This window comes from Syngnathoides biaculeatus, chromosome 7, assembly GCF_019802595.1.
Source record: "Syngnathoides biaculeatus isolate LvHL_M chromosome 7, ASM1980259v1, whole genome shotgun sequence".
NCBI lineage: Eukaryota > Metazoa > Chordata > Actinopteri > Syngnathiformes > Syngnathidae > Syngnathoides > Syngnathoides biaculeatus.
The window spans coordinates 11905761-12194118 of NC_084646.1; the positions used below are offsets into that span (position 1 = coordinate 11905761).

The window sequence follows — 288358 nt, forward strand, 5'->3', positions numbered from 1 at the left end:
CTGAAAAGGGCAAAATAACTCAGGAAATGGAACGCACCACATATCTAGGCCATTGTTCTTTACTTTTAGATAATAGATCAAATCCTGACAAAGAAAGAAAGTCACTGGGAGAGGTTTGCGTCACGTTTAAATTATTCTTTTTGCCATTTGATTCCCCCCAACTTTGACGTTGCTTAGACAGCCCCTAATTCACCACAAACGTGCCGAAATTTCAAACGCACAGCAGCGTTAAGAGCCTATCCTTCCTTGTAAATATATAAAGACAAAGAAGTCTGTCAAGTGAAAGAATTGTAGGTGTTGATGGTGGAGGAGGAAGAGGGTTCGGGAGGAATCGATCATATGATGGTTAAGCCAAAACGGGTCGGGTCGGGTCGGCTTCCGGTGGTTGAGTCGAGTACAAACGGGGATCCTACCGACACTAGAGCTGGAGGTGTGTGCGTGTGTGGAGCTGCTAAAAGACTCTTTTGCTGCTAAAAGACTTAATGATGGAAGGTCACCGTCTAGTGTATTACTGCGCCGTGCTTTGAGCCCTCCTTAGTCTAGTCCACAAGGTGGGGTGGGGGTGAGGGGGATTGACGAGTAGCTGGAGGGGGAGGGGGTGGAGGGTCAGTACGCTGTGACCAAGTCCTTGTCGTAGTTGTATCGCCCTCGCTTGGGGGCTGGGCTGTCGGCGCTGTCCTCAGTGTCCTCGCTGTCTCCACCGGCCCCGCCCCCTTCCTCCTCAGAGGACGAGTCAAGAGTCAGATCCACCACCACGCCCCCCGGCGGCGCGGCGGGCCCTCCTGCCCCGACGACGGCCGGCGCCGCCGTGCCGCCGCCGGACTTGCCGGACAGGCTGGTGCTGCTGTGGGCCGGCGAGTGGCCGTTCGTCTCCGGAACACCTGGAATCAAGACGTGGAAGATTGAGGAAAAATGGGTGACTTGCAATCACACAAGTGACTAACCTCCACATTTCCCAGAATGCTCAAGAGGCCCATCGAATCATCAGTTTGCTCAACTCACATTGTAACAGTTATGATTACTACAATCGAAAGGCAAAATACATAGTAAGTACACCCAGAGAGTTGGGATTTTATCACTACTTCCCAACATACTTTTGTTTTTCCTCATCAATAACTGTCCATCAATGAACAAGAGGATGCAAACCAGCCTCATAAAAGTAGCAGTCTTTTTTTTAAACATTTTCCCCACATGGTTAACCCATTCGTGGGCAGCGTCCCAATTTTGGGACCTCATGATTTTCACCCATTGTATCCTTAAATATATCAAAATATTTCAGTGTTTTAATCTGAAGCCATAATTTGGTACCAGGAGAGGATAACTCCTCGGTCAAAGTTAGCACCGAGTTATTTCCCTTTCATTCCTTCCCAACATGGCTGCCTCAAGTACACATGGAGCGTTTTCCAAGAGAAGAAAGGTCAGTATGCAACCAAGTTTGTCTTCAAAATGTGAATCCATCAGTATTATTAATGGGTAAGCGTCGTTCTAGAATAATTAATAAATCTCTAGTATGTACCACAACACAGAATTGATAACATACCCGTCCCAGTTTTGGGATGTTGCCCGTGAGAGGGTACATCTTTTTTTCCCTTTGTTTTATTTGTTAAACGAAAAAGAAGTGTTATTTCCTTGATTGTGGCCTGTGAGGAGACTTTTATCTCAATAAGGCAAAAATTGCCACCCTGCCCATGAATGGGTTAAGTTCTTCATCACCAGACAAGTTCTGACGCCTTTAAAGGTTCAAGGTGATTATCAAATGGCGTCAAATTAGTTGAGGACGGGTTATTGTTCTCGAGCCAAAAGAACTGTTTTGACTTCAAAAGCTCGTTTCCTTTATCACAGAGGTCATTCAAAGCTGGCTATTGATCTTCCGTCTTTGATACTGGACACGCAGTTTTTTGACTGTTGTAGCGATTAGCGGTTTCCCTTTCAAAGCAAGAAATTGAATTGCGGTTTTATGCTTCTGATGAGCAATCAAAGTTGCTGACAGGACGAGTAAAGCTTTAAATAATTGTTTTCGCCTTTCTTTTAGTATTTAAACGATCAAACATGAAAATTTATACATTGGGCTCATTACTTTTTGATTCTATTATTGAAAATCAGTCTTTTCTTGTGTACAAACCATTTTTTTTAAACAAACCAATGTTTGCTCGATTTTGTTTTTTTGTTGCAAGCCAAAATTTGTCATAACTGAGCTTCTGATACGCTACTGCTCGCAAAGGTCTGCGGTAGGCCACAACTCCCATCCAGAAGCTCTCAAAACTACCAGACAAAAAAAAAAAGCTAATTTTCTGATTCTATTCCGCCATCTCAGTTATGAAAAAACTACACTTTCATTCCAATATGCCACCGCCACCTTGTTTATGAAAAAAGTGCAGCCTACTCTTTCATTTGTAAATGGAAGAGGTAACTACGACAGCATATACGTACAATTGCGCTCATAACTTTCCAGACCCGAGCAGAATTTGTAAAATATATAGATATTAATATGACTGATGACTGAACAACGACTAGTAATCTCTCTAAGATTATATTTTCTTTGATGCTTTTCTTAAATTCTTGGTATTTTAATTTGAAAATTAAAACTGTTCTGCCTGGCTCTCCGTGTTTTCTTTAAAGAATTGTACCAATCTTACCACTTCTGCCTGGGTAATCAAATCATGTCTTTTCATTTAATAAAAAGTAAGGCTGTGAATTTCAAACACGCAAGAAAAAGAATATTAAGAGTTCAAAGACATTGCTTGATTGATTTTTTTTTTTTTAGATTAACATCGCAAATATTTCACGTTATATGGGTAGAAGCAAAATCGCGTATTGTAAAAAAAAGGCATGATGCATAGGTAGAAGGGTTTTCCAGAGTATTAAGCTCAACTTTGGGGATGCGTATTCTATATGGGTGCACATTATACGTGATATTATGATAACACTATTCACAAAAGCTTTTCCCCATGGTGGGTCCAGCCAGAGAAGCCTTAGTGTGGGAACATTTATCCTAGGACCTTGTCTGTCTCATAATTCTTACACCGAAGAAACCTGTTGAGGAAAAAAAAAAAAAACACTGGCCAAACCAGTAAAATCATATCTGAAATAATGTAAATAAGTTTCCATTTCCCATACATTCGAAAAATATTTGTTTACTGACCATGCCTTACCTTTCTTCTCTTAGAGGAAAGAGAAAATCCCACCGGATCTGTCCATTATTCAGGTTTTTTTTTCCAGTCCCACTGATTCAATGTTCCGATAAACAAGTCACTAAATCGATTTCAAGCCACTAAAACGTTTCGTATCGTATGAAATGAACCGATACTGTCCTTGTATCAAACCGGCAAGCATAAATCACGATACGTATCAAATCGTCAAACTGAATCGTAAAACCCTTGTATGAAGTTACAATTTACAATTTATAAAACAAGTATATTTATTTTGATTATCATGATTTAGGGTGTTTTTTTTAATACAATACAACGATCTTTTCTTAATTGAAAATTGATCTTTTTGGGTGATCTGGACTGGTTTACAGTAATGGGATTTTAATTTATTTATTTTTTTTATTTGTGAACTCAAATATATGTTCCTAAATACATTGTATGTTTGCAGATAAATGCTGAAAACGTGCAGTCTGAGAACAATGTAGTGCTGAATTTTCACCTCGTGTGCATTTTGGGAAAAACTGCAATGTGCAACTGTTTCACGTACACATATCAACCATCGAGTATTCCGGCGTGTCGCTGCGCTCTCTTTCCTTTTCTTTCTCCTTGTCATCGCTGATAGGTCGCCAGGAGCCGTCCGTCAGGTACTCAATCTCCTCGATTTCCTCGCTCGTTTCTTTTAGGATCTCAGACAACAACCTGCAACACAAATGTGGTCATAACCGACGCCTCTTGAGAATGGATTCAATTCTGCAAAACTACATAACTTGTCATATCAGACTGTCGCAAGACAGTTTGGAGGATTTGACTTGTACATTTGTTGTATTTTTTTAGGTTTGTAGCATATTGTTTTAAAAACATTGGTTGACATTTTCACTGTTGTGACAGGATGGTTAGAGATCTTTGATATCTATTCTTAAATCTATAATCAGAGTAGGTGGTATATTGTGCTGTATTAATTTTTTTCAAAGTACCCCATTTTACCAGCCAGTATTTTGGTCTTTCAAGACCCATGAATATTGTTTGATTACAATATAAAGCAACGAATGAACCTACCATTAAAATACCACGTAAGCGTTATTTTAAAAACCTGTAGCGAATATAAGGTAGTCAAACAGATTATCAATCATTCGTACCGTAATTTCCGGTTTATAGACAGTGACTTTTTTCATGCGCTTTCAACCCCGCAGTTTATGCGGTGATCCGGCTAATGTATGCATTTTTTTCTAACGGCCGCAAAGGGGCACTCCAGCAGAAAAGGAAGAAGTGAGACGATGTGGCGAGGAAGTTACTTTTACTGGTATGTTTTTTTTTTTATTTAAACCAGCCCTGTTAGTGCTGTGCTAGCATGATGCTGTGTCTCAAGTGGTTTTTAGCAGTATGTTTTTTTTTTTTTTTTAAACCGGACCTGCAAGCGCCGCGCTAGCATCTTGTTGCTGTGTCTCAGTGATTTTTACCGGTAATTTTTTTTTTAACCGCCCTTGTTGGAACTGCGCTACCGTTGTGCTAGCGTGTTGCTGTGTCTCAGTGATTTTTATCTGTTTTTTTTTTTTTTTTTTTTAAATCGACCCTGTTAGTGCTGCACTAGCGTCTTGCTGTTGTTTCTCATTGATTTTTACCGGTATGTTTTTTTTAAGCTGGCCCTGTTAGTTAGCTTGCGTTACCCCCGCGCCAGCGCCGCACTAGCATGTTGCTGCTGTGTTACTGTCGTGTCACAGTGCTTTAGGTATGTTTTATTTTTAACCGACCCGGTTAGTGCCGCGCTAGCATTATCCCCGTGCCAGCGCCTCGCTAGTGTCTTGCTGCTGTGTTACTGCCCTGTCTCAACGTGATTTAGGTAAGTTTTATTTTTAACCGGCCCTTTTAGTGCTGTGCTACCATATAGCTCCCACGGCAGTTTTTTTTTTTTTTTTTCCTCAACAGCCCTATTCGTACAACCGTGTTGTTGCTATGTTAAGCTAAGCTAAAGAATTAAAATTTTGAAAACTCTTTTGTGTACCGTCTTTCTTTGTAAATATCTCGTGTTTCAATGTGGGTTTCAATTTGGGCACTTGCGGCATTTACACAGGTACGGCTTATAGATGTACCAAATGCCATTTCCTTTGCAATGTACTGGGTGAGGCTTATGAACAGGTGTGCTCTGTAGGCCGGAAATTACGGTAACATGATGAAGTAGTAGAGTGTATAAGCTTACCCGTCAATAGTGAGCAATTCAAAGGGTGCCGGTTTGTCACAGACGGGACAGGTCCATGTGGGCTTCTTCTCATTCATCTGCAGGAAGAAGACTGCGTCGAAGCACTGGAGATGGGCGCAGGTTAGGACTCGACATGGCACACCGATGCGCATCTTCACCAGCTGAGGAGAGAAGCACATTTGCAAGTACAGTGGAAACTCTGTTTATGGACAATTCTGTTTACAAACATGCTTCTTCTTCCGTCCGATCTTGTCCTATCCTTCTCTCACAGGATGTAGCAATATTTAATGTTTTATGGCAATAGATATGTAATGATTCATCCTGTTTACAATTTCTAGTGCTTAATCTTCGTTTCTCTCTGCTCTCTAGAAACTGTTCCGGTCCACTGATGGGCCCTGATTCTCAATAAACTTTAATTATTATACTAAGAAACCACAGCGTAACTTAAAAACTCCACTGTGACACAGTCAATCTGTTCTGGCATAATAAGGATACAGCACTTCCATTCTGTTTGACCTAACAGCAATGGTTTTGAAATGAAGTGTTTTTGTTTTGGAAATTTAGCCACCCTACTAGCCACATTATCGGCAGACAAATTTGGTGAGTGTTATGTTAATTAGTGCCAATATTTTACACAGCTCCCTCACAGGCTCTGTAAAGGCCAGACAACGTGGTTGTTTATGCTAATAAACAAAATACCCAACTATTTGTATACAAACACTGAAAAGTCACTTTTCCATTATCGAACAACAAATACTCACTGGACAAATGAGAGAAACCCTGAGGCCTGTTGTGGCAATCTCACTCTCTGGGTCAAAACGTAGCTTGTCTTGAACTACGAATGAATACATGAAAAAGTATGATGACCAACAATTTGGTGAGCTCTTTAATTTCAGAGTCACAGACGAACACTCACTGCGCTCACGGCAGCGCTCTGCACTCTCAACGGAGCATAGTTTGAGCTGGCTGAAGAGATCCGAGGCAGTGAACATCCTCACTAAATACACCGCCACAGAATATCGCTGAAAGCAGATGTTCAAAGGTCGCACGTACACAGAAAATTAATTGTAGAACGCAACTGTTTTGTTTTTTTTTTTAAAACAGGACATGTCCAGACAGCTACCTTGCCGAAGTTTCCCCAAGTGACGGTGACTCTGTTGGTGACGCTGGAGAGATGTAACCAGGGAGTGATGTTTACAGGGCGACAAGGACGGCGAGGTTCCACGCCGGGCTTGTTAGAGGGGTAGTAGCCCTGAAGAATAAATCAAAACTGCGATTTACTGCCTGGATTTTATGCAGGGCGCTCAAATACAGATTAAAATCAGCAGTTATCGCAGAAATCATTCTACCGCTGCAATATTAATGACCTGTTTTCCTGCAGCACAAAAGCACTTAATCTTTAATTTATGACAGAGGAACAGATTCTACAAGACCGTTTGGTTTTTAATTTTGTGATCAACGAGTCATGTTTCTATACTTTACTATACTCACCGGGACATGACAGTAAGACTGGTTGACTTTGACAGCGATGTTGGGAGGATACTGGTCCTCTTGAACCCCAATGGAATCTGTGTAGCATATTCTGCAGAACAGAAAAGGTTCCCAACATGACAATGTTTAGTTCTATGGACTGACAATTATTTTGATTAATAGTGATCATGAGTATGTTAAGTATGTTTCTGGAAATGACACCCAGAATGACAACGAGAGCAACAACACTTCTTACCTAAGCACCACCTGGATCGATCTAATTCCCGGGCGAATTTCACTGCAACAATGACAGACCACAAGTTACACCACAGGCTCAAAAAGCCATGTTTTACTAAAGAGGCCTGCTGGGAAACGCTCAAAATTCCTACCTTGCGTTTCTGATTTGGTCTGCTTGACTTGGTGTTAACTCAAATATGCACTGACTGTCTTGCAGTTTCTCATTATTCTGGGCAACTGTCGAAACAAATCAAACAGCAAGACATCAACATCAGTCATTCATTATAACTATTTCTGCAAACCTGGGCCACCCTGGGCAGGGGGTGGTTTCCCGATTTACTCAAGTGCAGATGGGGAGGGGCTTCTACATAGGGAAGTTTGGAATACAGCATTAACCCAACGGTCGGATAGACCATTCAGCAGAACAGACTGACAAAGCAAATCAGTTTCATGAATGCCAGCTCAACCCTTTGGTAGACCATGTTTTCAAAATTATTTAACACGTTTTATTATTGTCAAACCAAAAGATAGGCTGTTGGACCCTGCACAGGTTACTGTAGTACTTGTCCATATTTTTTTTGTATTTAAAAAAACAGCAAATACAAAAAAAAAAAAAAATACAGTGAATCATATGTGCCAAAATCTTTGAGCTGTGCATTTCTTACAAAATAAAATCTCTTCCTGTTTTTCCCCTTTATGCCTTTTAAAATTTTTACCATGAGGTGACATCTCGCACATTTGGTAGAGGCTCATATTTACAAATTGTTTATGGTTTACATAGTGCTGAACACATGATACAGAATGTAAAGTGAAGAAAAAAGCAGAAAAACAGTACATTAAAAGCCAGTTTCACACTGAACTGGTGCAAATTGTCACATCAGATTCCCAACAGTTACCCCTGTCTCTTTCAAGACAGGACCCACTGATGGCACCAACTGAGTCAAAATGGCAGCATTTCATCTGTTGCGCATCAATTTCTGGGTCAACAACCTACGCAAATCCTGTATCTCCCACATAGGACAGGACAGCAAGTCGGAGAAAGAGCCAGCAGAATGCCAGCTTGGTTGACCAAACCGAAAAAGGCTACAGTGCGCAAATGATGCTGACAGCACGTAATGCATGATCATCTGGGGAACGGGGGAATTGTATTTTTATTTATTTTTTTTAAAATCTGCAATATACATTGCAATGTGAAATAAAACAGTATCAGTGTTGGTAAAGTTAATCTTCTAGGCAAAATACTTCAGTTCTGTTAACTGTTACAAAAATGAATCAGTGCATAAATCCAATTTTGAACTAGGTTGACCGCGCCCAAAAAAATTGTTCATAACCCCCTCACCCCCAATATGTAGCTGACTGGCTATTAGACAAAACATACTGGCATTTCATTTCCTCATTGTTGCCACCCATTCAGTCTACGCTAGGAGCCTTCTGAGGTTTTCAACCTATAATCTCAAAAACGAGTAAAAATGTCGTTTGAATCGTTTTTTTTTTAACAAAGAAACTAAAAGCAGTACTTTTGTTCTTAATGTGCAAAAAAAAAAAAAAAATTAAACAGTACGACAGGAACGTTGCTGAAAGGGGATGAACTTTGCATGTCTCAGAGCTCTGATTGACTTTACGAACAAAATATATCTACTCTTACATTTCCCCAAAAAATCCATATTACCACGGTGTAAGATTACATTTTTAACACAAGGATTATGATACAGTTTTCCTGGTAATCATTTTTTTACAATTTTGTACGGTATTAGAAAACATTCAGTCCCACATATTCAGGGCCCTTGAACGTACCATGCGCAATCACCCAGCTGCCACACGACTGCCGAGTTTCATTATGAAAAGCGAAATAGGAACTATAGCAGGTGTGTAATCTTGAATCTCTCGAGCATGCCCAAAGACGTCCCCCTACTAATCACTTGAATATTACAGTTGATTTACTGTATATTACAGCTGAGTTGGGTAGCCATGTTATTCTCAAGAGTACTTTAGAATAATATGACAAGTCAAAGTAAGTTGCCTTGCAAATATTGACTTGAATGAGAAAGTGCTCAGTGAAAAAACAAGTCACTTGGAATGTCTGATTAAAAAAAAAAAAAAAACTGATGGGAGTCTATACATATCTGCAACCACTCCAACTTTTAAATGCCTAGAAACCAACAATACTTGCAGTGGGCCCAATAGAAACATTGGTTGCCCCCCCCCCCCCCAATTAAAGGGGAAATCCAGTGGCTTGCATTAACAATGGATCCAATAGGTCATGTAATATGTACTCTCTTTTGACAATGTGATGTTAAATCCTCTCTCATTTAATAGTGTTTTGAGAAGATTTTTAATCGACAATTACGAATTTTCAGGGGCGGTGCCATTTCCACAAGTCACATGACTTACGTGCGCGGATGTGACGTGTTACGTGGGGTTCCAAACACTCAATTACTTGATCGGGAAGACGGAGGAATACTTCCATACACAGCCGTGAGCGGCTCGGCTGATCGGGAAGATCAAGAGAATAGCACAGCTCCGGGACTCGGGGGAGCCGTGAGCTCGCTCCCCGAGCCCTGGAGCTCGCACGGCTTGGCCGCTCAGGAAGATGGAGGAATAATTCCACATATAGCCGTATTCCTCCCTCTTCCCGACCAACTGATACTGCTATTTCTTCATCAGATGAGGATAAATCAGCGCTGAGCATAAATGGTGTCCCATGCAATTGACCCTTTGTTGCAGCAGGTAACATCTGCGCACGCAGGTCATGTGACTCGCGAAAATGGCAGCGCCCCTGAAAATTCGCAATTGTTGAAAAAAATCTTCTCAAAGCACTATTAAATGAGAGGATTTAACATCACATTGTCAAAATACGGTACATATTATATGACCTATTGGATACATTGTTAAACCAAACCAGTGGATTTCCCTTTTAAATGACTGAAAAACTTGCTGGCTGACCCGACTTGATAATGCGTGTGTGTGTGTGCGCTGGCGAGAGAAATCATAATTCAAGACTACACTGCAAAACAAATCTGTTGTTTTTCAAATTCTGTAAACGTTTGACTGTCCACCCCCTCTCAAGAAATGCGTCACTTTTAATAGCCCCACGAAGGTTTGGGCGCAGTTGTGACCACCTTCTGCCCCTCTGATTGGTGAATTGGGAGTCAAATGACCCTAATTATCACTTTGGACTGGCGCAACGGCGCCTGAGGCGGAAGTCAATGGTGAAGTCTAAAAATAGATTGCTCGTGCAATAATGGATAAATTAAAGTAGCGAATGGCATGATGATGATTGTAACGGAGTACAAGTCCTGTTCATATTGAACACGATACATGCCACACACTGAGCAAAAAATAAATTGGAATACCCATAGTCTAAAATTCCATGAAATGAAAAAGGCCTAATTCTGTCAAATATTTTTCACAAATCCGTGACTGAGGTCTTCTCCTTCACTGTGTTAATTCATCAACCTCAACGATGTGGCACACCAAGATCCTTCGACAGCATGATTAATGTCCAGGTGTGCCCTCGGCTTCCCACAATAAAAGCCCAATAGAATATGCTGTGTGACTGTATTGGGGGAGTCTAAGCTTGTTAGAAAAAGTATCCGGTGTGACCAACATTTGCCTCAGAGTGCAACATATTTCTGGTAATGTTCTGGTTGAATATGGGCTGCAAAAATGCTGCTCCACTCTTCAATAACTGTGCAATGTTGCTAGACATTGGCAGGGACTGGCGCACACTGCCGTATAAACCAACTCGCGGAGCATTACAAACATCCTCATTGGAGGACGTGTGGTGATGATGCTGGCTGGCAATGTGAGAACTGTGATGGTTTCAGCCTGAGAATTGCATGCAGGTCCTTGCAATATGGATCAGTGCATTATCACACTGCACCATGGTGATAAGGTATAACTGGCACAACAATGGACTTGAGGATCTTGTCCAGTATTGCATTCAAAATACCATCAATCAAAAACCTGCGTTTGTTGTCCATAACGCACCGACCAATAGAGCTCGTGCACCTACGTGATAAAAAAAAAATCACGTGAATTTTGTTTACATCGCCATATTGCCGGTCAAGCTAAGCAAGCTAAGTCGATGTTTTCGCCGATCAGAAAGTGGACTGTTAATTCACTTCTGCTTGTCATGGACAACTGGATCTACACATGGATTTGGCGAGTAAGTCGTCGCGACTTACATGGAAAAGTTTGAAAGCGTAGAAATGTATGGACGCATACAAATACTTCGTTGCTGAATCTGTTCTCATTCAGGAATAAATCCCGCATAGTGACGTTTTTGACGGCTCGTGAACGCGGAAGTGTGTTCGGCGACACGTTGGCCTTTGCGGGAATCCATCGATCTTGTCAGCTAGTATAAATACCAATATTTAAATAAATGACCCCTGGTTTTACACAAACTCGCATTCATTGACTATGATTGGGGAAAAAAAAAAAAAAAAAAAGAGGACAGAGTTGTCTTCATGCAACTTACATGGAAGCGATTGCGGCCACACTTAACCTCTGCGACAGATTATTATTATTTTTTTTTAATACGCATTGCTCTCAAATGAGACAACTTGGCATTATAAATACTTCTTGGTAATTTGAGATTGAAAAGAATAATTCCTACCTGAAATGAAGCGATTGCTACACAGGCATGTGTGTATTTTGGTTGGGCACAATCCATCACGTTTAATTGACGAAATCCATCGATCTTTTCAGCTGGTATTCTATATTACGATCTATTTGAATATCTGTCTCGTCTGTTGTGACAACCAACACCACAAAAGGTGTATTGTAAATATTCTCCTCCGGTTCAATGTCTCCCACAATGTCGAGGAGCTCTGTTTGACCGGCAATATGGCGCCGTGAAAATGGTGATGTCACGTGCACGAGCTCTACTCGATAACCACGAACCCACCGATACCACACTCCACTTGAGTGACTATGCTGACATCAGGAAACCGATCTCCCACATGTTTCCAGTCTGTGCCATCTTCCCTGCACAGTGGAAACCAGGACTCAACCATGAAGAAAACACCCCTCCAAAGTGGAGGATGCCAGAGAATGAGAGCATTTAACCACTCAAGTCAGTTACGACCACAATCTGGAGTCAGGCAGGTGAAGATACTGGATGTGGAGGTCCGGCCGGTTTGGTTACATGTGGTCTGCGGTTGTGAGGCCGGTTTGATGTACTGCCGACTTTTCTGAAACACCTTTGGAGATGGCTTATGGGAGAGAACGGAACATTTGATTTAAAGGCAACATCTTTGGTTGAACTGACAATATATGACTGACCTTTGCAATAATCCTACTCTAATCAGCTTCTATTATGGCACACCTGTGAGGTTGATGGATTGGTTGAAGGAATAGTGCTCACAAACAGATTTAGACAGATCTGTAAACAATATTTAAAAGAAATGGGCCTTTTGTGTACATAATTTTAAGATATTTGAGTTCAGCTCAGGAAAAGGGGGAGCAAAAACAAGTGTTGCTTTTATATTTTGTTAGGAAGAGTTAAAAGAAAAAGCACATCAGTATAAATCCATCCAGCCATTTTCTTTTCCGCTCATCCTCACAAGGGTCATGGGGAGTGCTGGAACCTATCCCAGCTGTCAACGGGCAGGAGGCGGGGTACACCCTGAACTGGTTGCCAGCCAAACAGCCGCACTCAGAATCACACCTAGGGGCAATTTAGAGTGTCCAATTAATGTTGCATGTTTTTGGGATGTGGGAGGAAAACGGAGTGCCTGGAGAAAACCCACGCAGACACGGGGAGAACATGCAAAAACTCCACACAGGCGGGTCCGGGATTGAACCCGGGACCTCAGAACTGTGAGGCCAACGCTCTCAATCTGAGCCACCGTGCCGCCTCAGTATAAATCATTGATTAAAAAAGAATTAAAAATGGCAAATTGCGAAGTGGTAATTTGTATTTTTATGTGTTGCTAGCAGTTTAGTGTACATATAAGGGATCAACGTGCAGACTCACTGAGCTCCGTTGGCGGCAGCAGTGTTTCCAAAGTCTGATAGAAGGGCAGCGGCACCAGCTTGACCTCCGGCGCGGGGGTGGCCATTGGCTTAGAGATGCCGTTGAGGTATTCAACACCCTGAGAAGTGGCAGACGGAGCTGAGCTGAGCGACGAGTAGGAAACGGGGATGCCCTCCGGACGCCGTGCTGCCAGCCAGGTGGACGTTCTTGGGAAGCGTGACTCGTAGAGCTGTCGTACGTTCTTGAGCAGTTCGGGGCTGTACTCCGTCTGGACCAGCCTCAGCGCCCGGCCCACCAGGTCGTGCTTCAAACCGCTCTTGCTGCGACCCATGGAGGCCAGCAGCGTCTGCAGGTCGGAGACCCGAAAACTTTTGACCATGTTCTGGAATGAAAACAAAACGCAAGGAGATACATTACGTGACTGGTGGAAACAAAGAGTCCCTTGTGAAAGTAGCAAAATTGAGGCGACGACAGCGATTGCATTTGCACAAGTCGCTCATCAGACAAGGCTCTCCATTTTAAAAGGCACACACATAAAGTCAGATACTTCAATGTAGAACGTGAGGATTGCGATTCCAACTGGACAAAAACTATCTGCACTTCAAATGCACTTTAATTATTGTTGTTAAATAGTGCAGAAACAAAAATAATTGATTACATACTTAATGGCATAATGGATAGAATATTAGTATTCTAAAAATATTCAAATGGCTGGATCATTAATTGAAACTGTTATATTTTACTATTTTTTATGTCATCATGTTACCAGTGATGGCAAAAGAGGTAAATATGATAAATGATGACGACCACAGAACGAGAATATTAACTTAGTGCAATGTAGCACAGAAAGGAATGTTTTGTACTCATCAGTTTAGGGTGCTCTATGGAATATGGCCAAGTGGAAAATGATACATATTCATTATGTATCATGTAAAATTTGTTGTTGTATTATATCCACTTAACATCTTTAAACACTCGTATCCCAGTTATAAATGTGCAAATATTTAAAAAAAAAACTTTCCAACTACAGCCTCTGAAGTAAACAGCCCAATAATAGCACCAATTATTCCCAAGCGGGAACGGAGATGATGACTATAACCATTGGACCGAAATATGTAACTTAATGTGACAAAGTGTCCTGTACAATAAATCAACTATTATGCAAAACTATTTTAACCCAGAGATGCCGAAATAAATAGCATCTACCCACAATACAATTAAGTAACTTAAGCAGTAGCTTGCCAAATGTTTCCTCTCCATTTTGTAGTCTTCAGTGTATAGTAGCAAGTAGCAGTGGAACAACTAATTGACAAACAACTGTATTAAATGTATCAAAAACTATTTTGATAATTGATTAATCATTTACAGACCTTGTTTAACTTTAACATATCCAAATCAATTGGTAATTTTCTCAGATTCCTGTCGACCTCCAGGAAAACAGACAACCTTTGCGTTTAACCAAAATAAGAAATTAGCAACCACCAGCTTTTACTTTGGAAAACAGGAAACAATATTTTTGCCTATATTCTGACGAATGTTGCAGACCAAATCAGTAACTGAATCATAATCAACTTTCTTCAAGACTTATTTTGTTATTTTATCAGTTAAGTTTTTTTATTTTTTAAATCTAACATAAAAAATAATTGACAGTGATTAAAAAAACAGTTGTGCAGATTTTTACTGATCTTTATTGCAACTTTTTATACTATTCTTAAAATGCTACTTTTAACTGTTGCATTGCAAAATACGGAGCCAGGAAAAGAACATTTCTGTTTACATTAACTTAAACGGGCATATTTTCGACACGAATTTAAGTTCAACTAGCTCGACTGTATCATTAATGGTATACTGTGAATTCGACTGCTTTCATTTGCTCCGGGGTAAGAAGGTCGAATAACACAGACGTTTGGGATATTTATAGGTTTTCAACAAACGAGAACAATTGCACGGCCATGACAGCACCGGTAAACTGTTTGAATAACCACGATGACAAAAGGGGTAAACAATGCATTGAAAGGCACTCACTTGACGACTTAAACTCCACAGAAAATCACGCGAGACTAAATTTTCCACCCATATAACAAACAAGCCACTGTAATGCCTTTATATAACATTAAACGTTAGAAAAACTCCCCAAAAGGGTTGACATAAAGCTTTATTACGTTGTATATGGAGGCGGAACTTCAAATATTTGCTATTATACAATATGCAAACGATGTTGACAGGTAACATCGGCGTGCTAACTCGAATGCGGTACGAAAACAATGTGGATTTATGGAAGTTTAACAAGCTCTAAAAAAACAGCACACGGTTGTTCCATTAGACGAGAAAGGAGCGCTGTTAGTTCCATTTCCCTGCGCCGTCATTTAAACATTATCCACCGAAGCTGCCGGTTAGCTCCGCTGGAGGAAAACTGCTTTTTTCGGTCCTCAATCATGGCAACCGGACGTTTTGACAGGTGCACGGCTTGGCAAACGAAGCGTGCGCCACAAGAGATAATCTTATCTGAAAGCGAGCAGAGAAGTGAGAAAGTGTAATAGCGCAGACACCTCAAGTGCATCATGATGGCCATCATTCATTTTCGCCGTCTTCTTTTGGAGCCAGCGGCGTGATGCTACAAGCTAACCTTTCGTACTTGCTAAGTTGACTGGAAGAAAGCTACGTTAGCAACAGAGGCTAGTCGACCCTATTACGCCACGCTTGTGACACTACGCGCTTTTGAATCGTTTTCACACAAAGCCCCCGAGGTTCTCGGCGCCCGCTCCGGGTGTTCGACGCTAGTTCTCGCGCCCGGCTTCCCCTCAAAGCAAAGCGAATGAGGCTCTACTTGCCATCGCCTCCACCAGTTCGGCCGCCATCTTCACGCAGCAGTACCGCGAGAATCCCAGCCGACTGCTAGTCTTTCACCAATGGGGCGCTCAGCTCGCTTTGACTGACAGCCCGTTTCGGCCAATCACGGTGTGGCACTCGCCGTGACCCAGAGCGCTCCTTGCCAAATGGGCGGGGCCAACGTCTTTTAAAGTTACAGTATAACTTTTTTAAAAATCACTAAGAGACGGGTCTCCTTTCCGAATTAGGCCCCGATGTCCATTCGCGACCCGGCCCGTCGCAAAATTCGGGTATTCACAGCAATACGGGTTTATAATGTCGCGGTTTGCTCAAAGTTCGTCGCAGCTAGACTTGTAATCCGACGTGCGTGTGAAGCGCGGGATGCCAAGTGGATGGGGTCGCATGGTGTGACGGGATCCCGTCCGAGCTCAAAGATCCACTCCGGGCTGTGGAAATGTGGACTCGATGCTTTGTCTCGGGCTCGGCCGGCAAGCAAAGACCAAACACGTAATCATCAATGCGTCGTGCGCTCGTCAACACCAACACGTGTCACGGCGCGGCCGAACTCCAATTTCAAGCGCTATCATGTTTGTTGAAATAATGGATTCCGTTAGAAAATCGACCCCCCCCCCCTTCCGGCTCCTGTTGCTAATCCACTCCGGTTTTTGAAACAGCGTCCTGGGAAGGATACCCTCTCGAGCGTCGCTCATCAATTGATGAAATATGAATATCATGTCACGACCGCTTTGTTTTGCAGGGACTCCACGTTGCAAGACGTCAATAAAGGAACGCTCTTCTTTCTAGACCATGATGAAGTGCTTTGTGTACATTGCTTCATTAACATGCACACTTTTGCAAAGTTCGCTCACATCCCGAACCACTGAGTAATATTTTCACCCTATAGCTTGCTTTTAACAAAGGTTATTGCCCATAAAGATAAATACAGACTTGTCATTTTTACGACTGGCAAGTGCTTTAAATTGGCAGGAAAGTACATTTCATGTTCCACATTTCAGACAGAAGAGGGCAACATAGTATAATTTATCACAGGTTAAGAGAGGAATGCAGCTCGAACTCTGATCTGTGCGATCCATTTGACAATTTTCGTGCACTTAAAGGGGAATTCCGGTGCTTGCCATGAACAATGTATCCAATTGATCATGTAATATGTACTCTATTTTGACAATGTGAAAGAACCATCTGAATATTCAACATTACTTACAGCCACAGGTTCAAATCTGTATGGAAGTATTCCTCTGTCTTTCCAATCAACCGATAGGGCTATTTCTTCATCAGATGAGGATAAATCAGAGAAATCAGCACTGGGCACAATGTAATCGCGGCTTTGGCGCAGCACCTTACACGTCACATCCACGCACGTAAGTCATGTGACTTGCAAAAATGGCAGCACCCCTGAAAATTCACAATTGTCAATAAAAAAACTTCTCAAAACACTATTAAATGAGAGAGGATTTCACATCACATTGTCAAAATAGCGTACATATTACATGACCTATTGGATACATTATTAATCCAAATCGCCGGAATTCCCCTTTAAAGACGTGTTCAATACATTTTACTATTCTATATATAGTGCATCACAGAGAGGACACGAAGTGCTTTACATGGTTGAAATAGATCACAAACAGCTAAGATTTTTTTTTAACAGTTCACGGTTCAGTTAATAGAAGACCCCCCCCCTAAAAAAAAAACTCGGTAGTAAATACTTGGACCATTTGGCAAACTATATATAAATTGATATATACATTTGAAAAAATGCTTAATGAGGAAAAAGGGAATTCATTTCTAAAATGATAATGTAATTTATGAGTGCCCAATAAAGATACTTTAAAGGGGGGGGGGGTGACCAAACCCTTGAAACTGAAAGCTCTCTCTTGGGTAACTTCTGTAGTTAATCATTTAACCTTTATTTGTCCAGGTAGGGCAATTAAGAGATTCTCATCTCATCAGATTGCAAAGTAAAATAAAGCAACAGATAGGAAACGTAAATATGAATATGCATTGCTTTATTTCTGTAAATCTCTGCAAGTCCTTACATTTTCAAAGGATGACTTTTACAACATTTCAAGGAGATAACCGTGGTACCAGCCGCTCGTTGCTGAGCAGGCCCACAGGTTACTTGTGTGGTCATCGTGAGGCTCCCTGGTGTCCCAAAGGGCACCAAGTTGGTTCAGCGCTGAACTCAGGAAAATCGTTTCTGTCAAAATGATCTACACTCCAAAGATATTTAGTTGTCTTGTATTACCAATGTTCAGAATTTTGGGCAATGATTGGCTGTCTGGTACACGTGAGAACAACCTCCCGTCTTCTTCATACGTCTGGTCTGTGGAACAGTTTGGCAAGACAAAAGAAATGTTATCGTGCAAAGAAAAAACAAACACTTGAAATCTCCTAAACACTTGTGAAAATGTTGTTTCTAAGGTTAAACGTTTTGGCCATAGTTTCAAAAGGTGCTGTATGTTTGGTGCAAACGCAACACTGCTGATCACCGAATGAATACTTTCCCTCCAGTGAAACATGAGGTGAGCCCCATCATCTTTTGGGGTGTTTTTTCTTCAGTTAGAGCTGAGGTCTTAGTCAAGAAGGAAAAAAAAATATTAAAAGGAAGTCGGCGGAACGGTGGAGCAACTTGTTACAGCATTGGCCTCACAGTTCTGAGGTCCCGGGTTCAAATCCCGGCCCCGCCTGTGCAGGATTTGCATGTTCTCCACGTGCCTGTATGGGTTTTTTCCGAGCACCCCGATTTCCTCCCACATCCCATAAACATGCATTAATTGTCGACTAAATTACCGCTAGGTGTGATTGTGAGTGCGACTGTTGTCTGCGACTCTTGTGAGGATAAGCGGCTCAGAAAATGGATGGATGGATAAAAAAGTAAGTCTGCAAGGAAGTCTGGTACAACATCCAAACTTTGAGGTTAACTAGAGGCCCCTTAGAGGGCGGCAAGTGTGTGCTGGTGCTTTAACTTGAGTTTGAACGTGATTGGTTAATTATTACCACAGGCACAGCCCCAGTTTTAAGAGGGTGTGCACACTTTTGCAACCATACATCAATTCATTTAAATTTCTCCTCTCGAAAACTCCTTTTTCCCCCCCTCAATGCGTTGCACAGGTTGTAGGTCACATTAATGGTGGAAGTTTAATTACTGCTCCGCTGTAATTGCGATAAGTCTTTGGACGGCCTCCCCAACTGGACAAAACAACTTTAACAGGATAACAGTGGCATCTAAAGGGCCTTTGACTCTACAGCATGCATCCCCGACGCTCCGTGTCTCGCGCAGTCCTGAGTGTTTAATCTCACGTAATTACACAGATTTGCTGAGGTTAATAAAAATAATCCGGCCAAATCGAGACCCCCTACCTCGACCTCCCCTGCGCCCCCTTTACCCCTTTCTGTGAGGGATCAATTCCCGGTCATATAAATAGTGCGAAGCCCAACTTTGATCGAGGAGGATTGCTGACCGTGGGGACTAACCGAAGAGGCTCCGACACGTCGACAAAAGTCCAGCGTTTTGAAAAAGTCGCCGCTTTGAACCTAACGGTCTGACGTCATTTCCACGCGATTGAGATCGTGTCGCCGATGAGCGCATCAAGGTTAACGACAGTTGAGAGGCTCATCTGTATCGGTGATCTTGTCAATGCTACGACTTGAGCGAGAGCAGCCACGGGCGAGAGTCTGGGCCATGCTTTAAAAGCCCATCTTCCCTTAAAGACCACGGAGAAATTTTCACCGATTAGCTGAACCGTACCATTTGTGAGTCATGAGTGCCAGGTTTTTAAAACCAGAGATGACGACGGAGGACCGGAGGGGCCGAGAGCGACTGGGACTGAGCTTCACCATCGACTACCTCCTGTTCAACGTGGGAGCCAAAGATCCCGCGGGGCAACCGATGGCCGAGCAGATGTCGCCCGATGGCCACAAACCCAAAGAAGTGGTCGCCGTACAGGAGAGGTCAGCAGAGACCGGCGAAAGGGACGTCAGAGGAGAGGAGGGGGATGGAGAGGGGGAGGAGGAGGTGACCACGACCACCACCGCGACGTCCGACAAAAAACCAAACCAGTCGTACATCGCGCTCATCTCCAAAGCCATCCTGGCGTCGGAGCAGAAGAAGCTGCTCCTGTGCGACATCTACCAGTGGATCATGGACCGCTACCCTTACTTCAAGAGCAAGGTATCTTTCACTCTCGTCGCCTCGTACTGTATCAGCGTCGTGAACGGTATTTACGTGTGAAAAATCTCACGGCACACCACCAAACAAAATCATCACGAAAAGTAAACATACACGGGAAAAACGAGCTTGTCTCACTCTAGGAAATGATAAAGCTGATAAAACCATCGGATGTAAGAGCATTTAATTGTCACTTGACTCTACATCGCTGGCAAAGATATCTCTTGCCCCCCCCACCCCAGAGAATATTGTTAAACAAGCTTCGAACACGAGAATCCCAAAGGTCCGTTGTGCCATTTTCGCATACAACACGACCTACTTGGCACCGTTCATTTGTCTGAGTGGTTAGACAATCAGGCACGATCCCATTGTTGGCAAATTCGCAAATAACGTAATCCGGTTGCTAGGTTGCAAACCGCCTCCCGCTTTTAGCGGCTTGCGGTGGGCGGCGCGGAAGATTGATCTATTGGATTACGCTTGATCGCCGGGTTTGACGTGCTAAAAAAGTAACGGCGGGTGTCAGGTCTCGCGGAGATCATACTCGGAGTTGACACGCCATCGCCACGCGAGTCCTTCCAAGAGCGGGGCAAGGTGACATCCCAAAGGAGATAAACTTAACACCCGCTTATAGCCACGGTTTTGCATTAGCGACACCTTTTGTCTTAACTCTTGTGTCAATACAGGATAAAAACTGGAGGAACAGCGTGCGCCACAACCTGTCGCTCAACGACTGCTTCATCAAAGCCGGACGCAGCGAAAACGGCAAAGGCCACTTCTGGGCCATCCACGCCTCGTACTACAAGGACTTTTCAAACGGGGACTACCACTGCCGGAGGACGCGACGGAGGGTCCGCCGGCCGACGGGGCAACCCCCCCTCTCGCCCCTCGGCTCGCCCTACCACGTTGCCCGTCACCACCGTGCGGCCTGCTGGTGCTGCCCACAAGTCCAGGCGCTTTCTTTAGCCTGTTTGGCCCCCAGACTCTACTGGCCTTGGTCCAATGTACAAGTGTCAGAATTTCACCCTGGTCTGCACGTCTCTGGACCTTAAGGCTGAAACTAAACATTTGAGTGAGATTGTGAGTTTGGCATTGATTCGCCGTAATATTAGTTTCAGATCTTTGCCAGACCACATCGACCTGATACATGTAAAGAAAAGACAGGGTTGAAGAAAATATGCATCATATTGAAAAGTAACTCCCTAATTTAGAATAATGACTTCCTTAAATTGCTGATTGTAACTTTCGTCATGGTTTTTGTTCTTATTCATTAACGTATGCAAATGTATATACTGTGGGATGACTTGAGACCGGATTGTGGGTCCATGAAGACTTTTACGATACATCGGATACCTAAATTAAAATCTCCATGCACGATCGGGCGCGCCACATTTTGCTATTGTCGTTGGTTCCGCTTTCTTGTTTTTTTTTTTTTCTTGTGTTCGTATGAGTGGCCGACTTAACACCATGTGACTTTTTTTTTTCCCACGTCGCTTGGTCTGGACCCAATGATCAAGACTTGGGAAGGAATTGAACGGTACGCAGCATGTGAGAAGCTGTCTTCTCAGCTGACACTATTCTTGGGTAGAAAATTCCGATGCCCCTTTAGTCATTTTTCTTTCCATACAAAGTAGCTGTGATTGTATGTAATAATACATATTTTAGAATATGGGCTTGATTTTCAATCACTCTGTACTGTGCAAAGCTCAAACAAAAAGAAAACTGAAGACTAAACTGGAGCCGACTTCCAATATTTTTTCCCAAAATATTCCCAGCAAGGGGGGCACAGTGGATCAGCTGATATAGCTGTCAATCCTGGACCCCCCTGTGTGGAGTTTGCATGTTCTCCCCGTGCCTGTCTGGGTTTTCGGCGGGCGCTGTGGTTTCCTCCCACATCCCAAAACATGCAACATTAACTGGACACTCTGAATTGCCCCTAGGTGTGTTTGTGAGTGTGTCTGTTTGTCTCAATGTGTCCTGCGATTGGCAGGCGACCAGTTCAGGGTGTACCCCGCATCTCCAGCACTCCCTACGACCCTCGTGAGGATAAGCGGCAAAGAACATGGATGAATGTTTAGCATTGCCCCAATTCTCCTTCCTAATGTCCCGATGCAGGTCTCAGGTCAATACAGAAGGACACAAATGGTCCCTAGGCCAGACTTGGGACCCCTTCCTGTATGAAGTGAACAATATAAGAGCATATTAGAAAAGATGCAAATAGCAGGATTATGGAAAAACTGAACTTTGTTGTGGCACAACAGGCGAAGAAAGAAGCCATGACGTACTTTGTGGTCGGGATTTGGATAAAAGTGCTTATACAGTACACAATCTTTCCATGTACCAGGAAAAAAGTACCCAGTGATGTAACAAACTGATCTAGTTAGATCTACATTGTATGAAGTGATATTTTTCTGGAAAAGACTCTTGCAGAGTATCGCGTTAATGACCAAAGTTGAAATGTTTATGAATCCAAATTAATCTGATTTGTGCTGAATGTTTTGGAAACAATGTTTTGTTCCGGCTTGATGAAATCACATTGAACCGTCACACTTCCATTCTTGTAACAATGTGCGTGCGTGTGTGAGGATGATATTAAAAGTGAGCCCGCAGCTAACGCCGCCACCCGGCGTCACATGCTAATTAGTCAAAAGCTGTCAGGATGTAAAACCTCCTGCCGCATAAGAGACTCAAATCGGCGGCTGGGGCCGGGGGCGGTGGGGGGGTTCCTCCCAAAGCCGACTCCTGAGTGTACGGGGCCGGATAATCTGGGCAATCCCAAGCAGTTTCAAGAAATAGGAAGCTTATCACACGCCGTAATCCGCCACCACTGCTGCAGAAAGAGGGGAGCGGGGACCCCCCTACCCTCTCCGAGACTGAGAAAAGGGAAGGATGGAGAGAGAGAGAGAGAGAGAGAGAGAGAGGAGAGAGAGAGAGAGAGAGAGACAGAGAGAGGGGAGGTCACTGATTTGTTGGTGGAAAAAGATGGAAGATAATAAAGAGACTTGAGTACAGTTTACACATGCAAAACCACAACAATTATGGTGGGCTGTTGTGGCGATATTAGTGTAATAAACACGACAAAACATCAAGAATTGGTAATTGGAATTGGGTAATACAAACATCGGCAATGAGCCACGTGCTGTTACGCCAAACGCGTCACGGAACGTTCTGGTAAATCTTCACTACATTTAGGGATGGGAATCGAAATAACTATTTTTTTTTTTTTGTTCCCAGTTATTCAATTACAAGTAGTTGAGGTTTAATTCCTATCATCGATTCCTCTCAGGTTGCAAATGAGTGTGGATGTCATACGCAAAAAAATTATTTTGGTTCTCCACTTTTCCAAGGTGGGTTCGAGGGAGAAGCACTCAAATTCTGGCTATAATTTATGTAAACAAAGATGATACTGGGGCTACATGCAAAAGGAAATCCTTCAATCCTATAATTTCATCAAAGGGGGAATACTTCCAACGTGTAGAATTAACATCTGTTGCTTGATCATGCCATCAAATTACATAATTTGTATGATTTCATTCCTTCACCCAATAAAAATTCATCCATCCATTTTCTGTAACGCTTATTCTCACTGGTGCCGCACGCACATTCACACCTACGGGCAATTTGGACTTTTCACAGCGCCAGTAGAGTGGTGTTTGCATGTTCTCCCGATCCTTTGATCTTCTGGACATACGTGGCACATTTGCACGAGTCCGTTTGGTTTAGAAATAAATATTGATCACTAAAAGCAGTTTAGCGATACTGCCACACAAATACACGTTTTACCATTCATAGTGAAATTCCTCTCGGGCAGACTGCGGTTGGCGGTTACATCCAGGCTGCGGGCACTGCCTAAGAGGATTAAAGGTTACACGTTGACTTTTGTCAACTTTGTTTATCCCGGGAAATGATCAAATATTTCAATCAGGGAATATATGATCTGAAATTTGAGCAGGAGAAGGCAAATAGTACGTACGAGGGATACGGAAGGGGAGAGCAACAAGCTTTTGCTATGTGCGATGATGACCGTGATGAATCAAAATGTTCATTAGAACAATGATAAATCTGGATAACTATTTATTTTTTTCCATGGGGATGGGGGAGGGCTCCAGAATCTCCCGATTCGATGTCAAGTGCTAATTGGAGACCTAATTTGCTTAATTCCCATGAATTGCTCTCCGCTTCAAATCCTCTTCAATTCACCGGCTTTAAGGCTTTAATGTGGTTGCATATGTTTACTGTACACACACACGCACACACACACACACACACACACACACACACACACACACACACCCAAGCACACGCACACACACGCATGCACGTCCGCTTGCAGTGATCATAACCTGACTCATTCATCTTTTGAAAATGTATTTCATACACATTTGCAGGCTTTTAAAGGACCATTAACCTGTGATTAATTAATCCAGTCCAAATTTATTGTAAAATCTAATCAAAATACATCATATAATATTATATGTTTCTGATGATCCTAAAAAAAAAAAATTCCCAAAATGTTGGCCTTGATTACCAATATAAATGACTTAATACTGAAATTTTAATTTGCCACATAATCCATAAAGAAGAACACATTTTCCTTTATAAAATAATTTGCTTAATCCAATATTTATTTCTAAAATATTTACAGAGGAAAAAAAAACATTTAGGGTGCAGTATTTATTTATTTTCTTAAATTTCAACTCTTTGGCATCTCTCTTTTTTTTATTAAGGTGGGGACTTTTGGCACGTGTCGTTTACTTTTTTATGTGGACTGAGCCAACCAGCGGAGGTCACAATTTGAGGAAATACTGTGTACAACGAAACCTTTTGCAGTATTTGTGAATGGAAGGTCAACTTTTTTATTTAAGTGGCTGTAAAAAAAAATCTTGAATTAGATTTGAATCCTTTTTAAATAACACTTTAAACCATCAGTCAAAGTCCTTCAATTTTAGTTTAAAATAATTTGTGACATATTTAGGAAGTTACATTTATTAATTCAAGTCGAAGTGAAACACTGCATCTTTTACAGTGGAGGCGACTATCTTAAGAAACAAATACAAAACCTATTTGTGTATTTATATAGCATGTATGTTAATGATTACTTTATTACATGTTCTTCTATTTAATTGATTTCATACCAGTATGGAATACACACGAGACATTTTATTAAGTTAACTAATGAGATCCATCAATCCATTTTCTGTAGCGCTATTCTTCATTAGGGCCAAAGGTGAATTAAAGGCAATATCCCGGCAGACTTTTGGTATAAGTCCGGCAGTAAGGGTGTCAAACTAATTTTTCTCGCGGGCCACATTGTTGTTCTGGTTTCCCTCAGAGGGCCGTTACGACTGTGGAACAAAAATATTTAATCATATCATCATATTTACATCATCAATTTATGAAATAGTTTGAGAATCAGAAATCAGGGGTAATATGTTTTTCAACTATCCACGTAGGGTAACACAAAAATTCTTGTAACATCTCAACTTTATCATTTATGACATATGACAATTTGAAATTTTGGTACAGATTTTTACGAGAATCATGGAAATTGACACTCTAGATTTGGCTTCGCAGGCCACAAAAAAATCATGTGGCGGCCCAGATCTGGCCCCCGGGCCTTGACTTTGAGACATGTGCTCGACAGTTTGCAGGCCACTCGAATGCCACACACACACAGACATTGAAATTAACACCTATGGGCAATTTACAGCCTTCAATGAAGGCAAGATGCATATTTTTGGAGCGTTAGTGAGGTCATCTTTTAGTATTTTGACTGATTCTTTTCCTTTTTTTTCATTTTTTAGTCACAGGTTTTTTGATGTCGGCAACTTGGCTGTATCAAAAATCCATTGCTACGTTTCGGGTGGACCACAAAATGTTCTCTGAGAGCTCTTAAATTGTTTGAACGGCCTTAAAGCGACTGATAACCTGTTGTCAAAAATGTACCGTGTCTCAAAACCAACGCGTTTCAAACAATGTGTAACTACCTTTCTAGACAAATGAGGTCACAAAGTGTGTGTGTGTGCGCGCATGCCATTTTGTTAATCTAATGAGATGGTCGGAAGGGTGCAGGGGGTGCATAGATTAGTGCCCAAAGATGTTCCTGATTAGCAGAGAGTGAGCTAAGAAGATCAGCCCCGCTGGGATGGCGATGAAACATTATGGCTGTGTTTTAATGGGCCACATTTCCAACCGGCATTCCAAGGCTGATTTCCTGGAGTTTGACGGCACGTGCGGGGAGGCCCAAAATGGATGGGCCCGTGTACTTCGCGTTGACTTCAATTGGTCAGAGTGCTTTAGTTTGGCATGTAGCTTCTATGATTTAAAAATGGGTATCTACTTGGGGTTGAATAAGTACAGATTTAATTTTCTTTTTTTTTTTTTTTTTTAACGTGGGTTATGATGTGATGATAGTCGAGTTGAAGTCGATTAATCAACTAATGTCATTAATATTCTTTTCAGGACAATACAATGGGTGCACGCATATTTTGACAGACTTATCCTCACAAGGGTCGCGGGAGTGCCGGAGACTATCCCAGCTGTCAACAGCCAGGAGGCGGGGTACACCCTGAACTGGTTGCCGGCCAATCGTAGGGCACATCGAGACAAACAGCGGCACTCACAATCACACCAACGGGCAATTTAGAGTCTCTAATGAATGCATGTTTATGGGATGTGGGAGGAAACCGGAGTGCCCGAAGAAAACCCACGCAAGCACGGGGAGAACATGGAACCTCCACACAGGCGTGGCCGGGATCGAACCCTGGACCTCAGAACTGTGAGGCCAACGGTCTACAGCTGTTCCACCGTACTGCCAGAAACAGATACAGTGAATACTCGGTTCTCGAATGTCTCCATTCGCAAACAAATCGGTTTTCGAACAAAAATTTCAAGATTTTTTTTGCTTCTATTTTCCAACGAAAATCGGTACTTCAACGCCTGCGACAAAACCTGGAAATAACACAACGTGCGTGGCCCGACCAGCTGACCTCTGACGCACTTTGTTGTGAATTCCCACGCCGCGGATAAAACCCACAAATAATGCGCGCAACCCGACCAGCTGACCCACGACGCTTATTATGAATTCGAACGTACCGCGAAAACCCCGGAAATAACATAACGCACGCGGCTTGACCAGCTGACCCACGACACGCGTTATTGTGAATTCGAACGCACCGTGAAAAAACCCGGAAATAACATCACACGCACGGCCTGAACAGCTGATGCACGACGCACGTTGTTATTGTGTATAATGCAGCTTCTGGACACAAAGTAAGTAAAATAAATGATTGAAAATACAAAACAAAAAATGCATTTTTGTTCACTCAGCCAGCCTGTCTGAGCTTTTGTTCCATAGCGTAATGAGTTGTGAAACAGTACATTGTAACAGGCGCCTCAAAAACGAGCATTTCTCTGCTTCCCTTTCTATTTTACTTTTACTTTTTTATTGAGTGCGGTCGCATTTTGCTTGCTTTTACTTGTAGCATATTTCCGTCGTATACTATATTGAGAAAATTGACAGAAGTTTTATAATGTCTGTATGCGTTGCTTGCAAAATGTTGCAGATTGGAAAGTTGAGGAATGCTAAAAGGACAAGGATAAGTGGTCTCAGCAACTGTTAAGAAAACCATTGTTAATTAACAGTATTGTGTTGTCATTTACACTTTATACAATGTTCCATCCATCCATTTTCTTTGACGCTTATCCTCACAAGGGGTGCGGGAGTGCTGGAACCTATCCTAGCTATCAATGGACAGGAGGCAGGGAACACCCTTAACTGGTTCGCCAGCCAATCATATTGCCTTAGATATATGTGCACAAGGCAGCATGGTGGATCATATGGTAAAGCGTTGGCCTCACAGTTCTGAGGACCTGGATTCGATCCCGGCCCTGCCTCCGTGGAGTTTGCATGTTCTCCCCGTGCCTGCGTGGGTTTTTTTCCGGGCACTCCGGTTTCCTCCCACATCACAAAAAGATGCAACATTAATTGGACACTCTAAATTGCCCATAGGTGTCATTGTAAGAGTGACTGTTGTCTATCTCCATGTGCCCTGCGATTGGCTGGCAACCAGTTCAGGGTGTACTCCGCCTCCTGCCCGTTGACAGCTGGGATAGGCTCGAGCACTTCCCGCGACCTTTGTGAGGATAGGCGGCAAAGAAAATGGATGGATGGATATATGTGTACCCTGTATTTTGGAGAGAGAGAGAATTTTTCATTTTTATTACAGAGTACATTAATTGTATTGATTTGGTAGCACGAAGTCAAAATGACGAAGGCAATATTACTAGCGTGGTGATTATTATTATTATTAAAAGATTGATAAAGTAAATGCTTGGTGAAAGTTCTTTTTTTTTTAAATTACAAAAATGGACTTTAAAAGATGCATGACGGATGGGCAAACAAAACCGTTGTGAACTAAATGTATAAAATCCCCCGCCCAACCCCTCAAAAAAAAAAAAAAAAAAAAAAAGACTGGTGAGCATACAAAACGCAGCATGAGTCCAAATTGGCTGTCTATTTGGAAAGATGATTGCACACAAGTTGTAGGTAGCAGTATGTAAGGCTCGTAGGACCCGGCAGCCTCAGCTCAAGCACGCAGCGTCTATTTTGTTCCCGGCGTCCCGTCACGAACAATAGCTCGCCTCCCTCCAAAGCCCCTTTAATAGTCAATCGATGGCAATGCGAGGCGCCTATTCCGCAGATTACTGTTAACAATAATTTGCCTGGCAGTGCGCCGTTACCGTCTTTGAAGCATGTTTTATTGCCTCCTTCTTCTCCTTCCATCTGCACCTGTCATCCCTCAGGTCCGCCGTTTGATCTCGCTGCATCCCCACGAGCCGCCTGGACCTGTTGATTGACAGCTGTGATCAGACATATGGCGGAACAGGGCATCGACCCGAGGAGCTCCCTCGGGACAAAACCGAGTCTAGTGGGCTATTTTTTGGCCTTTTCCGTCTCCCCCTTTCCCTGCTGCACTGACTTCAATGCAACAAGAGTGGAAGCAGTACCTCACTTTTCGCCACTAGATGTCACGAGATGCAAGCAAATGTTCACTCAGTCCTGCCGGACATAAAGTTAGGTACGGTCCAACTCATATCTTCAACAACGATACAGTACCTAACCTTCCCGATCTATATTGAACAATGTAGACATATTTAACATGAGCTAAACCCTCACATCACCCTCCCAAAAATTAAATAACAAAATAATACCTGCTGCCGTACCTCATATGCTGCATTCTGTACAGTTGGTTATGTATTTTCCCCAAAACTATTGTTTTCCCCTTTTTTTGCAGTACAATAGAAACATTGCTACGTGTGTATGTCAAAGAAAAACTATATTCCCCAATACTATCATTTACTGGGGTGAAATGTTTCTTAGGATGTGCGGCCCTCAATTACATATGAATTATTTATTTTTGGAGCATTTCAACCCCCTGTTTTAATGACCTGTTTAAACAAAACACAACTTAACCAAATTAAATTAAATTAAATTAAATATTCATCCACTACCTAGCCCAGTCGAATGCCCCCAGTCAATCCTGCGGAACATTATGAAAGAGAGTGCTCATTTATACGTTGCAAAAACACTAATTTATTCACGCTGAAAATTATTTGACCAGAGGTATGTGCCTCCAAACAGCAAATATTTTACTGAGATTGCTTTGTCTAAGAGAGAGCTAGAACTGCTGCACAGATGCCATATTTATTTGATACGTCACAATTGTTTTAGAGCTCTAAATTGTCCAAAAGCCACGGTAGGTCATATACAGCATCGAGGTATGTACTTAAAAAAAAAAAAAATAAAAATACATGGACAATTTATTGCAATTTATTTCACAGATCCGCAGGTTTTGGCTCAGGGACCCTAGTTCAAGAAACACTGAGCTAAATTGGGGACTTTCCTGTAGTTTGTCCAAAGAGTTGCCGTACTCCTACTGCAGACTTATTTCTGTATACGTGAGCACAGTGTATATGTTTGGATTTCGCCCAGCTTCCAGATTCCCACTGGTGCAGATGTAAACCTTCTGTGAGCACGGGTGTAGGATTTCAGTCCATCAGGCAAAAAAAAAAAAAAAATCCAACATACAACTCCACATCTCTCGTGGGCTGAGTGTTGCCGTGGCAACGCATCTCCGGCCAGTGCGACTCCCCCGTTGACCCCAGCGGGTGACCTCTGACATTTCGGGCCACGGCCGGGAGGGCCGAAAGGTCAGCGATGGCCGGAGGGCCAAAAGAGCACTTGCACGATTTGCACTCGCCGCCCCAAACTCCCCCCTTCTCTTCCATCATTTGCATTTGACCATCAGCTTCAGGAAATTCATCAGCCTGTGTCACTCACTCACTGCACTTCGGCAGGTAGTGTGCGCGCATGTGTGTGTGTGTGTGTTTCTCGCTCACGGCAAAAAAAGCAGAAAAGCTCAATATTGTATAAATTTGCATTGGATGCTGCTGCAAAGGCCTTCTGGGTAAACTGCGGTGGATCTCCGCTAGGCTAACGCCGGCTATGGCGATGATTACGATAGCCGGTCGTAATGATCATCGCTATATTCCCATGGCCTTGAAGTCTAAATCTCATGCGCCGAGGTATTTATAATTTCTTTTGTGTGTAATGCCAGACACAACATTGAGTAATACTCCAAAATCTATTGCGGGATTTCCCAAATGTTAGTGAGCCGCTGGACGGATTTTACATGAGAAAAATATCACGGCACGGCGCCAAATAAAAATGTCACCACAAGTATTATCAAAAGTACCGTGTGCTCGATTATGTTGGCAAATGGTGCAACAAAAAATAAAATAAAAACTGCTGGAAGAGTAGAGGTATTCAATTCAAAATGAAATGTTTATAGAGCTTGTGACTCGGCTTGTGCGTTCACTCAATTCCTCGTAGGTAATAATTACCGAACAATGTGCGCTACACTCACGTGATTTGAGCCTTCCGCCACGCAAATTATTTACCCCCCACCCTCAGTTGATAGTTCATCAATATCACTTTATTAATTTAACAGTTGTGGACTGATAAAAGACGGTGCGCCCAGTTAGCTTTGCCGAAGGATGAATTTTACAGTGTGCGTGAGAATGGAGGCGAAGGGACAAAGAGTGTGAAGAAAAGGCGGTGATCAATGCCGTGCAAAAACGGGCCACCATCGCTCACATTCAGAGGCTATTGAACGGACGCTTATTAAAATTAATACGCTGATTATCACCATGTTAAAAAAATAAAGATTGAAGACGACCCATTTGGCGCTATTCATATTCAAGCACTCCCAATACATGGATCAGGGCCAATCCTAGCCTGAACGGGAAATCTGGGCTGCTACCACCCCCCCCCCCCAACAAATCTAGTACTCAAGGATGAGAATGACCAATTTGGAAAAACACCGTACCGTTAAATGGTGACCTCTGGTTACTTCTAACAGTGTAAATACAGGGCAATCATAATATTTTGAAAACTTAAAATATGAGTCCAACCAACCAAAATAATTTTGCCAAATGTCAGACATAAATATGTACACTGAGATAAATTGATATCAAATAGGCTGCTGCACTTACAAGTTATATATATTTATATATATATATAAAAAAATGAAATAGAAAAGTGAGCGATTAAATGTGTGAGCTACAGATAGGCCTAATTGTACTAACAGTTGTCAATTATATAATATTTGAGAAATTTGCGTCTTTTACGTCTTACGTGTTTCCTGGTTTGGATATGCTCCTGAATATTTTTTTTACTCCTCGGCTTCCAAAATTTATCATATCGCAACACAGAGTGCACAGCACTTTGCCGGGGACGTCCACTTTTTGAATGTGTTCGGTTAGACGTGTTGATACAGTTTTGGTTCCTATCTGCACGGTTACACTTTTTTCAAGCCGTGCCCATTTGAAACAGTTTTTTTTACCCTGTGATTTCTATCAATTTCCCTGGCACGATCTTCATCCTTTCGCTGCAAGACTTTTGCCATACTGGCAAACGTGCAGACCGCTTGATAACGTATGCGTACGTATGTCTATAAATGATATACATCTAAGTAGTAGTAAACAGAATGCTTCTCTACGAAATGTTAACATCAGAGTGAAAATACAGATGAAATACCGCCAAAATTCAGAATGTTGTCGTTATTATATACACCAAATTTAATGCAACCAGATAGCAATGCCTTTTTCCGCTATCACAGCCGTGACTAATTTCACAATGAGCGTTGCCGATAGATGCTGGCGGCCGGTATTGATCGCAGCCTCGCCCCGCGTCAAGCCGTACCCTAAATTTTCTCATCGGATTTGCACGTTTCACAAAAATGACAATTTCAACTGAAAAAACTTAGAATTCCGCGAATCCGCGGAAAATTCTCATCCCTGAGTACTGTATAGCACTAGTAGACTCACTTCAGTACTGTAATGCATTTCGTCATGTGTGAATGTTCAGGACCCCATGACGGGGTTTGCCTTGGTAGCAGGTGTGAAAACAAAGGTATGAGAAGAAAGCAGGTAAACGTGACCCAATTTCGTGTGACCCCTGTCCTAAAAAAAAAAAAAAAAAAGAAGATAATGAATATACATCTGTCACGTTTATAACCCGCCACAAATCAGCCAACCTGAAGCCCGAGCCAATTCCCAAAGCCATTACATAATATCCCTGAAGGAGGCTAAAAGGCATTTTAACAAGACCTACTGCACTGTGAACTCCGACCCCTTCTCGTTTGACCCTGGTGCCACTTACACTAGCCATCGACGGCGGCGGATCTTGTTCAGTAATGACTGTGGAAGACAAAACAGGAGATTTGAGTCCTTTTGACTGTAAATAGTACATGAGCAAATTATGACTATGCAATGTTACAATTCCAAATACAAGTCATTTTGATGACATACATTAATATTAAATACAATATAATGATACCATGGTAAAATGGTTCGAGGTAGTTAAGTTTTCATGAACCAGTATCGTTTGATTGTATTACTTAGCATATATTTGTGATTTTATACAACAATCTGACTGTAGCAGTTCTGATTATTATTTTTATTATTTATTATTTTTATTATTTTTTTTTTATATATATTTTTTTATTTTAATTTTTTTATATTTATATATTATTTTTAACAACGGGACAAGCCGAAAGGAAAAGAAGAAGAAGAAGAATCATTACCAAACATGCTTGTTATTTTTAGCACAACAATTATATTCAGATTTTTTTCAAATAAATCACTATTAATATTTAGAACTTCTTTTGGGGGATAGAGTCATATAGTGCCTCGCTAGGTGTGGGCCGACATTTGGAACACTCAAGTTCAATAAACACGTTCTCACCTGATAAAAGTTTAACACACACAAATGTAACTACCATGTTATAACAACGTAATAAACCTCATCCTTTTGCTCTCTACACAGGTCTGTAAGTGCAGAGTGGATGCGGGTTTGGAGAGCTGTGTGCTAAGTGTCAATAGGAGTGAAGTGTGTGTGTGTGTGTGTGTGTGTGTGTGTGTGTGTGTGAGTGTGAGAGTTGGAGATGACAGAGCGAGGTTAAGAGGTGTCAACGCGAAACGCGCGTGAGGGGCTCGAGGACTCTTTTTCCGAAGCCCGCCTGACACTCTCCTCAACCTCTCTGATTAACCGCTCTAAAGACGCCATTGAGACACCGACACTTTCACAGGAAAAACTAAAAACAACCACTTATGACCACCTGCACGTACACACAGAGACACACTGTCCAGCACAGACTTGCCCTGAAAGGGTCTGGGAACCAGGAATGAATTTATTACACCTCCGATGTGGCGTACATGTTCATTCAATTGGAAGACGGTGACAGTGCCATCCCACTGGGGGTTTGCACCTGTCAGGTGGAGTAACGTAACATTTGAACACACACACACACACACCACACACACACACACACACACAACACACACACACACACACACACCACACACACACACACACACACATCACAAGCAGGACAGTGTCAGGATCTCGTCCGCACATTGACAACCAGAACCTTATCCATATGCAGTCCAGTATATACCTCATGTCTTGAGATACGAGCGACTTGACTTATCAGTCTTTCGAGATGAGAACCATCATTCGGATAATATTTTGCATTCCCAGTGTACGCTGAACTCATCTCACTTCACAACAAATTGGCAGAAAGTGAATAATTCTTCTTCTTCAAATAGGAAGAGGTTTCAAGCTATTACTGCCACTCGCAGTTGAAGTTTACTGTTAAATTACACAAGACGCAAATTACGACATTGTGCATCTAAAGCAAACGCATGCAATATCTAGAAAAGTCTGTTCAGCTCAATGCTGTGGAAAAAAAAAAAAAAAAGAGAAGGGCGAACAAATGGCATTGGTGTCACAATGTTATAACAATTGGAGATATTTTAATACACACACGCACGCACGCACACACACACACACACACACACACAGCAGCAGCAGCATTAGAAAGTATTCACACCACTTCATTTTTTTCCCCACATTTTGCTGTTATAGACTTATTCTAGTGTTGATTTATTTTGTTTTATTTATTTTTTTTAAAACAAAACTCTGCATGAAGTATCCCATAATATATGTGCATGAATGTGACGGGCGGAGGAGTATGAGTGAAGCTCCAGGGAAAAGAGATCGCGAGGGTGGACGACATCAAATACTTGGGTACAATGGAGAGTGTGACAAGGAAGTGAAGAAACGGGTCCAACTGAGGTGGAACAGTTGGCGGAAGGTGTCTGGTGTTCTATGTGACAGAAGAGTCTCCAGAAATGAAGATGTTGAGGTTCTCGCTCGGAGTGAGCAGGTTGGATAGGATTAGAAATGAGCTCATTGGAGGGACAGCTAAAGTTGGATGTTTTGCAGACAAGGTTCGAGACAGCAGACTTCATTGGTTTGGACATTTTCAGAGGCGAGAGAGTGAGTATGTTGGTTGAAGGGTGCTGAGGATGGAGCTTCTAGGCAAAAGAGCGAGAGGAAGACCAAAGAAAAGGTTGATGGATGTTGTGAGGGAGGACATGAGGACTGTGGGTGTTAGAGAGGGAGATGCACGCGATAGGCTTAGATGGAAAAAGATGACACGCTGTGGCAACCGCTAACGGGACAAGCCGACAGGAAAAGAAGAAGAAGAATGACAAAGTAAAAACCTTTTTAGCAATCATTGGGCCCACCCGTTTTGGGGCATTTTCTCCCATTCTTCTCTGCAGATCTTCTCATCGGCAGTCAGATTGGATTGGCAGTATCGGTGGACCACCATTTTTAGGTCTTTCCAGAGATGTTCGATTGGGTTCAAGTCTGGGCTCTCTGACTGGGTCACTCAAGAACATTCGCAAGCTGCTCCTGACATCACTTCTTCGTTATCTTGGCTGTCTGGTTTGGGTGATTGCCGTAATGAAAAGCGGATCAATGCACTAGTCTGATTTCCAGAGTACACTTGGGCAAATTCTCTTCACCCAGTTCCTGCACTAGAAAAGCAGCCCCATAGTGTGACGGTTCACAGTCGCGGTGCTTCCAAACTTCTTCCATTTCTGAATAATTGAAACCACATTGCTTCTCGGGACCTTCAATGCTGCTGAAATTATTTTGTATGCTTCTCAATCTTTGTGTCATGACACAATTCCTTCAACTTCATTACTTGGTTTCTTCTCCGATACGCACTTTCTACTATGATACCCCGTAATAGATTGACATAGTTGTTTAATTTCACAATTGATGAATGGGCTGCCACTCCAAAGACAACTATTTATATACAAACAATTGAAAATTCAATTTTATATAACAAGTCCCTTTTAAAGAACGTGCGTCTGTGTGACATTTGACCGAATCCCTTTTAACAGATTTTACAGCCAATAAACTGCTGAGTGCATTTAGCTGTGCCGGCTGCAGTTTGAATAAAATGCTTTTTTTTTATTTTGGCAGGCCACATTTCATTCATGTGGGAAGTGAATGGATTTGGCTGTTCAGCGTAAATGTTAGAACATTACATAATGCTTTACAAAAAAATGTTTTTAGTGCTTCAGTAAAATATCACTTAATATTATGACCAAAGTACTTTAATTACAATGAAAGCTCATAAATATATATATATATATATATTTTTTTTTTTTTTTTTGTGGATGTACTGTACAGCTCTAGGAAAAAACTAAACAATCACTGCAAAATTATTCTTTGAGTTTGCTATTGCTAGGTTATTAATGTTTGAGGAAAATGACAAATTTATTTTAATCGATGAACTACATAGTCACTAATTTCAAATTCAAATAAATAGTCATTTAGAGGATAAGTGGCAGGAAAGTCAAAATGTTAAAAAAATACCCAGGCTAGTGTTTTTTGAGGGGGGCGGGGTATCATCCTCCCCCCCCTAAAAAATGTCATATACAGCTACAAAAAAAAACCTACTATAAAAATGTGTTCATTTTACTTTAATACTGATGTTATTTTAAAAAAATATATCAATAACAAAAAACACAACTGTTCCATTTGGCGGTTCAACTGTAGTTATTTTGCTAAAAACAAATTTGGCAGCATTAAGGTTATTATTATTTTGCATCATTAGAAGCGAATTATTGAGGCAGCTGCAGTTCAGCAAGTAATTAAACTAAGAAAAGTTCAGCCAAATGTATTCAAGTTTGAGTGAACACTTTAGCATCTTCTGGCCTTTCCGTGTATGCTAATGAGCCTGCACGCGTTCCCAGTTTGATGATGTGAACTGCCGGTGAACCCTTGCTAATTTCAGACGAACTGGCTTTTCTTGATTTATGAACTGGAGACTTAATATTGCAATCATTTCCCGATAAGGTCATCGCGTTTGGCATTGTGGTCTGTTGCTTAAGCATTTCTCCCCGGCGCTCTCGCCTCTCCATCACGCAGAAACGCAGGCGCGGCTGTACAGAAACCCAGCAAAAAAAAATGGAGATATAATGCAGGCGTCGCACGGGGCTGTATGGATCGCTCCGATGTGAGAACACAACAAGAGTCGATAGTCAAATGAAGAGAGATGCTGATGCGCGCAACGGGTAGCTGGAAGAGTTGACGTACAGGCAGGGCGGCTGCATGAATCTTAATCAACGCAGATGAGAAGCGAGTAGGTCGTGTTAGCGAGATGTGGTGAGTGGAATGACATTTGAACGCTCTTAACAGGGGCGGGGAGCCTTTGTCCCATTTTCACTTTTTATAAGGTCTTCACATAAGTGTTTTATAATATGAACGTGTGGGTTATATCCTTGGGCGTTTTAGTTATCAATAGAGGGATTGCTCTCTATGTTGTGGTTCATGGATTCAATGCAATTTTTTTTAATCGTATCTATTTTAAAATTAGATATTTGACATTATAGTAAAGTTTCATGGTCTTAACATCTACGTTTAAGAGTATACCAACTGTTTAAGGGTATAGGAAACATTGGGCAGGCCATTTTTTACCCTATCGGTTGGACTTGAATGAAGCCCTGATAGTTTGGTTTTAAAACTGCATGGCTACACCACTTCCTGTACACCTATTTCAAAACAGAAAAGATAAAAACAATTCAAATTATTAAATATACCGAGTATTTTTTCCACAGATGTTGCGTTTCCCTCGGCTATAGACAGCGAGTCTTCAGGCCCCTCTGTAGGAAAAATGTGTACGGTCGCCGGTCTCTATCTGTGCCCTGTGGTTGAGTGCTGACCTGCCCAGTATGGAGTCACCAAGGTGTGTAATTCTAAACACGATACGTGTCATAGAAAATATATTGATGAGCATTTTGGGCTTAAACTTATAACGTTTCTACCAAGGTTTTGTGATACAGTGAAGAAAATAAGTATTTGAACACCCTGCTATATGGCAGGTTCTCCCACTTAGAAATTATGGAGGGGTCTGAAATTTTCATCGTAGGTGCGTGTCCACTGTGAGAGAGATCATCTAAAAAGAAAAATCCATAAATCACAATGTATGATTTTTGAACGATTTATTTGTGTGATACAGCTGCAAATTAGTATTTGTACACCTGAGAAAACCAATGTTAATATTTGGTACAGTAGCCTTTGTTTGCAATTACAGAGGTCAAACCTTTCCTGTAATTGTTCAGCAGGTTTGCACACACTGCAGGAGGGATTTTGGTTCGTGGAATTATGACAAAAAAAGTTCCATTTTGTCTCAACTGACCACAACACTTTCTCCCATGACTCCTCTGTATCACCCAAATGGTCATAGGCGAACTTAAAACGGGCCTTGGCATGTGCTGGTTTAAGCAGGGGAACCTTCCGTGCCATGCATTATTTGGAACCATGACGTCTTAGTGTATTACCAAGAGTGACATTGGAAACGGTGGTCTCAGCTCTTATCAGGTAATTGATCAAGTCCTGTCATGTAGTCCTGGGTTGATTCCTCACTTTTCTAAAGATCATTGAGACCCCACGAGGTGATATCTTGGATGGGCTCCACTCAGATAGAGATTGATTGTCATGTTTAGCTTCTTCCATTTTCTGCTGATTGCTCCAATAGTGGACCTTTTTTCACCAAGCTGCTCGGCAATTTCTCTGTAGCCCTTTCCAGCCGTGTGGAGTTGTACAATTTTGTCTCTGGTGTCTTTAGACAGCTCTTTGGTCTTGGCCATGTTACAAGTTTTAGAGTCTTACTGATTGTCTGGGGTGGATAGGTGTCTTTATGCCGCTAACGCCCTCACATGGGTGCATCTGATTCAGGATAATACATGGAGTGGAGGTGGACTTTTAAAGGTGGACTAACAGGTCTTTGAGGGTCAGAATTCTAGCAGATAGACAGGTGTTCAAATACTTATTTGCAGCTGTATCACACAAATCATAAAAAAACCATACATTGTGATTTCTGGATTTTTCTTTTTAGATTATCTCTCTCACAGTGGACATGCACCTACGCTGAAAATTTCAGACCCATCCATGATTTCTAAGTGGGAGAACTCGCAATATCGCTGGGTTTTCAAATACTTATTTTCTTCAATGCATGAATAGCATGACGGTTGGATGAAATTCTCTTGCTGGCCATATTTGGCCCCGAGGCCGCAGGTTCCACACACCTGCTTTTAAATAAATAGTCACATGTATGGCGTTGAGCAAGATCAAGCAACCCTCCATCCAAAAGTCTGTGAGGTAGAAAATATGGAGGATGGAGGCAGATAAGGCAAGGTCACAGCCCGTGCTCCGAACACTGTTTGTTTTATTAGCCCCCGTTAGGTTGTCATTTGCCCGATGGTAAACATACAGAACGGGCTTGATTAAGAATTTTTGAGCGGGGATACGGTCAAGTCCGGAAACATTAGTGAGATGCAACCGGGTGTCGTAAAGATTGATTGAGACCGAGGATGTGAGGGACGTGGCTGGAAACAGGAGGTGGAGGGAGGGCAGGGAGCGGAGGGGGAGGGCGGTGGTGTGCTCCAGCAATAGGGGGTATTCTTCTGTTGCTCTGGACAGTTAGGGACCGAACGATTTTTAATGCATTAACAGCCCGCTTGCACTAAGACCAAATCGCCGTTAAAATGTTTGACATCCTGCGCCGGGGATCAATGCACCCCGGACCGGACGCGAGGCCCCTGATAATACACACACAGCGCATACACTCACGTGTGCAACGGGTTTAACAAGGTGAAAACACGGGTGGCGGAGCCGTCCGGAAAAAAAAAAAAAAAACAATACCCATATCCAGAAAAATATCCGCAGGTAAAAGCATCTTTAAATCAAAACAGAATGAGGGCCAGTCGATTGCAGAGAGACGCAGACGATGTAAGAGGCCCTGCAAACTAAAAGAGTAATGAGCCTATCCATATCTCCCTGAGGACCTTAACTTTGCATTCAATACATTATTTACAGCTGAATTTTTACTGAGGGATCGGTTCCTCTCAGGGGGTGTTTACAGAGTGCTGCGCTAACCGCTGTGCATCGTAACATCTTGTTTACAGCCCCCCCCCTCCACCCCCCGTGAATGATCCACGTACTGTATACTTGGTTTTCAGTCGAAAGCACACAAAATTGACATTTTGCGTATTCTGTGCCCAAGTAAACTCCTAGTCCCGATCTGGAGTATTTGAAATATCTTTCGAGGGAACTTTTTTTCCCCCCTTTCTTTAAGTTCTTTTTATTGTGCTTTCTCTGGAAAAATTGCATCTAGTGCACTGAATTTTATCTTTCAAAAGGTAAACTAACTTTTAAACCTTGACTAACCGTTAACAAGTGACCATACGGTGGTATAAACTATGTACTGTATGACAAATACAAACATAACATTGGACGAAAGTAGTCAGAAAAGAGCGCATGATCTCTCATTTATTGGTGTTGGGTGCCCACCAATCCAAAGACTTGACTAATCGATCCTAATCTTTATCCAACTGTTACAATGACGTTCACAACATCACGTGGGTTGAGTATTTTCATCAGGACACCAAATCACACATCTTGGACCACAGAAAACAGTTGCATATTTTTAACATAAAATTCTCAAATAATTTTTTTGTGATTATTCTAAAAGCATTCTCAATCGACACGTTTCGCGGGTGTTACTTTTGCTCGACTGTTGCATGTAACTAGCATTATTATAGATCAGGCTGTGATCACAAGAGAAGCTTTGTCATATTTCGAGTTTCCTCAAAAAGTACAGAACATGTTTCTAGCAATGCTTGCAGACAGTAAAATGTCTTTCAATTGTTTTCCATCATTGTCGTCATTCACTCGTTGTATTCAGTGGTGAAACCGATATTAATCGACAGTCACTCACATTTGGAAAATGTACAGGTGTGGTCAGTCATGCCCACGGATATAAAGTTACGGTTGTGTGTTCTGTTTGGAATTATGACTGTACCCCTTTAAGAGCGGAGGGGGGCGGTGTCAGGTAAACTAGGAAGTCGAAGTAGGTTGAGCAGCAGCTCATTGTTACAGACCATGTGCTTCCGTGTTTAAAAAAAAAAAAAAAAAAGTTAGGCTGCGGTTCACTGCGCTGGATCGTTTTTCCATGTGTGCTGACACAAGTATGCAATTGCGCAGTGGCGTAGCTTATATGGAACATTGGTCAAGACTACACAAAATAAGCGACGTCTTTCAATATCTATGTAGTTCTACTCGTAAGAAATTTTACGCGCGTGACTTTTTGGTGCTCGACTGTGCAGATTTGCAAGTGCGATGGCAAATCACAGTGACTCGACACAGAGATGTGAATGACAAAAAAATTCACCTTTCGAATGCTGTGCATGAGCTGCACTTTGACACCAGACACAGTTAGAAATATGAGTTGGACGAGTGACCTTGAACAGCGAGCAACATGTAACAATAAACTTGGGCATAAGCCACATACTATATGGAATTAGATGGAGAAGCCCACTGGTAAATTTCCTTTACATGCCTCTGTGGACGTCACTTTGGAGTCAGCCAGTCATCTCCTCAGTGGAACTCAAAAGAGGGAGCATATAACTCCTTTTCTTCCTTATCTTTTCAAGATGATCTCGGCCCACCTCACCTCACTGAACTGAACTGCACCATCCCTATGTTCCTACCTGCTGCCTCGGGTCAGCTCCTTTAGGAGTTACAGAAGTCTGAGCGGAAGGTCAGTGGTGACTTCATCGGTCACTAGTTTAGTGACGAGTGGAAAAACCTCCCGGTGCACATTAGAGAAACCCTTTACATAAACCACTTAAAAACCCATTTTTTTTATTCCTTGGTGTTCAACACAGCATGAGCCTTGAGTCCTTATTTGACTTATCGTAATTTCCGGCCTATAAGCCGCACCTTTTCTCACACGCCACAAACCTTGCGGTCTATGCGGTGATGTGGCGCTAGTTTTAGCGCACCTGGTCATAAACCTTGGTACACACAAAGAGTTTAACGCTAGCGCGGCGCTATTATTAGTGCCGCGCCAGCGTTAAACTCTTTCTGTATCCTGAGGCTTATAACCAGGTACACTCTCTAGGCGGGGAATTACGGTATTTGTTTTTGGTTTTAACTTTGTTAGTATTTTAATTTTTAAATCATGTGTTCAATTGTCATGCTCAATTTTTAATTATCTACAAAACTTTGTTGAAACTGTGGTTGTTTTTAAAGTGCTCAGTAAATAAAAAAAAGTCTGAAATGTTTTCGATCTTAATTTATCTCTCCCCTCTCCAAAAAGTTTGACGTTAAAAGTCTAAACTAAAATTTAGCTTTTTAGTATTGGCAAGCAGGCTGTGCCCCGTCGAAAGAAGTATAGCTTCCTCACAAGTATGAGCTCAAGCTTTATTTATGTTTCAACTTTATTATATCTCATTAATTCCCTGCACAGATGTTGATTTGACTGTGCACATAGCTCGGGTTTATGTCTGAGGTTTATGTGGGTGACTTTGAAGATAAACACCACAGCGGATTGGCTGGAAGAAAAAAAAAATATTGGCAAAAAATTAAGGTGAAGTTATTCAATGCATAATACATATTTTTTTGTAAATTAGAATTGATCTTGAATTTGATGAGGGAAAAAGTAATGTCATTTGAAGAATGGGCCAGTGACTTTGCTGGAAGCACAATTTTTCTGAGAATAAAAAATTGATCCCACATGAGCTGCGTGAAAGTCATCTATGTGAAACGCTACACTGCCTGTGGTCCTCACAAGAAATTGCCTCAATTAATTTGAGGCTCAAATCTGAAAGATAAAGTAAAGAGGGTTTGTAAATATCTGTTTCGAGTGGGGTTTTTGCACAGGCAAGTGGGGCATTGCCCCACCAGATCAGGTAGACGGCACTTTGGTTTAAAAAGAAAAAAAAAGATGAAAAATGATTCAAGCGTGAATAGAATTGTGCTGTTGCATGGCCTTGCCTCACTTTGCTCTACTTTGTTGTGCATTTAAGATCTGAATCTAAATGATGATCAAAAATATACAATTGTTCAATACAAAAGTTCATCGGAGCAGAGTGCATGACAATAAGTCTGGACCATGAGTCAACCACACGCTGCTTCACCAATCTACGCATTAAAACATTATCTTCTCAGATTTAGGTGCTTGTTCTGATAAAACAGTTATTCTTATAGTGAAAGATTCAAGGAATTCATTTCGTACAGCCGCAAAGCAATATCACAGATTATCCCAATAAATCCTGAGATTTGGGAAATAATAAACAGACCAAAATAAGATGAAAAGGACAAAATATTTATCTGCAGGTGTGGATGTGTGCAGATGCAAATGCAGAAAGAATGTGCTCAGCACAGACATTGCATGCTATGTTCTAAGTTACTAAATTTTACAGTATGTTCATTTTCACAAGATCTAGACAGTTTTGCGATGTTTCAGTCTTAAAAGTAAGAAGGGAAATTGAAGAACAAATATCGAATGAATATGTTTCTTCTGTCCTACTTGCACTAAACACTGACCCCCCAAAGAATTATAAATATTGTAGATCAACTTTATTCCAAATAACCATAATATTTGTATAATTGTATGTTCTTCGTGCCTATTTTAGTTTTGCCAAAAGAAAAGGTGGTAGATAAACACGGAATGCCATGTAAAAATGCCGAAAAGGTTATCTGACTGGCATGTAACATGAACTAACCACTGCGTAAACACAGATGACCAAAAACATAGAATTGTTCCCTGTCACCTGAAACCTTGGCAAATGGTTCACATTGTGCATCACCAATTCTTGTGACAAAGATTTGATAAATGTTATTCTTGAACTCTCAGTTCGTAAACAATGTTTGTGAACACAAGGCATCTTAAATGATCATAATTCAAGCACTAACACACACTTTTTGTTGCTAAAAGAAACTCAGTAGTGTGAACATTTGTGTTTATGTCCTAAATGTACGGTAAATGTTGTCTTTTTTGGTGTAGTAGTAGAGTACCTCCAACATACTTGTCCAATAAAGACTATAATACTGTGTTGTGTATCTCTGTTCTATGCAATCGCTCCTTTTCCTGTGAGGATAAAACTAAAAACATAACTCTCTGCATTTCCAAATGCGTCTTAAAGCAAATTATTGCCACAAAGGCTCGTGAGGAAAAGCACTTCTCCTTAGTTGTTGCTTATTTTCCCCCCAAAAAAAATCAAAACAGCGATGTGTCAAAGACCTGCGTCTTTGTCTCCCTCCTTTCAAACCGACTATTTGTCATCTCTGCAATAGACATTTTAAAAATTCAACCCAAAGCCAAACCCCACACCCCCGTCGACTTCGACCCCCCCCCCTATTCTCACTCTCAATTCCCCAGACTCGAGCCAGCAGCGATCAATACACCTATTGATCAGCTCTCTCCATTCCCATTACACACCAGTGCCAAAAGAGCCCCAACCATCTTCCCCGAAAAGCTGCATCTGGAGCATATTTGCAATGGTAAAGAGTTTCTCTCATTCCACCGGCTTATTATTGAATCATACTGCGTGAGAGTGTTTTGGTGCACTGTGACGTCCAATTGAGAGGATGTAGTATAAAAGAAACATAATGGCTCATTCAAAGGGTCTAAATAAACAGTGCAGGATCGTTTAGAACGTTTCATTCACAATATGTTGCGACCGAAAAAATGTACACCGATTGTTCATATCTGCAGCCCAATTACTGTTTTTTCTTCTTTTATTTGAATACTGTAGTTTTCACTTACTATTTACATATGAATGTATATCACATTACTCGGGAAAGTAGAAAATGGAAAATCAAGAAAAAGGTCAGCCCCCCCCCAGAAAAAGGAGAAAAAAAAGGTCCACCCGGAAAAATGTTTTCACCACCGAAACAGTGTAATGTAGCTATAAAATCACGTTTCAACTAGCTGAATATTACTTACCGTAATGTCCAGCCTGTAAGCCGCGACATTTTTCACACGTGCACTCGAGCAGAAAAGGTAAGAGTGAGACCGGTGGAATATATGTGCCGAGGAAAAGACTTTTACCGGTCCGGCCCTGTTAGCGCTGCGCAAGCGTGTTACTGCTGTGTCTCAGTGATTTTTACCGGTATGTTTTTTTTTAACCTGCCCTGTAACGGGGTGCTAGCGTGAGCGTTAGAGCGCTAGCGTGAGCACTAGAATGGCGTTAGCATTAGAATTTGCGTGGCGGTGCTACCGTTAAACTCTGTGTACCATCTTTCTTTGTAAATTTCTCGTATTTCAATGTTGGTTTCAATGTGGGCACTTGCGGCTTTTACAGAGCTGCGGCGTATGTATCTACCAAATGGTATTTCCTTTACAAATGTACTAGGTGTGGCTTACAACCAGGTTTGCTCTGTAGGCCGGGAATTACGGGAATTTTATGGCTGATTTTGTTGAGTTGAATTGTACATTTATAGCATACACTCACACTATCCACTACTTAGTACTATAGTTAATTTTTTTTGGGGGGGTGGGGTGGTGGATGGTGATTACTTGAGTACTCAGCAAAATATTTATAGGATAATCAATTCTAAAAAGATTCCATCATGACAGCCCCAAGTACACATTTGTACTTTGAAAAACCGCCGGTATAGAAGAATGGTTTTAAAGCTTTAAATTCACATCTTTACATTCAATCCAATTACAATATTCAATCTCTCTCTCATTTATACAGTTTTCTCCTTTAATTTATCACCCACCCATCTGTTTAAAGTAATTTTTTTTTCTTGTTGTTTCCCACTTCATTTGTCTCTCCATCTCTCTTTCTCGGTCTCGCCATAGACAATGCTTTGGGCAAAATCAATACTGCAAGGAAGGGGGGGGGGGGAAACACACGAGAGAAGACATATTTTTAGCCCTGTTATTATATGGGCTCGTGTGAGGGAAAACGGTGTTGGTGGGAAAGGTACTCGACGCTGGTACTGGAACAACTGGGCGGGCAGGAGGGATGCCGTCTATGTGTGGGAGTGAGAAGGATGGGAGACGAGAGGCTAATGGAGATGGATCCAGCAGGGTTGCAAATAAGGTGGGGTGTATGCGTGGAGAGAAAATGGCCAGACATTCGCTCTCCACAAAAGTAGAAACAGCTACATAATCCAATAATATTCAACACAACAGTATCGAAAATTATGCTCTTACAACTAATAATATACTGTAGTGGTTGCACCTGATGGTTTAGAGTTTTAAATAAGGGTTCAAACGATGGTTTCAAGCCAATCCAAGAGTTTCAAGTCAAGGCTGCTTTCAATGTAGTAGGGTTTCAAAACAGGATTAGGTTTTCAGTCCATCCTGAACTCTTACCTGATTCCCCGGACTGGGGTCCATGTTTTACCTCACCAACATGAAAACCAACTGCTACAGTTTCAAATGATGGTTTCAAGCCTGGATTAGGGCTACAAATTTGGGTTTGTAGACAGAGTAAGGACTTGATGGTGGTCCCATAGCTCAGTGGTTAGAGTAAAACCAGGGGTCGTGAGTTTGTATTTCACAGGGGTCTCCACTCCACCTTGAGGAGTTACGTCAGGAAGGGCATCCGGCGGAATAACTGTGCCAAACAAATATGAGCCTTTCATCTGCGATGACACGCTGTGGCGACCCCTAAAAGGACAACCCGAAAGAAACTTAGAGTAAGGACCTCATATTCGCGTCTTAAACCTTGGTTATACTTTCAAATCGCAGCTAGTTTTCAAGCCTCGTCCAACAGACTGAATATTTTAAATAGCATGAGGATTTTAGTGTTGTATTGTGACGTTCAGGATTGTTCTGTAAAAATGCCTGCACAACACCAACAGAGTCGTGCTATTAATACCACCTCAGCGCATGACAACAACACGTGAGGAAGGCCACAGCCTTCACCCTGGCCGCAAAAGGCCTTCTAACAGACTTCACCGCTGTACCACTATCCGTCAGGGACTCCGTGCAATTGGCTGCAGAAGAAGAATCCTAGAAAGCCATTAATTTATCTATGGTATTAGGGAATCAATTAATCCCTATTGTGTGTGCCGGCACAGATAGCGTGACGCGTCTTATTCCAGACTGGCCCTGATAAGAGTCGCTTTCCTCGCTGTCGGCCGTCACTTTTCTCCACAAACTACAAATCAAGACGGTCATTGAAAAGGAGATCATGGCACTCGATGGTCCCCCCAGCCACCCCTCCAATGCAGGCGTGGGAGGTGGTCATTTGGCCGTATCAGAGCGTCGATATGAAAAAGTCGTCAGGGCAAAATAAATGACGCTCGCTTGGTGGAAGATGTTGCCATGACGATAATAAGGTGAGGGTGTAAGCGTCTGATATAGATGAGAAATGGCCGCCTTGTAATGTATTGCCTTTATTGGCAGCACATTGGATTAGAGAGTACTCATTCTGTGAATTATTTTTAAAAGACACAAGAGGATACTAATGATAATATATTGTTGGCTTCAATATCTTATGATACATAGACTCCAAGGTCCTAACCATGTAGTCTGGCAAATGCAAATACTCATTTTTTTTTTTCCAGAACCGTTTACGATCGGGTAGAATTCTGAGCACTACAGAGTTGTTGTAGTAGTCTCAGTTGGAAAATGGCAACAAATGAGAATATTGCATGTACAAATTTATAGGGGGTAGACATTTTCAAGATGTCTTAAATATTGATGAAACTTTAACAGCATAACCTGGAGGTAAAGCACGATGAAATACTTCATCTATTGCATCTATGTACTTTATTTGTTTGTGTTCAAGTTCAACAGGTAAAAAAATGTAAAGCAACACTCAATAAATCAAGAAAATGACAAAAACATTACATTTTGTGGAAAAAGAGTACTTTTTTGTATACATGATATGTTATCACAAAACAATGTTTATTATTTTTCTATACATTAGCTTGTGGAACTTTTTTGAGAGTGAGTTTAATAACTCGCATTGAGTTCAAAGTAAATTTCCCAGTTGGTCCGACTGAATATATCCAAAATTCCTTCGTGAAACTTCCCACGGACAGCATCGAGAAATGTTGTTTACAAATATATTTTTGGTATTTTGTCAGATGGTGAGAAACCATTGCAAACGAAGACTATAATATTTCGATCGTGTCGATCAAAACCAAGCCTTGTTATCTACGTTAAGGCAGAATGTTGACATAACTCTCGTACTAAATCTAATAAGATTTTGCGAGTGCATCTAATGAAGTCTCCACGAGCCCAATGTCCAGAAAGAAGAATCAGCGCAGATGGCGGGATAATGACTTGTTAAAAAAATAAATAATTCCATCGCAAATAAGAAGCAAAAGTCCAAAGCAAGAGAGATATTTGGACAGAAGTGGGTGCTAATTCCTACTTTTCAGTTTAAATAAAGATTGGGGCTGGATAAAAGCCATTAGGGGAGAAATCAGACAGGCCATGCTATGCAGGACAAGAGCTGACTGCAGGGAGGTGAGTGGTGAGATCGATACTCAGTCGATGAGCTCAACACCCGCTGCCGAGTGCGTGCGCACACACACACATCCATCGAGTGAGAGAAAGAGGGGCTCGTGGTATATTGCAGGGCATCCGCATGTTTGTGCATGTGCGTGGGCTCTGGTGACAAATGGAAACCGGGACACGATGCAAGTACAACGGGGTGAGTGGTAAACAACGCGCTCGCCGTCATTTGTAGCGGTAGAAGTATTTAAAAAAAAGATGCGTCCGACTGAGATGGAAGGGTGGACAGCCACGCAGATGCGTTTATTTTATCCTCGGAGGTGTGCCGCCGCTAACAAAGATGGATGCTCATGAGGAGACCATCTTGAGCCTCCGCTAAACCCCCTCCCCAGTTTTATTTTTTTTCCTCTTGCACACACACTCTCTCTCTCTCTCTCTGCAGAATTGATTGACTGTGTCTCCTCAATCTATTTCTCCCTCTGTCGCCTAGCAACGGGTGCTCTACCGGGTGTGGAGGGCGGGAGTTCCACTGTGGGAGCGGAGTAGGTGGTTAAAGAATGGGCTGGGCGGGTGTGTGCTCGCTGGGGCGGTTGGTGGGGTTCATTAAGCAAAAGACAATTGGACATTTTATCCTGACTGATACTGCACACGTTTCCCTCCAATGGTGAGAAACCTACAGCCTGTTGGCCATTTATGGGGGATGAGAGCTTTTGATCCGGCCCACAATGGAGTGCTGAAAACAAACTACAGTGGTGCGTTGCGTTACGGGTGACCAGATTTACAGTTTTTTTTTTTCCAAGTAGCGTGTGCCTTGGACAAAGTGTGACAAAAATTCTTTTTAACTTTATTTCTTTGACGATTGGAATTCCAGAAGACCCCTAGCGTAGCTCAACAATATTGTGTGCGTCCATATTTACGTTCAACTGAATAGTTTGACGTTTGCCTTGTTTATTTTTCCATATTGCAATCATGCAAACAACTCTTACTTAAAGCTACACTGTCATGCCTATAAACAGTCTAAAATAGATATTGTGATGAAAAATACATATAACATTATTCACGTCAATGCCTACGCAAAAAAATAAATGTGAGTGGAGAGCGCGTCATCCAAAGTTGCGGAAGACCTAATTTGACATCGAGAGATGAAAGTGGACTTTTGTGAAAATTCCTGAAAATACAACTGTGAGCACTAGGGGGGTCCAGGGGCATGCTCCCCGTGAAATTTTTGAAAAAATTGATGGCTGTGGTGCATTCTGGCAATATCTGTGAACAAATTGAAAGCAAAATTTATAAGTCCTTTTGTTACGTTCAGAGAGGATTACGCCCCCCACCCCCCAACTTTTGTTTTTTTAAGTAGTTCTATACACACTTATCTGCTATTTGGAACCCACGAAGCTCTCGTCCTTTGCATCTGTGCAATCCATTTTCACGACAAACCGGGTCTTTTTGAAAAGTATGAAGCGTAAATCCATCCTCCCAAGTGTTCGAACAATATCCACAAATGGAACGAGCCAGCGTTTTGGCTAACACGAAGGAACAACAAGCTACCTTCCAGCAGGTAAAACTAGCATAAACACAAAGTGCGCTGCTGCTAACGTCACTTTCTGTTTCTTTCTCAAAAACAAATCCGTCGAGAGGATTTCCATGGATGAAGTTACAAAAAGCCATATACGTCAAAATCATGTTTTGTGGTGAAAAAAAACAGATGGGTCCATTCTGGCCGCTTTTTTCCCCCATTAATAACATACTAAAAATCATGCATTTCATGACCGTGGAGCTTTAAGCACATCAGCACCACAAACACAGGGAGGTCCGTTAACCTGTCTTCCGGGTTTGGGTTATAAGGTTCTGATTTTAGTAACTTCCCCTAAACTGTGATACAGAGTTAGCATTCCTTAAAAATTTCAGAAAATGCATTCTAAAAGATGACTGCGATTTGAAGTTGAGTAAATAACCGCCCCAAGCCATTATTTGTCAAAACACAGCAATAAACACTTATTCATCTTTTAAAAAAAACTAAATTTTTGACCTTTGGAGGGCTTTATAAGAATTGGAATGGCCCCTGATTGAAAAAAAAAAAACAGTGATCTGGAGCATCTGAAAAAGAAACAGCAGGCTGAAGCAAGCGTTTGATGTCATTGCCAGAAGAAGAAATGAAAAAAATGTTTTGTGCAAAAACTGACACTTTCCCTGCAGCCGTGTCACTGATTCATGTCAAAGAATAAAAGAAACCCTTTAAAACACATCTCCGCCTCCACTTTTTGTTTCCCAGTATTCCACTCAAAAGAGACAAGTTCCAAAGGAGAAGAGGACTTTTTATTTTCTACACTGTGACCTCCCCTTTCCCGACACAACAATAACAAATAGCTTTGCTGTTCAAGAATTATACTGTAATGTGGAACAAAAGGCTGATTAAAGAGGCAGAGAACAAAGCCACTTAAGGGAACGAGTAAGCGTTGCGCGTGAGGCGTTTATTCGTTGTTTTTAAAAGTGCAGCTTTTGATCTACACTTAACGTGTGATCCCCTTCGAGGAAGAAGCGTAGGCTATTGCTTAAGCCTAATAAATCCAACGTTAGCACTAAAGAGCGGGGAGGAGGTGGTGAGGGCTGCAGAAGAAGAAGAAGCGTGAATAATGCTGTTAAGTAGCTTGCGGGATCATTCGCACACTTGCAATATCGAATGAGCCGAAGCTTCGACCTATGAGGCGTTATTATGAAAGTAGAGATGGAGCATGTGCGTGCTTAATCCAACACTTCCGCTCAACAAAAGGAGAATCACGCGGAAAGGAGCCTATGGATACCTCCAGTGGGAAAATGAGCTATTTTTCATATTCACTTCAATCTATTTATGAACTATTCTCCATGTACCGTGTAAAAAGTCTACACTCCCCGCCTGGCTTTTACGATACCCAATATTTGACCAAGTTAAACAATGCCGAAACTTTTTTCCACCATTAATCAATGTGACTAATAAGCCGAAACAATGAGGTTGCACAAGTGTCCACACCCCCCAAAACTGGAATGTGCTTTTTTTCGAGAATTGACGAATCACATTCAAATTCCAGTTAAATGGAAATCAGCACACACACCTGTGACCATTTAAAGTGTGTTTGATTTTTCCCAAATGCAGTTGACAGGCACTTTACATGGTGGCAGGTGTGTGCCGACTCCGATTTAACATGAGCTCTATGTGATTGGTTCATTATGAAGATAGCCACATCCCCGTATACAATACGAGGGTGTGCGCACTTGTGCAACAACATCATCAGAATCTGAATTTTCAGTTGCTTGATTTTAGTTTCCCTCTAGAAAAAATAGATTTTACATTTAAAATATTGATTTGCACAGGTTATAGGGCACAATGGTAGAAAATGTTTTGAAATAGTTTCTTATAATCAAATTTTTAATGACAACAAAACACTGGCATTCAAACAGGCAGGGGTGCACACACTTTTTCTATCCATAGTGTCTATTGTATACTAAAGCCATATCAATCTTACAACGTTTCCACTCAATGGGCACTTCATTAAGAATACTACGATTTGGCATTGGATCATTGATGGTACAGATGCATCTTGTATGTGGACATACTTGTAACCATACTGTCATCTTTTTACCTACAAACAGTGAATTGATATTGAATCTATATGCTATATATTCAACCATCAACCTACCGATTAATCTAACCACCAATCCATCCATCCATGTTGGTAAGTAGCTTCCTCTACATTCTCTGCAGGTACACTGTTCTGCAGAAAGTAGCATATACAGTATTCTTGGATCCTACCAGAGGAAAAAAGGGTAAAATTATGTTGGTTAACCGAACTTTATTACGCAACTGAAAAATAATTACTTTTTTTCAGTGAACTGAATCTATTTACACACCATAAATACACCATGTGCACATGGGTCAGTTTCATATAATTTGATCAATAATGGACATGAATGTATTGACCATTTCAAATTTTAGCCATTCACAGTAAAGGCAATTCTTATTGACATAGCAAGTACAACAGAGCTGTGCTCACCTATTATTGGCATATCGCAAACCATGAGGTTTAAGTAGTAAATGCAAAATATGAGTTGAAGTATGAATCGAGTGAAATATTTTGTGATAGGGAACTTCTGTATTATACAAAGACAGCAAATGGATAAAAAAAAACATTTTATGGAGAGATGAAATAAATATACATTAAAAGCACACTGAATGGTTGAAAAAGAAGAAAATTCACTCTTTAACAACGGCCAGCAATGAGTCCTGGTCTTAATCGAATGGACCTTTCCGACCTGTCAATCCCTCATACAATAATAGCCAATCAGATAGCCGCATTGTCTTAACCCCTGGCTTGACACGTCCTTCTCGCCGTATTGTCCCACAAGCAATGCTGATTGTCAGTAGCGTGCGCTTGGAAAAGTTCATGTTACGAAGGAAATGGTCCTCAGATGCTCTTGGGGAACGTGCAATTCTGATGAAAGATATCCTGCTAACTGCTAAGGGGCCCGCTTGATTCATTTTCCAAAGCCTAAAACAGAGCTGACCAAGTGTCTACGATGAATTAAAGCTTGCGGAAGACCGTACGTACAACTAAATGTGAACAATATCAACAAACAAGGCTGTATGTTCGAACGTAAGTGAGGGAGAAGTATCTTCTCTGAGTTTGATTGAATTATATTCAGTGCTTTATACATTGCAGGAGAACAACTTTCACTTTGTTAAGTGTATCACTGACCTGCTGAATGAAGTGTGTAATATTTTATGCCAAAGAGTTGGGTTACTGATCCGTAAATGCGCAATGTCATGCAAGAGAAATGTCTACTTGCCTATTTATATCACATTGGAATTTTAAGACAGAGCACTGGCTTCCATGACGAGCCAAATCACATTTTTTCATCTAGTGACTACGGTACTGACTGAGTTAATCACAATTGTTTAAAAGCACTTGTAGAAAATCTAACCTAATTCACTTATAAAGACAAAATGATATTACTCATGATCTTTCCAAGTAAAAAGTACTCATCCTGCTTCACATCCGCAGTACGATTCCTCTATTTTATCCTGTTGGATTTCAATATGAAGTTTGTGAGCCTCATCGATCCATCGATCTCCAACATTTTGCTGTAACTGACATTGCGTCCCGCTCTGTCCAAAATCTTAATTCCGTGTATATATCCTTGCGTGAAATAGTTGAGACCTCAACTCTCTTGGACAAGTCTGATGTATTTGGCAGAAAACATACCGCAATATTATCGGTAATACAGGATAGAGAATCGACTTCAAACATGTTGTGTTCAGTCACCATTTTGGATGCTTGTGGGACATGCCAAATGTAGCTAAGGGATCTTAAGATCGCCAGTCGGAAAAGTCCATCGAAACTATTTGGGGAGACATGAAATCTGCCATTGGTGGAAAGAACTCTGCAAATGTTCATGAAGAAACTGCAAAAGAAGAGTGGGAGAAAATACCACCTGACAAGTGTAAAAAGCGTATTGATGGACATAGGAAATGTTTCAATACTGTCATAGGGGAGGGGTTCCAAAAAATTACCATATCTAAGTCATAAAAAAGTTTTCTTTCTTAAATTAGCTTGGAATACCAATGAAAACATCCTGGTGATATAAGTTTGGTACATTTCCATTCACTTCTGAAGATAATCCAAAGGTTGTGCAAAACATGTTGACCACAAAAGCATCTACAAATGAATTAGGGAGTGTAACGAGTGGGTAAATGGGTAACTTTTTAGCTACAAATTCATCCTGTGTGACTTTGAAATACTTAAATATATATATCTACACACAGGGCAGTGTAGGTGACTTTTTTATTATTATTTTTATTATTGTTGATTCTTTCTTGGAAAGGAATTATGACCTATATATATATATATATATATATATATATATATATCTGGGTCATTCAGTATAAAGATTTTCCCTATGGACTTTTTTAAATGTCTCATTGTATACCATACATACTGTAAATGTTCTTTAATGAAATAATCTTAATAAAAGGTTGACAGATTGTTGTGCTTTGCAATGAAACAAAAGGGAAAACAGCAACTTAGTGTCATATACATTGCATATTGTTTCAGCCCCCCCCCACCCCCCCGAATAGACAACTTTAACTTTTTGTAAGATTTATGAAGGGACGAGGTACTTGGAAAAAAAGTTAAATCTCCATTTTAAGAAATCCTTAGCCGGACTGAAAGTTAGAGAATCAAAGTTCAAAACAGTGGACAGAAATGTAGCATTGTGTGGTTTTACTGAGGAAACCCTTTTAGGAATAGAATGAATAATATCTGTAGAGGTAAATAAATGAACAAACCTGAACTTTGTAGTACGAATGTGAGCCGGAAACAGTAGAGTTGTCATTGCATCCGATTCTCCTCTCGTTCGCCGAGTTTCACCTTGAGGTTACTCTGCTATCGCAGTTAGCGGCTAGCAGGCTACGCTAAACTAGCCATTTTCAAAATTGATGGCGATTTGGCGTAACTCTCACTCTCTCTCACACACGTGCTTCAGGATATTTTTTCGCTAGCCTCCTCCTCGTCCGCCATATGCTGCAGAGAAAGAAGTCTTCAACATCAAGAAAACTCGTTAAAAACAACAAACACACACACGCTGTGGTGTCTCGTCCTACCACTAGGGGCACTACGGGAAGGAGTGACAATATGTGGCGCGTAGAAGAGGACACAAAGAAGAAAGCAGCGCACTGGGGGGAAATAAATCAAGCGAAGTCAAACAATTACAAGCGTTTTTCATGGACATATAACACATACACATCTTCACATAAAGTGCTTGAATTACAGTGTGTTATTTCCCAGTAGCGGCGCATTTGATTGATTACATTTTAAAAACAATTCAAATTGCTACAGTGACGTCCAGTAAAGGCTAATTTGCCAGCATTGATCAATCCAGTTGTAATATAAATCGATACATTGACACAAAGAATGAATTTACACCCCTAATATTAATTCAATGTTTTTATTCTGTTGTGAAATAACTCGAAAATGGTCCAAACTCAAAAGTGGAGGATTTGCGACTTGACACGGAGCCAACACTGTTTTATATGTTATGAATAATGAATGTGCGAAATTAAATCAATACATTTTCAATCTGCATGGTGTGTCAACACCAACAAGACATTTCATTAGGAACGCTTACAAAGACCCACGCATTGGCTCTTTGACAGGTAAAACAGCCAAATTTGCCACTGAAAATATAGTTTATACACCTTAGAGTACTGTATATTACTGAATCAAATGCACACTAAGATTTGTTTGTCATATTCATGCTTGCTCTATGCAGATATATCTGCAATTTATCACCCCGTGGCTATCAATGCTAAAAATTACAACGCAATCATGTATTGTAAAATGACATTTTAATCTTGAAGCAACCGTCATGCAGGAAACAAAAAATTGCATTTTATTCTATTTAAAAATAATTGCATTACTCCCAAAATTGTTGGCAATTTTGAAATATTATACATAGTAAGAAACGGAAAAATAAATGAACTATATGTTTGAGTTGGAGTATTTCCCTGCAATGAATCCACAATTTAACAAAATAAATAAAAATGCATAGTCAAATGGGAACTCTAAAAAGAAACAGAACAAAATCATTCGTGCAACATTCCGTAATCCTATGCGCAATCAGATCAATAATCCATTGATCGTGTGTGTGTGATTGAAGAACACACCTGACTGATGTTTATTTCCTTTTCGAACGGCCTGTCACCTTGCTGCTAATATAAATACACCCCACGGCCCACCCGTGACCTTAGGGACCATGTATTAAAAAAAAGTCATAAATGGATTATTTTGTATTTGTTTTTTGACAAATTAGCCGCTGACGTCTGATAGAAGTCGTTTTTTTTTGCGTTGACAAACTGACGAAAAACGATATCAAAAAAGGAGTGCAGGAAAATCAACCAAATCAAGTGAATTGTAAATATAATGCATTTTCAAAATATATGGATATATCAGAAAAATAAAATTACACAGTAAAAGGATAACGGAATATAAAATATGGAAACAACTGATTTGGCACGTTATTACATTTATGATGCTTTACAAATATAACATGTATGATCGTAATAATTTGTTGAAACAGCCTGAGGAATAAACGGGCCTTTTGCCACTATAAAATTGTTTTTAAAATACACACATGCGTGCCAACGTTTTCCCCGTCCATTTACTGTATTTATATATATTATTTAATTTGTCGTGCATTTATAAAAGCGAAATCAGAAGAAAGAAAAGTCCAATTCTCTGCGCCGATCGATCAGCCTGCAGATGGATCGATACTGCACCGGGCCTATTGATCAAACTCTCTCCTCCTTTGCCGGGCGCCGCTTTTCAAATGCAAATACGACTAAATAATAATCTATGGCAACAGCACTAATTCCTTAACAAATGCCAAAAGCCGTTCGAGCCCCCATACCCCACCCCCTTCTTCTTCTTCATTTAAAATAAATCAACACAAAAATAAAATAAACCGTGCTTGTGCAAAGGCAAAGAATTTAACAGGACAAATGCGTAAGCATCGATTCGGCCTTCAGACCTCGTGGTACAAGTTTGCACAACAAGATAAAAAAAAAGTCCAAGAAGCGTCTAGTTGAGGGCAACCACTAATAACTATTTTTATTTATTATTTTAAATGTTGAACAATGTAGGGAAATTAGAACCGCTTCACAATTTAACTTGAACGCACTCACTCTCAAACAAGAAGACAATGTGCGTGTTTGTGCGTGTGTGTACAGGGCCTGCTGATCAATGACACGTGACTAAACACCGCTACTTAACTTTTGCCAATAGTAAATATACTTTGGAATACATTAAACTCGATGCATCAGCCGCATGAGTCTCTCAAGAAGCCATGAAAAGATTAACGTGTCCACACGGAACGTGAACTATAGACTGTTTACTGGAGCTACTAGGGAACACAAATAAAAACTCTCATAGCTGCAAAATAGAGGGAAAAAATCCAGCCATTTTATAGATATTGCTGCAATAAAGACTTGTTGTTGTTCATTTTCAATAATTATTAATTACCTTTATTCCAGTGTATTAATATGAATAATGTATATAAATTCAAAACAAATAATTATTACTTTTCCAAAATGCATAACCCAATTCACGATTAATTTTATTTTTTAATTTGGAGTTTGTTTAATTTATTTTTTCCAGAACTCAGAAATGCATCGATTGAAAAAGGGCTGCTGCGGGGTTCATCATTGATTATGTGATCAGCAAACGACAGCAGTGCTTTAAGATAGCAACAAAATGCTCAGCAAGTCCGGAAAATAAATAAATAAAATAAAAGACTGCAGGAGGCAAATAGCTTCAAGCTAAATATACAAATTTAAAATATATATTTCACTATGTTGAACATTTTTAAACCTAAAAAAAAAACTAGCAACAAGAAAACTGGTTGGAAAGCTCCATGTTTCATGGGATGATACACTGTCAAAAGATTAAGAAACACCATATATAAATGTCTATTTAAATTATTATGACTATATTTAGATACTGCTTTTGAGTACACATTCAATAGTTATTGTCTTAATGTAATGCGGGCCAAGAAAACATGCTCGCACTTTATATTATGGTTTTAGAACTGTATTGTTAATATTTTAATGATTAGTTTACATCCCAATGATTGACAAATTTCAAAATGAACGCCTCCATGAGAAAATGACCTCGATCCAGATTATTTTATAGCTACTGGTGATAAAAATGAAATAAAAAAAATTTGAATGTTCATTCAAATTCAGTAAAACAAAGTAAAATAAAATATAAAACTCAGTAGTCCATTAAATTGTCCTCTGCGGCGGTATGAATCAAAACTAAACATTTTTGTATTAGATTGTAATAGTACATGCGATTAAAAAAAGTAAAGTAACAATAAAATTATCGGAAGGATTTACATTTTATTTAGTCCATAATAAGTTATTATAAATCCATCAAAACTCAACATTATTTAATTTATATATTTATTTTAGTTTACCTTAAGGTTGTCTTGAAATGAAATCACTGATGATTAAAAAAAAAGTTACAAAACGGTTGCACATGGCGTGCTGGGCTTAATGTCAAGAGGACATTTCGAGGATACGAACAACGCGCGGCGACTAAGGGCATCGGAAGTCGTTATTATTACATTTTTTTCATTTGATTGTTTTACATTTAAGGACCAACACGATGTTCCTTTCACGAAAATGTTTACTGTAATCATGACTGGACTAATGAATTTGCGATGATTCTACGAGGCTTTCCGATTTACGTCGATATTTCATTGCAATTTACAAAAAAAAAAAAAAAAAAACCGAAAAAAAACTCCAACTACAAGTGGTGCATCTGATTTAAAAGTTGCAAACTTTCCACTGGATCTAACGCGTCCATTTGAAGCGAAAAGAGCTCGCAAGGAGACTTTCTATCCGTCAGGCTTGCACGGCGCTCTGGCAGCGCAATGAGCCTGCTGTGGCCGGCTGGCTGAGCACGGATGACGGATTCGCTACTGCGCGGAGACTCGGTAATTCATTTTCGATAGCGGTGCTTTGCCGGGATCGATACAGGGACATTAAAACGAGCGGACACTCTTGTAGTTGTTCTACTAGTGATGAGGATGATGACGATGGTGGTGGCACAAGCCAAAATGTGGCATCACATCCCCCCCACCCCACCCCCGCACTCCATCTCATTTTGACCACCTCTGCAGGTTACACATGGCATCGACCCGGACTGCTGCTAAACTCCGACGGGCGCGTTATTAGAAGCGAGGTGCACGTGATTAGCGACGCCCATTCCCTTTGTTTGGACTATTTGTTTTTAACCACTAATGGCCTCATTATTTTTGCATAACATCGGCATTCATATATAGGCGGCGCTCATTTGGATATAAGGGCCCACCGAATGCGCACAGGCACGCTTCCGTCCATTCCAACCAAAAGTCGATCGGAAAGTGTTTGGATTTTTTTTTTTTTTTAGGATTTACAGCACTCCATATTCAAGCAATGTGGCCATTATATGGCTCGCGGGCCATCATGCAGCGCAGCGAGGGCGTGTGATTCAGACTGCTGTGCAGTTCTTATAAAACGAATATGAGGAATGGTTGACAAAAAGCCCACAAATGATTGAAGTCAATATTTTTTATCATCACCCCCCCATTAGGCAGCAGAGAAAAATGAATAAAAAGAAAAATAATCTAGAATGTAAATTATCCATCCATCTATTTTCTTTGCCGCTTATCCTCAGAGGGTCGCGGGGAGTGCTGGAGCCTATCCGAGCTATCAATGGGCAGGAGGCGGGGTTCATCCCGAACTGGTTGCCAGCCAATCACAGGGCACATAGAGACAAACAGCCCCACTCACAATCACATCTAGGGGCAATTTAGAGTGTCCAATTAATGTTGCATGTTTTTGGGTTGTGGGAGGAAACCAGACTGCCCGGAGGAAACCCACGCAGGCACGGGGAGAACATGCAAACTCCACACAGCCAGGGGCCTGGACCGAACCCCGGGTCCTCAGAACTGTGAGACCAATTCTTTACCATCTGAGACACCGTGCCGCCGAATATAAACTAATCAAACAAATTAAACATGTAGGGTCACATTTCTGTCTTCCAGTTCTGAGGTACTTCACTGAAAACTCTAAACTGTCCACAGAGGCATGAACATGAATGGACAGGAACACGTGCCCGGTGACTGACCAGTCAGTGACCAGTTCAGGGTCTATGTGGTTTATCACCCAAAGTTAGCAAAGATATAGCCATAGCAAAGGAATGGATGGATATTTTTACTTACTTAAATTTAGTAAGGCACTCAGAGGACTTTATAAAATCAGTAATATGGGGGGGGGGGGCTTCCCTAGCCAGTATTAAAGCATATTGACAGGTGAGAGATTCCCCCTCCGGACACACCTAAGTGCACTACAGTACTACATGCGTAATCCATTTCTTCAATCCCCACGTGTTGCTGCATCTATGCGAAGAAACCCGGCCTCCCTACACACACCTCGGGATCGGCGCACCGGGCGGTATCAACACACCTGCTGATCTATACACGTTTTGGCAGTGATGGATGGCTGAACTGGATTGACGTCAGCCGGCGGCAATTTTCACTTACGGTGGGAACCTCTGAAATGGAACGTGATCTGTTCTGTGACTTTGTTTCTCGACCTCCAAAGTTATTCGCAATCTTTTTTCCCCCTGACAGAAAAGAACGTAAAGGGGAATTCATTCTTTCCGGCTTGAAATATTTACCATCACGATTTCATAATCAAGTCAATCACAACCAAGCAAGTATTTTTTTAAAAAAAAAAAAACCTAATTGCTGTCTGGTAAAACTGAAATAAAGTTCAAATACTCAAACTTTGAAGGGAGCTAGAGTGAAGAGACTTGTTGATTTTACACTAATACCTGCCAATCACGTGTTTTGGCGTTAACGAAGAACGTTTTATCGAAATTAGCAGACGGTGGGTTCCGCAACGGGGCTTCACAACTGTGAATATATTTTACTGAAAATGTATTTGGTAGCGCCGACTCTTGCAAAATACACGAGTCTACGCTGAAATTTATCAACGCACAACCATCTGAAAAGGTACATGCTACTTGCTAGCTAACTAGCAGCCTGATATCCTGCAAGCCTCTTCCTCCTTCCACTGGCCCCACCCAAAGACTCGCTCATTCAATCAAAAGTCAGACCTTCAGGGTCTCACAAAAAGTCAGATTTTATACAACTATTGCAATAATCTACTTAAAATAGCCACAGGTTTGTGAAAATACATGATTGCAATACGTTCCCTCTAGATTTTTAAATTATACAGTAGACTAATAATATGCCCAATGACAACCCTGCATTATTTGGCTTTTAAAGTTGTTTTTCTTCAAGAGGAAATGATGTAACATAAATGTATCTTTTCCATGGTTATCGGGATAAAACCATGAACATTTAATAACCGTCATGTCGAGTGAAAAAAAGTTTGACCACTGTACAATAGAATGACAATAAAGTAAAACCACTCACCACCTGAAGACACCAGGCAGCACATTTGGGTCCACAACGCCTTGATCGTCTTGATTTCTGTGCATTCAGCACATATTCAAGACTGGATTTGTCAAAGCAGCCCCGAAACTGCAGCTGATGTTGTTGTGTTTCACAGTAGGTACGGTGTTCTTTTCTTTGTACACGTAGCACAGGCAAAAAGGTTGGCGCTCTTTTGATAAACGATGAAAACTCCACAATGATCACAGAAATACTGTCACAGAAAACTGGTGACCCCAGCAGTCAATTCTTTTCATTTCACAGTATTTCTCTTGACTGCGCTGGCTCTTATATATATATATATATATTTATTTTTGTCCAATCATATTTCACCCTCTATGCTGGTTTGTCAATCCGATGTGCACAACGCCTTCACTCAGTAGCGCTCCCTGATGCAACCTAAACTAAATTAGCAATAGGACTCAATCATGAACCCAGTCGTTCCCGAACCTTTACACCAAGTACCACCTAAAAAAAAAAAGATCTTCCTTCGTGACCAGAGCGTAGAAGTTGTAAAACTAAAAAGTACATTTAATATTTTTGTAAAACACAGTGACATTCTGTCCAAACATTAGCACTGCGCTTATAGGAAAATGCAATGCACATAAAAGTAAACATTTCCCTTGAATACATATTTGAAAACAAACAGTTCTTTAAAATTAAATGCAAATATCCAGAACTTTAAAGTGAAATAAAACTAAACTGCACTTAACCTTTTGCAGCGCACCACCAGGGGGAACCAGCACAACTTACTCCACTTTGAGAATCACATGCAACCATCCATCCATCCATATTCTTTGCCGCTTATCCTCACAAGGGTTGCAGGGAGTGCTGGAGCCTATCCCAGCTGTCAACGGGCAGGAGGCGGTGTACACCCTGAACTGGTTGCCAGCCAATCGCAGGGCACACTGAGACAAACAGCCCCACTCACAATCACACCTAGGGGCAATTTAGAGTCCCCAATTAATGTTGCATGTTTTTGGGATGTGAGAGGAAACCAGAGTGGCTGGAGAAAACCCACGCAGGTATGGGGAGAACATGCAAACTCCACACAGGCGGGACCTCAGAACTGTGAGGCCAACACTTCATCAGATGCCGTCCACACGCAACCAATCACATTTCAAAGTTATCTGAGTTCCGGCCCTTGACGACGTTACTCTTTCATCCCATCCTCCGATTGGTCGGTCAAATCAAAACTGAGACAAGCCAAGTTCGTAGGAGCGACACCTTTTCAGAATTAGTATTTGTGCCGAGAATGATGCCTTTAATAATCTATTTTTGATGTTTGTGTGATGTTATTTGATTTACAAGGCGCAGTTGTGGGTTGGTATATTGCATTTTTGTGGAGTAGCATATCAATAATCTTTATAATTGAACCATAATGGTGGTTAAGATGTGGGTAAGACCCCACTTGAAGGTGCAGGCAACAAATGCACGGCCTGCCACTGACATGGACACATTGAGTGTTTGCTGTGGTTACAGCATTGTGGTTAAAGGTCATGCTTTGTGCATTTAATATGATGCATTAAGTACACACGCAGGCAAAGCAGCACGGATCTCGAAAAAATTCAATATTCACTTTTTAGCATGAATAAATGATGCACCGAGTTGGTGATTAAAGGCGCTGCAACAATAAATATCGAATGGATAAAACTCCACGTGGTTCTAAGTTATTAATATTTAACCTTTCACCCTAAGAACACGTGGCGCCTGCTTTTTTTTTTTTTTTTTTGTTAATAATCACAAAACAACAAGGGCGAGTCCTCCTGTTATCCTCCCCAAAGTAAACGTTGCTCAAGAGTGGATCTTTTTTTTTTTTTTTTAGTTGTTTTGTTTACCGCCGCAGACAGAGCAGCTTAATGCAATCTTCAGAGGCGGAATTCGAGTCCGAGCGAGAGCAGCCATACCATATGACACGACGACGTGACGTCACGTACCGACAGCGCGCGCGTTGGAGCATACGCCACGGGGGCGCGCACATGCGCACAAGCTGGCAGCGACGATAGTGAGAGAGAAAGAGAGAGAGAGCGAAAGAGAGAGAGAGAGAGAGAGAGAGAGAGAGAGAGAGAGAGAGAGAGAGAAGAGAGAGGTGAGAGAAGAGGAAAGCGAGCAGAGGTTGGCGGCGCCACTAGGAGAGAGAGGACCATGCTGGATTGACTGCAGACAAGCAACCACGATCAATGGCTCGGCTTTGAAATCGTTCACAATTTATCGGCAAGGAAGGGAGACGAGAGAGGAGAGGAGTGAGACCTGAGCGCGCGCGCGTGGGGGTGTGTGTGCGTGTGTGCGCGGGCGTCCGAGCGGGGTGGAATTAAAGATCCCCCCCTTTCTTTATTTCCTCCCCCAAACATGGAGCTTACAATGGAGAGCATTGGCAACCTGCACGGGGTGGCTCACTCGCACCAAAGCGGGGACCTCATGAACTCCCCCCACCACGCGCGGCAGCCGTCGGCGGCGTCGCACCGGAACTTGGTGTCGTCCCACGGCCGCTCGGCCATGGTGTCCAGCATGGCCTCCATCCTGGAGGGCGCGGGCGACTACCGCGCCGACCACGCGCTCTCCGGGCCCTTGCACCCGGCCATGAGCATGTCGTGCGACTCGGGGGGCATGAGCCTGAGCAGCACCTACACCACCTTGACGCCCCTGCAGCACCTGCCGCCCATTTCCACAGTCTCGGAGAAATTCCACCATCCGCACCCGCACGCGCACCCGCATCACCACCCGGCGCACCAGCGGCTGGCGGCGGGCAACGTCAGCGGGAGCTTCACGCTCATGCGGGACGACCGCAGCCTGGCCTCCATGAGCAACCTGTACGGCCACTACCCCAAGGACATGGCCGGTATGGGCCAGTCGCTGTCCCCGCTCTCCAACGGATTGGGGCCTTTGCACAGCTCCCAGCAGTCCCTCGGCGCCTACGGCCCCGGAGCTCACCTCTCCAACGACAAGATGCTCTCCGCAGGAGGGTTCGACTCCCACGCCGCCATGCTGTCCCGGGGCGAGGAGCACCTGGCGCGGGGACTCGGCGGCCACGGCGCCGGCCTCATGACGTCACTCAACGGCATCCACCACCACAGCCATCCGCACTCTCAGGCCAACGGCTCCATGCTGTCAGAGCGGGACCGGCAGACGGTGGTGGGGGGCGGGCAAGGAGGAGGCGCCGGCCAGGTGGAGGAGATCAACACCAAGGAGGTGGCGCAGCGGATCACGGCGGAGCTCAAGCGCTACAGCATCCCGCAGGCCATCTTCGCCCAGAGGATCTTGTGCCGCTCGCAGGGGACGCTGTCCGACCTGCTGCGGAACCCTAAACCGTGGAGTAAACTCAAGTCGGGGCGCGAGACCTTCAGGAGGATGTGGAAGTGGCTCCAGGAGCCCGAATTCCAGCGGATGTCGGCGCTGAGGCTTGCAGGTGAGTGACGAGGCAGCGCTGCCGCCGCTTCAACACCGGCGGCTCCCAACCGGATCAATTCTAAGTCGATGTGGCGAGACTGTCGATGGCGGCTCAAAGAGACATTACGACGAGTTATTAGTCGATGCTATCGAGTAAAACTTGGTCGGGGATCAGTGGTGGATTGATGCCGGAAACGGACCGCTGAGGTGTTACAGGCGGGTGATTGGCGCAATTGTGCGTGGCTTTTACGCACAAAGGGCACCTATTTTAGCGTATAGATTCCACACGTGCACAATTCATATTAAACATGATCCCAAATGGATCTTGTGACTAAATTAGACTGCAAACAAACTCGGGGCTGCACTTTGCACTCTCCTTTTCAAGGCATCAAATAAATGCATCTTTGTAAACAAGGCTGCCCTAGAAGAGATGAGGATGGATATGGGAAGGCTGGGGGGGGGGGGGGTGCATGACCTCCTGTGGATCAATACTTCAGGTCCTGGCGTCCCCTTTCTTGCAGAGTGGCGCTCTGATAAATGATCGATTTGGATCAAAGCAGACAAAAAAAAAAACAAAAAAAAAAAACTGATGCGCACGTTCTCTCCCAAAACGGGGAGCCATTTTGCAGGAAATCCCGTCAAACGGTTTCCACCCCCCACCCCCCACAAAACACGTATCTATCATTTTCCAAAATGAAGAGGACTTCAAAAAAAAAAAAAAAACACTCGAACTGGTCTTGAAAGCTCCCATCGACGTCTGTTTCAAGTGAAAAGCCCCGTTAGACCTCAATCAGCCCTCCCTTGTTTTTGCGCGTCGTATTTCAAGGCAACACTTCAATTAAGGCAGGCTATAGTGGCATATTTTAGTTCCAGTCGATGCCTTATTGAAAAGCACTTAATTGGCATGTAAATTGTTCCTCGGCGCGGGTTTTTTTTTTTTCGGCCGAGGTTTCTGGTAAATAAAGATTTAAAGTCCGTCCCGCAATTGTCTCTTTAAGTGCCACCGCAGTTAAAGCTAATTGGCCTGTGCGGGCTTTTATATCTTCGACGCTGTGAAAGCCGCCGATATCCGTCGAGGGCGTCAAGACAAAGGTGCTACTGAGGTTACTGTGTGTGTGTCACTTATAATTCTAACCAAAAAAGAAAAAAAGAAAAAAAAAGCCTACATGTTTATTTTAAGTGATTTTATTTACCAAGATGCATCCTTTCGTCTACACACCAGGATTCATTTAGTGCAAGCTCGAGCCAAAATGGCGCCCATACGAAGGCGTAAATGATAAATGGCCTGTATGCAAATGCGCGGAAGACTTATTTTTCCGATTGCATGTAAAACCACGATTAACTCGGGTGCGCGCGTGGGCCTTGCGTGTGTGCTTGCGTGGCTCGCGCACACAGAGAGAGAGAGAGAGAGAGAGAGAGAGAGAGAGAGAGAGAGAGGGGGGGGGGGGGGGAGGGATGGGGGCTGCACTCTTTGCTGAAAGTGAGGCTCGCTGGGCCACATCAATCAATAACTTCAAATTACTATTCCAAATTCATCACAGTCGCACAAATCAATGCAAGCTGCCCTGCTTAGCTAATGCGAAAATGCCACTGTCTGTACCTCCGTGCGCGCGCACACACACAAATACAGTGTGTACACACTTGGCCTGTTTTAGCGGAACTGTGCATGCCCTTCATGCCTAATGGGGCAAACATCCAGTGGCACCATTGCAGTTATTCAACAACAACCAAAAAAAAGGCTCATTTATGAATGAATAAACGTGGAAACAACACATGGCCGGCTCAGGGGTGATGTTAACATGCGGCATTAACCCCGAAAACAATTCGTCTTTTGCATCTGTGTTGAATTCCGCACTCCATCTCAATGTATTTGGTGGGATCAATACGGGCCTGATCGATAAGGATTGCCAGTGCATCTATCAATTATCCCGCCTCAGCACTCTCTCCCATTGGTCTCTCCCCCTGCAGAAAAATGAGGGGGTGGGTAGTCGGTTGGGTGGGGTGGGGATGAGGAGTAGTAAAAAGCAGCTGCATAAAAAAAAAAAAGCAATTTCTCTGTCCGTGTTGTCATCATGTTTCATTTCTTTTAAGTGTGGCTTGGTTCCAAATGTGTCTTTTTATGGGCTGTGGGTCTCCTTTAACTTACATTTCTGGAAAATATCACCAGAAGTGTCGTATATATTAAAGATGTATGCAGCAAGAAGGATTGCTCCATCTGTTCTTAAAGGTTATGCTTTATTTCGGTCGCAGGGGAATTTAAAAAAACAAATACAGCTAGATGTAACCCACAAATGCTCATAAGTCATTGCATCTTTTTTTTTTAAACTATTTTTTTTTAGATACATACTGTATGTTTGGGCAAAATAGAAAGTTACTTTCAAGTCTTGTCAAAAAACAAACATATAACGTATACTTTTTATTTAATGGTACCTTGGTGCCACGAAATTAGCCAAAAACAAGGTTGGAGTTAATCTGCTAAATTTAGGGCAACAACCCAAAATTGGTCTCGGTGGATGATATATTCAATGGATCTAAAAAGTCTACACAGCCCTGCTCAAACACACACACACACACACACACACACACACACACACACACCACACACACACACACACACAACACACACACACACACACATATATATATATATAAATAAATGATCAAGGTAAATACATTTAAACCCCTTTCCCCATCATTAAGTGTGACCTATAATGTGTGCAATTCAACAGATTTATTTTTATTGAATATTTTCAAGACCTAAAGGAAAAATCCGGATTGTTCATGGGCTCAACCAAAAACATCCAAACTCATGTTAAATGGGAGTCACCTGAAAAAAGTGCATCTGATTAACCCCAAATAAAATTCAGATGTTCTAGTAGTCTTTTCCTTTGGGGGAGGAGTGGGTTCCTACCAGAAGCCTGAAAGTTTTGTGCCAATGCCAACTGCCATGTTGAAGTGTTCGTAATTCCTTCCACCTTGCTTTACACCCGTTTCACCTCGAGAAAAACAGCGTGATGCTGTTACCACCGTGCTTCACTGATGGTACGGTGGACTTTCAGTGATGAGCAGTGTTGTGTTTACACCTTTAGTACCTTTTTTAAATTTATAGCCAAACATCCAATCCAACATGAAAATTTCAACTACAAAAAAAAAATATGACAAACGTAGGCAAAGGTGTCACGTTTTAATTTTTATTTTGTTTGGTCTCATTTCATTATAAGCCAAAATCCTGGCATTTGGACAGGGGTGTGTAGACTTTTTATGTCCACTGGGCAAAAGACTCAATTGTAACCCGCCATGCAATTTAAACTAAAATCGTATTTAACTCACAAATTCTTGTAATTTGTTCATATTTTTCCCCCCCATTCACTTCATTTTGTCCATGAACTGAAATGGCTTCTAATAGGAAAAGGTCTCAACCAGTTCTTCACATTTATTACACATACAGTCGTATAATTTCCTGTTTCATTTCCTTGTCGCATTAATTTAATTCCTCTACTCCACACACACATTCCTGGCAATAAACTCTCTCCCTCTTGAAAAAAAAAAAAAAAAAAAGAACATTTGGCTTATTTGCATGTGAATGGCCGAGGCACGTTCCGAGGTGGTTAGGTCAAGATCTGCTGGACAAAAAAAAAAGGGGTTGTGAAGGGAGAGAAGAATAGGGGGGCCCCTTTATTCAATGGACCACACGCCGGGCACACTTACACGCACACTCCGGCAATTAAAAGTCGGCGGCAAAGTGTAGCGGTTAAGCGATCAATTAAAAGGGTTACAGTTTGGTAACTTGATTTCACAACCAATTACAAAGCACGGAGGAGTTTGAACCACCGATGCCGTCCGTAATCCTGAAGTAGTCCTCGACCGCCCCCCCCCTTTCCTCTGTTTTGTCCTTCACTTGGAGGACAGTTCAAGGTGATGAACTCTCCCCGCCTCAACACATGCTTAATCGCATTCTTGTAGGCTCCCCCCCCCGCCCCAAACACAATTATTTCATCCAACAGCCCCCCGCCGCGGATCGATGGCACAATCCACAACGTTGTCGATCGCACCGTGGATACAAACTGATCTGATCGCGAAATGAACAATCAGCAGTTCTTCTTTTGGAGCCATTGCGAGGTTGCGATTGGACACAAGGTATTGCGATATGATTGATGCAAAACAGAACAGAACCCCCCCCCCTCAGCCCTCTCCAACGACATCTGAATGTAAACCCTCAAGATGATCGATCGCTCCCTTTTAATAATTGATGTGGTGGTGTGGAGGCGCGGGAGTAAACAACGCGGCTGCGGTTTAGGAGCCCGGGTCCTTCGTTAAGAACTCGCGCGAGCAAGCGGGCCGATGTGCGATGTAAGTAGCGGGAGGGACACCCCGCGTACAACCTTTAAAACCCTCTTGTGGGAGAGCCGGGGCGCTCGTTTTACCGCAGGTCGAACCCCGAGAGGCTCTTTCGCGCCGAGATGAGACGACACGTGACGGCCTAACCGATGGAAGGCGCGGGTGGATGGTGATGCTAAATTGGAGGTGGGGGGGGGGGGGGATCTTTATTTTACAGACTGGTGGAACAATGCGAATTATGCAGGAAAAGAGTAGACCAGTTCCTTTGGGAGTACCGAGGATACTAACAAAATGATGACCCCAAAATATGAGGAGCGCTCAGTCGTGAGCTCAATTTTCCTCTAGAATAGAAATTAAGACCCCAAAGTCACACATTTAATCTTTTTTTTTTCTTTTTACAGCATCTTTAACTTGTTCATCAACAGAACTGCTGATCGCTAACTTCTTCTTTTAAAGGGTATTAAATCTTATGGTGTCTGAACAGGTGAGTATTGAGGGGTAGTGATGGTTGCTAAAGGAGCTGATGACCTCACAAGCTCCTTTATTCGTCACAAAGGTCAACTCAAAGCAGCCTTTGATCCCGGACACCCGCTTTTCGACTGCGCCGCAGCCTGTTTGTGTTTACTTCTGAAAATGTTTCGTCGTGGTTCCCGTATACAACCTACAACCCGTCAGTCATTGGTCTGATTAGCTTTTGATTGCCCCTCCTGCATGAACAGAAAGGCCCTTTTCTGAGAAATGATTCAGTTGCCGGGCAACCGATACAAAAGCCGAACAGCATTTGGAAAAAAAAAAAAAAACAAAAAACAAAAAAAAAACTTATCCAGGAAGCATTTTGGGCTCCATCATTGCTTCGGAAAGATGACCTTGGAGTCTCAAAATTAGCCCGACGGTGTGAAAATCAGTTCGGCGCCAATCTGCTTAATTTACGGTGAGGAACCAAAACCGGTTTACAAATGGCAAAATTTTTATTGGGTCACTCGTCATCTAGATAAAATGCCGTGAGTTGCTTTATTGCAGTAGCAATGCCTTTTCTTGCAAGGTGAATTTTTAATATGCCCTAATCGCAGCACATTTATAATCAAATGGTGCCTTGAGATACAATTGCCATTATTCTATTCTAGCTCCCCACCCCTCACACACACCACACACTTGGAAAAAAATACAGAAATACAAAAAATAGCACTCCATAGTATTGTTGTTTGATAGAAAAACACATCCAAATAATTAAATAGAACGTTAAGAATGAAACCGTTTTGGCCAGTTTTTGTCCGAGTTCAACGGCCATTGTGTTGCTTCTCCTGCTATGCAGACATTGGCCACCAAGAGGCAGTATAATTCACACAGACGGACAAGAAGAAGACTTTCACAACTTCTACAAGAGAAACTCACTTACCACAATATTTAGTTTTTCTTATTTTGTGTTATCTTCAGCTAGTGATTGATAGATTACACCACACTTTTGCACAAATTTAGATTTTTGTTGTCGCATGGATTGCAAGTGCCAAAACTGAGTCCAACATGCCCCTAAATTGTACAAGGTTTCCGCGTCATCCACACGCCTTGTTGACTCTGTCGGGCAACCGTACTTCCTGTTCATGAGCTAAAAACGTGGTGCCCAAGGAAGCCGAATCAAAATCTCCCAGTCAAACGATAAAGAAAGCTGACACTAGTGACCGCAGCGCAATTTAATATCACGAAAGACACTCCTATTATTAGGGACTGAAATAATGATTTGTTGTCACAACAAACGGACACTTTTGATTCAATCATCGCGTCTATGATTTTTTTCCCAACATCATTTTATGCAGTATTTGATATACAGGAGAATCATGACAGCTAAAGAAAGTTGAAGATATTTTTTGCTACTGCTGTGTTAAGTTGACTGAAAAACTACATCTGAAAATGAGAATTACACGTCGTGTATTTAACCAAACTGCACATAACTTTATCCGACGCAAGACCTCAAGTCTGATGACCCCCCCCCCCCATCTCACACTTTTCAGGGTGTTCTGCCACCCCCTGTTCACGCGTGGGCTTGTGAGTGGCTCTTGCGGCCACACATTGTTAGTTACAAGGCCGATGTGGCCAGCCCTGAAAATGTATCGATTTCCATTCCCCGACCTCCGCTTTCCATCCCTGAAGCCGAGCCCCGCAACACCCCCCCCCACCCCCCCTCAATATCACGCAGACAACCATTTCAGCATTAACTGCTACGGCCATTCATAACGCAGCGGTGTCAGGACGTGACACCAAACAAAATTACAACTGCCCCCCCCTCCTCTGTTTTCCTTCTTCCAAAGTTCACGAGCATTTAACTTCGTCTGCGTGATGCGCCCCCCACGCACCTCTTACGGGGTCGTGCGTGTTATTCAAAACTAATACAAAGTCAAATTGGTGTGCAGCCGAGTCGCGTGCACTCTTCTCCCACATGCTCGCCGCCGCGCGTGACCGCACAATTCCAAATGCAACGGAGGCGGGTCTGGACTCTGTACTGTCTCCCATACCGTCTCTTTTATTTCACATGATCAATTCCTGCACCCCCACCGTCACCCCCCCCCCCCTTCACTCGCCGAAGCGGATCGATAGGAGAGAATGACCTTTAAATCAAATTGCTGCCAGAGCGGACTGAATGCACGCGGATAGCATCAAAAGGGTTAACGCTTGCGCCCGTGCACGCGCACTTATTTCCAGTCAAATGTAACACAAAGGAGACGAGATAACCATAATTCAATCTGGTTATTCGTCCTTGTGGCGCATGTGCGGTGGGCGTGAAAAAAAAAAACAAAACAAAAAACAAATCATGACTTTTGACCCCAGCGCACAATCAGCACCAGTCCAAAGGACATGCATACGTGCGCGAAAGGTACAAGTGGGGGTGAAGGCGGGGGGTGGGGGGGGGGGTTGTTCTATTAACCTCGGCGATGTTATGTTATGCAAGTTTGCCACAGCCCCGAATCCTTCGCCCGCGTGGAAATTAATGACAATCGTAGAAAAATACAGAATTTGCACAAACGGAAAAAAAACAAAAACGATGCGAAACACATCATAGAAATCTTCCCCAAATTAACTGTACATATCGATGTATATATATATTTATTTATTTATGACTGTGGTTGTAACGTATGTAAATGCCCGAAAATAATGCAACCAATATATCACACCCAGCTCTCGGTAATGCATTTAAAGAGATAGAGTATTATTATTTTTTATTTTTTTACATATAGCTATTGCATTTTGGACGCGTTCCCTTAAATTGTGGCCGGCGTGTGTGTGTGTGTGTGTGGTGTGGGGGGGGGGGATGTGTTGTCTTCTTATCTGGCACTCTGACAGGCAATCGGTTATTAAAGGGCCGATAATGGCTTGCTTAATAGAACAAGAGGATCCGATCCAATCCAATTGAGCAGTGCCAGCTTTCTAAAGGCAATTTAATCTGGTATTAACTGTGGAAATCTCCATAGAAGATTTCACGTGGGTGTGTGTGTTGTTATTCATTCACTCGAAAATTTGCAAAACAAGGTTGGTTGAAAACGCAGTCTATGATTTAAAAAAAAAAAAATCCCACGATGGTATGCAAAGAGAAAATTGCGGTGATTTTATTTTACATTAAATTGAAATTGTGTAGTTTAATTTGGAGTTTACACTTAGAATTATGTCAAAGCGTTAAGATTTTGCTACACGCAAAAAAACAAAAACCGCACGCACACACACAAGCAACAAATCGTAAAACGAGTGTGAAATCAATTGATAAATTTATCGAAGTGCGCGCTAACACAATCGGAATTATATTAAAATATAAGAAGCAACCATTGTTTTTGTGTTTTTTCTGCCTTACTTTATAATAATCGATATATTTGAATCATTCGCTGCACGCACACGCACTCGTTTTGGGAAGATATCAAATTATATCAATTCGATAAAATCCCTTATTGATATTGTTGGAAATTAGAATATTTACGACAGTGTGTGTATTTTTTTAAGATGACGCATTTCGCTTTGGAAGACAAAATTTCAAAGTACGTGATTCGCTGCATGATAGTTAAAAAAAATAATCGGGTGAAAGCAATTGAGTTTTGAAAACCAATGTGTGTACTTTAAAGTTTTTTCGTATCCAATGTAATCATCGGAACAATTTATTTTAAACCTAACATAGCGGACTGACTCAAATCTATATGTCCGATTTATTAATTTTTTTTAATAAATCGGACATATAGATTTATTTAAAAAATATATTTTTTTTTGGGAGGGGGGGGGCTTCGAAGCGCAGCTTCCATCATCAAGGTGACACTTTATCCTTCATTTTTTCCATCGTCAGAATTAACTTTGCAAAAGCGCGTTTTCAACCATGACGCTTGGCCGAAGAGGACGAAATCAATGTTTAATCTCACATAAAACGAGAGCTGGAAACGAAGGCGTGCTCGGTGTGCAATTAAACCGGCGGTAATCATCATAATCATCACGCTTCTTTAAAAAAAAAAAAAAAAAAAAAAAGTCTCCCTCCGTCGGAACGCTCGAGGGCGTTTAATTGCGAGAGTGCCGACTGCATCGCTCATTAGTGCCTGCACCACAGGGCTGCTAATAAAGTAGAAATATCGGCAGTGATCGCAAAACGCCCCCCACCCTCACCCGAGACCTTGTTCCTAACATCGTTGGGAGTGCGGAGGGCGCATATGGAGGAGTTGGACGAGTAATGCCTTGCAGGAGGGCCAAGCAACAAATTGTGTCCCGTTATCAGTGCATTAGCGCCAATTCTCACTCATTACACGCCACCGCTATTGAGCTGCCGCTGATTTTTTCTTGGCCCGGCTTCTTTTTTTTTTTTTTTTTTTGGCCTGCGGCCGGTCTGTAACACACGTTGGACAAACAAAGCGGCTCCACGCACGGAGGCGATAACGCAAAAACATGCAGCGTCCGTTTCAAGATGAAAAAAAAAAAACAACCGTATATTTTATACAGGTATTAGGCGGCAAAAACACACCCAAATAGTGAAAAACATGACAGTAAGTGTAAAATTATAATTCCTATGGAAAAAAAAAAGCTGAAAAAAGGTAGGGGGATGTGTTTGAAAATACAATTTTTGTTTGGCGGGCAGGACTTTAACGGATTTTCATATGTTTTTTTTTCAAGATTGGAAAAATTGCAATAAACATTTTATAAAATACAACAATGTCATTTACTCCTCACCTAACCTGCAATCAGAAAAATGCAAATGTCCTTAATGTTTTGTCCGTCCTTGGTTATTCTGTGGGGTTTATTGTGGGGAAATAGCGCCATTAACTGGAAGGGCCCTTTCACTGCAAGGAAACCAATGTGAATTGATGGTGGCCTGATACCGCGGGAGTTTGCTGCCACCTCCTTGCTGTGGGGGTCCGAAGCATGCTTGTATCCCAAATTTGTGCTCACATCTCAAAACAATGGATATATACGTATTTTTGGTGGGAGGGGGCATGAGAAGAGGTGGGGGGGGAGATTAAAAAAATGTTCGTTTTTTTTTTATTGATGCAAATAACATCATTTGAGGATTGTTTGTTTTTTAGTCCTCATCCTGCTCAAAGAGCAGAAGTCCTTTATGTAGTAAATAATGCCCCGAAAAGTGTTGTCATGGGAACAATGTTTGGGGGCCCCCCTCTAGCGGTACACTAAAAAGAATCACTGCCGAAGTATTTAATTTTTTAAATCAACTGCATCTTACAAGTACTTCACGTGTGCGGACGATGCATTTTGAAAAGTAGCCAACGTTTATTCCATATGTTGTAACATGTTATGTTGCCCGAGGAAGCTTTTGAAAATGTGTTTGTGATGGATGAGTCAACTAGTCGAATATCTAAAAATTAATGTAGTAGAACGCCGTCATTAGTAAAATATATAAAACAAATCCTTAGACAACATATTTTAGGATGTGTGCATTTAACAAAAATAATGCAAATAAAGCACTAAATGACCACTCTAGTAGTAATATGTTGCCTTATTCAATTCATTATTTAATGTATTGATAAACATTTTTGCACCACCTCTCGTAAATTTGTCTCGTACTGCCGCAATGCATCATGGTATTTTTTTGTGACCATCGGTTTCTAAATCCTTTTTTTGTGGGGAAACATTGAGGGCACACACTTTACTTCAAATATTTTGGTCGATGTGCTTTATGGCAAAAATTCAACACATTTCCAATCAATCTTTAAGAAGTGTTTGTTTGTAAACATTAATATCAGTACAACTATTCATTTAACATTTTTTATTTGCAATATATCGTTTTGTAATTGAATCATTATTATCGGTGATAGTCGGTGTAAAATTTTAGAAAATGTACATATTTTGTTCCTAAAATGACACCGATGCACGCATGCGCAGTCCGGTTTGTTGTCCGACTCAATTCCATATGAGATTATATTTTATTTTTTCGACCATTTCCTGCCCTTCCTCCCACCATCGAATCTCCGCCCACTGCTCCTTCCTCGCAGCCATAATTAATTGGACGAAGTGAATTTCACACACGAATTATTCACGAATCCATCGATCGATTGTCGAACAGCCATGTGCCTTTCTCTTAACCTCGGGAATATTGTGAGTGGGTGGGTGGGTGGAGGAGGAGATAATTCAGCTAAATTAGAACCAAGATTCACGGGAGTATCGTTTGAAAAATATTCTTGCTCGACGCTTATTATCCCCATGCATTTTGTCGTGTTATAAAATAAATGTAAGCTATTCTGGAAAAGCATGTCGCCCAAGGGGTAAACCCCCGCACTTTGACAAGTCCCCCCCCCCGGGGGCCAAGGGAGCGGCGGGGAGCATTGCAAACGCCGCAAATGCGCGCTCCTGTCCCGGCTGTTTCTTTGTGCACATTCCGCCCCCGCCGGTCGGTGATGCCCACTGGAGCTCTAAAAGCCGCAATGATCGATTCCACCGTCCCCCCCCTCCCACCCCCGCTTTTCTACGCCGAGTTTGGTTCAGTAATCAGGGCCCCCTTCGTCACAGGATCGATCGATATTGATTAGTAAACCCAGCCCCTGTAGCAAAGGCGGCGCATCGTGGCGCCCCCAAGTTGCAAAAAATGGGACCGCGGCGAGAGCGACACCGGGCGGCCGCAAGGCCAACGGCAAGCCGGTGGAGCGACGCGCCGACCTGGACCCGTTCGAGGAACTTTGGAGCACACAACATTTTATATACTGTACGGTAGATGCATATTGACAAGAAACATACGGACAATGCAAAAAAAAAAAAATCATGTAAACCAATAAGGCTCGAGTTTACATGTGTTCCTGTGTATAATGTATAAGAGAAGTCATGTTATTAAACTAAAATGGAAAAAAAAAAATACATAGAAATGTATGGGAAATTACTTGTAATTTTTTACTACATGTAAATAAAGTTTAAGATTGATATTCTACATCAGAAATGAAAACATATATTTACATAGACTATTTTATTGCGTATACTGTTGAGTATATTTCAAATTATTTTCATGTATGCACTACAGTTCAAGTGTTTGCAGTAAGGAAAGTCTGTTTTATTTTCCATTTTTTTTATATGGTAAACGAGATAGGCTTAGATGGAAAAAGATGACACGCCGTGGCGACCACTAACGGGACAGGCCGAAAGGAAAAGAAGAGTAAAACCGCTAAGTTTTGGCATGACTGAGCAATGTCAATTTTTGACTGTTCTTTTGTCAGAAACGAAAAACAGAACCCACCCCAACTTTACAGGTGATGTAGAGATACATATTCATAAAAATTCTCGTGTTTTCATGGAATAGGTGACCCCGAAATTGACAAGTGAACAGCTAAGAAATCAAACAAATGTTTTATGCATTTCTCAAGACCATTAAATCCGAGCCATATATAATTTTACATTTTATCATCATTTAATCAAAAGTACGTCTCGTTGGATGTAAATGTTTGATCTAATGTGTTGTGAATGTTTGCACCTTGTTGGTGAAGCAGCATGTGGCTCTTCAACTGAGGTTCTCTTTGAACTGTGAAGAGTTGCATTTTTGTGATTATGAAGTACTGTAATTCGGCGTTTAACAGAAACGGGACCGCCCGAGTCACAGACATTGCATGCTGCACTCCATGAGTCTGCCCTGTACAATTTCTATTTCTTGCGAGACATACACTCGAAAGAAGCTTAACAGAACGCTTTTGTATATTATGCCATAAAAATACAATTAGCATTGTGATTATTTAGTCATCTTTTTAAAAATTCTACCCACAGAATGTTTCACTAAGTTTTAATTAAAAAAAAAAAGTTTATTTTTCTCCTTCAGTTATAGACAACATGATGTATTAGAGGCGCTTATTTTTCTTCCAGCATATTGCGCAATCACGACCACGATAGCATCACTTTCGCGACTTTGCCGATAATTGATTCCAACCCTCTCGTCCAAAGTGGTTGATAGAAGACTTTCGAAATGCACTCACTAATCCATCCATCGTAATGAGGAGCCTTGTCGTTACTTCCAAAGTTGGTTGAAGAGTCGGACGAATGCAGTAATGATGTAGCGGTGAGGGTTGCTCATTACGGACAACGATTGTTTCGATGTATGCGCACTAAAAATGCAACATAAATGGGGCAGTTTAGAGAAATTGAAAGTAAAAAAAGTTTGTGGTGCTGGGCCAAAACTCATGACTGACTTGATTGGATGTCATTTAGTAACGACAACAAAACTGCACTTAATTGGGGGTTAATCAGGCACTTAAGATGTTGACTGGTGTAATACCACCCCACCCCATCTAAAATGATTCTGAAGAAAAAAATTCCTTTTATGTTGTTACACGCTTGGCCATTAAAGCCAATTCTGATGTGATTGGTTCATTTTGAACTCAGCCAAAACTCAATTACGAGGGGGTGTGCACACTTATACAACCACATATTTTTACACCCCCCTCTCAAAAATATATACACATGAATGACTTGTACAGGTTTGACAGATTAATGATGGAAAAAGGCTAAAACGATTGAGGTAAGCCTAATTTTTCATATCACAAAAGATGGCACTTGAAGAGAGGTGTGGAGACTTTTATAGGTTGCTGTTGCTCAATAAGTAGGTAAGAATATTAGAAAGCGGTCTGAGTGGAAGATAGGATACTCCTTTGTTGATCCCAGGGGGGAAACTAAAATATTACAGTAGTGTAGGGGAATGTAGCACACAGCAAACAATATAGAATGTTTTTTTTTGTTGTCGATTTTTAATACGCGATGCAGTGCAATCATACACCACCGCAAAGTACAACAAGAATTAAACAATGTTCAATGATGGTTCAGGGGGGTACCTACTGAAGTGGCCTGCGCGTGTGTGCACGACGTGTATGAATACATAGCCGCAGTGTCGATGTGAAACGTGAATATGATGGATGGGACTATGTGCAGGTTAGACGTTTGTCGTAAACAGATTGGACTGCAATGGCTGATCAATGGGCTCTGTTCCACTGTAATTAGACACACAGCGCCCCTGCTTGACTCCAGCCACTTCAGCAGAATCACCCCCCTCCCCCACTCGAGCCTCCGTACAAGTTGAACAAATTTCGGCGTCTTTGCATGCGCCCGGATGCAGCGTGAGGATCGAAGGAGTCAATGTCGGAGGCAGCAGGTGGAGACCGCACGTGGGTGACATCCCCCCCCCCCACCCCTTTTCTTTTTCTTTTCTCTCCTTCCCTTGCTCCAATTGTCCTTTTCCGCTTTAAACCGGGACAGCGGGGAGGCCGAGCTCAGGAGCTTCGATCCCTTGGCCGGCGGGGGAGCGACGGTGGCCGCGGAAGGCGGTGGCGCCTTAGCATTCCCGCTCGCTACCAGTACACCTGTCTGCCGCTCCCTACCCACAATGCACCACTCTATTAACTATTAATCCCTGCCTCCTATGCTTTCGGCCGTGGCTCCTGAGCGTCAAATGAATGTTTGGAAATGTGCTCCGCGTACGGGGAGAGGAGCCAGACTCAAGTGTTTGTATTTAGTGGGGGGTGGGGGTGGGTGGAAGGTTGGGTTATAAATATGCTCTTGGAGCTCAGCAGAATGGGCTCCAGTGGGCTCCGTTTGAAGTAGCAGACTGTAGACCTGCTCGGGGTGGGTAGCGGGGGATAGTCTGACCTCAGTCCCAGCAGAGACCCCACCCCACCCCACCCCCCAAATTCACATACACACTCTTCCCCAGTTCCTACAGCAAAGTCGGTCAATATCTTGCTTTTCTCCTCCGTTGGCCAGCCCCTCTTCATCCCTCCTTGCCCCCCCCCCACCACTCCCTTCTCTCCTTGGCTGGAAAACAATCTCCTCCATCCACTTTCTCCACAATCTTTTCTTAGCCCTCATTTTGAATCACAAAATGCTTACTTTTGTGCAACGCTCACTCGGGTCCCCCGTCGTGACTCAAACTGCATTAATATTGAATCAAACAGTAGCAGCGGGAGCACCGACAACAAGCCCCCCCCAATACCCTACACATCCCGCCCCCCCAACCCTCACCGCAGGCTGGCTCACTGTCTGCACTCGGCAGGATGGAAGGAATATTCCCACTGGGCCGGGCACATGGATTTGCTTTAAATCAACTTTTATTCGGCGGCAAGAGTGGAGCTGGAGACGCTCCTCTCCGCGGTGTATGGACTACTTCACGATCTTTAGGAGCACTTGCCAGCAACGAGAAGAAGTTTAGGGTGCAATTTTATTGCACCAAGCATTGGAGCAATGTGGTTCAAGTACAGATTTTGGGGGCTCTTCATAACAAAAAGCTTACAAGATGCAGTCTGAGGTTTACACAGTGCCAGATGAATGAATGTATTAATTTTGTGGTTTTAGTGGTTTACTGGAACTCGTCTTGTTACAGGGTGGAGTGATTGTAGCATACTTCCATAATTTGTATTTTTTTTTTTTTTTTTTTAGAATTGGGTGCACACTTTTGGAATTAAAATTTTCTCTAAACTTTACAGGGTGAAAAAAACAGGTTCAAAATCAATTTTTATTTTTTCAAAAAATGAATTTTTTCTCAGGTAGTTTGAGCTTCTCTGGTCACTTTTTTTTTTTGGTAGAATTGAAATAGTTTATTCAAGAGTTGTTTTTTTTGCCATGGACATTAGCTTATAAGAGTTATCCTCAAATGTTTAATAGGGTTGCGATCGGGGGGGCTTCGGCAAACTCAGTCCAGAAGCAGTTTTATCAACACAACAATAATACAGTATCAATACAACAGTGGCATGGAAACAAGAGTTCAGAACATTTGGATTGTCAATTTTCTGAAAGAAACAAAACCTTCTCACAAATATATTCCACGCTATTTTTTTATGTCAAAGAAGAAAAGGTTTCTGGGAGGGGAAAAAAATGTAACTAAAAACAAAGCCAGTATCCCACCCCCCCAAAAAAGTACCAATGTACCACTATATAAGAGGGGAAAAAAAGTACTTTGGACAAAGGTCAAAACAAGAAGTGAATTTTAATAAGCAAAGCGCATCATGTTGTAGTTAACCTCCATATCCCAAGAAGACCAAATGACCAAAATTTGATTTTAACTTTCACGCTGCTTTTCGGGCAAAATGATGCATTGGAAGTGTAACAGTAGGTTGTCTTTGTTTCAGTTGTAACGCAAAGGGGGGCAGAGCCGTGTCGGCTTCGCACAATCAAATAAGATGTGGAGACGTGAGCACTAATGTCTGGGTCAGGGACAGCAGACACTACCCAAAGGGGCGAAGGGAATGAGTCTTGAGTTTTGGTCGCAACAAATGCGGCGATCCAGAAGACTGCAAATTTGCGTCTTGACCTCAACACTACAATTTCTTCTTCGTTTCCTCTCGGCTTGTCCTATTAGGGGTCGCCACAGCGTGGCATCTCAGATGAACGCTCATATTTGTTTGGCAGAGTTTTACCCCGGATGCCCTTCCGGATGCAACCCCTCTGGCATTTAGCCGGGGAGAGAATCTTACAGCACCTGATATTCCCAGGCTGTCTCCAATCCAAGTACTAACCAGGGCCAAACCCTGCTTAGCTTTCTTGATCTGACGAGATCGGGCGTTCTCAGGGCAGCATGGCCGTAAGATCACCTCAATACTACAATATAAATGTTACCCAAATGTGATTCTTGGGGGACCGGTTATTTGTAGCACCAATTCTCAGTAGTTCTCCATTGACCCAACCATTATCCAATGATTCCATACGACACCAAATGAGAAATCCTTCTTGGATATAAATCTTACAATAAACCAGTTTCTCCTCCCGAGACCGCTTTGGGACAGTGTTAAGCTCCGATTTGACTACAACCTCTGCAGTCACTTGAACCGTGTGCAGTAATTCGAGCCAACAACGCTGGATAAAGATTTAAAGACGCAAAGTTTTTCCAAACCCTTTGTAAAACTGTGTCCTCCGTTCGTGGTACTGTTGAGGTCATTTGTGAACCCCTGCCTTACAAACAGGAAAACTAGCCAGCCAGAAAGCCGTTTTTAGAGAAGTCTGAAAGGTGCTTATGTTCCACGCTACAGCGCGGCGGCTCGTTCCGACCCGTGCTGCAACCCACTTTTGTATACTTACCTTGCTTTGTGTTCTTCCCCCTCTCTGCCTCCCACTTTCATCCCCATCCCTCCCACTGCTGCCATCCACGCCAAGCCTGCAAGCGCAAAGAGCAGGAGCAACACAAGGACCGCAACAGCGCGCCCAAGAAGCAGCGGCTGGTCTTCACCGACCTGCAGCGCCGCACGCTCATCGCCATCTTCAAGGAGAACAAGCGGCCGTCCAAGGAAATGCAGATCACCATCTCCCAGCAGCTCGGCCTGGAGCTCAGCACCGTCAGCAACTTCTTTATGAACGCGCGGCGCCGCTGCGTGGACCGCTGGCATGACGACCACGGCACCAGCCCCGGGCAGCCGGGCACCTCCGCCACCACCTTCTCCAAGGCCTGAGGGGAGGAGGAGGAGGGCAAGCCAGGCCTAGGCGAGCAAGCGTAGCAAACTGGTATTGAGACCCCCGGTCTATGACAACCCTTCCTTGCCTGGACTGTCTGATTACATCCTCTGCCCCCCATAAAAATCCTTTGTGCCATGCAATCATCTTTTTGTCGCTCAAAAAAGCTCAAAATGGGGAAAAAGGTAAAGTCAGGTCCACTCTGTATTACTCACAAGGACAATCATTGATTCTGAGTCTTTTTTTTTTGGGAAAAGAAATCATTCTTACGAGATCTAAGTAAAGAGACACCAAAGATTTTTTTTTTCTGTTGTTGGACGGTATTGGGCACAAACAACGTAGCCAATCATGCTACCCCCCCCCCCCCCATGTCACACCTCCACAGAAGGAACGGCAATAAATGTGACACCACAGCACATAGCCTTACTATCCGTCGTAGACCAAAAACGACGAAAGGCTTTCTCCCTTGCCTCTACCCCCCCCCCAACTGCTCATCGCCCCAGCCAATGGTATTCCCCGCTGGACGGCCATCTCACAAAGCAGCTCCGCCTGATCACACGGCCGACTAATGAATTGAAAAATGAATCGATGCAGACACGAGCGAGCGGGGCCTCGACCTCTCTCTCATGGTGAAAATTAAGACGCTCGGCGGCAGGTCTTCCAGGCCCAGGTCTATATTTATTATTATTTTTTTCTGCACAGATGTTGGAAGGCCTGCCATCGTAAGAAAAGAAAAAAAAAAGCCCGAGCTCAGAGTTCTCTCACCACAACCAGGGAGAGGCCTGGCGACACGTCTGGACAAGCTCTTTGTTCCACCAAGAGTCCCCCCCCCCCTCTGATCGATAAGCCGGAATTGCGAGAATAACACACTCGAGCATCCGTCCGGTTTCTATAGGGAGAGTAAAAGGAGCACCCAGCGGAGATGGTGACACAAAAGGCCCCCCGTATAAAAGCAGCACACCCCGCCACAGAGCCACAGTGCCCCCTGCCGGCCAAAGCAGAGAGGAGAGAGGCACAACGCGTTGATCAATAAGCAGCCATTACCCCTATTGTTGCTCCTCAGCCAAAGACGGAAAGAATGGGAGGGGTTGGGAAGATGGGGGTTTTCAAACCCAACTGGAAAATTGCAGGGATCAAGTGGAGACACGGACCAAAACAAAAAGTTTGAAAGCTTTACAAACAAAAAAAAAAAAAAAAGAGAGAGGGAGAGGCACGACACAAAATGAGGTGCAGCCGTGCTTTACGGGTTGTTCCCTTCAAAAGGAAGATTTGGGCCACATCGAAAGGGGGGAAAAAATAGCAGCACAAAGTCAAAAAACAAAGAAAGTCAAAGAATGCTTCTTTATAGTCTATTTTCCATTCTTTTGGAAGATTACGACTTTGTAAGAATTTCTGACTAGTCTCGTAAACACACCTTTATCTTCTGCAAAATTGGTTACTTCCCCTAAAACAATTTGACTAAGTACAATTATTTTGGAAAAAAAAGAAAAAGTGCTTAAAATATGCTTTAAGTGTTATGACATTCAAAGGGGAAAAAAACATTTTCTCAAAAATGACTCATATTTCTTAAAAACATTTAGTTTCTCAAAAGAACCTCCAACAACTCTGAGTCTGCAATTGTTTAGAGAATCTCCCTTCTTCCAATTTTTAACTGATAGTAGTACACGATAGACATATGTTGGGGGGGGCATCTGCCATCTTTTGCCCCATCTTGTGCCTCTGATTTGATATTCAAATAATTCACCACGCCTGAGGAAAAACAACCAATCAGCGAGGGTTAGGGTTATGGTTCTTCTGTAAAATTATTTTTCCCCCTTGAACAATTCCACCAAGTACAATATTCTTGAAAAAAAAGTGCTTAAAATATGCTTTCAGTGTTTTGACATTCAAGGGAAAAAATAACGTTTTCTGGAATATTACTCATACTTCTTAAAAACACTTAGTTTCTCAAAAGAAACTCCAACTACTTAGCTTTATGGGGGAGTCTGCAATTTTTTTAAAATCCCCCGTTGTCCAATTTTTAATTGATAGTAGTACACGATAAATATGATGGATTTTTTTCAACCTATCTTTAGCCCCATCTTGTGCCTCTGATTTGACATAAAAAAAAAGAAATCACCACACCCGAGGAAAAACAACCAGTCAGAGATATGACAATGTTTCCATCACTTTTCGAATGCTAACAAATAAGTATTACAGTACTCCATTACAATTCTTTTAAAGTTGCAAACTCCCACTTCAATTCACCCAAAACTAGTTTTACTCTGAAGAAAAAAACTCACGACTCCCCCCCCCCCCAAACGAGTACCCTTCCCATCACAACTATTTATACAGGATTGTGTTGTTCTTTTCCGTGTGGCCCTAATATTCCTAGCATTGACAGTTCTCTGCCATATTTCTAAGCCACATACACACACAAAGACGTTCGCCGTAGCCGCCACTCAAGCTATCAAAAAAAAAAAAAAAAAAAAGATACAATAAATTTAGCGTCAGTGCTTTACTGCCTTAATTCCAAAATCAAATAACACGGTCGTGGGTGACGGGAGGTATACGTGCGCCCTAGCAATCAACAATCAGGTCGAATTAGGATTGAAAGACAAAGCTCCAAAGACGACAAGAGAGGCTATGTGTCGCAAAAGGTCCAGAAAGTCGCTCGCTGTTTGGTTTTCTATCTCCCCTTTCACCTCCCCCCTCTCGATAACAATGCGGGTATTCAATTAGTACCATAGACACAAAGTTTCTATTTCTTGTTCCTATTGTTGGTCTGTCGTGCATCGAGTTAGGCACCTTGTTGATAAATCAAAAACAAAAAAGATAGGGACTTTCAAAAAGAGTGACATGGCTAACGAAGGAACATTTTTTTTTCTGTGTGTTTTATTTCGGGGAATTCGGCTGGACTCTGAAGAGACGTTGACCACGAGAAAAGGAAACGGAGCTGCTGGAAAAGAAGACTTTTTGTGGGGATGGGTGGGGGAATTTATGTCAGAACTGTGTTACTTTTTTTGAACCCTTCAATAGAAATGGGACAGTGAAAGATGGCCGAAGGGGGTTTGGGGGGTTAAAAGCTCGGGACTTTTCGGGGTACGGTCTTAAGATGCAACTGTAGCATTTCCAACAATGTAGTCAAGAGTTTGGACGCAGGAGTCGAGTACGTTTAACATCACCTTGCTGTAAGCGGTGAGTTAAGGCCGCTAAAAAAGAAAAACGAGCTCCGAGGATGGTACCAAAAGGGGCAAAAAAAAAAAAAAAAAAAAAAAACGGGGGGAGGGGGTGGCAGAGGTTGTTGTGCGTGCGTGTGTGGAGTCAAATAAGCGACGAACCCGCTTGGGTGTTTTGGGCTGACAAAAATGTTTGTAGTGGGAAAACCAATGATGGCTACCTCACTATGCTGAGTGGTTTGTGAAACCGCCACAAATACCAAAGATACTGCAGCCTACCGCTCCCAAATTCGCCTGGAAGTGGGGGGGGGGGGGGGGGGGTTTACAAGGGTAAGAGAGGGGGGCACCCACCCACCCACACACACCTATGTACACACATGGACATACATTATAGTAACAGCGCAGTCAGACTGCAGCTGGCCACGCAGGAGGAGGGGGGGCCAGCTTGCAAGACAGAGTTGAGTGCCTTTTCCCTTCAACCACGGGTGGGACTGCACTGGACACACACACACACACACACACACACACACACACACACACGCCCTCCCCCCCCCCCAGCCCCCTCCCCCAAACAATGCACCCATAATAGGATGGACAGTCAAGGCGGCGGTGAGGAGGGAGAGGGGACATTGGCTGCGTCAGCATTTTCTCCCAATATTGACTTTCCATCTTGATACACTAGAATACAAGCACTTTATCATGTAGAAAGTCTATAAAACAATCTCTGTACGCTATTTATTTCAATCTAAATGATATGTTAGCGCCATCCGTCACACTCTTTTGTGTTCCTGACCCGCCCCTCCCGCCCTGTACGCTCTGCCACCTTTTTTTTTTTTTATTTCTATTTTATTTTTGCCTCTCTTGCAGAGATATTTTTGTGTAAGAGACAGAGGGAGGCAAAAAAAAAAAAAAAAAAAAAAAAAAAAAAACAAAGGCAAAGAGGTGCCGGGCGCCCAGAGCGGTTTTGTACTTTGTCTTATCCTAGCTCGTCATCTCACTCCACTCGTGCAAGCACAGAGGCTGCACTGTTAAAAGTGGGGAAGACTCACAAAAACAAAGCCCCCCCCCCCACCTTTGACCTTGTCCATCCATCCCTCGGTCCCTCCCCCCTCCGCCAGGCGAGCGCTGAGAGCCGGTAGGCGTGTGTTTGACAATTAATTCTGAAATACCTCAAAAACCTTTCATGTAAACTTTATGTAATTTAAAAAAAAAACTGAAAATAATACTGCTAATGATAAGCGATGATTATGAAAACTATGACACTATGATAGTTAGTTTTGAAACTTGTGACTTGAAGCTTTATACTGTTAAAAAGAAGAAAGAATTCCTTTTGCTTTGTTTCCTTTGTGGATTATTCCTCATATGTTTGCTGTTTTTTTTTTTTAAGTTTTTTTTTGCTACGGCATGTAACTCGTTTTTCATAAAAGGAAAAGACACGGTGAATGTGTGGCATCTGTGGAAAGTCACAAAAGAGACAGAAGGGAAGACGGAACGTGAGCTCCAAGCCCTGTAAACAAGGCAGAAGATCGGAATGAGGAAAAACTAAATTGATTGGGCATTAACAGACACTTTTCACACGATGTCCGACCACTTCGCATCTCACGTCGTTCTTGCAACTGTCTTTACATTTGCTGTCTGTATTCACTCAAAATCATAGCAAAAATTCTCTATATGATGATGACAAGCCTTGTTTTTCCTGGTGATTGCAATGCCGGCGTGATGGTCTGAGCGCTCCCCCGTGCTGAAAAGTCTCCTTGTGATTAATGCGCATGAGTTACTAAATGGGGAACTCTGGGTACGTAGCCGACACTTACTGGGAAATCCCCCGGTCTCATTGTTGCCCTACTTCTACATAGAGGGAGCTAACATACGTTATATCCGAACCTAACCTTTAAAAAAAAGCAGATAAAAAGATATACACATTTACGTATGTTCGCCGTGTTTGTCTTTCTGAGACGTCCATATTGTTACGTGCGAATTTAGAATAGGGGTCACCAATGCGGTGCCCGCGGGAGAATGGTAGCCCACGAGGACCCTATAAGGCGCCCACGAGGTATGTTCTAAAAATACCATAGGCCACAAATTGTTACTATTATTTGTGATTTAAATTCTGAAATCGACTTGCTTACGTGAATTAAAATTTTAAAATACCCGTAGTGTCATTTACAACAATAAATTAAAACAAAAATATTTTATGTACGTGTAATGAAGTGAGTCTGAAATTTGCCGCAAACAGGTCACTTCGCCCTTCATACGATCGGCGCTCACCAAGTAGCCCTCAGCCTCAAAAAGGTTGCTGAGCCCTGATTTAGATGAACGTCCCCTTTGTTCAAACCAGGAAAATGCAACAAGGGAAGTTGTATTGCGTTTCTGACAATTTCATCTCACGCACGTCAACACGACAAATACACGATAAAATAGCTAACGCGAAATAGGCGTTCAAGAAGTTAGGAGGAGTTGAGCCACAACGGCGAATAGTCACCAATGTTGAACGAGTGTTCCCAAACAAGCAAATGTTCGTCCCAGCGGGTATTCCAAGTTAGCGAAAGTTCCAGCCGATCCAAAAACGAGTGAACACTAAGTTCCAAGGTGAGAAGAAGCCTGCTTGTCCGTCTTTCTCGTCCTTATATAGAAACTCCTCGAAACATTTCACACACACAATAGCGAACGTGAACACTCGGCGACAGGTTGTCGAATGGCAGACGAAGCATGGATGGGGACGTTTCAGACTGGCAAAACAAAACAAAATATACGCGCATGCACGTTCATCACAAGAAGACTTTTCAGCACCGGGAACGCTCAGACTGTCGCATCTGCCCACACTATCGCAGTCCCTCCACCAAAAGTAGTTCCTCTCACACTGCATCAATCAGCACGGGGCGTCGGGCCCCTCTGACCCAAACAAACTTCGTCCTCATGTGCAGGCACCAGCAGATGAAAATGAGTCAATGGCAACAGAAGATTTGGGAATTTTTCTATTGGCGCAAGCTACATACTCTGTTCTGCCACTCATCCCACTAATGCATGATTGTCACAAATTTGTCTTTCAGCCGTGTAAGATTCATTTCCAGGAAGCCTTGTAACAATAAAGAAATAACTTGTCAAATGAACAGACATATAGCGGTAGTCACCCCCACTTTCTACTGATCTGGAAGTTAATCTTCCGGCATTTGAGGTGGAAGTAGGACAGCACGTGTGGCCCCTTTTCTACTACCTGCAAAGGAGGCCATTTTTTGCTAGTCCAAGCAGCGCTGACACAGAACAGGAGTTGAAATTCAAAGCAATTTTCTGGTTTTGGAAGTTGTTTCAGAGCCAAACAAATAAAAAGAGGCAGAAAAGCACCTGCAGCTCCTTTTAAGCTGCTTGTAAAAAGCTGGCGTTTTTCCCGGCGACGGTCTGTGTCGCTATTTCGCTTCCGTGCGAGATTCAGAGCCATGAAAAGGGATGTTGGCTTCTCTATATAAATGGCACATTCAAGAAAAAACATGTTAAACATTCGCTATGTGCTTTTAATTAAAATGACCCCCCCCAAAGTATCCCTTGATTATTATTTTATTCTAATAAGCAAAGCCCAACAGCAGAGGTGAAGCTCGGCCCAGGAAGACTGAGCGAACGTGGTCGGCCATTAGCGTGAAAAAGGTTCCACTGCAAACCAAAAATTATGACAAACCAAAGGCAAATATTTGACTTCTTTAGCTTTCTTCTGTCCCTTACGTTGTCTTTTCTCTCGGGTGGGGGTGGAATTACGTTGCTGGGTGTGTTTCAGTGCTCCTGGTGTTCTTAGAATAATGAAGACCAACACTAATATTTTTTTTTTTTAAGTGTGCTGTACTTGTTTCTTTCGTGCATGGATATTGTAAAACTGTATAGAAACCAACAGGAATGACCTGTAATTTTGTGTGGGAGGAAGAAAATAGGAAAGACCTGAAAGCGGGTGGGAATATTTTGTTTAGCTATAAAAAAATAGAAAGGAAAAAAAAAAATTAGGGTTTTCAGCATTGGAGGGGTCCTCGTTTTTAGACCGTCACTGGTTGTGTGCATGTGTTGTCGCAACCCCAATTTCCCCCCTGAACCCCCTTTTCCCCTGATGTTTCTCTGATGTATATAACTCCAGACAGTAGGGGGCAGTGTGGATCGGGAGGGGGGGTGTTAAACTCTTCTCCCAATCAATAACTTTCATTCCTCAGATATTGGCGGTCAACCAGCTCGGGTCCTGCTGAAACATGCGTCTTGCTTTTCCAAAGACAGGGGGCTGTTCACTTGGAGTTAATCAGAGGGACGCACACAGGCCCGAGCTGGCCTTGAACTCACCTCGATGTCTGCCTGTGCGCGTTTGTATCTTTGTGAGCGATTGTATCTCATGTTGTTTTGAAATATGGGTTGCAATATGTGTCATGGCGGAACCTTTTCTCGACCAAAAACAAGAGACTGTGACGACGACCAATCCCGCCGCAGCGACGACTTCGGCATTTACTGTCAAACAGCCTCGTGTGTGAGTCGTTTCGCTTCGACGGGATCGGTCGACGGCACTACGGGGGGCCTGCCCACATTTATGCCCTCCCCTCCCCCCCTCAGTCACACTGTGCTCTCCCGCTTCTGTTACCCGTTACTCAATCAGAACCAAGTGTCTTTGGGATGGTAGAAGACAATCAGTTTCAAAACTTAAGGAAAAACTAAAAAGGTAGAGAGGAGTCTGCCAGTGGGGGAGGACAAGAAGGGGAGGGGGCAAGGGTCGAATAAAATCCCAGGAGAAAAGAGGCTGTCGGAGTAATGACGCACTGCTGTGCCCTACTGCCAAACACCCGGTGACACTTCCTCTACATGCCATTTCCGTAATTGAAGCGAATATCCTATAAATGGAAAAAATATACACTGCAGGAGTGCTGTGGCGCAAAGACCATGCATCCAATCACCCGCCACTTAACCTCCAGATGAATTGGGTGGGGGGCGGGGGGGAGTATATATAGATATAAAAAGGCTCCGGTTGGTGGCTTTTGCACACAGAACTATGCAAACACCTGACCCCACCCAATCTTAATCGTTGCTGCTGGGTCAGAGTGTAGAACCCCCCCTACCCCCCACCGTAATGACCCCTGAACACCCCACCCCCCCCATAACCACTACCATCCTTCCACGGCGGGCAGCCGACCGCCCCCCCCTTGCCACTCAGGGTTAAAGTAGCGAGTGACCAAGCGAGGGCCGATGCACTGACGTCACAAAAACTGCCACTGACACAAAACCAACTCCACCCCCCCCCTCATTGTTTTTGCAATGTATGTCCATCTTTGCGACCCCCCCTCCCCATAAAGCGCCAAGAAAGGGCCACACACAATCAACGCAAAAGACGCATAGCTCGCACGCGTACGTTTACAAAGCGGTCTGGAGATGGTGGCTCATACTGCGCACCGAGAGCGAGGGCGACGTCTGCCTTTTGAAACCAAAGAAATGAAATCAGAGGGACGACAATCGTGCGAGCAAACCGAGAAGACAACGTTAAGCTCTCCGCACTGCTCTACGGGGTCACGTGACATTTCAGTGGATCATTCTCACCTCGTGCACACACACAAACACACACATACGGTACTTCCACAAATGCACTAAGCAGACGAGGGATGCGCCCACGTGCAAACGTCTTGCTCAGAGAGCCTCTTACCCCCCCGTCCCACCCCTCCTCCCACTGCAGAAGCCAGAGAGCCTGTGGAGGACTTTTTTTAATTTTTCGTTCTACGGTTCACTCTTGCTGAGACTTTGAAAAGGGAAAGGGGAAAAAAAATGAATAACTGTTACAACAACAAAAAAAAAGGATATTGGTAAATTTGCGTGTTTTGAAATTAAAACGATTGTAAAACAAAGGATTTGATCTCACTTTTGTTGTGCTTACACACCAAACGAGACTATAAACGTGGCCTACAGAGCGCAGCTGCTTATAAACCTCAGCCAGTACAATTGTAAAGGAAATACCAATTGGTATATACATACGCCGGAGCTGCGTAAAAGCCGCAAGTACCCACACATTGAAACACGACATATTCACAAGAAAGACAGTACACAGAGTTTGACACTAGCGCCGCCACGCTAATGCCGTGCTAACGCTGGCGCCGTGCTGACACTAGCACTGCCACGCTAATGCTAGCGCGCCTACGTAACGCCGCGCTAACACTAGGTCAGTCACGCTAAAACAGTTGTTCCCAATGTGAGGTCCACAGACCCCCAGTGGGTGAAAAACGTCTTTCCAGGGGGTCTGGGACACGACGTCTGAGACGGAGGAGTAATAATATTACTACTATTTTATACCTAATGAATTGTCTGGAAAAGAAGAATCATGGGTTCAAGATCCAAGGAAGAGCATGTAAGCCAGTAAAATTGAGTATTTCTTTGTAACAGAACGGCATAGCTGTGTCCAGCACTACATTACTGGCGAAAGTTGAGGTTGGGGGTCCGGGAACGTTTTGAACGACTCACTGGGGGTCCGGGCCCAGATTGACTTTGGGAACTACTGAGCTAAAAGGACCGGTTTAAAAAAACAAAACAAAACACATACCTGTAAAAATCACTGAGACACGGCAGTAATACGCTAGCTCAGGCTAACAGGGCCGGAACGGTAAAAGTCACTTCCTCGGCACATATATACCACCGGTCTCACTCTTACCTTTCCCACTCAAGTGCCTCCTTGCGGCCGTTCGAAAAAAATTCACAAATTAGCGTAAGCCGCAGGGTTGAAAGAGTATGAAAAAAGTCGCGGCTCATAAGCCGGAAATTACGGTATCTAAAAATAATAGTACAGTATGTTTTATACACAGTATTTAGAGGGCAGTGGAACAATATGGATGTACATAGGTACAGGTAAAATACAGTGAAAGGGGTGTTAAAGTAATATATGCAGCCATCAGTTTGACTGTATGAGGAATATAAATGTTTAGACACACTTAAGTACTGTACGAATTTAAATCAACCAACCCCATATTGCTAACATTATTAGTAGTATCATGAGCTAGATATAATTATAACCTTTTTTTGTCTATTCCTATTAAAAATCTGCCTTTTGTTGGATCAATGCATGCTTGACAGAGAATAAAGAAAGCTAGTGTTACAACTTTATTTACTAAACTTTTTTTGTTCTTGTAGAATTCCATTTTTAAATTTTGCAATATTTGCTGAAAGGTTTTTAATATTGCTACGTTAGTTTACCTTTTATTTATATTCAAGACCCAATTCCTTGGCCTAAAACAATTCATTGTAGACAATTTCTACAGTTTATTAGAAAATAATTGCCTTAAATATGAGTATGGGCTCTACAGAAAATGAACTACCACCGCTGTACAATCTTGCAATATTTGTCTTAAAAGTCAGCAGTAATTTCTTGGTTTCTTCACGTGGCCATCAAGTCCCAACACTGTTCTGTTTCCGTTCCTACGTGCCGGATCCAAATGAAGGACAAAGAGAAGTCTTCCTCGTGAACTGGGTCCTCGGTTCCACTAGCTGACGGGACGTGCTGTGAACCTGCATCACAATCAGGTCAAAACTCAGTGGCTGCTAATCATGTGGCTTAGAATCATGAAACGTGAAAAAAAAACAAACAAAAAAAAACTTGAAAAGCCGATGGGTAAGGTTGCTAACAAGGGGTACCGTTTAGCTCTCAACAGTACAGTAGGTTTAGGTTCCTAACCCTAACCCTCGGACCCAAAAACCCAAACCTAGAAAGATTTTCCATTGTTGTGTGATACACTTGGAGGATATCTTCACCATACAGCAAAGTTCCTAATGGCAGCGACCTAACCCAAGTCATCCATCCATCATCAGAGCTGCGTATCCTCACAAGGGTCACAGGAGCGCCGGAAACTATCCCAGCCATCTTCGGGCAGGAGAGGGGGTACACCCTGAACTGGTTGCCAGCCACTTGCTTGGCACATAGAAACAAAAAAGCATTCGCATCTCACAATCACACCTATGAGAATCTACAATGAATTAACCCGTGTCAGATAGTAAAGTACAGGGATGAGAATGCCAAATGAGAAAAAAGTCTGGAAAAAAAGCTGGAGGTCTGGGGGTCGCAGGCCCTCAGCGGGGTGCAGGCGCAGGGCCCCGTTGGGGGCCCAGGGGGCGAAGCCCCCGGAAGCTAAGCGATTTTAGCAATTTGTTAGCCCCAAAACCATTAATTTCAACACTGAATTTAACTGTATTTGCGGAAAAAAAAAATGTCTCTTGTTTGGTGCTCTACCAGTACAGCAAAAATTGAAATAGTTTCATTTCTTCAATGCTTGAATTATTGTACTTATTTGAAGCACATTACATATAGCTTCACCATTTGCTAAACTTCAGAATGAATTTTCAATCTCTTTCACTGTTTGATATGGATACACCATTATATTTTCTTTTTGATATGCAGTCAGTTATTCATAGAATTAGTATAGTGTAGAGATGAAGCACAAGTTTTTAGAACAATATGAATAAAAATTACCTTACCACTCGCTCGATCTTCATCTTTTTTTTCCCCTAACACTTTCGCCATGGTAAAACTTTGAACACACCGTCGCTCAGTTTGCGCTAAGTCCCACGCGCCATTACTTGGCTAACTAACAAGTTACACTGCGATTTCTGAGAACCGAGAACACATGGTCTGAAAAAGTCGGAAATCCGCCGATCGGCGGAAAGTTCTCATCCCTGACAGTAAACGTACGTGAAAAATAAACATCCACCCATCCTTCTGAGCCGCTGATCCTCAATCCGACAAAAAGTATAGCAGGAACTGATTGCGCCTTCCTGTGTTTTCTGACCACGCAACTTCAAATGCTGTGCAAAGTGGTAGTTTGTTCCCCTTCCATAAATGCAAAATGACATGTCAGGACAAACTTTATGTAGTCCATTAAAAAAAACACAAAAAAAGATGCAAGCTAACACCAAAAGCTACAAACGCGGTTCAATTGGTATTTAAACCACAATTTTAAGCACAAATCAATTAAAACCAAACTTATTACGCTTCAGTATTTCTACACATTTCCATATTGCATTTGCAGTGCTCTAAAATTAAAAGAAAATAAAAATAGGCAAGGAATCAAGCCCGGGCGTAACGTGAGGCAGGCAAGAATATACCACTGAACAATAAATGCCAAAGTATGTCAACAAAATATATATATATTTTTTATTTTATTTTGTTATACTATAAGTGGTGCGATCAATTTCATACATTTACTCTACAACAGTTAAAAATGAATGCTATTTCAAAGAAACATCTACGGGGTGTCGAGGTGATGATTTGAGTGTGGAATAAGATTGACTGTACATTATTCATTGGAAAACTGTTTTTCAAAATAAGAATCAAGTCAAATGGCATAACAAGGAGGCTCCCCTGCACTTTGTTAAAGAAAATGTTTTATGTTCTTCATTTTTGCATGAAAGTAGTTAAGATAAGCACCCAAAATGTTTTACAGTACCTATGAGGTTTTTTTTGTTACCCTTTAGAAGTGAAAGTCAAAGCAATGTAATGATAAAATAAGGAAATGAACTGCCAAATGAATGCCAAAAGTCACAGCGTAAGTTATTTGAAATGAAAATAAAGCAGGCGCTCATCGCAGAAAGAACACGACAAGAGTTTCACCTTATGCTTGTGGTGCGTGGTTTGGATGACACTGAGGGCGAGGAAGGTCATTGAAGGCAACACAGCCAAACAGGCAGTGAGCAGAGCCGTGAGCCACACGACTGGATCTGCGAAAGCCTCGTCAGATGCACCTGATGAAGAACACGCACACGCTCAAAACGTGCACTTCACGGCATACTTTCTCATACCGTAAATGAATCCCTGCTCCACAGGCTACTGCGGGGTGTGCACGTGTAGCTTTACGCTACCATGACAACTAGTAAGTCTGAATCCAGGGAGAATGGTGACTCCTTACAAAAGTTTATTGGTACCGCCATGTACGGTACGTTTGAAGACACTTCTGTTTGTATGTTAGCTAACGTTTTTTTGTCTTTCCGGCGGTGTTTGCTACGCTACTGAAACGGCTAGCATGTAAGCCTCTAAAGTGTGCTCATGCCTTGTTTTCAAAAACTAAAAATACCATCACCTAACTCCAATCGGCGCATCCAATAACACTGCAGCTCATGTAGTTGTCGCAATGTCATTTCCCCCAAAAGAAAATGGTGGATCTTGGCTTAAGTAGCGACTAAGTCATGGCTGGATAAACTGTGTAGGGGTACTTATTACAGGGGTATCTTGTCATACAGCGTGTTTATGTTATTAATGCGACCATGTCCCAAATCCAACCACAAATCAACCTTCCATTTTGAAAGGAATGGAAATGCCACTAACCCGTACTTTGGCAAGACAACATTACGTGGCTGAGTTAAATTTGAAGCTAAGGAAGTAAATGAGCGCTACCACGATTTGAATTTGAAATGCCACAGAAAACAGGATTTGAATTTGAAATGTAAAGTGATCACATTTTCAATAGTTGCGACAATTCGCTGTCTGAAATTCGCCGTCTGTGCCACCAGGCAGGGTTACTTTAGGTCAGAACCAAATAGCCAGCCAATCCAGTTACGTGACTAAGAAAGCGTAACTGCGATTGGCCGGGTCTTCGGTTCTGACCTGAAATAACCCTGCTGGGAGGCACAGACGACGAATTTCAGACAGCGAATTGTAGCAAATATTGAAAATGTGATGACTTTACATTTCAAATTCAAATCCTGTTTTCCGTGGCATTTCAAATTCAAATCCTGGTGGCACTAATTTACTTCCATATGAAGCATGGACAACAGCTATCAGCACTTTTCACACTTTGTCATGAAGTTTCCCGCCATCATTGCTTCTTAATTTGAAAAAACTGAACACGAGTATTACTACATTAAATGCAGCTATGAAATCTAGACACCTTGCTCATAGAGGCTTTTTTTTTTTTCTTGACAAAGGCTGTTCACAATTATACTTGGTAGTGTAGTTTTACACTTGATTGGCAGGAAAAAGAAATAGTTGTGTATTAAAAAAAATAAAAATAGTCAAGAGTATTGTACCGTAAAATAAATAATCAGCAGGCTCTCTCTGGAAAAAGAACTTGCTGTGTGTGATCCTGGAGCAGATGAAGTAGAGCAGCAAAGAAACACAAACGGCAGCTATGTTGAACTTTGTCCAGTTTCTGGTCAACAGCACGATCTGTTGGGACATCATTTTGAGATTAAGTCAGGCAAAATTACAATACTGTACCGGTGTTCTATTCACCGTTTGCAACTCTGACCTCAATGTTGGCAGTAAATACGGCTGCCATGGACACAGTAACCGCCATGGTCTGGTAGTCGACGGCAGAGTTGTAGTAGACTCCACAGGGAACGAAGAAGAGAACGAGGGAAGCGTAGAGAGCGTACGCCAATGACGCGAACAGCACTCGGGGCCCAGAAAGCTCCTGCCTCTGTCCACACTTGTACAGCTCAGGCCACTTCAGGCTGTTCTCTGCACTCACATCCTACAGTGCAAAAAGTCAGCATGTGGCTACGATGGCTGGAGCCGTACAATGCTAACGACTGTGACATTGGTTGCAACTTTATTTAGACATTTAAAACATACAAAAATCAAAAATTACAGTTCTTTAGATCAAATACAGTAAAAAATGACAACAATGTGAAATATTGAAGCAATGGTGAAGGAATGGCGATGGATGCTGTTGACGTCATATTTGGGAATTGGGGCTACATATCTGCTAGTCTTGCTGGACCCAACTTGATTATATGCAAATTAAAACAGTCATTATTATTAAAAAATAATACATTACAAAATAATTCATTACAGTGGGCCTATATACCGGTGTCTGTAGGCCCAAATCCGAAAGGAATGTTCCTTAAGGACTGCTTATATTTATAGTGTAGAAATTAGCTCTTAATGGAATAGCTAGTGGCAAAGTTTACTACAACTTATTAGAATTAGCTTGGGGCTAAAGCTGAAGTAAAAGTCAGCTCACATCAAAGCTAAAAGCTAATGAGAACATTAGCTAGCTAAAAGATAACGCTGTATATCTTGTGACACTGTTAGCCATTAGCACAACTGCACGTAGAGCTCGTGTGGAGATGACCTAAAAGCTAACTAAGATGTGCTATTGTTGGAGCTAGGCACTAGCTAAGAGTGTAAAATAGCTTCAGGCTAACTAACGGTAAGGGTCTATCTGACTGGCAGATTTGTCGCTGCCGCAACTCAGAAGTCTAAAATATTACTTTTGCCCCCTACAGACCAATTTCCCTGAAGGTTGCGGGGATATCTCCGCACCCAGCAGACTTGAGTTGCCATCCGGATCTCAAGTAAGCTCCAAACCAGTGATATAGACCGTTTATTGTAGCTAGCGGGAATAGAGGGAAAAATACTTACTATAAATCCATAGCCTCTGTAATTGTAGTTGGTTGAAATGGAAGGTTCTTAAAAGATTCATCCAATGCGTAAATGTTGCACCTGTACCTAGTTTCAAATAAACCGTCCGCTGTTTAGCTGCAAATAAATCCTGCTAAATGCTGTCATCTTAATTTTTTTTGACCCAACGCGTTACCAGTAGCTTACAGAAAACGGACAACATAACAAATGACATAGCATTACTAACAAACCAGAAAAACAACTTTTGTACATTTTACACCAAGCCATTTGAAAAGAGATGAAAAGGGGTGTATGTTTTTTTTTTTTTTTACCGTAAAAGTGGAGTCACTTACACCTCCCGCTAGGTTCACGTCACAAAGAGACAAATGGTCAAAACAAGGAAGTCAGGGATTTATATAGAGGAGGAGCTAATTGGACCCCACCAAGTGTTTGCAGTTTCAAGGGGGTGGTGGTGTAGTTTTCTTGTCGCCTGCTTTTCACCAGGCATAGGTTCAGTAATTATATATTCATATATATTTTTGATGAGTGAAAGTTCATTTTTCTATGTTAATATGTATTTGTAGATATTTTTATTGTTATTTTTGGTGTTATGTTTCTCCCATTGAAACTGTGGTCTGATCTGCCAAATAACTTGATTTCAAGTCTTGTTACTTTTGGCGGTTATTATTTTATCAAGCTGCCGGTCGAGAGTTTTAGTTTAGTTTGGCTCATATTTAAGTTTTCCCTCTTATAGACCGACAGCATCACATTATAATTATTATGAATGATGGAAAAATAAGTCAACTTTCTCACCTTTTCAAAGAAGGCCACAAACAAAATTGGGGACGACGTGTAGAAGACAGTGTAAAGAGCGATGAACCATGTCTCATACAAAGACTACAAGACAGAAATAATCATTTTTTAACATGAGCACTGTGAGGAAATAACTATAACTCATCAAAGACTGAAAATCCTACAATCCCCCACCGTTTGAGGCCTTGGCTGCAATTGACATCCCTACCTGAGCACTGTAGCCGTTGAAGATGCCAAACCACAGGTGCACCAGTGCAAAGCTACAGGTCTTGAAAAGGAAGTAGCGCAGGAACAGGGAGATGCGCCGATACGACCAGCGCCCGTGGACCAGCAGCAACCTCTGCAGAAACCGGAAAGAGGACAGGGAAAAGTCTGCATTCTGTACCGCTTGACCTCCCTCCACTCCTGTCAGTCCCACGCCGACATGAGCCGCTGAAATGAACAACAAACGTAATTCAATACTAGAAGTGTCAGTACAAAAAAAATAAAAAATGTTGGGGCGGGATTATTCACTCACTTTTGATCATGTTTACATCATTGGCCCCGTCACCAATGGACAGCGTGATGGCGCTTGTGTGCTTCCGGACCAAAGTGACAATGTCCGCCTTCTGTCCAGGTGTCACCCGGCAGCACAACACTGTCCGACACTGTTGAGCTACGTTCATGAACTTGGCGCCCCACTCTGGTTTCTGGTCGAACTCTGTCTGCAGAGAAACACCAGGTGGTCCTCACTGTACAACGGTCTGATATACATTTCAAGGTTATGAATGGCTTGCCGTGAAGTAATGTGGTCACGTGTCAATATGTGGTCATACAGCATGCTCAAATCTTGCCAGACTTACTATTTTTCATGGCGTACAATTATTACAATTATTTTTTACTCAAATAGTTACCATTGATATACCATTGATACTACCATGTTAGCGTAGGTTAGTAGCAGTGCGCTCCTTTCTGACTTAAAGCTGCAATAGGAATGGATCGCCATCGTTAAAAAAAAAAAAAAAAAAAAAAAAAATATATATATATATATATATATATATACTTAAAAAATATATACATATTTTTTTCTTTTAAACGAGGGGACTCGCAAATCAATGTATCACTGCATAATGTAAAAACCAGTGGGCCTAGTAAGGACCCTTGTGTAACACCACTCACATCTCTCTACAGTGCATCCTTTGTGTGTGTGTGTATATATATATATAAGTACAAGAGAGTACCAAAACAAGAAACAGCAAATAGCATTTAATGGTAGCCTTTTTGCCTTGCTGGATGATATAGTTATTACACAAAAAAATTGATGTTTACAAGCTCAGGGCCAGTCAGGACCACTGCAGTCTGTACGCCAGCCTTTTCCTTTTCAACGGCCCACAGATCTGTCTGCTTGAGTTTGTGGAAATGGACGTCAGGGTCCGGCGATTGGAGGATCTGTCTGTGAATCAAACGTACAAAAATCGGTACTACAGTACGATGCCTTCAAGCTCCCACATGTGTTTGTAGTCTCCATCACAATTGACCTCAACTCCTGCCATTCCAGTAACCTCGCGTCAGGATCCAGTAGTTTAGACGCATATCCAATGTTGACTGCCGTCTCTTGGGAGTCAAAGCCATTACAACAAATTAGGAAATACAAGTTGTACTGCAATGATGTTTTTCCGACTTGGTTATACCATACCTTTTTTGTCCCCCGTGAGCACCCATACTTTAATCCCAGCTTGTTTAAGGAGCGAAATCGTCTCGGGAACGCCTTCCTGGAGTCGGTCCTCTATGGCTGTAACACCTAGAAGCTAGGGATGATAAAAATTGGGCCTATTTTACTGTAGGTGCTCCAAAAAGGATAGAGGTAGTGCTATTCAACTACTTGCTGTCTTTTTCATATAATTTGATCAATAAAAGAAAACATGTTAACAAAAATACAATTTAGCAGTTTGTGTTATTTTAGCATTTTAAGGGATTCATAGTTAAGGTCATTCTTATGACACAGCAAATGATGATAGCCCATTGAAATATACTTCTGTTAATTTTTTACTTAGAATTGTTTAATTTTTTTCATTTTATTTTTTTTGAAAATTCACATGAGCACTATTAAATCATTGAAGTACAGCGTTTGAGTGCGAGCCCACCTGGAGATCTTGCTCCATTTCATCATAAAGCTTCTCCAGCAGGGCGTCGCGGTCGAAGGTCGCCATGGCAACGGCCCGAGCCAGAGTTTTACTCCACTGGTCCCAAGACGTCTCGGAAACCGATCGAACGGCAATGCACAAGGTCCTCAGACAAGCCTCGGAAAAGACCTGGGAAAAAACAACAATACTCAGAGACCTCAGTATGAGCGCTGACCCCTGTTAAAGTTAAGTACTGTAATCCTAAACTATTCAATTTTAAAAATAGTCACATTGTTAAATCTTGGTACAGAGTATATACAAAAATCCACATGCTGCTTCACCAAGTACAAAGAGATTATACAGCCACATGTAGCTGTACGATTTGTTAAATTCCCATTGTGGGCTCTCAGAGAAGTAGATTTTGTGCAGGTCGACGGATTATTGTCTCCAGCAGCGGCTTTGTGTGGATGTGCGAAGTACCTCAAGGGCTTTTTCGGCGCTCTCTTGATGTGGACAGTCCCTCTGCAGCCTCTCCAGTATCACAATGTCAGCTCCCTTACAGTACAGTTTTAAAGCACCCTCTGGCTCCCGGACTATAGCAAATTGGAATAAAACAAACAATCCATGGAGAGCAACCCCCCCCCCAAAAAAAAAAAAAAAAAAATATATATATATATATATATATATATTATATATATATATATATATATATATATATAAAAGTTGAAAGATTGAGGATGAGGCAGAAAGAAAAAAAAAAAAAAAAAGATTCCCTCACCCAAAACTGACATCCGTCGTCTTTGACTGGTAAAGTCAAGCAAAGCCAGCAGCTCGTAGTGATGCGTGACACCCAACTCGGAGACAACCACAAAGTCTCTGCTTCTGGACAGGAAGACCCAGCCCAGCTCCCTGGCGGCGCCGACAAGAGCCTCCTCATCTGGAGATGCTGCTTGGTAAACTAGAGCATCTGAAAGGACATGAACGGTAGAGTACTGTAAAAACTGATGTATCGAACAAGTTAATACTGTAAGGCAAAGATGTTATACAAAGAACGATGTGCACTTTAGTGTGACTTTGGCAGTAGCGTACAGTAGTTGATCAAAGATTTTGGGAAGAAGTAGATGGTCAGCTAAACACAAACATTTTTTTTCCTCTGATGTTCTATTTGTTTATATTACTGCCATATTTAAATTAAAATAGTATTTGTTTGATGGTTTAAGATGGCCACCGGAGTGATGCTAATTTCATAAGGGGTTTCTCATTGTATGTTAGCATTAAGTTAGCAGACTTATTTTAGGATAACGGTAATGGCATTAGTGCTGAGTTAAAAGCATGTATGTCATATAAAGAGCTTGATTTGGTCTTCCTTAGGAGAACTACTATTAGAAACGCAGTAGGGCTCTGAGATCGACTGACTCAGGTCAAATAGTGGAGCGCAGAGTCCAAAGCAAACATGGTGAAGCAGCATTTAGCTATTATGCTGCACACAAATGGAAGAAGTTGCCAACAACGGTGAGGTCAGCCCCAAGTGTGACTGTTTCTAAATCCAGATTGAAAACTCTTCTTTTTTCTCATGCTTTTTAGAATATATCCACTTTTTGATCATATTACTTGTCCTGTATGCGGTTTTAATTGTCTTTTTTTTAAATATTTTCTTTGTCATTTTTATTGTTTTTATCCCATTTTAAATATTTTACCTCCTTCTTTTCAAATGGCTTTAATCATGTAAAGCACATTGAGTTACCTCGTGTATGAAATGCGTTATACAAATAAATTTGCTTTGGTTACCCAGCTAAACACTGCAGTCAGGGAAGGCAAAATCAATACAAATATAAGAAAACAAAAACTGTCAACCTTACTTTAGAAAAATCAACAAATGGAAACAACGCTGAATAACACAAAAGAGGTTTGTGTAAGAACAAAATACAAAACTAGAAACATGAAAACAATTCTGGGATTAAAACTAAGGGAAAAAGTTGCAGCTCGTGGTCTAAATTGAATTCTTCCATGTGACCATGCTTGGAACTCAAAACATTCATATTTCAAATCATCTTTCCTTTTCGAAAATGAATGGAAGTGCCATGAATCCACCCCCCCCCCAAAAAAAAAAAAAAAAAAAAAACAGCGACTCAACTTTCATTTTCAAAAAGAGAAGAGCACTCAACAATATTTGGCAATAAACATTGCAAAGCAAACACTTGTGCTCTTTTTTTGAACAATTGTTCACTTTCTGCCAGATTGCTGCTTGTTGTGAATTGTGCTGCCACAACAGCCAGCACTCATAACTCATTTTTTTGCTCATGATGTAAGACAAAAAAAAACCCAAAAAACCTCAGTGCACAACAACATTCCTCCCACCTTCTTTCCAATGGGCCATGACAGTATGGCACAGCGTCAGTGCGGTGAAGAATTGTCTGATGGTCGGGGACCGTTGCGCTCGGAGACGCTCCACAAGGGCGGGGGCCCACATGAACAGACCGCCTCGCGAAAACGGATTCCAGGTGAGGTCCATCGGCTATCCATGCAAAATATGACATAGCACACGCACTTGAATAACATCCTGCTGCGCACTGGAAAACACTTTGAATTCATACAGAAGTGATCATGCGGTACCTCGGTGTCCTCTGCCCTGACTGATGCATCACCTGTCAGAGTGAAAAAAATTAATAATTGTGCGATATGTGCAGTTGTAACCAAAGATGAACCCGCATTCGCACTACTTTTCCATGGTGAAACGCTGAAATGATCAAAGTTTGATGCTGCACTCCATGAAGATGAGATAGTGTATGGAAAAAAGATTCAGAATTTACTATCGACCACCTCCTGTGTAGTACACAGTGACTGCTGAATCACATTGCTGGAGTTCATCAAAGTATGAGTCCTGGAACTCTGGCGCGGGTATTATCCTGGGATTCGGGGGCGGTGGCCACCACATAATCCTAAATAAAACTGTGACCTGATTTCACTTAGCAGCACATTGGACGAGGGTTCAAATCTGGCTTCGGTTTTGTGGATTTTGCATATTTTCCGCGTGCCTGCGTGGATTTTCTCCGGCTTCTCTGATTTCATCCCATGTTCCCAAAACATGCAGGCTAGTTTGATTTATGACTAACTTGCCCATAGGTGTGAACGTGAGAGTGAATAGTTGTTTGTTTAAATGTGGCCTCCAGGTGGCTGGCGACCAGTTCAGGGTGTATACCACCTGTCCCTCAAATACAGCAGAATGCCCGTGACCCGAGTGAGGATAAGCCCTATGGAAATAGGATGTATGGTTTTCCTGATTTTTTTTCCTCAAGCATTGCATATGCTGTACATGCCGTGAGATGTTAGCATAAAGTCAAGAGGACTTTAATAATGCAAAACTATGTCAATGTTTTAAATACTTCTTTTCCTTTCAGCTCGTCCGGTATAGGGGTCGCCATAGCGTGTCATCTTTTTCCCTCTCAGCATATCTCGTGCATCGTCCTCTCTAACCCCAACTGCCCTCATGTCAGCCCTCACCACATCTATCAACCTTTTCTTTGGTCTTCTCACTCTTTTGCCTGGCAGCGCCATCCTCAGCACCCTTCAACCAACATACTCACTCTCTCGTCTCTGAACATGTCCAAACCATCTAAGTCTGCTCTCTCGTGCCTTGTCTCCAAAACATCGAACTTTGGCTGTCCCTCTAATGAGCTCATTTCTAATCCTATCCAACCTGGTCACTCCGAGCGAGAACCTCAACATCTTCATTTCTGCCACCTCCAGTTCAGCTTCCTGTTGTTTCTTCAGTGCCACCGTCTCTAATCCGTACATCATGGCCGGCCTCACCGCTGTTTTATAAACTTTGCCCTTTATCCTGGCGGAGACTCTTTTGTCACATAGAACACCGGTCACCTTCCACCAACTGTTCCAACCTACTTGGACCCGTTTCTTACCACATTCTCCATTGCTCTGTATTGTTGACCCCAAGTATTTGAAAACGTCCACCCTCGCTGTCTCTTCAGCTAAGCTAAGCTGGTCTGGGCCTACAAGCAAGTTAAAGTTGACGTTTCTACTTGCCCAACTTCCTACTGGGTACTCACGGTCCTCGTTGTAAACGAAACGTAGGTTTTGCCGGATGTGTAAGTACTAACGTTTGATGTTAAATATTAGTTCAGCTCAATTAAATATTAGAATACAGACGCGTTTTGTTTTTAGCGATCTAGGCTAGGCTAACTTAGGCTGAGCAGCTTCAACGCGAATGATATGGCTCCAATTTGGGTACTAAGATTGCACAGATGATGATTTTAGTCCACTGAAGTTGTTCCCAGGAGATGTTTTAAATACACATGTAGTTTTGTTTAATGGTTAGTTTTATAGTTCAACTGGGAAGACTATTGAGAGAAAATCATTAACTATCTGCTGAACTGTCGCTTTTTATAAAATGATTTCAGTTCAGTTCACACCCACAAGACAGTTTTTGCGTCTCAAGTGTTTGCTTGCAATTAAAAAGAAGAAAATGACAGCTCGAGAGCTCACAAACTCAAGTGAGGTCACTCGTATTTCAAGGCTCCCCTAAATTATACATAGATATAAATCCATACACCTACACTGACGAATTAGGTTTTGTGTGTGTTAAATGAATTAAGGTGAAAAATGTCTAAATGATCCTAGTATCCTTTGATTTCTCTGTGTGCACCCCCTGGAAGAAAAAAAAGTTGGCTGCCCATGTAACCACTACTTGAGATATATTACGAACATTTTGTCAATTGTCAATGTAGAAAAAGGTGATCGCTTACCATAGATCTCGCCGGCTATGCAGCACTGCCTGAAGAGCAGACGATTTTGGGTCAGCGTTCCAGTTTTGTCACTCAGCAGGTATTCCACTTGGCCCAGCTCCTCACACAGGGAAGTTGTCCGGGCCTGTGCCGGGCAGTCTGTCTGAGGCCCGTACATCTCCAAATCCCAATTAATGAACTTGCTGTGGAATGTGTGAATCATCTCAAACCTGCGTTGCACACACAAACACGCAGATCATCAATAATTTTACATCCGCACCACCACCGTACATCGCAGCAGGTTAGAACCGACGTGACGTAGAGCATGATGGGCACGGCCGGTCCCAGCAGAATGAAGTAGCTCCAGTAGACCAGGAAGCCCGTGTATACCGGGTCACCGTTGATAACCAGCGCTGACAGAACCTCTGTGCGGCTCATGACCCGGCTTGCAAACACCCCGCAGGCGACGGCCAGAAGAAGAACAGCCAGCAGCAAAAACACCATGATCTGTGGACCCCAAACACGTACGCTTCACTGCCACGCAAAAACATAATTCTACTGTTAAATGAGAAGCACTCAGGATGTATAATTTTTTTTAACGTTAATAATTTTAACATGTGGACGGGGGAGAACAACATATTTGATATTTTTGCAGAATTTTGAAAATGTTGTGGCGGGATATTTACTCAAAGTTGGATCCAATTTAGTACACAACAAGGACAGCATGCTAAAACGGCACTGAAAAACGCAACGGATACATTTTGGTCATCTGCATGTAAGCAATTAATAACATTTATATGTATATTAACTAAGTATTTGATCTCAGATATTGACGCACTCACCACTACCACCGCTCTGTTGAGACTATTCTCCAAGCGAGTTCTCTTCGCTCGCACTTTCCCACAGTTCCTCAGGATCTTCGTGTCGGCACCTGGATCGGACGATACGAGAGCGAGAGTTCAGGCCCTCGCTCAACAAAGCGGACAGCCGCTGACGTGCCCTTGAGCAGGATGACCTTACTGTACAGAGGTGAAACGCACGGAGAAGTGCCCCCCCTCCCACTTGCAGCGGTACATGGACTAACTTGTTTCCATAGATACTTCACAAAAGATGGAGAATGGATGGTGAAATTCCGATTTGACAGTTGACAAAAGATGGACAAATGTTTTGGGACACACCTCTAAAGTCAGGGGCGGTAATCAACAGCTGAAGTTGAATGCTTTCGGAAAGCTCTACAAGACATCTTGAATTTTTAAAGAATACATTTTTAAAATGTTTTTTTTCCCCATTTTATACAATTTTTCATTGACACCGTGTGTAATAAGTGATTAAATTATAGTAAATAATTTTTCAATCGCATTTGTACATGGTTTTACTGTTGAAAACAATATTCTGAAATAAGTAATTTTAATAACGTATATTCCCATCTATCCATCCAGTCATTTTCTTTGCCTCTTATCCTCATGAGGGTCGCTGGCGTGCTGCAGCCTATCCCAGCTGTCAACGGGCAGGAGGCGGGGCACACCCTGAACTGGTTGCCAGCCAATCGCAGGGCACATAGAGACAAACAGCGGCACTCACAATCACACCTAGGGGCAATTTGGTGTGTCCAACTAATGTTGCATGTTTTTGGGATGTGGGAGGAAACAGGAGTGCTTGTAGAAAACCATCGCAGGCACGGGGAGAACATACAAACTCCACACAGGAGGGGCCGGGATCGAACCCGGGTCCTCAGAACTGTGAGGGTAACGCTTTACCAACTGACCCACCAAGCCGCCTTAATGTATCCACCCCTGGACACAATATTGAACAACGGATAAACTTTTAGGTGTGTAATGTGCATAAAACACGATGTATTCATGATGTAAGTACTTATAAGTAGTTACTTATTTGTAATATATAAGAACTTGTTGAAATATATTTTTTAATTTTACAATGATTTCGATCATGACAGCCCTGCATTCATTGCTAAGATTAGCCAAAAATTCCACCCTGTTAGCAAGATGACGTACAGTACTTTAGTGTTTGCATACACATTGTCTGTTTGCACTCAACATAATAGAGTGAATATGTAATTTTCAGGGTTGAACGGGGAACTGTCAAAAGGCACCTTGTGGTGATTTTGACTCAACTGTAATGGACAACGTGACCCGGCAGGCCCTCTCTCAGATCTGTTGTCATGACCACAGACTAGGGAGTCTTCTGAAATGAGTGCAAGTTGTCAGAGGAGCAAAGAAATGGGCCACACTTGCGTCCATGTGGTGAAAGTCAAGCTTGAATATGAGCCTTGGGGTCAAAATCGTCGGGTCGTATCGTTAAACGTTATGTGACAAATGGAGTAAAAGCCATCTGTGGAGGATTTTGAGGTATAGATCCGCTTTACTAGAACTGAAAGGGTCACGGCGGCGAGATCCGGAACACTTCCCTCCCGGTTCAGTAATAATCTGATCAATGATCACTTTTAAAGACTGGACGGGAGTCGTAGGTTTGACCCACATTTCAACGGCACCGTCCATAAATAGCCGCGCACTATAATGCATTCAATTGAATATAATTTGCCTTTGAATCAAGTGGAGGCCACAATAGAAGGTGAGCTAAGGACATTTCGGATGGCACCCTTGTTTGCGTTCTCACTCCGTGGACATTGTGATTTGAGGTACATAATACTACATGCATGAAAATGAACATATCTGCAGTCACTGATTTGATGGGCCCGTACGCACTTGCAAATCTGCACAGTCGAGCACGAAAAATCACGCGCATAAAATTTGTTATGAGTAGAAATCGATAGACCTTGAAAGACGTCGCGTTTTTTGTCTAGTCTTGACCAATGTTTCGTCTAAGCTGCGACACTGCGCACTTGTCGCAAACGAAAACCGATCCAGCGCAGTGAACCAAAGGCTCATATGTTTTTTTTTTCTTCTCAACACGGAAGCACACTGTCTCCTTCTACTTCCTAGTTTACCTGACACCGCTCCTCTCCGCTCTTAAAGGGGTACACTCGTAATTACAAACAGAACACACACCCGCAACTTTATATCTGCGGGCATGACTTGTGGACCACACCCGTCACTTTATATCTGCGGACATGACTGACCACACCCGTACATATTTCAAATCTGTGTGACTGCATCCGTACCGGTGTAAACGACCAAACCATAGGCGATCTGCGTGTTTCGGAGGACGGTCCCCCTGAGGAGGAGGTGCTCGTTGCCCAACAGGAAACGCTCCCCTCTCCAGTGCAGCTGCCCTCGGAACGCGTACATGCCATCGTTGGGTTCCTCGCAGAACACCACGCCTGGGAAATTAAGCACATTTCATCCACAGAATTGTTCATTTACGATAAACACATTTTTTTCATCCCAACTAGCCTCACAGACATCTCAGTGGACTTCAGGTGAGAGCCGGGCGACATCCTCGACCTTTAATACTGACATTTATGAAGAAATCAAAGTGTATTCACCGTCAAAGGCGGCGAGCGTACACTCTGCGGGTTCCGACGTCAATTGGTCGTGCGTCGCACTGAGAGCCTGTCGGTACTTCAGGTTCGTCTCGCTGCATGATTATAATGCACGCCAACATTATTTTTCGTGTTCTTTTGTGCACATCATCATCATCAATATCTAATGTAGGAAAACAAACAAAAAATGAATTTAAATGTACTTAAAAGTTAAATCCAAATTTTACATCATATAAAAGTTCAAAATCAAACAATCATTAAAGGATAAATGCAAATCTATGATATGAAATGGTTAAAAACTGTGTTTCTCTCTCATACAACTACAACAGGGACCTAATAGACAATTTATTCTTAACATGTTTTAGGGCGGGTGGACGCAACCAGAGTATCTGGAAACGAGGGCAAAGACTGGGGGATTGGGGGGTGGCATACAAACGCCACGCAGGGAGGCTGTAGCCGAGATTTGAACCCGGAACCTCGGAATTTTGACGCAGTCGTTGTATCCCATCTCCTACGTGCTGCCGTAATCATATATATATATATATTTTTTTTTTTTAAAACTCTCACCCATCAATGTCAGCTGTTTCCACATAGGACAGACTGTGAGTTTCAGAGCTGCAGAGGAGCATCACATCTGCCTAAGATTAAACATACGAATAAGTTAGTAGGGGGCAGGGGTAATCAGTAATCAGGGGTAATGGGTTTTTCAACTCTTGTTCATGTTTAGCATAAAAAAAAAAATCTTGTAATATCTCAAAATTATTGTTTATGATATGTGACAATTTGAAATGTTGGTATTGATTTTCACAATCATCAAAGTTTACACTAGATTTGCCTTCACGGGCCACATGAAACCATGTAGCGGGGTGGATTAGGCACTCGAGCCTCGAGTATGACACCTGTGAAATACAGGATTTGAGCCCAATTAATTGTAAACGCCCGTACGTGAACTTTTGAATTTAAAGTCGTCAATGAAACGAATGTGCATGTTTTTGAAATATGGGAGGAAGGTGGAGTAGCTGGAGAAAACCCACGCAAGCTTGGGGGTGAGGATTCAAATGCCCCGCAGGAAGCTTGCAGCCAAGATTTGAACCCCACACCACGCGAGTCAAGATGCTGCCATTTTTCGCCACACATTTAACTTCATAAATTTCAAAATGAAAACTCCAGCAGCTCACAGGGATGGTTTGGTCTTGGTGGATGCGCACGATATCTCCCACGCACAGATCCTTCCACTGCACTGGACTGAAACTGAAACAAATGTCACAAACGAATCTGACGTTTTCTCCTCTGAAATATTTTGCGAATATTGTGAGAGATGGTTCAAACGTCACGTCATTAAAAAAAAAATGCAATCGTGAGAGGCTGTCAACTGTCCAGTTGATACGTTCATTGTGATGTTCTTGTCTCAGCATTCATGAAGTGTTATGCGCGTTTTAGCTATCACGCTAATCTTCGATACAAAATAACAATAAGTTTCTCTTAGACTTGATGCATTTTTTAAAAATACAGTATAAGTGAATGCTTGTCATTCAGCATTCCATAGTTATTTAGATGTACAACATATTTTTCTTTAAAAAAAAAAAAAAAAGCATCATGGCAATTGGAAGAATGCTGCTCTCTCAGCATTCACCCACAAGAAGTGTAAATGTCCGTTTATGAGCGTGTAGACTTTTTTTCATACACAAAATACCAATCATCATAAGCACCTATTTATAAGAAAAAAATATTTTGAGGTAAATGAGCAAATTTAAGAATCCTTGTCTCCCAGCCTTCACACAGGTTTTGATTGACAGTTGTATTTGTGAATGCTTGAACGCCTTTGCGTCCTTTTTGGTCTTACAACAGCAGATTAACATTCATACAAAATATTTTCTCAGCATTCATAATATTTATTTTAATGCAGATAATATATGTGTAGATGCAGTCACATCGTTTTCTTTCGCTACGAGCATTTACGGCTTATTAATTCTTCACAGCGTTCTCCGAAACCACCCGACGCCTCTTTGAATGGAATCGCGTTAAAACGATGAAATAATCAAATGTCAAGCTGAGAGATCACTCGGTTTTGGTTTTCCCGTGGAATGCCGCGTGCTGGCCTCGAAAAGGCCGTCTCTCATTCATACTTCATTAGAGCGTCATTACGGGACCGGTTTCTGGTCCCCGGGCTCAAACGCTCCGACGCTGCCGGCGTCATGGCGCTCACCGCTGGGAGATGAGCACGTCACATGGTCGCGAGTTGACCTCGAAGTCGCTGCGTCTCCTCGCCTGGAAACACGACACAAAGAAGGGATGGAAAGGCAGTCGTGGCAAACGTACTCGATCTCTAAGGAGGAATACAGATAATACTTGTGCAAAAATAAATAAATAAAATTAGATTACTCTACTGAAGTAAATGTCTAAAAAAAGTAGACATACTCAACTGTACTCCAATACAAACGTAAAAAAACTTTTACATATTTGAATGCTTTTAACCATGTAAACAGCAGAATGGTGGCTCAGCTGGAAAGCATCACCCTCACAGTTTTGAGGTACCGGGTTTAATCCCAGACCCACCTGTATGGAGTTTGCATGTTCTCCCCGTGCCTGTGTGGGTTTCCTCCGGGCACTCCGGTTTACTCCCACATTTCAAAAACATGCAACATTAATTGGACTCTAAATTCCCCCTAAGTGTGATTGTGACTGCGGCTGTTTGTCTCGATGTGCCCAGCGATTGGCTGGCAACCAGTTCAGGGTGTACCCTGTCTCCTGCTGGGATAGCCTCCAGCATTCCCTGTGACCCTTGTGAGGATAAGCAGCTCAGAAAATGAATGGATGGATGGAACGTGGAAGTTGAAATGTTAAAGAAATGCATTTAGAAGTGTACATTTAGTTCATGTAAAGCACATTGAGTTACCTCGTGTATGAAATGCGCAGTACAAATAAAACACCATTGTCCCTTTTATTAATTTACATATTGCGTTCAAAGGTGGGGGGAATGTTCTCGCAATCAAAACAGGTGACCATAGCTTTGCTAATACTGTCAATATGACGGGGGGGGGGGGGAAGCAAAAAAAAAAAAAATAAAAAAAAATAAATGCTTCTGTCAAGCGGGTGCTTCAAGGGTTGAGTATAGTAACAAAATATTTGTACTTCATTACTTCCCACCACTGTGAGCGAAGGTGGCTGTGAACGCAGGGACACCATTACTCGGACCTGGGAGATTTACACCCTTTGCTAAATGTTTAGTCAATAGAGAGAGGTCAAGCGAGCGTTTCAACCGGAGAGCCGTTAACGACCGTCACTCGGCAATGCACTTAACCGGAGAGTCGTGCATGCAAAACATGACCCTGGTATTTAAGAGGGAAAAGCTTTAATGACATCGCGGGGGAATTAATGCTACAGGGACGGCTGGTTTAGTCAGTGAGCAGAGGACGGGGAAGTCGATGAGGACGACGAAGGAGAGCGCCCGTACGCTCGTCCGTGAGGCCTGGGTGGCGACTCTTAAAAAGAGTGTCAGCGGCGCGTTCGGCGGGTGGGCGCCTCGCGGTCTCACCATGTCGTTAATGAGGTCCTTCACGCCTCTCACGGAGAGAATGAGGATCAGCGGGATGATGGAGATGTACCACTGGATGGATGAGATGATGGGGACGCACTGGGAGAGACAAACGACAATACTGTGTACACTTTTTAATCATGAGGCGGGAAAAAACAAATGTTTTATGTTCATTTTGTAAAACAAATAGGAACAACATAATTAAAAAATGTGAGACTTGAACAGTTCATTCGGATTTATATATATATATATATATATATATATATATATATATATAGTAATATTACCGTAATTGACGGCCTTTGACCCGTGACTTTTTTTCCCCCACACACTTTCAACCCTGCGGTTTATGTAGTGATGCGGCTAATTTATGCATTTTTTTCTAACGCCCGCAAGTGGGAACTCGAGCGGAAAAAGTAAGAATGAGACCAGTGGAATATAGGTGCCGAGGAAGTGACTTTTACCAACCCTGTTAGCGCTCCGCTAGCGTTAGCACTACGCCAGGGTGTTGCTGCTGTGTTACTGTCGTTTCTCAGTGGTATATACCAGTAAGTTTTATTTTAACCAGCCCTGTTAGCGTAGCGCTAGCTTTAGCGTTAAACTCTTTCTGTGTACTGTCTTTGTAAATATCTCGTGTTTCAATATGGACACTTACGGCTTTTACACAGCTGCGGCGTATGTATGTACCAAATACTATTTCCTTTACAAATGTACTCAGTGAGGCTTGTAACCAGGTGCGCTCTGTAGGCTGGAATTATGGTAGTCATTTTTTGCTTTGGATAAAAATATGCACATGAGGATTGTTATAGTGTCTGTCTTCATGTATTGATGCACCCTTTATGGTCAAACATCTGTTGTTTAAAGGGATATACCAAAGTGACTATCGTTACTATTCATTAGCCTATCTATGTGAATGGCTTTGGTTTTGAGCATTAAGCTAGCCAAGGCAAAGGTGTGTGTGGTTTTAGATATAAAACATGTAATGGTCTTTGTTTCATGTTTATTTTGACAGTACAATTCAAGTGGGAATGGAAGCCATTTTTGGGGGGGAAAAAAAATGTTCAATATCTGTGAAACACCTGCTTGTTGTGAATCATATGATCATTTATTTGACCATGCAATGCTTGTAGGTCACAGGTGTCAAATATCATTACAAATTTGGCAATTTCAAATGAATATTAGAGCTGGCCTGCCGGTATTGCAAGTATTATACACTTGTTTGGTTCCATATTAAAAGGTTCATTTATTCCACCTTGGCCCTCAATTTAAAATTTCGGCCCATTGAGAATTTGAGTTTCACACCCCTCTCGTAGGTCAAAGAAAAAAAAAAAAAAAAAAAAACAGAAGAACGCCATCTGGTGCTTCAGAAAAATTGGGTCACTTTTATCTCACTATAAAATACATGAATGAATATGACGTATCCCCCCAAATTTTCAAGCCATGACGTCGCTACACTGTTTATGGAGTAAAGCAATAGTTAGAGCTGAACCTTATCTAATACATTCAGTGTGAGAATTTGGAATTCCTTCATACTATACTGAAAAAAAAAATCTGAATACAAATACATGTAATTAGCTCTCTATGACGCACCCAAAATGTGTCTGTGACCCCAAATGGGTCTGTGACCCACTTTTGGGTCCCGAGCCACCGGTTCAGAGTCACTGGTGTAGTCTAACATCAGCAGCTGGAGTCGAAATGGTCGGTTACACTGCGTGTGAGCGTCTGGGCGTGAGGTGTGGCTTACAGCAGTTTCTTGATTGCCTTCTCAGTTTGTATTTGTGCATGTGACTACAACTCCCGATCAAAAACGACTGAAAGTGCATCGGCGACTGTGGCTCCCCTTGCACACACGGGAGCGCATTACAGCATTGCGCAAGCTGGCTCAGCGGACTTTTTCTAGCCTCAAAACTGCGCACGGTCAAGTCTGTGGAATAAAATCCCTGCAAAAGACGAGGGTGACGAACCGACCTGCAACGCCATCATGAAGAGGAAGTAGAGATTGGCGGCTCGCTGGAACTGCTCAAACAGCGTCAGCGGCAGGAAGGTGAGGACGGAGTACTTATAGCTGCGTACCTGGTTATCCTGGCAACAAGGAGACTACATTAGGACTTACATTATAAATGTAGCTTCATGTGAAACAAAAAGAGGAAACTGTTATTGGGATTCTCACTGTACAGTATATCAAAAGGTGTCAAACTCAAGGCCCGGGGGCCAGATCCGGTCCACCACATGATTTTATGTGGCCCACAAAGGCAAATAATCAGTCAACGTCCATGATTCTTGTGCCAATCTGTACCAAAATTACATATTGTCATAAATGATAACATTGAGATACTATATACATTTTGTTTTACCAAACATGAACCCATTACCCTTCATTTCTGATTCCAACTCTAGTTCCTTAATTTCATGTGTAATATGATGAGGCGATGAATGATTTTGATGGGTTTGCAGTCATAACGGGCCTCAGAGAAACCTTAACTACAACATGGACCATGACAAAAAATAGTTTGACACCCCTGCTCTATACGTTACAGTTCTTATGTATTACTATTGTTTTACATAATATATAGATCAAAAATCATCATTATCATCATTCTAGCACACGTTGAAGGAGGGGGCTGCCACTCACTGAATACCGGCCCCAACGGAAGCCCAGGAAGGATTTCTTCTGCTGTCGCTGGTGGTAGCGGCGTTGGTTGGCCCTCACCTGCCACGTGAGACCTGCGAGCACACGTGAGCCGATCGACACATATCATCACCTGCGTGTTCACGTGCCAGCAAAAATCCGAGCCGTGTAAACAAAGAATGTACTAAAAGTAAGATTCGAAAAACTGTGGTTCGGGGCACCCAGGAGTCTGGGGCCTGTTACTTGATGGTCCGCAAAATAATTTGGATTGATACGTTGTCATTTCTTTTTTTGTTAACAAAAAAGTGCACATCTACATATGGGTACTGGTACGGCAATAAAACATATACACTAAACCAATTTCCCTTCCGTACCTTAGCTTTGGGTTAAGTAAAAGCTCAGATATGATTGTGAGATATTGAAAAAATAACCAGTATCAGAGTTATACAGGTGAGGCAAGGCATGGCAAACCGTTTGTGGCTTGGAAGCACATACCCCGGGTCAAAGTTTACAAACCTCAAATAAATCACTGCATGGTGAAGCACCTTGGAAATGCTTTTTAGTGGACAGCAACGGAATTATCCAACGTCACTTTCGAGTTTACTAAGCATATTATACTTTTTGATATGTCCCCCCCCCCCTTTTTTTTTTTAGAGTCATAAAAAAATTAATGTACATGATTATATTGTACTGGGACAGAAATATACACTGCATATATATATATAAATGAGAGAGCGAGAGAGAGATACACATACATACAGTAATCCCTCGCTACTTCAGGGATCACCTATCGTGTATTCAGCGCATCGCAGATTTTCACGCCCCACCCACTCGCAGAAAAAAAAAAAAAAAAAGACGAATTACTACATACTAATGCGCGACGACCAATGAAGGGGGGGATGCCATTTACCCCTACTTTGTGTTTTTTCACTTTTCGTGGGTGGGTCTGGTACCAATTAACTGTGAAAAATGAGGGATTACTTTGTATTTTTTTGTAGGGGGGGGCATGTTAGTATAAGAAGTGCACATCATCTTGAGACAATGAATTGCATTCAATTGAATTTGGTTAAGTGACTTTCCATTAACAAGGCCAACAAACAATGAAATTGGCGGCACGGTGGCTCAGCTGTAAAGCATTGGCCTCACAGTTCCGAGGTCCCGGGTTCAATCTTGTCCCCCACTGAGTGGAGTTTGCATGTTGCCCCTAGGTGTGATTGTGAGTGTGGCTGTTAGTCTCGATGTGCCCCGCGACTGGCTGGGAACCAGTTTAGGGTCTACCCCGCTTCCTGCCCGATGAAAGCTGGGATAGGCTCCAGCACTCCCCGCGACCCTTGTGAGGATAAGCGGCTAAGAAAATGAATGGGTGGATGGAACATGGAAGTTGAAATAAAAAAAAAAACATTTTGAAGTGTATATTTTAGTTTAATTGGTGTCACAATTACAGTACGTTGAAAAACAATTCTACCCGGTACGGTGTTCCAGCATCCAGAAAGTTTAAGATTTACAAAAAAAAGATCACAATTTAATAGCAAGATGTGGGTTTTAGCAAGACTTGGCAGGATAAAGACAAACAAGGCATACCTGATTGTGCACAATCTTTATCCATGGCAGTTTGGGGATGAGCTTGCTCATGGAAGTGTACAGCGTGTACTGCAAGAAGAAGAAAGTTGTCCTCTGACTGAGTTATCTTGTAACTCATTACATCGTGTTGCCATGCCAACACAACAGAAGGCGCTACTCTGCAGGAAATCTATTTGTCAGTGTTTTGAAGAGAAATGTTCTCGCTCATTTGTAGTTATTTTGCAGCTCTGCATCTGGAGAAAAGCTCTACAGCATATGAAAATTATTCGTTGTAGTGATGGTGCCCATCAACCACTTCCTTCCTCCGGCCATTTTTTTTTTGTCAACTACATGACACTTAACTCAATCTTTATTTGTAAGCGCTTTTCATACAAAAAAAAAAATGCAACACAAAAAATATGAAGTACAACTGTTAAAAAATTGAAACATGCATTGATTGATTTTGGAGGGGAGTACTACTGAAAAAGATGAGCGTTAAATAAAAAACAACACACAATACTTCATAACTTCATGTTTGTTTTGTAAACTGTGTTGGTCCCCTTATTTTCATTATATCAATATATTTCAGTTTTTGTACATTTAAAGTTATTTTAATTTATGCAGTGTACGTGATTTTATGTCGCTGCTGCATTCTATTTCGGTTCATGCAATAAATAAGATGAACGATCGTACAAAGCTTGAATAACTTTTTTGCAGAATTTTTCACAAACTGCTGCTCATTGTGAAATTTGGTGCTACCACGTAGCGCTCAAACATTTTTGCCTACAGTTCAGGACAAAAAAAAAAGACTGGATAGCACATTGGCCACCAAGATATGCGGCATCTTGATAATCCCAAAACAACCATGCCGACCTGCGCGTTAATTGCCAGTTTCATGGCTGTGAGAAAACATTGCACCGGTAGGGTTAGGGTGTTAAAGTTTGTTTGTAAAGTTTCTTTTTTTTTAGTTATCTGATGATCTTAATTCACTTGAAACAAGTTTTGTTTACGGTTGTTGCTGTTCACTCTCTGCTTCACCTTTATAGCTAGACGGTTTTTAGCGAAAAAGCGATGTAAATATTTTCCCAAACTTCAGTGGATAAGCAACAAAAGACATTTTCTGTGAAAGTTTTGATTAATTTAATCATACAGAATTCTGCAATTTGAATTTGATTTTCCAAATGTGAGCAAACAAGTTTAACATTTGTGTCTGAATAGGACGTTGCAGAGACAACAAATGAACAATGCGTTTCGTGTGTATTTTCCCATTGAGAGTCCTTATTTCCAAAAATATATCTAACTGACTTACAATTTGTTTATGACAAAAAATGCTTAGTTTTTTTTGCTATGTTATGATGATTGTGTTTCCCAGGGTATTTTGTGACAAGTTAGCATGTCACGGAAATCGGGCCCCAGCTGATATGCAAGGTTTCTTGGTAGTCACGGTGTTATATGTATTTCCTTTGTACTTAGCCTTTTTTTTTGGGGGGGGGGCTTACCAAGTCGAATAAAAAAAATCCTTCATGTTACCGAAACTGAAAAAAATGTCAAGATCAAACGACCCGTTTTAATTCAACATGCCAAACTTTGAGAAAACCCCCGCCAAAATTCCACCCGGAAAACATGTCCTCCACACGTTTTGGGAGTACCAAGACGGCAGCCAATTGGCTTCAACCAATCGACACACCGCTAGATATGTATGCGCGATCCAGTTTTTTACGACACCTTGTTTGAGTGATATTCGCACTTTGTAGTATGTCTTGAGGATAATATATTTGTTTCACTTGTCTAGGTCCTCGCTTGATGCTACAAATATCACAAAGTTTGTTTGGCCTTGTCTACGGCAGCTGAGCCAAATAAATGGAGATTGCCACCGAGAAGAAATTCTGTGTCACGACGCGGTCTTTTAAACCGACACAACGCAGAAAGTCCACCGGTCACACACGTACTAGTCTACACTATTCTCACATTGCGTTTGTGACAACCTTTAAACAAAAACCGAAGCAGACACGTGATACGCGTTTACTGTACCTGCAGTGATTGTCATAACTCCTCACGACGGCCTCGACATTTTGCAGCCCATCGCCGGCATGCTTTTTTTTTTGTTTGTTTGTTTTATGGCTCACACGTCCCCTTCTTTCTCTCCCGGCTCATACGGTTCTGATCTAACATGTCCACGCCCACGCCGCTGCCAGGTGTGTCAACTCGGCGTACACCTGAGGGGGGTGGAGGATGGGAACTAGCCTGTCAGTGTGGTCAAACAACTGAGGAAAGGCACAAAACGGTGGCGTCACTAGGCCTATTTTAGAGGGGCTGAAGACCCCCCCCCCAAAAAAAAAAAATAAAATAAAAAATTCTCAAGCCTCCATCAATACTATTTCGTGTTATGTTTTAAGGCCGTTTTAAAATCTTAGCCCGCCCCCCACCCCAACACATTTGGGTTCCCACAAAATGATTGATGACAACCCATGATTAAATGTAATTCAAAACTATTTTTCCTAAACAATACTGAAAAGGGGAGTGTTCGTGAGACTGCCGTTCGGGACCACAACACATTCATGAGAAGGATTAGCATACAGGGTGTACATTATGCGCAAACAAAGCTTTGCATTCAGTGGCTGAGTCAGAAATTTGAGTGCAAACGTTCCTGGGGGGGGGGGGGGACTAAAATAAAAGCAGTAAAATGCATATAGAAAAAATAAAATGAAAAAATACAGCAAAAAATAAAAAATAAAAAACCTGGTGGTGACAAATGGGAAGCTAGTAGTAGGCTCTACATTTTTTTTTTTTTTTGCCCAAAGCAAAAATATTATTTGGGGATTAAAAAAAACAACAACAACAAAGCAAACACACAAAAAAGTTCCCCAAAAAACACAATACCAAAACAAAAACTGGAAATTTGAAGATACTTTTTTTGTGGGGGGGGGGGGGGGGTGATTTTAGTAGATGGAGCTATCCATCTCTGGACATTGATATTTCGCAATTGAAAAAAAAAAAAACCTTCAGCATTTGAAGCTACAGTACCGCTGAGGGCGTGGCACGGTGGAACAGTTGGTAAAGCGTTGGCCTCACAGTTCTGAGGACCCAGGTTCAATCGCAGCCCCGCCTGTGTGGAGTTAGAATGTTCTCCCCGTGCCTGCGTGGGTTTCCTCCGGGCACTCCGGTTTCCTCCCACATCCCAAAAACATGCAACATTAATTGGGGACTCTAAAATGCCCCAAGGTGAATGCAACATGTGCGACCAGTTCAGGGTGTACCCCGCCTCTTGCCCGTCGAGAGCTGGGATAAGCTCCAGCACTCCCGTGACCCTTTGTGAGGATAAGTGGCAAAGAAAATGGATGGATACCTCTGAGGGACTTCTTCTTTGAGTATCTGGCGCCCTCTGCTGATGAATTCAAGGTTTCATTGAAGGCCATCCAAAAAGTAAAGTAGCGACGTCACAATAGTGTATTATCTGTTAAGTGTTATTTGTGGTTTTGGTTGTGCATTTCTGCCCACGTAAGTTTCTGACATCCGAATGTGTGCGTGTCCTCACATCAATGTACACAATAGAAACTATCACCCACATCCGTGGGCGCACAGGATGCTGGTGGTTAGGATGATGTGAGAGGTCATGTGATACCTGGAACGCAAAAAGGTCCAATTTGGTTTAAGTGTGTACCAGCAGACAGTCCCTGAAAAATAAATAGAAATAAAAGTGGAATTTTTTTTTCCAGAATGTAAAATGGCTTAGCTACGAAACACAAAATGAGCAATATGGGATGTTGTTGAATGAAATTGAGCTTTTATCATCTCTGTGAACTGTGGGGATTGGTATAAAAGAATTTCCAGGGCATTGGCCGTACCGGATAGTGGCATGGCGAACAAGTGGTTCGAACGTTGGCCTCACAGTTCTGAGGACCGGGCTTCAAATCCCGGGACCTAAACGACCGACAAGTGTACTGCTGCGCATTTGTTGAAAGTGAATCTCGGGTTGTGGTCAATGAGAAACTTAACCTGACCCTGTCGGAGGAAACGGCGAAAAAAACAAAACAAATTAAAAAAAAAAAAAACATCAGCTAGGAGACAAGCTGTGTCTTTTTTATTCCAAAAAGAACATTTTTGCAAAGATGTTGTCATTCCTGTCTAAAGATCAGACGAAAAGTCCCTTCGTTATATTAAAGGTCCACTGTCATGAAATGCATGAATTTTACTATGTTATTAATGGGAAAGAAACAGCAGCCGGTATGAACCCAGCCGATGTACAGGGCAGTAGCACGCTCAAGTGGTCTCGTATGTTTATACAAGTTTTACCTGCTGGAAGGTAGCTCGTTGTTCCTTTGTGTTAGCCAAAATGTCAGCTCGTTGTAATGCTCAAACACTCGGGAGGACGGATTCGCTCTTCATACTTTTCCAAAAGACCCGGTTCGTCGGGAAAAATAGATTGCACAGGTGCAAAGGATGAGAGCTATATGGGTTCCAAATGACAGGTAGGTGTGTATACAGCTGCAAAAAAAAAAAATAATAAAACAAAAAAAACCCAAAAACAATAGTTTTGGGGCGACAGACGTAATACGCAAGTCAGGGGTGCTAAATGTGTCGATGTTGACATGGCTTTGGCCGGGGTGGCTCGTCGCGGTGCCGTGCTGCAGTGGATCGGATGGGGAAGGGGTTTGTCCGCGGCGTCGTCGCTCGCGGGCGGCGTTGTTTGTTTTATCACCACGTGGATGTGGATCGGATGGGGAGGCGATTTGGCCGAGCAGTCATCGCTGCCGCGAATGTGGATGGGACAGGGAGGTGATTTGGCCACGCTCCGCATATCGTCTAAATATGGCTCGAAACGATAGAGTAATATTGCCCCTAATATTGCTTCTTCTAGGCATGAAGCCATACTGCTGCTCGCAGATACTTCTTTCCCGAGTCTAGCCTCCACTACTCTTTCCCATAACTTCATTGTGTGGCTCATCAACTTTATTCCTCTATAGTTTCCACAGCTCTGCAAATCATTTTTGTTCTTAAAAATGGGAACGAGCACACTTTTCCTCCATTCTTCAAGCATCTTCTCACCCGCTAGTATTCTGTCAAACAAGTTGGTGAAAAACTCCACAGCCACCTCTCCAAATTGCTTCTATACCTCCACCGGGGTTCCATCGGAGCCGACTGCCTTTCCAATTTTCATCCTCATTAGTGTCATTCAAACCCCCCCCCCCCCTTACTTATCATTTCCACTTCCTGGTCTATCACACTTGCCTCTTCTATTCTTCCTTCTCTCATTTTCTCCCTTCATCAACTCCTCAAAGTATTCTTTCCATCCATCCAGCACACGTTTCCATCTCTCCCCTTAATCACCCTAACCTGCTGCACCTCCTTCCCATTGTTATCCTTCTGTCCGGCCCACCTGTATAGACCTCTTTCTCCTTCTTTCGTGTCCAATGTGGCATACGTCATCATTTAGCTTCTGCTGGGCCTTCGCCACCTCTACCGCCGCCCTATGTCGCATCTCAAATGTATTCCTTTCGCCTCTCTTCAGTCCTCTCAGTGTCCCACTTCTTAAAGGGAGATTCCAGTGGTTTGGATGAACAATGTATCCAATAGGTCACGTTATATGTATTGTACCTTGACAATGTGATGTTAATCCTCTCCCATTTAATGGTATTTTGAGAAAAAATTTCATCTGCAACTACGAATTTTCATGGGCGCCGCCATTTTGGTGTGTCACATTACCAACGTGGCACCAATGCCTCGCTTACGTTGGGGAACAATTGTCGCCAGCGCTGATTTCTCGGATTTATCCTCATCTGATGAAGAAATAGCAGTATCGGTTGATCGGGAAGACGGAGGAATACGTCCATACAGATGTCGACCTGTGGCTGTAAATAATGTTGAATATTTGGATGGTTCTGCGGACGGAATGACGAGGAGTCCGACTTCCCGGCCAGTGCGCGGGACATTAAAGTGCAACTGTCATGAAATGGATGATTTTTGGTATATTACTAATGAAAACCCCACAGCCAACAGGGTCCCTTGTGTTTTTTTTTCCCCACCACAAAACATGATTTGACGTATACAGCTTTTTGTAACTCCCGCCAGGAAAATCCTGTCAGGGATTTGTTTTCGAGAAGCAGGAAGTGACGTAATGGACCCTCGTGGACTTGTTTGTTTCCATTAGTTTTACCTCCGGGAAGGTAGCTCGTTGTTCCTTTGTGTTAGCCAAAATGCCGGCTCATTGGATTGCTGGACATTGCTTGAACACTTGGGAGAATGGAATTACCCTTCATAAGTTTGAAAGAGATCCTGTTCGTTGTGAAAAATGGATTGCACGGGTGCTTCGTGGGTTCCAAATAACAGGTAGGTGTGTAAACAGCTACTTAAAAAAAAATAAATAATAGTTTGGCGCAGACCACGTAATCGGTCTCTCTCATAACGTAGCAAAAGATCTGCGTCTGAAATGTGTTGATGTGCGCAAACAGCTACTAAAAAAAAAATAAGAGTTTGGGGCGGAGCACGGAATCAGTCTCTCTCATAATGTAACAAAAGATCTGCATATGAAATGTGTCGATGTGCGCGTCGCCCAGCCAACAATGTCTCAATAGTGTTCATCGCGTACAGCGGCGACTTTGAACATACCCCTAAAAGCAACACAGCTCGGCTCCACCTCCTCCTTTTATGCCACCACAGGCGCCAAAATTCGGCTGAGGCGCCGCGTTCGGCGGTCACAGCTTCTGCGAAGGCTGCGCGTCGGGCTTTGAACCCAGCCGAGAATGCGTCACTCAGTCGCGTGCGCGCAGAAAGCGCCCCGGCTCGACTGTGTTGCACAGTACTGTGGTGTCTGTGAACAACCCTCCAAAGCGGCACGGCTCGGCTCTTTCATAAGCCACACTGGATCGGACGGGGGTGCGGTTTGAATATGGCTCGAAACAAAAGTGTAATATTGCCCGAGGGCTGAAAACAATCGTGTAATATTGCCCCGGTAACTTCACTCAGTTGTGTAGTGTTGTCCTTTTCAAAAAGAGCTTCCGTATCAGAGGGACGTGTTCGTTTCCCATAGTTAGGGTGCGCCGCGTGTTTTCATTGGCGAATGTCCGGGTGATGTCACGGACAGAGGAGGCAGCCAATATGGCGACCACTTGGATATCGTAGAATGACACTTCTGCAACTTTGCGCATGGATGACGCGTTCTCCGCTCACATTTATTTTTTCGTATAGACATTGACTTGAATAGTGTTATATGTATTTTTCATTACAATATGTTAGAATGTTTATAGGGACGACACTTGGGCTTTAAGTGTCGAAAAGGCTCGGTTACATTCCGACACAATCATTTCTCGGATTTATCCTCATTTATCGTCGTAGTTGCTAATAAAAGTCTTCTCAAAACACTATTATTACATATGACATGACCTATTGGATACATTATTCATCCAAACCACCGGAATTTCCCTTTAGCTAATCGCTTTCTGAGTAGGAGTTCCTGTACTTTGAAGTTCCACAAGTGCGTTTCCTTCTATCCTCAACTACCAGAACATCAAAGTATTCGCATCCAGATCCTTGCGACATCTTTGCACACCCACATCTGTACAGAAGTACTTTACATTTTTCATCTTATTCCTATTTGATCCTTTTTTTTTTTTTTTTTCGTATTCTATTTATAGTTCCCGAGATTTATTAGGCTAATCTGGGACACAGTTCTCTATGTTATACAATTTCATGTGTAAAATTGTGTGGGGATGTCCAAGTTCAACTTAACCTGCATTATAAACTAATTTAATAATGCAGGCTCCACAAAAATCAATATTTGCTATGTATATTTCAGACGGAAGATTTAAAGCACAGGTGTCAAACTCAATGCCCGGGGGCCAGATCCGGCTCGCCACATGATTTTATGTGGCTCGCGAAGCCAAATCTAGAGTGTCAATTTCCATGATTCTTGTAAAAAAAAAAAAAAAAAATCTGTGCCAAAATTTCAAATTTTCATATATCATAAATAATAAAGTTGAGATATTACAAGCATTTTTGTGTAACCAAATGTGAATAGTTGGGAAAAACACATTACCCTTGATTTCTGATTCCAACACTAGTTCATAAATTGATGATGTAAATATGATGAGATGATTTTTTTCCCCACAGTCATAATGGCCCGGAACAACAATGTGGCCCACGAGAAAAATGAGTTTGACACCCCTGGTTTAAAGTGGAAAAAACATACCAAAAGATGATATTTTGACAGCGGTTTTGGAAAAGTGAGACTTTGTCCTATTAAGGCTGAGAATATTTAAATGACCTTTAAGGGTTAAAATCGATGTTAGATATTTAAAAAATATACTTCATCTACTACATTCTTTTATCTTTGCAACATGTCAAAAGAATGTTAAATAAAAACTAAATGACTATCTATCTAAATATTGAACCTTAGTTTGCATAACTCGAAGTACACACTGGCAACACTTTGACTTAATGTGTCATAAATGAGTGACAGACAAAAGTTGCAATGTGACAGAGTGCGCGATCGGAGTGAGTCAGAAAAACCACAACAAATGTTCTGGTTTTACAAGCCGAAACGATCGCACGTTGACTAACGGAATTTAAACGTCGCTATTCCGATAAATTCTGAGCAAACCTCCCAACATATATGCACAAATATGCGCAAACAGAACGTCTAAAAGTGTGTGTGTGTCTGAATTTGCACAAATGGGTGTGTAGCAAACACATCAAATGTCACATTAAACCTTATCGGGGTGGGGGTCTGTATATTATGTCCAAAAAAACAAAAATTCCACTGTGGTCCTTGGCCGCACGACAAATCTTTTCTCGGACCTCCACTGCGACAGGAAATGGTACCTGTGCCACGGCCTCTAAACTTAGACGCGGGGGGCCGTATTTTCGGCGGCTGCCTTTTTATTTCCAACGTGCGGTTTTCACACAAGCGAGGTGGCTCTAATGTGCGTGGAAGCTTTGTAGGAAGACGGTAATAAACGGCACAACGTCCATATGTTCACCCGCGCGGCTGATGAAAGCGGCGATCAGTCTGAGAGGAAAATTTCTCATCGGTTTACTTTCACGGAGAACTACGGAAATCTGAGAATATTTACGACCGAGATGCTGAAATTCAGATAATTTGACAATTCTGAGGTATCTCAACCATTCATCGATTATCAATACACAGTAGTTGAAATAATTTGATCATCTGCATGAAAATATAGCTTGAAATGTCATATCAGCAAATCTGATGATATTTCAGTTTAGTATGCAATTCAGGTAATCTAATTGCACAAGTGTGCACACCCTCTTATAAACGGGAACGTGGGTGGGTGTATACAGAATGAGCTAATCACATTAAATGGGAGTCAGCAGACACACCTGCCACCATTTCAAGTGCTTGATCAACTCCAAATAAAACCCAGGTATATGAATTGTTGTGTTTGTGCCAAAACCCAAAAGGTTCTGTCTTGGTTTTATCAAGATAGATTTGTAGCTGGGCTCAGATGTTTTTCTTTGTTTCAAACTTCGTGTCTTTCCTCCTCTATCAACATCTCAGACATTTGAGCAAAATGGCAAATTGTTGTCACGCACTGGCCAGAAATTCCTGCAGCTCCTTAAACGTTGTCGGTCTCACTGAATATATAATATACATCCATCCATTGTCTTAGCCACTTATCCTCACGAGGGTCACGGGAGTGCTGGAGCCTATCCCAGCTGTCAACGGGCTGGAGACGGGCCACACCCTGAACTGGTTGCTAGCCATTCACAGGGCACTGAATATACCCATCCATCCATCCATTTTCTTAGCCGCTTATCCTCACGAGGGTCACGGGTAGTCCTGGAGCCTATCCCAACTGTCAACAGGCAGGAGGGAGGGCACACCCAGAACTGGTTGCTAGCCGATCGCAGGGCACGGAATATATTCATCCATTTTCTTAGCCAGTTATCCTCACGAGGGTTGTGGAAGTGCTGGAGCTTATCCCAGCTGTCAACAGGGAGGAGGCGGGATACACCCTGAAGTGGTTGAAAGACAAATCACAGGGCACTGAATATATCCATCCATCCATCCATCCATTTTCTTTGCCGCTTATCCTCACGGGGATTGCTGGAGCCATTCATCACAAAGGTCACGGGGAGTCCTGGAGCCTATCCCAGCTGTCAATGGGCAGGAGGCAGGGCACACCCTGAACCGGTTGCAAGACCAATCGCAGGGCACATGGAGAAAAACAACAGTCGCACTCACAATCACACCGAGGGGCAATTTAGAGAGTCCAATTAATGTTGAACGTTTTTGGAATGGGAGGGGGGGGGGACCTCAGTGCCCGGCGAAAACCCACACAGGCACGGGGAGGACATGCAAACTCCACGCAGGTGGGGCCGGGATCAAACCCGGGACCTCAGAAATGTGAGGCCAACACTTTACCATCTGATCCACCGTGCCGCCGCACTGAATATATAAAAATATATATATTTTTTTTTAATCACAGTGAACTGGCATTTGAACTGACTTTTTATATCAACTGTATGGTTTAATGATACCTGTACTGTGAAAGTTTTTTTGATGGTCACAGCTTGAAAAAGTGATAATTTCATTCGGAGGCAAAATTTGTTTGAGTTGATATACAAACGAAAGCTGCTAAACACGTGAAACGGGGCACAGCGGCTTGCAGGGATCATCAAAGTACGACGCTTCATCCCCGCTACTTTACATGAAGTGATACTTTGACTCAGGGAGGGGCTGGCAGTTATCAAAACATAATCAGTCAGGCCGAAAGTGCATCAGAGCGACGCCCCCCCCCACACGACCACAGACGGCAGGCAGGAGAAATTGGACACTGCTGCACCAGGTAAGGCCTCGCTCGGCTCTCGCAAATCCTAACCCATCAAAATGTTTGCTGCGTGGCACTGAGGCGCGGGCTGGTTTTCAATATTTTATCATGACCATGTAAGGCACAATAACAGCCAAGTAAAGAAATACAAAAATAACAACAAAAAGGATATGTTTAAATGGATTTATGAATTAATAGGCTGTTCGATTGTAAAGTAAGTATGTATGTTTTGAACATATACGTTGCTGTTAAACAGTTCATTATTGTATTTGTGTAAATGTTTATATACAGTATAGTAGCCCGCCGTCCAAATAAAAACATGCGCCTCAAAATTTTCAACTTGTATCTGAAAATCAAAATGAACAAAGAGAAAAAACTATCCATTTTTGGCAAAAAGAAAAGTAGAAATATGGAAATTTGTTTTTCCAAGATGTTTTTTTCCTAGTAGGTTTCTTTCGGCTTGTCCCTTTCAGGGTCGCCACAGCGTGTCATCTCAGATGAACGCACGTATTTGTCTGGCACAAGTTTTATGCCGGATGCCCTTCCTGACGCAACCCTTCTCGGGGAGTGGAGACCCCGGTGGGACACAAACCCAAAACCCAATATATTTCTTTCCGAGTATCAAAAATATTCTGATTCAAATGCGGTATTTTAAAAGGCGAAAGGAAATAAACCACTTTGCAATTGTCATGAGCCAAAGTTCTACAAATAATTAATTTATCATTATTTAATGTAGTGGTCCTCTTAAAAGCCAATTGCATCAATAAAAATGATACCAAAATACAATATTTTGTAGGATTGATATTCTTGTTGTTGTTGCTGCTGCTCAAAGTGGGTTTAGGAATTAGCGTGGGGATGGTGGTTTATGCATTTTTTTGGTCTGAATTCCTGTTTTATAACACGTCCGTAATCATGTAATAACATTTCAGCCGTATCTAAACACTCAATGGACACTTCATTTGGTACACACGCAATATCTAATAAGCTACATATCGAAGGAGGTACAAAACTATTAATGTGATTATTTATGACAAAACAAAATGATACTTCTGTAGACTGTCATTTTTAAAAATACTTTTCTTTTTTCTTTCCTCAAGAAAATGCAACTTGACTTTTAAATTTCTCATATTTACATCAATTTTTAAAAATGAAGCAGGCCCCAAAAGAATATTCACTAATACAGAAGGTTAAAATACTCAGAATTGCTATTATTATTATTATCATCGTGTAGTACTAGACGGGATGGGTCATTACTATCATTCATATTCCACACAATATTTTAGTACAGACAAGTATTTCTCTGTATTTGCATCTGAAAATGATCGCTCAATGAACTGATAGAGAAAAAAAAATAAAATAGGATAAAAATAGTTTCCCATAAAATTGTTAATTCAAACAAATTATATTTTTGGTTCAATTCGGACAGTTCATGTGAGTGACTGATCGAAAGCAACACCAGTCATGCCAACCCCCCACATCCGTGTACAACTAAGATTTAATCATAATTTTCATATTTTTTTCATAAACTTCCCTGATCTTGAAGTAAATCCTTAAAAGTGTTTGGCTCTTGCCGCCTACTTCACTGTGACAAAGAATGAAAAGGAAGTTCTGATTTTTAAGAACAAACAAAAACGTTTTTCTTTTCTTCTCTGCTCAACTATTCCTGCTTCATTTTAAAAAAAAAAAATATATATATATACAAAAAAATTTATTTGGCTATTTGTCCCCTCCTTCGCGAATCACGTCTGTGCACGCAGAGAAAATGGAATAGTCCATTGCATGGGGGAGGGGGGACACTTTTCGACGTTTTATGTGCGTGAACGAGAACTGAACAATAAACGCTTGAAATTGAAGGAAACTTTATTGATCAGATTTTATGGGACATTTGAGGCCCCTCGGAAATCTCGAGACTCTGCACAATTGTGTTTCTCTTGTAAACTGTCAGACCCTGCAAGTGTCGCAAATAAAAAAGTGAATTCATTAAACCCCGCTATCCCCCCCCCCTTTTTTTGGGTTGCAAAAGTAGATTATCACAGCCAGGACAGGCTAAAGTGTCCTTAAATGACACACAAATGTAATTTTTTTTTTTTTTTTTTGCTTCGAACTAGTCCCAAAATGTATTTTACACTTTTCCCCGGCAAAAAAAAAAAGACCGTATCTCAAAGTGTGAATAAAACTGTTTATATTAACTCCACTATAAATGTTGACCCCATAGCCTGTTTTTTAAAACAGCTAAACTCATAAAAACTGGACCAAGACAAATAATAATAAAGAAAATATCACAGTGTTGGAGGTGTGATATAGAGATTTAAAAAAAAAAAAAAAGGTTAGATGGAATTAAAAGTCCGTCATCTTGGATGCTTTATGAAGTCTTTCTTCCACTTTTGTGTTTATGTATAAAACAGCAATATATGAAACAGCAACACAATTTCCAGTGACAATGCTTTCAATATTTCAATCACGATTTCAACAAATAGACGATGACAAAAATGCAAACGTCATTTCAAAGTTGTACCAGCGCAGTACAAGGGTTCGCCAGCAGAGGGCAGCAGAGCAACGTTTAATTGGAAGTTGTGCTTTCGGAAGTTTTCTGAATTGAAGTTTTAAGCCTGGTGAGCCAAAGGAAAGCGGCCAGATTGAGAGAAAGTCTTGAGGAAAAGTCCCTTTTATATTAAATCTAGTCTGTAAAATAATTATCTCCATTCATGTTTGATTCTCTGTGATGAAATACTGGAATTCTGATCAGTTTTGGCGTTTGCATCCTAATGTTGCAAGATTTAGTGGATTTTAAAAAAATGGAATCCAGGGGGGGGGGGTGCTAATGACAATCCAAGGTTCAATCTTGCAGAGGATATAAAAGGTCTACACACCCTTGTTCAAAAGTGAGCACCTAGTGATATTAAAAAAAAATAGGGCCAAGAGCAATAATTTCTAAACTTTTTCCACCAAAAGGAAAAGATTGTCAACTATAACTTAGTACATCACAATTGTTTAAAAAAAAAAAAAAAACATTTCAAAGGAACTGATATGTGTTGACATAAGTGTGCACACCCTCTTTGTACTGGGATGTGCTCATGTTCAGAACAAAAATCATATTCTAACTCTTGTTAAATGGGAGTCAGCACACACTTGCCACCATTTAAAGGGCATTTGATTAACGCTAAACAAAGCTCAGATGTTCTAGCAGGCTTGTTTTTTGATTCCTAGCAAACTCTCCCAAACATGTGAGAATTTGGTCGGATGAAACCAATAAGGTCACACACCTTTTGGTTGGCCTTATTTCAAACAGCTGTTAGGGACAAATACAAAAGTGCTCACGACTAAAAGGAAAACCTTACCTGATGCATAACAGGAGCAGGCTGTGTTGGCAAAAAAAAAAAAAAGAAAAATCTTCAGACTTCTGCGAGAAAGCAAAAAATACTGCCAGCAAACAACCACAAGAACACCTGAAATGTATTTGGGGTTAATTGAGAGCACTTGAAACGGTGACAGGTGTGTGCTAAATTCCATGCGCACGCCCGGACAACAAAAAGATGTCAGTTGTTTATTTTTACTTCCACTCTCAAAAATGTTTCCCCCCTAAAATGTTGTAATGGCCAAAAAGGTATCGAAATGTTTTTTTTTTTTTTTTTTTTTTTAAGATACCACCATTCTCAACAGGGGTGTGTAGACTTTTTATATGCGCTCTTCAGCGTGGTTGTCAATTTCTACTCCTTTTCGCGAAAAGGCTCTTGCATATGATTTAGTTTCTCTTGAAAAAGCGCCAACAATTTTCTTTTGTGACTGTGTTCCTATCCAAACAGGATTACCCCCCACTCAGCTCTCGCTCATCTTTTCATCACAACATTTCGTCCCGGTGCGCGAGGTCACGCGCTCTCTGTTTTGTGTCGAGTGCGATCAGTTTGATGAAGATGAGAGGAGAGGAGTGCGGCGCGGGCGGGCGGGGGGTGGGGTGGGGGGTCTAGGGCAAAAGCAATGCTTTGGAAGAAAAGTCACAGTGTTTATATGACATGTGATTGGGCAACAGTTGAGGAAAACAACCGATAAGAATGCACAAAAATTGTTGAGTACATTTTATACAATATAGTACCAATTAAACTACATGATATATTCTCTTAGTCAGCACATCAAACACTTGAGCCTTACAGAGGAATCATAATGGAAAAATGACTCTATATTGCTTATATATTAATTGTAGTGTGTCTGGAAAACCTTCCTACCAATCATGTGTCAAGTGATATTATGCCTCCTTTAAATCCAAATTAAAACTAAAACCAAAGGCCATCCATCCATCCATCCATTTTCTTCTCCGTTTATCCTCACGAGTGTCGCAGGAAGTGCCGGAGCCTATCCCAGCTGTCAACAGGCAGGAGGCAGCGTACACCCTGAACTGGTCGCCAGCCAATCGCAGGGCACATCGAGACAAACAGCCGCACTCACAATCACACCTCGGGGCAATTTCGAGTGTCCGATTAATGTTGCATGTTTTTGGGAAGTGGGAGGAAACCGGAATGCCCGGTGGAAACCCACGCAGGCACGGGGAGAACATGCAAACTCCACTCAGGTGGGTCCGGGATTGAACCCGGGACCTCAGAACTGTGAGGCCAACGCTTTACCATCTGATCCACTGTGCCGCCAACTAAAGACCAATCTTCTGAATTACTTTGATGGCATAACATTTTGAAAATTACACCACTGGATATTGATAAATAGGGCGGCATGGTGGAACAGCTGGAAAGCGTTGACCTCACAGTTCTGAGGACCTGGGTTCGATCCCGGCACTGCCTGTGTGGAGTTTGCATGTTCTCCCCGTGCCTGCGTGGGTTTCCTCCGGGCGCTCCGGTTTCCTCCCACGTCCCAAAAACATGCAACATTCATTGGACACTTTAAATTGCCCCGACGTGTGATTGTGAGTGCGGCTGTTTGTCTCCATGTGCCCTGCGATTGGCTGGCAATCAGTTCAGGGTGTGCCCCGCCTCTTGCCTCTTGACAGCTGGGGTAGGCTCCGGCACTCCCCGCGACCCTCGTGAGGATAAGCGGTGAAGAAAATGGTTGGATGGATATACGGAAAAACTCACTCAGTTGGCAAAACTGAGCAGCCGCTTGCTTTTTTGCAACGCCCTAACTCCGCCCCCATCATGATGCTAACGAAAGTCTCAAAGCGCATTTGCGTAAAACAGAACACCCCCCCCAACCAACCCACCCACCCAAAACTGACTCATCACAAGTCTTCTAATTCATTATCATTGGGAGTTTTTCCCACCAAAGACCTTTTATGACACCTGGAAACTATTTCAATGGTGGAAAAAATAACACATTTCACCTTCATAATAAACAGTTTGTGAATACCACACAGTATTTGCAGAAACGGTGTGCATGGCTACATTAGAATTAAATGCCACCATCAACAAAATAATCCCTCACTTATTAACCTGATGGGAAGTCACTTGAAGAAGAAAAAACAAAAATCATTTGAAAAGTCTTTGCCATTTATCGACCAGCGTCACAATGAATTTGGAAATAATTAATTACCAATGTCTGCGTTTCCCCCGACAAAACATTTAAGCGCTGTTATTGTGTGAACTGGACTGTTATGTTTAAATTGGTTTGCGCGCACTTTGCGCTCCACAAATATGACAGACGTGCTGCACTGGAAATAATTGCTACTTTTAAGTTGTGTGGGGGTTGTTATTTTCAAAACATCCGTTCGTTAAAAATAAAATAAAATGAAGAAAGCGCGGCTCCAAGTTTATCGATACTCTCTGAAAAACAACCAAGCGGAAACCCGTCACAAATGACACCGATCCGATGTTCTGAGCTCGACTCAGAAAAGCCCAGCGAGCCGCTTCAAATTTTAGTCAAGAAATTTCATTGGGTTTGAAACTTTCTCTTACATAAAAGGTCACAAATATACTGAAATGACTCAAACAATATTGTTGCTGGACGCGCTCTTCTCATTGTTCTAATGCACAGGCGTCAAACTCAAGGCCCGCGGGCCAGATCCAGCCCTGCCACATGATTTTATGTGGCCCGCGAAGGCAAATTATGTGTCAACGTCCATGATTCTTGTTCAAGATCTTTATCCATCCATCCATTTTCTTTGCTGCTTATCCTCACAAGGGTCAGGGGGAGTGCTGGAGCCTATTCTCAGCTGTCAACAGGCACGAGAGCCGGGGTTACACCCTGAACTGGTTGCCAGCCTATCACAGGGCACATGTGGACATAACAGTCGCACTCACAATCATACCAGGGACCAATTTAGAGTGTCCAATTAATGTTGCATGTTTTTGGGATGTGGCAGGGAAACCGAAGTGCCCAGAGAAAACCCACGCAGGTACGGGCCGGGATCGAACCCTGGATATCAGAATTGTGAGGCCAACACTTTACAGTTGCGCCACCAAAGCATGACGCTACCACCCCCATGGTTCACAGTAGGGATGGTGTTCTTGGGATGGAATTCATCATTCGTCTTCCTCAAAACACAGTTAGTGGAATTATGACCAAGATAAAATGAAGCCTCATATATATATATAAATAATGTGAGCTTGGGATGAATCATAAATGGAGATATTGCTTGCGTAACCAAACATGAACAACAGTTGCAAAAAAAAAAAAAACCCAAAACATTACCGTTGATTTTTGATTCCAAAACTAGTTCACATATTTCATGTGTAAATATAATGAGACTATTAAAGATTTGATGATTTCACAACGGCCCTGAGGGAAACCGTAACTTGTGACAAAAATGAGTTTGACACCCCCCCGCCCCCACACACATCTAATGCATTTGGGGGCTCTTTTCCAATTGTAAGTCCATTTGGAGAATTGTGATGAATTGACGTTTATCCGCAAATGCTGTCCTGTTAAAACAATGACATGGCTCAGCGTGAACATATTAAAAAAAAAAAAAAATTTTTCAAATAGACTCCTCAACGCAAGGATGGCACGACAGCATAGAACACATTTAAAATGTGGTTTTTATCTTGTTCTGGAAAAAAAGAGTTCTTCATTTATTATGAAGCTCGATTTGCAACTGTCAGGACTTGCAAGCGTTCAAGGTTGCCAACAGCACGCAATGCGCTCGTTTGCGTATCGATGTTAAAAATATGTCTCCTCGAAAGGAAAGCTTATTTACCGCCACACTTATCCATTTTCACAGGATTATTTTATATTCATGAGCCAAAAGTACTTCCGTGATAGACGGTGGGTTGAAGTACATGTTCAGGTTCTGTCCACGAAAAGGAAATGATGAAATTTGACTGTGTAATTTCCATAATTCCTGGGCTATGGCTAAATTTAGCCACTTTTTTTTTAATTCTTTTCCGTCATGTGCTCAAAACCTTACAAAAACATGATTATCAACATTTAAAAAAAAAAAAAAAAAATTCAGTGGTGCTCTGTTTACATTATTTTCGTTCTTACGGTGGCAGAATAACCTGACTTTGTATGTAAGCCGGCACGCGATATTCTCCATGAATAAGATACATGAATACAATATTTAAGTCACAATTACTTAAAAAATAATCGACAAAATAAATACAAAACAAATGAAAAACAGTGAGTGCAGGTGGAACAGAGTGTGATAGCTTATCCTTCGACCGCCGCGCGAGCTAGCACATTGCGCATCGTTCATATCCCGGAAACATGTAAGTATGTCAGCTGTTGTGAAGCGAGGACCCCCGGAACTGTGTTCGATGGCTCGTGGGCGTCTGTAGTCGAAAGTGGGAGATCAGTCTCGGCAGCAGAGACCTTCGCCAGAATCCTAGCAGGACCCAACCTTTTCATTGGTTTCCGTTTCCAGTTATGCCAGGACAGAACATAGACAACAAGTTCAAAAAGTCAGTCTTCAATATGTAGCGTGCTTAAGAGGTCGCTTTGGATCCTCATCTTTACTTCTCGTGAGAAAGTCAACTACAATCTCGTAGGAGCACACCAGGATGTGGATTCTGAATAGTTTCTAGTCAAGTCTGTTTTTCCTCCCAAAATGTCAGCAGGTATGTGTTAAATGGTGCAAGCGCAAAAAGCAACTGATTAATGTCCTTGACATTTAAAAACTGCATTAGGGAAAGAACACCATACAATTAAGTGTGTGGGGGGGTTATGGGGGGGACTCGTGTACTCTCAACATTTATATCTGAAGTGAGCTCAAGCAAGGTAGTCGTCCTTCAGGTGTCCAAAGTAGAAGTACGACAAGAAAAGTGTCGACGCTCTCCAGCAGGATCAAATCATCTTCATGTTGAACTTGCGGGCGCCCCCCTGCCCTCCGCTGGTGGCTGGCCCGTCCACCTTCCTGAAAGAGTACTCGACAGAGAAATTGTTTTTGTGCTGTCCTCTCCCACGGCTCCACACAAAGAGCAGAATGAAACAGAAGAGGACTACCCCCAGGAACATGATACAACCCATCGCTGTGGAGATGAGGATGGTCTTCAGGTCCAGAGTGAACTTCAGGAACACCCTGGTGTCATTCAGGTTGGTGTCGTTGAGGTCCCCGGTGTAGTAGGTGCGGTTGGCCATGAGGGAGGCGTCCAGTGGCAGCCCGCTGACTGTGAGTGTGGCAAAGTATGTGTCATTCCCTCCGGCGTTACTGGCAATGCAGATGTACGTTCCGGTGTCCATCACCTGGGCGTACCGGATCTCTAACGTGCCTTCCTTTAAGACCGTCAAGCGGCCGTTGCTCTTTGTGGTGATGCGACGGCGCTGCGGAGATATCCAGAAGATCACCGGCGTGGGTTCGCCCTCCGCTCTGCAGACAAATGACACCACCTGCCCCTCGCGAGCCGATATTTGCTGGAGTTTCCTGTTGCGGATTTTGGGCTTCTGGCAGGTGAAATGGTCAAAGAGGGCTGCGTCCGAGAAGTCGCCCAAAGCCCGGCCTTGCACTTCCACGGGGGTCATGCACACCGGGGAAGCGCCGTCAAAATTCAAGGTCTTCCTGCGCTGAAGGATCCACAGCAAGCGGCAGTCGCAGGCGAGAGGGTTTCTGTCCAAACGGAGTGTTTCCAATGTGTTGACAGACTGGAAAGCTGCTTCCTCCAGGGTAACCAAGTTGTTGTTGGAGAGGTTGAGCAGGCGGATTTGACGGAGACCACCCAGGGCATAGGGCTGCACTGTCTGGAGCCTGGTGTCGACCAGATGAAGCTCCTTCAGCCGGATCAGGTCTCGCAGTGACCAGGACTCAAGGACCGAAATAGGGTTGAAGGATAGGTTGAGGCTGGTGAGGTGGGAGAGGCTTCGTAGGGCCGAGGTGGGTACAGAGGTGATGTTGGTGTGTGTGATGGACAGCCACGATAGGTTGAGACCCTGCAAGCCGTGGGGGGTGATGTATTCTAAAAAGGGCCAGTGATCAATCTCCAGTCCTCGCAGGTTTCCCAGTTTACGGAAGTTCTGGTCCTCTAAGGTGGAGATGCTGAGGTAGCGCAGCCGCAGGGTTGCCAGGTTGTGGAGGTACGACAAAGACTGACTGGATACAGAAGTCAGGTTGCACCTCTCGATGGTCAACTCTCTCAGTGCGACCAGACCCAAAAAGGCCTTGTTGGAGATATACACAAGATCGTTGTCCCCAACTTCCAGGTTCCTCAGGCTCTTCAGGTCTTGAAAAGTGAAGTCCAACAGAATCACCAGCTTATTCCCACTAAGGTCCAGAGATGTGAGGTTGGAAAGGTGTGAGAAAGCCCCCATGGGGATCAGTTTTAATTGGTTACCCCTCAGCGAAAGCGACTGCAGGCTCTGGAGACTAGAAAAAGCATTAGGTTCCAGGACGCTGATCATGTTCTCACCGAGATCTAACTTCTCCACGTGAGGAAAGGGAAGAAGGTCGGCATGCTCTACCCAGCGGAGCTTATTCCCACTCAGGTCCAGGATCGTGGTGTCCAGTGGGATACCTTCGGGCAGCGTAGACAGTCGCTTCCCGTGGCACGATACTGTTTTGAGCTTAGCACTGCACTCGCACCGCTGAGGGCATACTTGACCCTGGATGGGCCACACACTGACCATCACCTGCAGAATGAAGAACGGCATGAGCCGCCACACATTCCGGCAGAGGCAGAACCCCATGGCGCCCCTTTCTGCTTCCTCCGCCTCCTCTCTGGGCTACAATCACTGGGCCAAACACCTGAAAAGTCGAGATGGAGAGAATTAGATGAGTTAACCATTTTAGACTAATTTACTTTTATTGTACTTTCATTATTTGCTTAAATATGACCTTAGAAATTTAATCGACAGATAAGGTGTTGTCCATTTGCTAATCAGAGAAGGATGTGTTGTGCAGCGCGGCGGCTGTCCTTGATCTTTGTACGCAGAAAACCAGCTGGTGATATCCTCCTAGCCCAGCCATTGCCGTGGAGATGAACGACACCAGTTAAGGTGCGGAAAGTTACCATCCCGGCCCAGGACCAGACTGCGGGGGGGCAGCCACTTCTACCATGGACCCAAACATATAAAAACCTTGTGTTACCGGGCAGATTTTGTCTTCTTCTTTGGGCTATCCTGCCAGAAGACACACGTCTCGTGTGCGGCAGATACCTAGATAAGACCCAGACGTCTGTATTGCACATTCCTTTGTAATAAATCAATGTACTCGTCTAATCATTGGTCATCTCTTCCTCGATCCGTGAACACGAGTAGGGTCCAAACTCGCAAATCCCTAGGCCAGTAAAACAAAGAGAGCACAGAACTCAGTTAAGATTTAACTGTTAAGGGGATGGTGGGGTGGGGGGGGGGTGGTAGAGGGACTTGCATAACAGCATATTTGTTTGCTATTTTTTGTTGTACAGATGATGATGTACGACCACAATATCATAGCACTTTTGATTATGGCACTGGAGAATTATGGTTCATTGTTTTAGATTTTTTGTCAGGCTGGCTACTGAAAAACACACACAACATGATATCTCCTCCCCCAAACCAGAGTACAAAGACTGACCCGTGAGAAGCAACACAGAGTCGCAAGACATTCAAAGTGGCCGGAAATGATAAAGTGTTCAGAGTTATCTGGCAAAGACTGTCACAATCAAGTTCCTTGACTCAATCAAAATCTTACCAAAGATTCCGATAATCAGTCTTTTGCGGATTTTTTATAGGCAAATGTGCAGTAATCCAAATAAGCCCCCGTTTCATATACATTTGATCTGGTTTCTTTAAGATTTAATCCTGTTTACAGATGGCGATCAAAATGCTATCACTCGCTTTGGTATACAAACCGACATCACAGCACGAGTGTGAAGTCGGCCATTTATTCCTTGCAAATCAAAGCACATCAGGCTCAATGTACCGCCGTCCATCCCATCTGAGGCCCGCCCAAAACTAAACTCTTCCTTTCATATCCTTTGAACGGCACGTTGATGTTTGCACATCTCTCGATATGTACGACCCTCCCAAAATACCAACAGACACTTTGAAAAGCATGTGATCAAAGCAGCTGAAAATCTCGTTTAGCCTCGGCGTCGGGGGACAAAATCCAGAAACAGGCGCCTTTAACAAGCGGATGAGTTTGACACGACACAGCAAGAGGGAAACAGTCTTTACAGGCATTTAAAAATGATCACCTGCTCCCGTTACAGACCGCTTAAGAACTCCTTTAAGGTCCTTCACCTCAGGCGCTAATTTGCAATTCGTCCCGACTCAGAGATGAATATTAGTCAGTCTGGAAATGAAATTAAGTGACTGAAAATGCAAGCAGAGCTGTTTGATAGCGGCGGGGAGCAGAGGGAAACAAAAGTAGATTTGCCCCCCACCCCCACCAGGAAGCTATTGCTTTTGGGGTCAACATTCTTTCATATCAACTTCAGTAAAATCAATATTGAAACATAAAAACGCACTGGCTTGCCTTATAAAGCACAATTCCACACGAATGAGAGAGAGAGAGACGGGTCAGAAGGCGCCCGGGGTCCAGTCCAGAGAGGCGGACAGAGTGGCTGCCACGTTAGGTTACAGCAGCGGTCACTCAAATCCTGGTCACGGAGTGATGGAACCAAAGAGTGACTGCAACTGACACATGCTTTTTGTTTATGTAGCTCGTGTGCAAAATGGACCGAGTAGAGCAAGATTACAAGTTAATCCGCCAGCGCGCAGGCAAACTGGACTGACAAAAGACTCACAGTCAGTTTTCCACCATTACACTGGGAAACTGCAAAAACTGTTGAGCACTTCGATCAGAGACACGCTAACAACAATGACAACAACAATCTCATCCTGTATTTATTTTAAATTGTGGCTGTTAACCGTCAAAATAAAAGCCTTATTATCCAAGCGGAGAATCTTCTTCTGCTTTGCCTTTCGGCTTGTCCCGTTAGGGGCCGCCACAGCGTGTCCTCTTAGATGAACGCATATTGTTTTTTGGCACAGTTTTACGCCGGATGCCCTTCCTGACGCAACCCCTCTGCATTTAGCCAGGGAGAGAAGCTTACAGCACCTGGTATTCCCAGGCTGTCCCCCGTCCAAGTACCAACCAGGGCAAACCCGCTTAGCTTCCGCGGTCTGACGAGATCGGGCGTTCTCAGGGTAGCGTGGCCGTAAGCAGAGAATGAGGGCAGCAAAAAAGAAAAAGTGGAGGCTACGGAGTGAAGGGCGGAGCAAGAGGATAAGCTAACGTTAGCAGGCGCGTCATTCAAGAGGAGACCGAGGTCGGCAAGACAAAGGAAGACTGCGGCAAAATAGACACAGAAGAGTGAAATACTGAAGAATGGAGAGATACAGCCCGCCAACAAGTCTTTTTTACTAGCTAGTTAGTTAGCTAGCTAGTTTTGTTTCCACTCCTCAAATGATTGGCCGATGATGAATCTGCTTTAACCAAAGGGAGACCAGCAGCGGTCTTCTTGTGTCAACCATATGGCAAAGAACCTGGACTGAGCAAGTTCTTGAACTAGGACCTTGTAGAACCATATTTGAATCGATCTACTTTGTTGTTGTCTGTTGTCCCTTCCTTGCATGCTCGTCCATCTCAGTCAGATTTGTCACATGAATTACACATGACCTCTTTTCGCCAATATTTGCACCACCAAAAGTGGATTATTACTTCCATTACTTCTAACCTTTTGCTTTGACGCAAACAGCAGGCTGACATTTGTTTTGGGAGTGAAATCTTGGCCGTATAATAAGATTTGACATTCACGTGTTCCTAATCACGTGATGAACTTTGACGACGGCAAACATCTCAGAAACTGAAGCGTCACCACCCACGCTGCCCCCCCCCCCAACCCCCCATCCCCTACTGCTCCACATTTCAAATTTTCCGAGTGCTCAGGTGGTAGCGCTTGCTCATTATTAAGATGAGTGACCACAGCGAGTGAATCCGGCGCGCGGTGGGACAGCGGGGCGGCTCGACGTGGGCGCTGCAGCGTGTCCGGCGGGCCGCGAGGCGCAGTGGGAGCAGAACCCGGGCACACTGCCGACTGTCTGAACCTCGCAGGCTGACATTTCAAATGCCCATTCCACATCTCGGAAAAATAACGACCACACGTGAAGTTCACTTGTGGAAAATTTACATCGAGGAGCCGACAGCTTACGAGGGACGTTGTCTTAGCGACGTGGTCATACCTGGCTGTTCTTCATCGTTGAGGCCAACATGTTCCAGAATTAAAACTGGACCACAATGACACTCACACACACCCACCCACACACACACACACACACACACACACACAAAGAGGAGATGGCACAGAACGCGGTCGAAAAGGTTGCTGCATAAAACATGGATGAGAATGACCAATTTGGAAAAACACTGAAAATGTCTGCCTTCGGGGGGGTTCAAAGGGAGGTGCTCCCGCCTTTGGGCACAATTTTTTTTTTTTTTATAAAACACACTGTTAAATGGTGACCTCTGGTTGCTTCTAACAGTGTAAATACAGGGCAATCATAACATTTTGAAAACTTAAAATATGAGTCCAAACAAGCAAAATGATTTTGCCGAACTTCAGACATGAAGAAATGGAGACAGTGATATTTATATCAAATAGGCTACTGCACTGACAAGTTATACTGCAGGAATAAGTACACAAGTAATTTGTTTATATATGTTATATATGAGAGAAAGCGAAAGAGAGAGAGATCATGATATATAAAAGTGAGCGATATGTGTGATCTCCAGAGCCAGTGCTCCAGAGAGGCCTAATCGTATTAACAGTTGTCATTTATATAATATTTGAGAAATTTACGTCCAACTTACCTGTTTCCTGGTTTGGAAGTGCTCCTGGATAGCTTTTGCTCGTCGGCTTTCATAATTGACCATATCGGAACACAGAGTGCACAGCACTTTGCCGGGGACGTCCACTTTTTGTATGTGTTCGGTTAGATATGTTGATACAGTTTTCGTTCCTATCTGCACGGTTATACTTTTTTCAAGCCACGCTCATCTGAAATAGTTTTTTTTTTTACCCCGTGGTTTTTATCAATTTCCCCGGCACAATCTTCATCTTTTCGCTCCAAGACTTTGGCCGTACTGGCAAACGTGCAGACCGCTCGATACGTATTTCTATAAGTTAGAACTATGCCGTAGTAAACAGAAGGCTTCTCTAAGAAATGTTAACATCAGAGTGAAAATACCGACGAAATACCGCCAAAAATGCTGCCGGAAATCGGAACGTCGTCGTTATTATAAACACCAGATTATATGCAAACATATAGCAATGCCGTTTTCCGGTATCACAGCTGTGACTAATTTCACGACGAGCGTTGCCGATAGATGCTGGCGGCCGGTCTTGATCTCGCAGCCTCACCCCGCGTCAAGCCGTACCCCACCCCACAAACAAATTTTCTCAACAGATTTACACGTCAAACAAAAATTACACTTTCAGCTGAAAAAACCTGCGATTCCGCGACTCCACTAAAAATTCTCATCCCTGTTAAAATGAACTTTGAGCTGCCTTCTTGCTGACGAATATCAAATTGTTGACAGTTTGTTGGAAGAAGACGTTCAAAACATGTTTGAAGAACAAACCACATGCTGCTTCACCGTGATTGTCTGATCACACGTGGCAGTAGCTTTCCATTAGAGTCACGCTCGATGAGACATCGCATCAAACACGCCAACAACACATGCTGGCCTCTCTCTCTCTCTCTCTCTCTGTCTGTCACCCCTTTCTTCTTTCCCTTCTCTTCATCTCTCAATTTTTCACTCTCAAACACTCCACATACGACACTATCCACGCATAAAAACACACTCTCAAACACACACACACACACACACACACACACACACAGAGGGCCCTTCTTGCATCTGCGTACCGTCTCCACCTGAGCGCCTTGGCCGCCAACCACCTGCCAGCCCACCTGCCGGTTCATTTGTTCTTCACAGATTTCCCTTCTTCCATATAGCCGTCCTCTTTCGTTTCACAGTCGTGTTTGCCAAACAGCTTAAAGGCGCAGAGTCGGCGGGGGGAGAGGGTTTTGCTGTAAGAGCTCACGTCCCACCCGTTTAGGGCTATTTACCCGAAACTTTGCGAGTGGAAAAACGGGAGACAGATGGCGTCGGCTTTCCCGCATTTTGTGGGTATTAAGTAAATTCAACGGAATTTCCTCCCGGCTGGATGTATGTACACTAACTGGCCACAATATTAGGGATACTTACGCCACCTCATGGAATCCAGTACAAGAGCTTTATCGAACCCGAGTTACAATAAACAAAGCCAAAAACTAACATTCATCGATTTTCTTAGCCCCTTATCCTCACAAGGGTTGCGGGGAGTGCGGGAGCCTAACCCAGCCGTCAACGAGCAGGAGGCGGGGTACGCCCTGAACTGGTTGCCAGCCAATCGTAGGGCACATGGAGACAAACAGTCGCACTTACAATCACACCTAGGGACAATTTAGAGTGTCCAATTAATGTTGCATGTTTTTTGGGGATGTGGGAGGAAAACAGAGTGCCCGGAGAAAACCATGGGGAGGCACAAGGCACGGCGGGGAGAACATGCAAACTCCACACAGGTGGGGCTGGGATTGAACCCGGGTCCTCAGAACCGTGAGGCCAATGCTTTACCAGCTGATCCAACGTGCCGCCTCCATGTACATATTTAAAACTAATTTAAAAAAAAAAGGTTAATTGGGATGTCATGGCAGGGTGTAATTACTCAGTAAATTTTAGTCACCTTTGTGTCTGTCCTTTTGACCGTCCTACGGTGTTTAAACTAGCACAGCGGTCATTAGCATCCAAACTTAGCATTCAGCATCGACTTGTCGGTGATCATTAGATGACATGATGAGGTAGATTCCCCTCATATCAATTATAATACTTTTTTTTTTAATGGCATAGGACATGACTAACAAGCATCCCAATGGAACCACATCCAGATGGCAAAGTGTGCAGTTTTTTTTTTTTTTACCCGCAGCCTAAATCATCATTCAAACGCTGCTGTGAGGCCCGAGGAGAGCGTCAACGGGAGGGAGGAGAGTCTTTCAAGTGCAAGTTGAACAGCAACAGAGAGACACATTTAGATAGTAGAGTGGGCAGTGAACATGCGGTATGTGGGGGGGGGGTGTCTATGGTAGGCCTCTTTCCTCCCTCCTCCCTCAGCGCATCTTTTATTTGCATCTCAACATGTGCTCCAGCCTCCACATCTTCTGCATCCGAGCACTAAGTCAACACATTAGGCTCAAAAACGCTCACCACCATCAACTGAGATGCGTCTTACAGGATGGCACTTGCTTATGCTAAACGGGACACGAAACATGTCCTTGCGCCGTTAATTAGCGGACACACAAATGTTGTGCGCGGCCAGCAGACGAGACATTTTCTGTCCCCACCCGCCCACCACTGTACTCTAAACTGCAATGTTGAAGTAAACAGATGTACCCTAATGACACCAGCGTCCTCCTGCTTGCAACACTGAACAATATAGTGAAGTAACACAAGCGTAAATTTTCTATTTTCTACTTTTCTGCCAAGGGACAATGACAAAAAAAAAAAAAAAAACACCCCGGAGAATTAATTTTCACTGAAACAATATTTCCTACACATTAAATATGAATCTTATAGTGAGGAATTTATTATTGACTTACCGTCTTAGTCAATGAGCTGAAAAGAGCTGGGACCACCGTTTACAGGGTGGCTGTCGGTAATACAACAAGACGTCATGGTTTGAAATCATGCGCGGCACAGAAGGTTCCCCTGCCGAAACCAGCACATGTCAAGGCCCGTCTTAAGTTTGCCAATGACCAGTCATGGGAGAAGGTTTTGTGGTCAGATGAGACCAGAATGGAACTTTTTGGTCATAATTCCACAAACTGTGTTTGGAGGAAGATGAATAATGAGTTCCATCCCAAGAACACCATCCCTACTGTGAAGCATGGGGGTGGTAGCGTCATGCTTCGGGGGTGTTTTTCTGCACATGGGGCAGGACAACTGCACTGTTTTAAGGAGAGGACGACCGCGGCCATTTATTGTGAGATTTTGGGGAACAACCTCTTTCCCTCAGTCAGAGCATTGAAGATTGGTCGTGGCTGGGTCTTTCAACTTGAGAATGACCCGAAGCACACAGCCAGGAAAACCAAGGAGTGGCTCTGTAAGAAGCATTATCAAGGTTCTGGCGTGGCCTAGCCAGTCTCCAGACCTAAACCCAATAGAAAATCTTTGGAGGGAGCTGAAACTTCGTGTTTCTCAGCGACAGCCCAGAAACCTGTCATATCCAGAGAAGATCTGTGTGGAGGAGTGGGCCAAAATCCCTCCTATGGCATGTGCAAACCTGGTGAACAACTGCAGGAAACGTTTGACCTCTGCAACTGCAAACTACCGTTGTTTGCAGTTACAGACGTCAAATGTTTCCTGCAGTTGTTCAGCAGGTTTGTACTTAATATTAACACTGGTTTTCTCAGGTGTTCAAATACTTATTTGAAGCTGTATCACACAAATCGCGAATCATATATTGTGATTTCTGGATTTTTCTTTTTAGATGATCTCTCTCACAGTGGACATGCACCTACGATGAAAATTTCAGACCCCTCCATGATTTCTAAGTGGGAGAACTTGCAATATAGCATGGTGTTCAAATACTTTTTTTCTTCACTGTTTATATATACTGTTTTGAACTATACCGCACTACATTTTAAAGGACTTTGTGATTTGTACTGTAAAAAAAGTGCTAGCGAAGTGAAGTTTACATAACGACTTAAAGTTTACGCTTCTCATTTCAGCACCAGGAGCCGCTGCAGAAAACCTTCAAATTTGTAAAATGCTGTTGTAAGCTTCGAATGGGAAAACGTTATGCCTGGAAGTCAAATATAAATTAAAAAAAAAAAAGGAAATCCAGGGTGAGATATGGAAAGGGAGACGAGAGCCGGCAAGGATTAAACGGGACATGAGAATTGAACCATTCCTCTGTGCGTGTGTTGCACACCAAAGGACGAAATATCAACTGATAGATCTCTGAAGTTTGTTTGTTTGTTTGTTTTTAAACTCAGTTTTTAATCCTGTTGTCGGCCTGTTTTATTGCCGCCCCCCTCCCCTCCCCTCCCCATCACACCCCTTCAGAGGGCTAGTTAGCGCCGATCAAATCTGCGGCTGTTGCTGTATGGATTCAACCGGCACAAGATCTGAGATGCTAACACATCCCCGGAGGCATCGCAGTGTCGCTTCCAATATATGCAGTATATTATATTTGATGAGTTAAGATATAAAGAAAAGATGCAGCTCTTCTACTGAAATGTACAAATGTACTTAATGTGGTGTGTAATGCAAGCTCCTCGCACGGTTGCTAGAAGGTCTGATGAGAGCGGCAGGCTGCTAACGCCGCTGCAGGTGAACGACAAAGCTGACAAATGAGCAGGAAGCCTCCTCAGGAGTGTGCGTAGGTGTCGGCGAGCGCAAAAAAAAAAAAAAAAAAAAAAGGCTCAGAGGCCGAGGCGCAACATGCTCCGGAGCTCTTCAAATGGCCGCGAACGCATTTCGCTCTCGCATGCCCACTCGTCACTCTTGCCCAACGACACAGCTACTCCACAGCGTCCGTTATTATGTGTTGACGAATCCCTGAGAGGAGCACATTAGTCATTAACATGGGGGGAGGGGGGGAGAGTCATCACCCGTGTCCATCAATCTATTGAGCGAGGCCCGGCAGCCACTGACTGAGTACACGCTCAATACGCACACACTGTGCATGCACACGGTCACACACTCGCCCACAACAGAAAACAATATCTCGCTCCCTCCTGCAGATTCGGACATGCAGGGGATGGAAAACGGATGAGCTGCGCGGTGTGGAAATGAGCCATTATTTTATTTCTATGTCAAAGTCAATGATCACTTTGCGTTTGGAGAAAGCAAGCAACACGGTGTGTGTATGTGTGATTCAGGAACGGGCAGCACAAAATAATATCCAAAATGTAAAGCGTCACAAACCGTTTAAAAGTTACATAATTGATACACGCTTTTTTAAATCACGCATTTGCTTAAATTATTTGTTGTTGCGCCTGCTAGCTTGTCTCCACAATTAGTTTTGTCATGTAATTTCCAAATTTGCACTAATGCAAGTGAAATTGACTGGGAAAAAAAAAAAAAAAAAAAGAACGGCACCAAAAAACGTTACAACAGATGGCGCTATTTTATTTTATTTTAGAATGGAAAACAATAAGAAGCATCTTAATGGTAATCTGATTTTAGAACAGGCCTGTGGGCTATTTATGTGGTCGTCGGGGGCTACTTAGAGCGTATTAAACTGCTTCATACGCCGCTAATAAGCACATATCAGGATGCATGTTCTTCCAGAGGACTGTGACGGCCAAGTGGAGATTGTGGAGTATAATAGAATTGCAGAATTGACCAGGGCGAAGGTACACCAACAGGGTAAGATCATGTCATGGGTGTCATTCAAGAGATTGTGTTCATAAAAAAAAAACAAAAAAAAAAAAAAAAAACAGAGCACCACAGCCTAGAGGAGACTGTGGGGTGCATTGTTGCAGGAGAAGATGACAAGACCCAGCAACAGGAATAAGGCAGTGGAAGTATAATGCCTATGATCTCAATGGATCTTTCTGACCTGTCAATCACTCGTACAATAATAGCCAATCAGATAGCCGCATTGCCTTGACACGCCCCTCTCGCCGTATTTTCCCACAAGCAATGCTGCTCGTCACTAGCGTGCACTTGGAAAAGTTCATGTTACGAAGAAAATGGTCCTCAGATGCGCTTGGGGAACGTGCAATTCTGATGAAAGATATCCCGCTGGGTGACAAGGGGCCCGGTTGATTCATTTTCCAAAGCCTAAAACACAGCTGACCAAGTGTCTACGATGGATTAAGGCTTGCGGAAGAGCGCACGCGCAACTAAATGTGAACAATATCAAAAAACACGAGGCTGTACGTTCGAGGGTAAGTGAGTTTGAATTATCAGTTCTTTATTTATTGCAGGAGAACAACTTTCACTTTGTTAGTGTATCACAGACCTGCTGAATGACGTGTATAATGTTTTATGCCGAAGAGTCAGGTTAGTGACACTAAATGTGTGATGTCATGCAAGAGAAATGTCTATTTGCCTATTTGTATCACAGCAGACTTTTGAGAGAGAGCACTGGCAAGTCGAATGAATACACCCACTCACTTCGAAAGACTACAATATTACTCGTGATCTTTCCAAGTAAAAAGTACTCCCCCTGCTTTACACGCACAGTACGATTCCACTATTTTATCCTGTTGGATCTCAATATGAAGTTCGCGAGGCGGCAAACATTTTTGCATCGATCGGCAACGTTTTGCTGTAACTCTGACATTGCGCCCTGCTCCGTCCAAAATTTTAATTCCGTGTACATATCCTTGCGTGAAATAGTTAAGACCTCTCTGTAGAACTCTCGTGGACAAGTCAAAAAACATACCCCAATATTATCTGGAATACGCGATGGAGAATCGACTTCAAACATGTTCTGTTCAATCGCCATTTTGGAAGCTTGTGGGACATGGCTAAGGGGGCGGAGCTTAAGATCGCCATCGGAAAGGTCCATTGCGTAACATCAAATGGCTGGCCGGAAACGATTCATTGGCAAGTAACGTTGTGTAGTGTGGGTGAGGAATATACTCCAGCATGTAGATTTCCTTGTACCTAAGTAATTGGTTTTCACATTAAAAACCCGACACGGTACGCAAATGAGTATGAAACGGCGCCCCTAAAGCTCCCAAGTGTCTTTTTCATTATCATAATGGATCCTTAAAATTGCTCCAGTGTGCGACATGCGAGCCACGAGAGTGAAACCAGAGGACACACAGGGGTGACGACGAGCGTGTCTTGACAAGCAGCCATGAATCTTTCATTGGAGTTCTCGAGCCTCTGACCGGACGCAGTTAATTGGTGTTTATGTGACCGGGGAACATCAAGAGGTTTTTTTGTTCCCCGCGAACGAAGATTTCCAAAAAGCGTTCTTTGAGTAATGACCGTGGTCAGGGAAGAAATTCAAGTTGTATTTGAAGGCGCCGCTTGTAACGACATATTACTCACCACGTAACAGACATCTAACGCAAACGTTCCCGTCGAGCCGAACGGCTCCAAGCAAAAGTCGTAGCGGGTGAACTCAAAGGGAGGCGAGGCCATCAAGAAACGTGACGCTGGCCGGCGCGTCGCCGAGGGAGCGTCGAGCTTCACCGTAACAAACACTGACACGACTCGGCCCGCCTAGAAGAACAAACACAACCCTCTGCACTGCGCTGTGTGGTTGTCATTGTCATTGCAGTACTAAGTAGTAACACAACCTGACCTTAAACGCTGACTCGCGTGAGCACGACCACGCCCCATCGACTGAGGACTATTACACGGTTGGCGGACTTAATTGTCTTGGGCGTCTTATTTTAAGAACCCCATGAGACGTGAGGGTTTTCAGTGAGCTGACAAATGGTAATTAAAAGTACGCTCATTAATCATCGGTAACATTTTTCTCTAAAAATGAAAGTAGGCAAAAAGGATGCCACATACCGACTGGCAGAGGTGGGTAAAAGAACCGAAGGTGGCTGCTTTCCTGAAAATAAATTAACACAAATACTTGATTGAGTAGAGGGTGAGTTTTTTTTTTTTTTTTTTTTAAATTGAAGTATGAACGTTAGCTGGTATAAATGTCACATGATCCCTATCAATATCACTTTAACTCAAACAATAACGTAAATCCTCATCAAATGATTACCGTAATTTCCGGCCTATAAAGCGCGACTTTTTTCCACAGGCTTTCAACCCTGCGGTTTATGCAGTGATGTGATTAATTTGTGTTTTTTTTTTTCTAACGGCCGTAAGGGGGCACTCGAGCGGAAATCTGGGATATATGTGCCGAGGAAGTGACTTTTACAGGTCCAGCCCTGTTAGCGCTGCGTTAGTGTGTTACTGCCGCGATTTTTACCGGTATGTTTTTTTTTTTTAACCGGCCCTATTAGCGTTAGCGCGGCGGCGCTAGCACTAGCATGGTGGCATTAGCGTTAAACTCTCAGTGTACCGTGTTTGTAAATATCTCGTGTTTCAATGTGGCGACTTGCGGCTTTTACGCAGCCGTGGCGCATGGATGTACCAAATGGTATTTCCTTTACAAATGTACTGGGTGAGGATTATAATATATAGGTGCGCTCTTAAGGCCGTGAATTACGGTAACTTGAGGCAAATTGAGTCACGAGAAACCGTAAATTGACGTTATTTTTTTCAAAAGCGCACATTCAGATCACCAGGCAAAGATTAAGACATTAAAAACAAGGCAAGGCTAAATTTGAATTGGTTCTTGTCGACATTTTTCTGCAGACACACATACCAAAGCACAACAATAGCAGATCTCCTTCGTAGTTTGTAAAGTAAACATGGATTGCACGTGAGGCTAGCCGTTTTCTGCCTCTTCTTATTGTAAGACGGAAACGATTGTTTGCTCTCCTGATTCACCCAAACCAGTCACTTTAAAAAATTTTTGTTCCGCGAGGGGCCACTGAGACTTTGTGTGCGGCCATGTGATCGCCTTGTCCCTTTGATTGGTGGTTAAGTTGGATTGGGGAAACGGAGCCATGTGACTCCGCCTGAGGCTGAAGTCTCCGACGAACCGGAACAAATACGTCATGCAGGTTGCTACGGATGAAAATTAAAGTAACGAGTGGACTTTAGCGAAATGCAAAATTAGCAAGTAAAAGTACCGTAATTCCCAGCCGAAAGACCGCACCTGGTCATAAGCCTCACCTGGTACATTTGTAAAGGAAATACCATTTGGTACATACGTAAGCCGCACCTGTGTAAAAGCCGCAAGTGCCCACATTGAAACTCTCATTGAAACATGAGATATTTACAAATAAAGACGCTACTCAGAGTTTAACGCTAGTGCTTCCATGCCAACAGGGCCGGTTAGAAAAACAAAAAACAAACATACTGGTAAAAATCACAGCAGTAACATGCTAGCGCAGCGCTAGCAGAGTAAAAGCCACTTCCTCGGCACATATATTCCACCGGTCTTACTCTTTCCGCTCGAGTGCCCCTTTGAGGCCGTTAGAAAAAATGCACAAATTAGCCGCATCACCACATAAACCGTAGGGTTGAAAGAGCCTGACAAGAGCTTGGCGGCCGGAAATTACGGTAAAAGTAAAAAGGATTGCACCACTATTCTATTCACAAGGCATCAAATGGTGTCTTAGAAGAGGTTTCCCTTCTCATCCGAACGGGCTTCATCAGTTCACGGAGAAAGGCTTAGGTAGAAATCCTCACAACTAAGCATCTTCTGAGACAAACACAACAGTCCAGTTAGGATTGTTCCAATGTTGCCTTGGGCGTAAACATGACCTGGATGAATGTGCACTAAACACGGTTGCACTTTGGCATCACAAACGTACTTGAAACCCACAGACAGACCTCCACGGAAGCAGTTTACAGAACAAACACACACGCATGCACGTACGCACACTGTCAACACCATCCACCCTCCCCTTTCTCACTCTTTCCTTGTCCTTTCTGCACACTCAAGGTTGAGCATCATAAGCCCGAGAGCGCGCTCTAATCCTTCTTGAAGCCCGCAGGCGCTTGCTGTCCTTTCTGGTTGGCTTTATTAACAGGACGCCTGTCCTTTTCTACTTTCCTCTAGCTTGTTACCAACCGGCTGCCAATTAGAAGCAGTTATCAAGGGACAGCAATGGCGCAAGACAGGGCAACTTCCTCTGGCTTCTAAATCCCATACAGCCCGGCCACAATTTCTTCACTCTAGAGTCCGAAATATTGTCGTCATGAAACCTTAATTAGCTGTAGAGTAGATGCAAGAGTACAATTTTAACAATTCTATCGTTGTCTTTGGGGAGCGTCAACCAACTTTGGGCAAGACTGAACTGGAGTCGATATTCAGAAACAGAACTCTCAGGTCTACTACTCCAGTCAGTCCTTAATATCTAACTTTTCAAAATTAGTATTAAATGAAATTAATCGGGAGTCACTGATGGTCTAGTGATGCACACGCCTGACTTTGGTGTGGGCAGCATGAGATCGATTCCCGCTCAGTGATGGTGTCGATATCTGCCCTGTGACTGACTGCTGATCAGTTCAGGGTGCAGTCTGCCTTTCGTCTGACGCAAGCTGGGATGGGCTCCGGCTTTCCCATGACCCTTTTGAGGACAGGTGGCTTGGATAATGGATGGACATAACAAAACATGACAAAGAAGCTAACTTAGGTGTCAACAATGTATCAAAGCTCAAATCTTGTCAAACAACAGAAACCGTCAAAAAAACAATTGCACTTCCCTCATTGAATCAGCAAGCAAAGGAAGATGAACCAACCCAGCCGACCACATGACTACTGGTCATCATCTCCAAATAGTATGGCACAAAAACCTCGAGTCATTTCTACTTCGAAACCGAGTCACTTGGTATTGTGAAAACTTAATGGATGGATGTTTACCACCGGCAAGAATCACGCGTCTGTTCTTACTTAACGCTCTCGATTCCTTGGTGATTCCATTCCTCAACCTGACTGTACGATTGCCTAGCGTCAAGTTTCAGGCGCTAATCTAAATAAGAACCCTAGAGCTCCCGTGAGAATGCGGGCCCCGTACAAGTCCGGCGAGCGAGTGCGGGTAGCGGCGCGCAAATTGAAAGTAATCCTGTGGCCGAGCGGCGTCCATCCATAATTCATGGCCCGACAGCGGTGAGGTGGGGAAAGTTGCGCCTGTGTAATAAAGCAGCACTGATGGAATCGCTGAAGGTCCCAGGTGTGATGAGGCGGCCTCTGTTAAACGAGGCCCGTACAGAAAGACTATTTCACATGGTGTCAACCACCGGTGTGCCTGAAGCCGGTTGGCTGACAGTCACTGTCGAGTCAAACTGACGGACAGACGGGGATGAGGACGAGGGGCGCGATACTCCGTCACCGAAAAGATTATTGTCTGACAACTCATTACCGCCATCCATTTTCCAGAGGAGTGTTTCTCAACCTTGTTTGCACAGATTTCACATTCGATTAAAAAAAAAAAAAATAATCACCTGGCAATCTACCAAACAAAAATGTCACCAAAAGTACATAATGTACAGGGTGTCACTGTACACATCCTTTCACGACAGGTGGTATCACTCAGAGAGATTGAGGCCATCAGCATTTGGCAGTAGGGTCTTGTAGTTTTTAATCAGCGTATCATTCATTCGCTTACCGATGCCTCACCAATTGGCATTGGAGCAGTTTTCCAACATAGCCACCAGGCAGGTTTTTCCATTTCCTTGACTTCAGTTCAGTACCAGTTTGAGAAGCTTCACGGTTGTCCCACAGGCTCCAACGAGTAGCACAATTTAGGCGATGGGAAGTTTCTCAAAATAGAATTTGTTCGTGACAAACCACGCAGCGGAACACTTGCTACTCCCACCACTAATGAAAACACCCAACACCTAGACCCGGCGCTCGAAAGTGTGGAGCATCAAAAAAAGCTCCATTCAGAGGATGCTTCGGAGACCGACGAAGCACCACACGTACCCACTCCTGCTCGTTTAGTGACTCAGTCTTTCGCTTGAAGCTTTTAAACAACGGTACAAATAAAGTTCCATCACTCTCCAAAGCATCCGTTCAATTGTACTTTTATTGATATAGAGTTCCAGTGGTGGCCATAAAACTTCTCAAACTCGTGTGAACTGCAGTCAGGGACTGAAAAATGTCTTGCCAGGCGGCAATTTTGCAGCAGAATAGAAACCGTTGTCAATCGCAGAAATGCGAGGGCAAAGCTGTCCAATACTGATGGCCTCACATCGGACACCCGAAACAAAATAAAGGAAGTATACTGTAACTTTTGGGACGTGCTACATACTGAAATAATGACGATCTCGTCTTCATTTATATTCAATTTATATATTGACACAAGCGGCCGAAATGAGTTTTCTCCGCAGGGTGTCCGGGCTCTCCCTTAGAGATAGGGTGGGAAGCTCGGTCATCCGGGAGGGCCTCAGTGTCAAGCCGCTACTCCTCCGCATTGAGAGGAGCCAGATGAGGTGGCTGGGGCATCTGGTTCGGATGCCTCCCGGACGCCTCCCTGGTGAGGTGTTCCGGGCATGTCCCACCGGAAAGAGACCCTAAGGACGACCCAGGACACGCTGGAGAGACTATGTCTCTCAGCTGACTTGGGAACGCATCGGGATCTCTCCTGAAGAGTTGGAAGAAATGGCTGGGCAAAGGGAAGTCTGGGTATCCCTGCTGAAGCTACTTCCTCCAGCGACCCGACCCGGACAAGAAGTAGATAATGGATGGGATGGCTGGATAGTCTCAATTTAATCATGAATCTACTATGGGTGCCTTCCACAGTTCTGAGCTCTCGGGTTCAATCCCTGACCCACCTGTGTGGAGTTTGCATGATCTCCCTGTGCCTGCGTGGTTTTTCTCCGGGCACTCCGGTTTCCTCCCACATCCCAAAAACATGCAGCATTAATTGGAAACTCTAAATTGCCCATAGGTGTGATTGCGAGTGGGACTGCTATTTGTCTCTATGTGCCCTGCGATTGGCCGGCAACCAGTTCAGGGTCTACCCTGCCTCCTGCCCGTTGGCACCTGGGATAGGCTCTAGCACTCCCGCGACCCTTGTGAGGTTAAGCAGCTAAGAAAATAGATGGATGGGTGCCTTCTGCTATCTAGTGGAAGAGCATTTAATTGTTTTGCCTACCACTATAGGTCACTGACATAAACAGATGAAAATCGATACAATATTTGTGGCAAATACGTTTTTAGTGATTGGGAATTATTGACTCCAGGTTTAAGACCTTTGAAAGAAAAGTGATTTTTCTCATTCGCTTTACAGGGAAAATGGTCTGGCCTACAATTGTAAATGTTCAAGCCATTCACTGTTTTTGATTGCAAATCCTTCAGCCTCGGCTTCAACAGACCGCATCACATTCCTGCTACTCGTTTGGAAGATTTTGTTGCGGTCGGATGAAGCAAAGATTGAACGTTTTGGCCCAAATTCCCAAAGGGATGTTTGGTGCAAACACAACACTGCTCGTAAATAAAACAAAATCATAGCAAAGCCTGGTGATGACAGCATCCCAAAATTGCGGTATTCTTTAAGGTCATCAAACCTGGAAATTAAACAGCAATGTGTTTTGTTGTTTTGTTTTGTTTTGTTATCCCCGTCTCTATTTTCTGCACCTTTACGACTTTAAGGGTCAGGGTGAACCGGAGCCTACAAGGCAACATTTCAACAGAGAAGCGGTCACAATCATGCAATGTCAAGTGTTTACGTTTCCATCCGTTGCTCCAAAACAAACTTCTCCGAAAGATACAAAGAGAGAGCTTGAACTTTGGTGGCACCGGCGGAAAAGCGCGAATTGCGAGTTGAGTCACGGTAAACAGTTGCGGACCTGCTGTACAACAGTACTGCTATTAAAGTTCACGGCTGGAGTTTCGTTCCAAACCCACACACGACTGGTGAAAATCTGCGACATGGGGATTGCATGAAATGTTTTAAAAATGGTGTTCTGCTTTAAAATATTACTCTAACAGGAATACACGTTTCAAATGTATACATTTCAACACAAGCAGCAGGCTTGAATCCTTCATCAAGTCAGGGATTGATTCAGTTTCTATAAAAAAGGGACTTTAAACAGCTGATGTCTACATTATAGCAAGAAAATCTGCAATACAGGATTTCATATCTTTTATAGAAAAATCAACAATTTAGTGGGATGGGACAAATGAAACGCAATATGGATGTACAGTAAACTCGGCCCTCCTGCAATCGATGAAAAACTGCCTTAAATCACACAAAAAAAAAATTTTAAATTATCCTCCTCCTGCCCATCTGCAACACCTATAAACTATTTAAAAAAAAAAAATCATGAAAAAGTATTTGTTCGTGCCTGTTCTCACAATGCACAGTTCTCCAAATAAGAAGCAAAGTGTGCTTGCTTCAAGCTGTTTCTCACTGTTCTAATGTAAAACTGAGACAAACTTAATGATACATTGAAATAATACGTTTTAACTTCATCTAACGAAGGCCTCTCACAGAGGGGCTGCCGGAAATTAGCATGCCGTCGATGTTATGGTAATTATAAACACTCAAATAACATTAACACTGTTTAGTAACTGATGCAATACTCACAAGCATATATTTTCTCGGTGAGTAACATCCATCCATCCATCCATTTTCTTTGCCGCTTATCCTGACGAGGATCGCGGAGAGTGCCTGAGCCTATCCCGGCTGTCAACGGGCAGGAGGCGGGGTACACTCTGAACTGGTCGCCAGCCAATCGCAGGGCGCATAAAGACAAACAGCCGCATTCACGATCACCGTACGGGCAATTTAGAGTGTCCAACTAATGTTGCATGTTTTTGAGATGTGGGAGTAAATTGGGGTGCCCGGAGAAAACCCACGCAGGCACGGGGAGAACATGCAAACTCCACACAGGCGGGTCCGGGATTGAACCCAGGGACCTCAGAACTGTGAGGCCCACGCTTTACAATCTTATCCATCATGCCCCCTCTGTGAGAACAACGAATCTTAAAATGTCAAAATGTATTATTTATTATCAAAGTATTACACTGAACAACTCTTACTTTTACTTGGGCTTCTTCTTACTCGGAGTTACGCTGGATCTGTTCCGAAAGACCTCGGTGCTGCCTGGCATATCGCGCCCCAACGTGGTACTACTACACAGAAAGCATACAACTCTAAATTTGGATGTGCCCGTTTCAAGTAAAAACCCCGAGGGGAAAAAAAAACAGTCGCTTGAAAAACCCACAATTTAACATTGCCGAGATCAATGAACCCTGACGCAGCAGGGGAACAACTCTACTATTTTATTTATTTTATTTCGCCGCAGGCTCACTCAATTTGACGACTTTGATGGCGCTGGTCGGCATCCGAGCGAGCGGGGAGGGAGTTGGGCGGCGGGCGAAAGCGAGGCGGGGGAAGACGTCTGTGAAGACGCATCAGGAGGTGCAAGGTGAGATGTAGGAGAAGGCAATTTGAAGGGTGCGAGACGGGCTGGCAGCTGGACAAAAAAAAAAAAAAGCGATACCGAGGAGTTGTGTTACCGCCGGCGCACACAACATCTTCACCCGTCAGCTCGCCGCCGACACAGCGCTTACACTTTCGCTCGAATGTCGCGGCGTGGAAGAAGACATGAAAGTCCCCCCCCCCCCCCCCCTCCCTGGGCAGATATGTGAAATTCGATGCAGTCTTCCATCAGCCGTAACATGACGCCCTTTAACCTTTTCATTCTCATCCGTCGCGATTGGCTGACTCTCGTCCAATTTGACACGGCCAAGGAAGAGGCCCTTGACCGGATACACGGGCTGAGAGGATCGTGACAAAGGTACGGAATCAGGATTTTTATTTTTTTCTTCCTGGCACTGTCGATGGATGCGTGCACTTCTGTAGAATCAAAACGCGCTCCACTCAGTGAGTCTAGTTACATACCGTAATTTCCGGCCTATAAGCCACGTTTTTTTTTCACACGCTTTCAACCCTGCGGTTTATGCGAGGATGCGGCTCATTTGCGCATTTTTTTTTCTAATGGCCGCAAGGGGTACCTCGAGCGGAAAAGGTAAGAGTGAGACCGGTGGAATATATGTGCCGAGGAAGTGACTTTTACCGGTCCGGTCTGGCCTTGTTACCGCTGGGCAGCCGTGTTACTGCAGTGTCTCATGTTATTTTTTTTTAACCCGCCCAGTTAGCGCGAAACTAGTTTTAAAGTAACACTAGCATTAGCACGGCGCTACTGTGGCCCTAGCATTAGCATTAGCACAGCAGAGCTAGCGTTAAACTCTGTGTACCGTCTTCCTTTGTAAATATTTCGCGTTGTGGGCACTTGTACTTGTGGCGCATGTATGTAACAAATGGTATTTATTTTACAAAGATACTGGATGAGGCTTATCAACAGGTGCGCTCCGCGGGCCAGGAATTACGGTAATATTGTGGTCGTATTTTCGAAAGTAATGGAACCAATAACACCAACGGTTTTCTTTCTTCAGATCATGCATTGCAGTCCGTAAATTCTGGCCTGCGCGACAGCTGGCGTCACACTTAACACTCAACATCTAATCACATGTTGGTTGCTTTTTGCTTTTTCATGACTTTCAACCAAAAGTTTACAAATCAATTTGGTGGTACGAACACCGTCACTGGCACTGACCTAGCAACGTTGGTTCATCAACTACGTCATGTACAAAATTGGTGGACCAGCCAGGACATCTCTGGCAGTACTTCAGTTACTGTTCTAGGATTATGTAAAGTGCATAAACAGGCATAAGACATGTTGGTATCATGCTAATAAGCTTCGCTAGCATTAGACACATCCTGTACATTCTGTCATGGAGGCTTTTCTAGTTTTTCTTACTCTTGAAAGATTCAAAAATACTGACAAGCCTTTGCATAGTAGCCATCTTGAGATGCTGCCTTCAGGTGAAAAGCAATACCCACAAGTGTCCTTGGCCATTAATGATCCGGTTTCACACACACACAGCGCCAGCACGGATCGCGGGATTAGCGCATAACGACATCCTGATGAAATGTGCCAGCCCGTCCGGCTCCGTCTGTCTTTCATGGTGTGCTGTCCATATTTTCGCTGGCTTACTTCACCCACCCGCCCCCTAATCCCGCACCGACGAGAGCTGCCAACGACACCCGGGCCGGCTTCCCATCACGCTTTGCTCACTTCCAATCTCGTTGCCGTTGAGATCGAAAGTCCCGCATTAGAGGTGACCGGCAATTTGGGCCAGGATACGAGGAACTCGTTATAGAGCCGAGCAGGGGAGCGCAGAAGGAAATTGGCTTGTTTTGTGCTGGTGTACAGTACATCCAACACAAGTATTATTGCCTGTAGATACATTTCCAGAACCATTGATTACACAGTTACTGCATCCATGAGACACAAGAGAAGAACCCAAAAAAGATTGACAAGATTCACATGTTCATTTAGTTAGTTCACTTTTCACCCATAAACAGGTTCTTCGTGTTTTCTGGTTACACCTGAAAGTAGCACAACTGTAATGTTCACTGGCATAAAACGCAAACCTGAAAATGTCTCGTCTTCTTTTCCTTTTGGCTTGTCCCGTTAGGGGTCGCCACACCGTGTTATCTTTCTCCGTCTAAGCCTATCTCGTCCATCTTCCTCTCAAACATCCACTGTCCTCATGTTCTCCCTCACAACAACCATCAACCTTTTCTTTGGTCTTCCATCCTCAGCACCCTTCTACCAACATACTCCCTCTCTCGCCTCTGGACATGTCCAAACCTTTGAAGTCTGCTCCCTCTAACCTTGTCTCCAAAACATCAAATCTCTTTGGCTGTCCCTCTCATGAGCTAATTTCTAATCCTATCCAACCTGCTCACTCCGAGCGAGAACCTCAACATCTTCATTTCTGCTACCTCCAGTTCTGCTTCCTGTTGTTTCTTCAGTGCCACCGTCCGTCTCTAATCCGTACATCATGGCTGGCCTCACCACTGTTTTATAAACTTTGCCCTTCATCCTAGCGGAGACTCATCGTTGGGTATGGACATTTAACACGATTTAGCCTTTGAATAATCAGTGTAAAACAGGGGTCACCAACACGGTCCATATAATGCGCCCACGAGGTATGTTCTAAAAATACCATAGGCCACAAATTGTGACTATTATTTGTGTTTTCAATTCTGAATCTGAATTACGTGAATTAAATGTTTAAAATACCTGTAATCCCATTTACTACAATAAATTAAAACAAAAATATTTTATGTACGTGTGATGAACTGAGTCTGAAATTTGCCGCAAACAGGTCACGTCGCCCTTCATACGATCGGTGCTCACGAGGTCGCCCTCAGCCTCAAAAAGGTTGCTGAGCCCTGGTGTAAAAGGACAAACCGGGGCGACAAAACACATGTTCCAATACTTTTGCCCACGTGAAAAATGAGAGGTTTTCAAACAAATCAAAAGCAGGATAACAATCTGATTATAGGCTGTCTTTGCTAAAAAAAAAAAAAAAGACCTAATTAATAGTAAGAGTCATCCTTGTTTAAATTGATTCAAGTAGAGACAAACTAATAAGATTTTTCAGGCACATCACACCACAGGAAAATCACCCAGGAGAATCTTTTAAAGACATCAGAGAATCGAGCCTTTGTCCATTTTAATTAGAAAAAAATGCTCAAACTCTACCTGGTTATCAGTATGTGTGTACCGGATGCAAAAATGACCTAGAAAGAAAAGTTGAGATGTCGATCGCCAATCTCAAACACCCAAATATTTTCTGCCTACGCTCTTGCACTGGATCTTATTCTATGTTGCCACTATCCAGCACATTACAATAAACTGTGAAGAATTCAGGATTGCTGATTTGAGAGTGTTAATGACAGGATGAATGGCTCTGCAACTAAAGGGCGCGTCACCGACACGGAGAAGATCACGGCTGCTGCCGATGTTTCATCTTCAAGCCTCGCGCGTCACGTGGTCGCGATCGAGGCGTTTTGTCTGCTTGAGTAATGAGGACGTGTTTATCTGGAAAGCGTCGTGTTTTCCGCGCTACCAGGCCGTATCTGTGCCACGTCTTCAGAGAGATTAGCTCACGCAACAAAGAGCTTTGGCGGGATTGGAACCACAGCGGAGCGTGGGGGCGCTGACCTTTGACATATTCAAAAGCAAAAGAACGCGGGGCGACAGAGGAAAGGGAAAAAGGAGCAACAACAGGCGGGAGCGGAAGGACGAAGGATGTCACGTCTTTGTGACAGTCGGAAGCAGAGACGTGGAATGCTTTAGAGGAGGCGATGAGGGATTACACATCCTGACAGAAACATGCGGGGAGGAGAGCCGAGGAAATGGGTTGCGAGGCACAAAACGGCAGCCGGGCGTGCACGCCCTGCTTTGGGTGGCTGACAGTTGCAAGCTGTCATCTTGAAGAGCCGCTGAGATGCGTCATGGCTGTCTGATTAATTGAGGAGCCCATTATACGGGAGGTGGGGTCGGGCAAAAACAAATGCAAATGTATAAAAAAAAAAAAAAGGGGGGGGGGGGGAGGGGACGCCCTCGCATAGGAGCTGAAAGCGAATTTTGGCGCGTGACACCAGTTGTCAGCGTGTGTGATGAAGCTTCTTGGGTGACAGAAAACAGAAGGACGGAGGAGGAAGCGGAATGCCGACGAGATGAGGAAGATGGGAGATGGCTCGGAAATGGGAGGATGGCTTCAAATATATATATATATATATATATATACCCGTTACAATCTTAGCAACTTGGGTACAATGCGTTAAACATATTATGGAAAAGTCTCTTTAATTGCTTGTGTACACATTAAGGTCTCTGGAATCACAGGCGTCTAATCAAGGGTGAAATTACACAACCAAGTCAATCTCTTGTGAGCTGAATGTTGTCGGAAAATGCGACATCAAGCAAGAAGTTCAGATTCGGGCTAATTTTATTCATAACACCCGAACACACAGTTTCTCTACCCATGATTTGTCAACAAAGATTTGCCATCTTTGTTTCCTGCAAGCAAAAAAAAAAAAAACTATGGGGAGCTGCTCTCATGAAAAGTCAAAGCTAAAAGTATTGTTTGTATGCGCTAAAGATTTGACCAATTTTCATATAATTTTTTTCCCCCCAGAACCGATGCACATACATTTCAAGCATTTCATAAGTTGTGCATCAAACATTTTGTAGATGGCAAGGCGAATTCCACAATGCAAGTGTTTTTTTTTTTGTTTTTCAAACTACTCAACCCCCCCAAGATTTGCTCTGCAACACTCAAGCAAGATTTGTGTAACACAACCTGTCAAAATGGAGACTTCATCAAAATAAGGCCTATAGCAGACTCTGCAAACTTTCTTAGGGCACGAAGTGTCTTATTTTAATAAACAAACTACTACCACTGCCAAATAAGCCACCAGGCTGACAAAGTGTGGTAATACAATGTTGTACTTTTATTTTGAAGTGACAATTTTTAATAGCATGTAACACTAATATTATGTACTGCGCCGACCAGTGTGTTATTGCCTGGAGTTTTTGATAAAAGCTTGCTTTGTGGAATATTTATTCGTCGGTTGACTATCTTCAATAAAAGGTAAAAACGTTTTACTGTTTTTCGATGTAATTCTTTAGTTATTCTCTCTTTTTGTACATATTTTTGGGTGGCTGGAACGGATTGCTCGGAATTACATTATTTCATATGGAAAACATTTCTTTGGATTTTGTACAATGCAGTTTTAGTCAGACTTTCTGGAACAGATGAATCACCAACACCAAGCTACCACTGTAGCCTCACTTACCTTAACTAGTATTACATTTTGGTTTTGGTAGCAAGGAGAAAGAGATGTGGGTGGGTGGGGGGCGCATCAAGTCGCTCCAGAGGGAGAAATTTAGCCCAAACTAAAAAAGGACATGCCAGTGGGATGACCAATCTGTTTCACTGCACCACTTAGAAGCACATGACAAGACGGCAGCGATGCAAAGAGCCTCCGTCTAGGTACAGCTGAGGGCGTTAAGTAATTGGGCCCGAGCTTGCGTGAAGCAGATCTGTTCTGACACAACAGGAAGTCCTAGTCAGAAAACCCCACAGAGAAAGCCTTCCCCGCCGCAATCGCAGCCCCGCATGAAGCAAATTATTCAGGAGCTTCTTTTGAGACGGCTCGCTACGACATCACAGAGCCGGGGCCTCCGTAAAATAACCGAAGTGGCTCTGATTTGAGCGCGAGGCCGCGGGTGGGCGATGACATCCGACCCGTCGCGGGATCAACGTGTTTTTTGTTTTTTTTTTCCGAAATGAAAACGTGATGACAGCCTGCGCGAGAGGAGCCAAGCGGCATTTGGGCGATGTCTGCCCGCAGCGTTTGTGCCTCCTGTCATCAATTTACAATGTTGTCTTCGTGTCCACTCGCTCCACGTGTTCTTCAGCTCACCTGACACGCGACGGCACGCCACGAAAACCTCACTGACACGCTGGCGCGCATACTTGCTATTTATAAGACGAGACACCGCATGCGCTATAGGCAAATATATTGAACTACAGCAGACGATTCATTAAACACTTACTCTCGAGTCAAACATCACCTCGGGCAATGAGCCGCGTGCGGTTTTACAAAATTAGCCAATCTGGGTAAATTTCCATTCCATCACTTTGTGCTGTTAGTTTATTTTGCGCGAGCGGAAAGCGTTTGTATAATTATGCAAAAATAACACACTTCATTTCTACATTATATGAATAGCGCTTGGGCTAATTAACAACCAATAAAATTTGGATGTTGATCTGGATAAATGTGCATTCTGAGCCCAAGCCTCCCCCCCCGCATACATACACACAAACCTTAGACCAATACAGTCCACTTTCAATGGGGCCAAGTTCGCTTGCTGAAGCGTTGCTTATTGTGTGAGGCCAGAGTGGCAAGGCAAGTTGGGAGCTATCCATTTTCTTTGCCACTTATCCTCACAAGGGTCACAGGAGTGCTGGAGTCTATCCCAGCTCTCAACGGGCAGGAGGCGCGGTACATCCTGAGGTGGTTGCAAGGCACATTGAGACAAACAGACGCACTCACAATCACACCTAGGGCCAATTTAGAGTGTCCAATTAATGTTGCATGTTTTTGGAATGTGAGAGGAAACCGGAGTGCCCGGAGGAAACCCACGCAGGCACGGGGAGAACATGCAAACTCCACACAGGCGGGTCCGGGATTGAACCCAGGACCTCAGAACTGTGAGGCCAACGGTTTACCAACTGACCCAACGTGCCGCCCAATTGGTAGCTAGTGAAAATAAAATTTCTCACATGCAAAGCCAACTTCAACTACACTTTAAAGGCAACAGATAAAGTAGACAAAAACAAAAAATGTCTTAACTCTGGGTTTTAATCCTGGTCGTGGAACAGCGGACCAGCGCTACACCCTCGGCAGGGTCTTACAAGGGTGCAAAGTTTCCCAAACTATTCTACATGTTTTGTGGACTTGGAGAACACCTTTGACCGTGTCTCTTGGGTTGTCCTGAACCCCCTGATATGGATTGTTCAGTCCCTGTCAGACTGGTGTCAAGAGTTTGGTCCACATTGCCCGCAGAAAGTCGAACTTGTTCCCAGTGAGGGTTGGACTCCTGCAAGGCTGCCCTTTCTCACTGATTACGTTCATCTCTAGGCCCAGAGAAGGCGTAGAGGGAATCTGATTTGGCGGCCTCAGTATTGCATCTGTTTTTTGCAGATGATGTGGTTCTGTTGGCTTCATCAAGCGCTCACTGGAGGGGTTTGCAACCGAGTGTGAAGCGGCTGGAATGAGAATCGCCACCTCCTAATCTGAGACCATGGTCCTCAATAAGAAAAGGTAGTGTGCCCTCTCCAGGCCTGGGATAAGATCCCGGCCCAAGTGGAGTATCTCGGGGTCTTGTTCACAAGTGAGGGAAGAATGGAATCAGACATTGACAGGAACATCGGTGCAGGTTCAGCAGTGATGCGGACTTTGTATCAGTCTGTTCTGATGAAGGAGAAAGCAAGGTGAAGCTCTCAGTTTACTGGTTGATCACGAGCTGTGGGTCATGATCGAACAAGATCCCGGATACAAGCGGGCAAAATGAGTTTCCTCTGGAAAGTGTCCAGGTTCTCCCTTAGAGAGAAGCTGGTTGAGAAGCGTGGTAATCCGAGAGGGGGTCAGAGTAGTAGTAGTAGCTCTGCATTGAGAGGAGCCAGATGAGGTGGCTCCGGCATCTGATCCAGATGCCCCCCGGACACTTCCCCCTCTTGAGGTGATACACCAGGTACAGCGTCTCTCGGCTAGCCTGGGAACGCCTCGGGATCCCCCCGAAAGAGCTCGAGGAACTGACTGTGGGAAGGGAAGTCTGGGTGTCCCTGCCAAAGTGAAAGCCCCTGCGACCAGACCTCGGATAAGTGGTAAAAAAAAAATGGATGGATGGACAATTAACTCTTCCAAGGGGGACAGCAGCACACAACTTCTAGGAGCTGTGGAGTCGTGAAAAATAGTGTGTTGTAATGCGTGTCTGTTAACCTTGTATAACACATTAGCACGACTTGGACTGGAGTGAGACAGTCTGCCTTGGGACATAAATTATCAAACAAACGAGTAAGCCTTGGTTGAGGTCTCCACTCTGGTACATGCAACTCTCGATTCCTATGTGAGGAATAATTTACTTTGTGGTCGTGAGTGTATGCGCACACAAATGGAAGTGCACACACACAGACACACACGCGCGCAGCAGTTTCATAACCATCCTGAAATAACAAAGCGAGAAGAGAAAGTTGACAAAAGAATCTCGGCAGACTTCTCCTAATCAAACACTTTTGACAGGCAACCCCGACGAAGGAGGAAGAGGCGAGCGTGTGCGTCAGGGTGTCCGTTAGGCACAATCTCATCACGCCAGCCTGCCACGCACATGTGCACACACACACACACACACACCACACACACACACACACACACACACACACACACACACACACACACACGCACGCGCGCGCGCGCCTGGTGATTTATTAGTTTCGGCAACGCCGAAACAAAACAAGGGAGAGAGTCAAGGCTTTGACGTCGCGTTCAGATGACAGCTTGGGAAAAATATAATGCTTCCTCTCATGGCAGTTTAGTTTCCGCGTGTCATCATATCAAGCCAGAATATAACTCATGTACCCCTTCAGAGAATCGGAAGTCCCCACGAACGATTCACTTGTGTCCGCCCGAGCTGAAACCCGCCGAATTCCTCCGATCCCAAGCGGAAAACCACCAAAAGGTCAGAGGAATATAGCAGCCCCCGCGCCAATTAACATTTCCCTAACGAAGTCAAATGCGACATCTTTTGGGGCGGCTGTCGGCTGGTCTTCATAAACTTTTCAGCTCGCCGTTCCAAAAAAAAAGCGGTAATGAAGACAATAAGTCCAACAGGACTTCGTGGCCGCCGCCTGCCCTCCGTATCATTAAGATGAACGCGGTGGGAGACGAACATTGAAAATCCCTCACGGTCGGCACAATCTCATGAATATATACCGCACACTTTGAAGGGGTGGCCATCGCTCTGTGGAGTGTTTATTAACAGAAATTACAGGGGAATAACGTAAACGTCTTGGAATTAAAGCTTTTCTTTAAGCATTTTTTTCCCAAAAATTCAAAACAGTTCTAAGGCATCTTCATGAAATGTGTGAGACATTCTTGCATCATAATCCCCAAGTGAAGAAGAATTACAGCAAAGTTTACTTGCTTTGTTGGACTGAACTGAGCCTGTTTTGAGGGGGAAGCCTGTCTTGCCCACCGCTACTCCAAGTGTAGCTTTCGTCACCATGACGACAGGGCAGCACGAGGCAGGTGCAACCAGGCGGGTGGTTACTGCGCGTAGAAGCGGCTGCCCCGAAAGTGTGAAGGAAAACAACAAAAGCATCAGACAAAATTTCCATCACCAAGTCTTTGCATTGTATTGGTCGACTAGTTCCAAATACGCATACCCCCATTGGACAATCTCACGGTTCATTTCAATATATGACTATTATTAGAAATTAAGGTTTACATTTGACTGTAGCTCTACCTAGTCGATCCATCCATTTTCTTAGCCGCTTATCCTCACAAGGGTCACGGGAGTGACAGAACCTATCCCAGTTAGCAACAGGCAGGAAGCAGGGTACAACCTGAAATGATTTCCGGCCAATCGCAGGGCACACAGAGACAGCCTCACTCACAATCACACCTGAGGGCAATTTAGAGTCTCCAATTGATGCATTTTTTTGGGATGTGGGAGGAAACACATGCAAACTTCACACAGGTGACGCCGGGATTTGAATCCCAGTCCTCAGAACTGTGAGGCCAACACTTTAACCAGTTCAACCTTCATCGGATCGTCTGGTCTGCAATGTCGGCCAAGAGGTGAGACTTGTGGCCATCGCTTGCTTCACATGACCTCAGCATCTGACAGTTCCCGGCTGAGGAAAAACACCGCTGTACTGGAGCAACCTCAATCCACAGTTCTTATTTTCTCTCTTTCCCGAGCTCAGGGGGGTAATCACAGGGACCCTTTTTTGTAGACATGGACGGAATTAAAATGGCTGCGAGGATCCTGAAAAAAATCCTTTTACCTGTGTATGAAGATGTGACAGTGAAGGCTGGAAAATGTATTTTGGCTCCAGGGTTTGGATTTAAAAGACCAGAGCAGGAACACTACTGACACACGTCGTACATCCTTCCTTCCAATTAAAGTCAAATTTCCAAAATATGGACTGAGAGATCAAGAACAAACCGGTTCTACTGTAGTTCCATGATTTCATATGCAGCAAATGTGATCAAAAAGCCTTTTTTTTATTTTTATTGCTAGTCTAACAGTAATTCCTGGTCTGGGTTTTTGGTCTATGTCCAACTATAGACGACATTGGGCATATACATTTGTGGGTATATTTAGATTTTTAAGCACAACTGAATTCCCATGACAACATTTTGCAATGGAAGAGAATCACAAGTGATTGTTGAGTCCATAAAGTCAACTGCCAGCGTGAGCTGTACATACTTTCACATGACGTTAACCAGATTCATATCGATTAAAGCACCGTTATCGGATTTAGTCTGTGCTCCTTGGGATGAAATTGGGATAATTGTATTCATGGCCCCTCCTTGAGCTGTCACCTTATCGTGGTGGAGGGGTTTGTGTGTCCTGATGATCCTAGGAGCTAAGTGGTCTGGGACTTTATGCCCCTGGTAGGGTCACCCATGTCAAACAGGTTCTAGGTGAGGGACCAGACAAAGTACGACTCCAAAATCTCTACGATGACTACAAAAATTGGATCTTGGTTTCCCTTGCCCGGACGCGGGTCACCGAGCCCCCCTTGGAGCCGGGTCGGGAAGTGGGGCTCGAAGGCGAGCACCTTGTGGCTAGGCCTACCCCCATGGGGCTCGACCGGGCATAGCCCAAAAGGGTAACATGGGTCCCCCTTCCCATGGGTTCACGACCTGTGAGAGGGGCAATGTGAGCTGGGCAGCGGCCAAAGGCGGGGACCTTGACGATCCGATCCTCGGCTATAGAAACTAGCTCTAGCCACATGGAATGTGAGCGGGGGATCGACAGATGGATTGGTGCAGCGTCTGCAGTGATGTGGACTTTGTATCGGTCCGTTGTGGTGAAGAGGGAGCTAAGTCGAAAGGCGAAGCTCTCAATTTACCAGTCAATCTACGTTCCCACCCCTTACCTATGGGCACGAGCTGTGGGTCATGACCGAAAGAACAAAATCCCAGATACAAGCGGCTGAAATATGTTTCGTCCGCAGGGTGTCCGGGCTCTCCCTTAGAGATAGGGTGAGAAGCTCGGTCATCCGGGAGGGCCTCAGTGTCGAGCCGCTACTCCTCCGCATTGAGAGGAGCCAGATGAGGTGGCTGGGGCATCTGGTTCGGATGCCTCCCGGACGCCTCCCTGGTGAGGTGTTCCGGGCATGTCCCACCGGAAAGAGACCCCGAGGACGACCCAGGACACGCTGGAGATATTATGTCTCTCGGCTGGCTTGGGAACGCCTCAGGATCTCTCCGGAAGAGCTGGAAGAAGTGGCTGGGGAAAGGGAAGTCTAGGTATCCCTGCTGAAGCGACTTCCCCCGCGACCCGACCCGGAAAAGCGGTAGAAAATGGATGGCTGGATGTATTTCATGGTTGAGGCGAAGGCAAACTGAGCGATAAAGTCCTTACAGTGTTTTTTTTTTTACATCAGCCTAATCTGGGTTGTAATTACATCATTGAAGAGCGCCGATTAAAGCGCTATCATATCCGCCGTGAACGATGAGAACAACTCGAGTCGGCCCAGCGGACACAGCTGGTTCACGATTGGGTAGTTTTGGGACAGTATGTCGTGGTTGCCGGGCTCAGCTGTCGCAAATGCGGTCGGTAAACCAACTGGAAGGACTGAAGCCTTTGAGCATTGATTCATTTGATCTCCGACATCTGATATTTGTTTGGAAAAGCTAAGTACATTGTGTATTTCCTGACTGTATATCCCGCGGAGATATTCCGTAAGACTTTACTGAGAGGACTCTTCTAGTTGCAAGTGACTGGAAAGCAAAAATGCAAAACAAAGTCAACGAGGATTTTGTAGAAAACGCTCGCCTGACTCGGTCGGCTTGTACGCAGTGCAGGATCAGTTCCCACTCAGGGATGTGAGTGTGACTGGTTTCTCTCTCATTCTGCGCCCGGTGATTGACAGTCGCAATGACCGTCGTGAAAAGTTTACAATACACAGTCGCTCACCTTTATTGACATGGAAGTACGAAGTCAGACCTCACGCTTAAGAGCGGGGCTGCCCAGTGATTTGTCGTACTGGGTGTTAAACCTTGCAGTTAACCCGAGATAATACAAATACAAATATTGTATGTCGCTTAGCTTAGAGCAGACAAAGGTTTTTATTTTTAGGTCATTATTGAGGTACTGAAATGACTTATATACCGCATAAATTCATCTACCGACTGGGTAGAACGGATTTCAAGGGTGTGGCTTGGTAAAAGGTCAACGCGCCACCTCACTTCTAACGATTGCCTCTTGTTGAGACAATATTAAAGGATATTTTCCAGTCATCTTTTTAACTTATCTTACGTCTGTCTCTTTTAAAAAACAACTGGAAGAGAAAGCAAACTCTGGTAACGAGTCACAAGTCAAAAATCTGTGGTGGAGGTCATTCTGCACTGCTGATAAAACCCGACGCTCCTCAAAATGTTCTAGTGTTTTAAACGTAGTCCGGAAGTCGCTGTCTCCTATATCATGTTTCACAAACTGTGTCCGAGAAGCCAAAAGAGAGAATGGAGCTTTAATGTAATTTTATTTTATTCATAGATTTGATCCACTAAGCAAGGATCAAATGCGATGGAGGAAGATGACTTTCAAGTATGGATTCGGACTGGCTCGGAGCCAAACTGAAAGACACGTGTCGGGAATCGCTAGATCTAGATGGCGACGGGGGGCAGGAGCCTCAGATTGCCGTCATGGTGGAGCATCCTCGCTACGGAATCTATTGTTTTTTTACAGCTGCTTTGACACAACATTTCAATCGGCCAGGAGCCCTGGAAGAACATAAAACGAAATCAACTGGAGACGGCAAGAACAACAAGTGTGTCTCACTGGAGCGGCACGAAAACTGGACCGCCTATTGTTTTAGAAGCACCTGACAGGAGCGTTCAGTTCTACCTCCAGTGATACGGTTTACTTTCATTCTCTAAGGTCCATAACAGAACAGGGTGCTGTGAGAACCGCTAATATAGTGTAACTTGATTGTCGCTCCCTGCACCTGATATAGAACATATGCTGATGAATATTGTTGAAATATTAATCTACGTGTTTTGCTTCAGCATTTGAGTTCAACCATCCATTGCTCAAAGTCTACAGTCATGCAATGCATGATTTTTAGTATTTAGTTTATGAAAAAAAAAAAAAAAAAGGGCAGCCGGAATGGACCCATCCGTTTTTTCCCCCCACCACACAACATGATTTTGACGTATATGGCTTTTTGTCACTCCCGCCATGAAAATCCTCTCGAGGGATTTGTTTTCGAGAAGAAGCAGGAAGTGACGTTAGTCGCAGACGTCCACTCAGGCGGTCTCGTATGATTCTACTAGTTTTACCTGCTGCTGTTCCTTTGTACCCCGCGGATGAGGCACAGCTTCATACATACACACTGTCTGGGAGTCTGTTGTTAGTTAGAAGTGATCCGCATATCATCTAAATATCGCTCAAAACGATAGGGTAACATTGCCTCGGTCACTTCGCTCGATTATGAGATGTTGTCTTCTTTGAAAAGAGCTTCCGTGTCCCATAGCAGGTGGCACAGCGTGTTTTCAATGGTGAATGTCAGGGGTGACGTCACGGTCAGGGGATGTCGAATGAGACTTCTGCAATTTTGTGCATGGATGACGCGCACTCCTCTCATATTGATTCTTTTGTATGGACATTGAAGTGAATAATGTATGGATTTTTCATTACAATATCTATTTTAAAATGTTTATAGGCACGACACTTGACCTTTAAAGAGATAGAACGCTACACTGAAACCATTAGTTAGCCTGCCTATGGCATTTTGTATCGGTGTTAGCAATCAGGTAAACGGACTTATCTAAAATTTAAATTGACGTGTAATTCCGTTTGTTTTATTGTTTCAGTTGACGGTAATCTTCAACTGGGATGGCAATAATCATCTTGAAGCCTTTTTAATTGTTGACGATCTGTCAAACGGCTCCTGTTTGTGAAGCGAGTGAAGTCGAGCTCGCTGCCAATTTACAGCACTCGTGTCTCACATTTTTGCCTGCGAGTCAAAACAAAACATCGGCCAGGTGGCAGCTCGCGTCTGGGAAGAAAACCCGCACATCGGGTCACTGGGCTCGCAAGGCACCACAGTAGTCAGGAAGATCTGACAAACGTGGCAGCGACCGTCACACTTGAGTTAAGCGGATGGTCATGATCAAATTACACAAAGGAGTGACCAACAGGAAGTGGTTTACGTCGGTGGGAGAGATTCTTGGAAGTATCTCCAGTAAGTTTCTCTGCTTTCCATTTGAATCATTACGTAACGCCACAACCCTCGCAAATTCTTTGAACTGAGAGGAACATGAAATATGCAGCACGCAGGACCGGTCGCACTTTCTCCTCAACTGAGCGGCCTCCTCTCCATCGATGACCTGCAGCTTCGAACCGGGTCAGCTCGAGACCATCAAGACCTGACTTTCTCCGTTCATGCCCGTCGGCCGTTTACTTCAGAACAGACCGTTAAGCGAGACCGCGGGCGCCGACGGACCTTTCGGCACCGTGTTGGTTCATCAGAAACAAGCTGCTATATATTCATTATTCATGTAGGCTAAGATAGTTATGAATTATGCAGCCCGGAGCATAGATTGCATCATCCCAACATAATGAGATCACATAACGACTCCTCGATATCACACAACGCTGCGATATGAGTGTAATTAAATACAATATGTCCAATGCCAATGAATTCCATTTTTGTTTTTCATTCGTCTCTTGGAACTAACCCTCGGGGCGGACTAGCTTTTCGGGAAAATGTTGGAAAATCTAATCTAATGCGATAAAATAATAAAATATTCATAGTTTTTGTGCATGTTTGAATTAGAAAAGTGCATTAAAACTAAATAGCAAAAAGTATAAACACAACTTAATAAGGTTAGTTATAATGGGGAAAAAAATGCAGCGACTGGGTAGATGGGACTGGATCATTTTGAGTTCTGCCGCAGGGGGGGTTTCACCACTATTTTCATGGGTGGCCCATCGGTCGGGCTCTGGTCTTGCAGCCAATGAAAATGTGCACAAGATTTCTCGCTTTTAAGTGAGCGAGACACAGAAACGAGCGCCGTGCAAATATTCTTTTACACCAATGCTTAACTATCGTTCTAATTCTTAACGTACCCGTGGAGGCAAAGTATGTACACGAGCAGCAAAACGTACTGCACCAGCGAGCCTCATTTGAAGTATCCACACTCTCACTTTTATTCTTGTCACGTCGCCTCTCTTTTGTCACCTGCTTCTTCCTGAACGATTACGCTTTTTATGGTTTATTAAAAGTGATATACGACGTACTGCGTGAGCGACATCAAAAGCCTGTAGAGGCTTGCAGGAGTCCATATCCGCAGAAACTGTGGGGTTTTTTTTTCCCGTTTTTTGCAATGGTCCAGTCCAGCTAGTTTCAACTTGCTACAACATGACTCAACCCTATAGGATAGAACAGACCTCTACCCACGACAGATACGTGATATACTTCAACTTTGGCACGGCGCCACATAATTCCGATACAACAAATTTTCCTATGAGCAAAAACACGGCTGTGATATGGGCGCAAACAAATGTTTCCTTCCACAGACATCAGAGAGGAGATGTTGCAATTTTTGGACTGCAAGACGGGAGTGGGAAAGCACCGAAGTCTCAATATCAAGGACTACAGAAAACTCACAGTTCTTCAATTATTGTTGATGTTTGGTAACACAAAAAGGTTTGCAATATCTCAGTGTTATCATTTATGATATGACAATTTGAAATTTTGTACACATTGGAAGTTGACACCCATGATTCGCATTCAATGGGCCACATAAAATCATGTGGCGGGCCGAATCTGGCCCCCGGGCCTTGAGTTTGGCACAGGTGAGGTAGCGTCTTCCCAATTCCATCCATCCATTAGCTTAGCCGCTTATCCTCAAAAGGCTTGCGGGGAGTGCTGGAGCCTATCCCAGCTGTCAAGGGGCAGGAGGAGGGGTACGCCCTGAACTGGTTGCCAGCCAATCGCAGGGCACATCGAGACATACAGCCGCACTAATGATTCCCCCCCCCCCCAAATCTCCAATTTAGACCCCATTTCCTCAAATAGTGGGTGGCAAGCAACCTTTGACCCCAAATCCCACAACCTTAAACATTGCTAGATAAAAATGTGTGCAAGAAGTTGATCAATATGCATTTAGTATGAAATCACATTTAGGGGGAAAAAAAGTTTGCTTAATAGCAATATTTTGTAAAATTGTGTAAGACTGAGGCTGTATTAGCCACTTGCAATTCTCTAATGAATAAGAAGTAAAAAAGTTCATCCATTTTCTTTGTCGCTTATCCTCACGAGCATCGCAGGGAGTGCTGTAGCCTATCCCAGCTGTCAAGGGGCAGGAGGCGGGGTCCACCCTGAACCGGTTGCCAGCCAATCGCAGGGCACATGGAGACAAACAGCTGAACTCACAATCACACCTCAGGGCAATTTAGAGCGTCCAATTAATATTGGATTTTTTTGGGGATGCGGGAGGAAACCGGAGTGCCCGGAGAAAACCCACGCAGACATGGGGGGAACATGCAAACTCCACACAGGCGGGTCCGGGATTGAACCCGGGACCTCAGAAATGTGAGGCCAACGCTTTACCAGCTCATCCACTGTGCCGCCTCTTCCTAACTCCACCATGAATAATATAATTTCTAGTTTTTGGCAAACATCCCCGATGCCACCTGAGTTTTGCATTCAGGTTCCGGCGGCATCAGATCTGTTTAACGGCGACGGGGTGGCGGGCAGCCAGCTGGCCGTCTCACCGCCACGGGAAAGTCACTCGGAGGATCCGATTTCGCCCGAGAACAGCAAAGGCGGCGCACGCACGCACGTGTGCGTTTTACTGCCGTCCAAACGCGGAAAAACAATGCAGCTTGGCATCGATATCGTTAAGTGGACTTAATGTGGCTCTTGAGCGCCGCTGACAGCTTTATGTGCAGCCGAGGGGATCAGAACGAGAAGAGCGGGGCGAAGAAATGGATGATGGGGGCGCCGCGGTTCAACAATGCACTCTGAAGGACTAATTGACCTGTCGGCGGGCATTTTATTACCGACATCATCGGCGCACCTCGCGCCGCTTCCCCAATTCCATTCCTTCCGATCGAGGCTTGCTCCCGTTGACGCGACAAAAGCAGAACCCGGGGCTTCTGAGAAGCGGTCAGAGATCCGAGTGGCGCTCGTCAATCCAAATGAGAGGTGGCCAGTGGATCCATCAATCGGGACTCGGCTTCAACACCCCATTTGGACTCCGTGGATAACCAAAACAGAAGCACCGTTTCAAGTCAGACCAACACCATATTGGTCATGAGCCTTCAAAACAGTCTGCAGACCGTTAACAGGTGTGAAAGAAACGAACGAGACTGCGGAAGACAAGCTGGCGACTCCACGCTAACTGACGTGCGTCACGGTGTTGCGCAACACTCGGCCACTCCTCGGCTGGAGTGCGGCGGTGCTTCGAGATACGAGTGGGAAATTGCTCCGTGGCCTCGCTCGCAACTCAAAACATGTGTCTCTCAAATCTTCTTTCCCCGTTGAAAGGTAAGGAAATACCATTAATGTATTCCAGCTCCCCCACCCCAAAAAACAAGCTGTTTTTGAATACGAAAAATAACATTATGCTTTTGTACTTTATAAAAAAATGACAAGTCAATAAATAATAAACAGTTTTTGACACATTTTTCTGCTTCATTTCAATGGATATAGTGCTGCTTTTTCTTATAATTATATGCCTGTATTGCAATTTTGTCTGTTTACATGTGTTGCTCCACCATTTGTAATTACAAGGTTATAACACCCCATACAATGTACACGGGTAATTCGTTATATGTGGAAGGTAATGTGACCCGGAAAACAGGTCATCTGACTTCTCGCGTATGCTCCGCTGACGAGCATGACTACTGTTTGATGACGTGACTGTTTGAAGCCGAACTTACTAAAATAAACACAAACAACAACCAATACTGTCATCCTCGGTTGCCCGTTTTCTTAAAACCCGTTGCACTCCCTTTGTGCTTCTTTTCCAGGCTTTTCTCTGCCGCACTTGACTCACAATCTTTCACTGTGCAATGATGTACATCTTCTTCAGGTTTCTGTGCTGGTTTTTCCGGCTTTTGTGCAACACACGACTCTCAAATTTCTCTACTTTTTTTGCAGGCTTTCCTGTAGCATGCCTCTTTCTCGTTCCCATGTGCATCTTTTTCATATATCTGTCCAGCATACCGCTTTCATGCCTCACCATGCTCTGGCTGGTTTTTGTTTTCAGCTCTCTGGTAGCATTTTCCCATTTTGTCATTTCCTTCAACATGTGTTTCCTTTTTCAGCTTTTTTTGTGTCGAACAGTGCCGTCACAATCACGTCATCACGTTCTTTTCCGTGCTTCAGCGCAACAACCCGGTGTCACGCTTAGTCACGTTTTCGCTCTGTGCTTTTTTTCAGCCAACAGTGCAACACACTTCTTTAATGCTTTGACGCTTTGTTATTTAATACTTTGTGCGTCTTCTTGAGGTTTCACATTTGTCGCTCCTCTTCCACTGCGCCTCTTGTTCAGGCTTCCAAATGGATGCTTTGCACCACGTCTGTTCCACTTCTTGTTGCGTGACAAAATGTGACAGTAGTGTGGCGCGCAAAAGCCTAAAAAAGAAGCACAGAGTGATGGAGGTCAACCCCCCCCGCAGAATATTGGCGAGATGGTTGCACAACGCCATGACTTCGGCAGTCAGCCAATTGGCATTGAGTCATGAGGGTGGCTGGCACAGTCTCTTTTCTTTTCTGGCACATTAGAGGCCTTGCTCAAGTGCACCCAAAGTCGTGAGTGCCATTTGCTGCTCTGAAGAATCAAAGCATTCATCCATTTTGTTTGCAGCGTATCCTCACAAGGGTCGCGGGAGTGCTGGAGCCTATCCCAGCTGTCAACGGGCAGGAGGTGGGGTACACCCTGGACTGATTGCCAGCCAATTGCAGGGCACATGGAGGCAAACAGCGGCACTCACAATCACACCTTGGGGCAATTTGGGGTGTCCAATTAATGTTGCATATTTTTTGGGATGTGGGAGGAAACCGCAGTGCCCGGAGGAAACTCACGCAGGCGGGTCCGGGATTGAACCTTAAATTCAGAAAAGGTGTTCTAATGATTGGGACGTTAGTTAAACCCTCGCATGGGGGTCCGGGCATGGATGCCATCGATCAATACGATACAGTAGAACTGTTGCCCTTTTCTGTTGGTGTGTGGGGTGGGGGGGGGGGGGGGGACAGGTGGGGGGGGTCTCAATAATGTTACAAAACAAGCAATTTGCTTTTTAATTTCCTTCGAGGCAAATTGTATCGTTCAGTTGCTACGGCAGGGGAGAGCAAACTGTCCTGAAGCTTTTGCGCGGGAGGAAGCACGGGGGGCAGCCTTACATGCATCACGGTGAGTGCGGGGATCGATCCCAAAAAAAAAAACATGAAAAAATAAAACTGCAATGCCTTCAGATCATTAAAGTATGATTGAGAGCTGCTCGGCCAACGCGCGCACATTTTCAGGGCGCTGAGCGGGGAAGCATCCAGATGATGAAGTAGTGCTTGGGAGATGGTCGAGGAAGCGCAACAAAGTGGACGAGACTTGTCGATAACATCCTCCGACTGAGCGGGTGTGTGTAAAAAGTGTGTGCATATAGAAATACAAAAACGAGGCTCACCCAGGACGGGAACTTGAGCGGCGGTGCTTCCACATCTGCGAGCGGCTCCGATGCTGTCTGATGATGTTCTCGATTTCTTCTTCAGCCAGCAGCAGCGGCTCCTCGCTCCCCTCGCTCTCGCCTTCCTCTAGCACCTCCCAAAAGAAGCCCCCGATCCTCCTTCGCCCCCTCCCGCCATCTGCCGCTCCTCCGGGTGGCGCGGAGGCAGCAAGGGTCTTCTCCCGGTTGTCGTCGTCTCCCGGCGGGCTTCGTGCCTCGGCGGAGCGGTGAGGGGCTGCCGCCGGCGGTTCGGACCGACGCTGGGTTGCATGGGTTGTGTGTAGGAGTGTGTATGCGTGTGTGTGTGTGTGTATTTGAAACAGGACCCGGTTGCTGTTCAGTGAGGCTCATCTGGTCTCTCTCTCATTCTCTCTCTCTCTCCGTGCTGCATTCAAGTCCTACGAGAGAAAAGGGAAAACAATGCTTCGGTCTTACGTATTCATCTCGGTCTTGCCTTTGGTGTGAAGACGGCCTGCATTTACACTTGTGTGTGTGTTTAAGTGTGAGTGAGTGAGTGAGTGAGTGAGTGAGTGAGTGAGTGAGTGAGTGAGTGAGTGAGTGAGTGAGTGAGTGAGTGAGTGAGTGAGTGAGTGTGAGTGAGTGAGTGAGTGAGTGAAATACATAAATTAACCTTTGTCAAGTTTCTGCTTAATGGGGTTCAATGAATGGGTTTTCTAATGTAAAATATGTTCCGCCTTGCCTCATTAAAAGTGTGCATCAGTGTAAAGTACCAGGGGGGTGGGTTGTAGTGTGCCTTTAATGTAGGATCAGAGGCACAACAGCGTGTAAGGGGATAATGGAAAGTCACGACCAGAATGGGAAATGTAACGCAAGAGAATTGCTGCCCTTTTATTATTGTTTTTTTTTCAACAAGGAAACAAAACGTGAGAGTGTCTTTCCGTATGATGCAGTACACTACAAACTAAAACCACAATTTCAAAAAATTGTTTATTGTTTGTGCGTGTGTGTGTGTCAATGAATATTCCTCTGACAGTCAATCAAAAATCCAGATTTTTTTTTTTTGATCGTGTACTTGAATCACAGATTGTGCAAGTGTGAAAATATGGACAGCACAAATTTTAATTAATTCATTATTATTATTAGTAGTAGTAGTAGTAGTGAGGCCCTGTAGCTCAGTGGTTAGAGCACTGGTTTGATAAACCAGGGGTTGTGGGTTCGTATCCCACTGGGGCCTCCACTCCCTGAGAAGGGTTGCGTCAGGAAGGGCATCCGGCATAAAAATAGTGCCAAACATATATGTGCGTTCATCTGAGATGACACGCTGTGGCGACCCCGAAAGAAACTTACTTACTTTATTAGTAGTAATTAATACATTTGTAAACAACTTGTTTTTTTTTTCCCCCCCAAAAGCCACTGGTGAGTCTGATGAAACTACTCAAGTGATTTTCACTAAACATTGCGGCAGGCATTTTAGGCCACTTCCCATCGTTTTTGAGAGAATGAGACATGAATCTTAATGACAAAATTCAGACGTGTCCAGGTGGCGGCTGGGTATGAGGGGCTCCAGTCATTTGATGCTGGTCCAAATTGGGATTCTTCAGCCACTGCGCTTTCCTGACTGCCTTTCTAGTTTAGTCTGGTTTTGTTGTTGTCATTTTTGTTGTTGTTTGTTTTTTGTCCTCTGGGCAGCGTTTTCTTGGGCTGCTGTAACTCAGCATGGAAAAAAATCATAATCAGCAGGCAGCAGACGACAGTGAATTTACAGTGGAACCTCTTGTTGTTCAGAAACCCTTTTCCCGGAGGAAACCATGAAAAGAGAATTAATCCGTACCCAGCTCAGGCCATCGTAAAACCAATCTTAACGGCGCTGTAGAGACAATATTTTAACTTTTTTTTTTTTAACACTCCTCACTGTAAAAATAAGTTAGTACTATCGAAAAAAAAATCTCCATTTGATGACCTACATTTTTTTTTTTTGGTGCTGACTATAGAGGCTTATTTTCAAATGAATAAATATTTACATCACATTTAGATGAAGTGTCCTAATAAATATCCCGTGAATGTTAGTATGTCGTCAGGGTGAACCCATTATGTAAAAACATGGACGGTTGTAAACACACAAAACCCATCAAAGGATACAGAAAATATTCAAGATCAAATCGCAGTGATTAGTTCCCGTCATAGTTAATAAATCGGGATGCATTTGCAATACTGTTTAGATGTAATTGTACTCTGAGCTGAAAAAAAATGCGCAGGTATGACATATTAATAGCATTTTACTAGCCTGAAATATTACTTATGGTGGAGTAGGAGGTAACACACAGAGGTAACATGGCGGCGTCTGCGTATATTGACCAGACTCTTGATTCTACTTTTTTTTTCCTTTCTTCTTCTTCTTCTTTCCTTTATGTATTCCTTTTGCATCGCGTCTTCTGACATTCAGACTGACAGCATCAGAATTCGAGTGGATTTTGTCGAGACAGACCTACACAACGCTACTCAAACTCAAGAACTAGATATCATTTGTGACATGGGACATTTAAATCAACCGATTTTATTTACCCTTTTTTGTTTATTTTCGTTCTGGTCGTCTGGTTGACTCCTAAATGAGCGCCAAGCGGGAGAAGAAGAGCGCTGCTTATTCTGCAGGCATCCGAACAACAGATCATCCATAACTCAGCGCCTGAGGCGCTCCAGGAAAGTCACAATGAGGTGAAAATGGAAGATGTGCCATGTTTCACCCCGTCTAATGTTGCCCCCCAAAGAGCATAAATGTACCTTTTGCCCTTTGTTGCCTAATCTCTTATCGCCACGGTGTCCCCCGTTGACCCAAACCCGAACATGATTGTTCTTTTTGGGCATCCAGAGAGGTGCGCGGCACTACTTTGTTGCGAGCTGACCTTCACGAACGTCCTCCCATCTTTCGTCGGGAGGCTCCCTACAGTATTAATAATCCGCTGAGCACGCGTGCTCCACACATGCCGCCATCCTTCCAGGAGCTTCCCCGGGCTGCCAATTGCAGCAGCAGTATCCCGCAGTAAATTATTGAGCTGGCGCATGTTGATAAATATGACATACATAAAACATGAAGGCAATGCAGCTCGATAACCGCGCAGGTTGAAAAAGGCTCTACGCCAACTCTGAACTCCAAAGTCATTCGTCAATTTGCAAGTGCCCTTATTACTTTCCCTTGCACCGCATGTGAGGGCTGCTGGGGAGAAACTGTGCACATCTACAATCGAGGGACACGTTGTGCTGCATTTGCAGCTCCATAACATTTTTTTTTCCTTCCAAGGCAAATTTTTATGTTACACCTTAAATAGGACGACTTACAGTGAGAGTATGTATCATTTTATTTGGAAAAAAATTGTATATCCCCTGGAAAAATACATGTCCACTAAAGCCCGTAATCAGTGCTTTGCTCAAGGGCACCATGCACCAGCAGCAACCAAAATTTTGGGAGCTACCTATGTAATGTGATTTTAATGATGTAATGCACTTTAAGATGCATATCACTGGATGAAAAGTGCTCTATAACTTAAGTTTGATTTGATTGATGCTTTGTCCTCCATGACTTGGAAAGTACCTTTTTCTTTTGTACGTCAACCGGAATTCTGGCAGCGGCAGATCTGGGGCTTGCCAGATCGTTGGACTCCATGCCACGTTCCCGCAACCCTTAGCCTACGTCCTTGCTACTCCGTGTACCGAACCCTGTCTCGTTCTGGACCTTCCCCTGATGCCAGCTTATTGTGTTACTGCTGCCTCTTTGGACTGTCTGCCAGTGTACCGACTGTGGACTGAATAAAGACTCCTCCTGAACTGCACCTGGTCTCGTGAGTCGTGCGTTTTCGGTTCAGCCTCGTGTTCTGGTCATGACAGGGGCAGAACATTCCTCAAGAGCCACAAAACTGCACCGACGCATATTTTGATGTTCTATTTTTCTTCTGGTATGGTTAGTGAACGGATCAGCTGGTGAAAACTTGACAAGATGCTATGGCACTTAAAACATCGTGTATAAAAGTAAACTGGAACAGAATATTGATGGATTTTTGGCATGGTTAACTATCATTTGTGACTAACGATGTTTTAAGTAGGAAGGGCATCCGGCGTAAAAATTGTGCCAAACATATATGTGTGTTCATCTGAGATGACACGCTGTGGCGACCCCGAAAGGGACAAGCCGAAAGAAACTTACTCACTTACTTTAGAGTAGGGCTGTAGCTATAGAATTTTCTAGAATCGTAAGTAAGTTTCTTTTGGCGTGTCCCGTTAGGGGTCGCAACAGCATGACATCTCAGATGAACGCTCATACCCTTTTGGCACACTTTTTACGCCGGATGCCCTTCTTGACGCAACCCCTCTCGGGGAGTGGAGGCCCCAGTGGGATACGAACTCACGACCCCTTGTTTAATAAACCAATGCTCTAACCACTTAGAATATTCCACCTAATATACCATCAATGAATCGACTAATCAGATGAAAATTAGCTTTGTATTATTCAACACAATAACACACAAGCATTATTTTTTAGATCATTATCTTCAACTTTGTTTAACAGCAAAGTCACCCCATAAGTACTTCCAAACGCAAAACTACCACAATTCCAATATATCTCCATCGTACAAAGCATCCAAAAAGATGAATTTACAAACATAAAATTTTTCCACAGTACACTACAAGCACATGTCCCTCTGACCAATGACCTCTTTTTTAAAATCAACAAAACTCTTCAGCTTCTGCAGATAACAACAAGCTACTACGCCTTAGGCCAAGTAAAGAAAAGTTGTTTGTCCCACTTCGTCAAAATAAAACAAAACAAACCAAAGAGGCAAGAGTCAAAAACCGCCCACGCAACAATTCCTGAAAAGCAAGCGAGTGGATGAATGTTTGATGCGAGCGGAATAATGACTTGCGAAGTCGGTGGCCCCCTGTCTCTCAGTATGTCCCCCCTCCCCCCCCCCACCACCCCCACACCCCCAAAACATGTTTGTCGAAAACACTCACTTGGAATGGACAAGTTGGTTGCAACGACTTTCTGTCGAGGTACAAAGGCTTGTTCAAGAAATCCAATCGTCGGCTACACCTTGCGGTGAAAGGCACGTATTGAACGTCACGTCATTCTTCACTATATCCATCCATCACTCCATTTTCTGAGCTGCTTATCCTCACGAGGGTTGCATGAGTGCTGGAGCCAATCCCAGTTGACATTGGGCAGGAGGCAGGGTACACCCTGAACTGGTTGCCAGCCAATCACAGTTCATCACTATAGTCTCAGAGTGTTTATTGTAAAAGGCTTAACACTGATTGAAACACCAATGCTGTTATTATATGTATCAAAATATAGGGAACAGTATGAAGATACAACGACCCGCCCATCGATCTTAAATCCATTGTAAATATTGTAAGTTATAAAACTAATTAAAAAACAATGACAGTGTAAATCATTGAGACAAGCATAAAAGTGCTGCACAACTCTGGTAAGTCACTCAGTAAGCGACAGTAATACAGTACTGCATTAGTTTTTCACAGAGGAAAAACAATATCTTGGGTGTGAGTAATCTTCTGCATATTATCTACGTGTTGATGCACCATATTTGTACACCTAGAATATTGTAAGACAGCGCTACAGAGAACAAAATAAGTATTTGAACACCCTGCTATATTCCAAGTACTCCCACTTAGAAATCATGGAGGGGTCTGAAATTTTCACCGTAAGTGCATGTCCACTATGAGAGAGAGAGAGTCTAAAAAGAAAAATCCACAAATCACAATGTATGATTTTTTTAACGATTTATTTGGGTGATACAGCTGCAGATAAGTATTTAAACACCAGCGAAAACCAATGTTAATATTTGGTACAGTCGCCTTTGTTTGCAATTACAGAGGTCAAACCTTTCCCGTAGTTGTTCACCAGGTTTGGACACACTGCAGGAGGGATTTTGGCCCACTCCTCCACACGGATCTTTTCTAGATCAGACAGGTTTCTGGGCTGTCGCTGAGAAACATGGAGTTTCAGCTCCCTCCAAAGATTTTCTCTTGGGTTTAGGTCTGGAGCCACCCCAGAACCTTGATATGCTTCTTACGGAGCCACTCCTTGGTTTTCCTGGCTGTGCGCTCCGGATCATTGTCATGAAAGAAAGACCCAGCTACGAAACCATCTTCAATGCTCTGACTGAGGGAAAGAAGTTGTTCCCCAAAATCTCACAATACATGGCCGCGGTCGTCCTCTCCTTAATACAGTGCAGTCATCCTGTCCCATGTGCAGAAAAACACCCCCAAACCATGACGCTACCACCCCCGTGCTTCACAGTCGGGATGGTGTTCTTGGGATGGAACTCATCATTCGTCTTCCTCCAAACACGGCTATTGGAATTATGACCAAAAAGTTCCATTTTGGTCTCATCTGACCACAAAACTCTCCCCCATGACTCCTCTGTATCATCCAAATGGTCATTGGCAAATTTTAGAAGGGCCTTGACATGTGCCAATTTAAGCAGGGGAACATTCCGTGCCGCGCATGATTTCAAACCATGACGTCTTAGTGTATTACCAACAGTGACCTTGGAAACGGGGGTCCCAGATCTTTTCAGGTCATTGATCATGTCCTGTCGTGTGGTCCTGGGCTGATTCCTCACCTTTCTGAGGATCGAGACCCCACGAGGTGATATCTTGCATTGGGCTCCACTCCGATTGAGACTGCCCGTCATGTTTAGTGTCTTCCATTTTCCAATGATTGCTCCAACAGTGGACCTTTTTTCCCCACCAAGCCGCTTGGCAATTTCTCCGCAGCCCTTTCCAGCCGTGTGGAGTTGTACAATTTTGTCTCTGGTGTCTTTGGACAGCTCTTTGATCTTGACCATGTTACAAGTTTGAGTTTTACTGATTGTTTGGGGTGGACAGGTGTCTTTATGCAGCTAATGACCTCACACACGTGCATCTGATTCAGGATAATACATGGACTGGAGGTGGACTTTTAAAGGCGGACTAACAGGTCTTTGAGGGTCAGAATTCTAGCTGATAGACAGGTGTTCAAATACTTATTTGCAGCTGTATCACACAAATAAATCATGAAAAAAAAATCACACATCGTGATTTCTGGATTATGATTTTTAGATTATCTCACAGTGGACATGCACCTATTGGGAAAATTTCAGACCCCTCCATGATTTCTAAGTGGGAGAACTTCCAATATAGCAGGGTGTTCAAATACTTAATTTCTTCACTGTATATCAAGGCACCACTGCAATCACATCTTAAACGATGCTCTTGGATATTTATGGATTAATTTAAGCAGCTACGCATCTTTTGGCTCTTTATTATTTAATGACTGCATTCTGTTATGCACAACTGGAATGACAATAAACGAAACACGATCTTGAGTTAATAATCCGACGTGTGTGTGTGTGTGTGTGTGTGTGTGTGTGTGTGTGTGTGTGTGTGTGTGTGGTGTGTGTGTGTGTGTGTGTGTGGGAGAGACTTCAATTGGGGTCTCAACTGTCAGTGTGTTGAATAGCGATCACGTAGCAGTCGACGTTGCTATCACGCGTTGTCTAAAAACAGAGCACGGAGGGAGTCTTACGAGGCTTCTCCGTGAGACGCCGGGCGGAAGGGTGTGCATTTGCAGGCTTTGGGGAGCATTCATGTGTTACCTGCTTTGCATGGACATTAGTTTCAAGTGTGCGTTAGCCTGCGTGTTGACGAGTGCGCCCTTGAGCCTGGCGGCCTCACGCCGCGCGCCGCCCATCTGGCCTTTGACTGCAGAGCCCCGACCACCGTGTGACGGCACGGTGGAAGAAAGAGCAAACAAACGTGTGACTAACTGTGGCGTGCGCGTGTTAGCTCGTCAGGCCAAGTGAGTCGTCTGCTCGTCCGCCCGCGGGCGAGGCGAGCTGAGCTCAGAGGTGCCACATGCCGCACTTCACAAACACCGCACAAATCTGACTCGGACAGGGCGTTCGTCACTTGTGGAGATGTGATGAGGGAAATGCTGCAAAGGGACACATCGCAATAGCGTATGAGCCAAGAGAGAGATTTTGTGAAGGAGCCAGCAACGTGATGCAATGATGTTACTTGGCAACTTTAGGGTACTTATTAAAAATCAGCAATCTCATCTTCGTTTTCCTATTAGAGTCTCTTGGGTGAGTTGGAGCATATCCCAGCTGATTTTGGGAGAGGGGAGTAAACGTGAAGTGGTCACCAGCCAATTTGAGGGCTTAGTACACAAAGAAGGAGTCGAGCTCATTTGAACACCTACGGACAATTTTGATCCTTCAATGAGCCGAACCTGCATGATTTTTTTTTAATGTGGTAAGACTGAAATGTACCAAGAACGACAACACGTTTGTAAACTGCACACAGGCCACCCAGGTGAGATTCAAACGGAGTTCGTCTTGACTGTGAAATGGATGCGCTAACCGCTGCACCGCCACACTGTCCTTGATGAAGACAATGTCAGGTAAAAAAAAAAAAAAAAAAAAATTTAAAATCTAAAAAATAAGCATACCTGAAAAACAAAATTGGGTAATGCAGCACATTGCTTTACCAGATGTAAGACTTGCTTTTTGTGATCGCTGACACATTTACAATGCAGGGTGTAAATTATTTAAGCACGCCTTGTTGAGGCAGCACGTTCTTTTTGGAAAAAGTAATTAAAAAAAAAACAACGATGTCAAATTTTGTCTTGCAAGTTGAATCCGTTCCGTAACAACGCTCTTTACTCAAAACTATCTTTCGTCATCTTTTTCCTTTTAAATGGATGCAACACAAAAACATCAATGCGATTTTTGCAACTTTTTTTTTTCCATTGACCATTAGCACTCTATTAGAATGTAGAGAACAAAAGAGCTTGTGCATCTTGATAATTCACTGGGCTTTGTGCTGCTCCTTGTGGTGTCCACAGCAGCTCTATATTATGCATGGACATTCTACACAAATATCTGATGATGAAAGAGAGAAGACCACTGCAACAAAGCTGCAATAGTCGTTTTTCCCAAATGATAAAGAATAAATGCCTGTGAGCATTGTTGTATGTTTTTTGTCTTCATGTGTTGCAACCGCTCGTCTTATAATCGCTGTGAAAACGATGTTAGCCTCGTCAGTGTGCATTGTTAGCAATAAGCTAGCAAGCTTTTGCAAGATCAATTTCATGAGGTTGACAGTAATTTTCTCTCTTGTGTGTTTAGTTTTGCAGTTACTGTAACTTCAACCGGGAGGCAATAAACACGTTGTGGCAACAAGTTGTATAAATGTTCTGTTCCAAGCTACTGGAGTCGTTTCGCTCCCTCATTTTTGTGATACCGACGCCAGGCCGAAGCCAGCACGTCGCATCCAGTCTCCAAATCGCAGAGCAAGTCAGTTACGTTTTTACTAACTCCACTAATAGCAACGTAGACGTTTTGCTCCTCAGCGGTGCGTCATCAACGAGCTGTCGTAACGCGACCACGCAACACCAGCTGACTCTCAGGTCTCACCTTCCTGTTATCACTATTTACCTTTCCGGTCACACGTTTTGTGCAGGTACCTTCGTACTATATTTACTTTTATTATCAAGTAAATGTCATCTTCACAGAGTTTGTAGGTTTTCTGTCTGAAATTATTACCATGGCCACTGTCTTTTTAGTTCACAAAGTCTCATTTGTCGGACCTTCAGATAAATGATTGAGAAGATAACCAGTCTTCTCTATACATTACTAATCAATACAGATTGTTGCCTCACTAATTGTGACTTTAAGTCAAAGTTAATTCATAAAACATTTAACTCAGTAGTCCGCCGGAACATGGATGAAGACATCCGGTTCTCGATCGAGCAGCTCATTAATCACGTCAAATAATGAGTCATTTACGCCACAGTGGTATAGAAAATTGATGGATCGAGCATTTTGATGATTAGCAGTTGCAGTCCAGAAAAATACTAAATTTAACATACCAAGAAATGTGACTATTAGAGGAAACAAAATGATTGCGATAGACTGTTTTTTCGACCACATGACTACATCCGGGGCACTTGGTCGTGTTGGATGGGTTCACTCTACTGACCCGCCGTTCACTCTAATGCTTTTGCTTCCAGACCGGAGTTACGCAAATGTTCGTACGACTGTTAAAAGTGACGCATGATGGCTAAAAAGACTTTAGAAAGTTATCGGTGCTCATTAGATGTTCTTTCAAGAAACCGCGTGCTTTGATCGACAATATCGACCCATATGCCTTGGAGAAAGACAAATGGAGCAACAATTTCAAACTGTGGGCGTCGGTAACCTATCCAGACATCGTCAACCTTGTCCTCTTCTCGACTCAACTCACAAAACAGCTAGCAGTGCGGCAACTCGTTTTTGCAAACCTATTTTAATAAAACAGAAAATACAGATTTTGGAGACATGCATTGCATTGACACACGCGAGTATTGTGCTTGCCTGCTAGCTTGGCTCTGCTAATACGAGACAGCCACAGTTGTCAACGTTTGGTTGCTAACTGCTCATTTTTCTCGCACTGGTCCTTGATCACAGCTGGCAGTCAAAAGAAAGACGCTTTACTAACCCTAACCCACTTTCGTTTGATGACATAACAGTGCACCCCCATTCATAGGCCTTTCCGAAATGATTCCTGCTTAGTGACGTTTGTTTACGTGAATTCACCAAACCAAGATGGCGCCCCCGTTCCAAATCAGAAAGCGTGTGACGTCAGTCGAAAACTGTCTATAGATGAACTTTTCCAACATATTTTACATAATTGTAAAGAAGGTACATTTTCCATCGTATAGCAGCTGCACACAAGTTATTTCCTCCCCTCTAGAACCTTTCCTCTGTGATGGAACTAATCGTAGGCATTATAGCCTTTTTGGAATTTTTACGTTGATGGCCTAACACAATGATTTAAAGAGAAGATTTGCATGCCGCAGCCAGGCAAAGGCAGGGCGCGTAATAGGCTGGTACTGCCGAGAGTTTGCGTGACTCTGTTTTCCCTGTGTAGGTTTGCGCAGGCCCACTGGCCCGGACGGAGGTTAGTGAGTCACCAGAGATCAGCCCGAGCAGGAGCAACAGAGATACAGAGATGCATGGGAGTGGATTAGCGGGGCACTGGAGTGGAGAGAGGCTCGGGGGGTTGGGAAGCCCTGAGGGAGATGTGTGGGCATGCAGGAGGAAGCCGAGTTCAGCTTCCTCCTGTGAACTGAGGAAGAAGTAGAGGAAGAGAGCGTGTCAGCAAAAATAATCAGGAAACTTTGGTTAAGCAACATGTGGCTCATTGCCCAAGTATGTTCGTTTGCATGCGTTCCAGCCGTGCAGCCATTGCAAATGTAAACAATCAGATGCTATCATCTATGATGTAGCTCAATGTTATTATACTGCAGGTGCGACAGCAGCATATGACGATATGATATATGATACGGTGAGATACAATTTGAGCAAGCGAGGCTCATTTGCAGACTGGATGCCAACATCTCATCTCGCGTTCTCCAGGGAGTCGCGGAGTCTTCAGAGGTGTCCAAAAATATCACAAAGTTATTAGATTTGTTGCTGGTTGCCTTGCAAAAAATAACTTCTCATTCATTAGAAGTGAATTAGTCATTAGAGGGGTTGGAAAAAAATGCAAGAGATACAGTCCCTCTCACCACAGTGCGGCATCATGCTCACTGCAAAGAGTAAAATAATTGGGGTTCATCGTTTACCAACATCAAACATCCTAATTTTGTGTTTTCTCGTTTACGTGACATGAAAACTCCTTTTCAATGGTGCTTTGGGAGGGTCTCCCAGTGGCGGCGCTACTCCTCCGCATCGAGAGCAGCCAGATGGGGTGGGTGGGGACATGTCCCTGGTGAGGTGTTCCAGGCCCCGTGGACTACCCATGACACGCTGGAGAGATTATAAGTCTCACGGAAGAGATGCACGAAGCAACTGAGGAGAAGGAAGTCTGTTCTTGACTATTTAAAGTGGGCCTGTCATGAAATGGATGATTTTTGGTATATTATTAATGAAAAACCCACAGCCAATATGGACCCGTGTGTTTTTTTCACCACAAAACATGATTTGACGTATACAGCTTTTTGTAACTCCCGCCAGGAAAATCCTGTCAGGGATTTGTTTTCGAGAAGCGGGAAGTGACGTAATGGACCCTCGTGGACTTGTTTGTTTCCATTAGTTTTACCTCCGTTGTGTTAGCCAAAATGCCGGCTCATTGGATTGCTGGACATTGCTTGAACACTCGGGAGAATGGAATTACCCTTCATAAGTTTGAAAGAGACCCTCTTCGTTGTGAAAAATCGATTGCACGGGTGCAAAGGACGAGAACTTCATGGGTTCCAAATAACAGGTAGGTGTGTATACAGCCACTAAAAAAAAAAATAATAGTTTGGGCCGGACCATGTAATCGGTCTCTCTCATAACGTAACAAAAGATCTGCGTATGAAATGTGTCTATGTGCGCGTCGCCCAGCCAACAATGTCTCGATAGTGTTCATCGCGTACTGCAGCGACTTTGAACATACCCCTAAAAGCAACATAGCTCGCCTCCACCTCCTCCTTATATGCCAACACTGCTCTGAAACTCAGCCACACCGGCTGAGGCGCCGCGTTCGGCAGTCACAGCTTCTGCAAAGGCTGCGCGTTGGGCTTTGCGACGGGGGCGGCTCTGAAGAACCCAGCCGAGAATGCGTGTGAGCACCCCCCTAAAGCAGCACCGCTCGGCTCTGTCATAAGCCACACCGGCCGGCTGCGATGAGCTGCAATGGAGCCGCGGAAGTGGATCGGACGGGAATGCGATTTGGCCGTGATCGCATATCATCTGAATAAGGCTAGAAACAATAGTGTTATATTGCCTTCAGGGCTCAAAACAATACTGTAATATTGCCCTGGTAACTTCATTCGGTTGTGTGGTGTTGCCCTTTTCGAAAAGAGCTTCGGTGTCAGAAGGGGCGTCGGAAAAATGCGAATATCTGTTGCTCGGCTTCCATAGGAGCAGCCACTGCGCATTTTCAACGGCGGTAGTGACGATGACGTCAAGGACAGAGGACGCGACTAATATGGCGACCACTTGGATGTCGAGGGACACTCAATTGCGCAACTTTGTGCATGGATGACACGTTCTCCGCTCACTTTTTTTTTTTGTATAGACATTGAAGTGAATACTGTTATGTATTTTTCATTACAATATCTATTTTAGAATGTTTATAGGGATGACAGTCCCACTTTAAGCTGCTTCTCCCTTACCCGACCCTCAAAATACAGAAGAAAATGGATATGCTATACAGTTGTCTTGAGTCTATCCATCTGCTCTGTACATTGATTTTAAATTCCCAGTGTTAATAACAGTAATATAGGTAATATGTACAGTACTAAGACAAACAAGGCAGTGTAGTGTTTGTGTTCATGCACTTCTGAACAGCTGCAGAATGCAAGAGCGACGTAGTAAACAAAGCAGGGTGAAAAATGACCCACACATTGTCCGGGCAGAAAGGAGCGGAACATAAGTGACCTCGAGCGACGTGTTTCTGGGTCAGCGCCAGCTCCGAGACACCCGAGAGACGGCCGGCGGTCTTCTGGGGCACGTCAGAGGGTCGGAGGGAACAAAACCCACCCGGCGCCGTCCCGCCGATGTCAGGGGCGGCACATGGGGCCTGTCGCTCCCGCCAAAAGTTCCGTGTTTACCGTCTGCCTGGACGACAGAGCGGCGGCGATGAGAGCTTGACGAATAGCGCGGCTCTTCAATGAAATGATCAATAATTGATTGTTGACATGCAGACTGGAGGAAAACAGGAGGTGGGCCAGGAAATAATATGCCTGGTCATGGCAGGAGGTTTGAAAACATCTTGCTGTCTGCTTTCATATTTATCCAAATGTAGAATAAACACACACTGGGCTCAACGTTTATCTAATTAGATCAAGTACAGAAGCCAAATAAAACCGTGTGACTTGACATTATCCTTACTTTTGTTTATTACTGCAGCTGTAGATTGCTGAGAGCAGATGATAATATTATACTGAGCTTATTGTGCGAGATGAGAAACTCCAAATGTTAGAAACATGATAGATGCCACAAAAGAATATTTGAAGATTCAAGATGGGATGCACGAAAGTAAAAACGGCACAATAATCCTGCAGCTCTATACATGCTTTTACATTAACTAGATATTCTCTTGCCACACTTTTACATGACCTAAAACTGTATTAGGTAGCTACTCGCCACTCTTTTGCATTTATCATCAACTTGTCATGAGGAAGGCTTGGCCACTGGCGAGAGGGGCGTGGCCACGACACTGCTCTGGGCGGTGACAGGTTACTTCATGTTTCCAAGTTTGCCTCCTAGTCCCGCCGAGCCTAGTGTTGTTGTGCCTCTGCCTTCTCGGACTGCTTACACGGTGTATGACCTCAGCTTTGAATAAAACTACATCTAACATCATGCCCTCGTCTTGGAGTCCTGCATTTGGGTCCAGCCCCGCACCATTGGTTCATGACACAACTGCGTCATTGCCCATTTCTAGTCAGGGGATATATGATGGAAATTTCACTTTTTAATTGCTTGTATACAAATATTTGAGTCTGCGAAGTGCCTGCCTAGCCATCAAGTGTCACCTTAAACAACAATGTAAACATTTTACTACCTGCCTACCTCCTAAAATGTGAACGAGCCGTTCTTTACGGCCAGCACCAAACTACAGTACACCGGATTACTGCAATATCAAAGCAAAACTGCTTGGTCAGCAAAGATGCAGCGTGACCACACATGAATTTATTACATATGAGCACACGAACAACCAGGACACTTTCAACATTCAGCTACGTTTTCGACGTGGAGAGGGGAGGATTTGTGTTTGGGGGTGTGAAGTGGAGTGTGAAGTGTGAGAGGGTAAAAGCAGGTGGAGGATGAGGGGTGAACAACATCAGCTTCAGAGGATGTCAGTCCCTACAAGTCTCAAATAACACGACAAAACTTGTTGCTCTTCATAAAAAAAAGATCAATTAAAAAAAAGGGCCACAAAAGGGGTTGGAAAAGTCGGCAAATGTGTATGTTCCTTTCGGTTTGTCCCGTTATGGCTTGCCACAGCGTGTCATGCCAGATGAACGCTCATATTTGTTTGGCAAGTATGGCAACAAAATTACTGCAGTTCGCTGAGGAGTTGTGATCACCTTTGTGTATATTCATGTCTTTGGGTTCATTGAAAAGCATTATATAACTAGTATGCAGCGGCACGGTGGTTCAGCTGGAAAGCGTTGGCCTCACAGTTCTGAGGTCCGGGTTCAATCCCGGACCCACCTACGTGGAGTTTGCATGTTCTCCCCGTGCCGTGCGTGAGTTTCCTCCCGCATCCCAAAAACATGCAACATTAATTGGACACTCTAAATTGCGCCCAGGTGTGATTGTGAGTACGGCTTTTTGTCTCAATGTGGCCTGCAATTGGCTGGCAACCAGCTCAGGGTGTACCCCGCCTCCTGCCTGTTGACAGCTGGGATAGGCTCCAGCACTCCCCGTGACCCTTGTGAAGATAAGCGGCTAAGAAAATGGATGGATGGATGAAGTGGTATACAATTGTTATTATTATTGAAATGATTGTGATTATTTTTTATCGTGTCTGTATTTTACAGTGCCACAGTGTACGACCAAACTAAAAACATCAGAAGAGTAACAATTGCAATTGATTCAAAATCATGATGGCACAATTAAATTGCTCACATTTAATTGACTTGTGTTATTAATATTTGTTTGAGGAATGTAAATTTTTAAGGAGTAATGTAATTTTAAGGTCATTTTAGATAATGTAATGTAATTTTAGGGTGAGGCTGGAATGGATTAATGGCAGTTCCATTCATTTTAGTTGGGGCAGAGCATTTTGCAAATTAAACTTGAGGCACCGGTCACAAGATTACCAGACTTTTACATGAACTCGATAAAGTTAATAGATATGAGGTCACCACACCTTCAAGTTAATTTACGTGGCCCCCAAAAGCAGATGACTTTTGTACACCCAAATTCCAGATTGTCAGAACAATATTGAGATATTGCATTTTATTATCGAACTTTTTGTACAGTAACTTAAATATCCTTTCATTATTATATTTATTCATTATTATTATTATTTATATGATATTTATATTTTACTATATTATATTATTATAACATATATTATTATAATTATATTATTATCCTTTTATTTATTATCCTATGCAAACTATTACCCTTGTCTTCTTGTTTCAAAACTAGTTATCCCTCAACTTGTTGGGGAATTGTAATAATATGATTGGGAGATTAAACATTTATATGGTTTCACTGTTCTAAACGCCCTCAGAGGCAAAAATCAGTTTGACACCGCAGCTTAATGAGTTAGCAGGGCGCTACATTTTTTTGCGCTAAGCAGAAGAGGTCACCCCATCTACGAATCCAGTGGTTTTGCAATGCCTTATTTCAGGAGCACATATGCGAGATGGAAGAGGAGAGGAAAGAGTTGCAGAAAGATGAAGTGGAGCGACATGAAAACCAAAACGAGAAGAAATGACCTGACAAAAGGTGCGGCGGCGGGCGACGTGACGATAAATGAAAAGGCTCTCACACATCATGAAGAAAAACAGCCAGCAGGCCGATGTCGTCCATCAACACAAGTGAGCGTTACGGTCCCCCGACCGGCTGAGGCAGCAAATGAGGGGGAATGCGAACGATCAGTCACGATGGTAGAAGGGAAGTGAGGGAGGGAGGGAGGGAGACGGGTCACAAAGTGAGCTTGTGGAACTCGGAAGAGTCCACCTGTACTAATTAAATTGTATTCCGTAAGACGGCGTTGCTTTTCAAACACAGTGGTACCTCTACTTACGAAATTAATCCGTTCCATAAGTCATTTCGTAACGTGAATTTTTCTTAAGCAGAAGTGCATTTTACATGTAAATCGCGTAATCCGCCAATCAAAGCGACTCTTCTCGTTCCCTTTAAATTCAGCCCGCTAGTGGCTCCCGCCGTAAGCCAAGAAGGATTTAGCCACTTGCCAAATTGTGCTTTCTTACTGGCAGATCTGATTCATGTTAAAATGAAGTCAAATAGTCCTCATTTCATTACTTTTTTTCAAAGCATGGTGTTGACTAGCCCGAGGCCTCGTAAATCACAAGATTGGAGCGTCCATCTTGAGAGATTGTCAGAGGAGGCTCCGTCTCCTCGAGGGGCCAAAAGACAATCTGAAGCTTATTGGATTTAAATGAAGCCGATATCTCACTTGACATGCACATTTTGCTGTGAATGCACAATGATTTTTTTTTTGAGGAGGGGGCCCGAGGCTGTTGTCGTGTTTAGTATTCCGCTCATTGGAACTGCAGTCTCAAATCTGGCCCCAGAAGGGATACAGCATCCATGATTCTTAACCCGGATCGATGTGTATTTTTTTTTTTTTTCATATGACCTGAAACTGCAACACTTGCCTGCTTGCAAAAACTCAATGAGTTTACTTGAGCTTTGTTTTCTGCTTTATTGCTAGAAATCAACCAAAAACGACGACCACCGCGCAGTCCACCAAAAACTCACCAGTTGACAAAGAACCCAAAAATAGTAAAATGTGCTCTATAGAGGTTGTGCAATCATTAGATTAAACATTTCTGTGTAAAATGCACATACTACACGTCTAATAGCAGTAATGTAACAAAGGCAGAGTGGATCGATGACGCGAAGAAGTACACTAGATGGTCAGTAAAATGCAGCTGATGCGGAACCCAAGCACTTAAGCACAGAAGTATTTCACTGAGCAAAGAGAATACATTTTTTCCCTCACTACACCTATTGCGGATTCAGAGCATTGCATATATTTGGTTTCCATATTCATATCACGCTTAATTCGCCCTGTGGTGAGAATCTGACTACATGTGGTCATTTCTTTGCATAAAATAAAGGCTTTCTAGCTCAATATCTTAAACATTAAAACTGTGTTTGCATGTGTGTTTGTGTATACCATGTATTTATATATATATCGTGAAGAAAATAAGTATTTGAACACCCTGCAATATTCCAAGTTCTCCACTCTGATTGAGATTGACCGTCATGTTTCGCATCTTCCATTTTCTAATGATTGCTCCAAATGTGGACCTTTTTTCACCAAGCTGCTAAGCAATTTCTCTGTAGCCCTTTCCAGACATGTGGAATTGTACAATTTTGTCTCTGGCGTCTTTGGACAGCTCTTTGGTCTTGGCCATGATACAAGTTTGAGTCTTACTGATTGTATGGGGTGGACAGGTGTCTTTATGGAGGTGGACTTTTAAAAGCGGACTAACAGGTCTTTGGGGGTCAGAATTCTAGCTGAGAGGCAGGTGTTAAAATACTTATTTGCAGCTGTATCACACAAATTGTTAAAAAAAAAATCATACATTGTGATTTCTGGATTTTTCTTTTGAGATTATTTCTCTCACAGTGGACATGCACCTACGATGAAAATTTCAGACCTCTCCATTATTTCGAAGTGAGAGAACTTGCAATATAGCAGGGTGTTTAAATTCTCTCTCTCTCTCTCTCTCTCTCTCTCTCTCTCTCTCTAACATCCAACTACATATAACGCACTGAAAGTTACAAAAAAAAGTGCAAATATTTACTCTGCTACAAACTACAGTTTTAGCTTCCATTGAAAAAAGACAAAATACTGGTTGTAACTGAAAACAAACAAACAAAAAATGTTTCTTAAAGAAAGATTTATAATTGCGGCGGCACGGTGACTCAGCTGGTAAAGCGTTGGGATCACAGTTCTGAGGTCCTGGGTTCAATCCTCGACCCGCCTGTGTGGTGTTGCATGTTCTCCTCGTGCCTGCGTGGGTTTCCTTCCACGTCCCAAAAACATGCAACATTAATTGGACACTAAATTGCCCCTAGGTGTGATTGTGACTCCAACTGCTTGTTTCGATCTGCCCTGCGATTGGCTGGCGACCAGTTCAGGGTGTACCCCGCCTCCTGCCTGTTGACAGCTGGGAGAGGCTCCAGCACCCTCCGCGACCCTCGTGAGGAATAAGCGGTTAAAAAAATGGATGGATGGATTTATCATTGCACTGTACAACGCCGCTAAAAGCTTAGTTTCAGGATGACCGTGTGATTTTGATGGGGACACCAGCGGCACATTACATTGACTGATTTTATTTCCAAATAAAATGGTTTACCCATTAATATTGACCAGTCCTAATTGTGTTAGGTTTCTGCTCCTTCTGTAGTCGTGCTTGAGTTGCAGACTACAAACGTTCGGAGAACAAAAACGTCGCATCGATCTGGCGGGCGCCAATCAGAGGGGAATGGCCAAGTTGTCCGAACGTCACCCAGCAGTGGCTTTGATGAATCCACCTCTTGTCCTGATCCAATCTCAAGTCCACCCTCAGTCTCCACAAATTGACGGTTGGCTCCGCAGAGAAAACAAAACAACGGCTGGGTCAGCCGTTGATGACTCTCTGAAGACGAGGGCGAGTGAGTCGGGATGATACTGAGCAATGGTGGGAGGGGCCGCTCACTCGACTGAGCGAGCCAAGCGTGCACGAGGAAGGGTGTGGATAATGTGATCACAGTTTCAATTTGAAGCCGTCAGGAGTAAATATAGACGACGCGGCCACGAGGCATCGAGGGCAGGATTAGCGAGCTCCGCTGATGCTCTGCTGCTCATTTCCACCTTTGTGCGCCACAAGCGCGACGTGTGAGCGACCTTAAACTGCTTAACGTCAGGCTAAGCCCGCATATACAAATGTTTAAACTCTCTGGACGCTTTATTAGGTACGCCTGCACAATCCTGAAACATTCACTCCACGAGCCGTTTCACAAAATCTTCAATGGTCATTTGAAATGTGGACAAATTCTTTGTTTATTGCAATAGCTGAAATCCACGAAGTAGCGACCATATATTTTGGGGATTATTTATACATATTTTAAAGGTTTGTATGCACTGTTTTTCAATTCAGCTATCCGTTTTCCTCGATATAACTCGTTTGCTGTGGCCTCAATGCCAGTTTTAGTCTGCTCCTGTTTCTCTCTAAAGCTAAACAAACGAAAAAAAAAAAAAAAAAAGCCCCACTGTACAACATGGCCGAATGAGACTGAAGTGTCACGCCGTGTACAGGGTTTTGCTGTCATGAGCCATCAGTGCAGGGCAGGACCCAAATGCAGGACTCCGAGGCAAAGGCATAATGTCCAGTGGGTTTTATTTCAGAAGCAGGGTCCGCACCCAGTGACCTGGTGCAAACTCAATGAACTGGCAAATGCCCATGAAAAAAACTGCAACATAAATTCAATTTACATGCCGGATGCGCAACAGCTGTGACGAGTGCCAGAGGTGGCACCGCCCAGAGCGGTGACCAGGCCGTGCCCCTCCTGGCAGTGCTCCAGCCCCGCTCATGACATCTGCCATTAGTTTTCATGTGGACTAAACCATCAACCACTAGTTTTGCTGCGATTCCAAATTTGGATCTCAGATGAACAGCATCGCGACGGCCGATCGAAAAACGTCGTGTCGTATCCCATGCGCAAAGCAAAGCGTGGAGAGTCTCTGTCACTAAAGTAAAGGAGTGCAGTCAGTGAATGAGGTGATCAATCAGGGCCTCGGGCTTAATTTTGCTGGCGTGGGATGCATTCCATTCACAAAAGAAGTTGCATTTGTTTTTGTCATATATATATCTATATATATATATATCCATTATCTAACACTTTTCCGGGTCGGGTCGCGGGGGAAGTTGGTTCAACAGGGATACCCAGACTTCCCTTTCCCCAGCCACTTCTTCCAGCTCTTCCGGAGGGATCCCGAGGTGTTCCCAAGCCAGCCGAGAAACATAGTCTTCTCCAGCGTGTCCTGGGTTGTCCTCGGGGTCTCTTTCCGGTGGGACATGCCAGGAACACCTGACCAGGAAGGCATCCGGGAGGCATCCGAATCAGACGCCCCAGCCACCTCATCTGGCTCCTCTCAATGCGGAGGAGCAGCGGCTCTACATTGAGCCCCTCCCGGATGACTGAGCTTCTCACCCTATCTCTAACGGAGAGCCCAGACACCCTGCGGAGGAAACTCAAGTGCAGAAAGAAACTATCGTAATGGATAGGTTTCCAATAACGTCACCACCACGCTTAGACCAATTGGATAAGTAACGATAGAAAAAAACTTCACACTTCACCTATCACCTGTGTTCTCTGACCTCTATGACACACAAGATGGCGTAACTGGAAACCTTTCCATTCCCGGCCTACAGAGCACACCTGCTTATAAGCCTCACCCAATACATTTGTAAAGGAAATATCATTTGGCACATACATACGACGGAGCTGTGTAAAAGCCGCAAGTCCCCACATTGAAGATATTTACAAAGAAAGACAGTACACAGAGTTCAACGCTAACGCTAGTGGCGCGCTAAGAGGGCCAGTTAAAAGAAACATACGGGTAAAAATCACGGAGACATGACAGTAACACACTAGCCCAGCGCTAACAGGGTCAGTTAAAAAAAAAAAATAATAATAAAAATCACTGAGACACGACAGTAACACGCTAGCGCAGCACTAGCAGGGTCGGACCGGTAAAAATCACTTCCTCGGAACATATATTCCACCGGTCTCACTCTATCTTTTCCACTCGAGTGCCCCTTTGCGGCCGTTAGAGAAAAAAAAAACGCACAAATTAGCCGCATCACCGCATAAACCGCAGTTTTGAAAGCGTGTGAAAAAAGTTGTGGCTTATAGACCGGAAATTACGGTAATCATTGATAAGTGACAGAGAGGCAAAAAAAGAAAGCTTTCAAAAACAGTTGCATGCTCGAATTGACGGTCCACACTGCATGCAGTTGACAGGGGATTTGTTGTGTATTTTTACAGTTGTACTAAGCAGTGAATCACACTGACGGCCATTTATTATATTTTTCTAATATTTTGCCCGGCTGAAGTTACAAAAGTTACACAAAATATTGGGAAATGAACCGTCAGGAGTGTTCCATGTCATACAGCTCTTGGCACAAAACAAGTTAAACGAATCACTTTTTCATTGCCATCTAATTTCATGTCTAAAAATAAAGCTAAATATGGCTGAAAGCTGAGGTGCGAGTTGTTTTGATTCCAGCAGATCAAAATGATGTCACTTTCTGCAACTTCTGAGTCGAGACAAAAATCATTTCTGGAAAAGAAAAACGTGGCCGCACGTGCAAGGCATCAGGAGGGGTTTTTGGGAGCGTTGTTGGAGACGTCACTCGTGACCCCCGGCCAACTAAACTGAATTTTATGTTTATTTGTCTTATTTATAGATTATTATTCACGGCTTGGTGTGGATGCTTTTGTAAATATTTACATGTGATTTAAATCCAACTGAAATTTGTGTACATGCAACTACAGAACGCTTCAGAGGGCTTAAAGTACGAGGAGAAAAAGCATCAAATTTCCTGTTTGTATTTTTATTTTGGCGCGATGCGAGCGGATGAGGTCAAGCGTGACGCACGCGCGCACATTAAATTGGCCGTTGGTTCGCGCGCTTGCGTGCGAACACGCAGATGGGGGCTGCGAACGGCTCAGCCAGTCTCCCGCTTGACGTTCGGGCCCGCTCCAGATCCGCAGGAATAAAAGATGGCCCGCAAAGAAAATGGAATCCGCAAAAAAAAAAATGATAGCGCGCTTCCCTTCCGTGTATCATCTCAGCTTTTGTTTATATTGGAGACAACATACGCTTTGATCAACCAAAAAAAGCTCTTTTTTTCCACGCTTCTTTGCTTTCTCAGCATGAACAAAACGCTGCAGGCTAGCATGCGGCGAGCAGATAAAACATTTTGCCCGCGCACTTCATTGTAGGCTTTGATAGCACTTCGGGGTTACTTTTATTCAATGATAAGCGCTCGCGTGTCATCAGACGAGAGCGCCCACGTCGAATGCACATCAAGCCTGCGCGCGGCACCGTGGGTGGATTAGGAAGCACTTTTTGAGTGTTCCCTATATATGTATATCTAAATCCATATGACTGCAGCAAGATTTTAGATATTGATATACAAATATTGGAAATGGGGTCGTACTTCTACGGTCGAGCAAGTTGGCACTGGGTCGGGGTGCACCCTGGAACGGCCGCCAATCAATAGCAGAGCACCCCGAGATACAAGATTATTTCAGTAACATAAAAATGTTAAATAATGTGTTCTGTAATTAAAAAAAATAAAAAAGTAAAGTAGTGTTTTAATTAAGCAATTGCGGTATTTTTATAATAGTGGAATACTTCAATTCGGCTTGTCCCTTTCGGGGTCCCCACAGCGTGTCATCTCAGATGAAACGCACATATATGTTTGGCACAATTTTTACGCCGGATGCCCTTCCTGACGCAACCCTGCTAGGGGAAAGACAACATACTTCAATGCCACAACAAAATAGATCGTAAAGTCATGTCATTATCCAAGATGCTTATCCTCACAAGGGTTGCAGGAAAGCTGGAGACTATCCCAGCTAGCTTCGGGTGAAAGGCAGACTACACCCTGAACTGGTCATCAGTCAGTCGCAGGGCAGATAGACACAGACGCTGAGCGGGAATCGATACCACGCTGCCTGCACCAAAGGCAGGTGTGTGTACCACTACGCCATCAGTGCTTATTTTATATAATTATTTTACTTTTTTTTTTTTTTTTGCCACAATTCAATGGACATTTGGCTACTCCTTGTTGTATGCACCGTGGCCATGCATGGAAGTATAATTCAGAAATACTGGACTGACCTACATGCAGAAAGTCAAAACTGCTCATGTTGTAATAGTCATGTTTCATAAAGGATAAAAAATATTCGTTAAGCCTGTGAGTATTGTTGTATTATATTGTATCTACATGTGGTTCTACTGTTTGTGTTCGCACCCCCACAGGTCAAAGGGCTCTAAAGCTAACCCTTCAACACTGAAACTATCAGTTAGCTTGTCTGTGTTGGGTTTCATGGTGTTAGCATTAGCATTAGCTAAACGGGCTTATCCAAAGCAAAGCTGTGTCTTTTGTTTTATTAAAGATACCAGTACATAATGTATTATTTGCTTTTTGCTTAGTTTGACAGAAAAACTCAACTGGTAGTAGTAACAAGCGGCTCAAGACCTCTTTTTTTGTCCTAAATGATATGCTGGAAAGTTTCTGACTCACCTTGTACTTCCACAGTAGTTTTCGACGACAAGTCCGACATCGCCTCGTTAACGCTGGACACCCAAAAGAGAAAGAATAAAACATGTCACCAAAAGGAGAAAGGGGGGGGGGGGATACATCCAACTAATCCCATGGCGCTGCTGAGACAAGTTCTAGCAGGGGTGGGAAAAGTACGGCCCACGTGCCACGTTCCGAAATCCAGTATCTTTACATCACATCATCAAGTGTCCTATAAATAAGCAAAACATTTGAAATAAAATACATTTTTTTTGGTAAATGTTAGATTATAAAAGGCAAAAAAAAATAATGATTTTAATCAAATAAAGTTTTGCAGATATTTTCCATACACAATTTAATTATTTGTTTCTCCTCATCAATGAATAAATTGGACAAACTAAAATAAATACAAATGTGCCCTTGAGCTCCTAAATTTGTTTTTGTCCGTTTTACAGTCGAGCGATAAGATGATGCCACACAAAAAATGTACAAATAAACTGTAAAAATAAATACAGATTTTTTTTTGTTTTTTTTTTTAATTGGAACGATTCGGGGCGGCACGGTGGAACAGCTGGAAAGCGTTGGCCTCACAGTTCTGAGGACCTGGATTCGATCCCGGCCCTGCCTCCGTGGAGTTTGCATGTTCTCCCCGTGCCTGCGTGGGTTTTTTGTCCGGGCACACCGGTTTCCTCCCACATCCCAAAAACATGCAACACTCATTGGACACTCTAAATTGCCCCTAGGTGTGATTGTGACTGCGACTGTTTGTCTCCATGTGCCCTGCGATAGCCTGGCAACCAGTTCAGGGTGTACCCTGCCTCCTGCCCATTGACAGCTGGGATAGGCTCCAGCACTCTCCGCGACCCTTGTGAGGATAAGCAGCTAAGAAAATGCATGGATGGAACGACTAAGCTCAACTTCTTCCACAACCCTAACAACACGATGCAACGCTGCCTATCATACAGCGCTGCTGCTTTATTTGTATGAAGATTAGGAAAGTATTGAGTTCATCCCTGCATATAACACAAAGTACCAATCCCTAAAAATCTTCTTTTTTTTTTTTCGGGGGGTGGGGGGGTGGGTTGACCATTGCTCCATTTTACTGTAAGCTCGTTAACAGCGCAGGCCAGAAGAGCCGATTAGGATGGGTGGCCGCTCCAGTTAAGCTGAGCGTGGCCTGCGTTGAACAAACATCCCGAGCAAATGTCAGGAAGGGTGAGGGAGGGGGGTGGGCTGGCTCATGGGTGGGCTGGGTGGAAAATGATTGGTGCTTTACGCCTTTAAACGTAGCATATTTTGGCTATTTAGACCTTTGAGTAACTCTCTCACGTGGACTTACTGTAAAATTGTCAATTTCATTTAAAAAAAAAAAAAAAAAACAGATTCAGAAAAGATTCCTGTGTCACTTTTTCTGTTAGACCCAGTTTTGTATCCACTTTTTCCATATTTGGCTATGACCGCCTCCTTCCTGCTGATTGGTTGGAAGGGTGCACACGTTTGTTATGTTGACGGCGTTAGCTCGAGAACAAAATGAGAAGTCGTATATCTTGGCTAGTGCCGTAGATAACCTTTAGAATTTAGAAAGACCTGATTTCAGGCCCCTTGGGAGAAAAACGTCTGGAACTCAGGAATGCATGGACGATTTTAATTCAGAAATCAAAACTAAAACTTCAAAAGTGTAAGCGGTCCGAACCCCTCAACATCTCGCGGGCGTTCCGTTATGTTCCCTTTTCTCTCTTTCTGACTTTTGTGGAGCACGCTAAATGCTAAGCCAACTGGCATGAAGTCATGACTGTGGCTGCTAGCGTCTTTTTATTTTCTCACCTTAAATGTGATAAACGTTTGTTGGAATCTTGCATTATACACGTGCGTATATATTTATATTTTAAACCGAGTATGGCCCTTGACGTACGTAACTCTCTTTATCCACATCAGACTGCACATTTAGCGGGAGCACGCATTATTTGGAGCATGAATACATTTCAGCAAGAGAAAATTCTGTTGTCCTCCCTCCGTCAGCACTTACTTCAACACGCTCCGAGCTACTCTCCTTCCTATTTTTACCTCTTCTTCAGCGTAGGTTTGTTCATTTTGCCCTTGTTGTGCACAACTTCCTGTCTGCTGCAGCAGTCATATTTCATCCTTGAATGTTTTATGATGGTCAGTAGGCTTCGTTCCATAGGTTACGGTGGAAATCCGGCAAAAATGCCAACCATTATTTGCTTTAATAAGGGAGGGAGGGGGAATTATTATTATTTCTGTCAAATCAGTTTTTAATCAAGCCAGCTGTGTTGGCAGAACCAGTTACATGAAAGCAAGGACCAAATAAATTTGACGACCTTTTAACATTAAGATGGAAAATGGCACTTCACATTTTCTTTCAGATGCTTAAATTTGTGCCATAAATCAGACCATATTTGCATTTATACTTTATTATTCTATGCCTTCCTTCCAGGGGTGGTCACCAAAAACATAGTGGGGCGCCAACCACTTACGTTGACTATAAACCAAGCAAACACTCAAGTCTGCGAAACCATTTCAACAAAAATGTCATGATTACATTTTTGCCCAGGCCTCTTTTGTTCTGGCAGAACCAGAGCTGCAGCATTTTAATGCTCTTTTGGGGAAGTCCAGTCAGAAGGCTATTACAATAGTCAATTCTACTTGAGATTAAAGCATGGATGAGCTTCTCCTGGTCTGCTAGGCTTACGCAAGCTTTCACTCTGGATGTGTTCTTCTGCTAAAACAAATTTTTTTTGTTTACTATGAGCGGATATCATGGACCTCTACGAAAGACCTTTTAATAAATGGCGTTTTTTTTTTTTTTCAAAGTAGCCTCTAAATCGCTTAATTTATGTTGTTGAATAAAATAAAAAATCTGCCATAAAATTTTACTCAATTCCCCCCAAAAATGGAGATATCTGCTTTAGCATTTGATCTCTTAATTTTTAGGGGATCGTGGTTTTTTAACACGTCGCTGTAGGGCACGGTCGCTACGGGGAATTATTGCACATATTTCCAGAGGTTAATCTCGATTATGTATCAAATATAAAATGGAAAGAATGCAGACTGCTTAATATTCTGGGTTGCTGCTCATCCTGCAACTAATGTCGCATCTGCTTGGCATTTGAGAAAATTCTGAATCTGGATGAACCTTTATCTCTGTTCAGATCTAACATTCAATTCTTCTCCGTCGATTTAACAGCTAACTCCCGTTAAAAGTCATGACGGAGGTCACTGCTCTTTGTTATCTAATGTAAGGACGCCGGGATAAAGCCTTGCTTCAGTCGGGCAGGCTCAGTCAAAGCCACAAAGCCCCAAAGCCCTGCGTCGCTCACCGCGGGTCACTTTCGAGAAGTCGTCGCCGGCTCCAAATAAACCTCTGCCCACTGAAATCTTCTCTCCCCCCCCCCCCCCCACCCCTCCCCCGTGTCAACTCCGGATAATAAACACAACAAGGCCCGGCAGAAGCTGTTCTTCTGCAGACCCGCACCGACAACGCGGCCACTCAATAAAGCGTCTGGCCTCTGCGGCCTCGCGCACTCAAATCAATCACACCGCCGGTGAAAAAGCGAGAGTACACAGTCCGTGCGTCCGAGGCGAGACAAAATGAAAAGCTATTAAATGTCTCCAGACGCCCGCAGGAAATATGTGACCACGGCGGAAATGTTCTCGCTCGGGCCCGCCGTCTGAGTCGCGAGGAACGCCCTCGGTCTCATTTGATTTCCTGTTTGCCCGCCAACCACAGATGCCATCGACGTCGGATGTCGGAAGGAAATGAGCGGAACAACGGTTTGGGGTTGCCCTCAATCGTTCCTCTATCGTCGAAAAACGCTCATGGGCCGTTCCGCCAAATTGCTGCCATTTGCTTGATGTAACGCTCTCGAAATAGATGTACAGTTCTTATTTTTAAACTAAATCCAGTATTGATCTCTTGATGCAGTATTTTGGCCAATCTCGGGCAACTTTATTTTTACATCATTTTTCATTGTTCAATATTATATCTTTGTCACTGCTTTCAAGATATCATATCATTATCCAAGCCGCTTATTCTCACAAGGGTTGCGGGAAAGCTGGAGCCTACCCCAGCTAGCTTTAGGCGAAAGGCAGACTACACCCTGAACTGGTCGCCAGTCAGTCGCAGGGCTGATATCGACACCATCTCTGAGCGGGAATCGATCCCACGCTGCCTGCAGCAAAGGCAGGCAGGTGTACCACTACACCATCAGTGACTCTTGCTGTCAACATCACTTGAGCAATATTAGCTAATGATTGAGTAATTATCATCACATTTTGCTTTGTAAAATATTGTTTACATTGTATGTTGCGCAAAGTCAATTTTGACACCGTCTGACTTGAAGATTACAAAACATTTTATCACAATACTTGAGGTCAGGGCCAATCCATTTGGGATCTTCTTTTCCTTTCGGCTTGTCCCGTTAGGGGTCGCCACAGCGTGTCATCTTTTGCTATCTTAGCCTATCTCCTGCATCTTCCTCTCTAACACCCACAGTCCTCATGTCCTCCCTTCACAACATCCATCAACCTTTTCTTTGGTCTTTCTCTCGCTCTTTTGCCTGGCAGCTCCATCCTCAGGACCCTTCTACCAACATACTCACTCTCTCGCCTCTGAAAATGTCCAAACCATCGAAGTCTGCTCTCTCTCACCTTGTCTCCAAAACATCCAACTTTGGCTGTCCCTCTCATGAGCTCATTTCAAATCCTACCCAACCTTCTCACTCCGAGCGAGAACCTCAGCATCTTCATTTCTGCCACCTCCAGTTCTGCTTCCTGTTGTTTCTTCAGGCCCACCGTCTCTAACCCATACATCATGGCTGGCCTCACCGCTGTTTCATAAACTTTTCCCTTCATCCGAGCAGAGACTCCTCTGTCACACAACACACCAGAGACCTCCAAACTGCTTGGACCCGTTTCGTCACTTCTTGATCCTAAGTATTTGAAGTCGTGCCCTAAAACCCCCAAAATCCCAAAAACATGCAACAATATTTGGAGACTCTAAATTGCCCCGAGGTGTGATTGTGAGTGCGACTGTTTGTCTATGCGCCCTGCGATTGGCTGGCAACCAGTTCAGGGTGAACCCCGCCTCCTGACCGAAGATAGCTTGGATAGGCTCTCGCACTCCTGCGACCCTTGTAAGGATAAGCGGCTCAGAAAATGGATGGATGGATACAAAATATTTCTAAATAAATGAGTGAACATATGTACTTTTGGACTTCCCGGGGCCTGCAGGAGATTTTAAAGAGAGCGAACCACATGTCGTACCGAACACTGCAGTGTTTTAAGTATTGTGACACGACTGACTACAACTACAAACCCAATTCCAATAAATATGGGACATTGTGCAAACGTGAATCAAAACAGGATCCAATGATTTGCAAATCTTTTTCAACTTATACGCAATTGAATACACAAAGGCAAGATATTGGATGTTCAGCCTGTTGAAAATAGTTAGGCCATTTGAACTTGATGCCTGCAACATGTACCATAAAAGGCAAAAAGCTGGGAGAGGGCCATGTTTACATAGTGTTACATCAGTTTGTCTATCAGTTTTTTTTCCCCCCTCTCCAGTTACAGTCAGTCTGATGTCTTTCCATCTCAATCCAACCGTTGAGAAAGAGGCTGGTCCTACAGAGTCCTAGTTCTCGTCGAGGTTTTGTTGTCTTGTCTGGAGATTGTAGTCACATCTCTGTCAGACCAATTACACAGTACTCGTGTCACGAACCCCCGGAGCGAGGCTGGACCTAAATGGAGGAATCCGAGACGAGGGCATGATGTTAAGTGTAGTTTTATTCAAAGCTGAGGTCATACATGGTGTAAGCAGTCCGAGAAGGCAGAGGTACAGAAACGCTAGGCTAGGCAGGATCCAAAAGACATGCAGCGAGGTCTGATGACTAGGAGACAAACTATGAACTCGGACTTGACTATGAAACATAAACGAAGACAGGACTAAACTGTGGTGGCACAGAAACGCTGTGGCGAGGATAGCTCAACACTAAACTATTTTCAGTGGTGGAGATTCCTAGTGTCAGTGAATGCAGCTCACTAACTCGGGGCACAACGAACTGGCAAATGCCGGTGACAAAAACTCAAATTTAAATGCCTGTCTAATTACAGTCCCAATGTGAAACGGTTGTCCGCGGTGACAGGTGTCACCGCCCAGAGCAGTGGCGTGGCCACGCCCCTCTTGGCAGTGGCCAAGTCTTGCTCGTGACACTTGTGTGCTCACTTTAGTAACTCACGACTCTGTTGACCAATACCAGCCACTCACGCTGGAGAAGCATCTGCGCCATTTGCACAATTGACGTTCCAGATTATCGCACTGCGAGTACCTTTGAGCTGCATGGATTTCTTGACGTCTCTGCACCATTTCCACAATGGTCACTGCACCAGATTATTGTTCTATTAGTCATTTCAAACGACTCTAAATTGATCAGTTTTTTTCCACAATTGTCCGGGAAAAAAGTATCAGTACGACTACATTACTGACAATCATTGATTGCTAATTCTCTGTCAATTGACTGGCCAGAAGCAAATTCCTTGCGGTTTTGACAGACAGTACTTGGCAAATAAAGAGGATTCATATTCTTGCAAGATAGTATTTCCCTGCCTCCATCGCTAAGTGCTTGCTCAAATGCAGTTCAGTTGGTTTTCTTTAATGTATGAGGAATGGAGTTCTTGGCACGCTCAATATGCAAAATGACGCGAGGTAACGTCTGTTGTAAATTGGAGCGATATAAATAAAATGGTCTTGTCTTGACTTGTATGGTGGTGACAGTTTAATCTTTAGCTGTGAGCTGGCGCTTTATAAATAAGGATCAATTGGCTCGCTTTGAATGGGGTGCAACTTAGATTATAGCTGAACAAGCACAGCAGTCTGAAAGGATATTACAGTATTGCCAACGGCCACATGAAATATGAAAGTCTGGGATTTGACTGCACATGCCAGTGGTTGTACAGCATGTCTCTCACTGCATTTGGTGGTCCAAAAATCCAAATTTTGACCTTCTTTTGAGTGAGTTTTGGCAGTAGAAGTTCAACTACAGAGCAGATCAATCCCCTCCAAGGACTGAGTTGACTCGTGATAGACCAATATTTTTTTTCCAGGGCCAATACTGATTATTGGGAGTCAAAACGGCCGATGACCAATTATTGTAGCAGATAATATTTCATGGTAAAAGAGAGATTATTGGCATCAAAATTTCAATATTTGACTGAAGTGCTTTTAAGCATATTTCCACCATGTCTTTTGGTTTTTGATTTGTTTTTTAATCTCATTATTTTCATTTCAAAATTAAAAAAATGTAATTTTTCATAATTTTTTTGAATCTCATTTTTTATCATCTGCTCTTTGATTTAATTTTTTTTTTTTAAATGTAGGGCATTCCGAGGCTCAAGACCATGTCATACAAAGTTAAATTAAAACTTAAACAGAAATAGCTCATTAAAGTTTCCATAGTAAATTAATTGTTCCAAAATATCCGTGTAGTTAAAAAATGTTAATGTTTACATAATAATAATAATAATATCAGTTCAAAAACAGCATGTCTTTTAAAGCTAACCGGAAATTTAGTTACCGTAATTTCCGCCCTATAAGCCGCAACTTTTTCCACAGGCTTTCAACCCTGCGGTTTATGCGGTGATGCGGCTAATTTGTGCACTTATTCTAATGACCGCAAGGGGGGGCAATCAAGCGGAAAAGCTAAGCGTGACACCGGCGGAATATATGTGCCGAGGAAGTGACTTTTACCGGTCCGGCCCTGTTAGCGCTGCGCTAGCGAGTTACCGCCGTGTCAGTGACTTTTACTGGTATTTTTTTTTTTAACCGGCCATGTTAGCGTGGCACTAGCGTTAGCATTAGCTTTAGCGTTAAACTCTCTGTTTACTGTCTTTCTTTGTAAATATCTCATCTTTCAACGTGGGTTTCAATGTGGGCACTTATGGCTTTTACACAGCTGCGGTGTATGTATGTACCAAATAGTATTTCCTTTACAAATGTACTGGATGAGGCTTATGACCAGGTGCGCTCTGTAGGCCGGGAATTACGGTAAATTGCTTATTGTGGCTGTTTCGTCACACTTGTGCTTGCTTGTCTATGTGCGCTGTGAACGGCTTGCGACCAGTCCGGGGTGTACCCCGCCGCTGCCCCAGGTCAGCTGTGATGGCGCCCAGATCACCGACTCTAATGAGGACAACCGCAACAACAAATAAATGAAACTGTTGAAAGTAAAATAACGTGGAAGTCAGCCGGGATCATTCTAATCGAGTGTAAGCTCTAATACAAGCAAACAATGCTTCAAGCCTCCCACGCTTTTATCCCTCATTTAAACACTTTCCGAACATTGGGAATGCAACTTTAAGATTAAACGCGCTAACATCGCCTCTGCTGCTGACACTCGCGCTGTAACTGGCACGTCGTCAGAAAGCAGAGTCGCTTCCTGCAGAGCAAAACATAACGAAGAAAACAAAACACTGAACGACATCCCAAAAGAACCCAAAAACATCCGGCGGATGCAGCGGCGGTCCTGCGAGCGTCCTCCCATCCTTTCATGTCTCTGGCCTACATTGCGCGACGTCGGCAGCGGTGTCAACACCGACCGAGTCCTTTGGAGCAATAAACAGCCACAACGTGCGGGTTCATTAGACAGCTGCTAATTAGAGCGGGAAGACGGCTGCGGGAACTTGGGGAGAATTTTAGGAAGGCGGCTAATCAGCTCAAATTAGCTTAAAAACACTCTGGTGTGATGAAGGGTGTAAAAATACACAACGTCTCTGAAAAGGAGGGTTCGGGGGTAAACAAGTCTGCGGATTAACAATTACTTTCATGGAATCGGCGTTAAAAACGTTTCCACAACAACTAAAATCTTTTACATTTATTCACATGCTTGATGAACTGCCATTTTGCATAGAAGTCGTTAATGTATGCGTAAGATTGTAAACGGAGGGAAGTAACGAGATTTAAGATGATCTAAACTGGAGCATTTATATTTCTCTTGCATTAATTTTTTTTTTTTCAACACATGGTAAGACTTCACGCCGTTTACATGCTTTGCTTGGTGCTGCTGTTTTGGTTAGCGGCAGAGTTTAAATGGGGTCTGAACATGAAGTCTATGTGCAAGACAATCCTACTAACTTATTTTTTTACCTCCTTGATGGGAAAAGGGGGGGGGTCTATTACAGGGACATGTTTATTTGCCTAAAGTGTGTGACTCACTCGGCGACTAATTGAGACTCATTTCGGCAAAACAACTCAAATTTGGAGCCGTAATTCTGGACTTTTCCCTCGTATGAATCCAGGATGCCGCAATAAACCTCAGACTTCACAGCAGCAATGCACCACTTAGTAAATATTTATGTGTGTACCCCCCCCCCCCTCCTCCCTAGGGAAAGGCAGTCACATTTCAAACTGGAATGACGCCGCGTGGATTGCACTTTTACCGAGTAATTGTTGCTTCATCAAACCAATCTCGGGCCGATCTGAGACTACTTGGGGAAAAGTTCCTTCCCGCTTTTACTGCCGTCTAATTGGCTGTGCCACTATAAGGCAGACATTTAATGTTAAAGTCACAAAATGTACCCCGGCAGCCTTCCCTTACACAATCATTTTAGGTCGTTTGGAGGATTTCTTCCTCTGATGCTGTGCTGCAAAGTAAGCAACACACAGAAAAAAAAAAGTGCAGCTTAAAACTATTCACAATAAGCACGGATGTCATATTTTCCACGGGTGATCAGGACACTTTCTGGTTTGCAGAAAGGTGACTCCGGCACATGTATTGTATTGTACTTGTATAAAGGATTGTGTTGTTAAATGTAACTTTTTTTTAACTATTCTGGGGAAGGGGTCACACTTCAATTGTGGCTGAATTGTCAAAAAAGAAAGAACATGTATGGAAGTAAATATGTGCCACCGGGATTTGAATTTGAAATGCCACAGAAAATGGAATTTGAATTTGGAATGTAACGTGACCACATTTTCAAAATGTGTACTTCAGTGTGACTTTTCAAGGTTAACAATTCAACAGGCTACAATTCGCCGTCTGAAATTCCCCTCGCTGCAATTCTGTCTGAAATTTAACCAGTTCCAATTCGCCGTCTAAAATTCACCGTCTGTGCCGCCAGGCGGGGTTACTTCAGGTCAGAAGCAAACAGCCAGCCAATCCAGTTAGGCTTTCTCAGTATGTGACGTCAGGTGACTAAGAAAGCGGAAAACTGTGATTGGCTGGGTATTCAGTTCTGACCTGAAGTAACCCTGCCTGGGGGTACAGACGGTGAATTTAGACAGCGGATTGTAGCCGGTTGAATTGTTAACATTGAAAAGTTACACTGAAATACAACGGTTGAAAATATGATCTCTTTACATTTCAAATTCAAATCCTGTTTTCTGTGGCATTTCAAATTAAAACCCCGGTGGCACGTATTTACTTCCATAAACACGCACTATAAAAAGAAGGCATCCTGGAGCGAGGTGTTTGTTTTTATCTGTTCCAACGTTTCAGCGAGGGCCTGGCGCTTAGAGAACGGCACAAAAACATTTCGTCCGTACCGTTTCCGTGGTGTCTCCTCCCTCACGACTCGAGCAGCAAAAAACGCAAATCAATTCCTCTCCGCCTTTCTACTTGGATGGCCACCAAAAAAATCTTGGTTTTGTTCAAATGTGCTGCCTGGCCTTGGGCAGGTCTCGCAAACTGAAGGCAATCAAAAACGACGCCGCATTTGCGCCTTCCTGCATGATAAGGAGGCGGCCACGTGACGATGCAAGCTGAAAGCTACAAATCTGTGCCAACTCGATGAAAGACGTAAAAAGAAGCTGCAAACACACACACGCAAAGTTCCGTGTAACGCTTGCCGTTGTTCAAACCCTCGAAGTGGCCGAGGCCACCGAGTCTATGAGCAGACCTCGCAGGAAGAGGTCAGACAAAAGTGTTGACTCAGCAGGAGGAGTCAATATTTGGCTGGAAAAAGTGCTGATCAAGGGCATTGAGGTGGGGGGTTGAGGTGAACCTGCACTTTCACAACTTGTGTGTTCTCCAATTACTTTTGTGCTTTGATGCATTTTCATATTTCTTTCCTTCAACTAACTCACCCTCACGCTTTTTAACCCTAACCAAACTTTTCCTGAGAACTGAAGGACAAGCATTGAATTCCATGGTTGTATCAGAGTTTGACGGAAATCACAGGTAGTCATTTTTATTCCACTTAAACTTATTCCTTTAATTGGAAAGGGAAGCAAATGACAGCAATTTGCTCCAGGAAGGATTACCTAGAGAATCACGACAATAAAAAGAACTGGAATTATCAGTGTTATTTTTATGTGACTCTCTTTTAACAACTTGATGTATTCTTTTGTTCGTCCTTTTATTGCCTTGAGTTTGCATTTAATGCCCCGCTTGGATCATTTGTGCTGCCCCAAATTGCTTCAACGAGCCACTCCCTCTGGGTTCCATACATTACAAGAAGAAACACAGCAACTTGTAGAAATCCATCATTAGCGTCTTTTCCCATTAATATTGCTAAATGTTATTGGAAGAGTCATTCATTTGAGTGAAAGTCAACGTTAGTATACATCAAAACAACTTTTTCTAGTATTTGGGATGGAATATTGTCTTTGTGAGACCTCAGTAAACACGTGAAATATGATTTAAAACCATGCATGCATTTCTGAGTTCCTGGCATTTTTCGACTGAGAGGCCTGAAATCAGTTCGTTCCAATTTCTCAACTTTATCTACATCACGAGTGATGATCTCCTTCCGCCTTCCTTTTACACTCACGATCCAGCGCTGTCAACATAAGCACTCGTGCAGTCACGAATGAGTCTTCTACACAGAGGCAATCAATCAGCGGAAAGGGGACAGTCTGAGCCAAATATGGACAAAGCAGAAACAAAGCTGGGTCAAACACAAGTAGCTGTCAGTGGAGCCTTTTCTGGACAATTGTATGACAAAACCAAGGTCTTTTTTTTAACAATGAAAGACATTTTATACTCAGTCTCTAATATACTCGTGTACGTGACGTCACCGTTTTCACGGCGCCATATTGCCAGTCAAACAGAGCTGCTCAACATTGTGGGAGACATTGAACCCAAGGAGAATATTTATAATGCCCGAGACCTGTTGTGCTGGTGGTTGTCACAACAGACGAGACACATATTCAAAGAGATCATTCTATGGAATACCAGCAGATAAGACCAGAAAAGATCGATGGATTTCGGCAATTAAACGTGATGGATGATGCCTAACCAAATACACACGACAGTGTAGCGATCACTTCATTTCAGGTCGTAATTATTATTCTCAATCTCAAATTACCAAGAAGTATTTAGAATGCCAAATTGGCCCATTTGACAACAATGCGCATTTTAAAAAAAAGAAAATAAACCGTCTGTCCCAGCGAGGTTTAACAGATGTTAACGTGTGGCAGCGATACGCTTCCGTGTACGGAGGAGTCGACGCGCTCTTTTTTTTTTCCCAATCATCGTTAATGAATGTGAGTTTGTGTAAAACCAGGTGTCATTTATTTAAATACGGGTATTTGTATTGAAAAAATCTGAGTGGGTCCATCACGATGTGGGACTTATTCTTGATTGAGAACAGATCCAGCAACCAACAAAGTATTTGTACGCGTCCAGACTTTTCTACGCTTTAAAATTATTCCGTGTAAGTCTCGACGGCTGACTCACAAGATATGTGTAGATGCAGTTGTCTCAGGCAGGCGGGAGCGGGTTAACAGTCCACTTTCTTATCAGCGAAAACATTGACTTCGGCATTAAATATGGGTCCTCTGTGCCGAGTTTATCTAATTTTACAACATACCTTCGTTTATTATCACCTCCTAAATGTATGCACCATTATATCATATCATCAATGTATCAGACAAAACTCTGGCCGTCGTGCTATAAGATGTATTTTCGTGCCGTCGCCAACCAACTTAGCATTGAACAATGCTTTGTTAGAACGTCAATATGACGAGGTAAGTCACGTGATTTTATGATGTAGGTGCACGAGCTCTATTCGAGAGTCACACTATGGAGCACTAAATAACCAAAATACAGCATTTGTAAAGCGACAAAATTACGTCACAATTTGCTAGCAAGATGATGAAAAACTTGTTCCAAACTCCATTCCACTCAAACTCCAGAACACCGTATGGAGGAAGAAACGATTGCAATTTGGTGCAGATCTGGACACTGATTATTTAGTCACCCGGAAGGAGGAGGACAAGAATAACCTTGGACAAATGAAGCCACATGTTGCGTCACCTCATCTCAAGACAAAGACATTTTATCACTTGTAGCAGCCTGATCTGCTAAACCGCAGTCGGCGTGCTCTTAAATCACAAAAACTCCTCTCATAAAAGTTGCCTCTCACCTATAAATAAACATTTAAAATCTTATGCCGTCCTTTGTCAAGAGCCGCGGCCCAGTCCCAGGTTGTCGTTAACGGTCGGCCTCAGAATAGAATCATAAATGTGTAAATGGGTTTGCGCGTGGGGGGGGCATAAAATCGAACGATTTGAGGCAGCTGCTCACTTTCTGTGAATCCAAAGTGCGGGCGCTGTCGACCTCAGCAGAGGACGGACAAGGGGCGACGCGGCGGAGATAGCGGGCGGCGAAGCCTTTAAATCCCGCCGGACCGGCGAGAAACATTAAATAAATTTGGGATAAGAAGCTGAAGGCTTGCAGAGCCGCAGTATGAAAAGGACACCAATAATCCTTCATGGAAGCTTCTCACCTGACTCAATTGTAATGTTGTTGATCAATAAATAAGATATACCAGGGGTGCTCAGACTTTTTTACTCCAAGATTTACTTTTCAAGCTAGCGAGCTACTGACGACAATATATATTTCAAATACACAATTAGGCTTTTGTGCACTGTATTGTCTGTGTCTTCATCCTGAATCAGCCTGTTCCAGGGTGGAATTTTAAAATGACACACCATCTCATCCTGCACTTTCCACTTTGGCTTGAGACCAGACCTTTCCCACTAGGGAAAGAGAAAATCTTATCCAATTTAACCACTTTTTCTTTGATTATTCATATACTCCGACAATCATTGGCTCTTAAAACAACGGTATTTCTTCTTTAACTTTCTCCATTAATATTGAAAGTGAGCATACGCAGCATGTCTAGCCCGTCTTTGCTCTACGTTGCCCAGACTGTGTTGCGAACTAAAGCAGCGGTGGTGGACGCTGTCATTATAAAACACATTGATGGGCTGGCTAAGTACTGCAACATTTGTAATTATGAGTGTACGTCTTTAAGAGCGGGGATGGGGGGTTGTAATGTAAACTAGGAAAAAGAAAGTGTGCCAGAGCAGCGGTTATTGTTAGAGAAAGTTCTGTGTGCTGCCTAAAAGAAACCAGTGGCGGCTTGTTTTCATTTTTTACGGTTCGTATGTGAATTGTGCCATTGGATGTAGCAACCAGTCATCCCTCACTCATTGAATCACATTGCAAAATGTCACAAACTGAATAGCTGTATGTTATACTTTCAATTTGCATTGGATTTTTTTTTTTTTTTTGCACGCAACGCAGAATATCTTCGAAGAGCAGCGGTGCAGAATTGCCCACGCGCACAGTTTAGAGGGAACATTGGCGGATTTTGGTTTTGGGTTTTTTTTTGGCACGCCTTCCCACAATCGACCAAGACTGCCTCGCGATTGACTGGTCAACGCATTGAGCACCCCTGAGATATACAGTAGTCCACCATTTTCCAACAAATCAGTTCCCAGGTACCTTAATCAAAGGTCTGTGACATGCTTCTGTCAAATAATCACAAAGATGAAGAATGACTACTTAATCACCTTGACCAAGCTCAGTACAGCTAGTGGGAAGGAGGCGTTGTCCCATCTCATGCAGCAGCGCCACTGCTCATCTCGTCCCTTTCTAGACGGGGGTCCACCCTGGGAGGGGCGTGCACTCCAGAAACAAAGGAGACAAGATCGGGGAAAGTTCTGTTAAAACTACAGATCCACAATCGCATTTGGGAAGATTGCACAGTACGATGGTCATCTTAATTTATCCAACGTTATTCTTGTGCTCCTTGTTAGTGGCACTCCGGAGTCGCATTTGGAGAACTTTGTCATGTTTGAGACTGCAGCAGAATCACACGTGACCAGAAAGAGACAATAATCGGTGCCATCTTCAGAAAAACAGATAATTAGAGCTTTTGAGGAGATTTTTTTTAAATGTTTGACTATAATGTAACTGTGTGGATGTGAGAGAGCAAGAAAGTCTGATGATGCCGTGGCTTGCCCCCCCAACCCCACCCCTGCTCCAGATATTGATAAATGCTCCGGAGTTGCAGGGCCAGCTGCTAACCAGGCTGCGGGGGGAAGGGGTGTAAAGCGACACATGCTGAACGAGCGCGTTTTAAGGGGTCTGCATACGTGCGTGCACTCAGCAGGTTAAGAATTCTTCTGCTGGCTGATGATACAGTGTCACATTGTCATGCGGCAGATAATATAGCCTGCGGGTACAGTCGGCACCTGCTGCCATTCATTTGGGTTGTCAGCAAGTTCTACTTGGTGCTGGTGGCGCAGTGCGTGCAAAAATATGTGAGGGAGTGACTTTTTTTTTTTTTTTTTGATGGTCCTGCATACAGTTCGCTCCCGACGAAATCACTCTGCACCAGCACAAACTCTTAAGCGGCTCCCTTTAATGGCGCACGCTACATTTACAGCTCCCGACTGGATGCCGTCTTTGACCTTGCATTTTTGAAAAGGGCTTATGAAACCACATTTTTAAAGTACAACTTCAAAAAGCGGCCCTCTGGCCGGCTACAGAGCAGCAAGGACGGAGGTCGATGGCCGCCTCGACCGAGCGGGCTTACCTTTAAACCGCTTCAGAAAGCCACTGAAGGCCCCCTGAGCCCACCCAGTCCCTTTGCTAGATCCACACACTTAGACAACTGTGCCGCTTGGGGAAGGTGACCGTGTCAAAACATAAGAAAACATCTGAAGCGTAGAACCAAGTCAAAAAGTTGCAGCTCTCAATAAGATGGTTTAAGTCAACTGAAGTGCAAATATTGTATGACGAATATTTATTCAAGGGCAGACAGAGAGTGGGTCCTGTCACAAAAACAAAAACAATTGTTCAAATGTATAAAACTGCCTGGATGAATATTTTAAACTACAGGTGCCAAAATCAAGGCCCGGGGGCCAGATTCAAAACAACAACGTCCATACGCGTACATAAAATCGGAAAAGTGGCGGGCACCGAAAACAGGATGTAAAACGGCCAATGAGGCTCGGGGTGTGTGGGGCGCCCCACCCCCGCTGAAACCGCTCACTTATTGATCATCCCAGTGCAACGCTCGGCGGTTACAGATCAAACAAAACCAGAGACCACAGACCAAAACCACAGCAATGTTGGAGAGGGTGGAAGGCAACTTCCACCAATCAGTGAAAAGAGAAACCACGTGCTGAATGTTGTTTTTCCACATTTGATTGTGTTAAATGCTATTTGGACACGAATTCGGGATAAGTTCTACAATAAAAAAATAAATAAAACGCGGCCATTTGTGAATAGTGACGTGCAAATACGTTTGGGGATTACGAAGTGAAGGCAAATGGCTGCTTGGTTTGAAAGTAACTAACAAAAGCACTGCCTGGTGGATAATTGCAACATTTACAGAACAAAGGGGAGACTGACAGGTGATTAAGCAGGTTAAGTTAAAAACCAACAAATGGCTGATCTCGGGGAGCTTTCGTGTCCAGTGGGCGACGTGACACACGTACTGCTCTGCAAAAGTCTTAAGTCACCATTACATTTCTTGGGGTGCCAATAGGATTGTCGTGATTGGTTCAATGTTAGCATGTGAACTTCATGGTAAAAATAATAATAAATCCACCCTTAGACGGCATGGTGATGCAGCTGGAAAGCGTTGGCCTCACTGTTCTGAGGACCCGGGTTCAATCCCAGCCCTCCCTGTGTGTAGTTTGCATGTTCGCGTGGGTTTTTTTTTTTTTTCCCAGGCACTCCGGTTTCCTCCCACATTCCAAAAACATACAACATTAATCGGAAACTCTAAATAGCTCCTAGGTGTGTTTGTGAGTGTGGCTGTTTGTCTATATTTGCCCTGCGATTGACTGGCAACCAGTTCAGGGTGTACCTCGCCTCCTGCCCGTTGACAGCCGGGATAGGCTCCAGCACTCCCCGCGACCCTCGTGAGAATAAGCGTCTAAGAAAATGGATGGATAATTCCCCCTTATCAATATCATGAAAATGGACTGAAATATAAATCGGTTATCAAAATGCAACATGTGCTGCCTATATGAATCATTCCTCTCCAAAGTTTTTGGGACATTTAATTTGTGTAAATGTGCTGTGCCCTGTTAGTTAGGATACAGGTCCTTTTGAGTACGTATTGTGGAAAAAAATGACATTATAAGGAGGACAAAATGTTCCATAGAACTGCATAAATGGGCATTTTAAGACAATAGTTATAGTCTTTAATTTTCTTCCCATGAGAAAAATCCCCATCCTTTATTCCCGACCGGCCTTAAAAGCTCTCTCAGCAAGATCCTCAAGAAACCTCTCGAGGTTAAACGATGCTAAGGAGCTGCTAATTTCCGCAGGCTTAGTAGCGCTCGCGAGCAAAGCGGAACTTGAAATATTTCCTCGACTTTCCCCAATAAGTGCTTTGGATTAGAGCAGATCAACGAGGAAGCTTCCTTCGACCTCCACGGTATCACTTAAGTGTACGCAAGAAATTCGGGGATGGCGACTCGTCGGGAGGCACGCGCAGTGGAGCTGCCTCCGCCGATCGCTTATGCTAATCCTGCCACCCACTCACTATAAATACAGCTCTGCACTCAGCGGGAGACTGAGGAGACGTACGTCACGCCGCGCCAACCAAATCTGAAGTGCACTAAGAGCAGCTAAAAGAGACTTGGCACAATGAAGGGATCATAGTTGATTAATGATACTTTGGATTTTATCAGTACTGTAAAGAGCTTGCGGCACCTGGAAAGCTTTGGCCTCACAAATCTGAGGACCCGGTTTCGATCCCGGCCCCGCCTGTGTGGATTTTTCATGTCCCCCCCCCGTGCCTGCGTGGCTTTCCCCCGGGCAGTCCGGTTTCCTCCCACATCCCAAAGACATGCAATATTAATTGGACACTCTAAATTGCACCTAGCTGTGATTATAAGTGCGATTTGTCTGTCTTCATGTGCCCTGCAATTGGCCGGCGACCAGTTCAGGGTCTACCCTGCCGCCTCCTGCCCGTTGAAAGTTGGGATAGGCTCCAGCACTCCTGCGACCCACATGAGGATAAGCGGCTAAGAAAATGGATGGATGTAAAGAGCCGATACTAAACTGGAGTGATAAATTTGTAATAAAGGCACATTAGTGACAAGAGGTAGCAGCATTCCTGTCCTGGCATCTCAACAAAGTTAGGGCAAATGCGCGCGAGGTAAACTTGGCAAAAATCGGGCCAAATTAGAGCAATTTCTCGCCCTGTCCATGGAAGTCGGGAAAAGTCTGATTCTCGGATGCTTCTAGGGTTACGCTGGGCGATGGTTCTGCGGTCTGGAACCCATTAAGGGATTTTTCCACCTCGATATGTAAATTGTTGGGTGCTCACATTTTTAAATGTGAACCCTGCTCAATGCTACCAATTGTAAATTGCGTCCAGATTCAGTGATGCACAACGACAGCCGACGAGGATCAGACCTGAACCTTACGCTGTCATGGAAACAGAACTTGTGTTCATCATTTAGCATGATAATGACAAAAATCAGAAGCGTGATGTAGTTAGGTAGACAGGCTAGAGTCTACAGTGCTTCCTCAACTGCCAGAAACTCACTTTTACAGTCTTGGGCTGTCTGGAAGCTCCGTGGCAATTTGCTACATCTCGCAGGTCAGTGTTGGTACTACTAGTCACATGAGGTACTGCGTCCTGTACTGGTCAGCTGGAGCAGTGGTTCTCAGCCAAGATTGAGCCAAGGGACGCATTTAAGGTCCTCACTGCTCAGCACCAAACAATATCACAAATGGGATCAACACCGAAATGAGGAGCTTGTCGCAACATAATTAATTTTGGTTTAAATCTGGATCTGTTTAATTGAACACAAAGCTGAAGTCATCACAGGAAGCCGGGACTTTCCTGTCATAAGCGTCATCACGTTCATTGAAACTTTTGATAACTGATGGATCTTTGACACATCTCTGGACAAAAGTGATCTTGGAAAGCAGTTCGTGACTTCAGTTCTGAGGTTGGGGGTTCAAGCTCTCGCTGTGCTGGTGTTAATACTGATTCACTGGTGATTAGGGCAAGGCTGTACCTGACTTTTTTCCCCCCCCCACTCAACTGGGATAGGCTCATAACCAATGTTCCCCCTCATCTGAGCAAACACACCAAGGCCGTGAGCGCCCCTTTGACCACTGTGACCGTCAGACGTACGCACTGTGGTCAAATGTCATCCATTCAAGCTACATGGCTCATTCAAAGGTTCAGATTACATTCCCATCAGAACATTTTTAAAGAACAAGTTTGCGTTTTTGCTAACTTACACTGAAAATTTCAAACATACAAATACATACCAAGACAACTATTAACTATAAAATTTGAAATGTCGCTTCCAACTTTTTCATTTTTTTTTAAACCCACAATGACATCCCCGTTTGTTTATCTTGGTGTAAAACAGAATTATTGCTTGCAGAATATTTTTCGCAATAGATGTTGAAAGATGAATGATGCGACCAGACAGTTTTAGGGTTAATGTTTTGTTGCTTCCTATATTTAAAATACAGAATTAGCTTTTCGGGCAATCTATCGTCTGTGCTTTCATCCTCAGTCAGGCTATGCCAAAGTGGAATTTTAACATTATACACCATTTCATCCTGTACTTTCTTTGGCTTCAGACCAGACCTTTTCTACTCAAAAACAAACAAAAAAAAACTCAGTTTCAACACTTCTTCTATTATTCACACACCCCGGTGTTTGTAATTATGACTGTCAGGTAAACTAGGAAGTACAGTGTGTGGCCCGGTGTGGCCAAGCAGCAGCACGTTATGAGTCATAACATGTGCGTATGGTTTTATGATCAATTTGTTTCTAAACGAAGAAGGAATACATCTTTTGTTCAACTATCAATTAACTTTTGTAATTTATTGATCCAAGTATCACGCTCACATTACATGTGCAGACTAACATTTCCATTTGGACCATATTTAAATCACTGTACGCCCCCCACCCCTCAAAAAAAAAAAAAATCTGTTTTGTGTGAGTCACTGCCATCTAGTGGTTTGCTCTGGAAAAACCAGAACAAGAGCAGGGTGGATTAGTTTATGGGAGAACATGTTATCAAACAACCACATCGCAAACAAAGTCTGTAGAACAGTTGCTGCCAAGTGTGTTGTAATCATGTGCACAAGCATTTTCGTCACCTGTTTTTACAGATTAGCCGGGGGCATTAACCCCCCCCCCATACACACAAAAGTTCTATGACGCTGATGTTAAACTATACATTTTATTGTGACTTAGAAAACCACATATACAAACAGTTAAACCAGGACAAGGATCTTATGACGTCTGAAGACCCTGCAAATTACAGAAAGGCAATAAAGAGTATAACGGAGGAATTATTAAAATTTCATATGAAGTCAATGACACGAAGCGGTCCAATTATCTCACCGCCTCCACATCTTTGGGAATGCTCACGCCCACGTCGTGGACCTCCATCTCGCTCTCCGTGTCGTTGTGAGAGCAGTACTCTTCACTCTCCGTCTCGACAGAACAGGGCTGGGAAAAACGTCAGCGGCAAAGTGGACGATTGTCACTCCTCGACCCGCAGACACCAGATGTTATTTTTCCACCGATGACCACACCATGTGCTAAACTACCGTAATTCCCGGCCTATAGAGCGCACCTGGTCATAAGCCTCACCGAGTACATTTGTAGAGGAAATACCATCTTCTGGTACATACGACGCAGCTGTGGAAAAGCCGCAAGTGCCCACATTGAAACGAAATATTTACAAATAAAGATGTTACACAGAAAGTTTAATGCTGGCGCGGTGCTAACAGGGCCGGTAAAAGTCACTTCTTTGGCACATATATTCCACCGGTCTCATTCTTACATTTTCCACTCGAGTGCCCCCTTGCGGCCATTAGAAAAAGTGCACAAATTAGCCGCTTCACCGCATAAACCGCAGGGTTGAACGCATGTGAAAAAAGTTGCGGCTTGTAGGCCAGAAATTACGGTACTTAAAAATTGAAGCGATGACCCCTCATAGGAAAAATTTTTAAAAGTGCTTAACTGTGGAGTGGACCAGGCTATTCAAACAGATCAATAGAGCTTAAAACAAAACCTCGTAATCAGGATCCTCCTCTGAGCAGTCAGGATCTTCCAGGTCCTGTGTGAGCGCCTCCACCCAGGTCTGGCGCTCCTCATAGTCGTCCTCTTCGTCATCCAAGTCCTCCTGCTTCCTTTTGCTGCCCTTCCCGCAAGGTTTGGTGGGAGAAACCCTCATCTCTGTTGTCGGGAAACGGGCCGGGTCAAAACTGCGACTTGGCAAGGACGCCGCAATACATTTTCTACGGCTCTAGTCCACAACGTGCGCATGGGTAAGTAAATCCTAAACCGGTTCAGACTGGTCACCAGTCAATTGCAACGCACGTAGACAAGCTAAGGACGAAGTGGTCTTCAATTAAATTTTCCAACTTTTGGGAGTCGTGAGGAAGAGCTGCTGGATTCTTGATAAGCAACAAAAGGTCAAACTCCAAGTTTTAAAAATTTCTAACAGGGTTTAAGAAAAATATGTATTAAATTTTTAAAATACCTTTGTGCTGACATGATTTTAGCGCAGATTTCTCCCACTGTCCAATACCATGGAGGTTAGATTCAATCAAAGCTGTGCATGAATGCGAATGATTTGACACGCAAAGTTTGCAGCTCACCCCTGACCTCAGTGAGGATAAGCGCTAAGGAAGGCAGCTGGACATGACCAAGCACAGCGTAGTGTAGAAAGTACAAGCCGAAAATCACATTTGCGTTACAAAAAGCTTACGGAAACAAATCAGGGGACGTGCCAAGAAGTGTGTTCTTAAAAAGGTTCTGTAGTCATTTACTATTAACCAAGGCATCTTAATTACAGAAAAAAAAATAACATGTCAAACATCTTAAAGGCTGCAAAAAAATGGCCATCTATACGCACAGACAATTTTACCAATTACTTACCAATACTTAGTGTCCAGGATTATAGTTTACCATAGTGGAACTTTTGTTTCAATAGTCTTCTTCAGATTGGATATGGATTCCGTCACCACCATCCTTAGAGCAATCGGATAAATTAACGCCATGCTTCACCTATCACCTCTGACCTCTATGACACAAGATGGCGTCATTGGAAACTTATCCATTGGGGGATTTGGGCCCCTTCTGTTGAGATTTTCTTTGTAATCGAAGAAAAATTATTTGCTTCAAACTGACAGTGCCAGATGTAATAACACCCCCCCCACAAAAACTTTGTCATGACTTAATTATAGTCTGAGAAATTAATGGTTACCGGGTGAGAGGGAGCAGCCGATGGATGTGGACAGGCGGTAGCCGAGTGCCGCCTGCACCCGGCGGGGCAGCATGTCGAGCAGCAGGCAGGCGAGCGGGTGCCGGCGCCGCCGCTTGCGACTGGTGTTTCTCTGACGCGCGGGAGAAGAGACAGCAGGCGCACCTTGGGTGGCCCGCTTGGGGGTCCTGAACCCCAGCACCCACCAAAAACCGTGATACGCACGGACCTGTGAAGACAGACATTGTTTGTTTTATTCATTTGTACAAAACATCCCCAAACTAGCTAAAAACGCTGACGTTCTGACTCATTCTGGGGTACGCACCATGATGCCAAAGGGCCAGAAGAGCCCCCGCAGCAGGTAGCCAAACAGCCCGGATGGCCTCGGCTCCACCACGGCGACCTGTCCGTGTGACGGAAACAGCTGGAACTCGAGCTCACCCAAACGCGGCGGACGGGAAACGTCGCGGTACCTCAGTGCTCTCGGGCTGCTCCCCGGGGTCACCGCGGGGCTCGTCGTGCGCGCTCATGCTGCTGGCTGCTCCGAGGCGGCCTGGTGCCGGATGAAGAGTGGGGAGGATAAACCAAAAAAAAAAAAAAACAAAAGGGGGGGTGGCGGTGGGGGAGAAGTAGCGAAGAAGAAATTGAACCGAGCTCACCGGGGACCCACAAAATATACCCCGAAGGTTCGAGCGCTCAGCCAACCGCCGGGTTGTAAAATCAGCGCCAGCCAATCGGCACCAGGCAACAATTAACGACAAACGCGTCACGTGCGCCAACCTCCCGTAACCCAGGAAGTAGCGATTGCATGCAAACGTGCCACGAGGATATCATAGATACGCACAACAGACCGATTCTCACGAGGTGTACTTTTTCTTCTCCACTACAAAGCGTGTGATGTTCATACATTTGGCAATCATGTACGCATACATATTTTACCTGCGAAAGGTTTCCGGTCGTAATTGTACAAAGTATTGCGCAATACCTCGCAAAACCTCCTTATCTTTTTTTTTTGGTTTTTTTTTTTTTGATTGGCGTCCACACACTGAGCGGTTTGTCAACTTTGACCCTCCTGTCTTAGTATTATCATAGGCAATGGGACGAAATTAAGAAGGGGCTTATTTAATTTTTTTTTATCTCTATAATTACGATAGCCCACTGATCTTAAAAAAAAAAAAAAAGACTGGATAGCGCATACACATCGAGCGTTATGTCGATTAGTTTATTCCAGTAGGCCGCCATCTTGGTCCTCCCAAAACGCGTGGGGGACATGGTTTACAGGTTGGATTACTGCGGGGGTTTTCCTCAAAGTTTGGCATGTAGAATTAAAACTGGTTGTGTGAGCTTGACATTTTTTTCAGTTCTGGTAACATAAATGATTTTTAATTCAACTTGGTAAGCCAAAAAAGGCTAAGTGCAAAGGAAAGACGTATAACACCGTGACTACCAGGAAACCTTGCATATTACAGAGGGCCCGATTTCCATGACACGTTAACTTTCCCCAATATACGCTGTGAAGCACTATCATCACAACATAGCAGATAAACAAAGCATTTATGTCATAAAAACATTGAATTTTAAGTCAATCAGTTCGATTTATTTTTGGAAATAAGGACTCGCAATGGGAAAATACACGCTAAACGTGTTGTTCGACGTCATAAAATTTCAACTTGTTTCTTCGCATTTGGAAATCCAATTCAATTTGCAGAGTTCTGTATTATGAAATTCATAAAAAAAATTCACAAAGTTTTTTTCTTGCTTATCCACTGATGAAGTTTGTGAGAAATATTTTCTTGCGCTTTTGCGCAAAAAAAACGTCTGCTTATAAAGGTGAAGCAGAGAGTGAATAGTGAACAACAACAACTGTAAACAACACTTTGTTCAAGTGAATTAAGCTTATCCAACAATTTAAAAAAAAACCTTTACAAACAAACTTTAACAGTGTCAAAGTGAATCTTTCTAACTTACCTGTGGAATGTTTTCTCACAGCCACGAAACTGGCGATTAACGCAAAGGTCAGTGCGGTTGTTTTGGGAATATCAAGATGGTGGATGGCGACTTCAGTTTTGGTGGCCAATGAGCCATCCTGTCTTTTATTTTATTTTTTTTTAGATCATTTAAGATAGCCCGCTATGTGTGGAACTTCACGTGATCAAACCCGGAAAACAGGATAGAGGACTTCCTGTGTCTGAGTAGTTAACGACCATGACTACTGGTACACCATTTTAACCTGAACTTGCAAAAATTTTGATTACTTTTGGCGATTGTCTTCAGACAAAAGACATTACAGACTACATATAAACAAAGCCTACACATTGACTATATCTTTCGTTAACTTGTGGTTAAAATAAAAGCATCGTAGATGTTGAATGCTAGTCTCCACAACCGTTCATCAGGAATGAATTGCTTGGACCCGTTTTATCCCGATGCAGAAGGAAGGAAAGAAGGAAGAGGAAAGAAAGTTGGAGCTATGGATGGACAGACATGATGCATACATCCAAAAATAAACAGTAAAAGCTTCATTCATCCGTGTAGCCGTCTAAGAGCCTTCTTAGCATATGAAGAGCTTTCGAGGGGCGCGTCCATTGTTGACAGCGGGCTCCCTAATTAGCAACCATTTCCGTTGTCAGCTTTCGTCACATTTGCGCAAGAGCCGGGAAAAATATGGCGCAACGGACGAGTATATAAGAAAGAGCGTTCCGTGCTGGGGAAAAGAAAAGCAAGCCACGGAGAGATGGCGAAGGAAGCTGCGACGAGGACGTTCAGCATCGGGGCCATCGGCAGCGACGTTCTGCCAAACGATTACTCGGCGGGGCGCAGGCACAGCAGCGCCGGGGTGCGCGCCCTCCTGTGGGCCACGAGCGGCTCCAGATCCTTCGGATGCTCTCTGGGCTCCAGCCGGGAGAACAGCTTCCCCAACATCCTGACCCCCGACAGCATCCCGCAGTTCACCATCCCCAGCCTGATGGTGCAGAACGGCCTCAAGACGCAGGAGAGCGACGCGGAGCCCGAGGAAGGCTGGGGAGGCTCGCAGAGTTCCGGGATGGAGCGCACGGAGTCTTCCGCCTCCTCGTCCTCGTCGGGGTCCAGACTGGAGCTGTCGGGGCGCAAGGCCGAGCGCAGCGACTCCGTCCCGTTGCGCCCGAGGAGGAGCCACCTGCAGAGGGAGGCGTCCTACCCCCGGCGCCCCGCGGAGGCTCAGCACTGCTTGGACCCGGCCAGCAGGGCGGCCCTCTCGCTGCCCCACCTGGCCAAGGTGACCACCCCGTACGGCTTCATCACCTTGAGCCAGAGCCCCCAGATGGCCAACGAAGAGGAGCTGCTCTGCCAATCCGGGCTCAGGCGCTCCAACAGGGACGAGGAGGCCCCGGCTGCGGAGACGAGGCCCGCCGTCTGCAGGACCGAGGATCCGCAGACTGACTCTCAGACTGACTCGCTTCCGTCCTCTTTGCGCAGACAAGAGAAGCTCAGACAGCGCCTCCGCCTGGCCATCAGGAAACACATCCCCTTCTGCAACAGACTTCATCAGTAGGACGCTTTGTGTCATTCCTGTGCCAGCGCTGACGAAAAATGATGAGAAATAAACCGGCATCGCCTGAGCAGCATTGTTGTTGTTTGTCGCTTTAACTGAGGGAATGCTGAGAGACAAGCATAACAATCAATTTTGTTCTGCATTGAAAAATATCGAGTGAATGACAAGCAGTCAGTTCAGGATATTGTCAGTTTTTAAAAAAAAAATGCATCCTCTTTACCAACTATTTCCTCGTCTTTTAGGCGTCACAAAATATAAATCAGGACTACCGAGAGCCGTCGCTGTTTTTCAACAAAATTTACTTGAGTGAGTGCTGAGACATAAACATTCACAAAATTGCTACAGTGGGGAAAAAAAACCACACAAGCATTTACACCGGGCGTCAATTTAACTTGGGGGGGCTGGAGGCAGAGTCGAGCTGAGGCTGGGCCGCGGCCTCGGCGCACATCAACTTATGTGGAATTAATATTAGAAATTCAAAACAATACTATTGTCGCAAACATCTTTTTTTTTTTTTTTAAAAAACACAAAATAAGATGAAGGACGCTGGTGTTTACAACTTGAGTGTAAAACTACTAAAAAAAAAAAAAAAAAAAAAAAAAAAACCTCTCCTTGACAACGCTGAAATAACTTTCTCATTGAAATTTCTCTGCTTGCATCAAGCCCTATTGATGTCACGCACCCGATAGCCATCCACCCAACCGTGATTGGTCTGCTCCGCACACTACACTGTAAAAGTGCCATCCATACAAAACTCAATGCCCGCACCACCGTTATACTTTCATATTAAGGTGGGGGCCGCAAAATATCATCTCGCAGGCCGCAATTGGCCCGCGGGCTGCAAGTTCGAGACCCCTGATTTTCACCAATTTTATTTCACGTTATAAATACCGAGTGAGTCCCGAGCTTTTGAGAATGATGCTATTGTGTCCAAAATGCTGAGAGACCAGCAGTCACACTAATTGTGTTGCACGTCAAATGCGAATCGTGAATCAAATGGACCAAGCAGTCAGAACCAAAGTTGGTGGTGCATCTTGGGATTGTTTTCACACGCGGTGAATGAAGAATTTTGACCTTCTCGGCCATTTCAGCTCGACGACGTCATGAGCACGAATATGCGTGGTAGCTCATTTTTAAAGCAAGCCTCCTCCTTAATGAATCCTGTTTCACGTTAATGGATTCCTCCGCCCACTTTTCCCCTTTTTATGTCAGACTCTGGTCTCGGTTTGCGTGCACCCCTTTTAGTATAAGAAGGGCTGCAGTTGAAGGGTCTCAAGCACTAATGATTCACCCGCACCGGCCGCGCGGCCGCCATCACGTCATTGTCCGTGGGCCTCAAGGAGCCCCTCAACGGCCAAAAAAAAAAAAAAAAAAAAAGGGCGAGACAAGAGGATTTAGAAATGGACGACGCGTTTGCTTGTTTGTGTATGTGCGTTATAATGAAGGAGCGATTTCTCTTTTCATGCAATGAGTGGCTGAGTTCAATTCAACATGAGCATAGAATATTGTAGCTTGAATTAAAAATTTAAAGGCACTCCGGTTTCCTCCCACATCCCAAAAACATGCAACATAAATTGGACACTCTAAATTGCCCAAAGGTGTGATTGTGAGTGCGACTGTTTGTCTCCATGAACCCTGGGAGTGGCTGGCAATCAGTTGGGATAGGCCCCAGCACTCCCTGCGACCCTTGTGTGGAGAAGCGGCAAAAGAAAATGGTTGGATGGAAAAAAATGCACATTTTAAAAGAAAACTAAAGGTGAAAATTGCATGGGGTTTATGTAAGTTTTAAAAACATTTAATGAAATATTTCAGACAATGGGGATTATTTTATGCTACGTTATTTGGGGAGGAAGTATTAAAAAGAATATATTATTTAATTAATAATTATAGAATACAATCAAAATATTGAACTGTAATTTAAAAAATATACACATTAGTCATAATAGATTTAGATCCGTGAAATTGATTTAAATTAGAAAAAAAGGACTAAACATCGAATAGTTTTCTCATGGAAGCATTCTTACCTATTTATTAATTTTATTGTATGGAAAATACTCCCACTGCCCCGTTTTATTAATGCAAACAGAGGGTATTTATGCTTTTCTGACAGAATGTAAATGGTTAATTTATGCCTGGTTATCCAGTTCAAAAGTGGCCTTCACCAACGTGTACAACAAAGAAATGATCGGTTGAGTTCAATTCAACACTAGCAGAGAACATTGGAGCTTGAATAAAAAAAAAAAAACAAAAAAAAATGCAAATTTTTAATGAAAACAGAAAAAATTCCACAGATTATTTTGTCCGACATTATTTGGGGAGGACATATACAATCAAAATATTGAACCAGAATTTTAAAAATATACACATTAGTCATAATAGATTTAGATCCATAAAAAATAATTTAATTTAAGCATTCTTATCAATGTATTAATTTTTTTGTATGGAAAATACTCCCCCCGCCCCATTTTATTCATACAAACAGAGGGTATTTAGGCTTTTCTGACAACATGTAAATGGTTGACTTATGCCTGGTTATCCACTTCAAAAGCCGCCTTAACCAACGTGTTCAATTCAACGTGAGCAGAGAACATTGGAGCTTGAATTTAAAAAAAAATAATAATGAAAATAAAGAGTGCAAATTGCACGGATTATTTTGTTCATCATTATTAGGGGAGGACATATTTAAAAGTATAAATTATTTAATCAATAATTATAAAATACAATCAAAATATTGAACCAGAATTTTAAAAATACACACATTAGTCATACTAGATTTAGATCCATAAAAAAAAATTTCATTAGAAAAAAAGGACTAAAGACCCAATAGTTTTCTTACGGAAGCATTCTTATCAATGTATTAATTTTATTGTATGGAAAATACTTCCCCCACCCCATTTTAACACAAACAGAGGGTATTTATGCTTTTCCGACAGCGTGTAAATAGTTAAACACTTTATTATTTATGCCTGGTTATCCAGTTCAAAAACCCCTTAACCAACGTCTACTACAAAGAAATGATTGGTTGAATTTCAGCCATTTTCCAGCAACCCACACCGGCGAAAGGTAAACACACCACTGTCCAAATGCCAATATTTTTTTCATATACAAAAAAAATGTGCCCCGACTCCTATCATGGTTTAACATGCACCTGAAATTCTTTCATAAAAATATAGTCATATAGTACAGTAAACCACAAACTCGTCTCAATAATTTCCCAGTTATTATTTATTATTTATAAGCCGATGACCGAGCCTGGTGTGCGTGTTGGTGAGTCATTGTGGGAGTGCGTACTGAGTGCGGTTGTCAAGAGTCCACTCCGGTACGGCGGCGTAAATTATGACTCAAGTGAGAATGATATAACAGAAGCAGTACACGTGTGCTGCTGCGGGACGCCATACATAATCAATTAATATGCGGACATGATTGGTCAGTAAGTTTTTCTCTTAAGTCCAGTTTGTTCTCCAAAGCAAAACAGCCTGTCAAGTTTTAAGATCAACTCCCTTACGTTTGTCTTTAAACATTTAATTACTCAGTTGCAACAGTACTCACAGCGTTGGCCTCTGAGTTTTTTTTCTTCTTCCATACAAATATTAAAATTATGACAAACACTTTCGACTTACGCGCGAGCTCAGGTTACGCCGACGCCTTCTGAACGCAACTCCCGTCGTAATACCGAGGCTGCAAACGTCAAGAAAACACACCCAGGTGAGTATGAAGTGATAACTTTAATCGGTTCAGTTTCAACATGCAGATTTCTATCAAGAGAATCGGAAGGATCAAATGAAAATCATGCACACATAGAAAACAACAACAAAAAATAATCAATATAAACAGGAGAATCAACTCACAATTACTATGAAAACAAATCTACCTGGAGTAGTACGATGATTTCAAATTTAATCATAAATATCGGCCTGCGCGCAGGAAAATGATGACAATGAGTTGAACAGGAAGTTATCACTAGACGTCAAAGGAAGTAAAACGCTGTTACGCGGGTGACTAAATTGAGACCTATATGCCCTCTTTGATTAGAATACGTTGACGTGGATGCGAAAGGAAGGCGCGCGACCGCTCCTTTTAGTCGTCGTCGGAGGAGTCTCGCTCGATGCTGTAAGCCATGAAGAAAGCGTCGGGACGGGCGGGGACGAGGGGATGGCCCGGTCTCACAATCTCAAAGCCCAGGAAACTGAATGTGCGCAGCAGGGATGCTGAGGAGGGACAACCCCCCCCCCCCCCAAAAAAAAAAAAAACATGTCAGCTCGCAACGTATGAGCCAACATCCGACAAAAGCCATTCAAAAAGCACACGTCGTCGCTCACCCCGATCGTCGCGGGTCTTGTGGAAACAGATGAACACGTGCTCGCCCTGCAGATGCTCCTCGGCGAACTCCAGCACGAGAGCAAAACTGGGTCCGCAAATGCAAAAACGGCCGGCGCCATTAGGAAATCAAGTAGACATGAATTTGGAATTTGCTCAGTTAATAATTCTGCTTACATAAAACAATTAAACAATAGATCAACAAACATTTTTGTTTTGCCGTCAATTGATGATTTAAGTGACATGTGGTCGCAAAAAAAAAAAAAAAAAAAAAACAATTTCAAGGGCTACACTGAAAAATTAGTGTAGAAATTGATTAATCCATTATTTTTTCCCCCACTAATCAGTGAATCAGATTTTTTTTTTCAATAATAAATTTCCACAGGACATTATTTCATATTCAAAATGCACAAATTGGTGGCCTGTAACAAGTCAGGGAAAAATGGCGGTTGTTGTTTCTCAAAAGAAAAAGGAAGTATGGAAATGTCTTAGTTTGATAAAATCAAGATAATCAATCAGTCTGATTTCATGGAGGACTACAAAAGTCCAAGAATATTTACCGTAGTTCCGGCCTACAGAGCGCACCTGGTTACAGGCCTCACCGAGAACATTTGTAAAGGAAATACCATTTGGTACATACATACATACATACGCCGCAGCCGTGTAAAAGACGCAAGTGCCCACATTGAAACACGAGCGATTTAGAAAGAAAGACGGTAAACGGAAAGAGTTTACGCTATTATCAGTTGTTTGATCTCTCCACTTTTCCCAATTTAAATTGAAATGCTGTTAATCCATTCTTAACAGCCTTGCATGATGCATCCATAACTTTGTTATTCTCCATTTTACTCAAGCGGTGAGACTGTTTTAAATCCAGCGGGATGCGCCTGGACCTTTGCAAAAAGACGAGGACACACGGACGCATCCATTTTCCCGACCCACCTGTCTTTGCTGCCCTCGGGCAAAGCGCCGGGGGGGATTTCGATGTAGAGGTCCCCCGCTTTAAGCGCCGCCCTCCAAACGCACTTCTTGCCTTCGGAGACGCGCTGTTCAAAGAGCAGGAAGCGCACTCTGCTGTTGGCGGGGGCGGGCTCCTCAAGAACCAGCAACTGAGCATCCTAAGACCGGAACGAGATTTCAAAACAAAGTTGCAATAAAATGCGGAAGCGTGCCACATTTAACATAATCTTTCCGACAAAAACTGAATCTAACGCAGAGGCAAAAAGCCACTTACGGAATAGAATAGCTTAGCTGAAAGATTGCGATCCCGCTGGTCATTCCCTCGCCCACCTGGGATCTTCAGGGGTGGGTGAGGGGCATCAGGAGCACCACAGAGGCCCCGGACACGGGTTACTGCAACAGCGGGAGCACCTCCGGGGATTGGAGATACTGCGGGGGAAAAAAACACCGGCACGAAAAAACATCAAGTCGCGGCCAGCGGGAAAGGCAACACATGCCAGTGCACGTTTCTTCTGCCAAGTAACTCACCCGTGGCAAAACTTTTGTTTTTCTTTTCAAAAAACTTTAATAAGTGACTGTGTGGATGCGTTGCCTGAGTGTGAGGAGGAACTTTAGACAGACAGGAAGGAAAATGCGGTTTTGTTAGGACACAGCGGAGCTGCTGACTTGCATCAAGTGTCCCGTTTTAGCAAAATCAGCACAAAAACACGCTGGTGACAAAACAACATCTGCCTGTTGACAGCACAACTGAGGGGATTTGTCACACTTTAATTACACCTTCGCTTTAACCTCAACAACTACTGACAAACAGTATTGGCTACTTGTGTAGATTTGACTTATAGGGTTTTTATTTTCTATTTTATACATCCGTCTATTTTCTTAGCTGCTTATCCTCACAAGGAGTGCTGGAGCCGATCCCAGCTGTCAACGGGCACCCCTGTGGGCAATTTAGAGTGTCCAATTCATGTTGCATGTTTTTGGAATGTGGGAGGAAACCGGAGCGCCCGGGGAAAACCCACGCAGGCACGGGGAGAACATTTGTAATGTATTTTTAGATTTAAAGATTATGTATTTGATCTCTAGTTTAGTAGCATTTTTTAATACAAACCCACTTTTATTATGATTGTTTTAATGATTTTTTCCACATGCACTTTCTAAAGAATGTATGTATTATTTCATTACTATTTTTTAGGTGACCAGAGGATAGTTTATTAAGGCTGTATTAAATTGTATTATAGTTCTTATTTCTACTACTAAAAAATATATACAACATGCACTATTAGAATAGTTTAAAAACGGATATACTCTATATTCATAGAAATATGCACTCAGATTTGTAATATAAAATGGTATAATTAAATTTTAATTCCATTCATTCATTTTCTTTGCCACTTATCCTCACGAGGGTCGCGGGAATGTTGGACCCTATCCAAGCTATCAACGGGCAGGAGGCGGGGTACACCCTGAACTGGTCGCCAGCCAATCGCAGGGCACATAGACACAGACAACAGTCGCCCTCACAGTGACACCTATGGGCAATTTGGAGAGTCCAATTAATGTTGCATGTTTTTGGGATGTGGGAGGAAACCCGAGTGCCCGGCGAAAAACCACGCAGGCACGGGGAGAACATGCAAACTCCACACAGGCGGGTCCGGGATTGAACACGGGACCTCAGAACTGAGAGGTCAACGTTTTCCAGCTGAGTCACCGTGCCGCCAAAATTTTATCAATATTTAAATTGAATCTTTTCCATCAATGTCGACAAAATGCAAATAAAATTTTATGTTAATTTACAAAGCAAAAGCATTTTGTGGCAAAACTGTGTGGCAGCTTGTTGATCAATTTAAAAAGTAAAAAAGAAAAACATTTTGGGGCATTTGACTCTTCTCGTGCACGCGTTGTGAATAAAGACCGTTTTGCTTCGGGCACTTCCTTAGGACAACATACCAGCGTGTCTCCGCATGGCAGACGGTTGACAAACACAAAAGTGTTTGTTTAAACATTAGCCTGCTTAAATCGAGCACCAACTTCATCTTTATGGCTGCAGAGGACAAACAGGGGCCGTTCCCGCTCCGAGCCGTGACACGCAACACTAGCTCCTAACTACTGACGCGGCGAGCGTGTCGTTGCGTACGTGTGAGCCGTTAAGCGCCGGCACGCCATCTGATGGCCCGCGGCGACGTCCGCACGTAAATGACATCGGCGCGTTATATGTGGAGCCGAGGTGTGGAATTCAAATGAGAATTACTTGCTGCAATGAGTACTACAACTACCGTAATTCCTGGCCTACGGAGCGCACCTGGTTATAAGCCTCACCCAGGAAATACCATTTGGTACATACATACGCCGCAGCTGTGTAAAAGCCGCAAGTGGCCACATTGAAACCCCAAATTGAAACACGAGATACAGTACTTACAAAGAAAGACGGTACCCAGAGAGTTTAACGCTAGCGCCGCGGCGCTTGCAGGGCCAGTTAAAAAAAAAAAAAAGTAAAACAGGGCAAACGGGGCCGGACCGGTAAAAGTCGCTTCCTCGGCACGTATATTCCACCGGTCTCACTTTAACCTTTTTCGCTTGAGTGCCCCCTTGCGGCTGTTAGAAAAAATACCCAAATTAGCCGCATCACCGCATGAACCGCAGGGTTGAAAGAGTGTGAAAAAAGTCGCGGCTTATAGGCCGGAAATTACGGTAGTTGGGTAACAGTTCTGAATGTTATATGGCTGGATTTACACTGCAGGTCCATTTGGATTTAATGCTTGAATCTGTTTTTTGTTGACTGTTTATTTCAATTTACATTTACCACGGCTAAAAGGTTAAACTGTTACTAGGTTATTAATATAGTCACTGAAAACTTTGAATACATTGAGAGGGAGCCTTGATCGTTTGTTTCTGTTTATGCAAATATTTGCATGTCCTGTAACACATCGAAGTAGAAATGTACTTACTGCCTTCAAGCATTACATAAGTGCAAAAGTGTTTTGTTTTCACGATTTCAAAGAGAACATCTGTTTTCACTTCACCCTCTGGAGTCGATTGCCACACCCGTGCGTCTCAGATCACGACCGCTTTGTGATCACGTTGCAGCATCGCTTAGTCTTTGTTTCAATTTGTGTCGAAGCGGGGACTGTAAATCATATCAAAAAGTTTTAAATTGTGCTAAAAGGCCACGTACGACCAAAATTAAGATCAATAAATTGGACCGTATTACTGTCATCTTTGGTGGGCTATTTCGGGGAAGCCGCTTGTGAGCAAAAAGTGCTTGCAAGTGAGATAATTTTAAAGAAGGCATAATTGTACTTTTTTAACTGGTAGAGAAAATCCATATGAACTCATCAAAACTACTTGCAAAGGCAGTAAATCCTTTTTGAGAGACCACGCAACAGCGGGCGATTCTTAAAGAGAAAAAATGTTGAATTGGTTAACCAATTAAGGAGTTAACCGTCGCTATTTGAATCCTTGACGACTTGCATGGGCATTTCAATACATCCTCAATAGTGATAGTCGGTTGTATTGAACTAGTGAGCGCCATCTTGTGTTGCTGGTGGAAAAAAAAATAGATTTATGTTGTGGGACATTTTGTACTTTTATCTTCCCAAGTGTGAACTGAAACTCTAGACATTCGGTGCCTTATGGAATCGTTACACTTGGCGCTCTGTAATCGCCGCAAACGATAGAGAATCGTGCTTGGAACTGCCTAAACCACAGGTGTCAAACTCAAGGCCCAGAGGGGCCAGATCCGGCCCGCCACATGATTTTACGTGGCCGGCAAAGCCAAAATCTAGAGTGTCAATTTCAATTATTCCCGTAAAAATATGTAAAAAAAATTTCAAATAGTCATGCATCATAAATGATAAAGTTGAGATGTTCCAAACATTTTTACGTGACCAAACATGAATAGTTGAAAAACACATGACCCTTGATTTCTGATTCCAAAAGTAGATCGTAAATTGGTGATGTGAATACAATAAGACGATTAAATATTTGTATTGTTTCACAGTCATGACCACAGATGAGAATGACCAATTTGGGAAAAACACTGAAAATGTCTGCCTTGGGGTGTGTGTGTGGGGGGGGGGTGCTCAAAGGGGGATGCGGAGCACTTTGCTGGGAACGTCCACTTTTTGTATGAGTTTGGTTCAACATGTTGATACAGTTTTTGCTCCTACCTGCACGGTTACACTTTTTTTCAAGCCTCAAAAACTTTTTTACCCCGTGGTTTTCATCAATTTCCCTGGGACGATCTTTTCGCTCCAAGACTTTCGCCATACTGGAAAACGTGCAGACTGCTCGATAACATATGCGTACGTATGTCTGTAAAGTATAACCATGCTGTCGTAAACAGAAGGCTTCTCTATGAAATGTTAACATCAGAGTGAAAATACCGACGAAATACCACCAAAATGCTGCCGGAATCGGAATGTTGTCGTTATTATAAACACCAAATTAAATGCAAACAACAAAACGCAAAAAACACGGAATTCGCATAAAATTCTCATCCCTGCATAACGGACCTCTGAAGGAAAACAGAACTACGATGTGAGCCGTAAGAAAAATGCGTTTGACACCCGTGGCGCTAAACTGTCTGTGAAGAAAATTATCGCTGCAAGGCTTTGATGCAGAACTTTTTCTCTGACCTTTACTCGTAATCACGTGAAATTATTAATCATTGCATCAAGCTCTCATTTATAAATACTTAACAGTCACAGTCATACTGGCTCAATCCAATACTACTCTATTGTAGTTGTAGTTCACGCGTTATAACATGAGACTCAGCTATGAGGGATCGAACGAAATAGGCGGTGTTTACAAACCACAAGAGAAAAACAGGCCTCCTATGTTTCATATGACATCACTAAATCACCCCCCCCACACACACACACACACACTCGTTCCTCCTCCTTCCCCCCGCAGTCGCAGTGCAGTGGAAATTTCCAAACAGTCTTTCACAACAACGTGAAACCAGAAAGACAACATCCATCGCCCATGGCTGACTCCTGCCAGGGTAAAAAAAAATACAAAATAAACCGAGCAAGACAACCTGTATCATGGACGACTCCCCCTCCCCTCTTTTCCCCCCTAAATCCCTAAGGAAAAACAAAACACTTGACACCGAGTGATAAACAACGAAGAAGGCACTTGAGATATATCGTCTCCTTGGTGCAAAAGAGATTAAATTAATCCCTCGCGGCGACTGGACGTGTGCTAATGAGCTCGAGAGCCACACGGCAGATGGAATAATACCGTACAGTACAAAACAAACAAGCACAAGTCAACGTGTCGATCGCAACAAAATGCACAATTTCGCCACTATATTTGTTTTGAGCGCAACAATATATGAACAAATTTACTATTTTGTATTATTTGCGTCGTTGAAGGCGAAACAGCAGTACACATATTGTGACGTAACCAGAGCGAGGCCGTAGCTACACAAGCTAACGTTGTTAGCGCTTCCATGACATTGACGTCAACACATTGGGGAATTGTATTCAAATGAGACATTTAAACTTTAAAGCGAGCGGAGTGTTTGTATTTTAACAACGTAGAAGTCATAACGTCAGCATTTACAATTTATCTCGGGCGTTTTGTGTCGTATGTTAAGCGGTCGCTGTTTCGTAAACTCGCCTTTGATTACTATGACGTAGCGCTTCTAAATCTATGTATGTTCACGTTCATAAGTGACCATAGCGTTATAATTTTAATGAGTTGTCATTTGACATCAATCTAATATACGTGTAGAGGAAATGGACGTCAACAGGAATCACGAATGATGACCAGAGCCACTCCAGGAAATAGACGGCGTCATTTCGCGAGGCCCCGTTAGCTTAGCATTCGCTGTTAATGATCCCCGATGACGACCGGGGGGGACCCACACACACAAAAATAAAATGAAAACATACCTTTTTTCACTTTCCGGTTTATTACTGGTCTGTTCGATGACGGGCATCTCGGATAAGTGTCTTTCTTTTTCTCTCGCAAAACAATGACTATTCAAAATCGTCTGTAGGTTCGATTTAACCATCCGGACTGCGTCCCCACTCGCTCGTCCTCCCTCCTCTGCTCTGGCGGCTTTGAGGCGCTGACGGGCGGACAGCCGGCTGCTGCCTTGCTCGGCGGACTGGGGGGGGCGGAGACCCGGGCGCCGGGGGGGAGTGTTTGGACACGAATGGCTTGCAGAAGAGACACTTACCATCCCAGTTTCGAAACAACAACAACGTACCGATCACGCACGACGTCCATTTTCATCCAAACATTCACTTTTGCTTATGCTCGCTTGACAAATGTGCTTTGGGCTTTTTTGTTTACATTTGAATTGAAAGTTGAAAGCTGAAAAAAAAATTGTATCTTTGTTTCCTCGCTTGAATCAGGAACCACTACGAATGATCACGTCAATCAAACGCGCCAATTCGAGTATGAATGTCGCTTTTCCATAAATAAACACGGGTTTAATACATTCAGATTTCAAATGACCTTCCCCCATGAAAATGAATGGAAGTGACAGTTTGTTCAAACCTCTCCAAAAACACGATTGTACTGTACTACTCTTTAAATAATAATTGAAAAACAAACAAACAAACAACATGTTCTAATTTATGAAAATTAAGTTAATTAACATGAAGTACATAATTTTTTTTTGCTTCAGTTTAATCACAAGCGTCAAAATAGACGCCTAGGGCGGGAGATCCAGGCCGCCGTTGAGAATTTTATCCAGCAAAGAGATAACAGTTTATTATATCATATTTGATGCATTCATGGATTCTTACTGATTAATTGATGATTACATCTGGAGCTGTCAAACCCTTACAAATTCCTAGCCAAGCCGTTTTTCTACTGGAATGTGTTAAAATTCATTCACTGCCATGAAATTGAAATATCCATGTTAACATCTTTATCGACTACAATTTACAAGGTCCTGATATCGGCGTGAATATTTTTATCCATCCATCCATTTTCTTTGCCACTTATCCTCACGAGGGTGGTGGGGAGTGCTGGAGCCGATCTCAGGTGTCAACAGGCAGGAGGCCGCGTACACCCTGAACTGGTCGCCAGCCAATCGCAGGGCACGTGGAGACAGTCACAATCACACCTAGGGGCAATTTAGAGTCTCCAATTAATGTTGCATGTTTTTGGGATGTGGGAGGAAACCCACGCAGGCACGGGGAGAACATGCAAACTCCACACAGGCGGGGCCGGGATCCAACTCGGGTCCTCAGAACTGTGAGGCCAACACTTTACCAGCTGATCCACTATTTTGATATGATATATATTTTTTACGGTTAATTTTGGGGACCCCGACTTGAGAACGCCCTGCATTAGAAGTAAAGAGTATGATAGATAGCCTCGTATCATTGATATCAATTCTGCATGTGAGTAATAGCGCCACACCCAGGCCAAACTGTGTCCATGCTCATATTTATTTTTTTTGCAATTCTCATCTGTGCCAGTCAATCAAAGTCCCACCAAGCAGACCGTGATCCTCGCTGACCGCAGTCCTCGCCACCTGTGCAGAACACAAGTCGCCGCCAACAAGTGTCCAGACTTCATTTTTTTTTTTTTTTTAACCCAAGGTACGTTCCTCTCGTTCCTCTTTTGCACACTTTAAAACAAGAACTTGAGTCAAACTACTGCAGCGGCCTATTTTGAGCCACGTGCGATCCAATCGCTGCCCAAAATGAAATCAAGCGTTTTCATTCGCAGCTCGAGCCACGAGACCACAAATGAGCAGAAGTAAGTCAAACTTGGCAACGCTTGAAAGCGGTTTGCGATCTGCTTGAGGTCACATGCGAGTTTTCAACTTCATTTAACACGAACGGCGTCTCGTTCAGTGTCCTATGACCGGATTTCGTCCACCCAAAATCTGAACGAGGTTTCCAATCCATGGAAGGGCTTCACCATGAACCGCTGTCTGGCGTTGGCGCTGGTCGTGCTGCTTGTGGGCGCGGGCGTCCAACAATTTCACAGTGAGTAACATATTCGAAGTAACCTTTTGGATATTAAAAGTCTACACACCTGTGGTCAAATGACAGCAAGATAAATCCTTTAAGGAGGCATGGTGACTCAGCTGGTTAAGCGTTGGCCTCACAGTTCTGAGTTCAAACCCCGCCTGTGTGGAGTTTGCATCTTCTCTCCCTGCGTGGATTTTCTCCGGGCGCTCCAGTTTCTTCCCACATTCCAAAAACTTGGATTAATTGGACACTGTAAATTGCCCCTAGGTGTGATTGTTTGTGTGACTGCTTGACTCTATGTGCCCTGCGATTGCCTGGCAACCAGTTCAGGGCGTAACACGCCTCCTGCCCGTTGACAGCTGGGACAGGCTCGAGCACTCCCCGCGACCCTCGTTAGGATAAGCGGCGAAGAAAATGGAGGGACTGATCGATGGATAAATCCTTTATGTGAAAAAAAGACCTTTGATGTGATGTAAAAATAAACAACTGCTAAAATGTGGTTACACACCCTTTTTGGCGGCGTTAAGAATCGACCAATGGGATTCGAACTAAAGTTAGTTGAATGGGACTCAGCGCACACCTGCCACCATTTCAAGTACTTCAGATTAATTCCATAAATTCAGATGATCTAGTCGGCTTTTCCTGATATTTTTATCATCACACTTTACAGCACAAGCCATGGTCTGCATCGTTTTTTTTTTTTTTTTTTGACATCACAAAAACTTGATATCCACTTTATGTATTTTTTTTTTTTTTTGTGTTGTGTTGCGTAGATGCCGTGGAGATGTTCGTAGAGGAGACGGGGATCGGGTCTTTTATTGGAAGTATACAAGACGGTTCAATAGCCCAGGTACTTATTGTCTGTTTATGAAATACTTGCAGCCTTTAAGAGTTCAACTTGAGTCAGCTTTTAGGCTTTATAGGCCAAACTCTGCAGTTATTTCGACATACTACTGCAGTACGTCGGATTTTCTTTCACGCTTGATCTCATGTGGGTGAGCTGCAGCCCATCCCAAGTAACTTTGGGCGAGAGGCAGGTCCAACCTGGCGTGGCGGCCAGCCAATCGCAAGGCACATAGCGACAAACAAACATTTACGACACATGCACGCATACGGACAATTTTACTCCTCAATTAACATAATGTATGTTTTTTTTTTGGTTTGTTTTCTTTTTTGCATGTTTGCTGCGCCACAAGAAAAAAATATTACATAAATAATATGTATTAGTATAAAATTGTATGTTCTTTGTAATGTTTTGGTTTTGTAACAAAATAATGATGCGGTAATACCAAAAAGGCCCAAAAGGACTTTCTTCACCTTAACAACACTGCCAAGCGTTGGTTTGTTATAATGGCATTATTACTAATGACACTCATTAAAAGCATACTTTGTGTAAGAGACAAATATAATTCTGAAACAAGCCTTTGACACCCTTCAATATAGTATATTTTTTCCAAAAATAAATTACCGCAATTTCCAGTCTACAGAGCGCACCTGGTTATAAGCCTCACCCAGTACATTTGTAAAGGAAATACCATTTGGTACATACATACGCCACACCTGTGTAAAAGCCGCAAGTGCCCACATTGAAACATGAGATATTTACAAAAAAAGACGGTACACTGAAAGTGTTTTCAAAGTTATAATACCTTAACTTAACATAGCAACAACACGGTAGCATGAACAGGGCTGGAAAAAAAAAAAAAAATCATAGCAGTAAAAAAAAGAAACAACCGCGACAGCTACACAGTAGCAACATGCAAGTGCTGCACTAACTGTGCTGGTTTAAAAAAATATTATGGTAAAAATCACTGAGACACGGCAGTAACACAGCAGCAACACGCTAGCGCACCGCTAACAAGGCTGGTTAAAAAAAAAAATATACTGGTAAAAATCAGTGAGACACGGCAGAAACACAGCAGCAACACGCGAGCACAGGACTAACGCTAGCGCAGCACTAACAGGGCCAGTTAAAAAAAAAAACATTCCGGTAAAAAAATCACTGAGACACGGGTGTAACCCAGCAGCAGCCTGCTAGCACAGCGCTAACAGGAACGGTTAAAAAAAAAAAAAAAAAAAAAAAAAAAAACATACCGGTAAAAGTCACTTCCTCGGCACATATATTCCACCGGCCTCACTCTTTTCCGCTCGAGTGCCCCATTGCGGCCGCTAGAAAACAAATCCACAAATTAGCCCCATCACCACATAAGCCACAGGGTTGAAAGCGTGAGAAAAAAGTCGCGTCTTATAAATTGGAAATTATGGTACACTGTTTTCATGAATATCATAGCATATTTCACCTTTTTTGTAGTATGTTTTGATGTGCCGCGCTTGCATTTTCTGCTTTGTGTACCCTGAAATAGTGAACTGCTTACTTAATGCTTTGCTTCAATCAAACAAGTTCATGGTTAGTTTTGTGATGCAACGACTTTATTAACTTTTACATCAGGGAGTGAAAAAGTGAACATTTTAGCAGGCACACCAAGCCAGATTGAAAACGCTGGAAAAGTGGTGACATTTTTGCGCTTTTACGTCTTTCTCGTCCAGATCTCCTTGTGGGACAAGTTGGTGACCTGGTGGGGTTCTGAAGAACTTGGAGCCATAAGGAGACGCAAAAAGCCCATCGGCGGTAAAGCCGTCCTGAAACCTAAAACTGCTAAACAGTGATGGACTGATCCACGTCCCGTCTCAGTGACATAGCGTACTTTGCAATTAATTAATAGATAACAGTAGGTCGGTAAGCCTTTTTATTTTAGTGAAGACTAATCGTAGCTTTTCATAGAATAATTAAGAAAAAAAAAAAAAATCCCCGGGTATACTGTAGCATGTCTATTCCACGGGACAAGCCGAAAGACATACATACTTACAGGGTGTTCCGAACTTCATGTATAACTCTACTTCCTTTTGCCTAATTCGATCCAGGTACCATTTGGACAGTTTGGGCCGTTGGTGTCAGACCCAAGGCCCGTGGGCCAGATCCGGCCCGCCGCGTGATTTTATATGGCCTGCGAAGGCAAATCAAATCTGGACAAAAATATCAAATTGTCACATCATGAATAAAAACTAAGATATCACAAGCATTTTTGTGACCCAACATTGACAATAGTTGAACACGTTCCCCTCGATTTCTGATTCGAAAAGGAGTTCATAAATTTTGTGTGTAAATATGAGGTGATATATTTGCTGTAGGCGGTATTATAAATAGTGTACTTTACAAGGTGGTTGGACGGCTACGACATGTTCCTATACGCAGCAGAACTTTGTGAATAAACGTAAATGAAAGCAGTCTCGGCTCGAAAATATACATTTGCGGTCAACGAGCGACGGCGACCGGTCGCGGGAGCTCCAGCTGCACGACGTGATGACATCCAAGCGGTGGCCACCGACCGGCAGCCTGCATGTTAGCGACACCCGCATTGCTTTGCGACGATATCCGGGTGCGTGGTGAGATGCGTGCCGTCCTGGTTCAGGTCCACCACCTCCAGGGGCTCGTAGGCGGTGGGCACGCAGCACGGCGAGCGCTCGGCCGCCTCGCCCCGCTCGATGTGCGAGTTGAGCAGCACGGCGTGGTTTTTGGTGTTGACCAGCGGGAAGGCGCACCTGCCGTGGCAGTTGTTGATGTTGGCCGTGTTGGGACCCACCAGGAAACTCTCCAGGCACACGGTGAGGCTCTTCAAGCGGCACGCGGTCTCCCCGGCCACGGGCCCGGGTTCGGCGCGGGTGGCCCTCGGTTGCGGCGACGTCTCGCGGCCCACCGTCTTCAAAGCCTTCAAGAGGAGGAACGCGCAGTACTGGCTTTCTCCTGGGGGAGAAAGAAGAAACCTGAGCAATTGACCCCTCCGTGGATATTGCGCAATCCGCGTCACTGACCAATCAGAGGCCAGAGATCTGCATAGACCAAAGCCCGTTTTTGCTCCCGCCATTTTCTCAGACAACATTGCATGGTCCAGTATAGGTTTAGTTAGCGTTTTATCGCGTATTTGGGTTATTTAACAAAAAATATGGTTAAGAGGTGTAGTCACGGACTTTGTAATAGTGACAACAGGTATCCTGAAAGGCTAGTTGGTGGAGTTCGTTTCGTACCCTTTCCAAAACCGAAGACCCAGTACGAAAAATGCCTTCGATGGATCAAACTTTGTGGAAGACCGCATCATCAACTGAATCCATCTAATATCAACCGGAACAGAAGACCGAGTACGAAAAATGTCTTCGATGGATCAAACTTTGTGGAAGACCGCATGATCAACTGAATCCATCAACCGGAATAGATATGTTTGCACGAAGGTATGCCCTATATTTCATTTTCAATACACGTCTCGTATAAATGAATGAGACGTTCTCCGCTGGCATAACACTGCTGCGTGTGAACGATTGACACACTTATTCTTTGTTGAGCGATATTTAGCGATGATCGGACTGCACAAACGTGTCGCTTTCTTGCCGGCTCGCGGCCGAAGCTTAACCAGACTGTGTCTGCACGAAGATATGCGCTAAATTTGATTTTTAATACACGTCTCGTATAAATGAATGAGACTTTCTCCGCTAGCATAACATTGCTACGTGTGAATGATTGAACGAAATCAGAAGCATGGCATCTGTCTCAGTTCAGAATGTATTGTATTGTATTTGCCATTTTTACTGTTTGTCTTACGTGAGCGCACGCGGCGTGACGTCACTTCAGGAGGCGTGGTTAAGTGCCCTGTACGGACGGGTCAATTGCAGTAAAACCTAGTTGAGGTTTTGGCAATCGGCAAAGTCCAGAATTTTTCCCACACGGCCATGATCATGGAACCGCAAGAAACTATGAGTATTGTGTTATATTCCCAAAGGCCTGCGTTCCCCCGCATCCACTACGACATTTTGTACACGTTACCTGATGGCAAGTCCACCTTGGGAAAGTCGCAGAGATCCCAGAGCCTCTGGAGTCTCTTGATGCTCCTCTGGCCGCCGTCTTTGTCCCGCAGAACCCCCCTGATCCGCAGCAGGTTCAACTCCAAGCCGTGACGGAGCTGGTCCAGCAGGTCGGGGGGCATGGCCAGCTCCCCCCGGTGGACGTGATACCTGGAGCCCGTGAAGGAGAAGATGGTCGGTGCCGACGAGTTGATGAGCTCGGCCAGCGCGGACTCGCTGGAGGACGGGCCCAGCGTGACCGGGGGGAGAGCCTGCAGGGAGTCCAGCCTCAGCGGGGGAGAGTCCAGACGGTTCCGGGGCAGGGTGTCGCTCAGGAAGCGCCGCAGCTCGCACAAGAAGGAGAGCGTTCGGGATGAGCTGGGAACTTTGCGACTTTTAAGGGATGGAATTGACACTTTAGGATTCGGGAAAACTTCCAGTTGCTTTAGAAGAGCAAAACAAGACTGACTGACAACCTGGCGTCTTCGTCACGTAAGAAAAGAAGAACTGCTGCCACGCTACTTCTTCTTGTACTTCCACCCACAAGGAGTTCTTTCATCCTTTTCTCTGTGACAAGTACAACTGGATGAGGCTGTGCACAGACAAAGCGACTTGATTTTTGAGTTTAATTCATTCCATGTCAATAAAGTGCTTGAGGCCTCTTGTGAAGACCTCACATCCCGCTGCTTGTTGTGAAGTGAGCCGAGCACCGTCGAGGGCTCAAATCGCAAACTTTTGCTCACAAATTAAAGCAAAAACAAAGCTGAGCAATGGCTGTTAAATTTTTTTTTTTTTTGGAGGAAAAAAAGTAATCTCAAGAAAAAAAAAGTTGAATCTTTTGCTTAAAAGTAGGACCCTCTCGGAAGCATATTTTCAAGAACAATTTCACTTTTTCCCAGGAAAAAAAAAAAAGTTATTTTCCTTTATCTCTCCTTCACGAAAAGGTTAAAATTTTTGGAAGACAAATTGATGTTTTTTTTTCCACAGGAAAAAAAAACCCTTACAATATTTCAACAGTAACTTTTAGAACATCTCAAAGAAAACCATTTTATATTTTTATTACACATATAAAATAAAAAAAAATTATAGCACTCAATATTCCCCCCCCCATCAAATATTGGCTTGATAATTTTTTCTACTGACCAAATAATGACAAAAGAAAAAAAGAAAAACATACTCATATCAGGGGATTTTGCGTCAATGGAGATCATCCATCTTTGGGGTACCGGTGACGCTTTTCCTGTTAGCAGAAAGTATTGCGATCCTTCTGATATGCACATAGTCTAAAGATAAAAAAATAAGACAAAAATTTTGAACACATAATTACAAAGTGAGAGCATTTTAACGGGGTGTGCCAACCTGTGCGTTGGGCTGCAGAGAGCGACTGACGAAGGTGATCTCCTCGGGGACGCCTCCGCTGACGGGACTTCCCAAGGCCAAAAGCAGCACGGGATTGGGATTGTGTTGGAGCAAAGGAGATTGGGGGATGCCAAAGTTGAGGGTCAGCACTTCCCCAGCCTCCTCCATCAAAAACACTGACAATAAATGAAAAAACATTGACAGGGGCTCACCTATCTGCACAAAATGTTGAAACAGTAATTTTGCAGTTGAACGGTTCAGAACTAGAGTGAGTGAACTCCCCTTTTTCATGGTTTGTTCCAAAGTTGAGACGTGGGGGCCAGCTCTTTTTATTGGACTCAACATTTAACAATACTTGACTTTGCGTAAAAACAGCACAGAAAGTAAAGTTCAAAGATTTGATGGACGATTTAGCTTGGCTGCAACTTCATCTGCATGTGTGAATAAGTGAATCTTATTTAGAGTCTTTCATGAAATTTGTTCTCCGTTTGGACTTCGACCACTACTGCACAAAATTGTTCGACCAAAATTTCTTTCTTTCAAGCAACCGAAATAATACCGACCAGGATCCAACTTATGAAACTGAAAAAGATGAGTACCTCTGCAGTGCATAAAGGTGCAAGCAATGTGATTCAGGTCCAAAATAATTATATTTGGTAAAATATTACCTTCTGAGGGGTGCAGGACCTCAATTCCACGTCCTTGCTTGACATCCTTCACCAGGTCCGACAAGACCGTGAAATTCCCAGACGCCGCACACGTCCCGAATAAGGCGGAACCGCCTAGCGTCAGCTGGCCGTCGTCCCGCAGAGCCTCACGCATGGCGGCCAGCAGGTCTTCCTGGAAGCAGGCCGTGTTTCTCCGCGGCAGCAGGGCGGCCACTGTCGAGCGTCTCTGCAGGGGAGTCGGGCTGCCTTCTCCTCCATCCTCGGCGGCAGCCACCGGCCTCTTCGTCGCTACAAATACAAACCCTCTCATCAGTATGAGCAACTTCACGCCGATAGATCAGAGATGTCCGAAAAAAGCGAGCGACTACTTGAACGTTATTTGGGGTTAATCAAAGACACTTTTAAACAGTGGCGGGTGTGTATTACGGTTGACTCCCACTGAAGAGGAGTTTGAACGTGCTATCGCTAAACATGTCTACATCCTGCAGTCATAAGCGGGTGTGGACACTTATGCAACCATGTCATTTTTACTTCCCCTTTCAAAAAGATTTCAGTTCTAATAGAGTTGTAACAAGGGCAGCACGGTAAAACATTAGCCTCACAGTTCTGAGGTCCCGGGTTTAATCCTGGACCCGCCTGTGTGGAGTTTGTATGTTCTCCAGTGCCTGCGTGGGTTTCCTCCGGGCACTCCGGTTTCCTCCCACATCCCAAAAACATGCAACATTAATTGGACACTTTAAATTGCCCCTAGGTGTGATTGTGACTGTTTGTCTCAATGTGCCCTGCGATTGGCAGGGAACCAGTTCAGGGTATACCCCGCCTCTTGCCCGTTGACAGCTGGGTTGGGCTCAGCACTCCCCGCCACCCTCGTGAGGATAAGCAGTGAAGAAAATGCATGGATGGATAGAGTTGTAACATTGCAGGTCACAATAACAGTGAACGTTTCTAAGTTCTTAAAACTGACATTCTCACAGGGGTGTGTAAACTTTCACGCCCGCTGCGGACGGAACAGATGTACCCAGTGAAGCGTCTTGCGAGTCTAACCTGTGATCGAGGCTTCCGGCCACCATCCAGGAGAATCGGGCAGGCCCGCGCAGCGGCGGCAGCAGCCGGTCCAGCAGAGCATCAACAGAACACGGCGCAAGATGCACAGCGGCATGCTTTTGGCGTAGCAAATGTACTCTGCGATGTGCATGAGCGTCACGCCGTTATCAAGGAGTGAGGCATCAAGAGGGTGGGAATTCTTTCCCAAAACACCTCCTGGGCTTACCAAAATAGGAACATCTTGTGGCCTTGATGAATTTGGATTCCAGTGAGGAGACGGGCTGGAAAAAAAAAAAAAAAGTCATTTGGGATAACAGGCAGGTAGCTATGTGAAGAGCGTCTGTGTTAAAAACAGAATACAGTGATTTATAAATCATGTTCAACCTATATTAAATGGAAAACACTACAAAGACATTTCATGTTAAAGTGGATAAACTATTTTTTTTCAGCAAGTAATAACTCGGAATTTTATGGCTCCAACATATTACAAAAAAGCTGGGTCAAGGTCATGTTTAATAAACGCTTAGGAACTGAGGACACATTATTGAAGCTTTCCAGGTGAAATTCTTCCCCATTCTTGCTTGAAGTACAGCTTTAGCTGTTCAACAGTCCGGGATCTCTGTTGTCATGTTTTATGCTTCATAATCTACCACAAATTTTCAATGGGAAACAGGTCTGGACTGCAAACAGGCAAGTCTTGTACCAGCACTCTTTTACTACGAAGCCCCGCTTGCCGAAATAAGCAGTTGCGCCCATGAAAACGATGTTGCTTGGAAGGCAGCATGTTTTCTCCAAAACCTGTTTGTACATTACTGCATTAATGGTGCCTCCATAGATTTGTAAGTCACTAATAATTCCGTCCACGTTGACTGAAAAGCTCCCAAAGAATGATACTGTCACGACCATGCTTCACTGTAGGGACGGTGTTCTACTGATGTTGAGCAGTTTTATATCTGGGCCAAACAAATATTACCATTCTGGCTAAAAAAAATAAAAATAAAAATAAAAAAAATCAAAGTTGGTTTCATTGGACCCTCATCTCACATGTTCTGGAATTTTTTTCAAGAATTTCTTGGTCTCTCTCTCTCTCTCTCTTTTTAATTTAACTGCTTCTCCACACTAATTTATAACACTTGTTTGACAACCACATATTACAATGTATTTAAAGGGGAATTCCAGTGGTTTGCATTAACAATGTATCCAATCAGTCATGTAATATGTACTCTATTTTCACGATGTGACGTTAAATCCTCTCTCATTTAATAGTGTTTTGAGAAGATTTTTATTGACAATTACGAATTTTCAGGGGCGTTGCCATTTTCGCGAGCCACATGACCTACGTGCGCGGATGTGACGTGTTACGTACCGTTCCAAACGCTCGATTACACGGGACACAATTATGCCCGGCGCTGATTTCTTGGATTTATCCTCAGGTGATGAAGAAATAGTATCGGGTGATCGGGAGACAGGGGAATAATTTCATACGCAGCCGTGAGTGCCATATGGAAGTATTCCTCCGTCTTCCTGATCAACCAAGCGGCAGAGCCGCGAGCTCGCTCTCCGAGCCCCAGTGCTCGCTCGCTGGGGAGCGAGCTCACGGGTTCCCCGAGCCACGGAGCTGTGCCGCACACGGCTATGTATGGGAGTCTTCCTCCGTCTTCCTGATCAACTGCGCGGCGGAGACCCGAAAAATTCACAATTGTCGATAAAGATCTTCTCAAAACACAATGAAATGAGAGAGGATTTAACATCACATTGTCAAAATAGAGTACATATTACATGACCTATTGGATACATTGTTCGTGCCAAGCACCGGAATTCCCCTTTAAAATAGTCACTATTAATTCACAATTGGAATATATGATGCACTTCCAAACAATGCGTCTATTAGTAACAATAAAATGTAGATGATCGTCAAATGCACTTGTAAATAGTGTTTGGTGTCAAAAAGAAACAATGAAGAATTCGATGGACTCCTAGGAAATGTTGAAACTCCCACAGCTGTCGCGTTGTTATGCAGACAGTCAAGGCCGCCTATTCCAACACATCCAGCCCAAAGCTCATTTATGGGGGGATCATCAATCATCGGAAAAATGACGTTAACAGGCTCCACTCCACGTTTTTGACCACTCCATGATATACCGTAGTCTGACCTTCGGTACCATTAGAAGACATCATCTGCGATTGTACGCACAGGTGGAAAACCTCGCTGCTCTGAGCTCCCAACTCCGAGCAGGCTCGTTGGGAGGTCTGCTCTTGACACGTTGGCCTCGCTTCTTCCACATCGCACAATAACATTTAAAGAATGCTGCGGATGACAACGAGCAGAACGGATGATGCAGACAGGGACGCGGCTCAAGCGGGGAATTCATATTTTGAGAATGTCTTTGAACTTGACATGCCCAAACAAGTCCCGTTAAAATTGTTATGAATGATCATGACAGACTGCAGCTGCTCGATTTTCAGCGTTGGACCGAGCGATATTTGGAATGACGAGAACGTTCGAAAGCTGAAAATTGGAGCCAGCAAGTGCTGATGTCACCATATTAAAACAAATGTAGAACAATTATAATCATTTCTTAAATTGAGGGCTTTATTACCTTTGATTCATTAGACAATCGACCTTTCCAATGGTGATCTTAAGCTCCAGCCCCTTAGCCATGTCCGACAAGCTTCCAAAATGGCGATTGAACAGAAGATGTTTGAAGTCGATTCTCTGTCACGTATTCCAGATAATATTGGGGTTTGTTTTTTGCCAAATGCGTCAGACTTGTCCAAGAGAGTTCTACAGAGTAGTCTCAGCTATTTCACGCAAGGATATGTACACGGAATTATGATTTTGGATGGAGCGGGACGCAATGTCAGAGTTACAGCGAAACGTTGGCGATCGATGCAAAAAAGTTTTGACGCCTCACGAACTTCATATTGAAATCCAACAGGATAAAATAGTGAAATCGTACTGCGCATGTAAAGCAGGGGGAGTACTTTTTAATCACAAGTAATATCATTGCAGTCTTTTTTAGTGAGTGGATGTATTCATGTGACTTGGCTCGTAATTGAACCCAGTGCTCCGATGTGATACAAATAGCCAAATAGATATTTCTCTTGCATGACATGACGCATTTACGAATCACTAACGCGATTCTTCGGCATAAAACATGACACACTTCGTTCAGCAGGTCTGTGATACACTAACAAAGTGAAAGTTGTTCTCCTGCAATGTATAAAGCACTGAAAATAATTCAATCAAACTCAGAGAAGATACTTCTCCCTCACTTACCTTCAAACATGCATCCTTGTTTGTTGATATTGTTCACATTTTGTTGCGCGTGCGCTCTTCCGGGAGCCTTCATCCATCGTAGACACTTCGTCAACTGTTTTAGGCTTTGGAAAATGAATCAAGCGGTTTGTAACCTAGCAGGATATCTTTCATCAGAATTGCACGTTCCCCAAGCGCATATGAGGACCATTTTCTTCGTAACATGAAGTTTTCCAAGCACACACTACTGACCACCAGCATTGCTTGTGGGACAACATGGCAAGAGGGGCGTGTCAAGACAGAGGTTAAGACGATGCAGCTATCTGATTGGCTATTACTGTACGAGTGATTGACAGGTCGGAAAGGTCCATTGTAAGTGGCTAATACAGCCTCAGTCTTACATAATTTTACAAAATATTGCTATTAAGTCAACTTTTCCCCCTAAATGTGATTCCAGATTAAATGCAAATTGGTCAAATTATTGCACACATTTTTATCTTGAGAAATTCTATGTAATGTTTGAGTCTGTGGCATTTGGGGTCAAAGGCTGCCTGCCACCCACTATTTGAGGAAATGGGGGATACATGGGGGGGGGGGGGGTCATTAATATCCAAATGGAGAGATTTTCTCACCTTAGGCATGAGCTACATTGGTTTAAGTATCCTGTAATAATAAAAATCCTTGGACGGTGACAAGAAACGTGACAGCAATTTTCATAAACCATATCAAACCTTTTATTACTATTCATAAAATGCAGGGGGGGGGCAACACGAATAATCCATCTCATGATTACACCTTAGGATAAAAAGCACCAACATCACACTGTAGCAACAAACGATTCCACCACAAGCTGGGCTTGACTCTTATTGCACCTCCTACAAAGCTGCCCCCCCTCCGTGAAACAGTCAACACGCGACGGTGTGGGGGGGAAAAAGTCGCCGCCCTGTCGTACTTTGACAAGATTACGCCGACTCGCGGAGCTTCCCGAGGCCGAAGGGATGTGCAAGTGAGAACTCGTGTGTGTGCCTAAATGGCATTTTGACCTCATTCTCTGCAGAAGATTGTCCTTTATTATAGAGAGGGAGCTAGTTGATGCCACAGAAAAAAAATAAAAATAAAAAAAAAAGTTCCTGAGTTCAGACCTTTGGCAGGACAGAGTTTACAGCCTCTTTGACAGCAAGGCGTTCTGGTAGGTTTTCTACAAGATGGAAGTTTCATACTCATCTGTACAAATGGAGGTCCATTTCCAAAACACAGAAGGTACAATACACACCAAACTTTCAACATCCCGCAAATCCCCCCCCACCAACATTTTTTTTTTTTTTAAATTAAAACACTATGTTAATAACCAGCCATATTTTCACTTTTAGGACATACACGGTAAATTAAAGCATGCTTGAGCCCACTTGTTATTTTATATCTGTTACGCTTCGCTATGACTTCTCTGAAGCATACTCAAGTTCAAAATGCTTCACACACACACACACACACGTTGGGTTTGTATATGTAAAATCTATTAAAACATTTTTTGTTAAAAAAAAAAATACAGCTGTGGACTTTAATTTAGTCAAGTCCAATCAACCAATTTATTGCCACGAATATATTTTCCAAGTACATTTTTCAATAGGGAGGCATGGAAGAGTTGGACTTGTGTTGGTTGGTTTTGTGTGAAATTCCATCCATCCATCCATTCATCCATCTTCTTTGCCGCTTTTCCTCACAAGGGTAGCGGGGAGTGCCGGAGCCTATCCCAGCTGTCAACGGGCAGGAGGCGGGGTACACCTTGAACTGGTTGCCAGCCAATCGAAGGGCATATAGAGAGAGACAACAGTCGCACTCACAATCACACCTAGGGGCAATTTAGAGTGTCTAATTAATGTTGCAAGTTTTTGGAATGTGGCAGGAAACCGGAGTCCCCGGAGAAAACCCACGCAGGCACGGGGAGAACAACATGCAAACTCCACACAGGCAGATCCGGGATTGAACCAGGGACCTCAGAACTGTGAAAACTTTACTTTACTCCCTTGTGTGAAATTGTGGCATTAAAAACTTTTAATGATGCTAGATGGCAGCATTGCATCCCCTTTTGACTCGAGATTATTTTTTGAGTAGAGAAAAAAAAAAAAATAAAAACTTTCTGATGAAAGTCCGCTCTTTCTTTCGGTTCTTATATTGTCTGGGCCAGAACTCAATATTCTGTGGGTCTTGAAAGATCAATCAAAATGATCCGCAACAGCTGGCAATATGGAAAAAACAGCTGGTAATGAATGCGTTACTGAGAAAATTCTGAAATCCTTCCACTGCTCTTCAGGGCAAATGGTACGGATACAATCACCATGGCAACAATAATAGTCATTTCATGTTCTCCCAGGGAAATCTTACTGTCCCGTACTCGTAATCCTGTGTACCTTTCTGGGTATTTTGACAAGCCTTTGTACCAGTGAAGTGACAATATTGTAGTTTGTATTAAAAAAAAACCTCTGCATCCCTTTCCTTATTACATTGAGCTACAAAAGTGTCTGCGAGCTGTGATTAAAAAGTCGGTTCTCACTTGCACATCCCGAAAAGCTGCGCAACGAGTCCTCCATAGAAAGTTGACCAGAGAGAGAAAACAGCAGCATAAGAGTCGCATTTTTCAATGAATAGCTGCAAAGGTCCCGCGAGCTGCCTTGTTTGAATAGCAATTCTAAAAATAGGACAAAAAACCTGTAAGACAAAATTAAATCGTGTGGAGACATGACAGAAATAACACCAATGATTCAAAAACAAAAACAAAAAAAAAACCAACTCAGTGCTGGCTACAGACTACAGTGGGTGGGGAACGTCCGGTCAGATATTAGATACACAAGACAATGTTCAGGATATTGCGCTTTTGGGTGAAGTTTCAGATTGAACGTAAAGTCGTGCTGTAACCTTGAAAATACACATTTGAAAGGATATGCCCAACTGTTCAATAATCAGAGTACTTTTCGTGAAACTTAAGTGTTCTCAAACAAAGAGCTGAAAGGCCAAATTGATACTTTCCTTTGCTAATCCGGTTTTTAAACAGTCCTCTTCTGAACGCTGTTCACATTTTGACATCGTGCGACCGAGACATTTCGGAATGGATCGGCGGGTACCTCGACATTGTGAGGCTGTAAACAGCAAGGAGCCACTGAGTTTAGGACATCGCGGAGTGTCATCAGCAGGAAAGGCAAAGTCGTAAATGTCCCATAAATATTTCCACCGATCAAAACACCTGGCATGAATTCTGCCGTCCAGCTCCTTGTTAAGGAACAGAAAGTTCGGGTGAAACTTTGAACAGTTGTACACGTTTAGGGAAGGTTTAAAATAAAGAGGACTTTCATTTTTTGGACTTTTGTCAAAACTGTAATGATAACCAGACTGTAGTATATGAGAAAAAACATCTGCTAAAATAAAAATAAAGGAACTGACTGTCAAGGTGTCAATTTTTTTTCTTGTGCACTCATGGGAACACTGCTGCGGCCTCGTGCACCTGTTAAGTTGGACTTGAGGAGCTTTTCTGCAAGTATGGCGTAAAGCTGGACCGATACCATGACAAAACAAGGGTCGCATCCAAAAGATGGAGGGGGCCACAAGGATTCAGAAAGTACACGAAATCAAGATTTCTGCTCGACAAGTTAAGTTCATCACCTCTTTTTGATTTTTAGTTCATTCTACATGTACACTTCAAAACATAAAACTTCAAAACGTTCACACGACTGACACTTTACGAATGTGTCATGGTACCACTGCAGCAGCTCTGGCTAATATCTTCAAATTTCAACCGAAAGACCAACATCCCGCCATTTTTCTGAGTAATGTATTACAGTCTCCTCCAAGAGTCATGGAAGTTTTTGTTGTTTATAGAACAAAAGATGAATGACACAAAAGAATTCCAGCTTTTATATTTTGTGGTATTTACACATTTATACGTGTTAAACAACACAGGCTGGAGCACTTTTTGTTTGAAGCCACCCCACTTTCCCAACGACCAAAAGTATTGGAACATGTGACTGATGGGCATTGGTTTGGTAAACCAGGGGTCGCGAGTTCGTATCTCACTGGGGCCTCCACTCCCCGAGAGGGGTTGCGTCAGGAAGGCCATCCGGTGTAAAAACTATGCCAAAAAAATATGAGCGTTCATCTGAGATGTCACACTGTGGCGCCCCCAAACGGGACAAGTCGAAAGAAACTTACTTACTTAAACAGATGTTTGCATGCATGTTCTTGGTTCTCACCTGTGAAAACCGCATTTGCTTTTAAACATGAAGACCAGAGACCTGTCTGTGGGAGAAAAGCAAACCATTTTTGAAGCTGATAGAAGAGGGAACGCCGATCAAACAGTGGCCATAGCCAATCCAATTTGGAATGTCCCGAAAAAGAACAACTACTAGTGTACTGAGCAAAAGCCATTGGAAGAGGAAGGCCAAAGGTATCAATAGCAGTCGTTGGAAAAAAGAAACACCAAAGTGATGGAAAGGCCAAAGTATGGAGAAAAAAACAAGCTCATCCGTGAAGCACGGTGGACGTAAGGTCATGTTTTGGGCTTGCATAGGAGCTTCTGGAACGGGTTCACTTGTCTTTATTGATGATGTAACTCATGATGGTAACAGCTGAATGAATTATTAAGTCTACAAAAGCATTTCGTATCCATGTAAACTAACAAGAGAAGCATCATGATGCAACAGTGACTCAAAACATAAGGCCAAACACGATCAAGGATTTAATGGGCGGGGACGACTGTGAGGTTTTACCCTGACCAAGTCATTCACCAGACCTTAACCAAATAGAGCACAGGTGTCAAACTAAAGGACCGGGGGCCAGATCTGGCCTGCCACATGATTTTATGTGGCCCGCGAAGCCAAATCTTAAGTGTCAATTTCCATGATTCTTGTGAAAATCTGGATGAAAATTTCAAATTGTCATATCTCATAAATGATAAAGTTGAGATATTACAAGCATTTTTGTGTTACTAAACATGAATACTTGATAAACATTACCATTGATTTCTGATTCCAAAACTAGTTCATAAATTGATGATGTAAATATGATGAGATGACTTAATATTTTTGTTTCAGTCATAACGGCCCTCTGAGGGAAACTGGAACAACAATGTGACCCGCGAGAAAAATTAGTTTGACATCCCTGAAACAGAGCATGCATTTTACCTCCTGAAGTGACTGAAAGGAAAAAAATCCCAAAAACAAAAAAAATGAAAGAGGCTGCAGCAAACGCCCGGAAAAACTTTTCACATGAAAAATGCAAGTCTGGTAAAGTCAAGGAGTTGCAGGCTTGATGCAGTTATTGGAAATATGGGTTATGCTACCAAATATTAAGTAAAGTAAGTTTCTTTCGGCTTGTCCTGTAACATCTCAGATGAACGCTCATATTTATTCGGGACAGTTTTAACGACAGATGCCCTTCCTGACACAACCTGTCTTGGGGAGTCTCCCAAATATTAAGTGATTCATTTGCATTTAAACACCTGTTCCAATATTTTTGCTCACTTAAAAAGTGTGTGGCTTCAAACAAAAAGGTGCTCTGTCCTGAATAGTTTAATATCTAGATGCAAGCACCCTGACATAAAAGCTGGAATTCTGAACATTTGTCCCATATTCATCTTTTTGATTTGAAATCCAAATGTCTTCAGTATACAACAAAAACAAAGGAATTTACCTTGTCGCTTTTAACACTTTGGGAGAAGACTGCACGTGTCCTTGTGTGTCATATTTTTAGGCTTTTCTGTTGAGTTCCTCTGAAATTAGTGTTGGGTCTTCGAATTTCTCTACGGGCCACATGCAGCCCACGGACCAAAGGTTCTCCACCCCTACAATAAGCAATTGTGATCAAACAGGAGTCACATGCACATACACAAAACGTGTTTTACATCAGTGCGGCTCTTGCAATACCCACAAATTCCTCCAAAAAAAACAAACAAACGGGCCTCGGTCGTAAAACATCACTTGTTTGCACCACTGTTTAATTCCACGTGTAAAACAGAAGCACCTTTTGTCGGGTTTTTTGTTTCCTGCAGAGACTTGAGAAAATGAAAAGATAAAAAAAAAACGACAGGAAAAACATCCACGCCGTGTTCTCTCCGCTACAGCACCTCGGCACACCGTAGCTGTGTGCACGCCGCCACGTTTTAAGGTCATGTGGTAGCTGAAGACTGAATGTGGGAGTCACAATGCAGCACCGATAGATTTTTTTTTCCTCTCATATATATTTAGACATACATAATTACATATTAAATATAGCTTTGCATTGGCGTTTTTATACAAAACCTTTTCTTCCACTGAAATTTGATCCAAAAGTGTTGTACAGCCCAATACAATATTAAATATTAGAAATTAAAGGCCAAAGGGGTGGGGGCATGAACACAAAAAAATGTCCTTGTGTACAGCATGTGTTCACTACAAGAATAAATAAAATCAGGCACGGTCCAAATTTAGCACCATTGTTTTTTGACAGCGAGTCACATATATTGCATTGTACAACATTTTAGGATTAAAAAAAAAAAGGCAAATAGGAGGACATAAATATATAAATCTAACAACTGTACAGTCGAGAATGAATCATATTCACAGTACAAAGACAAAAACGACAACACAAAAATAAATGTTTGATGCAGTCCAGTAGTTTGTTGTGATGAATGGTAAAAAGGATTTTCCCAGTGTGTGTGTGTTTGTGTGTGTGTGTGTGTGTGCGCGTACGTTAAACGCATTTTAGAGTTGTAAAACCTCGGCTTACACCCACGGTGCCCAGCAGCTCAAATAAATATAAAAAAGTTTAGCTTAAGAATAGGTTAAAAAACATCCTGCTTTGAGGGGGCTCAAAGTAGTGCCACTTGGAAAAAACATGAATAATAAATATAGAAACGCGCAGTGCCTCGTTTTTTGTTTCCTGTCGTAATTATTATTGATATTATCTACCTGGATTAATCTTCACTTAACAGCAGTGCCAGAGCAAACGAACACAGAGCACCATTTCATAGTAGAATAGTAAATCATGATCACACCTTTTCACGTTTCTAAACAAGGCTGGAAAAAAAAAAAATGGGAGTAAACAATTTGGATGCATGACAGTTACGCCTCCACTGATATGTTAGTCCCGTGAGCGAAAACCTTTGATCCAGTTAGGAAACGAGCTCCATGAGTATAAAGCAAACCGATTAGTTTCCCTGCTAAAAAAAAAAAAAAAAAAAACAACCTCTTGGTTACTTTTTTATGAAAAGATGGGTGGGTCCTAATTATACAAAACCATAATGCTACAAACGCAACTATATGTTCTTATCCAGTGTGAACTTCATCAAAACATGATTTTCCTCATCCCGTTTCGTACGTCAGACGAAAGAAAAAAAAAAAAAAAAAGAAATAAAAAAAAAAACGTTTGACATCTGAGCAGAATAAATGAACGGGTCAAACGGGAAGTGGCTCCTCCGAAACAGGAAGTCGTGTGCTTGTTCCAATAAGTCATGGAGATGAAAATCCATTTCTTAATGTCTCAGAAAGACGTACGAAGCAATTGACATCTAAACGGGGTTCCTTTGAATTCTGCTCACGGTGATCACTGCACTGAATGTCTGTGTGCGCGCCTGTATGTGTGTGTATGTGTGAGTGTGCGCCCCAGTACAGAAGCCGGTCTTGGAGGCGGTCTGGTAGTACAGACGTGTGAAAGCACCAGTCAGGGAGGTGCAGAGTGCCTTGGGTCTACACCTTGACGTTTGCATAGTTTATCTGATGTTGAGGTAGTTTTCAGCAATTACCTGAAAAGCAACACAAAACAAAAGACATATTAAGTTGATTTTCCTACGACAGACCAGTAAAATGCCCCTTTCCTACTGCACTGTTCCACTTCGTATTGGGTTGATTGTGTGACGGCGTGCCCAAAAAAAAAAGATGTTGGACTATTATCCACCTCGTCGCTTGATTCAGGTGTGGCCAATACGTCCAGCGCACGGACATAAAGGCGTGTTCAAGCAAGAAGGCCTCCTATTTACGGCAGTCGCGGCGATGCGCGCGTGTACCCCACTTCACCTTTCACAGGCTTGATCATGGCGCAAATTTTAGCATGCCGTGCTAAGAAAAAAAAAAAATCCATAGCCCATATTTAGAGGATAAAGGTATGCCACGCAACTAAATTGTTGTCAATTGACCCCTCCGTGGATATTGCGCAATCCGCGTCACTGAGCAATCAGAGGCCAGAGATCTGCATAAACCAAAGCCCATTTTCTCAGACAACATTGCATGGTCCAGTATAGGTTTAGCGTTTTATCGCGTATTTGGGTTATGTGAACGATTGACACACTTATTCTTTGTTGAGCGATATTTAGCGATGATCGGACTGCACAAACGTATTGATTTCTTGCTGGCTCGCGGCCGAAGCTTAACCAGACTGTGTTTGCACGAAGATATGCCCTAAATTTGATTTTTAATACACGTCTCGTATAAATGAATGAGACGTTCTCCGCTAGCATAACATTGCTACGTGTGAATGATTTGAATGAAATCAGAAGCATGGAGTCTGTCTCAGTTCATAATGTATTGTATTGTATTTGCCATTTTTACTGTTTGTCTTACGTCAGTGCACGTGGCGTGACGTCACTTCAGGAGGCGTGGTTAAGTGCCCTGTACGGAGGGGTCAATTTGTGTCCCCGCCCGAGTGCATGTAATCATTGTGTTCCTGGGCAAGATACTTAACCCACATCGCCCATGAATGAATGTGGTTGGATGTTTGGTGATGTTTGGAGGGGGCGGAGGCAGAGAAAGACAGCGATGAGTCCGCCATACTGCCCCAGGGCAGCTGTGGCTACACACGTAGTTTACCACCACCAAGACGTGATTAAATGAATAATGTATGCGACTGTAAAGCATCCATTGAGAGTCGAGAAAAGAGATGTGTAAAACAGGATTATAATAATTTAAAAATCAATCTACCACTCATGCAGACTGTTTTTGTGGAATTTGGACGGTGATGTGTCCTGACATTTTTCTTAACAAAATGTGCCTTGACTCAATAAAAATAAATGGATAGATGGATAGTCTCGATGTGCTGAGATTGACTGGACACTTTTTCACGGTGAAAACAAAATGTGGACTCTGATAGGCTTACCCAAGAGTATCGGTCAAAAATGAATGCATGGATAATTTTAATCGAAACCAGGACAGTGCAGTGAAAAGGGACAAACATCCTGTCATATCTGAAAAATGACTTTTATAGAACTGAAGGTTTGCCTTACCTTGTTTATATAGAAAAATCAACTCCCAACAAGCATCTCCCTCTCTCTCACTCTCTCTCTCTTTGTTTGCCCATTACACCACCCTCCCCGTTTCCCTCACCCCCAAAACCTATCTTGGTCGGGAGCCGGGGAGTGGGGTGGCGGTAGTGGTGGTGTATGTGCTATGCATGCCCTGAATCCTACGTATGCTCCCGCCAACACCTGAGCTGCTGGCGGGAGGTGGCGGGGGCAAGCGTGGAGAGTAGTGCACAGCGCATGGACGACACATGGAGGAGGAGGAGGTGTGAGCGAGAACGAGAGAGGAAGAGGAGGAGATAGCGAGGGCATGGGACAAAGGCATCCTTTGGTGATGGAGGGAGGACTGGGAGAGACGGGAAAAGTGGGGCGTTTGAGAGGTGTCGGCAGGCGTGGGGGTCGAGGTGGAGGATGAGGCGATGCTGTGCAGGGGCGGCGGAGGAGGAAGAGAAAGCATGGGTGGGGAGGGGCTGTGTAACACTGACTGTGTGCGACCGTGGGCCTGGGATAGGGAGGGAGGTAGAGGGGAGGGCGCGGAGGCTAGTCGCATGGAAGCGGGTTGGGAGGAGAGACTGAGCAGAGAGCTGATGCCTCCGGAGGTGGGCAGCGAAATCCCAAACTGATGGGAGGATACTGAGGTAACACTGTGGAGAAAGGTACCTGCAAATCATAGCAGAAATGGAGGGAGCGGGGGCAAGACAGCAGGGGAGCAGATTCAAGTAGCAAAGAAGAGGAAAAGGAGGGAAGGGGTGGGGGACAAAGAGAGAAGCGAGGGCTGAGCCAGGTAGCGCCAAGCTAATCTTAAAACAAGCACACACAAAGCAAAAGAGTCAAACCAGTGTCACAAAATAAACAAACAAAAAAAAAAGTTGCATTCGCTTTAAAGGGGACATATTTTGAAACCAGATTATTTAAATCGCTTGTACAGAGGAGGAGGAGGAGGAGGCTGGACAAGAATTTAGACCGTCATATCAAAGTGATGAAGCCTTCGCTTTAATGCTGAATTTTAGCATTAGGGGGCACCATAAATCACAGATTCGAGCTTTGAACGAATACTGCATCATCTACAATTATTTTTAAAATAATTTTATAGAAAATATTCACAAGATGGGGAGGAAAAAGCAAGTAAAACTTGGGATTTATGAAAGTGGTTGACATTCGTCTGGCAGCAATAATCCGAAAAACATTTCCTGTTGTTGCTGATGAGACGTGCACAACGATCAAGATGAATTTTGGACCACTCTCTTTATCAAACTCTTGCTGTTCAACAAGATTCCTGCGTTGTCTGGTATGAATAGCTCACTTGACGCAGTTCCACAGCATTTCAAGCAGGTCGAGGTCAAGACTTTTACTGGCCACTTTCCATCCATCCATTACCCAAGCCGCTTATCCTCACAAGTGTCACAGGAGAGCCGGAGCCGATCTCAGCTAGCTTTGGGCGAAAGGCAGACTAGACCCTGAATTGGCTGCAAGTCAGTCACAGGGCAGATATCGACACCGTCACTGAGCGGGAATCGATCCCAAGCTGCCCGCACCAAAGACAGGTCTATGCACGACTACACCATCAGACAGGTCACCTCCAGAATGCATATTTCCTTCTTCTGAAGACAATCTGCTTTATTTGCTTCTGTTTCTTGGATCATTGTCCTGTTGTAGCACTTTTTTGAGTCTCAATTGTTGGACCGATGGCCTCAAGTTCTCCTGCAAAATATATGAATAAACTTGTGAAGTAATTTTACAACAGATGCGTTGTCCAGGCCTTGACGTACCAAAGGATGCCCATACCACAAAGCTCCCTCCACCACGCTTTGCAACTGGGATAACATTCTGATATTCTGCCATTTTTCCTCCACAAATGGCAATCAGAGTTCCCCCCAAATAATTCACCTTTGGTTTCATCCCTTTGTTGAAATGCCGTGGCATGACCTCATGACATATTCCCATCAGACACTTTGCTGAACTAAAAGTTTTAGAAGGAGGAATGGCGCAAAACTCATCCCGAGTGTTGTGAATGACTGATCCGCAAGTACAGGAATGGTTTGGTTAAGGTTATTGCTGCCAAAGGAGGGTAAACCAGTTATTAAATCTAAGGGTTCACTTACTTTTTGTTCTGGGTTCTGTGAATGTTATTTAAATAAAAATCTGGGAAAAAAGTGTTTTTTAGTTTCAGGGGAGTTTTTGTTTAGTGTTATTTCTATGTATTTGGGGGTCTCTTTTCCCTTATCTTCCTCCTTTATGCACTTTCAGTGGGGTTCAAGTCAGGTGAATTTCCTGGCCAATCGTGTACTGTTATTTAATGGTTGTTAAACCAGGTATTGCTAGTTTTGGCTTTGTGGGCAGGTGACAAATCATACTGGAAAATAAAAACATTGCCTCCAATTACTCGCTATTTGCAGCAGGTCTCAGTCCCTATCAATTACTATATCGTTAAATTAGCCAGTGGCTCCTTAAAATACCGTAATTTGTAGTCTGTGACAGAAGAGTGAACATCTGGTGATCTCTTGAGAAGGACTTGCCATCTTTCTACCTAAAACACTGCCACACAACATGTCTGTGTGCTTAACTAAAGCTCATCATTTGTGTATTTTGACCAAAGAATGCCAGACCCCTTTTATTATTAGGACACAAAAGAACTTTTAAATTAAATAGAAAAGATAAATAAAATAACGTCTCCTTTAAAACCATAAGTGGTTGCATAGCGATTTTAGCGTGCAAAAGAAATGACTGACAACTACACCCACAGAAAATTTAAAAAAAAAACTTTTGTTCTCATCAAATCGATACTTTTTTTTGTATGCAGCATTTTCCGAGGGCGTTTGCAACTGCACCCAAGCAGCCAGTCAAAGCAAAGCAGCACAGACAGCCAAGTAACCAGGCAGACAGAGCGGCAGCAGCAGCTTGGGCCTCCACTTACCTCACTGGTGCTGGGTTTGTTCTGTTCCCTGTCTTTCATTAGAAGGCTACCACTAACCCTTACTCTGTCTGCCTTCTAATTTTAAGACTGGGATAAGAAATCAAAAGCATTTACTCACCTCCTGCTGCTCCACCTGCAAGCCCAGCGCTAGAGAAGCTGCCCAGGCCAGAGTGTCCGTTGACCAGTCGTGCGTTCGCGCTCGCGCCGGAGCTTCCTGTCTGGGCCCCGAACAACGACTGTAAGACCGAAGTCCCTCCGAGTGGGAACTGAGAGCCCAGGTACTGACCCACTGAAGATCCTGTTGAAACTGTGACAGGGCTGCCGCCGACTTTGCCGCTGAGAATGCCCGCACCGCTGCTGGCAGCAGCAGTTATGAAGAGATTCTGACTGGAATGGCTGCTGCTTGTCTTCAGCTCCCAATCACGGGGAGCCTTCTGCTTCTGGAGAACCTGGCGGGAGTCAGAACTGCTGCCAGCCTGGCCTCCTCCACTCCCAGCGGTGCGGTTGCCAGCCTCTTGGCTCAGGAAGGGGTTGGGATTCATGTAGCTGGATGTCTCCCCATCGCTCCCCTTCCTGGGCTGTTGGTGGTTTTTGTAATCAGTGTCCAAGTTTGACCCTCCTATTCCAAACGGCGAGCCCCCTTGTCTTGGGTCAGAGTTGGGTTGCTTGAGGTCAGAAATGGGTGAAAAGGTTGACTTCCATTTGCTTGTAGAGGACATCGATGAGGATGAGGATGCCTCACTTCCTGTGCTGTTGCCACTGCTGCTACTTGACTTCCGGCCTAAACAACAAGAAGAATTAAGAGGAACAAGAAGAAAAAAAACAAACAACAAAAATTGGTTAAAAGCAACTAAAAAAAAAAAACCCACAAACAATTGTTTACTCTAGAGTGCCTGCCCTGCCATCACGTGTGAAATCAAACAATCAAATACATTTTTTGTGAGCTGCCTATTTCTGAAAATGTGTCTATAAAATAGCTTTTTGCATTTTCGCCCCACTAAATGCTCAGTTCTGGAAAATTTGGCCCAAGGGTAGAATAGCCAGAGTGTTCCAAGAACTGACCCTTGAGGGACCCCATATGTCATTGCCATTTGTTGAGATGTAGCACCTCCAATGGTCACAAAGTAAATCCTTTCCTCCAGCGAGGACTTGAACCATCTAGAGACCGTATGCATTTGAGATGACTTGCCAACTTAAGACATTTTATTGTTTTACTCAGTCGATTGTGACTTTGCTAAGGCTCAAGATCGGACCTGGCACTTCAAAGACGAGGCACTCCATTACTTAGTCTGGAGGTGTTTAATCATGTTTGTCAAGGAACCTCCTTTACACATTATAGTCTTATTGTACGTTTTTCAGTAAGGCGACTGCTCATTTGTTCTAACAAAGTCGAAACCCGCGTGAATGAAGTGCGCACTTCTTCATTGCTGTTTGAAAAACATATTGGCACTTCATTGTTGGAATTAGACTGTTCGACGTGTTGTTCTTCAGAGTGGCAGACTAGGCTTAGAATCTTGGCACCCTAAAGTAGCTCACTTGCAAAATTCCAAGTGAATTTAGAGAGCAAAATGGCCTCTACAGAATATTTCCGGCGTAAACAGCACAATAAATGGCAAATGCCTGTAACAAGATACAGCGAAATCAGCATTTTTGCTGTATATGTAACACTGAAACTATTTTTTTTTTCTATTCCTGCAGTATTTTGCTAGACCCATGTGACAGACAAGCATATTATAAAGACCATTGGAAACATTTTAAATAGTGATTTAAAAAAAAAAAAAATCTGTACCTCTTTCACTATCTCCAAGTCTACCGGGTCCTTCTCTGCTCTCCAAGGATATTGTAGCGATTTTTCTTTCAATCCTACAAGGAAAAAAGCACAGAAAAACCAACATAAATGGTAAAAGGCACAATGAAATTTAGTTAATTTTTTTGAAAGATTTACCTCAATCATGCAGTTGTTCCTTTGAGTGCTTAGATTGCATTTTGTGGCCTTATTTGTGTAATTTCATATTGCTTTATTCCTCAAGTCATACTTACACTAGTTAATATTTGGATAGAAAACACTCTTGGGGCATAAATATAAAACAATCTTATATGATGTACTTAACTGGTTTTAACTGAATTACCTTGAACTGGTGCTGTCAGCTGGGTATCCCGAGTCCTCATCATCAGTGCTGGGGGCAGAGGAGTAACGACCGGTACCGTTAACTTCCAAAGGGCGCTCTCTCTTCAGAACCGGTGGTTGGTCGAGGGCTGTTGCGGCGGGGCTGCGGCTCGATTGCTCCGGCGAGGAGATGGCGGCGATCTCCAAAGGTTGGTTGATGTTGTTCACCTGTTGATGACGGCAACCGTGAGCTCACGCTTGATGCTCGGGTCTTTAAGTTTATTCACAGGGTGACTCACCATGGAATTAATGTTCAGTGGGGACCCGGAGGAGTGGTTGTTAGCACTGATCCCGGGGAATGACCTCTTCTTTGGGGAGCCGCTGGCTATGACGGCTCCTGTGGAGCCACGCTTCCGCCTACCGCGCTTACGTCCTTCTTGAGGAGCGAGGACGTGTGTGGACTGTGACGATGACGTGTGCATGGGGGGCGTGTGACCATGCTGGCTGTGTGTGCTGGGCGACTGGTGGTTGTGGTTTCCATGGTTACTGAGATATCCTTGCTTGCTTGAGCTGCTGGCATGATGGTGAAGGCGTGATCCTGTGACAACGCTGCCTGCTGATGAGGAAGAGAAAAAAATTCTCCTTCGCAATTCATTGTCCTGGGGCTCCGTGTCTGACTCTGTCTCCTGACGCTCCTGGCTGTCCTCTGGAAGAATCCTTGGGGGTCCGTCTGCATAATGAAGAACCCCTCCGGTGCTGAGTGGGGGGCTCTGGATTGGACCTCCTCTGCTCATGGGTCCCGCCAGAAGTGTGTTTGTGTGTGGAGGTGATGAAGAAGCACCATTTTGTTCCTCTGGATGGGGACCTCCATTCATGAGTCCTGAGCTAGATGAATATCCTACGTTAAACAACAAAGACCGTGAAGCACAATTAGAGTGTACTTACTGTACAAAGAGCAGAAGTTGGAGAATCGTAAACAAGTTAACAAAAAAAAAAAAAAAAACAGTTAATCAGGAAAGAATTCACAATGGTCCACTTCAGATTTTACGTTGCAGCCTTACAACTTCAAAAATGACAGTTTTCCCCTGAATATTATACACACAACAGCTCATATTGCAAACAAGTTGCAAATTAAAAACTGAAAAACGAAGAAATCCCATGTACATTAAGTATTCACAGCCTTTGCTTTGTGTATGCACCCTTGGCAGCAATTACAACCTCAAGTCTTTGAATATGATGCCACAAGCTTGGCACACCAGTCTTTTGGCAGCTTAGCCTCTCTTCACAGTCTTTCTTAAATTCCATTGGGTTCAATGTAGAGTGTTACGGAGAGCCATTTTCGGATCTCCACAAACATGTTAAATTGAATTTAAAATTGGATTGATATCTGGGCTCTGGTTGGTGACAGTCAGTCCAGATGATACCCCTTTCAATTATTTTGGTTGTGTGTTTCATGTTGCTCTACCGTTAAAAGATGAACAGTCAAAATCTGACGGGAAAGTGCTCTCAAACACGTTTTTATCCAGGATTTCTTTGGACATTGCTCCATTTATCTTTCCCAGGCCTGGTGACGAGCTATGGCGGGTTTCTTCCAAACATGATGTCGAGCTATCATGCCAAAGAGCATTTGTCTCATCAACAAAGAATATTGTCTCTTGTGATTACAGTTCAGTGTGGTGCATTTAATCACAAAAAATATTAATTAATGTTTATACCCATAGATTTTTGTATTATGAAAGATTCAGAAGCCAAAAGACATAACCTACCATTAATTTGACTGGCCTGAGACACTGGACTGGGAGTACTTCTCTGGAATGATGCACAAAAAATGGCGTTTTGTGATGCCAAGTAACAAGTGAAATTGTATTAAAAAAAAAAAACAAAAAATAAAAAACTCACCAGTCTCTCAGCCCGACTGGGCAACACCACACTGGCCAGTGGAATGCTGACTGGAAGTTTGCTTGGGTGAACAGTGCTCAGTGGAATACTTATTGGAAGGCTTGTGATACTGCTATCTACCTGAGTAGATGGACTCTTCTCCTTCCCACCCTGAAGGGGAAATGACAGAATAAACCAGAAGAACAAACCACATGCATAAAAAGAAAACATTGATTACCCTCTCAGTGCTCTTCTGAGTATTCTGGGCATCTAATGCATTAGGAGATGGGCTGCTCTGCTTGGCTCCGAGAGGTGAGTGAAGCCCAACTATTTCCCCTCTAAAACGAAATATTGATAATGATGTGACAATTAATTCCCAAACTTGAAATTTTAGCAGCTACCGACCTGTGTGTGGGCAGCCCAGGGCCTCTCAAGTGGTTAGCAGCAGTGGGTTCCTGGTTGAGGTGCCTACGCAATGCAATTTTGGCAGGGGAGAAGCGCGTGTAGTCGGGAAGAGCGTGAGAGATGTGCTGCCTCTGTCGAGCCTCGGGCATAGCCGCCCCAATGTCGTGGTCAGGAGAGATCGGCAGATAGCGTGAAAGAAGCTCCGTCTTTGTGTTTACACGGTCGAAAGAGGGAGAGTGGGTGCCGTTGATGGAGCGATCCGGGCTTACGCCATTGAGAGCTGGGACTGAAGGCAGGCCAAACTTGGACAGGTCCATGTCACCAGACGAACGGGATTCCAGGTTCTTTCGGTAAGGGGAACCCTCATGAGGGCTGTAAGATTTGAGCTGAAGCAGCTCCTGCTGCCTTTGACTTTTCTCCAGTTCCACAATGCTAATCTGGAAACACCAGAGGGAGCCATTCCATTATTCAACAGGCCCGAAAACATCACAATAACTAACATCACACAGAACATTATCCACTTAATAGCTAGCAGCGCTTCAGAAAAGCAACTTTGCTGAAAACTGGGAAACAGTTGATAGACACCCTACCTGCAACTCCAAGCAGTGTCTTTGCTTCTCAGAGATCTCTCTCCGCAAGGCCAGCTTCTCCTTCAATAGACTCTCCAGACTCAAAGAGCCCCAATCTAACTTCAGCTCCTCACATCGAGACTTCAGCTAGAACCCAAACTCGGTTTAAATTACACTCATCAGGAAAAACACAAGTTTTTTGGTAGGATTTACACTGCAGGTCCAAGTGACCAATTCAGAAGGCCTATATCAGATTTTTCAACCGTGTATTTCTCATGGTACATTCCAAGTGACAGATATGCTATGTGTAAACTAACCGACAAAATGAAACACTCTTCCCAACATCTAAATTGCAAGTAAACACGGAAGTAAACAATACATAGATTATTCCAATTGATGCAATCGGCAATTACATTGCTTATTCAATGATGAGTCTTGTAATATACTGTATATAGTTTAGATGTAGTTGAGATTTACAATGTGTGTTTATTAATGTTTGTGTTGTTCTGGCAAATGCGGGTATGTTTACGACACCAATGGGTGTATTTCTATGGTATCATCATGGCAGTGTATGTGTCATTTTCACACAATTCTACCAATAACGGTGAAGACATAGTTTTACTAATATGAATAACAGAGAGGGGCTGAGCTGTAAACAGATCACTAGCTGGTGGTGTGTTGGCTCTGATGGTGTGCAAAGATGCCAGTCTGACCTGGCGGACTCAAACGTGTTGTGAGGGTTCGCTGTGAATATCTGCCAGAGTCCCCTGTCAGAAGGAGTTGAAAGGCGAGAGCCGCCTGGACTTCCAAAAGGCTCTGCATGTTGTGGGGCTGTCCTGGTTGACATGCCTCTGTAGCATTGTGTAGACATTAAGAACAGTGCCTCTGGATTAGGAGACTGGGGTGGTGGTCCCCATTTTTAAAAAGTGGTATCAGAAGGTTTGGTCTAATTATAGATCACGATCAGCGGTCTCCCTTGGTAAGGTCTCTTTTGGATGCTGGAAAGGAGGGTCTAATCTTGGATTGAATTGGAGCAGTGCGGCTTTTTTTGGGTTTGCCGTGGACCAGTGAACCAGAGCGCTACACCCTATGCAGGGTTCTGGAGGGTGCATGGGAGTTTGGGCCAGCAGTCTACATGATGTTCGATCATTAGCCCCGGGAGGTTCCTGTGGAGGTTACTCTCAAGAGTTTATCAGACCCCCTATTGCGGGCTGTTCAGTCCAGGTATGACCTGTGTAAGGATTTACTTTGCACTGAACATGGATTTGGTTTTAGTGAGGGATGGACTTTGCCAAGACTGCCCTTTGTCACTGATCCTATGTCCTTATGGACATCATTTCCAACAGCCGGATAAAGGAAATGTCTGTAGTAATGTGGACTCTGGATCGGTCTGTTGTGGTGATGAAAGTGCTGAGCTCAAAGGTGAATTACTAGTCGATGGATGCTCCTACCCCCACCTATCGTCATAACATGTGGGTCATGACCGAAAAAACAACTTGCCCAAATTTATTTCCTCTGCAGGGTGACCAGGCTCTCTGAGAGATAGGGCAAGAAGTATGGTCATCTGGGAAGAGTCAGATTCCAGCTGGTAGTGAGATGAGCTGGCTTGGGCATCTCATAAGGATGCCCTGAGAATTACTCATGACACGGTGAAGAGACTCTTTGCTGGCATGGGAACACTTTGGGATCCCACCGGAAGAGTTGGACGAAGCGGCGAGATAGGCAAGTCTGGACTTCCCTGCTTTAGCTGGTACCCCCCTGTGACTCGAATCCAATTACGAGGAAGAATATTGATGGATAGACGGATAAATTTAAAACAACATGGCAGAAAAATGACTCACCAACATCACACTGTGATTTCTCAGTGCAGCCATGTCTCTCTCAAGCTGTTTGGTCTGCTCTTTAAGCTGATGGTTATGGGCTGAAATCTCCTTTTGTGCCTGCAGCAGGTCCTCCACAGTGAGAGCTTTCACTCCCAGCTAACACACACACACACACACACACACACACACACACACACACACACACACACACACACACACACACACACACACACACACACACACACACACACACCACACACACACACACACACACAAAATCACTTTAACATGGCAGACAAGAGTGAGTGCCCTTGAAGAAAACACTGTGTTGCAGCATGTGGGATTGAGTCATGTATTTGGTAAGAGGAAACTGCACAATGGTACTGTGAAGGTCAAAAGAGTTAGAGCTAGCAAAAAAGATTTCACGAGAAATATGCCTTAAATGCCGTACAAGACTATCACAGCGCATCTCATGAGATGTAAATTCAGTTAATACTGCAGGCATTTTGCCGACTAATTTAAAGCATTTAAGACTCTTGCCGGGTCCAAATACTTTTGTCTACTGTTATGTATCGTTTCATTGTCATAACAGCTGAGATTATGTCTAGTAATCACGTAGAAGTACTGTTTATGTCAAGCTATGTTTAGTGTGATTCATAGTTTTACTTTGTATGAGGTTTTCTAGTTTTCAATTGTTTTTAGCACTATTCATGATGGCTTGATCCAGACTCCATTGCAGTCAGTATTGGCCAACCTTTTGTGAACAAAAGCCTTTGATTAGAATGTTATGGTGTCATGCACTTGACAAGGATCACTGAGTAAAAGTGTCAATGTAGCAGCCAGTGACCAAAAGGCTGTTATGTTTTACATTGCTTTAGATCTCAAGGTCAACAACATGGTGGTCCAGTGGTTAGCTTATCTGCTTCATAGTTCAACGGTTTGGGCTCCGAATTTTGGCTCTGGACGTACATCACATCTCACCCAAAAGTCAGCGGGGATAGGGTCCAACTTGCCCCTAACGAGGAGAGACCTACAGGTCTTATTGGTTCTGTTTAATTTAATTTCTCACTTGTGTGAGGTTAATATTGAAATATGAGATGCATGAATGCATGTGGTGCATCAGATAATCTAGTCAAGTCAATAAGTGTTTTCAATCCATTTATATGTTGTGGCTTGTTTGATCATATTAAAAGGTTTGGTTTAATGATGATGACAGTTCAGGGTCTGGAACGAATGATTCCGAATATAGTCGGAAATTCTGTGTTGAAAGTCAACCAAACTGAAGTCAGAAAATGAATTGTGTAACTTTGAAGTTAGAGAACGAAAACAAAGCGCATCACAAAGCATGATGTTCAGTAACGCCATGTTGCTTTGACCTTTGCCGTGGGATCAAAAGCGAGCAGTACCCACCTCATCCAGTTTGGTCTGAAAGAGACCTTTGATTTTGTCCTTGTGAGACTGACAGATGGAATGGAGGTGCTCAGCCTGCATGGATAAATCCCTGTGTTTTTGCTAAGGACAAAAGCCAAGACACACGCGATAGGACTTTAGACATAAGATGGATGTTGAGAAAAGTCAACTCAATAACTAATAGATGCAAATGTGACTTAATTATACAAGAAAAAGTTAATAAATTACCTTCTCCTGCTCTAAAATCTGCTGCAAATTGGACTGATACTGAGGAGTCTTCATGTAGGCCATAAACTGGAGGTATTGAACTTTGATGTTATCTGTTAAAATACGGGTCACAAAGTAAATGAAAGACATTACTCGAGTTCACGTAACTCACTGGTCTGGGTTCGGTTATCCTTGGGCTTGGCTCACCTAGCAGTTGTTGCAGACCAGGAGGGGTTGGACTCAGCAGCATTTGATTGGCTGGATAGTGCTGAACCTTAGGAGGTAGTTGGTAAAAGGGACTCCGTGGTTGCAGGTATGCATCTGCGCTCACAACAAAAGCAAATTAGAGGAGTCAGAAAGCCAATATTAGAGCAACGAATGGAGTATTGTGTGTTCCTCTCACCCTGAGGGGGCGCTGCAGAAAGGGTCTTGGCGTGCAGCAAATCCAACGCACTCTGGTTGTTCTTCTTGTCGACAGCCGGCGCCGCCTTCTTGGGTCGGCCCCGCTTCTTGTTGTTCAGCTTCCGACCTTTGGCCAAGAGTTTAGTTTGACGGGGTTTGGCGGGGGGCTTGACCACAGTCACCAAAGGGGGGCACTCCTCCTCCCCACAGGAGTCCTGCTGTAAATCACAAATGTATACATTATAGTCAAAGATGGCACTTTTCATTTTACATAAGTTGTAATTGCGATCAATAACCACTGTGCCGCAGGTAGTGGTAGCTGGGCCATATGGAAAGACTGGGCAAAAATATTTTATTGCTCAAAGCCTGAAAGAAGTTTTGTTTTGAAAATTAGATGCATTGTGCCCCTGTCACATGATTGGGAGTAGGAAAAAAAGTCAGCTCATAAGCTAGTGTCTTGGGGGGGATGAGAGCTAAGAAGAGAACTCTATATCGCCAGAAAAACAAAGTAGCATTTAAGAGAATCTAGGCAGTCCTACTTAAAATTCAGCTTGATCACTATAGGTGGTCGTGACACAGAAACCGCTCTGTGTAATATGTTGCGGCAGTCCCCCAAACGACGCAAGGGAGCCACGAACCCAGCATTAAAAGACAAGTCTGGAATAAAATCCGAGGATAATATACAGTTTGCACAAAAAAGGAGCGAATTACTTGCTTACATTCCCAACACTATTTTTGAATAAGGATTTTTGGCAATGATATTGGCAATCAAAGCAAAATGGAGAAGCCTGGACTTACTGTGGATACAAAAAGTCTTTATACACCAGTTAAAATGCCCGGTTTTGTAAGGTAAAAAAAAAAAAAAAAAAAAACATCTTAAAACTTTCACCTGTGACCTAAAACTTGTACAACACAATTGAAATCTCTTTTACGACCCCTCCGCTCAAAAAACCTGGTTGTATTAATTTGCACACTATCACGTTCAAATTGTTATGTGGCAATATTTTTTCCTTTTCTTTGCAAACAATGCGAAATCTGTAAGATAACAAAAGCGTCTCTTGCACAAAGCCCTCTCTCCCGTGAGTCCAGAATGAATAATAAAAAGAAGCAGTGGGCTTGCAATAATTACAACAAAATTCAGTATAATTTTTAATCATTTGTTCCCGTTTGTTTCTATGACAACTGTCAAAAATACTGCTTTGTGAGAAAACTCATGACCCAAAGAAGGTTGAGTACCGCTGGAGTAATGATAGCACGTTCTACCTTGTTTTGTTCCTTAGGTTTGGTGGGCGTGGTACTATTGCTTTTGCTGTCCTTAGTATCTTTCTGCTGACGTCGCCGAGCTGCTTCTTGCTCTTCCTGAATGGAGATATAAAAATTTGACCCACAAATTCCAATAATTAAAGAAGCATTTTAGAATTTGAATAACAGTACTTACCCTGAGTTTAGGATTTTTGAGACTCGCAAAGTAGTTTTCAAGCTGAAAAACAGGAACAAAGAATGACTTAAAAAAAAATGTAACCTAAATGCAAAAACCATACATCTCAATGTTTCAAATATATTTTGAGTCAAAGCTGGATAGTAAACAAGGGTATTCCACATTTAAATACTGATCATGTGTGTAAACCTCTGCAAATTATGATAGTCCGCAAACCATATGAATGAGCAATGTTATAGCACTACAGACTTGTAAATTATATTAGCTTTCATAAGAGCATTATCGACCAACATTTTGTGAATTAAGAACTTTGATTTAGATCTTCTGTGACTGGTGTGATACATTTGATTCAATCTATTCATCCTGTTTTAATATGAGCACTGAGTGAAGATGCAACTGCCAATAATTGTTTTTTTTTTCTAATGCCAGCTCATGAGAATAATCAGTGATTTGATATGAATCATTATATACGGTGGTTGAAATAAATACTTAGCATCACCATCTTTCTCACTAAATATATTTCTAAAGGTGCCATTGAAATTACATTTCAAACCATACATACAAATAAAGTAGAACAAATGAGCTCAGAAATTAAGTTGTGTGTAATAATGTTAAATCACAAGGAAAAAGTATTGAACACGCCAACTGGTACTTTAATCCATTGTACAAAAGCCTTTGACAGCTTCAAGATGCATCCTGTACGGAGAAATTAGTGGCATGCATTGCCACGGTGTAATTTTGGCACATTCCTCCACACAAGCAGTCTTCAAATCTTGAAGGTTCTGCGGGCTTCTTATGGACCATGACTTTCACTTCTTTCCGAAGATGTTCAATTAGATTCAAGGCAGGTGATTGGCTGGGCTATTTCATATTCATTCATTTTCTTTGCAATCAATTTAGTTTCCTTGGCAGTCGGTTTTGGATCATTATCCTGCTGAAATGTCCACCCTTATTTAATTTTCATCATCCTCGTGGATGGCAGATATGTCAAGAACGTCTCTCTATATTTGCCCATTCCTTCCTTCAATGCTGTGAAGTTCATTATCATTTGCTGAAAAGCAGCCCCACACCATTATGTTTGCACCTTCGAATTTCCACCTTTTGATATGGTGTTTTGAGGGTGATGTGCAGGGCCATTTTTCCTCGAAACCTAGTTTGCATTGTGGCATCCAAACGGACCACTCAATATTCTACCAGTATTTAACTGTGTTGTCAAAATACTGGTCAGCAAACTTTAAACAAGCTCTGACATGCTTTTTTTCTCGGGAGTTGGGGTCTTGGCCTGTTGTGAGCGTGCATACAGGCCAGGGCGGTGGAATGTATTACATACTGTTTTCCTTGTGACAACAGTACCTGCTAATTCCAAGTCTTTTTGATGCTCTCACAGGTGGTCTTCGGCTCTCTGTCGTGATTATTCTTTGCACTCTTCTGTCAGAAATCTTGTGAAGAGCACCTGATCGAAGCAAATTTATGGTGGCATGATTGGCTTTCAACGTACAGATGGCCCCAACTGTGCTCACTAGAATGTTTAGAAGTTTAGATATGCCACAGTAACCAATGACATCGTGATGTTTTGCAACAATTAGTTTGTGATGGCCTTGAGAGAGCTTTCTCCTCTTACTCCTCAGCTGCGTCTTGACTCACACCTTAACAATGAGACCATTTGCTAGTCCATCACTTAGGACTGAGCCAACTCATATTCATTTGCACTGACAAGGATATAGATATCTTTGGTTAACAATAACTATTAGGTCTTGTCTTGATTTTCCATGAGTCTTTACACCTTCCTTTCTTCATATGTTCAAGACTTTTTCCGTGTCATTTCACATGATGACACACAACTTAATTTCTGATCTCATTTATTGTACTTTTTTGTATGTATGAATTACTTGTGTTGTTCCCAATATTTGGTGAAAATTTCATGTGAATAAAACCACTAGAATTATATTTAGTGAGAAAAATAGTGCTGTATTAAATACTTATTTCAATCGTCGTATTAAACAATACAAAAATACAGTAACCATTAATTGAAATAGGTCTTAGGAGTTTCCTAGACATTGGTGGTAGTGTATATGAAAAACTTCCTTTACATGACGTTATAATTATTGGTTGAAAGTATGTTTTTTTTTTAATGGTTCTGTACTATGCCAAACCAACTTTTCCCAGTATTTGAGATGAAATATTCTCTGTATGGTGCCTCATTAAATGTGAAATATGAATTAAAATGATCCATGAATTTCTGGGTTCCAGACATTAGGTCAGATCACTAAAATTTCTCAATCTTATCTATGTCACAAGCAAAGATCCTACCTAAAAAAAAATCCTACAAAAACCCTACCTCTCCACTCCCGAGCTAGCGCTGTAAACATGAATATGTATGGTGTCACGACTGGATCTTTACACAGGGAACTTTTCAAAGGAAAGGGGGCGGTCTCAAGCCTTTATACTTGCACGTCACAGCGGCTATTCCGCGCGCACTATGCTTTAATACTCGAGAGCAACCCACGAGCAGAATTTGGCTAGGACAGGATGGAGTTTCCTGTAGTCATTTTTACTTTCCTTTCATAAAAAGGAAACTTAGTAATAATAATAACCGCGACTGTCGAACAGTGCTACAACAAAGGGACCTAGATGACCAGATAATTAGTTTAATTATGCTGCAAAACTGATGAAGGCGGTGGCGTAGATGGTAGCAGGGGAACGCTAAGCAAGTCTTCACAGCATGTCACTAATATGGACCAATCGATCTCCAGAAACGATCTCGATGGCATTCCAAGTACAACAACATGTTTTGTGGTCTGCGCGTCATGTGACGGAAAGCGGCCCATGTGATCCAATGCAACGGTCACGTGATGCAACGCGACCGCAATGCAGCCTTTAGCCAATATGAACAAAGCAGATACAAAACTTGTCTCAAACTGAAATATGACCACTTGTATGACAAAACCAAGGTGTTTTATGAAATGAAATTTACACTTTTATACAAAGTCCATGCAAAAAACTCACGATGGAGGCCTAAAGACAACATAGAGAACCGTTACAAGAGCATTCAGGTTATAGTGAAAAACAGCTTTCCTTACTATGGTGCGGTCTATGGTGTGCAGGTAGTAGGAGACTGGCTTTCCAGTCCAGGACACGGAGCCCCTCAGTGGCGAGAGCTCTACCACACGCATTATTGTGCCTATATCTACAGGTGACAGACAGTGAGGGATCAAAGCTATTATAACAAATCACTGATTAGTTGGAAGATGACAAACTAGCACTTACCACTCAAGTTCCGGCTGTTTATGCGAAAATTCAAAGGTGCAAAGGGTTTGGAGGATACAATTTTTCCACCTGAAAAACAAAACATGGCTTGGAATTTAAATCTTGTTCAGAGAATGTAACATAACCTCATAACTCAGAACAATCCAAATCTCATGCCCTAAAATGATGAGAATGAGTGATATGGAGTTTTTTTAGGCGGGTTCAGTACTCAACTCGAGAAAAGCAGAACCAATATTATAATTTACGAAAGTGAAACTTAGTTATAAGTATAACCCCCTTGGACTATGATGTTCGCAAATGATATTGTGATCTGCAGTGAAAGCAGGGAGCAGGTGGAGGAAGAATTAGAAAGATGGAAGTAAAACAGAATATATGTGCATGAATGTGAGGGGGCAGAGGAGGAAGAGTGAAGTTCCAGGGGGAAGAGATAGCGAGGGTGGACGAATTCACATACTTGGGGTCAACAATACAGAGCAGTGGGAAGGAAGTGAAGAAATGGTCCAAGCGAGGAAGGTGTCTGTTGTTCTATGTGACAGAAGAGTCTCCGCTAGGATGAAGGACAAAGTTTATAAAACTGTGGTGAGGCCAGCCATGATGTATGGATTAGAGACAGTGGAAGGTTAGAGACCAGACTTCGATGGTTTGGACATGCCCAGAGGCGAGAGAGTGAGTATATTGGTAAAAGGGTGCTGAGGATGGAGCTGCCAGGCAAAAGAGTGAGAGGAAGACCAAAGAAAAGATTGATGGATGTTGTGAGGGAAGGACATGAAGACTGTGGGTGTGAGAGAGGAAGATGCACGAGAAGGGCTTGGATGGAAAACGTTTGACACGCTGTGGGGACCCCTAACGGGACAACCCCGAAAGGAAAAGACGACGACGAAAGCGAAACTTGACGTTGATTGAAGTGAAAGTTTAAAGTTTTCTTCCTGACTGGAAAAGGGAGGATGATAATTACAGGGAAAGCTACAAGCATGTGTTTTCTTGCCGTACTCTACAAACAATGAACACAAAACCAAGAAAACATACAAACCTTCCTTCATGTTAGCAAAGCGTTCCTTCAGCTGGTGATCTACCTCTGGCCCAAAGGCAAAATTATTCACAAAAATAATACTGCAAGACAGAAAAAGAAAGGCATGTCAGTCAACTTTGTGAATACCGTGTTTCAAATTGTTAATGCCAACCTTGTGTTGGCGATTCTTTCTTTCCATTCTTCAGACAGAAAATCTCCTCTCTCCAGCTGAAAAGCAAAGACAAGAAAGAATGAGTCTTTTGAGAACCACTAAAATTGATGGGTCTGACATGAGCGCATAACTTACAGTGTACTCCCCGTGTTTCTTTCCATACCATTTCATCCACTTTTTAAACTCTTTGTCCATGGTCTGTAAGAAATATCAACATTACACAAATAACTAAAGTAGAAAGGCATAGAAGACCACAGTTCATCCAACCAGGCGCCCTCCAATTGTTTGAGTTCTCTGTTCAGTCACCTGTCAAATCAAACTAAATGTTCTTATTAATTATATTAAATTCATGAAAAAAAGCTATACAACTGAATAACATTTTTGCTCCAAGTTGAGATGTCAAAAAGTTTCCATTACTACGGCATGTTCTCCCCGTGCCTGCGTGGGTTTTCTCGGGGCACTGCGGTTTCCTCCCACATTCCAAAAACAGGCAACATTAATTCGACACTCTAAATTGTCCCTAGGTGTGATTGTTAGTGTGACTTGTCTGACACCATGAGCCCTGCGATTGGCTGGCAACCAGTTCAGGGTGTACCCTGCCTCCTGCCCGTCGACAGCTGGGATCAGCTCCGGCACTCTTCGCGACCCTCGTGAGGATAAGCGGTAAAAGAAAATGGCTGGATGGATGGAATAAGCAGGCAAATTGTGGGTATTTTTAAAAAGAAAGAGGAATAGGTACCCCTAAAAATTACGCTCGGGTCCACTGTATACATACTGGACAGCTTGGCATTGTCCACTTTTCTCCTGTGATTCAAATTTTTTGTTATTGTAGCAATACCGGCGGAAGACGTTTGTCCACCAGCAAAAACTACTGGCAGAACTGCGCCCAATGCGCGACATTTCTGTTCTTTGTTATTTGGGCACATTAGGTCGGCCAGTGAGAGACAGGGTACACAGTGGTCATCAGGCAATCGCAGTTGATGTAAATCTCATTCAAAATTAATTTAAGAGATGTGCGTGTGTTACCTCTGCATAGGTTGCAGGAATGTCTGCTTTCTCGACGCCATAGTAGTGTTTGCAGTTGGTTGCTGCTGCAACCTGCAGCACTACCTGACCCACACCTTTTCAGCACAAATATTTGACTTAATATTGACAAATAAATATGACATTTGGACTAGCGTACTTGACATTCACTCCAGTATATGGCTAGCTTACCACTGCCGAGGTCCACGAAGGTGTCTTCATCCATCATTTCCATTTCATCGATGATCTGCGCCACCAAGTCGAAGGAGGTCTCGCCGTACACCTCTGGTGAGAAGGGCTCGTAGTTGTTCAGCTTCTCTGGGTCAGTAACCGAGTGGTTGTACACTTGCTGGAGGATGTGTCGCAGAAGCCCATTGGAAGGGCGCTTGTTCAACTTCATGGGCTGGGTGGTCCCTTTCCACTGCAGAGGGACAGTTTATTATTGTTTTGGACAGTACACAACTGACATTCATTTACTCAAGAGGTCCTAAATTGTAATCGTAAACTGCAATCTGCAGCTATGGACAAATTGTATGACATCTGAGGGGCTGTGTTTGGGTCGTCTTTAAACTGGTGCTCTTGGTTTCTGTGCGGTTCAAAAATGGCTCCAAAGACTTTCGACATTTTTTTTTTTTTTTAAATTGGCAGAGAGAACCAACCAGCCATAGTCAATCAAGATCACCAACAAGATATTAATGAACATTGTATAACAAACTCATGGGCCTAGGGGACCCCTGTTCTAGAGCTTTCAGTGCAAGTGACAGATTTAGGTTCATGTCTGACACGAACACACACAGTAACAGTGGCTGAAATAACTACCGTATTTAAGGTCACCATTTTTCTTACGAAATATATTTCTAAAGATGCTACAGCCCTGGAAATTACACCAGATGTTGGGAACAACCCATGTAATCCATACATAGAGAAATGACCAGGTTGATAAAATAAGATGATAAATTAAATTATATGTAATCACGTGACATCACAGAAAAAGTACTGAAGATAATGAAAGGGAGATGCAAAAATGCATGCAAAGCCAAGACAACAACTAAAATCTCAATCAGACAGTTTGTCAACAAATAGAATTTTGAGCCAAAAATATAATCACTTGTGCAAAAAAATATTTTTTAAATAATTGAAAATGTTTAGTGTAAAATGAATGCATCGCTTTAAAAGAATGATCGTTTAAAAAAAAAAAAAAAAAAAAAATATATATATATATATATATATATATATATATCTCAGACCAAGACCAACATTACTGTGAACAGTTTTTGTTGGGACAGGTCCGACAGCTGTTTAAGGGTTTTTGGGGAATCCAAAAGTGATCTCAGTTTTTCTCCATCACGTTAAGTTTTTTAACAAAATTAGAACAATTCAATATTTCTTCATAAATAAAACACCAAGAGTGACAAGCTTTAAAAACAAAAATAGTGTAAAACAAAACAGAAAATGACAATGGTATGCTCATTATTACTGTACTAAGTTAAGAGAAAAGCCAACACAAATCATCTTAATTGCTACTATGCTAGCTTTCTGTTTGCCAATATTGATAGTCCTGACCTATTAGCAGTTGCACACACCTCTAAACACACAGTCTCAAATATGAATGCACAAACAAGTTGCCACATGGCTGTAGATGAGTCCAAATGCAATCAGCTGACAAATCTGCCAAGAGCTAACCAGTGGAATTCTTGCTTACCAGCTGGTGAATGCTGTCAATGGCCCTGTTGTATTTGTCACACAGTCTCTGCATACTCTCATAACTGTAACAATGAAAACAACAGAAGATTAGTGACATTATGTTTCTGTTTGTAAGATGGAAATGTACAGGAGAAACTGAAGTAAAGTACATGACTGGATATTGTTTCGTTTACGTGGAGCCTTGCATTTGGATTAGAAAAAAATGCTCAACATAAACACCTCAATTGAATGGAATTTCACTTGAGATGGAATGATGGAGGACAACACTTCCGTGGACCTCGGCCGTGGCAGTAAATTGAATTTCATTCAGTGTCACAAGGGTAGACTATTCCTTTCCTCAAATGGATCAAATGTCATGTATGGGCTCAATCGGAATGGTCGGGCTAAGTTCTGTCTGTGCATGCCCGGTTTTGACGTAACCGCACAGTGACATCGTTTACGCACTTGAAACTATGGCGGCTTCCATACATAGATTGTTTTGAACTACTTCAAACTCGTTTTAAATCAGTTGCTTGAATTAAAGTTTTAAAAACAATCGCAACTACTCTGTTAAACACACGACTGACGTCCATCACGTTTCCATATACAGTATCTGCGCATGTCATACGTCTGTAAAACGGCTGTTATGATTCAATGTTACAAGGAAGCAGTTAACCTGAAATCTTTCTTCTGATTTCAATGGTTTAGAAAAAAAAAAAAAAAACCTCTCCTGTTAAGTGGCTCACTGAAGGTCACGCCATGCTTTGTTGAATTGACACGCGTGTGGCATTTCAGTCCACTCGCCACCACACCTGAGAATATTGCCCATCAAAATCGTCCAAGTCGTAAGCACTACCTGCTCATTCTGCGTGTGCAAAGGGCGTTAGTGGTTTCATTGCCCACGCATTGTAAAATGTTTCAATTCGTCACAGAGTGTGGACTCAGGAGGAGCTGCTGTCCAGGCGCTGCTCCAACCTAAGCTGATAGAAAGGAGAAAGCCTCATGGACTTTCCCAGCTGCGGGGTGGGGCACATCGGGGAAGAGAAAACCCAGTGCTGCTTGGCAATAAATTGAAGGATATTACCGCAATGGACGTTCAAAGCGTCGATGGTCAATGTGTGATGCAATTCACATTAGTTCCCCCAGATATATATAGCTGCCTTGCTCACCAATGCACGCTGATGCTAATGCCACTTTGTTTGTGTCACAGCAAGTGGCGGCCCTAGCTTGGCCTAAACATGGAGCTCATCGTTTGGGGGGTTAATGCAAACAGTGACGCCATCGCCACCCATTAACTCAAGTATTGTTCTTTAATTCAAGTTTGACAAAAGGTGAGTTGTGTAATATAAACCACTTTTTATCTGCCTTTTCAAATGTCACAGTTGTTAGGTGGCAACTTAAGGCAGCCTCACAGTACTTATCCAAGATTTTGAAAATCATCAAACTAAAAAGACTGACAATGAAAAAATTGTTACTTCCTCCACTCATTCTGAAAGATCCTTGACAACATTTAATATTGGTTACCATTTTAACCGCTTTTGTATTTACATCTTGGTAAGTAAATGACATCAATTGACTGTGTCATCCCTATAAACATTCTAAAATAGATAGTGAAATGAAAAATACATGTAACATTTTTCACTTCAATGTCTACACGAAAAAATAAATGAGCGGAGAGCTCGTCATCCATGCGCAAAGTTGTGGAAGTCTCATTCGACGACATCCACGTGGTCGCCATATCGGCTGCATCCCCTGTCCGTGACGTCACCCCGGACATTTGCCATTGAAAACACGCCGTGGCCCCCACTATGGGACACGCCTCTTCTGACACGGCCTCTTTTCAAAGAAGAGAACATCACACAACCAAGTGAAGTTACTACCCTATTTTTTCAAGCCATATTCAGATGATATGCGATCACGGCCAAAGCGCCTGGCCGTCCGATCCACTTCTGCGGCAGAGATGAGTAGGCCGGGGTGGCTCATTTTCGCCGCCGAGGTAGCCTATCACGGCGCCGAGCCGGGCCGCTTTACGCCATTGTCGTAGCACGCGGCAGCCTTCGCCGGCAAGCCGTCATGGCAGCCTTCGTGGATGAGCCCGACGTGGAGGCCGTCCGATGCGTACATCGACACATTTAGCACCCCTGTCATGTGTACGCGGATCTTTTGTTACATTATGAGAGACGGATTACGTGGTCCGCCCCAAACTATTATTTTTTTTAGTAGCTGTATACACACCTAACTGTCATTTGGAACCCACGAAGCTCTCGTCCTTTGGACTCGTGCAATCCATTTTTCAAGACGAACTGGGTCTTTTGGAGTATGAAGAGCGAATCCATCCTCCCGAGTGTTCGAGCAATGTCCAGCAATGCAACGAGCTGACATTTTGGCTAACACGAAGGAACAACAAGCTACCTTCCCGGAGGTAAAACTAATAGAAACAAACGAGTCCACTTGAGGGCGGTCCTGCCATGTACGTCACTTCCTGCTTCTTGGCGAAAACAAATCCCTCGAGAGGATTTTCATGGAGAGTTACAAAAAGCTGTATGCGTCACAATCATGTTTTGTGGTGAAAAAGACGCATGGGTCCATGTCGGCTGCCGTTTTTCCATTAATACCATACTAAAAATCATGCATTTCATGACAGTGGCCCTTTAAAAATTAGTCAGTACTCTACTGTGATGACTTTTTTTTTTTTTTAAACAAATCAAAAGTAAAATAAACCTTTATTATTCACATCTTTTCATCATAAAAGTTTCCCAAATTGTTCAGCCCCAGTCCTGAATGGTAACTATGTAGTTTTAATTGCGCCCAGATCATAAAACTTTCATGTCATTAAATTATTGGATTAATAGTGACGAGGACTGGCTCACTGTGGCTAGAGGTTCAACCACAAAGAAGATGATGTTGCCATCTATACATAATTGTTTTATACAGTTATTTTGCCACATTGGCTGAGAGGTTTTATAACCAAGTGCCGACCATGCATTCTGATGCTCACCTCTTGGTGTCGTAGTCGATGAGGACATAGTTTTCCATTGCCAACTTGAGGTCTGGAATCTCTTCGCACACCCACCTTGGAGACAAGTACACTTGAGTCACAAAGTGATTCACCTGACAGTCACACAGCAATAAAAAACAAATGGCCTGTTGAGTCAAAGCGCAGAGGCGAAACACACCGGATGGTTTCGATGATTTCATGGGCAGCATCGTGGTGTTTATCCTGGAACAAGAAAGAAGTGACATTTACTACAACTTGACGGTAAACATACAGTTGGGGGGAAACAAAACACCAATCACCCCTTGAGAAATGACCTGTCAAAGAACAAGATTACACATACATAGATTCATGTGGCTCATGTAATTACTCATGGGCAAGAGTGAGGCACTAAACAGGAAATTAGTTCACGAATTACAAATGACACGCTTTCTTTTCTCAGTCATTCCACCTGGATGTCTGCGGCAACATTTTTGAGCCCAACAAAAATACAGCTTGTGATAACCCAGCTGATGTTGGGAGAGAGGCGGAATGGTAATTCAGTGGTTGCCATTCATGCCTACGGGCAATTTAGAGTCTAATGAACCTATAATGCATGTTCTGGAATGTGGGGGGATAAAAACAAAACAAGCACAAGTAAATTCAAACACAGAAACTTACAACTGTGAGGCAAAAGTGCTCACAACTGGCTCATCATTTTACTCCAGGCTCCAATTCATCTATTTTAAGAGTGTTCACACATCCATCCCATCATCGTTGTTTCTGTTATGGCTCTGATACTATCTCATAAGTCGCCTAAGGACAAGTCCACATGGAAACAGAGTTGATGTAAACAAAATCATTTTAAGGAACGTGTCTCTCCACACAAATATGCTCTATTACAGGGGTGCCCAGACTTTTTTTACCACAAGATCTACTTTTCAAGCAGCCAGCCTCTCGAGATCGACCGTGGAAAAGAGGGGGCCGACTTTTTTTTTTTTTTTTTTTTTTTTTTTTTTTTAGAATGACCAATAAAGAAATAGAACGACCAAGCCACAAAGATCTATCCACTACAAAACTGCAAAACATCTTTATTTGAAAGCATATTGAGGATTCTTTTTGTGTAAATGTATGTTTGTGTGCCTTGCATAACCGCATGAGCTAATACTGCACAACACAACATAGTGAACCATAAACATTTTTTGTAACCATCAGAGTTCACGTTGATGATCACTAAACACCATACGAACGAAAATGCACAACTGGGCTGTGTCACTCACGTCAGTGGATTCGTCCAACTGCAGTGAGAAACACAATCTCTGATGTCTAATTTTTAAAAGATCGGAACAACGAGTCAGCTAAGCCTCTTTTACCATCTCTCCGTCTTGGAAGGACTCCTTGTTATCAACGAGGATGTGACGAACCCAGAACGATGCATCGGTGGCGGCTTTCGCTGTTGAACTATGTTGCGTGAAAAGTGACTGCTGTGCGGCCAGTTGCGATTTTAGTTCGTTGACTTTTCTCATTCTCGGCTTGCTTTTCGGCAGAATGTCGGTGTCGTATTTTCCATAAACAGTTCCAAAATGGCGGGACACATTTCACTGCACTGGCAGATGAGGTAAACGCACTTCGAAAATGACATTGTGGGGGAAAAAAAACAGTCCGCCTTGCATTGCATATGAAACTGATACGTTTTTGTCTTCTTTACTCCAGCATCCATACTCATGTTTGATAAGATTTCTTAAGCGAGGGCTTAAAATACGGGAGAACTCTCTGACTAGCGTGTTTTCCTGTACTGTTGTTGTTTGCACATGCGCGGTGAGCTAAAGGTCAGAAAAATACAGCTGATGTCTTTTTTTTTTTTCTTGCAGCATGCTGTCGCGATCGGCCAAAACTGCCCTGCGACCGACGCATTGAGCGCCCCTGCTCTATTACATATCCATTGTTACCCCGTTATTTGCGAGGGTTAAATTCCTTACACCCCTGCAAATAACGAAAATCAGCGAATAATGGACGCATTAATATATTTATGTATATATGTACCATATTTTTGCAACCTTAGCATGCACTTAAAACCCTTAAATTATCTCCAAAATGGACAGCATACCTTATCTGCACAACTGTTGTGTGATTTGTTAAATGAAGTACACAAACACACTAGTTGCACTCGTATGCATGTCAGTGCATGTGTTTTAACGTGTATGTAAGCTACCATATGATGGTGCTCACGAGGGAGTGAGGAACAAATCCATGTCACATATTCACATTGTAAGGTGGCATGTCTAATGTGGGGCCTCATTTATTTAGAAGGGAATTTAAAATCTCTACGATTGTAAAAATACAGTACATTTATTTAAAAAAAAAAAAAAAATTACCTGGAGCGTAATCTACGAATATGCGGAGCCACTAACAGTCAAATGGAAACGGGCAAGGGTACACTGTATATGTCAGACCTGCGCCATGCTGTAAAGCTGCCTCAGGAAATCACCAAAAACAGGAAATGAGAACCCATTTGATGATGTAAACAAAAATAATGCTAAAGGTCAAGTGTGGAAATTTTCCTGGAAAAAGCATTTCACTTCAAGGATTTTCTGTAGCACAAATGCAACATGATATTCCATCATTGTTGTTTTTAATGTCGGCGGCTTTAGCGCATGGTCGCACAATAGGACAAATATGTTGTGCACACAAAAATCAGAGGAGTGTTTGGGATTTCAGAACTGATTCTATTCTGGCTCCTTGCCAGCACAATGCAGACAAAATGTATAAATGATATAAAGGCCTTGCAAATCCACTCAAACTCGTTCCGAGTAGAAAGGTCTTTCAGCATTCCGTCTCAGATCCATTTATAAAGAACATCCATTTTCTTCACTACTTATCCTCACGGGGGTCACGGGGAGTGCTGGAGCCAATCCCAGCTGTCAACGGGCTGAACTGCTTGCCAGCCAAGCGCAGGGCACATAGAGACAGCTACACTCACAATCATACCTAGGGGCAATTTAGAGCGTCCAATTAATGTTGTCATGTGGGAGGAAACCAGAGTGCCCGGAAGAAACCCATTCAGCCACGGGGGGAGAATGCCAAACTCCACACAGGTGGGTCCGGGATTGAACCCGGGACCTCAGGACTGTGAGGCCAACGCTTTACAAGCTGGGCCACCGTACCGCCTTATAAAGAACATCCCACATGGAAATTGGAAAAAGGTGCTAATGCCCCACATAAGAATACTGTACTAAAAATATATCACAAATAAAACAGCAGAATGCTGTCAATGGCCCATGTGGTATTTGTCACAGTCTCTGCATTCTCTCATAACTCTGAAGTTAAAACGGATTAGTGGCACTTTGGAAGTGATCAAAGAGTTTTTTAAAATGTACATTGGAAACTAGGAAATTAAATACTGTACACCTCAAAACAGTTTTGAATTTGATCCCCTCAAATCGATCCTTGGAGGAGCAGAAAGCTTTAAAATTTAATACTTGAATTCAGATTATTCTTATGATTATTATTTTTTTTTTTTTAAATTGGTTACGCACATCAATCACTTGACAATACAAAAAAAAGTCCCTGTACAAATACTAAAAAGTGCAATTATGGCGAGAGCTTGACCGTGAAACATTTCTATTACTGTATTTCCCATGGGCTTAAAAGTATTCTGTTGAATCTTTCCTTCATTGGGTTTAAAATAGGAGCATGGTATCCTCAGACAACCTTAATAAAACTGCATCATCCGCAGGGCTAGATGATAATCTACACTGCAGTGCACGGGAGAAACGGGGCACTCAAGTTGCAGCTTGAGGGATGGCAGTGGGAGCTTGTAGCCCGAGATGACCCACTGACCCACTTTCCCTACTCTCGCTGCGGTGCACGTCGAAGGGAGTGCTTCTGGTGGAGGGAGCGCAGGGAAGGAGAAATGCAGGGAAGAGAAATGAGGCAGTTTAGAAAGAAAGCGAAAGCAAGGAGAGGCGGCAGAGCACGGGAGGGAGAGGGGGGTCATAACTGACGGCCAGGCGCCTGGTGAGGAAGGAAAAACCTGCCATTTCTCAGCTGTTCTAAGGCCTGGGCTAACAACTCGCAGGCCGCGGCTTCCCGCCCAAAATTGCCCGCCAATACGTCACGAGCCGCGCGTGCGCACATTCGAATACGCGCAGGGAAGGCTATTCCTGTCAGCACAGTAAATTATCAACATAACTACTGGCTGTCCCGCGGCTAAGCCCGCCTGATACGAAAACGCTATTTATACGGCACATCTACGTCTATAAAATGTTTGGTATGCGGGATGCCACGGGAGGGAAGTCACATGATCGCACAGAATGGCACACAGCAACATCAGCGAGAGCCGTGGCTAAAAATAAACTGGTGAAAGGGAGACACCCTCCCCTCTCACTGTATACTGTGAGCACAGTGATACAATTCAAAAGGGTGTGACTGAGAGGGTGTCAGCGGCATTATAGACTACACACTTACTGATTCAGCCTTTAGGGCACCATCAAGTGGTATCACATCTACTGTCATTTCCAAAGTGACTACTAGCAGAGGAAACGTCCTAAAAAAAAAAAAAAAAAAAGTCTATGTGTTTAACTCAGCTGAACTTGCCTACAAGGCGCAACAGGCAAATGCCTGACAACTGCCCCCATTATGTTCATTGCAGGATCTAAGAAACAAAAGTCGTGCAATTTGGACTGTGAACCGAATTTATGCACTGTTGCAAAAAAACAGGCATGACATTGCAATAGTCCTGCTCGCCATTATTGGCACCCTTTTTAAAATCTCTGTATGATATTAGTGGAAAACAAAATGGAAAAGTAAAATTGTCAGGATCTTTGAATTTGAGCTCCACTAAGTACTTGAACGTTGAATGTTCATTTCAAAAAGAATGAATGAATGACCGGCTACAGCGTGATTGATCCAATGAAAACGAGCCCTTCACCTTCAAATACATTGACGTGTGCGCTACTGAGGTTATACCTAATATACATAAACGGGTAATGTTGTGGAGTTTTGTGTTAATTGGGGACTAATACGTCCAACAATGTGGAGGGAAGTGCTGATATTTTAA

At 43.3% G+C, this 288358-nt stretch overlaps 9 protein-coding genes and 2 pseudogenes across 22 annotated transcripts in view; 2 read left to right on the forward strand and 9 right to left on the reverse strand.

Annotated features, from left to right (window-relative positions):
- The window catches only part of pias4a (protein inhibitor of activated STAT, 4a), a 17062-nt gene extending 1041 nt beyond the window's left edge, over positions 1-16021 (reverse strand). Inside the window, exons 1-11 of one of the 3 annotated variants that reach the window (XM_061825618.1) lie at positions 15862-16021; positions 13031-13412; positions 7203-7287; positions 7070-7111; positions 6835-6925; positions 6467-6595; positions 6260-6365; positions 6105-6178; positions 5344-5504; positions 3697-3848; positions 1-881 (exon numbers count right to left, since the gene is read on the reverse strand). The exon at positions 1-881 is cut by the window's left edge and continues 1041 nt beyond it. In XM_061825618.1, the coding sequence (XP_061681602.1) occupies positions 607-881; positions 3697-3848; positions 5344-5504; positions 6105-6178; positions 6260-6365; positions 6467-6595; positions 6835-6925; positions 7070-7111; positions 7203-7287; positions 13031-13412; positions 15862-15888 (1524 nt within the window). In that variant the 5' untranslated portion in view covers positions 15889-16021 and the 3' untranslated portion in view covers positions 1-606. The other 2 variants (XM_061825617.1, XM_061825619.1) reach the window with 2 other exon arrangements.
- Positions 16022-18209: 2188 nt separating this feature from the next.
- Positions 18210-21106, forward strand: foxq2 (forkhead box Q2). The gene is made up of 2 exons (XM_061826117.1): positions 18210-20051; positions 20732-21106. The coding sequence occupies exons 1-2, from the start codon at positions 19641-19643 to the stop codon at positions 21095-21097; spliced, it is 777 nt and encodes a 258-aa protein (XP_061682101.1). The 5' UTR covers positions 18210-19640; the 3' UTR covers positions 21098-21106.
- Positions 21107-63625: 42519 nt separating this feature from the next.
- Positions 63626-81870, forward strand: onecut3a (one cut homeobox 3a). Its single transcript, XM_061825454.1, has 2 exons — positions 63626-64682; positions 81578-81870. Exons 1-2 carry the CDS (start codon positions 63626-63628, stop codon positions 81868-81870), a joined length of 1350 nt encoding a protein of 449 aa, XP_061681438.1.
- LOC133504170 (5S ribosomal RNA) lies at positions 80895-81014 on the reverse strand (annotated as a pseudogene).
- Positions 81871-91974: 10104 nt separating the features above from the next.
- Positions 91975-131762, reverse strand: atp8b3 (ATPase phospholipid transporting 8B3). 2 transcript variants are annotated; one of them, XM_061825816.1, is made up of 28 exons: positions 118224-118462; positions 116214-116282; positions 114636-114727; positions 113972-114085; positions 112004-112102; positions 110675-110736; positions 109647-109719; positions 109036-109106; positions 108472-108563; positions 108148-108306; positions 105851-105939; positions 105322-105515; positions 105030-105238; positions 102883-102914; positions 102628-102784; positions 101048-101236; positions 100750-100862; positions 100291-100458; positions 99843-99954; positions 99685-99760; positions 99476-99599; positions 98685-98871; positions 98376-98599; positions 98168-98251; positions 96258-96482; positions 96037-96175; positions 94625-94755; positions 91975-92529 (listed from the first exon to the last, which is right to left on the reverse strand). In XM_061825816.1, exons 1-28 carry the CDS (start codon positions 118237-118239, stop codon positions 92440-92442), a joined length of 3390 nt encoding a protein of 1129 aa, XP_061681800.1. In that variant the 5' UTR covers positions 118240-118462; the 3' UTR covers positions 91975-92439. The 2 variants fall into 2 exon arrangements, with proteins under 2 accessions (XP_061681800.1, XP_061681799.1); XM_061825815.1 differs by lacking the exon at positions 118224-118462 and adding an exon at positions 130318-131762 and having other exon boundaries at positions 91976-92529.
- A 205-nt stretch (positions 131763-131967) lies between these two features.
- lingo3a (leucine rich repeat and Ig domain containing 3a) lies at positions 131968-215417 on the reverse strand. Of its 3 annotated transcripts, none has more exons than XM_061825791.1 (4): positions 215087-215417; positions 200272-200324; positions 176229-176665; positions 131968-137090 (listed from the first exon to the last, which is right to left on the reverse strand). In XM_061825791.1, the coding sequence occupies exon 4, from the start codon at positions 137030-137032 to the stop codon at positions 135200-135202; it is 1833 nt and encodes a 610-aa protein (XP_061681775.1). In that variant the 5' UTR covers positions 137033-137090; positions 176229-176665; positions 200272-200324; positions 215087-215417; the 3' UTR covers positions 131968-135199. The 3 variants fall into 3 exon arrangements, with proteins under 3 accessions (XP_061681775.1, XP_061681776.1, XP_061681777.1); XM_061825792.1 differs by lacking the exon at positions 215087-215417 and adding an exon at positions 210830-210953; XM_061825793.1 differs by lacking the exons at positions 200272-200324; positions 215087-215417 and adding an exon at positions 192762-192871.
- On the reverse strand, positions 139377-139494 carry LOC133504201 (5S ribosomal RNA; annotated as a pseudogene).
- Positions 215418-220737: 5320 nt separating the features above from the next.
- Positions 220738-223425, reverse strand: org (oogenesis-related gene). Its single transcript, XM_061825209.1, has 6 exons — positions 223264-223425; positions 223116-223193; positions 222794-223019; positions 221597-221760; positions 220921-221028; positions 220738-220827 (listed from the first exon to the last, which is right to left on the reverse strand). Exons 1-6 carry the CDS (start codon positions 223318-223320, stop codon positions 220810-220812), a joined length of 651 nt encoding a protein of 216 aa, XP_061681193.1. The 5' UTR covers positions 223321-223425; the 3' UTR covers positions 220738-220809.
- A 6603-nt stretch (positions 223426-230028) lies between these two features.
- On the reverse strand, positions 230029-237768 carry oaz1a (ornithine decarboxylase antizyme 1a). The gene is given in 6 exon segments (XM_061824965.1): positions 230029-230530; positions 230642-230727; positions 231582-231757; positions 231874-231960; positions 231962-232028; positions 237497-237768. Coding segments are annotated over 6 exon segments (669 nt in total). The 5' UTR covers positions 237619-237768; the 3' UTR covers positions 230029-230399.
- Positions 237769-241950: 4182 nt separating this feature from the next.
- Positions 241951-251014, reverse strand: amh (anti-Mullerian hormone). Of its 3 annotated transcripts, none has more exons than XM_061824963.1 (9): positions 250784-251014; positions 247730-247784; positions 247504-247641; positions 246460-246747; positions 245792-245967; positions 245610-245715; positions 244909-244999; positions 244416-244825; positions 241951-243344 (listed from the first exon to the last, which is right to left on the reverse strand). In XM_061824963.1, exons 3-9 carry the CDS (start codon positions 247616-247618, stop codon positions 242944-242946), a joined length of 1587 nt encoding a protein of 528 aa, XP_061680947.1. In that variant the 5' UTR covers positions 247619-247641; positions 247730-247784; positions 250784-251014; the 3' UTR covers positions 241951-242943. The 3 variants fall into 3 exon arrangements, with proteins under 3 accessions (XP_061680947.1, XP_061680946.1, XP_061680948.1); XM_061824962.1 differs by lacking the exon at positions 250784-251014 and adding an exon at positions 249657-249877; XM_061824964.1 differs by lacking the exon at positions 250784-251014 and adding an exon at positions 249698-249852.
- A 1282-nt stretch (positions 251015-252296) lies between these two features.
- dot1l (DOT1-like histone H3K79 methyltransferase) overlaps positions 252297-288358 on the reverse strand; it is a 41389-nt gene continuing 5327 nt past the window's right edge. Inside the window, exons 2-30 of one of the 7 annotated variants that reach the window (XM_061825062.1) lie at positions 283502-283545; positions 283324-283398; positions 280345-280408; positions 278835-279063; positions 278646-278740; positions 277755-277817; positions 277620-277675; positions 277469-277548; positions 276439-276507; positions 276252-276358; positions 273172-273213; positions 272997-273092; positions 271735-271951; positions 271539-271652; positions 271353-271444; positions 271125-271226; positions 269733-269870; positions 267913-268038; positions 267323-267759; positions 267156-267255; positions 266939-267088; positions 266806-266848; positions 265339-265937; positions 265062-265267; positions 264722-264795; positions 263219-263713; positions 263051-263146; positions 260004-260678; positions 252297-258530 (exon numbers count right to left, since the gene is read on the reverse strand). In XM_061825062.1, coding sequence (XP_061681046.1) covers positions 260113-260678; positions 263051-263146; positions 263219-263713; positions 264722-264795; positions 265062-265267; positions 265339-265937; positions 266806-266848; positions 266939-267088; positions 267156-267255; positions 267323-267759; positions 267913-268038; positions 269733-269870; positions 271125-271226; positions 271353-271444; positions 271539-271652; positions 271735-271951; positions 272997-273092; positions 273172-273213; positions 276252-276358; positions 276439-276507; positions 277469-277548; positions 277620-277675; positions 277755-277817; positions 278646-278740; positions 278835-279063; positions 280345-280408; positions 283324-283398; positions 283502-283545 — 4575 coding nt within the window. In that variant the 3' untranslated portion in view covers positions 252297-258530; positions 260004-260112. Of the gene's footprint in view, positions 258531-260003; positions 260679-263050; positions 263714-264721; positions 264796-265061; positions 265268-265338; positions 265938-266805; positions 266849-266938; positions 267089-267155; positions 267256-267322; positions 267760-267912; positions 268039-269732; positions 269871-271124; positions 271227-271352; positions 271445-271538; positions 271653-271734; positions 271952-272996; positions 273093-273171; positions 273214-276251; positions 276359-276438; positions 276508-277468; positions 277549-277619; positions 277676-277754; positions 277818-278645; positions 278741-278834; positions 279064-280344; positions 280409-283323; positions 283399-283501; positions 283546-288358 lie in introns of those variants that run through there. The other 6 variants (XM_061825061.1, XM_061825060.1, XM_061825065.1 and 3 more) reach the window with 6 other exon arrangements.

What these genes read in the sequence shown, in the direction of transcription:
- foxq2 (XM_061826117.1), top strand. Translation starts at nt 19,641, where the DNA reads ATGAGTGCCAGGTTTTTAAAACCAGAGATGACGACGGAGGACCGGAGG. An exon ending in ACCCTTACTTCAAGAGCAAG is followed by an intron (nt 20,052 to 20,731) that starts GTATCTTTCACT and finishes GTGTCAATACAG; the next exon opens with GATAAAAACTGGAGGAACAG.
- onecut3a (XM_061825454.1), top strand. Translation starts at nt 63,626, where the DNA reads ATGGAGCTTACAATGGAGAGCATTGGCAACCTGCACGGGGTGGCTCAC. An exon ending in GTCGGCGCTGAGGCTTGCAG is followed by an intron (nt 64,683 to 81,577) that starts GTGAGTGACGAG and finishes ATCCACGCCAAG; the next exon opens with CCTGCAAGCGCAAAGAGCAG.
- atp8b3 (XM_061825815.1), bottom strand. Translation starts at nt 130,489, where the DNA reads ATGGAATTTAGCACACACCTGTCACCGTTTCAAGTGCTCTCAATTAAC. An exon ending in TGGTTTGGTCGTTTACACCG is followed by an intron (nt 105,940 to 108,147) that starts GTACGGATGCAG and finishes CGTCCGATCCAG; the next exon opens with GTGCCGACACGAAGATCCTG. An exon ending in TGATGTAAACATGATCAAAA is followed by an intron (nt 98,600 to 98,684) that starts GTGAGTGAATAA and finishes TGTTCATTTCAG; the next exon opens with CGGCTCATGTCGGCGTGGGA.
- lingo3a (XM_061825791.1), bottom strand. Translation starts at nt 137,032, where the DNA reads ATGGGGTTCTGCCTCTGCCGGAATGTGTGGCGGCTCATGCCGTTCTTC.
- org (XM_061825209.1), bottom strand. Translation starts at nt 223,320, where the DNA reads ATGAGCGCGCACGACGAGCCCCGCGGTGACCCCGGGGAGCAGCCCGAG. An exon ending in TCTGGCCCTTTGGCATCATG is followed by an intron (nt 223,020 to 223,115) that starts GTGCGTACCCCA and finishes CTGTCTTCACAG; the next exon opens with GTCCGTGCGTATCACGGTTT. An exon ending in AGGAGGATCCTGATTACGAG is followed by an intron (nt 221,029 to 221,596) that starts GTTTTGTTTTAA and finishes CGTTTTTCCCAG; the next exon opens with CCCTGTTCTGTCGAGACGGA.
- amh (XM_061824962.1), bottom strand. An exon ending in GGTCCTGCACCCCTCAGAAG is followed by an intron (nt 245,968 to 246,459) that starts GTAATATTTTAC and finishes ATTTATTGTCAG; the next exon opens with TGTTTTTGATGGAGGAGGCT. An exon ending in CAAGGTGGACTTGCCATCAG is followed by an intron (nt 243,345 to 244,415) that starts GTAACGTGTACA and finishes TTTCTCCCCCAG; the next exon opens with GAGAAAGCCAGTACTGCGCG.